The sequence below is a fragment of the Pezoporus flaviventris genome, unplaced genomic scaffold (genome assembly GCF_033815535.1).
Source record: "Pezoporus flaviventris isolate CSIRO_AGI_PZ_B2104156 unplaced genomic scaffold, CSIRO_AGI_Pfla_v1 ptg000001l, whole genome shotgun sequence".
NCBI lineage: Eukaryota > Metazoa > Chordata > Aves > Psittaciformes > Psittacidae > Pezoporus > Pezoporus flaviventris.
In genome coordinates this window covers 13995069-14283426 of record NW_026892549.1, presented here as the reverse complement: position 1 = coordinate 14283426, position 288358 = coordinate 13995069, and the positions used below count along the sequence as shown (strand labels likewise).

General features: G+C 38.3%; 2 long non-coding RNA genes across 3 annotated transcripts; both read left to right on the top strand.

Annotated features, from left to right (window-relative positions):
- The first annotated feature begins 6359 nt into the window (after positions 1-6359).
- On the top strand, positions 6360-8879 carry LOC133278867 (uncharacterized). 2 transcript variants are annotated; one of them, XR_009746836.1, is made up of 3 exons: positions 6360-6464; positions 6648-6757; positions 8297-8879. It is a non-coding gene; the product is annotated as an uncharacterized LOC133278867 (long non-coding RNA). The 2 variants fall into 2 exon arrangements; XR_009746769.1 differs by having other exon boundaries at positions 6361-6464; positions 6682-6757.
- A 78540-nt stretch (positions 8880-87419) lies between these two features.
- Positions 87420-248599, top strand: LOC133265027 (uncharacterized). Its single transcript, XR_009741847.1, has 3 exons — positions 87420-87585; positions 157150-157227; positions 248491-248599. It is a non-coding gene; the product is annotated as an uncharacterized LOC133265027 (long non-coding RNA).
- Positions 248600-288358: the final 39759 nt, after the last annotated feature.

The window sequence follows — 288358 nt, the reverse complement described above, 5'->3', positions numbered from 1 at the left end:
TCTGGCTATACGATATACTCCCGTCAGTCAATTTTACATATAGAATTCTGCCCCACTCAACTAACACTTTTACCATGGACTGTCATAAGTTAGGCAAATACCAAAAATCCTTACAAGTTTGGCTAGAAGTTAAATTTTTTGTTTGGTGCATTTTCTTTGTTTCAAGTTATTAAGTAGTGCTTGTACATTTTGTATTATTATGAAACCTAAAGTCCCAATGTGTCCCATCTTTTATGGCATTAATAAAAGTTCTTTAGGTAGCAAAATATTTGCAGTTTTGCCTCAGCTCAGAAGTCTGATAGGCTGCATTGCGATTGAACAGCCATTTAGAGTATTTCTAAGGGATCAAAATATGCTAATGATTTAAGCAAAAAATGTTTCCTCATAGATTTTTATACATCTTTTTAATATAACACAGAACTGAGAACATTTTATAGTATTTTTTCATAAAAGGTTTGAACTTTGTATAGTCAACCTATCAAAAAATGTATAAATTATACAAGGAAAAAAAAACCTGCATGATTTTTTTTCTCTGGGAAGTGGAGCAGTTAATATTCAACATGAAATGTCTAATCTTTAAATACATTATAATCTAACTGCTTAGGATAATTTTTGCTTTAATACCTTAAGAGTCTGCAAAGCCTGAAGGATGGGATTATTAAAATGGAATTTTAATGTCAAAATTATCAGAGAAGAGAACTTATTGCTAGTGTTCATAAAAAAAAAAATGTTTTCAATTTCTGATTTGTTCAAATAATAGATCAGAATATACTTGGTTATAGCTAGTAAGTATTCCAAAAGTTGATCAGATGACTGCAGGTCATTGCAACATAAGTGCCATCAACTATGTGGATTAGTATATTTAAGACATTGAAGTTTGTGGTTACATATAAGCATATCTGGACTAATGACTCAGATATAAGCTTATATGAAAATGCTACGTAGGGAGAGAGTTGCAAATAAAAACTGTATGGTTGCCAAACAAACAGCATTACTAACTGCCCAAATATTACAAAAAAAAAAACAACCCAAACCAAACCCAAAAAGGAACTCCAACAAAAAAAACAGACAAATTTAATGTGTCTTGCAGGTGTAAATAAAAAACTCTAACTTGCTTAGAATTTAGGTTTTAAGTCTTTCTCCCTGGTTGTCACAGGTATTGAGTTGCTGCCCAAGAGTAGAAGCCAGGCTCCTTATCTGTCAAATCCTAATCAGCCAAATTTCAGATTTTCCTGATCGTGTAAAAATGAGCTCTGAAAAGCAACAAAAAAAGCAATCAAAGCATCCCACCAACCTTCCCACCTGCCCTGACCAGATTCATAAATAAACTGGACAACCTGCATTTATGTGTCACACGGTCCTACTAACAGCTATTGCTTTTTACCATTTAAGGTAGTCTCTCAATACGGATAAGTTAATCACTTCCAAGAACATGGACCTGTAAGGTCTTTGAAGATCAGTACAGTCTTGTCAGTTGTTTTTATGTGAGCTACCATGTAAATCTTCCACAGAAGGCCAGAAAAACCTGGAGTTTGCAGCTTCGACCCCGAGTTCCCAACTGTGGTCTGTTTTTCAATATATATAAGTTCAGTGACTGCGAGAAAGGCACACAAAAGTGATCTAGCTTAAGAATATGAGGGAAGGATTCATGTTACGTCAATGCAGGCTCTAAATGGTTTGGAAACCTAATTGAGTCTATTGGTTGTGGCAGCTTTTTCTCCTTCCTCTTGGAAGGTCTGGCATTGATTCTCTGGAATTAGTGTAGTATTGCGCAAGTTAACAAGGTAAAAATTACTGTTATAAAGTCACCTACTGTGTTCACAGGCCTCTCCTGTGATAAACTATATGGTGTGGATGCAAATTTAGTATGCTTGAAAGATGGAAACCAAGAGTAAGGAATGCATGTTTTGCTTGCAGAGAAACAGCTAAGGGAAAATAGAAAAACGATTCTGGTAAAAAGTTTCTACAAGAGAAAGGTGCTGTCACTGTGGTTTCATTATCTCAACAATACAACTGAACAGATACTTGAGAGAGAGAAAACGATGATTTTACAACTATTAATTAAGATATCAAAGTAACATTCATATTCATAAATTCTTTTCTATTCGTCATGAATGCTTGTGCACAGTTTTTACTTTTATAAGAACTTTCAGAGGAATTGTCCATATTACAGTCAGTGTACTATGCATTTGCACAAATCGTACTCTTTAGTCTTTTCCTTTTTGTAAAAATTGATTTTTCTGGTTATAAAGGATTTTTTTTTTCTTCAGATTTTACATCATGAATAATACACCTGGGTCACTTCTCCAACCTTTTTTTTTTTTTTTACACTGGTAAGGATTTATTTGTATGAGGAGAGAATCTGTCTTACAATGAATAGTTGAAGACTGTAATAGAACAAAAAAACACACAAATAACCCAGAGGTTGCAATATGTTTGTATAAAGTATTCAAACAATTTCAAATAACAACTGAACTTGTAAAAATCAACATCTGTTCATGGATTATTCATGAATCAAAATTGTAAGATTCCTTCAATAAAAATAGTCTTCAATGAGTAGCTACCCTGGTTGTGGGGAAAAAAAAAAAAAGAAAGGATTCATGCAAACTGAAATCTCAACTTCAAGACGTTCATGAAGCTCAGATTCATTAATGCTAAAATTGTCCTCTGGTATATAAATTGCTGCACCAAACCTACTAATAAAAAAATAACAACAACAACCCTGAACAATAACAAGATAACATTTACTGTATCAATTTAGGTTATTGTGGGTTCTTTTCCACAAACTATGTATTTGGAGTGAATCTGTAATTGCATTTGTCAATTTGTAAAGGAGGATTATCCTGTTAAAATGTAAACCTTTCTTTTTGTTTTAGCAAATACCTACAATGATGAGTTCATATATAATGGTTTAAAACTATTAATAGAAACTATAATAAGAAAACAATAGTTGTTCAAACCTGCAAGTATGATTTTTGCCCAACTGAGAGGTAGGAAACTCTCCTGTGGTTTGGAATACAGACACAAAAAATCACACTAGGTATCATTTTCAGAACAATGCACATTTTTAATTTATGAATGTTCTTTTATAAACTTGTATATACAGTCACTCTTTTTCTGCCTTTTTTTTTCCTCCAGTGCTACATAATTATAACTTGCAAAATGTAAATATTTATGAATTCACAGGATGTTCTTTGGAAGTGAAGAGTATTATACTTGCAGATTTTTCTTGTACTTGCAGGATTCACATAATATTACTTGCCATCACGATGCACTGAAAAATGCAAAAAAAATATAATATTCTACATTTGACTTTTCTGAAAAATACCATCTGGTGTTATTTTTTGAGAGTTGGAGATTAGCTCTGTAATTGCTTATAGTTAGAGATAGACATTACTACATTTATTGACAATTTTATTCTCTACAATAATCTTACATTTAAATAGTGACTTTGTTCCTGAAGGATGCCAAAGTGATTAAACTGATATTCAAACTCTTTGGATCACATCACCCACAACTGAAATGCAGCCATCTCTGGGGTGAAATATTGCAGCTGTTTAACAGCGCTCAACAGCACTGTATAACAGCTTTGGAAATGAAGAATACCTTATTCAGATGAAAACGGGGACATTTAGGTAGGCAAAATAATTATCCAAGTTGGTATTTGGCCAGGATGTTAGTGCTCACATGTCTATACTCAGAAAAAAAGTTATACTGACTCTTTAATAACCAAATTACTCAGGACCTTGGGTCTGCTGCTCATCTCAGAGAAGGAACTGCCCAAGTGAAACCCCAGCCCTGTTCAGTGCTGACAGAGACTGTGGTGCTGCGCACAGCCTGGCATACATAGCTTGAGTCAGTCGGACTTTTCTTGACCACATGGATATCGTGCACCAACTCTTGTGAACCTAGTAGCATGGAAGAATCCACTGTGGTGGCTGTGCAGGTTTGGAGGCTGCAAGTGCATCTAAGTTGCCTCTCAGATAACTGTGATTACAAAAATGGACCGTTGACGATTTTACCTTTGCCACAATTTTGTCTCACTTCAGAAGTGGGTGTCACCTCACCTAAACTCCAATTAAGTACATGAAGATAATAGTCAATGCCTTTCCAGACCTCTGTTGGCTTTCATATTTTTCATCTTGTTCATCTTGTTCATCAGATCACCTTGCTATCTTGGGCTGGTTGTTCTTTGTTTCAGTTGATGTGCTCAAACTGGACAAATATTTCAGCAGGTATTTTCTTCCACCTAGTTATACTAAAACTCTTGATGTCATTAGATTTTCAATGTACATCTACTACTCATGAATTAAACGGACAGGGCTTGAAATCTGAACTGCATCTACAATCTCAGTGGAACAATAGATTTAGCTCAGGTACATCATCAACATTGAAAGAAAGCACTGTCAAAGTTAAAAAGCAAGAAACTCTTTGGTAAGTCATCGGCCTCCACATAAGCTTCTTTGCTTGTATATGCCAAAAAATTCCTCCTCACTCACAGTTGCCAACCACAGTATATTTTTGCACCGCTCTCTGTTTATCATCTACAGTGCTTACTGATGTGCAATTACATCCAACTACATGCACCAGCAGTGTGTTCTTTCTCATCTGGTTGTCAGAGATGATCAAAATATCATGCCTATGGATTTCTTTAGTTCACATGCAGCAAAACTTCCACTGAACTTTATCCAGGTGGAGATGTCACATGAAGGAGTATTGTGGAAATCGATTTTCTTAAGGTTGTTCAGAACGCCAGTGGCATGGCCAGGACTTTCTCAATTCCTGCTTCAATGGCTGTCATTGTACACCTAGCCAATTCACTGGAATAGTTCACCTTTTTTAAATAAAGGGGAGTGTGTGTATTTGTTGTTGTTTTGTTATTTTTTTTATCCTCTCAAGTTGTAGCAGCAGCCTATTTTCTCAACTTGTTTTTTTTTGTTCAGGTGTGGTCAAAGCTGCTTCAGATCCTCAGGTACTCATAGTAGTGTTTGTATGTTTGTTTCTTGAGTGTAAATTCAGACACTTTGCACTGAAAGAAAAGGTTTTGGTTTTTTTATTTGCAGAAAAGCAAATAACAATAGGAAAATGGATTTTTTTTTAAAGAAAAGTCATACAAAATGTCAATCTACTGTATGATTTTGTGATAATCAGAAACCGATATTTGTTATCTATTTGGTATAGCAATAATGTGGCTAGCTCTCATTTTCTTGAAAAAAAAAAATGCATTCCTAATCACAAAGACTTCAAGCCACTTAATGTAATGATTTGTGAGCAAAAAGTTGTAATAACTATGAGTCAAAACATGGATATTTTCTGTCTGATAACATGGATCCATTTGCTTTGCTGTAGAGAAAGTTGTTGCATGGATATACAGGTTTTGAGATTAAACACTTCAAAGGATATCAGGAGCAAACTTCTTGCTTCTCATTCTCTTTTTGGCGATAGGTAAAATACTTCAAAATTTTTGTTTTGATGGAAAATGGTGGAAATGGACTTCTACCTAGCTCTTCTTCATCTTAGTATTTCAATGTAAGACCTAGTAAAAGCACAATCCTTAATAATTTTTGTTAATTACATTTATAAATAAGCACATAAAAACATAAAATCATTAAAAGTCAATATGAAATTATATATCTATAATAATAAAATATTAAACGTTGTCTAGAACTAAATCAAGGCAGCTTATATGTAAATATGTGTATACTTTTATTTCATTTTCCCTCCATTTCTGTCTATAGCTGCTCTTACTCCTTTGCAATTATCAGTACAGATATTTGTAAAAGAAACATTTAATCCTGCAGCTATAACATAGAGGTGTGCAAATCTTTTTCTTTGTTTTCTGATAATTATAAAGAGATTTTTATAATGTTCATTTCATCACTACTTAAGAATATTTTTACGTTATAATAAGTAAACAATAATTTCAGGACAAATGAAAGATGTCATTCCACTCAAAATGAATGTTCTCATTTATCATGACAGAGTTTTTTGGAATTTGAAATCCAATTTGGAAAGGTTTTTCCACTTGTGAATAGTATTTTGAATGCATTGTCATTTTAAATTGAATTTAAAAAAAAACCAAACCAAAGCAAACTTCCCTCTTGATGTAGAAACGATTTACATTTCATCATGCTAAAAGGACTTAAAAAAATTGGGAAAATAATTTTCAAACAAAAAATTGTTACATTTTCCAGTTGACATAGGTGTATGAAACTGTATGTTTTACTTTAAATTATGAACAGAAGATGTGTCTCATTTTAAATTTCAGACCACCTTATGCCATCTATTTTTAACAGCTGTTAGTGTTTGGGCCGTAGGTAGTTAAAAACTTCTGACATAATTGATCTTTTGTCCACATCCCTGGTGCATTTGAAGGTCAAGGCTTCTTCCAAAGGAATATTTCCTGTCTCTGTTTTCTGTGTACTGTTAATCAGTAGTGAACATTTGTATTTATGCAAACACAGGTAATGTAACTTTAAATATACTTGTGGGACATGTCTAAATAACTGGCTATTTTCTCATCCTTTTTAGGAGAAGAACTACATTTTAAGGATATGTCATTATCAAGCTACAGATGTGGCTGTCCTGTTAGAAGACCAGGATGCCTATTAGGAGCCAGATTATGACCTTTTGTGCTTATTTTATAGATTATTATTAATGTGGTATTCAACTATTTTTTAGAGCCTAATGATCAAGAAAGGACCATGTTAATACCACAGTTTGGACAACATTATTCCCAATGATTTGAGACACTATGGTGAGATTTGGAGCACATTGTGGTCACTTTAAACTTACTATTTTCCATTCATATTATTCTACCATGATGCAAAACATTCTAGTGTGCTGTGTTACCAATAGAAAACCTTCAAAGTGTTCTACCTTGACAGAGAACTAGAAAACTATTTTCCTTCTGTATTTTCTCAATGAAATTGTCTACAAAAAAATCCAGTGCTTAGACTACACTTGATCCTGCACAAATATACTAATTTGATAAAAAAAAAGGAAGAATGAATCACCTCTGGGGGAAAAATATTCTGACCACTTTAAATAAATTGAATGCTTATAATATATATAAAAAGAAAACCTAGTTAGTGACATAACTTCACTAAACCACAGTAGTTTTGCTTCTAAAAGGTAAATCAACACTAAAAAAAATAAAAATGGAGACTTATAGAAAAAAAAAATCTCTACAGGTGCCTCCAGGAATTAAACTATCTTTTAAAGAGATATTAAAAATATTATTTTTATGCTTCTGAATGCTAAAATGTCATCCCAGGAACTGATTCCTAAGAAAACATCCTAAAAGAGGGTAAGCCTCAAGGTGATGAGTAGAAGTTTTAGAAGTTGTTAAAATTAGCAAGTTATCGACTAAAGAAAACATTTGTGCAATCAGATGTTATAGATGTAGAGGCAAAAAGCAGCAAATGTTTTAGGAAACTTCAGAAACTCAGTAAACTTCCCATAAGACTATGGATACTTATTTTTTAAAAAAATCTCTTTTCTATTAGCAAGTATGAAGTGAATTAGATTATCTTAGTCTGGAAAAATGAGAAAATGATGGCATTAGTTAGAGGTAGTTAAATTATCATTTGTATGAAAAACTATTGCATATAATCAACTTGAATTCACCTAAACTCCCCTTGCTGCTCTTTTTCTGGTCCCCTTGAGGAAAAACAACAACAACAAAATAGTACATGCTTATATTCTGTAGTGCCAAAATGTGAATTAGTTTAAGTGAATAAAGGTCTGCATGGGGTTACAGTGAGACCAGCAATTTGTTTTAAAGGTACACAAACATAGCTGTACAAATGTAAAAATCTAGAATATTAAGAAATACTTTATTAACATGACTGAGGAATCACTTATGCCTTAAGTAAACTCTCCTGATAATACAAGCCAGAGTACAGATGAACACTTTTTAATGCCAGGCTGCTCTACAGTGCTACTTGTGAGCACCCTGCTTTAAGAAGATATCACCCCATTGAAATTTGTTGAAGATGCTTGCTTATGGCTTACAATTAACTCTTCAAAGCTCCCACAGTGACATAACACCTTTGTTATTAATGGAGGATTTGCATTATTTCAGTTAGCAGTGCTCTAAATGAAGAGTTGGTCTCCATCTGAAACAGGCAAAGCACAATTTTCTTGGGTTACTTTGGGGCTTGCAGGCATATTAAGGGATTAGCTTTTAAGGTTTCACTACTTAATCTGTGTGGGTTGCTGCTAGAAGTGTTTCCCCATCTGGATTAGCTCCTAAAACTAAGAATCATAGTTTTTATAATAATTTTCTTTGCAGTGTTGGTTTTCAATGAGACAGGTAAATTGATTCAGCCTCCCTGAAGGTACACTGCTACTGATATGACAGAGCTGGATGAATGAGATGCTGGTGTACAGGGTCCACTCTTTCTTCATATGCTATGATCTTAAGTTTAAATCAGCCATGAAATAGCATTCAAAGGCTGAGGTGAGCACAGGGATGAAGCATGAAGTGAAATCCCAGCACACTTACAACTAAGATTTGTTTTTACACAGGTTAGGTGATTGTTCACCTACAGTAATTTTATTTCTTGGTGTATTCACAGACATATGTTGCAACTAAAAGGCAGTGTTGGCACAGACCTCACAAAAACTGTGGGTGAAGTAGAAAGCTTTTAACCATAAGAAAAGTAAGGTTCCAGAAAAATCTGCCTATGAGAGAAAAATATGGCTTTAAGGAAAACCAGGATCAGTTTAGGAAAGCAATTCTAAACTGGATATGATAGTGTGATTTGATGTACAGGTAGATCCCCTTTGGTCTTGTCACCTATGAAAAGAAGAGGTCCTAGATTAACTAAGTGAAATTACCTGATATGCTTTTAGAGATTGGTATTTACATTAGTGTAAATAGAAATGTTGTGTGAAACAGTCGTGCTTAGAAATTTTATGCCAATATAAGTAGTGTTGGGGTTCCTTCCCCAGTTTTTTGGTTTTTTTTTTGGTATAGGAATAGTCCAACAAAAAAATCAGGCACTTCTTACTACAGCATCTGTATGATTCATGGGGAACTGCCTGTAAGCTCAGAATCATCAAGATACAGTGTGTTTTGTTGCCTAAGGGCTACTGGTTATGGTACTTCTCAGATCAGTGTAGGTGCTAGAAATTATTAAGGGCTTTGTTGTACCAGTGTTAGTTGCTGTACTGAATCTCAAATTTGAACTTTTAAGTGATTTTCTAGTGTATTATGCTCCTACAAATCCAGACAGGGGGACTGTTTTCAGCTGAAACAAATAAATAGAAAAGCAAGACGCTGTAGTTACAAAGTATGTTGCTAGTTTAAATCTCACTGCGTAACCTGCATGTACCTGCTGGGTTGCAATATTGCTGTCAGTTCAGAAATGCAAATGCCTGTTTCCTTCCCTGCAGGTGCACAGCAAGTAGGTAATCTATAAGTACCTGTGCGTAGCTCCACATGGCAAATATCTTGCTACCTTGATGTACCTCCACCTTTCTGATAAGTCTTTTTAGGCTTTAAATACTTCTTGGCACTCTATAGTGGTTAGAAATATACCCATAGCTTGATTTGAAAACACAGTAGGAGTGTTCCAGAATCTGATTATGAATAGGTTTTCCATCATGATCTGACTGTCTGTAAACACAAGGAATTTGGATCTGATTGTTCAGATCCTTTAATATATATCTAAGTCCCAGAATAATCATAGGCAGAGGATGGAAGTCATTATACTTTCTACAGGGAAAAAATGCCTCTACATGGATTCATTTGCACAAACTGGGTAGCTGTGTCTTGTTTTAATTGGAAATTGACAATATCTACATGTGTGGTCTATGTTTTAAAAAGCTCAGAACCTGAAAAATAAGTATTTGGAAATGCATAGTAGAACAAACTTCTGATCTAGATTTCATTCATGTTGATTTATGAACTACAGTAGAGTAGTTAGCTCATTAGAGTTATGCTTAGGAGGCCATACATAAATTACTTTTCTGTGAAAATATCTATATTGTGTCTTATACCAGAAAATTTTAGTTTACCCCTACAAATTATTTTCCACCTCAAAAACCAAAAATGGCAGCTCTCCAGCCATCTGTTTAAGGAAAGTGGAACTGAAGGACTCTGCCAGGAGGGACACCCCACTGCAAAGGAGAGGAAGGTGCTTAGTGGCCCCAGCTCTGCTCTCCAGGTGGACCTTACAGACAGGTAAGTTGCACATCCACTCTCAATCATTTCAGATCTCAGTTGTAACATACTGGAAAACCTGATGAACTGGTATACGCCAAGACAATCAAAAATTTCTGAACACCATTCAATGTAAGTATCCTCTAAAACTGCTTGATGTAAGTACAATTGCACTTTGAAGAAAAGGACACAAAATCAAGCATAGTTTCTGATTACTTATTTTAGCAAACAAGCTACTAGGAGTGCTCAGAATATGTTTACTCCAAAGAAAATATGTATAATGATTTAGCATCAAAATATTTTTTTTATCTATCTGAACTGTTGGGTCAGTGAAATTGAACCTGTGGCTGGTCGGAGTACCACTCAGCTCTTCTGTGTGTGGCAGTAACCTGCCTGTGTGGACTTTATGGGGAAACTGAGTGACATTAAATATTATGTTTTCATGTTACAGCTTCCTTTGCATTTGACCACTATTTTGCACAAAGGCTCTTTACTGCAGTCTTTAAAATCAGAATAACGGAATGCAATAAATTAATACAAGAAAATGAGAATTTTGCATATAAACAGATTTTCCACGGTTCCCTCTCACTCTCAGTCGGTACATTGGTACATTGTATTTTTTCACAAATAAATAGGATGCCTTGGAAATTATTTAAAGTGTGTCTGACTTAGGAGACTCTTCAGGAACACTTATGTAGCAGTTACAGATAAACACATAAAGCCATTAAGATGCACAATCATATGCTGCAGGAGCTGTTTGTATTTGTGTATCATCCTCACTTCAGTGGGAATTCACACTGGTTTCTCTGCATCAATATCAGCTAAAATGTGTATCTGTTTAACTCATTATTTGTATAATTGTATAGAGTTGGCTTTATTCACACTGTGCTGGCGTTGAAAACTAAAATCCAGACCAGTATCACAAAGTTCCCATGTGTGGCTTAAGGAATTACATATTCTGCCTTGTGAGAGTGTAAAATTATAGTTGTATAAAATCACCTAGCAGTTCTTTACCATGAGTTGCATTTTATTACCAATTTCAGATATAGCCATGAGGTAACAGCTAAAAAGGTCACAGTGCAAATACATGTGCAGAATTTAAATGAGGACTTATTCTTTCTCCAATAAACACACACCGGATGCAAAGGAGGAATTGGAACATTTTCAGAAAGCAGCTCAGGCCCATGCGTCTCTCATCAGGGACCATTTCAAAGATTAGTTTCTGATGTCCATAGAAACATATTGTGTGAGCATGATTTGAGATAATATGCCATTTCTGTGCATTGCCATCTCCTCTGAAAGCATTCCGGCTGCACAGGTCTGATTGCTGGATTTTGCAGCACCCTGTGAGAGCTGCAAAACCTTGGTAGTCCAAGTGGACTGGCTGCCTCTGTAAAGTGAGCCTGTAAAGCTTTATTTTCTTCTGGGAAAGAAACCGTATCTGAATATTGCCCAAATTTCAAATTACCTGCCCCAGTACTAAACAAAGATTAAAGGAAGAGGAAAGGAGAAACGTTTCCAGAAATGAAACCTCAGGTGATCTGGTTTCTGTTCTCAGCTCTGACACCCTTTTTGTCAGCCTTGGTAAGTCATTTAGCTGTGCCTTTTTTCTCATCTTCATAATAGGCATAATAGGAACATTGTAAAGACAAAATCAATATTGCTAGTAAAACACTGAGGATCACTGCTACATAGAAGGCCCACACAAGTATGGGCTGTTTAAGACCTGAAAAAACAGGCAGTTGAACCCTTTGCTGGGACAGGACTGGGTGTCCTTAGCCCAGATACAGAGGATGGGGGCAGAGACCAGTCATCAGAATGTGGTATCTGCTTTAATAAGCACGTGGAGCCCTTTTGGGGTTAGTCATACTGAGCAGTGATGGGAGAGAAGGTCTTCCCATCTTAATAGGGCTCATAAACTCCCTGACCAGTGGGTGGGACAGGACAGGGGATATTTCCAAAAGGATGCTACCACAAACTGGTCTTCTAACAAATATTAGCAAAAAATTGGCAAATATGTGAGAAAAAAGCTGGCAAATATGTGAGAAAAATCTCACTTTCCTCTCCCTCCTGTTCTTGTGTTCAATAGCTTGGGAATATTTGGCTAAGCCTGCCAGTGCTATAGAGATGAGGTAGAAAACCCTCAGAGCTGCAAGTTCAGCTTTTACAGCAGCTCAAATGCTGCAGTGGCAACATGCAGATTGTGGCTTTCTCCCTCCGACCTCAACAGCCAACTCTTAACTCCATGAGCAAATATTTCAAAGACTGAAACATTAGAACAGCACAGCACAGAATAACATATAATAGAATAGATTATTTCACTGGGAAAAGACCTACAACTAACCTCTAGGCCAATTGCCTGAGCACTTCAGGGCTGACCAAGAGTTAAAGCATATTATTAAAGGCATCGTCCAAATGCCTCTTAAACACTGACAGTCATGGGGCATCTTTCTGTAAGATCTTTCTCAAACTTTAATTTTGACTTGGAGATTGATTTCCAAAAGCACAAACCTGTGGCTCTGAGAATCTGTTTTATAAGCTGTCTTTTTGAGTTTCTCAAAACTGAGTGACTGCTTTACTGGGACAACGTGTCATTCCTGATTACATTTGCATGTTTGTTTAAACATAACACTACATGCCAGAGCTTCCTATCTGGATGTGATGCAGCATCAACGTGATGTTTCATGCTCTGGGAACTTTAAAAAGTCATTGAAGGGGGAAAAGTGAGATGCCTATGGGAGGAATGACAGAAATTTGGGTTTGATTCTACTCTTATCAAGGTAAGTAGTAAAACATATGTTGACTGAGTTTGAAGCAAGATGGACCAGTAATGACTCTGACAAGGTAGGTGGTGTCTAATGATTTATCAGTCCTAAACTTCTGAAGAATGGGATGTCCTTCTGCTGTTTTTTAAAATTGTCTGTTTCTTGTAAATACATAGTAGAATAATAATTGCTGGTGTTTTATTTATAAAAATGCTGGTGGACGTATTTATTATGAATGAAATTAATTTTGAATTAGCCTCCTTTTTCGTCCATGAATGATTTTGCAAACAATGCTCTGTTCTTATTATTCACTGTATAATCAGGAAAGAAACAGTTTATGTCTCCTCTATCTCCCCTTGCCACTGTTTCTTCAAATCCTTCCAAGTAGGGAAAGAATATTTGAGAGCAAGTGCGCTAATATTCTTGAAGCCACTTAATCTTCTCCTTCAGACTTTTTCTGAAAGGCTGATAGAGGATTGGAAGGGTCTGTGCATATTATGGAGTTGTGCAGGCTATCTGGTAGTAAATGTGTTGGGTGAAGGTCTACTACTCCATATAGGCAGTGTGGGTTATTTCCCAAAATATTGAATTGCTGTGCCAAATAATGGGCACTTTACTACACCTCCGCTGTCAATCTCTAATATGTAATAAAACCATCAGATTTTGCATGACCTTTATGAAAGCAAAGCTTATAAAACTATCCAGTATTAGACCTTTATGGAAAACCCTGGCATATTTCAAGTTCCCTGAATTAGATTTGTGTACAGTAGATAAGACTTGTGCACATAGGAGACTATAAACTACCAGTATCTGATAATGTGTAGAGAGTCTTTAACTAAAATATGCCAGATGCCTAGTGCCAGTCTTATACAAGGCCCTATGCAAACCATGCTGAAAAGTAGAAGATGACTTAGTACTCCACAGCTTGGTGGATCCATCCAGTCAGTGTAGTCAACTGGCCAGCTGTGGAGAAAAAAATGAAGGTACAGACAGTGCAAGACTCCAGGAGACGGTTACTTTTCACTGGTTGTGAGTTATTTCCATCCTGATTTTGGTTGTATACTTTTTTTTTTTTAACATGTGCTTGTTTGGTTTTAGCTAGTGTATACTCCCCCCAAGATTCAAATTATGTTTGACTTACTAAAAATTCATTTTTTCTCTAATATAGGAAAAGTAGCACTTAATGTTTGAATTCATGCTTAGATTCAAATACAAACCAACCTCCTATTCTTGGAAAATCCAGAAATTGCTCCATGCTACATACCCCAAATGTTTTCATACTCTCATTTATAAATAATGTGTATAATGCAAAAGTAAAGATTAGGACTAATTGCCTACCATATTTCATGACAGGAAGAAAATAAGTTTCATTTAAGTTTCACAGAACACAAAATATACCTTGAAAGCAAATGAAACAGAACTGACTACTTTTTGTTCTCTGACAGACAAAACCTGACTAAATTACCTTAAAGTAAATGAAAAAAAAAGAAAAAACAACACCTTCCCCCCCAAAAAAAAACCATTGAATTGCTTGTGGTCTGTGTTTTTATGTGTGAAGTTGGAATCCAGAGGGAATCTCAAGCCTTCGCATACAAACTTTATAATGGAAATGCTGTCAAATTCTTAAGTACAGCAAGGCAAATGGCACATCTATAGCATGTTAAAAAAAAATATGAAAATGCTCTGAACTCAGGGTGAAGGCTAGCTGTCTTGACACTGAACATAGAAAGGTAAATGATTGGAACTTTAATTACTTTGATCCGTCATGCCTTGTAGCTATATGTCAGCTAAGCCAACAAAACTGACGCAAAACAAAGGCCATGACTGTTTCAACATCTTAACTCATTTCTTATGGTTGATTAATAAGTCTATTGAATGAAACATGTGATGAAAATTGAGAAAAACATGAAGTGTGTGTTTATACACACACACACATCTCATGCATATGATTTTTCTTCAGTGGATGTATTCGTTCAGACTATGGAGCAGTAAGCAGCTGTGTACCCAGGATACAGCTCTTAACATAAATGTTGTGCCTGGGAATGAAAGTCTGTGAGCAATATACAGCCACACTTTGGTGGGACATTGTACTTCTCTAGGCTACTTCTGTGTTTACATAAACCCATGTGCAGTAACTTCTGGAAAAATTCTTCCCTTTGAGGGTGCTAAGGCCCTGGCACAGGTTGCCCAGAGAAGCTGTGGCTGCCGAATCCCTGGCAGTGTCCAAGGCCAGGCTGGACAGGGCTTTCAGCAACCTGGTCGAAGGGAAGGTGTCCCTGCCCATTGTAGGGGGGATGAAACTAGGTGGTCTTTAAGGTCCCTTCTGTCTCAAACCATTCTGTGATGCAATTCTATGATTCCTTGCCTCTCATTAGTTATGGGTTAGCCTAAATTCCTGCTACACTGAATGTCCATGACCATCAGCAGTTTCTTTGATAACAAAACTCCCAAAGACATAGTATAGACTTTACTATAATGTGAAGCATGCTTTTTCAGAGATGTCTTGCATCCTAGTCTACTGTCTTCTTTTCTCTCCAAATCCCATCCTTTCTGTGAATCCTTGACAGCATTTCAGTTGTCTAGCACAAAGTCCAAGGGGACAGCTCATATTTACAACTCAAGTGATCTCTTTCATTCTTGAAGGATGCTGCTGAATTGCCAGAATGAGGCAGCTCTGAACTCCTGGCTCAAACTGGGATATAAAGCTTTCACTTTAATTTCCTCTTTGCACAAGCTATGCAGTTCAGTGCTGATTTTGGACATGCTATGGCTATATTTGTTTGTTTGATATTAATAAATATGTTTTCCAAAAATATGATCTGAAACGTTTGTAATGAGACAGCATTTGGCCTATGTAACAAAATATAGAGCAAATCACATAAACTGACGGTAACTGATAGACTGTATGTGTCAGATAAAAGAGATCAAAATATTTCCATGTAAAAAAGTGTTATACAGAATTGCACCAAGATCCATATGAATAGTGAGGAAATGTGTGCTGGAGCTGGATGTCCATGATATGTTGTCTACCACAGCTCATTATATCCTGTGACATCCCAGTGAGACATGCCAAACAGGAACATGGCACAGTGGGCACAAAGACTCAATCCCTCGAGTCCTGATCACCCATGTGATCCATTCTGTGGGCAATCTCAAACTTTCAATCCTTTACCATAAATCCTTTGCAGAATGTAAGTAACCAACTCTCACATTTAAAGTGTACATTGAATTACAGTATCAGCATTCAAGTTTAGATGGCTTTTACTTCCGTAATGCTGCTTATGTTTGGAGCTAATTTTTAAAGGCAGTCCTTCAAGATGAAGTTGAAATAGTCTGTGCTGGATTTCTCATAACTCATTTGATGCTATTTTCCAGTCAGCATATATAGTTCAAGACCCCTCTTTTCCATCATTTGAAGCTCTGGAACATTAAATGCTGTCTTGTGTTGTAGTTTGAATATAAGATTACTTAAGTGGCAGTGAATATCTCTGCAACATATCTGCTCTACAAAGAGAGCACACGTTTGGATGTTGCCTAAAATGCTAATATTTTACAGAAAATTATATAGAGCCATTTGCTAACTAGCTATTTTTTCTTTTGTGCAGTATTTTTAAAAAACTGATTCTAAACTCTAGTTCAGCAACTAAACCAGTGATTTTATTTGAAAAGAAGCACTAAAGGGCTGGCTTTTAAAACATGTAACTCTGATTTTGCATTTTAAAAGTATGCTAATATTATGAAGGATCAAATTGCTAGATTTTATGAAATTAGATATTTTTTCTTAAAAGTTTACATAGTAAAGTAAAATTGGATAGAAATAGAAGGCAGTCAATTAATTCTTTTGAGCTAATTTATAGATTTGAATAAATTCTGTGTTCCATGAAAGTTAATAGGAGTCCTTTTGCTTTGCTTTAAATGCTGTCCGGATATAATCTCCTGAATCTGGCACATCTTTACTATATGAGTATGGTATTATGAAATGGTGTGTATGGGCATGTCTTTCAAACCAGTTTGATATTTGAATGCATTATAACCGTTATGGCAGCCTATTATTACTCGGGCAAATAGGCAGTTAGTTTGGTGTAAAATATAAGAAGCAAAATACCCACGTGAGTTCTTTACAATGGCTTCCTACCTGGTGAGTAATATTGTGGCAACCTGATAGAACGTAGGCATTTTGCATTTAAATAGCCTCTCATAAGGACATATTTAATAAGGATACTTTTGTTACGCACAAGCATAGAGTTTGTCTGTACTAAAAGTGATCTTTGTGACCTACTCTGACTTTCATTTTATATCATTGTAGAAAGTTAATCCAGACCAATCATTGCTAATATCTTTGCTAATATAATTCCTAATACTAGTAACATACATTGCTAAACATTGGTATCAGCTGGGCATTTTTGTCCTGGGGAAAAAAAAAAAAAAAGTGCAAATAGGAATTATATATCCAAATTGTATGATGTGGATACTTGTATGCAAAAAAAGCAAAAAGACCTGGGAATGGCACACTTCAGGAAAGATCAAGGGAATCAGGGGAATGCCAGATATATTCCCATTTGTGATACTAGCCTGCTGTCTGCCCTTGAGCAAGTTACATCATGAGTCTGTATCCTGGTATGATCACACAGTGCAATACTTAGCTTCCTTGGAGAAGTGTTTCAAGATTGCCAAATGAAAACCTGCTATATAATACACTATCAAATGTAATTATTATTGAGTTACCAGTTACCATTATTGAGTTACTAACTTGGCAAAAATCTGCCTGGAACAAAAAGGGCAGCAAGATAAAAGCAGATACTGATAACATTTCTGTTCTTCCTTCTATGTAGACATTGGATGGTAAAGGAAACAAATCCTTCATGTGTTGTCTGAGCCTAGCACAGAAACAGAAATGCTTTCCAAAAGGAGAGAAAATAAATAAAAATGCAAGTGAAACAGAAACTAATCTGTCATATTTATCTAAGAACTCCTGAACCCCTTTTAGAGAGGTATATTCTCTCCTGGGGCAAATGACTTAATTTAAATAAATGTTACATGATCTATAAAAATATTTTTCTAAATAAAAATTTGAAGCCTTTTCAATTGTAATCATCTAAAGCCTTTCTCTATAATATAAGAAACCTATTTTTAGTTTCATGAATATCTAGTAAAGAATGTTTTATCCTTCTGTAAGAAAGTTGGGTATTCAAACCTTGAAGAAAATACTGTAAAATGTTGTATATGGCACTATACGCACCTGGTACCATATAAACATTGCTAAGAACTATTTAGTGACTTTCAAGAGAGGAAAGTTAGGAAATATAGAGAAAACACTGGAAAAAAAATCTTCTATAAATCCTTAGGGCAGTAAAACATACACGCTCAAGTAATTAAAACTGCATAACTATGATATTCTTTCATTTTCTGATGGCACAATAATTAGTGTAAGAAACTTGGTATCTTTAGATTGAAAGCACCTATACCTGTTTCTTCTGAAAATGATGTAAAGATGTCTTGAAAGACAGAAGTGGTTTCATAAATGGGGCTATAAGTTAGGCTATGAATTGTTTGTTTGTTGTTTGGGGTTTTTATTTTTCCCAAGTCTTGTTTGTGGCTCCAGCCACAGCAACTTCATAGTAGTAAGTGAGGAGTGATTCACATATGTTGAGTGTTTTTATTAAGAATTTGTTTTGATTATGGCTGAAATTGATTCTTCAAGTCAACTGGCTGTATAAAGAAAAAGCATTAACTGCAGGGATAGAATTGATTAGTGAATATTCCTGTCTGGTAGCATAAGTAAAGACATCAAGGGAGATGGAAAAGACAGACATTAATCAGCAGTCAAAGACGATAGGGCAAAAGACACTGGAGAGGTCACCTAATGCATCCCTGCCTCAAGGTAAGATCAACAATACCTATGTCAGTCTTGACAGATGTTTAATTCTTTTTAAGTGCCTCCAGTAAGAGATTTCCTAACTTCCTCAGCGTATTATTTCAATTGGTAACTCCACTGACAATCCAGAAGTTTTTCCCAATTCCTTACCTTTTTTTCTTTTTTTTCTACAGTTTAGTTTTGTTATTTTCCTGGTGTCCAGAAGCACACTCCATTAACATGAAACATACCTTTCACATTTTTGAAGACTGCTACCATATCTTTCTTGGTGAAACATCTCCCTTCCCTGCCAGCCTCTCATTTCTTTTCCACTTGCAGTGACAATAGAGGCTCTAAAAAAAAGAAAAATTTCATCTTCCTTTTACAGATACAGAAAATTCACATTTATCCCTCATCTTATTCAGGATCTAAATGAAGCCCCAAGAGAAACTGCGAAAGCACATTCTCATTTTTACCTTAAGAGACCACCTCTGATTAGGTAGTATCTATTAATCCTGAAAATCTGAGAGCTGAAATATGTTTGGAGTCACATTTTGACAATTGTACAATGGCCTCAAGAGAGCATATTTTACTTTCCTCCCTCAGTGGTGTCTGGTCTAGCCAGTGAAAGCTTGGTGGGCTTCATCATGGAGAAAGAAAAAAAAAAAGAGAGAAAAAAGAAAACAAACAAACAAACAAAAGCCATTTCTTAGCATGTGAAATTTGTATGAGACTGTGATTACTTTACAGTTGCTTTCTTTTTAATATTTGTAAGTATGTATTTCCTTTGCTGCCCTTTTCACATTTGGCTTGACTGGATGAAAACCAGTTGTTCCCCAAGAAAGCTAGTTTCAGTGGGAGCCAGGAACTGGGCACACCTCAGAGAGAGATATAATAATATATATGTATATATATGCCCACACACATTTATACATTTACCTATGAAGTTTAGCTAAAATCATTTATGAGTATTTTTTTATACTGAACTGCAAAAAATTGCAGCCAAAGATGATAGAGTAGAACATTACACTTGACTTAACTCTGTTGCTAGAAACTTAAGTTCAGCTTCAGCAAGCTGTAGATTACAAGTTACACTGATATTACTCTATGTTCATTAGTCTAAACTGAAAGCTAGTGTTTATTGGCACAACTATTTTTCTACCATCTAAACAACTTTCCATACCCTTAGGAGTTTTATTGAAGTACAGTGGACCGCTGTAGAAATGGATTGCCCGGGTAACATTAGAAAGATCCTTTTTCTGCTCAATATCTGTGAAATTCTAGGAAAAAAAAAAAACAACACATACTAAATGATTTTCAATAAAAGCAGGGGCAAAGTACTTTATTTTCCCTTGATATCCCCTTCTGTCTTTGTATATCTGAAATACATTAACTTGTCATAGCTTCGCTTTTATCAAAACACCTGGAAATTGTGGAGCCTTAATTTAAATTGCCATTAATAAAGCCTGTAGATTGTGTCATGCAACATGCATTATCATGTAGTAAGCCCAGCTGCCATGTTTCCTACTGATGTCCTTGTGGTTCACGTGTTCAGTTTCCTTAACCAACCTCATCTGAGCATTTCAGCAATGTTTAGCTTGCACAATACTACGTCAATAAAATGCCCAATATTTAAAAAAAACAAAAATAATCTTGTGATTCGTTACCGCAAATACTAGCGGCTAGTTTATCACCTTCATTTCCTTCAAGAAGTTAATTTGGTTCCTAGGTTTGCCATTTCAAACCATTCAGACTAGGGGATTGCTGACTTGGGCAGCAGGTTCCCACAAACACATGGGGTGCTACGTGTAAAGAGGACCCCCAGCCAGGACCCGTAATCACATGGTACTTCCTTGATCAAAACTAGCAGGTTTTGAGGTGCAGTTAGTTGCCCAATGATGAATATCCAGCCCAGCAGTCCCAGTCTGTAGCATTTTTGTGGTAATAAAATCCTATGTATGAGTCAAAGTTGAACTTTATTGTGATAGTAGAGGATAAGGAATCCATGACTAAGATAATGCGTCTTGAAAATGTCAAAAAGCAGATGGAGAAAATCTTGTCATCTTGTCTATGTTTTTCAGCTGTTTTTAATTTAAGCCTATCCCACCCTATACATTTATTCCATTCCATATACTTGAATGGAGCATGGAGATACTGTGGGTGGTTACTTTTCCTGAGGTGGTGATGGGACATTCTTAGTAGAAGAAGACTCTTCATGTTAATATGGCCCTAGATTCCTAATTACTTAGACTTCTAGGGGCATTTGCTAATTTAGGATACCGGGAGCCTAAGGAAGTGTCATTTTTCCTGTTGAGATTTTTACAGGAGAGATTTTGATCAGCAGTTGTTCAGCAAATGTTGGTCTTCACATCCCTGCAAGATTCCTAACTACCCTTCTTATATATAGTGTTCTTTCCCCTATGTGTTAATGATGATCTAGCATGAGCTGGCAAGTCCTAAATTTAAGTGATATTGTGTGAAAAAGCCTGGAAGAGAGACCTGGAAAGTTCTGTTTCTTCCTACATAATTATTTAATGTAGGCAAGAATGAGGTAATAAAGTGCTTTGACTGAAGTAATTAATTTCTTTATCAGACCTTCTATCTATGTGTCCATCCATCCATCCATCCATCTATCCACTCATCCACCCATCTGTTTATTTGTACTTCACTCAGGGAAAATACACAAAAAGAGCTTTGTTAAAAAACTGGGATTCGAAAGGTCCTATGTTGTATATGTTTCCTCTCTCTTACATAAAAAGATGAAAAGAGTTTTTATTTCAAACTGTGGTATTCTTATGAAGGACTGCGGGGTTTAAAATACACATTTTGCTTACCGCAATCATTTTCACCTTTATTTTTTAATGAAAGAATTTTGTGTAGGTTTATATGTGGACATGCAAAGTCAAATTATGCTGCTTTCCAGTCTTCATATTTCCTCTTCAGTTCTACTTTTAAAGTTTAAATATTCAGCTGCAAAAATTATCATGTGAAAATATTAACCATTACAAATGACTGTGGGACTATACATTGCCAAAGGTGGAAATAATCCTGTTACAGGTGGCATGGAGATGACAACACACAGACAATAAAGGTAATAAATTTCACTTAAAAAAAGAAAAACTTCTGTAAGGTGAAACATTTCTGCAAATACTGCAAATAAACTACAGCAAGCTTCACAGACAAACTAAAGTACTTTGAAATAATGTCACTCAAACTACTGCAATAGACTACCGATTATCTTTAGTTTACAAGGCTACTTTATGAAGGGAAAAGTCCTATCTAATCATGTGAAGGTCTCAGATACTATGCAGTCCACTTTTTGAGGTATTTACTACCAAGAGATGCCAAACATTTCCAGAATACAAATCTTACTTACAGGATATCAGCTCCCATAATATTTCCTAAACAATCCATAAATAATTCTCACATGAAAGGTTACAGGCAAAACCAACCCTGATGAAAATTTTGTCTGCAGAAAGTCTGCTGCAAGAAAACTTTGGTGGCTTTCAAATGAGAATATAAGGCTCATTTAGTGTGAAAGTGAAGGCTGTGATCAGGGTGAGGACTGTGTAGGACAACCAGGAAGAGCGCAACTAGCATTCATTCTCACCATTTCAACTCCCGAGGAATTCACTAACCGCTAGATGACCCCTGCATTCAGTGGGATACATGAGAGCAGGAAGAAGAAATCTCAGCTACCCCATCCTCAGACGTTCTCATGGGATGCAATAGATCCTTTTCACAGACACAGAAGCAATTTTAAGGTCATTGCACCAAATCCAAATTTTTTTCCCCCGCGTTACTAGATTTTAATTAAGGCATAAATAAGGATTTTCTACCCTGTTTTCCAGAATGGCTGTTTTTATTGAGTATTTAAAATTTTATTTACACAGCTACACTGCTGACCTGTAACTTAGCTCTAGACCTGGAGGACAACCGAATTGATTTTCAGCTAATTGCTTTTATTTAATTTATAGTATTTAATTTCTAAAATGTCAAAATGTTTTGTCATTTTCCTGTTCTCTTATTTACTTTTTTTTGCAGTGAATTTATACAAAAAGTAACCAGTTCTTCATTCTTAAAAAACAATACATTTTACCATCAGGAGCAATAAAACAAAAAACAATTTTCAATTTCTTTGGAATTAGTTTCTTCCTACCCCTGACAGAAACCTTGATACTTTAATAATTTTTTCCCCCTGAAAAACACACACTTACAATTTCTTTTTCAAATGTCATGTTATTCTGGGACATAGGTTCTCTTGAATAATACAAAGAAAAGTAAATTAATCCAAATATTTTTCTTAGAAGAATGATATTTTATTTTTAACAAAAAAAAAAGTATCCAAAATAGTCAGTTATATATATTGTGTATACAGCAGGTTCAATATATCATTATTCTTATTATAGGTGATATAATGTCTTTGGTGAATTCTCATACCATGGGCTTAATGAACTTTGAATTCAGAAAGTTTTAATTTCACGGTGTGATTCTCATTCATTCATTTATTTTGGACCTTCACCTGGTTTTCTTGAATTAAACAGTTTAAATACATCTTTATAATTTCCTTCCTCATGAAAAATATTCTCGCTAGTATAGCGCATATTTATAGTTTTTATATTTTCAAGGTTTTTTTAACAAAACAATGTCAATTTTTAAAATATACGTGAAAAATTGTATTTATTTGGTGGTATTGGTCTTTCTGTGGGTGTTTTTATTTTCCCACTATTACCCTACTTATTTCCACGTAATTTTAGCAAAGCATGTAACACAGAACAGAGGAGAGAAGAAATATTTTTGGCTGAAGACATTGGAGTAAATCACAGCTCTTGTGAGAAAATGTCATGAATATCTATGTTGAACAGACAGGACTTAGATTTTATGAGAAAGAGATAGAGAGAAAAGTGCAAGCACTCAATTTATCTACATCTGAACGATAAAGAACTGACTGAACCCTTCTGGTATTGAAATCTATGCATTTAGAGAGAGTATTTTTAATTTTAAGTTAGTATTTTGGTCACTAACCCATTTATAATTCGTAAGGTCAGAAGGAAACGTTGCAGAGATATAGTTTGACCTATACAGTACAGACTATAGGGCTCCCTAAATTAATTACCACTCAAAGAAAAAAAAAAGAGTATGTCTTTCAGAAACATAACTTTAATTTGAACACATGTTGACGGAGAACCCACAGCTCTGGTAAGCTGTTACAAGATTTTGTAACATTGACTCTTAAAAAGCATACATTTTTATTTTATTCACATAAGGCTGTCTTCTACAAGACAAAACTGGTGGGTTTTGTTGTACCTTTATTTGCTATTGAAGCATCAATTATGAATATCCTATTATTCTTGTAAATACCTGTGGACTGGTTGAGTTACACCAAAGTTTCTCTGATAAAATCTCAGACTCTATGCAGGAGACATTTCCCACTTCTTCATTTCATGGAATGATAGAATGGTCTGGGTTGGAAGGGACCTTAAAGACCATCTAGTTCCAACCCGCCTGCAATGGCCAGGGACATCTTCCACTGGACTTTGCTCAAAACCCTTTCCAACATGGCCTTAAACACTTCTCGGGATGGGGAATTTCTCATGACCCTTCCCATATTTTCCTAGCAAGGTTACTGTTTTTATTTTTTCATTTATATCTACATTACCAAAATATTTCCAATGCTTTGTAACTTTTATTAATTACAAATAAGACAACAAATAACTATGCAGAGATTATTCAGGATGCTAGCATTTTTATGAGCATGGAATCCACTGTACCTCAGGAGTCATGTTTGCCATAGTAGTTTCCTAGTGTTTTACACCTTAATGTTTATGAACAACTTGAGAAGTCTAGTGTGATAACATTTATAGTGTACTCTTCAGAAACTGTGAAATCAAGTTATGCTACTTGGTCACTCAGTCTTACATTGGCTTTCTTATTGCCTTCTTGGGAGGGATAGAGGTGTGTGGTTTTTTTTCCCCATATGGTGGGAATGAGAATATATAGACACATTTAGTTTATGTGCCTGAAATTCATTTATTTGTAGGTCATGCCCATCCAAACCTCCCTTGCTGCTTGGACAGACGGCAAATCTTTTTAGGAAACAGTTCATTTTTTCCTTATCAACACTGGGAAAGGACATCCTATTTTTTTCCTCAAGGGCAAAGAATGAGGACAGTGAGACCTCCACCTTGTGCACACTGCTCTGCAAAGCAGGGGGGAGCATAGAGTGTTTTCATGAGCTGAAAGTCTCTGAAAACTGAGTGCACAGAACAGCTGAGACGCTATCACCATCCCAGATACTTCACTAAGCTGGATAATTTGTCCGTCACAAGACAAGTCCGATTTAGGGAGAAGATTAGTGTAGCTAATGCTATAGAAACATCTCCTGTGTAATCACTGTATTGTTTTTCCCCCTCTCTGCAGCAAGGTGCCAGAGAGGTTCATCTTTCTCTGTGCTGTTCTCACAGAGCTTCCCTGTGGTGCTGCACCAGATCGTACAGAAAGAGGAGATACCTTAAAAAAGACATGCAAAAGAAAACTCCGCCCCCTCCCAACTGTTTTCACTTTTCAGGGTGAATAACAGTAAGTACCACACTGATCTAATACCAGTTTCTTTAATGATTTCCTTGGGAAAGGAGATTTACTTCACTTGTAGCCCCATACCTGAAAGATATGTGCCAACTTGATTCACCTGTCTAGCCTACTCAGTGCCACAGCTGGAAAACTCTCCTTCCTCCTCAGTATTGAACTAAGAGTGCTGCTCTTCACTTTAGTGGCTTTTGCCTTGTTGTACAGAGGATCATTCTGGCACTATATTCTCTTTCTGGTTTCCAGCTACATGTTCATCACTGTAGTAGCTCAAAAGCTCCTTTTCCACCTCATCAGGCAGAAAACTTGTACATGCAAGAAAATACATGTATATATGTCTGTATGTATGCTGCTGATGTTCAGCACTTTTGCTTTTCAAAGACACCTTGAGTTAATACTATGCTATAAATAACTGCTCATTCTTATTCTGTATGAGCGAGTCTTTGTTCCCTGAATTTGCCATGGGCATTCTGGTGTTTCAACTTCATCTCTGACATATCACTACGATCGTGTTCTGTTGCTGGCAGGTTTAAAAAAAACACAACACCTACAAACCAAAGGCAGAAGAACCCCTAACATATGTAACCCCTTAATCCCTTTTAACATAATCACGTGAATTACATTTTTAATATTTATCGACATGCCAGTTCCAGATCTGTAACGTTTTAGTAGGTTAAATATTGTTTGTTCATTTAATTTTGCTTGTACACTACTGCATGCTTTTAACTGTTTAACTAAAAAAAAAAAAAAGTTGGATTTACACTGGCTCCTGGATGCTACCTAATGCTGATAGTTTTCTCCTTAGATTTCTCTTGCATTCTTTTGGATCTCTTCAAAGTGAGTGGAATGGTTTGAATGTTGACCAAAACTGAACTGGTTACAGGACCTAAGAAAATGTTTTAATATAAATAGTGCATAGACAGAGATTATAAAGACAATTTCAGGCACATGGGAAAGGCAGACAAGGAAACTGAAATCAAGACATTTCCATTTGGGTCTGGTAGATGACTCTCTCAAGTTTTTCAGCATAGGAATGTGGATGTTCATGAAAACTTGATCAAAAGCCATATCCAAACATGCATTTGCATATCTGAAATAGAGTGTACAAAGATTTTAAAGGCCTACATCCAAGATTGTCATCCAAAACTTCCTTTATTTACACATACTTAAGCCTGATAGCACCGTCAAACTTCAGTGCTCCTTTGTGGTGAGAAAGCAAGTTAGCTGTGAGAAGCTGATGACCTAATCACAGTCAGCTGTAGCCACAGGCATCATGCACTTCCTTCTTTTGCAAGGGGTTAAAGTCACACTGGTCCCAGAATTATATGTGTGCCAGACACTTGTCACACAGAATGGCTCATAGCTACCTGTGCTGTAGAAAATCATTACATAAATGAGACAGTATGTATATTGCTTACTGCCATGAAGAGCTGCAAAAAAAAAAATGGCAGGGAAGGCAGAAAATTGACGGTATTTTTATATTATAGTTGATGCGTGTTAAGAGGTTACATTCAGCAATTATTGGTGATACTGAGTAAGAGCAAGTAGAGCAGACTCCCAAAGCTAAAGGGTTTTGAGTAAAACCACTTCAAACAAAGTAAGTGCTCTGTTTTCTGTGAAAGCACTGGAGCAGATATATTATATGCAACACAACATTTGGTTCTGAGTGTAGGATGTACAGAGTTAAAGTGCTAGTGTATTCAGATTAGATTTGAATAAGCTGCTGTTATGAAGACAAGTGTTTAAAGTAATACAAAAATTGTCCAGTGTCAGTTTATGTAGTCTTAGTTTTCAGGCTGACAGTATTTAATTCTTTCACTGGTGGTTTGGATAAGGACTGGTTGAGATAAGAGTTGAGAGTTGTATCTGATCATGGTTTAATGTAAACAACAGAACACAGAGGTGCCTTTTATTTTTTTTTCCCCCAGAAATTTTCTAGCTGTTTCTAGATTTCTAATCTTAGAGAAGTCCATAAAACGTGCAGATCTGAAGCCATAATTCATTTGGCTATATCCCATACCGGCCATTCCATGGAGGCAGGCAACCCTTAATTGGTCCCATTCCCTGCGAAAGTGGACTTAACAATTGCTGGTGTTCTGCATGACTTCTCAAGTCATCCTAGATTCTATGTCCTGATGGTTAAGAGGCCCTTTTTGTGTTTGCCTCAAAACAACTCAAAAGGAAGAACTGACAGGTCGTTTTCGCTCAAGCAAACGGCCAGGAGGCAGAGCAGGAGTCCTGCTCCATCCAGGTGATGCTTCCTTGTGTCGTCTGCCCTCAGGCCATGAAGATCAACTGCCCTGGCAACAAACTGCCCTGAGACAGAGGGACACAGGCTCTGGCGCCTGTCGTGGCACAACATGAAAACACCTAGGCCTCACCAGATCCCCTGCGAGTGAGTCTGACCTGTGGGAGGGTTCCAAGAGAGCCTGGCCTATAGAAAGGCAGCTGTTCTGCAGCCGTGGGTGCACACCCCGCTATCCCGTATCCCTGCAGGCTCACTGACTCCAAGGCCCACAGTGACTCCAAGTCGCTGCTGGATCTTCGGGGCAGTGAGCCTATTTCTGTTTTCTTTCCTTCTTTTCTTTCTCCTTCTGCTTCGTATATTTTATAAGAATAAGAACCTGCTATAGTTTTAGGGAAGTTTTCAATAAAGATAATTGTTGCTTCGTTTTTCAACCTCTTGAGGGCCTGTGGTTTCTCCCGTGAACCGCTCAGAGAATGGTCTCTCCCACTGGGGGGGACGGGACAGGACACGTGTTTATTTGAGTAGATGAAGGAAGGATGTGTTTTGACAGGTCAGCAGGATTACAAGCTAGTTCCCAGTTTCTGATGCAGAGGGCTGACCAATGTACAGGGGGGTTGTACAAGGGGTTTGTACAAGGGGGTTGTACAAGGGGGGATAAAGGAATTTTGCTTGTTTAACAGAAAGCATTGTTTGCAAATACCTGTCAAGCTTGCCATGCAGTACCAGGACAATATGCTATTGATAAGGGGGGAAACAGTCTGATAAGGGGAAGAAACAGACTGATAAGGGGGAGGAGCAGTTACTTAGCTCCAGTGAAGACCAGATTCATGGTTTGGACTTTGACCAGACTCCTAAAGAGCATACGTGACAGCTAGAGGTGAAAATTTCAGGCTCGACTCATTTACTTCATCTTGAGACCCTCGCCCATGACCGGGGGGGGCACTGCACAGGCTCAAAGGACCTTCTAGCTCACTATAATACGAAGCTGGGATAGGACATGAATATGTATAGGCGTATTGTGCAACCTCATGAATACATATAACTTTAGAGAATAAATGTAGAGGGAAACAACACTGAGGCATGCATGCCTTTGGAGGAGCTATCCCCCATGCGTCTCAGCGCTGAATAAAAGAATACCTACTTTAAAACTTTAACGAGTTGTGGGGTCTATCTGCGTATCATTTCCAGTTGTAGAAGTGTCCCTGTTGCAAGGAAGTTGTGCTGGACCCCTTCATTTTTGGGGATTTCTCTTGCAGTTACTGCCCAAGAACTTAACTCCAGAGAACAGGGAGAACTTAACTACAGGAATCCATAGGGGTTTTTTGAGATCTGTTTCACTTGGGTTTAAAACTTGTTCCTTTGCCACATAGCCAGCACTAGTGTCGTGGTTTAAACCCAGTCAGGTAACTTGTTCACTCACTCCCAGTGAGTGGTGCCGAGCTGACAACAATCGAGGTCCGTGTCCGTCTCCCCCGACCCCCCCCCCGCACCGGGGCTCTCCTCTTCCCCACTCCCGGAGGAGCAGGGAGGAGGATCGAGAGAGTGCAACTCCTACGGGTTGAGACAAGAACAGTCCAGCAACAAATCACCACCGCTACTATCAGCTAAAACAATGATAAGGGAAAATAACAAGGGAAGAGAATACGATACCACCGGCCAAGAAAGCGAGTTCCACCCGGAAGCCCCTGTCCTTCCGGGTAACTCCCAGTTACCCCCCACCCCGGGCATGACGTGCTGTGGTATGGAATACCTCCCCGGCTAGCCCGGGTCAGGCGCCCTGGCTCTGCTTCCTCACAGCTTCCCCTCCTCCCTGGCAGAGCATGAGCCTCACAGAGTCCTTGGTCAGGGTAAACATCACTTAGCAACAACTGAAAACATCGGCTTCACCAGCACTGTTCTCAAACTAGAAGTCAAAACACAGCACTGCACCAGTTAACACAAAGGAAAAACATGACTGCTACTGCTGAACCCAGGACAACTAGGCAGATTTTGTACAGGAGTGGGCATTTATTCTCATGAGGCAGCAAATCTCAAGTTACTTTCTGCTTGATTGCTTTGCTCTTTCTCTCTTTCCTGTATAACCAAGAGATAAAGTTATGCATTTAAAAGGGAGCCACGTTTGTCCCTCCTTTCTCTTTTTTTCTGCCATATATACATATATATAGATTTTTTTTTTTGTCATTGGTTAGAGATGGTATGGTTTGGATTTAGAAAAATATTTTGTATGTGGGCAAGACTGCCACTGATTTTATTGTTTCACAAAATGGAGAACTAAAATGAAGAAAAAGCATACATGGCAACATTAAAAATTCTATCAGAGCTGTGTATATTCAATGTGGCAGTACATACTGGAGTTCGATGAGGCCTTGCCTGCCATCTCACAACTCCTGACAGCATTGTGTATTTGGTTTTTAGTAGAAACTCTGAAAACGTGTGAAATCTAGTATTTGTGAATCTAAGTCATTATTGTCTCATCTCTCAGAGAGTGTATCATCCAATTTTAGAAGCAAACTTCATATCCATTGTTCGGAAGAAGGATAGACAGTTTTGATTGCATTTTGTGTTATAAACAGCAAACTCACTATAGAAATGGCTGGACTTATTGCACTGAAAAAAACCCTCTACGCTGAGGACCCTGTTTGTATGAAAAGCCTTCTGTATGTAATGTGAAAGTTTCTATGACTGAGAACTGCACAGTACTAGTAGTTAGGGCTTTATTACTTAGTTCTAATTTGTATTGATGGCCTAAAAAAAGTAGCAAGCTTTGCAGTTCTATGAAAGAAAAGATTATAAATGGAGATTAATTATAATTTTGCTAGCTCAGTACTTGTAAAACTAAAGCAATTTATATTCTTTCTCTTAATGATCTCCATTCCTGATTGCAGTAATGTAATCTAATTGTGATTATGATAGTATCTGAATCATGTGGGCCTCTATGTGATTGGAACTACTCTTTGCATTAAAAAGTAATTTTGGAGTAATGATGAAAAGTTACTGTGGAAAATTGGCAAGTAATATATTTTACTCTGTATCTTAAGTTTCTGCTTTCATTTTTGATTGTATCTTATAGCAAGGGTAAGTATGATACTATATCAAGGATTTATTACATCAAAGACTTATCAATGATAACTATGGGTATCAAGGATATAAGCATGATATTATTGGAATAACACAGATATGGTTGAGGCAAGAAATTGAGGTTTTGAGATACTAGTCTGGGGTTTGTGGAATGGGTAGATGGAGGAGGAGCCCTATCAGTATTCCTGGGAGATGTGTGTTTTCTGAGGGAAATTTTGCCAAGTATTTTTGCTGACGTAGCAACATCAATTCTGATAAAAGTTAAGCACAATAAAGGTAGTAAGTGGTTTTCTGAATCATTTTTTGAACTCTTAGGTCTTTGTTTACAGATGAGATAGGCCTTCAAGAGTGCCAGAACTTTGATAAAGATGGCTTTTAATTACTCTGTTATTGACTGCAATAAAGTAAAACTAGGGAGGGAATACTCATGTCTCTAAAGCTAAAGTAGGACTGCCTCTAGTTTCTTGTGCGTTTTATTGAATTGTCTTTCAGAAACTATTTGAATTAATTCAGGCATTTGTGCCAAGGGTAATAAAGGGTGTTGAACTTAAGAGGTATGAAAGATCCAGTGATCTCAACATCATTTGATTTAAAATATTTGTTGAGGAGTAAAAAGCAATGCAAGCTTTACGACAGCAGGCTGACTTTGAGGGAATGCAAAGTGTGCTAAAGAATTTTTATCAGGATTTTATTATAATGTATGGTAAATCTACTGAAGAAAATTGGAATTTATTTCAGAAACAGTTGGAGGACATTTGAAATTCATCCTGGTTTAAGTCTAAAGAAGGATAAAAGTAACAATGCCCAATGTGGCTAAGTAGGGTTATATAGTAAAGAGTATGATAAGCAATAAGCACAAGGTGTTTAAAAAAAAAAAACAACAAAATCTGTTAAGGTGAAGCGGTTGAAAAGCTATATAATATAAGCAGAAGCAAACTTAAAGGCTAATTAGAAAAGCAAAAAGGAAATACTGAACACTATCTGCAGAAAAAATATTTGAGAGGATAGTAATATCCTGTGAAGATACAGAAAATCGAAAGGAAAAAATAGATCCACAAATCATTATAGTGTCAACAAAGATGTAGCGGATTTTTTAGCAGGTTTTATTTTTGCATGTGAATGCACAGAGGTGGGTGGATGGATGGATGGATGTGCAGGCAGATGGGGAGCTGTTGAACATAGGAGGAGTATTTTGCTTTATATTGCAACATGTGCATCCTCACCTGAAGAACTGATAAACATGACAGATGTCACAGTATTAATTTCATAATCATTTAATGTGATTGGATTTGCAATCTGAGATGCAAATAATCAGTCCAATTTCAGACAGTCAGTCAAATTTTAAAGAAAACCAGGCCTACTGATAGCATTCATTATGACTAAGACCCATAAAACCCACATGGTAGCCCATAACTCCAAAGGGAAGTGTGAGCAGAATGGAGTGTGCAGCAGGTGTGATTACATCTCAAGTATCTGAGGTAACTTAGTTAATCTCCTAGCTGATTTAGTCTTTTATTATTTTTTTCTGGGACCTTATTGCATGAAGAGGTCTGGCTCCAACTGTGCCTTCCTGGCTCAGGATGGGCTGCAGCACAACATAGAGCTAAAATAAAATACAGATCTACTTACGACAAGCTGTGACTCTTCATTGTCACTTTTTGCTTCCAGAGGGGGTTCCAGCTGTCCCCTTAGGAGTCAAAAAGAGCTTAGCTCTTTTACTACTTTACTTTCAGACCTGTAGTTTCTCAAAGCTGCTGTTTGCTTCTGTTAATGGTTTGCATAGCAAAGTTTGGGCTAACCTACAGCTTTAGCTTGGTTGGCAATAATAAATGCATACAAGAATTGTTTTCTTCAGAATGTCTATTCCTTTTAACAAGTGTTTTTTCAATAGCCAGTATTATTGTGAATTCCCCCATGATGCAGTGATTTTTTTGCTCCCCCTGCTGTCACTACAGTAGCAAATTAACCAATCCTTTTGCTTGCTGTGAATGTGTATTGATAATGTTGATGTACAAGATATTTTTGTTAAAAACAAGCACTTGCAGAAAAGAGAGGAGGTAGCCTTATGGTATTTAAAAAAAGTCAGCCCAGGGAATATTCCATATTTTAGGCACCAACGGTATTATCTGCTGATCAAAAAGTCCACAAAAATTATCAAGTGGAATAATTATTTGCTCTTCTAAAAGATTACGCAAACAAGAAAGAGTTACCAAAAAAATAAATAAGGGCTTATATTACTAACCTTCTTTGTGTGTGAGAAAGCTTAAATGCATGCCTTGGAATAACTCAGAATTATTGCACTGAAATTACTGCTTTAGACTGAGCCCCTTTCAGGGGTGTTTCTGTAAAAATCTTTTCTTTGCTTTCTAGTGATCTAATCTGCTGACAGCTCTCTCCTTCAGAATTAATTTTATTTACCTGGTTGGGTCCTGAAATGCTCACAGAAGATGCCTGCGAGGCTGCATGATAGTACTGGGCTGGGGAGGTTGCAGTCTCTGCTGGCCTTTGTGCAGTGCCAAGGCAGTCTGTGGGAACCAGATTTTCAGGAGTTGAAGCTTCACTCTGAAAAGGGGGTTTCATTCACTCCAGTTACCAGTCCTGCTTTAAGATGCCTCTTGCTGCAGCTGTGCATGTCAGCAGATATTTAAAGAAGGGAATATCTATCTAAAATATATTTCTCTCTTTTTTTTTTTAATATACCGACAGCTGAAAAATATTCCATTTATTCTCTTTGCATAGTAACTCTCCCTGCCTGTGACTACCTGTCCAGTGATTTTTGTGGGTTTCCAGGCCATTGCAACAAATCATTTTCAGGCATGCAGCAGACACTGTTCCCTTGTCCCAGATGGAGGTGAGCAGCTGCCATGGGGTGCCATGCCCCAGGCCAGGGAGCATCACTGGAGGAAAAAGCAGGCTACAAGGCTTGCAAAAGAAGGCACGCTGGCAGGAAGGTTTCTCCCATGGAGGGCAGTTTCTCAGCAACACTGCCCTCCTAAGGTTTCGGGAGTTGGGGGCCCCTTGCCCCTGTGAAGGAAGTTCCACGGGTGCCTGTTAGACATTGAGTGCTTTGTGAGGGACTGCGGGGCCGGCCGGCTGTCTGCCTGTTCCCTTAAGGGAACTTGACAGATCTTAAAAAAAAAATCAATTTTAAGCTCACATGCCCCAGTGGGTGCCAAAGCCACTTCAGAGAGCCTGAGAGATGGCTGAGTCGACAGGATTTGACTTCTAGAGGTAGAAAGGTGACAAACTCCATCATGAGAAAGGGGCAGCTTAGGGCCTCGAAGGCCGAACCTGCTCCCAGGATCCGGGGCCTGGTGTTGTATTGAACCTATTTATCTCTTTCATGGGCCCAAGGTACCATGGGGAAAGAAAACTTGTTCAAAAAAACACTGGCAGAATTCAAGGGTGTAAATGATGAATTACTTTTCATCAGCTGAAAGGAAACATACTCCGGAACAATACTGAAAGGGAGCAGGAGCATCTGACCTCCTGCTTCAGAGCAGCCAATATCTTCATTCAAGAAGACAACCATGAAATTACACAGAAAATGGGATTGTCATGAACAGCCCCTTGAAATCTCAGTGTACAGTCATTACTGCATGGGAAAAAGCCTTCATCCACACATCATAACTTGTAACAGACAAGGAGGGGAAAAAAAGCCTACCCTGAAAACGGACCTTGGACTTACCAGTAGGAGTGTAGAAAATATTTGTTGATTCAAACTTTTCCCCTCTAGTCTCCCAAATCATTGTAACCAGATATAACAGTGTTCTAAGTCCATAGTAATACTGGCATTCTGGCTACTGACAGCTCGTTGGAGCTGTTTTGTAAATCAAAAGAAAGGAAGAGAGAGGGAAAGCTAATCTATCACTTTATTTATATTATCCATCTTTAGTGAATGATTTATCATTTAAGTGCTTTGAGAAAAAAATCTAGAAACTGTTGTCCAATTAGTGCTGCCCTCTTAAACCATGTACTATAAATATTCATAATTATCATAATCACAAAACAATGTTCATCAGAGCTTCATGTTCAGGGTAACAACTTATTTTCTGTGTTTGCCTAGCAAAGTTTATATTTATCCAAATTAGGCAGAGAACAGAAAGCAAACAAGAGGCTGTTGGTTTATTTGAGAATTAAACCAATCACAGAGAATGAGAAGCCAGGAATATGGGGATAAAAATAACACATTTAACTGTTTATTTCTTTATTCTTGCAGATTTCTACATTGACTTTAATTAAGCTAGCCCTGGGCTAGTGGGCATGGAGAAGGTTGTGGGTTTTTTAAATTATTATGATTATTATTTTTTAATTCCTCATTAGGCTGCTTTTTTCCTTAGCTCTCATGGCTTTAATGACTAGTTCCATTAAATAGGTCAATGGGCTTCTTTTATTTAGAGTTTTATACAGATTTGTATTCCCCTTAATCTTAAATATGGACTATCCAGAGTCTTTCTAGGTGTATTTCTTCATTCCTGCAGATAACAATGTGTTTCTTTCTCTTTTCTCTTCTCTCCACAGCATCTGATCTTTCATTGCAACTTACCTGGGGAAAGCTCTGGCAGCAGTCTGGGCCAGCTACGTGCAAAAATACCTCCCCAGATATGTGCTTGCCTGAGATTTGCAGGCTGTGGGCAGCAGTGAGTAGAAGGCATGCCCTTGTACCACCTTCCGCAATGTTTCCTTGTCTGAGTAACGCTGGCGGCAGGACTGGGGGAATGATGTATGTGGCCGACCCACAGAGTTGGCTATTTGGGCAGCCAGCCTGGAGACTGCAGGAATCTGTCTTGAGTACAAATGGTGCACAGAGACTGAGCTGGGGAGTGGGACTTTAGGGGCATCTGTTGTGCTCCCCACTCCTGTGGGAGGGACACTGCAGAGCCTCCTGTTCTGGGGGGCTGGACCAGCTCTTTGCGGGGCCCAACAACTCAGACCAATAGAAAAAGAAATATGAAAGGGAAATTGCCTTTATCTATCCTAAGAAAAAGAATAAAAAAAGAAAAATCTTGGGGAAAAAAAAAAAAAAGCTGTGAATTAATGACATTTATTTATTCGGTGTCGGAAGTGAGAACATATTTTTTTTTATATGACTTTGCCTGATGGTCAGTCTAGAATATAACTTTATGCTCCAACTTCATGGTGAGAGGCTCCCACCTTCATTTCTGCTTTTCAAGCAGGAAACATCAGAAGGGCGGTGTTTTCTATGTGCCTCAATAACTCTACAATATAAATTGCTGTGTGCAGGTTGTTTGAAAACAGTCACTTTTAGGTGGTACAGCTATTCAGACAGCTGCTGTAACCTGCTTCTGGCCAGCAGTAACTTCTCCTGAGAACTGAGTTTGGTGTCATAGGTTTATCTGTACCAGAGGAGGGGCTCTTGGCTTGTGAGTTCTTCACATGTGGAAGAAGACTTCTCTAAATGCTTCTACCCTACCTGAGCTTCTGCACCACAAACATACTGATCCAGCAAGCGCCATAGAGTGGGAATTAATTCTCTTCCTCTTTTCCCAAGTCTTTGTTGGGTTCTTGAAACAAAATTCTTTCATGCAGTTTTTTTAGTAAAGTAGCCCATTCTAGTAACAAATCATGATGCAGAAAATATTAGATGTCACTAATGTGTCAGGGAAAAATCTGGCTGAAAGGTGTGTACAAACTGGGAAAAATTGTGGTCTTCATTGGTTGCCACAGGTAGAAACATAGCAATTGTAGTGCAATGTGCAGCAGTTTAAATGATTGTGTACTGATGGAAGATTCAGATAGCCCTTCAGGTACAATTTTAAATGTGCTACTTTAAGTGCAAGATAGGCTAAAAATAAACTGAATCTCACCTCATACCTCCTAAGTGTGTACTCCAGTCATCTAAACAGGGAATGAATTGGCCCATATGAGTTGTGAATACCAATCTAGAGGTGTCCTTGTGTCTCCACTGCCCCTGAAAGGAGCCAGTGGAGACTTTGTTTCCAGCCCAGTGCCTCAAGCAAGAAGAGATGAGTCTAGATCATCTAGTGGCAATCTGTAGAGTAATTAGGACCTTGACTGTGACAACCTTCAGCCTGTCAATAGTTCTGGTTTAGCTTAAAGTTGCCGGTGGCAACTATATTGCAGCTATTTTATATATATATATATATATATATATATATATGTATTCATATTTTAACTAGATGAAGTGATTACTATGTGTGTTTTCAGTGATATCTTTAGGTGTACAAGGTAGTGTGAAAGGACTCTTTAAACTGGGATTGAATCCCATTTTATTTTCTGAAAGGTGATGTTGATTGCCTTTATCTTCTTTAGATTTGAATGGTGATGAGACCAGCTTTTCTGCAATGGAAAAGAGGGAACCCCCAAAGTTTAACCAAAGAGTGGCAGCAGGGTATGGTGAGTAAAAACTTGTCACACACGCTATTCCACAGCAACAGTTTCCTTTTATTCAGATTAGCAGATTAGGCAGGTATAGCTAATTCAGCAATTTGACCACAGAGCAACCTGTCCTCAAACTACACAAAGACTGTGCAGCTGAAATTTAGTGTCTTATATGCATAGCTCTTTTGTAACCTGAATATGTTTCAGCCCGATGTTAAGGAATTTTCATTATCCTAATTATAATTAAGTTGCTTGAAATAAATTCAGAGATTGTAAACACTGTAAAAATATCTAAATAGGGAGCTGGTCCATTGATTTTATGGCTAAATCATCACCTTATGTATAAATGATTCTCAGATGCTACAACTGATAAACAATATCATTAATTCAGCAGTCAAAATCCTGCTGTTAAAAGTGGAAAACTGATTGAAAACAAAAAAACCCTCGCTTAGGTGGATACCTCTGTTTCAAAGCAGAGTACCATGTATCATTGCACCATGTAAGCCAATCCAAAGGTGGATTGAACTTTTGGCACACAGACAGTGTTACAGTTAAGGGATTCATTCTCATTAAGAAATGCTCAGTTTTTCCTTCTGGAGCAGGAGGTGTTCTATCCAGATCAGAATTTCTAAAGTATTAGGCACCAGAAAGGCAATTAATAGGATTTGCAAAAGTGTCTGGGCACTGGATGCCAGTCGAATTTCTAGGTGATCTTTCAGATAATGTCTAGAATCCATCAGCATCCTTTGGCACTCAGATACCTTCAAAATGTCGGGTTTAGATGTCTGCCTTGTTCTGTGGTGGATATAGTCTGTAGCACAACTAATTGTGACTGACAGCACAAAGGTGCAAAATTGAAGCACAGGTCTAGAGGCTTGGTCTCATGAAGCCGATGGACATTTAGTATATTTTTAATGTTTCACTTTCACTGGCTCCTTAATTAAATAAGAATATTTCAGATAGGGCAGCAGAAATCAACTTCTTTGGCTGATATGAATTCTGTTTACTCTTCCAACTCTGAACTCAGCAGGTTAAGTAATTGGGAGACAGAAAAGTTCCTATATTTCTATTTCCAGCTGGTGGTGCACAAAAGGCAGGAAGTTATCTCATTAATGGGGCACCAGCTTTATGCAAATTATAGTAACAAAAAGGCTTCCCTTCATACTTTTCATAAATTACCTAATAAAGTAGGAATAAATGGCCATATTCAAGAGCCTTTGTTGTATTTTTAGCACAAGACTCTTTCTGTTACTGCAAATATGACTAAATGTGCCTTGTTCAAAAGGGGTGTTTATGAAATAAGGCCACTCAAAAGCTTTTATTCCTTAACAGCCTTCAGTTACTTTTATGGCACAAAATTAACATAATTAGTCACAGAGAATAGATGACATAAGCAGCGTGCCATGCACAAAAGGGGAAACCAGTATCTAAGGAAGGTATTTTGAGAGATCAAAAATTTTCAAAGTGCTCAATACTAGAAGGTCCTTTTTATTTGTGCACAGCCTTAAGATACTTTCTTACTCCGTGAAATTCACATAATGAGATGCAGCAGACAGATGACATTAGCGATGAGCCATTAGAAAGAGGTCAGTTTCCTCTGAAAGATAGTCACTGTTCCTGCTCGTCATTAATTTGCAGCTTCAAAGCAGTGAGCATATGATAGTCTGGCATGTTAAGCAAGTTGCAGTTATCTTTAAATAACCATTTTTTTTCCAGTTATTAGAAGCTAAAGTTTTTAAACTTCTGACTGAAAGCAAAATTAAAGCACGCAGCAGTGTAAAAAGGCTATGGAGAGATTAGAAAAAGGAAATCAAATATGTTTCATAAATGAAGTTAGCTTTTCCCTGGGGAAAAACTGCCTTAACTTTAAGAATTTGGGGTTGCATGTAGACCTCATAGGCTTGATTGCTTACTGGTAGATGAGAGAAAAGTAAGTAATTTTAGCTGTTATCTTGCTGATTAACGTGTCCTGATCTAAATGGCAGAAATGTACAACTATGTAAATAACATTGCAGCCCAGAAACAAAGATACCTGGGGTGTTTGAATAAGGAGAGAGAAGATAAAGTGATCTGTGCTGATGACTTGGTGTGAACTTTGGTTACGTGCCTGTTTTGGCAGCAAAATATATTTGGATATTAAAACAAAAACTTGGGAGATTTGAATCATGTCTGTTTTCTAAATTATTAGGGAGTGAGCAGAAGTGCAGTTCAGTAGGCATCAGGCAACTCCAATGCGTAGCACTGAAATCTTCATATAAAAAGACTTGTCACTTCTCCAAATAATGTCACATGTCCAAGCTGGTACTAACAAACGCTCTTGTTTTATGATAAATATCCTTTCATTTCTACTCTTCATACTTAATGCTGAAGCTAGGTCATGGGTGAAGCCTCAGAAGGATCCCAGTTTAAGCAACCCAAACTGGTTGTTCAAGTCCAGAGTTAGCCATGCTGCCTGGGTAATGCAGAACAGAAGACAGCATTGCTAATTGATTTATATTATGCCAGGGTTACTGGAGTTAATACAGGTTTGAGGAAATAATAAAGTAATAATATGCCCTATAATATCATTCTTTAGAGTCTTCTTGCTTAATTCAGCAGGCTTTTGAATCATGCATCAACATAACTGTGCAAGTCACCCAAATTAAGATCATGGTTTCCCTGGTTTCTGTCTGTCACCCTTCTGCAAAGAGAGACCTCAGGGAATGCTTAAGCTACTTATCCCAGTACCCCACGTGCATGTTCGGGATTCAGTTACCCTCCACTTTCAGCGCCATCCCTGGCACAGCTTTGGACAGGAACAAGGTTTCTTCTTCCACAACACAGACACCACATTGCTCTTAAGGAGGCCATGCAGTCATAGAGATCCAACCTGTGCCATGTCTCTTGCCCTCAGAGCCCAGCAATAGACCCTGCCTTGCTTAATTATAAGAGGATTGAAATACAACCCCTGGGTTCCACCCATGGCCAGTCACCCATGAGCAGTGTTTCTCTTTTCCAGCCCATAACAGGGGAGGCCATACTTTGTAGGCATCTAATATAGGTAACACTGTTAAATGTCTGAAGTAGGATAGGATGAGGTTGAGCTTCAGTTCCTAAGGAAAATCAGCTAACTTCACAAGCCTTGGGGGCTATCATTCATCTGTGGTGTTTTAATTTGGACTGGACTTTCATTCTGTGCTGTGCTTTACTTGGAATGAAGTGCAGGGTTCACAAAGTGATGAGAAGTGCAGGATGTTTTACAACCTGGCTGTATTAGGCTGCTTTGAAACTCATTTAGAGCTACCAGTAATGCAGTTATGGATGTATCATAACTGTTTCCACAGCAGATGCATCTGAATTCTGGATTCAGAATTGAATCCAGGTGTAAATCCCATGGAGCCTTGGGATACCCCAGTTTAGTGTCCTAGCCCTGCTAATTTGAAAGAGCTCTAGCTCTTTTAGACTGGTGCTTCCAGTTATGCATAGGTCTAATGCCCGCACCGCTTCAAAATGCATTCAGCACTGCTTCAGTTATTTACTAAATGAGTTTCTGTCAACATGGGATTGCAAATATTTTTAAGAAGAGAAACTTTTACATACTGACTTTTCAGGGTCCTGTCTCTGAAAGCCCTGGTTTCGAAGCAGACCATCCCTTTCTGGTAGTTGGCATCAGCACTGGGGTCTTCACTCACCAAGATGAAGCATTTCTGAGCTTGCAGACCTTCCCATTGCAAGGGGAAATCCAGCCAGCTGAAAATTTAGGAAACAACTTCTAAAATAGACACAGTTAAGATCAAGATGATAAAATAAATAGAAGATTAAGAAACAAGCAATCCTTCTTCCCCTTTCTCATGGAGAAAAAGACTTACATTTAGGATAGTACACTCCTCATTTTGTAAGAACCTTCCTTGAGTTTGTTTTGCTGCACTTTTCTAATGGTTATTTATGTGTGGAGCAATATTTTTGGACTGCTCTTGTATGGCATGTTAGAAAAAAGAATATCTATTTATTAAATAAAGAAAGATGGGAAGACTGGACAGATGTTATTATGTTAATCCCAACCGCTGACCCCTGCTTGCCTGGTTAACAGAGATACATAGCCATTAGTTTTGAAGTGCGGGAAATATTTTTTCCTTTCTTGGGGCAATGAACAGAACATTATTAATACCTAAATAACTGGTGTCAGTTTTCAATATTTAGGCCAAAATTTCAGCTTATTATAATTTTTTTTCCTGCCTTGTGAAATGTGATGTTTTAAGGAAAAACCTGAAACCAAAACCATTTTGCTTCAGAACATAAATATTTGATTCTAAAATGTTTTTCCTAATGGATGCTTTAGTACTGCTCCTGTTGTGCTCTTTGGGTTATGCCCTGGAACCCTGTGGCTCTTGTATCTGGATCTTGTATCTTCCTGTTTAAGATCTTCAGGGCACATCATGGGGTAACCTAGCTTCTCAAATGATCTTGGGCTGAGGTGACACAACTCACTCGCTGTATGTTATTTTTGTGAGTGCTTGGTGCCACACGCTTCCTACAGATTGGTCACAACCCTTGCCAAAACCAGCCCTCCTTGTGCTCTTCTTTGGGTCTTCAAATGCTTTATGAGATTATCAGTGAGTTAAGACTTGCAATATGAATTGGTGTGTTGGCCTGTACCTTTCTGTGGTGCAGGAGCAAAAATGGTTTAGTAGGAAAGAGAAAACTGGGAGCCCTAAAAATTAGGTGTGGAATTGTAATTTATCAGCAGCCCCTTGCTAAGGCTTGCAGATGTATCAGGCTTTCACCACACATCTTCAAGGAATTACTGCAACTTGTACTATTTGTCCAAAAAAGTGAAGCAGTTATTATCAGCAAATGTTGTTCTCATCCTGTCTGTGCCAAAATGGGTAAAATCTATTCCAGTTAGTTAATGTATTTTCACATACATTGCATGCAAACTATCAAGCGGTAATGTGGAGATGGTCTCCTGAAGATAAGCTTATTTTGCCAAGTCCAAAAAATATGGTTGGATGACTTCGGAGAAGGGAAATACGAACATTCAGCAGATGAAATAAGCAGCAGTGAAAGCTGATGAAATGCCACTGTGATTCTGCCAAATCAGTGAACAGGTATACATGAGTAACAAATGTCAGAGCAGAGAAGTGTTAGCTGCAAGCCTGTTCCAAGAAACGATACACAGTGAAAAGAAAGAAAGATAGGGTGCAGTATCAGTTCAGTGAAAATGTAAAGGAAGAGGAGAAGGATTTTATTGGTATTTGAAATGAGAGTTTCATGTCCTTTAAGTGCCTTTTATTATATTCAGCCTTCTTCTTCAAGGGAAAATATGGTTTGTTTGTGATACATTTATAAAATTATTCCTGTTCTTTGCTGGTACTGAGTTATATTTGTTGTACTTCCTATTTTTTAACATAAAGCTCAAATAAAGTAATATATTACTGTATGTCTATCACAAAATGAAAGTTGTCATCAATGGGAATGTATCACTATAAAACTTCCATGTGGCTAATGTTATCCTAACTAGACAATATGCCACACGGGTATCTTCAAAACATGCATTAGAATTTTTCATGTAGCTTGATACCAGTATCTAAAGTGTATGAGAATTAACATCTAGGCTATCTGAAAGCCTTTCACAGTACTGCATCTTGGTTTTGTTTTCACTGAGATGAAAAACAAAATTAAAAAAAAAAAGAAAGCCAAACCCCAGAGATTTTTCTTCATTGAAAGATAGAAAATATCCACAGACACTTTTTACTTTCTCTGAAAAATTTAGTATAGACCAAATCCTAGCATGTGACTGATGAAGAGTTCAGTCTAGTCCTTGACATTAGACAGTAAAATAGGATTTGTGAAAGAGCTCTGCTGGCCTAATAGTACTCCCATCTATATCAGTGGGCATAAACTTAATCAATGCTGAGTGTTTTTGAACGACTTAATGCCCAAAATTTCCAAAAGATGCTACTTCATAATTCTATATTTGAGTCTGATTATGCAATTATTTTCATTTGGTATTTTGTTTGCATTTTTTTGTCAATGAAGGTGTTGTATGCAAGCATTATAACTGAAAAGATACGCTGAATTGGAGATGTTACTGGGACTAGAATCATGCAATGAGTATTGTCAATTGCTCAGATTAGAAGTTTTTAAGTTTTTGTAATTTTCAAGTCCTGTGTCTTCCATTATCGATAATTTCTATAAATACTATGATACCAAAACCAGTTTTGGAAGAGGAATGCAAAGTGGAAGTACTGCAGAAAACAGCTGAAGGCCACAAGACATTTCCTGAGATTCCTGTAGTAAAAAGAAACCGATGGTAAGGAAAAAAACACAACAAAAGGAGATGCTAGCAATTTCTACATGTCACATTCAGAATGGATTATATCTGCTTTAACTAATAAGAATCTATAGAATGGAGTGAGAGAATTATGAATTGGATGTTCCTGTTAAGGTCTAGTTCAGTTTAATTAAAACACGAACTGTAAAGCAATATGTATGTGCATGTGTGCACACACAGCCTGGTTTATATATCAACATGCGTACAAACCAATACATAAAATGCAGACACCCTTGTTCATTATACCTAAACTTTTGCTTTAAACAGAAAGCTTTATACATTATTTTAAACACATTTTTAACACATGTTAATAATATTCATGCTGTTGCTTTGAAAAATCTGTGAGATGTGGTTAATGAAGAGAAACTGCAGCATAAATTGCATGTAAAATATGCAATCCACAACAACATATTTTTTCTCAAGCTAAGTTTTCTACATTAAACATCTTTTAGCTTGTTTAAATTTATTCCCTATTATTTATAAAGAGCATCATCAGCCACCACTGCTTGAAACAACTGCAAGTAGTAAACCAGGCAGTCTTCTTACTTTAATAAGATTCTTGGGTTAAAAATAGATTTTAAGTCTATCTTACATTAAAGAATGTAAATCCTAATGAAATTGCACAAAATGTTTCTCATTTTCAAGGGTTGTTTTTTTTTTGTGTGTGTGTGTTTTTGTTTTTTTTTCTCATATGACCTAATATTTTTTTTCTGAGGTTTCACTAAAGAAATGAGAGGGACTTTTTACAAAGAGCATGTAGGGATATATGACAAAGGATAACAGTTTTAAACTGAAAGAGGGTAGATTTAGATTAGATAGATATTGGGAAGAAATTCTTCACTGTGAGGGTGGTGAGGCACTGGCACAGGTTACCCAGAGGAGCTGTGGCTGCCCCATCGCAGGCACTGTTCAAGGCCAGGCTGGAGGAGGCTTTGAGCAACCTGGTCTAGTGGAAGCTATCCCTGCTTGTGGCAGAGGATTTGGAACTGTTTGGTCTTTAAGGTCCCTTCTAAATCAAACCATTCCATGATTCTGTGAAAAAACGGCTGTAGGGTTTTTGTTGTTGATTTGCAGTTTTCTTTCCTACTGTCACTTAACAGTCCGTGTAGTTTACTAAATAAGCTTCACCTGAAGATCCAGTTTAGACTTCTGCACTAACAGGGAGTAATATGTTATTTTATTAATGTCTATGTGAGTTTTGATTTATCTTTTTTCTTTCTTTTTTTACATTCATTTTTTTCTCAGCCTCTTCTACTGTAGAACAAACAGTGCTAATTCCTTATCATTTTTTCTTCCTAGAAATTCTGTTTTTCTAGACTTATAATTGTCATTCTTCTCTTTTACACTCTTTCAATTTTGTCCAAATCTTTTTTTTAACTGGATATTTCATGACTGTGTATATTACTACAGCTGGGCCAAGTAATATCAAGGCCAAGTGCATCAGGTTGTTTCACACTTCTTACAGTCATATATATTTGCATGTACCCTAAGGTGTTGCATTGTCTTTTTTCCACAGCATTGTAACATTTAGGTTTCTTATCTGTGTAACTGTTGTGCAGAACTACTGTCTTAACAGAATGTCCCCCGTTCTGTATTTAACATCCTGGTTATTCCTAACTAAGTATAAAATTTACATTTTTCCGGTTTAGTTAAACATTATTTTTTTAAATTAATTTTTCCAATTTGAGAAGATCTTTTAAATGTTAATCCTGTTCCTTAATGTACTTGAAATCCATCTCTGCTTGGTGATAGATGCATATGATGATGAGTTTTCAATTTCAGCTTTTACTTTTGGTCTCCAGAAAACTGTTCCTTCCTTCTCATAAACAACAGATGAGCTAGTACTCAGTAGTCAATCCAGGCTTTTAAAGCTTTAAGATATTAGCCCAATGGAGGCAGTTGTTTTGCTTTGTTATTGTAAGCAAAAATTCCTGGTGATTCCGAGACAATTTATGTCAGAATCTTATTGGGGATAAAAATCCCACACATGGAGACAGGGGCTTAAAATAACATTCCAATAATCTGGTGAAAAACTAGACACAACTATTGAGCATGACAAGGAGCAAGTGGTGACTTACATTCATAGATCATCCATTCAATTATATTAGCTGTATATGCAGTTTAGTAGGTTTCAATCGTTTAAAATTATGTGTCAATAAATGGGTAAGTGTTCACCTCTGAAGTCATTCGTCAGAAAGTTGATATATTACTGCCACTGTGGAAGTCAGAGATACTGAAAAACAGGTGAACAGAGCCTTGGACTGGACAAGACATAAATACAGATTAGTTTAGAAGAGGCAGGAAGAGGTTGGATGTTATCTGTGGGGTGGCATCACTGAAGAAGAGATGGACAATACAGAGAGGTGCAGTGCTGTGCACGTAAAGCTGAAAAAAGGGTGTAAGGACAGGTTGAAGGTGGTGGCCAACATGCAGGATTTATGCAGGTACTATCGGAAAAGGAAAAAGAGGAAGTCCCAGGGATGACAATTTCACTGAAATTTTCACTAAATTGACTTGGAAGCCTGAACATTTAATTTTGAAGAGATAAACATTCTTGCTGCTATTGGTTATGTTTTGAGTGGGGATGTTTATGAAATTGTTTATCTTCCTTCCATGTCTCTACTAGCACAAGCTTTTAGTTTTCCAAATTCATATCAAATTTGCATTTCACCCAAACACATCAGGGCTGTAAAAAGAGTAGAGGCCAAATGAATAATTTTGGAGTTGAGCTGAGGCATATCATAGATGAAGGGGTGAAACTGACTCTTTTTGCATTGCTTTTTTCAGTGAGCCTCTGTTTAAACTGTTATGAGCATGCTGTGAGCTATGCTTTCTTTTGCTTTCAGGTGTGAGCTATGTTGTATTAACACTATTCAGAGGAGCAACAGGCTAGGTGGTGTTATGTAGCCACAGATTTACAGATTTCTTTCGTTCCGCAAATTGAGCTTGGACTGGTTTGTTCCCTTCTTTTGTTGTATGTGTTATTCCACTTTCTCATTTATTTGGTGTCTTGTTAATTTCTTGGGACATACCCAAAGACTGGTGTTGATGGTGATGGACAGAAAAAGTAGAGGGAACTTACCTACCATATTCTCAGGCTTTGCTAAAGGTCTTTAGGAGGAGAGATATGAGATATATTCGAAATTAAGGCATGGTCTGCATTAAGCAGACTGTAAAAGAAGTTTGAATTTGGGTTAGGAAGAATATTGGCACTTGTGAAACAGGTTTGGCCACCCTTAGTTTAGAGAAAATTTGTGGAGACTTCTTTGTAAGATTTACGGTTGACCTCCATGTCCAGCAAGGCAATTTGATGTCTTAGAGAGATACAGCTCATTTTCAGAGTTGCAGACAGACCTTAGGTGCTACATCTCACACTGCAGTATCATATTTGAGCTATTTTGGCTGTTTTGTGCTATTTTTGAGTTACAGTACAACACCCTCAGCTTTAAAACAGGAAGGAAAGAAAACAAGTCTTATTGTTTTCATCTAAATTGAAGAAGGGAATGGGCTCTGGAAGCCATGGTTATTGGCCACAAACAGATGGAAAATATTGTCCAAAGTCTCCCAATGGTAGGTTTTGGCTCAGTTGTAAAGATGTATATATTTAATGGGCTTCCCACTATCTTCTCAGAGAAGCTAAGAAGTCTGGAGCTCACATGTTGTGGCATTGACTGCAGTCTGAGCAGGTCAGAGCCCTGTGTTTTCCACACTCGTGGTGACGTATCTGGGTGAGGAGTGTGGTGCGGCAGTGGAAAACAAAGGAATTGAAAGAAAAAACCTATTAATGTTGGCTGCTCTAATGAAAAAACAGATTTCATTTTTAGACTTCTGTTTTCTACTTTAATTATATAAAATCAAAGATACTTTAAAGATTATAGAATCATAGAATAGTTAGGGTTGGAAAGGACCTTAAGATCATCTAATTCCAACCCCCCTGCCATGGGCAAGGACACCTCACACTAAACCATGCCACCCAAGACTCTGTCCAACCTGGCTTTGAACACCGCCAGGGATGGAGCATTCACAACTTGTTTGGGCAACCCATTCCAGTGCCTCACCACCCTTACAATAAAAAAAATTTTTCCTTATATCTAAACAAAACTTCCCCCATTTAAGTTTTAACTCATTGCCCCTTGTTCTGTCACTACAATCCCTAGTGAAGAGTCCCTCTCCAGCATCCCTAAAGGCCCCCTTCAAATACTGGAAGGCTGCTATGAGGTCTCCATGCAGCCTTCTTTTCTCCAGGCTGAACAGCACCAACTTTCTCAACCTGTCTTCATACGGGAGGTGCTCCAGCCCCCTGATCATCCTAATGGCTCTCCTCTGGACTTGTTCCAACAGTTCCATGTCCTCTTTATGTTGAGGACACCAGAACTGCACACAATACTCCACGTGAGGTCTCACAAGAGCAGAGTAGAGGGGCAGGATCACCTCCTTCAACCTGCTAGTTACGCTTCTTTTGATGCAGCCCAGGATACGATTGGCTTTCTGGGCCATCAGTGCACACTGAAGCCAGCTCATGTTAAGTTTCTCATCAACCAACGCCCCCAAGTCCTTCTCCGTGGGGCTGCTCTGAATCTCTGCCTAACCTGTAGCTGTGCCTGGGATTGCTCTGACCCAGGTGTAGGACCTTGCACTTGGCATGGTTAAACTTCATAAGGTTGGCATCAGCCCACCTCACAAGCGTGTCGAGGTCCCTCTGGATGGCATTCCTTCCCTCCAGCGTATCAACCGAACCACACAGCTGGTGTCATTGGCAGACTTCCTGAGGGCGCACTCAATCTCTCTGTCCATGTCACCGACAAAGTTGTTGAACAAGACCGGTCCCAACACCGATCCCTGAGGGACGCCACTCGTTACTGGTCTCCAGACAGACATTGAGCCTTTGACCACAACTCTTTGTGTGCAGCCATCCAGCCAGTTCTTTATCCGCCGAGTGGTCCATCTATCAAATTGATGTCTCTCCAGTTTAGAGACAAGGATGTCGTGTGGGACTGTGTTGAATGCTTTGCACAAGTCCAGGTAGATGACATCAACTGCGCTACCCCTGTCCATCAGTTCCGTAGCCCCATCATAGAAGGCCACCAAATTGGTCAGGCAGGAGTTCCCCTTAGTGAAGCCATGCTGGCTGTCACCAAGTACCTGGTTGTTTTTCATGTGCCTTAGCATGCCTTCCAGGAGAATCTACTCCAAGATTTTGCCAATCACAGAGGTGGGACTGACTGTTCTGTAATTCCCTGGGTCATCCATTTTCCCCTTCTTGAAAATGGGGGTTATATTTCCTTTTTCCAATCTTTGGGAACTTCACCTGACTGCCATGATTTTTCAAATATGAAATAAGAGCTGAGAAGCCAGTTATTTTTTGTTCATTTTTTAAAGCAAATTTATCTTTGAATTGTCACCTGTTAAAATTCCTGAATATAAAACCACAAATGAGTACAATATGAACATGATTTTCCATGCCAGCCCAATTCAAATAAGAGATTGAAAGATTTATTTTAGGTTCCTTTGAACACTTCAGTTGAACACAAAGTGAGACCAGTTCCATGTAAGTAAGCCATGGGTCATTCTCCAAGTTTACAGTGTGTATGTGCACATATGCATACGCACATACAAAACTAATACTAAGCTTAACCATGTATTGGCAGCATATACTCATTAAGTCCTCAAGTAAACAGATTCTGAAACCTTGAAATATTCTGCAAAACGGAAAAGCTATGGAAACACAGGAAAGAGTTAAAAAATGCTTTCTTGGAACTAACACAGAGGAGGCTCCTGAATGCTTCTTTCCTTTATGGTAATGGTCTACCATTTAATGTCCTGGCAACAAAACTTGAAATTTTGTTTCATATTTTGGATTTCTAAAAAGAGCTATTGTTGTATTGTATTAAAATAAGGGGGGGATGAGAGATCTACTTTATGTGAAATTTTATAACCAAACCTTATTTTGCCTTCTTGTACATGGGGTAAGCAAATTTTTGCCCTTTATTGTAGTTTTTTAATGTTTATTTAGCACCTATCACTTTTTAATATAATATTTCCATTTGGTTTTATAGGTCCTCTCCCTAGAAATCATTAGACATTATTAGTTGGCTTTCTGAACTTGGGCTTACTGGCAAGATACCTAGCGTCTGTTTTGTTCTTGCTGGTAGTTTCTCTGCATTTTGCTTTGTAGTTAGGGGATGCACTTCTCTGTCAAAGCTCTCCAAGCTCTTTTCTTGTCCTGGTCATCACATGTTAGAACCTCTCAAGTCCAGGCTGTTGTATGTAGACAAGCTCTGTCTTCTGGAGATGCTTGTTTGGTCTTCTGAGCACTGTTTGGAAATTCCATCCTTACAGCTGGTTACTTAACTGGAAACTCAGCAGATACTTTAGTTAAGAGCAGGCATGTTTGCCTTCACGTGCTATTCACTTTGTTTTTCTGAAGTGGTTTGGAGCAGCAGTTGGTGGTATCTGTTTAACTTCAGGTTTATCATGACCAGGCTTTGACTATAAATACAATCAGAAGTCACTTCTGCTATGCAAATAATAAATAATATCTGTATCAAATATCTATCTTTTAATAATACTTTTTGTGTTAATAAAGTAAACCTAGAAGTGCCTTAGCTGGCCAAAGATCCTCAAACATAGGCTCAATATCCTGGAACCTTGTTAGCCTCAGCCAGAAAGTTTTTCCACCTGCTTTAACCTAAGTCTGTGCAGTAACGCAATCATGTATATCTTCTCCAAGGATACTGTGCTTTTTTTTTTCAGGCAACTAAAAAGACTTTTCCTCTGTGAGAACAGAATGATTGCAACTGTAAAGTAAATCCTAGTTCTTCCTTTGTAGATTATATATTTGGCATCTAAATTATGCAAAAAAAAATATTCCTTTTTGGAGGTCTGGTGAAAGATTATGACTGTGATATAAAGAGGAAGGAATATAAGAAAAATAAGTATCTATCACTTTGCAATTTACATACCAAGTTTTGCTCAGCTGTGATTTAAAACAGCACATAAAGCCCCTAAATTGACCTTTGAACAGAAAAGTTGAGCTTAACTGCAGCAATGCCATAAGCATTGTTAGGATATATTAGAACAAAAGAACTTAGCATTAATTCCTGAGCTCTCTTGAAACTTATTAACTTCTGGTACTAAGAAATGTAATTTGATGTCACTGACTGTTGCAGTCTATTTTTGCATGAACTCTGATGGACTGAGTCATCTGTATGTGTCTCCAGAGGGTTACAGTGACAACTTAGTGCTTTGATTAAAGGTTGTGTTTATTTAGTACTTTTATTGTGCTTGGGAATTTCTCCTGCTTAATATATTTACTCGAAGCCAGAACCCACACTTGCAGGACTCTGCAGCTAAGCAACCTTCTGGGACAAAACTGAGTTCCTGAAAGCTTAAGCCCAATATGCCACATTGCAATTATGAATTGAGTAGGGAAAGGAAATTGGAAGGAGCAACCTAAGATATTTTACTCTTATGAATTAGTACACAAATACAGATTTATAGTCTTCATATGTGTTTTGTTTTTACTGATAGCTGTAACTAAGGACACCTGTAAGTCCAGGGGAAAGAATGAAAAATAAAGGGAAGAAAAATGTAATAATATGCAGTATTTCAGAACTGACTTGGAATCTGCTATGTGAGACTTAAAAACTTGTGCTTCTTTTCCTGGAAAACCTGTATCATTTAGCTGGTGTGCCTCAGTGTTAAGTATTAAATATAATGATTTTTAAAAAGATTCTTTCGGCATTTCCAATGGAAATGTTGAGCTAAGTGTAGAATTTGTGGGATCAGTTAGCTTATAAATAATGATCCTTTATGCTGGCATTGGGAAATCCATGTTCCCACAGCTAGTACAGTAAAGCAATTAATATCAATGAATGCTGAAGAAAACAAATCTCTGTTCACTTTTTGTCTGGATTAGCTAACCTAAGAAAAACCCATCCCTCTACTGTAGTATTTAACCTTCTTCTAGGAAGATGTGCTAATGAAAGGTAAATAAAATGTGCTGCTTGACATGTGTTTGCCATTCATCCCTGTTCCCCATGTCACACACTTTCCCTCTTACAAAGTGATTAACATTTTTCTCTGGAAATCTTTGCTGTGGATCTTTTGTTTCTTGCATCCCCCTGTGCCAAACCTGTCCTGTCATTAGCCCACGGTGTTCCAGCTGGTGTTCCTAAGCTAGTTCCTGCTCAGCTGAATGTCATTATGGAGGGACTTCACCTCCAAAACTCACAGATAATGTGTCTTAAACACACACAGTGCTGAAGTAAGCTGCATAAAAAAATCCTGATTTGGCATTGCATTCAATCCAAGGGCAAGTGTTTCTCGTCTGAAAGGGCATATTTCTGTAGCCCACGTAAAGTTGTCTACTAAAGGAAGAGGAAGGTCTGTCCAGGGAATGGGTGTGGTTTCACTGACCTCATCCAACAGGGATAAATTTATGCATTCAGGTTTTGTAGATCAAAATTTTTGATAAAAAGGAGTCATAAAACAGCCCTGAACTTTCCCTGCATTTGGCTGTGTTATCTGAGATTTCACATACAAGCAGAGAAAAAGCTTAAAAGATTTTTATTTCATAGCAGCCAAGAAGTGTAGTAATAAGGTAAAGGTTGAGAAGCATTGTTGGCATAAGAAATCCCCTGCTTACACTGGATTTATAACACACCCAGTTTAGTAAGAATTGGCACTGCTGAGCATTTTCTGACAGTATTGGGATAATATATTGCAAAGACAGAGCAGCCAAGTCTCACACCTGAGAAGTAAGACGCACTTCATTCTGTCGATGGAGAAACCTAAATCAAACTTCAGCATTACTATGCAATTACTCCTCTCTTAGGAGCTCCAACTGTACAGAGTTGAGGTATAAAACTTGTGATTGTGGTATACTGTAAGAGTTTATTAACCCCTTAAGTATTTGTATGTACTCTGTATTTGGAAGGATAGCCTTTTAAAGTTTATTAGGCACGTTTCAAAGGAAAGTAATAGTTTCTGGTGTGTGATACCATGGGTGTAAGGCCAAAGCTGGTTTTCAATTAAGTTTAATTTTTTTTTTTAAGTAAATAAAACAATATGTGGAGCTTTGGATTGCATTTCCTATCAGTTTATGCTGTGAGACCTCCCCTATGCTTTAATAAGAAATGTTGTTTGATGAGAGAATGGATTTTTAGTGTTTGAGAGATTCTGTGGAAGTTTGATACAGCTTTTTTACATTCCTTTATTTCATTCGTGAAACTCCATATCTTGCCACATTCACTTCTTTCTTCTTGCAGTTAAATTAATTAAAAAATCATATTGTTATAGTGAAGTTATGCTAAAGCTATACAAATAGAATGGGGGAAAACAAATGGAAGAAAATGTTCTGTAAATTTTGTCTATGCAGATGTGCCAGTTGCACTGAAAAGGAGAGTTCAATATGAACACATGCATGCCTATACTTTTTGTATGCTATTTATTTTCTTCATATATATTCTTTCTTCTCTAAAAGATCAGATTTCACAGTTTTTCTCTCTAGTTCTTATAATGATTTTACTTAGCTCACTTTCTTCCATATCCAGTATTACTTTTCTCACGTAGGCTGTTTTTTACCTCCACTGTTTTCTAAGCAGAAAAAGAAAAAAACAACTCAGAGACATTGAGTATTATGACTGTGGGAAGTTTAACTTGAAAAAGCAAATTTATAGGTAGATAAGAAATAGAAACAGACAAAATAAGGCTTTTTTTTCTTTTTTTTTTTTAAGCATTAATACTGCTGGATAGGGAACACAAGATTAAAAAAAATACACTACTTTGTTTCTGGTTTGGTTAAATTTCATAAAAATTTCAGTCTGACGTTAAGCATAGAAATACTTAATTCATATCAGCTTGACAGTTATGTGTGTTGGCTTATGTTGATACTCTTACAGTCTTGTAGCCAAAGTTCCCCAGCCTTTCCTTCTCTGGTAAATGCTAAAGTATGATGTTGGGTTATAACTTTTTATGATCGTCAGCCCAGCGGAGTTATTTTAATGTATAATGGAGATTCTGTTATTTTAGGGCAACTTAGAAGTTGCCAGCTGACATGTTGGTCTCCAGGAAAAAGCTGGGTCATGAAACTGACATCAGATTTGCAGCTTTGCCCTCCTGACACTTCCAGGGAGAGAAAACATGTGACTTCAACTTCCCTACTCTGAACAGGATTAAGTATAAAGCTTTCTAATATGGACAAGGAAGCATGGCATGTCCTCTTTGATATGTCCAGTTGACTAACGTCATCCATTCAAAACGGATGATGTTATATCTGTAACTACATGTTGTTGAAGAGCTGGGCAAAGTTACAGTTTAGGAACTGCTGAATTATTTGCATCTTTTGAACCACATCCAAAGGTACTGAGGAATTAGAGGAACTGCGCTGAGCAAAAATGCCCCAGGTATTGGATAGGTCTTGAGATTCAACTTTTGTAAAGTGGTGGTAACCTCCTTAATATTTTGTAAGACAGTGAATCATATGAATATAGCACATAGTTTGCAGTTCTCTACTAGGGCCATGTTACTGAAAAAGAGGTGTTCTTTTTTTGTAGTGCATTTCCAACACTGCTGAAAATCAGGGAACAGGTTTGGCTTAAGCACAGACAGAAAAAATACAGCAATGTACCATTTCTCCTTGCCCTATAAAAGCACTGTTGAAAACTGCAGCTACTGGCTGATTCAATGATTTTGCTCTCAAACAGAAAAGAACTTTAAAAATTGCCTAATACTATAAGAAAGTATACTGCTGTACTAAATATATAGTTAAGTGTTTATTTATGCTGATTTTAGGTAGAATCTGACAGTAAAAGTAAACTAACCTCATTCAGATAATACAGGTAGCCGCAAACTTTGGCTGTCCTCTAATTCCCAAACACTTATCCCCACAAACACTTCCTGTTCCCTGACTCTTGTCAGCTGGAAAAGTCATTATGTGAACAGAGAGCTTTGCATCTGTCAGCTGGGGAAGTGATTACTTAAATTGATAGCAATAGCAGTTGTTTTAGTTCAAAACGGCTTGCTATGTAGGGTTTAAAAAAAAAATATGAGGGAAAGTTGTCATTATTTAGTCAGTTTATGTTATTATTGTCGTGAATATCAAAGACCTGAACAAAAATATAAACAGTTCAATGTCCTGCTGAAACTCAGACAGGCAAACTTGGGAAATAAACTGACCCTGATAAAATGTATGAGGATTAATTTTAGAGAGAATGTTCACTAAATTCTAACAATTACACTAAAACAGAGAAAGTGTTTATATATATACATATCCTGTTCTTTTGTCCCTTCTCTTTAAGCTGTCTTTATCTTGACATAGTGGTGAGAGGTATACAGATGGGGCAAATACAATCCCAGTGACCTGATCCCAGCGACCCACTTCTTGTCCTCTAGATACCTCAGAGTCAAAGCTGACAAGAATTGGGGGCACCCTAAGTATGTTGAGTGGATTGCAAAATGATACCATGTTACAGGAAAAAATGGAAGTCTAGCCAACCTCCCCCCTGCCCAAATTATCTTTTGCAGAATCTGTGAATTGTCTTTAATTGCTGTGAAGGACATGATAAAATTCTTGTTCTTCCAAAAGTTATTGCTCAGTGTCTCAACATTTTCTTTAAAAATATAGGCCAGCTCCAAAATGCTCAAAAGTGTGACTTCACTGAATGCTCTTAGAATCCATATTTAGTTCCCGAATAAGTATCCTAATTTTCCATAACACTGTGCAATCAGTAAGTCTCAATGACCTCACAAAGACTGTCTGCCTTCTCAGCAATTCCAAAAAAGAAAGCAATTTATTTAGAAGTCAAATATACTCTGAGAGTCTTCACTTGTTAATATTTTCCAAAGAATATACTTTTAAAAAAAGTATTGAACTTTCTCTGCTCATACGTTCTTCGAGAGGCATAGCCAGGATGAATAATTTCATGTGTTTAGCTCCAGATACTTTTATATCATTTTATTTTAAAAGGATATTAATCTTTTATTATATTTGGATAACATGAGAAGATTGAGATGTCTTGGGCCGTGTAGGAAATAAAGGAACAGTAAGCTTCACTGTCCTGGATTTTGCTTGGAAAATACTTTACATGGAAATTTCCACCTCTTTATTTCAAACGGTTTTTGAATTTAAATGATGCTTAGATTGGGTAACCTGGATTTATCTCAGGTGTTGTCCAACCTAGAACTTCTGATCCTTTGACTTTTATCATTTTGACTGTTATGTCACGCATTTTTATAACCTGAAACAACTTGTCAGTTGAATGAACCACTTGGTATTGAGACCTCCTATACAAATACAGTTAACAATACAATTATTTATCCTGTGAAATACCACAAACTGTTATCACACAAGAGGAATCTCAATAAATACTGTGATGTATCTAATTTGTAACAAAAAAACCCTGTGCAAAATTCAGAATATAGTCCTGTAATACTTTTTCCAGACAGGAGACTTGAATTTTAACTCTTCCTGGCAATCTGATGGTGAGAAAGTTATTTGGTATTTAAACTTATATGCTGTGGTCATGTGTTACACTAATACTGGTCAAACTTCACATTTAATGTCTTCCCCCTCCCCCCTTCTGTATTTCTTGCTAAGGTTCTGTTGAACGTATTTTATTTTCATTATAACCATAGTGAGTTTTCATTAAAACAGTATAGAAAGGCTTTGCAAAACCAAGCACATTTCCCATGGCTTTGGAAATGTCTTGTGCATTTGCCTTGAACCTTGAAGACAGGGTATATGAACCTGCAAGACGGTTCTGTACAAAGGAAAAGAGGTAATGTGATAGGAAGTGAAACTTGATTGTAATATGCAGCCCCGAGGCTGAGAAACATTTTAAAATGCTAAAATAGTCCCTCTACACCTGCGCGGTGCTCTGCAACCTCCCAGAGTGTCTTTCTGGAGGCCTTGAAGTGTTCAGGGATGAAAAGCTGTTTAATGCCTGGAACAGCTGTGTTTGCTTGCTGGTGTTTGCTCCTCATATAAATCCCGGTGCTCACACATCAAGAGGTGGTGGAGTTCCCTTTATAGCACTTGGCTGAGCATTTCCTGCATCCTTCCAGAGAGGAATGGGGTCTGTGATGCCCAGCACAAGCATGGCCATGGGGACTGGCAGCAGTGCAGATTAAGGAAGCAGCACTAGGGGAATGTATGGCTGTAATATATGGTGGTGCAGACTGGAAGGTTATCATCTGCTCTGATGTCTTCTGATGCTCAGTTTATATTTCCACTTATTTGTAGGAAAAATATTAAATGCCATAATAGCTTCAACATACACTAAACCAATCAGTAATTCTTTTCCACTTTAGTTGCTTTCTTAAATTTTATTATCTCAAGAAGGTTGCATAGTTATCCACTAAATGACAGTACCACTCTTTCATTTTCCTCTGATTGCTTTTTTCTTATTGTAAGTACTTTTAAGAAAACAGAAATGAACAATTCTGAAGTGCAGCTGTACATTTTTCTAATGAATCCACTTTTCTACAGCCTTAAATCTTTCCCGTGTTTCACACCTATTGAGAACATTACAGAATGATACCATGCAAAGACACTTATGTTTGTGTCTGCTTTGAATGATGAAAATGATTGCATTGGGTGTTAGAGCTGGAAGGTCAGAGCAGTAGTTACAATATGGAACTGAGAACCCATAGCACTTGTGACATCATGAAGTACCTGATTATTTTATCTAAGATCCAGTTGCAGAAAACTGTTTGACGCTATCTATGAAAATACTGCTTGTAAAATAACCTCCTTATGTGTTATTTTTGTTTAAACCCCTATTTCTGTGTCATGCAAGAGTCATCTTTCACTGGACAAGGACACATAAGTATTGAGTAGACCATGTTCATCTGATGTGACAGGTGTGCCCCATCCTGTTGTCTATTTAAACCCTGCAGTTGCAGGAAATAGGAGTGCCTGAAGCCAGTACTTGCTTATAGGGTGTTTTTAAATGTGCTGGGAGGTCCTTCAGTATGTCCAAATCAGGAAAAGTTTATGTCATCTACTTCAAACAATTTAAATATTTCTACCAAATTCAAAAGTACACTGAAATGGAAATATTTTCAGGTGAATAAGTGGATAGATACTGCATGTGAGATGCAAACTCCTTGTATTACTTTTAGATGGTGTTTGGTTGTTTGCTTCTGTGTGATTGGGATTGGGTTTTTTGCAAGGTGTCAGATGATAGTAATGAGCATAATTATCATATGCTAACTTTTGTTCTCTTTCTTCCCATATTATCTGAATGTTGACCAAGTTCCACAATATCATGAAAATCCTTCATCCGTTGGACTGTTTGCTCTTCTTTTTGCCCCTCTACTCTGCTCTTGTGAGACCTCACCTGGAGTATTGTGTGCAGTTCTGGTGTCCTCAACATAAAAAGGACATGGAACTGTTGGAACAAGTCCAGAGAAGGGCCACGAGGATGATCAGGGGACTGGAGCACCTCCCGTATGAAGACAGGCTGAGGAAGTTGGGGCTGTTCAGCCTGGAGAAGAGAAGGCTGCATGGAGACTTCATAGCAGCCTTCCAGTATCTGAAGGGGGCCTATAGGGATGCTGGAGAGGGACTCTTCATTAGAGACTGTAGTGATAGGACAAGGGGTAATGGGTTAAAATTTAAACAGGGGAAGTTTAGGTTGGATATAAGAAGGAAATTCTTTCCTGTTAGGGTGGTGAGGCACTGGAATAGGTTGCCCAGGGAGGTTGTGAATGCTCCATCCCTGGCAGCGTTCAAGGCCAGGTTGGACGAGGCCTTGGGTGATATGATTTAGTGTAAGGTGTCCCTGCCCTGTCCAACCCTGCAGGGGGGGTTGGAACTAGATGATCTTAAGGTCCTTTCCAACCCTAACGATTCTATGATTCTTGAGGCATGAGTGTAAAAGTACCAATAAGCTACTTTTCATGCATCATAGGGAAAACTCCTTTAATTCCCATCTCCCACAGTAGCTGTATATCCCACCTTTAGTACTCAAAATTTTCATATGACCACTGAACAGATTATCTGATGTACCTCTTCCAAGCTCAAACATATCCCAGTATTATGTTTCAATAATATGAACACTTCATTTGGTGAAGTATTACTTTTCATGCGACTGACTCCTGTGTCATTTTGTTCACAGGAAATAATTTTCAAAGAAAGACCTACTATTGAACACTGAAAATAGAATGATAATTTCAATAAGTGGAACTTATTTCTCTGTGATAATTGATTGCAACTGTAGGATCTTACCTTGTTGCAGTGAATAATGTTAATAACCAGTAAGACTGTAGAGCTTGGAAAATACTGAAAAGTCATTGCAGAGTGTAATTGCCTGAGTTCTAGTAATTAGCAAGGTCTCCCTGTACAGAACCTGAAGTCAAGTTGAACAAGTAGGAGAGAGAGGTTTCAAATGGAAATATAGATACAGCATTTTACTTTATTTGCAAAGCAGTTACTGACATTTAAATGAGGGGAGTTTTGCAGTTTGTCAGTATGGACCCTCAGCTACAGAGAAAAGAAGTCTGAAAATGGTTGGATTCACATGGGGCAAACAAACATGAAATAACTGTTTGACCAGTGTATCTGGGATGCTTAGGCTTGTATTGTGAGACAGGAATCATCAGAAGGCAGTAATTAGTGATCAGGGATGTGATTAAATAAACTCGCTTGTTTTGTGTACTCCAAAAGAGAAATAGCTGCTAATAGTACTATGTTTAATAATGAAAAATTGATTTTTACTACTGCTGAGACATGCATGGTGCCCTCCAAAAGTCTTCATTTTCTTCCCCAGCCAGAGCAATGTGACTCTGGGTATTCACAGAAGTAGGGAGGAATTTTATCTTGGAATAATAATGAAAAGTTGAGTTGGTTTTTGTTTTTCTGTGTTATAAATGTATTTTCATGATATTTGAGGGCCACAAGGATGGTAAGGGGGCTCGAGCACCTCCTGTATGAAGACAGGCTGAGAAAGTCTGCATGGAGACCTCATAGCAGCCTTCCTGTATCTGAAGGGGGCCTACAAGGATGCTGGAGAGGGACCCTTCATTAAGGACTGTAGTGGTAGGACAAGGGGTAATGCATTCAAACTTAAACAGGGGAAGTTTTGTTTAGATATAAGGAAAAAGTTTTTTACTGTGAGGGTGGTGAGGCACTGGAATGGGTTGCCCAAACAAGTTGTGAATGCTCCATCCCTGGCAGTGTTCAAAGCCAGGTTGGACAGAGCCTTGATTGGCATGGTTTAGTGTGAGGTGTCCCTGCCTATGGCAGGGGGGTTGGAACTAGATGATCTTAAGGTCCTTTCCAGCCCTAACTATTCTATGATTCTATATAAATTTTCTGTTGTAACTGCTTTTCTACCATTTTATACATACAGTGCATCTGAAATAATCTAACTTTTTGGAAGCTAGTAAACTGAACAAGGATAGCAATATGAATTGTGGATTAATTAGAAGGGTGGCAGTGTATGGCTACTTTACAATGAAAGGCAGAATCAGACAGTGTTTCTTAGACAGTTTTACCTAGTAATAAAGCGCAGACTGGTTTAAGAGTGTTGCTTTTATAAATGTTTAGATTTCAACACTTAAGAGTTTGTCTGCATAAGCAAGAAATATATTTAATGTTTGTTCACTGCAATTTGTGACCCTCTAGCGAAGTGAAGGACTGAAAGGCATGCTAAGGGAAGGCAGGGCCATGCATTTCAGTGGACGTGGCGTTGAAGGGTTGCCACATACTGTGTAGTGAAGTGATCACAAAATCTCCTACATCTTATTAATAAGAACAAAATTTAGTTGTCCAAACCAAAATCACTCCTGATCAGACAAGAAAACTAAATGACATTGTTCTTTATGCAAATTAAAATACAAATTGCCCTGTGATCATTTTGAGTTCGTAGAAGATAACTTCTGTTTCATGTGGCATCACTGTTCTTGGCATCTCTCACCATGGTATGCAGTCCGGGCCCCAAGCCAGATTAAACATCTGAGTAGCTCTGTCTTTAGATCCAAAGGCACAGGAGAGTGGAAAAATAATTTTCCAATGTCAAAATCTGTTTTCTTACTTTTTTGCACTAGCTTACATTTTGTGATATGTGTACACAAACCCATAATCATATAATGAAACAGTTTGTTTTATGAGGCTACAAGGACATATATGGGAAAGAAATACGATGCATTTTAAAAAATTGTAGCCATAAAGATTATTCATACTTTATGTGATGTTTGAAGTTAATATTTTGTAATCTTGCTACTGTTGTGCTGTGTAAAATGAGCATAAGTGTCATTTAAGTAACACATAACCGTGGGTCATAAACATCAACTGACTCCCCATATCTCTGATTTTTGTCTAGTTTTACCACAGAAAGACTGTGACAAGTTGAGAGTTTGTTCCGAGTTTGGGGGTGGTATTTTGAAATAGTTCTTGCTTCATTGTTTTGCAGTGTAATTGAGTGAGGGTCAAGAGATTAACGGATTTGATAAACCCACCAATGCAAATCACGTCTATCCTGGGATTAGGTTTCAGAGATTATTAAGCCATTGTTTCCTTTTTAGACACAATGTATTATTCCTACGTATATAAACCATTTCAATTTTTAGAATCTTCTTCTGCAATTCAGCCTTTTTTTTTTTGGCAGGAAAATTATTTCTAAGAGAAAAAAAAATCTATTAATTTGGTTTTGAAAGTTTTAATTGACTGTTATAAAAATTCCTGAAATCTGAATATCTACATATGCTTCTTGTAGTCTTGTAAATTAATTGCTGGTGGTCACCATTTCAGGGATGGGAAACAGGCTGAACCCTTAATTGGTTAGAAAAACAATAGTTTTGAAGCAAGTCTGTATTTCTTCTAGAGATGAAACCAAAAGACAGGAAAGTCTAAAGAAATACTTTCTGAGGGTCAACTGGAACTGTGTTGGTGAGGATGATGTGTAAATTACACTGTTTTTCATGACAAAAAATGCTAGAATGGTCTTTAAAACCCTGCAATGAATGCTGTCCTTCTGGTAGCTAAGGATGAGTTTCCTGGTTAGGAGAGAGTGGGTATTACCTTATGGCTTTGTTCCTGCTATATTTGTTCTGGTTTGAGTTTGGATGAATAATTGCTGGAATTTTTGTGTCAGGTTCTAGCTTCAAAGCTGTTTTCATTGTTGATATTAAAAGGACTTGAATTTTTAAAATCACTTTTATGCTTTTAATACATTCCACCTAAGGAAGTAGTTGTTTACAAAGATGACAACTTCACAGTTAAGCAGAAATGAAAAGGATGTCACCGATTTTCCACAGGTAATGCAAAAAGTTAATCTCAAATTATGCACCAGATACCTTTAGAGGTAATTTAGGGTATGCTCTGTGGGGATGGGGTCAAACTTGCAGGGTTTGTGATCATGAAATCCATGTAGATTCATTCAAGATAATTAAATCCATTTTTCTGTTCATAGAAAACTGTGCAGAATTGTTTTCAAAGATTGAAGCTTACTAAGGGGCTTCCCAGGAGTGTGAATTGTCCAGCTTTTGAGGAGGAAAACGCCAGAATCATCCCCTTCCAAAAAAGTTGTAATAGTAGTTGAACGGAAAAATTTTCATTAAAAATTTTGTAACCGTTTTCTTGTTTTCAGAGGGGTATGGGAGATCTAGATACTAAATCAAAGTTGTGATAAGATGGTAGAGCAATTGTTTTCAATGTTGCTGATTATATCAACATCAGTCCTTGAGTCACATGTCTGAAGGGAATGAGATGGTCCTTAACCACTCCCATGTAAGACCCAACACAACGTAATCAATGTTAAAGGCTAGGTGTTAACTAAGCTCAGTGGTTTGCCAACAAATTTTCCAAAACCTTCCTTTTCAGCCATTGACACCACAGAGCAGCCACATTCTTTTGTCCAAATTATCTAAGAAGGCTTTTTTTATTGAAGTCAAGCTGCAGCTTCCAAACTCTTTCATATGTCTCTTAACTTTAAAACAAAAACTGTGGCGTGTCAGATACTGCTCAGGTGCAAGACGACTGTCATCCAAATGTACTAGTGGTTCACTATAAACTGCCACACACATACATGAAACAACTTTGAAGGTTATTTCCTACCTCGTTTCCTGGAGTAAATTGAAGTTTTGCGCATGAGGTACACTTGAACATTCAGAAAGTATGAGTTTCCCCTAAATGGAAATACTGGCTATAGGAATAAAAGCCACCTAAATTCTCATTGACAGATCAAATGTAGAGAAATGTTGTCTGGCATGCTAAAATAATATAGGCATATAGTAATGGATGATATGTCATGCAAAGCATTAAAAAAGAACAAAAAAGTTCAAGATATAATATAATTGGGAGGTTCTCTTTTCTTCCTGTGAAGATCATCAATATACAGTAAGTGTCTTAAAGACCAGTGTTTAAATTATTAAGACTGCCAGTTTAATGAAAAAATAACAGCTCTATTTCATAATTAATGACAAGTCAAGACAAAGCACACAAAATATTTTTAGCATGTCTCAAGAATAGTTATACACAGAAATCCACAACACCAAAATATGCAATGTTACACACAGTATGTTCTTATCTGCTATGTCTGGTAGAGGGAATAAACATTATTTCCTGATGAGAAAATCAAAGTTGTATGCCATTTCAGTGAAGTCAAGTTGACACCTGCAGAGAAGCAAGTCATGACATTTTAGCTGACTCTTTTTATTTTTTTCCCCTCTAGTTGTGGTTTGTTTCTTCATTTTATTTACCCTGACAGACAAAAGAAACCTAGATGAAAATGTTTAGATGAGGACTTGGCGTCCTTTCTCTTAATTCTTTCTCTTTTCTTCTTTTTTTTTCTTTCTTCCTTTTTTTTTTCCTTCCCCTGTGGTAAATATATAGTTCATACTTTCTGGGCTGCGATAGTTTTACAAAGGAGAAAAATGTTTGAACATATTTTTATTAAAATACAGTGTCCTTCCTTCTTCTTTGCACCCCTTGTCCTCTGATTTCTCAAACATAGCTACTTTTATAAAGATAATAAGCTTCAAGTTTTCTAATAAGAGATCTATTTTCATGTCATCCTGGCATATTCCTGACTTGACTCAGCTAGTATGATCCCTAAGAAAAAAATATGAATTTAGGATCAATAATATTCATCATTCACTTTCTAAAGCGGGAGTCAAAGGCATCTATAGTGATGAATTTATCCAGGGAATTTACACTAGGGATTTTGTTTACTATCCTCTAATCCTGCTTCTACTTTTTAACATCTCATTGTCTTAACAAAAACAAATATAAGTTGCAGGTGTTCATAAGTGTAAAAAAGCACATAAGTAACCTCACAAATTATATCTATTGTGACCTAATATTGTAGTATAGGGTACTCATCAACAGTGTTTTTCCTCACTGTACCTTATTTTTGTTAACTGTGGGTACCATTAAAGAATATGATAAAGTTATTGTAATGCAATTGAAATACATTTTATTAGATCAATATAAGTTTCATTTACTGTGCAATATGACATTGCTTAATAATTTTCTATTGCAAGCATAATTGTGATACCAAATTAGTAATTTTTACATAGTACTTGTATTAGATATGATGCAGTATGTTTCAATTCTCTGTGGTGCCTGAAAATATGCTTTCCTTTTAATGGGGAGAAAACAGAGATGCAGTAAAAGGAAGCACCTTGTAACTCTGTTTAGCTATTTCATAAGGACACTTACCTTCCACTGGGGTACAGATATTACTTAGATTGTTTCATAACTAGATTCCACTACACTGTTATAGCTAGAAAATTGCTGAAGTCTAAAGACTGTGGTAAGTTATAATATCTATGATCCCCAAAACTACTGCTTTGCTATTCTGAGCAGTCTCTTGAGTTTGACTAATTCCACTGGTGCCAGTGAGGCTGTTCCTGATGGAATATGTTGCGGGAAGGATTACAAATTCCAGTTCATAGTCTGAAAATGTGAGCTAGTGGAGTTGCAGAGCACCCTCATGAGGTGGAAAAGAGAATCCAATTTGTATCCCACCAAAATAATTCCTTCCAAGATGAGAGCAGACTTGGCAGTGCTGAGCCACAATGGTTTTAAGGCAGGAACTGAAGACTTCTATCCAGGTGATGTAACTGGAATCTTCTTTCTTCTCTTCATGATTTTTGCATGGAATTTATTTTATATTCAGATGCTGAAAATTTTTGCAATGAAAATTTGTTCAAAGATTTGACTTTTATCTTCTAAAACAAATGACAGAATGTTATGAAGATTCACTAGCATTTTAATAAATCTTTAAAAGTCTGCCTTAAATAAGAGTTTTCTATACTAGAAAGCTCATCAATATCTAGACAGCCATTCAAACAGCTAGGAGGCCAGTCCATTAATGAAATGTTAATGACTGAATTAAACCTGTAATAACAGAAGTAGAATGTACTGCTGTGAGTCCATTAACATCAGCAGACCCTGCTGGGAAACAAGTAAACACAGCATACAAAGGGAAAACTTGTGGTAATAAACAGTTTTTGTGCAGTAAAGGTGCTCGGAAGCATAAGTTGTAAATCCCATTCACTGCTATGCTAGTGTCATTAATTTTTTTTTGCAAAGTTTACCAAGCAACTTAGCTCAATGTGATAATAAAATATGCACAACAGCATTCATAAGAAGTCTGTGCCCTGATAGTAAGCTATAACCTGCTAATACATGTCTATTATGATAGGTTGTAAGAATAAGCAGTGTTTGATGGCAATTGCAGCTTCATGCTGCAGCCAGTCCAGGTAGGTAGCAGGAAACAGTAGTTATTATCTGATAGATGGCTGACACAAGTGAAATGGAATTTATGGTCCCTAACTAAGGCTCTAGTAGAAATCACAGAAACTACCACTGTTGGCACTAATTGCGAGTACTATAAAGTTTTATATTGTGCCTTAAAAGTTGATTGTGCTTTGCAGAAGGTGTTAACCCTAACAAAGGCAGTGGGAATAGCAATACTGCTAACAGTTTCATTGATGACCTTGTAACCCACAGTGTGAGAGTTCCTGGCTTGGGGTACAGAATTTAACAACTTGACTCCTTGGAATGAAAACTTCACCTTCCCAAATATATAAGTCACTTTTTTTTTTCCCCAACAAAAGTCAAATAAAAATACTTGCATTTTCTTCCATTCAGGTGCACGGCAGACAAAAGAGCGGCTGAAGTAGTGAAAAGCCAACGTGCTTCTTACTTTTTGGCAAGATTTAGAAAGTTAAATGGAGCTCATAATCTTGAGACCTCAGAGAATCTCTCATGGGGTCTTCCAAGGGGCTCCTTTTCTCTCACCTTGCCTTCCCCTGAATGGAGGGGTTTGACTCTGTAGGAATACAAGTATTTTCCCTGATTTTGCCTATGCTGTTAAAAAGGATCCCCTGCAATTTTTCCAGGAGAGCCTCATTTGCACAATAAGGACAGCTAGTCCCAGGGGCAGGATATTTGAGTAAGATGTGGGATATCTGTTGCTACATCCCAGGGTTGTCATAGGCTCCACATGTCACCTTGAGCAAATCAGCTGTACTCTGTGTTTCAGGTGTGTATCCCTAAATCTGGGGTAATATCATCACCTTCTCTTATAGAGGTGCCTTGAGGGTAAAACCATTACAGAAAACAACACTGTGGGACACATTCAGGACCTAAACCTGAAAATACATACATTATTACTTTCTTTCAAATACCATCCTAATTTAAATTTTGGGCAGCTATTTAACTATCTGAGTCCATAGTGGGCTTTTAGTTTTATGGCACTGTTATTTGTTTCCTACAGTACTGTAACACTGAAGAACTCTATAATAGAAGCTAATTTAATTAGAAACAGCACAGTGAGCTGATGATGTGCATTGAACAAATAAATACAGTATCTGAATACTGAAAGAACTGGTAGAATTAACTGTAAATCCTATGAATTCCTTAAGTTACTCTTCCCTCTTGCACAAAAAAAAACCAACCTTGTCATGTTTCTGAGCTAGGCTGGGCTTTAGAACCGCAGGCCTGTGCAAACTTTATTAAATAATTTTAACATTTTTTCTTTTCAGAAAAAGCAACTTTTTTCATAGGGTAAGTTGCACAGTCAATAATTTGTTTGTCAGTAGAACAGTCTTTTTCTGTCTTCTGCCCTTTTCACTTATATCCTGAAGCCCTGTCATCTTTTTTACTGCACTTTCACCGGAATCAGAATTTCAGGGAATAAATTTTGTAGTGTTCACAATTGTGAACCAGACCTAAAATTCAAACCTTGCAATGAAATGGTCCATGAAAAGAAGTCAAGAGAGCATCTGTGGGGTAAGAGCTGATGGACTAATCCTCTCTGCAGTATTTCCTGAGACCTTGATCACGCAGTTTCCATCTTGTATACCTCAAAACTGAAAGAGAAACTCTTGACAAACAGATTATATGTTTGATGACTGCAGAGTGAAGTTAAAATAGTAATGTGACAAAAAATTTTCAACAGTAAACTCACTAGAAAGTAAGTTGATGTAAGTTGTTCAACATATGATTTAATTGTGGCATCAGTTATGTAAAGGCCAGAGATTTCATTTTTCCCTTGTCTGGAACAAGCTTAGTACAGATGTAAATGAGGATCCAGTGGTAGGACCATGACTGAAGGTAGAATCTGGTTGTTTATAATGTAAATGGACTCAGCAACACAAAATAATTTGCTCTTTACTGATCTTTGAAAAGTGGTGCTTTAGGTATTTCATGAAAAGCCTAGGTTGTCTAAAGTCTTTCTAGAAGCAATGTGTAATTTACACAGAAAGTTTTGATGGACCGGTGATGTATTAGAAGATAAACCTTAGTTAGTAGCTGATTTTCAAAGCTCTTGGAATACATATGTTGAAAAGTTACTACTAATACAAGACGATGCCTGTGATGCTTTGCCTGTAAGAGTGCTCTATGCAGAGAGAAACTTTTAATATAAACTGAAGTACTATTTTGTTGTCTGTTTTCTCCTTGTTGCTAAATTGTTGTCCTAGGCAATCGATAATACTTTTATTTCATAGCATGTATCATTTAACTTGCAGTATTCAAATGTGTGTTCACAGTACATGTAAAAAGCCTGTAATCCTCAACTGAGTCACACTAATCTGAAATAAGATGTGATACAGTGGGAAACAAAATAGCAACATGGATATGTGATGATATAACAGGTTAGAATGAATAACTGAAGAAATGTTTGCAGCTAATAGAGATAAATTAAGGATCATTATATTCTTTATCTGAGCATAATGAATAACCCATTATCTAGAGAAGGACTTTGACCAAGGTGTTCGGTTGTTGGAAATGAAGAGAGAGGTTTAAAAACTTGGTGAGAGGAGGGATGGGACATGACAGAAGCAGAAGTTTTGAAAATAGGGAAAGGTTTTTTGAGCAAGATTTGGAACAGAAGGAAGAACAAGAAGCTTGAATGTAGTGTGGGAAAGCCAGAAGGAGATTCAGCAAATAAGGGTATATGTGGTGAGTTTTCCTTTACTTTTCAAGGATGGTAATTTCAGTGACTGCGTGTTTCATCAAGGAGTGATGTAGGCATCAGGGTGATGGCATGAGGGCAGTTGCAGCAGTCAGAACCGCAGATGAAAACATCTTGATCAAGAAGTTTTAGCTTTTGGGTACAGGCAGAAATGGTCTTAGAGATGCAGGTGACAATTCAGGCTGGCCCCCTGAGCTGTGGGGCTACCTGGATCTATCACAATGTCTCACTCCATTTCTCACCTCTAATATTTTAATTTTCTAAACCTGCCTGAGGCTGAAGGAGGATGGATATTATTGAATGCATATAAGTATAAATAAATGATTACAGTCTGCTCAGAATAAAATTGTTAGGCCTTCCCGCTTTCCTGTGTGTAGGAGTCCTTGTGCCCTGATGCTGTGGAGAGCCCCGGGCAGCTGGGACCCTCCCCAGTAAACCAGCCTACCCTGGAATCCCTGCAGCTGGACCCCACCAAGCAAGAACAGCTGTTTTTTGTCCACCTTTTACAAACTTCAGAGGGTAGAAAGATTGTAGGAGATATATTTATTTGCCTGATTTTGCTGACTGGTGTCATAGAGTGGGGTTTTCTGAAATACTAGCTATCATTTTAAATTCTTCTCACTTTGAGTCATTCCATCCTGAACAGGTTTTTGTATAATTATTTCTCTCAATAATTACTATTATACAATAGCTATAGCTGCCAGTTTTGTTCTTCTTTCCTGACAGTGAATAACAAAAATGCATTACACATTTGTGTAACTTATGATCTTTGATTCGTATTTAAAATGCATGGAATATTTTTCATTTTCTCTTTGAGGCAATACCTCATCTGGGATCATATCACACAGTGTAAGTTTACACTGTGTAAGTGGGTGCCTTGTTCTGCAATGGGGTATAATCTGCAATGAAAAGGCAAAGTCTTAGAGGCCAGTGAATAATATTAATGGCTGGAAGTAGAGGCATAGTGCATCTGGACAGTAATGCAGAACGGTTTTGTATATGGTCTCTTTTTTCTTTTAAATAAATTGGATTTTGCTATCATTGTAGCCCTTTGTTGTTGTTTTTTGATGAGGGTTCTAGGAAACTGGTTTGCTGGCATGCATGATTTACTGTCCGGAAGAGCAACCTGGAATTTGCAGGCACAAGTGTTCCTACCAGGTATCTAACTCAGGAAGTTATATTCTCCAATAGAGAGCAGAAAAAACTTTCAATGTTGTTTTCTCTGTGTGCTTGTTTTTTTTTTTCCCCAGGGTAAGCAGGAATAGGTGTAGTAGGTCTGAGGAAAGGGGTGGCAAACTTGTAAAAATTGGTGTGGAGAGAAAAAAAAAATAATGTTACCAAACTCAACCTATATAAAAGCTGATGCTTAGTTGGGTGTGCAGAGGACATGAGGGCAGCCTCTCCATGCCATAGAAATAATGAAATGATGGCTTGTTGTTCTAAATGAATCAGTGATGCTAGTTGAAAACTGATTTATTACTTTCTACCGACAACTGTAATTAGAAAAAAAATAAAAATATCAACCAACATTTTAATCTCATGAGTCATGCTGAATTTTCCTTTGAGGGACACTAAAAATTGGAATGTAAAAAAAAAGCACCTCATAATACTTGGAGTATATAGTCATGAACATAAAAAACTTTTTCCAAGAGAGCTTGGGATTAAAATTTGCACAATGGCACAACGCAATTGCAGCTAGGATGGAATGCTTGAATGCAGAGAACCTGTCTGCTCTGTTCCATATTGTATGTTCAGAACATGGGATCTTGGAAACCTGACTCTTTTTTGCCTTTTAATATCCCGACTTTAAGTGAGCAAACGGGCTGAATATACAGTTGAATTTGATTACTGATGATCATTATAACACAAGCAGCACCATGACTTATTGCATAGTTGTTGACTGGTCCAAGAGAAGGTAATATATTCAGAATTGCCCCTACAGTTAATTTCATATGTGTGAAGCCTGGTAACTCCAACTACAGGCCATGGATATGTGTAAATGTTCACATGAAGACCTGAGTTTCAAGATGGGAAGGATGGGCTTCTGGTGACAGTGGGCAGTTTCAGGGGAATCTGAGAGCAGGATGGTTGGAGTTTTTTCTGCTCTCTCATCGTCTTCCTCTATGATCTTAGTATTCATCAGTGGAATAAAATGTTGATGAAATGGAAACATCAGAGATCCTAAGGTGCTTGAACTATAGTAACAGTGGCTTTTGTAAGTAGTAGGACATATAAGTTTTAACACATTAGTCATCCATATGTTTTTATAATGCTTGTGGTATTGTCTGACAGTAGAAAAGGGATAAGACATCAGACTATTGTAAGAAATCAGTATGTATTAGCAGAACTACTGCTTGTACTATACCATGAAATGCTAACAAATAAGATGCACCGAACCCACAGTAGTATGTATCCTCATACAACAGTATATATGTTATGACTCGTAATACGATGAATTTTGAACAGAATTAATCCTTACTCAACCATTAAGCAATGAGAAATATTGAGTTGTTTTTCTTAAGGATTAGGAAAATTCTTTTGGAGAGAGACAAACATTTGTCCCTGCAGGAAGCTCCTTCAGCTGTAATGCATCATTGTGCCTGACCAGCCCTAGAAACCTTGGAAAGACAAAATATGTACAAACTGGTTGTTAAGCATATGTGATATGTTTTGCTTTGTCACCTGGCAACAAAAAGGTTTTTCTAAACAAATTTTGTGCATTGCCAAAATTCCAACTTTTTGAAATGTGTAAGCTGCTTATTTTTATTTATTTATTTTTCCTTTGTCAAACGCAGCTGAAGGTACATCTTTCTCATGTAAACATTATCATTTCTACTGGTGGAAGATATAACTTGTATAAATGTAATTCACTTTATCTTACATACTGTGTGTAACAGCTTTGGGACTGTAAGAAAATACAGAAAATATGCCATCCTCAAAACTAATTCATAATCTGTCCTGCCCATGTTTTAAAGTTAACAAACCAATAAATCCTTGATGATTGAACTAAATTTGTCTAATCAGAATAAAATTAAAAGACATAAGTCCTGCTCATGATGAAGTTTTAAATAATAACTTTTGTCATCTATACATTGTTTAGGAGGAATATGTTTGTAATATCTGGTGAAAGAGAAGTGAAAGTTAATAATGTTTCTTTTTGAGTTGCAAAATATGTAGCATAGAAGTGATCAGATCATTGGCTGCCATGTATGTCTCTAAGTGTTTATGTTACGGGAAAAAAAAAAGATCCCCTGAGATGCCATTTCTTAAGCTTGAATTAAAGGTTTTAAGAATACGTCAAAATACAGTGGAAAAGCTACATTGCTACACTCTGGCAAACTGTAATAACCTCATACATTTGGTTACCTCCTTAATCTGCCAGTTAAATTTTCTATACATCTGCTGCTATCTGATTACCAATATATTTATCTTTTACCATCGGTCCTTTCCTCCCTTGTGTGCGACGGCATCAGAGCTGATCCAGGCTAGTGCTGATAGGATCACAGTTCATTACCGCACAGAAGGTGGTTAGGATTTGGGTGCACAATGGGGTGTGACACTGTTGAGCGAAGGGAGGCAACTTGTTATAAATGACAAAGCTCTGGTAATGACACATGGAGTTTGGGAGTCAGCAATGATGAGTAGACCTCTTAGCATTATCCTTGATAGGAAAAAAAAAAATGATGACACCCAGAAAATAAAGATGGATAATTTCCACGTGATTCATGCACGGTTTTACTGGTTCAATATACTGGTGTGAACGCGTGATAAAAATGATGTTTTTTCACTGGATATGCACATCACAATATGGCCATAATCATCATGTATTGGCAATATGTATTTCCATGTATTGGTGCTGTGGTGAAAGAGAAAGTTTTTAGATTTTTTAATTACCTTAATGGTGAACTAAAAAGTGCTTTTGTTTCTTGTGCTATGAAGAGAGCAAAAAGGGGCTTTTAAATGATAAAACAATGGTAGCCTCCTTGTTGAATGATGCAGTACTTTGAAATAATGCAGTACATTTTGAAAAGATCTGTATTTTTTTCAAGACAAACATCAAATAGAAGGAAAAAGGTTATGTCACCTTCACCCTCACAGTACTGTCATTTGTATGCTATCAGCTCATTAAATTCACATTAAGATACTCCATGGGACTTTAGGAGCTATTAGTGCACCTAAAATGGCATAACAAAATCTCAGTTCACTTTAAGAGAGATGGCATTGCGACATTTTGTATTTCATCACTGAATTATTATAGTCTCAGATGCGTTCTGCTGTGATGGTAATGGAAGGAGGAATACTAGAGAGGAAAGCTGTCCATTTGTTTATCCCCAGGGAGAGAAAAAAGAAAGTTTGATAAAAAACTGGAGTGAAAGTAAAGCATTAACAATTTAACCCCTGTAGCAATGCTAAAGAACATACAGAATTTTATATTCTGCTTTTCAGGGTGTTTTTTTTTTTTTAAATAAAAATTTGTATATAGGGAGTTGCTCCAGGCAATGGAAGGTGCAGCAAATGTACTGCATGAATGCAGGCATCTCAGCCTTTTATAGGTGAAGTCTCTTATGACAGCCGTAAAATACCTTACTTCCTAAAAATTCTCATGAAAAAAAAAAGAAGTTATTGTGATTAAATTTGATGTTTTTCTTAGTTTGTTTTTGTTCCTGGCTTTCAGCAGCAGCAAATAAGTGTACTGCTATAGGTAAAATCTACAACCCTGTGTTTATAAATCCCGCATGGGGTTATTGCTTAGGCACTATGCTCAGGAAAGAATAAGGAAAAATGGAAGCCATACTGAGTTATCATTAATGAAATAATGTAAATACACATGAATACTAATATACTGAACAAACGCTGTACTGCTTAATAGAAAAATGGTTGTAGCAATAAACCATATATATTTATGTTTTAGGTCTGGAAACATAGATTGGTCTGAGGATGTTTTTTCTACACAGTGCATCTGTGTAACTGCAATAATTTTTTTTTTTAAATGAGACAAAGTTAAGCTAACTGTCTTATAAATGTACATGAATGATTAAAAAAAGTCAGAAGTGGTTGAAGTAGTTTCAGTCACTTTATGTAGAATATTTTTCTTAATATGTATTTAAAATTATTGAGAAAACAGTAATGCTTTAGAAGTTCTTCCTTCCCTCTCTAATCGACACAAAAATGCCATGGCACAAGAGCTTAACCTCACATGGAATAAAAAGCCATCAGAACAAAAAGACAATTTAAGAGTCTTAAGAGTTGCAGGGCCTTCAGAAGTGCATGTATACAGGAAATGAAATTCATTCCAATGCGGAAAGCCACGACAACCACAGTTTAAGCTTTCAAAATATCTCTTAACTGTAATAACCTGATATATGGGTCTTTGGTGGAGCAGCAGTGAATTTCTTCAGTGGAAAGGGAGCTTGAAGACACAAGAAAAATCATTGCAAAAAGAAGCTCAAGGTTTTGAAAGTAGAGAGGAGGGAAGTAGCAACAACAGGGACTAATCACTTAATAAATGCACACCAAGCACCTGCTAAATTTAGCACAGCATTTTATTACATTCATTGCTTCAACGTGTAATCTCTTTAGCACAGGGATTCTGCTTGTTATTAGACAGTTCACCTGTGGAGGATGACGCTAGATGCCAGTATTATCATCAATAAACCTTTCTTGAATGGTTACTCTGAAGGCTAAACCCTGACTGTACAGTGGGTGTACTTTTGTAACAGAGAAAAAAATAGGACGTGTTACACTTAAAACCTTGTTCTTTGCATGATGTTGGTTTGCCCTTTCCTGATGGTCTGGGATGCTAATGTGAGTCCTGAGTAGTTTGAGATTGAGGCAGTGTGGCTCAATCTCATTAATGACCACCAGAAAGCAAAAGAAAGTATAATATGGAATTTTGTCCAGTCTGCAGAAGGTTTTTTAAATGTCTAATGAAGATTTACAGTACTAGTGTTATCGCTAAAGGGCACTACATTTTAAATATCTTCAGGCAGTGGTACAGATGAAAACATGAGAAGTGGTTGCCCATAAACAGGGGAACTTAACATTTAGGATGATGTGAGACAAAAATCAACAGTATTTCTGCAATTATGTTCAGGAAGATACGGATGTAGGGGACGCTCGTATCTTAAGATGTCAAAACCAAAGGATGTTATATAGTCACTGATAGATTGATCTGATGAAAGTGGCCGTAATTGTATGCATTTTAAGTGTTCTGTTTAGACCTCAAGATGCAAACTAATTGAGTTAGTTGGGGAAAAAGACAATCGTATTTAGATTTGCTTGTATATTTATTTCCAAAAGAAACCAGTCAAGATGTGAACAACCAAGTTTATGCTTTTTTAGAACTCACCATATTACCAGTGACATAGTGACATGTTTTGGAGATGTTAATAATTTAGCATTCATAAGAACTCAATTCATATTTTTTCCAGGTGAAATTTCCATTGTCAGAAACAGAGATTCAAGCCTTGAGATTGTGGCCAATTTAATCTAAGCACTGCAAGAGCATACACGCACTGCAGTTGCACCAAGCTCACAAATTTCAAGCACTATGTCACGCTAACGTCTGTGACCACTGTGTCATGGATTTATGGGCATTCACCAGGGGAATCTACAAAGAGACGTAACCACCTACGTAGACATACAGTTTCATAACCCATTATAACATTGATTTAAAAATTTATTTAGATAGATTTAGATTATTTAGATTTTTATTGTCTAGGTATAAGTAGCTCATATTGCGCCTTTAACGCCAACATGGTTGTGTAGGAGCTAATCATACTGTCAATGGATTAAAGCTTAGGTGGAGGATTGCTTCTGATCCACACAGCTTTAACTCCAGAGGATATTTCCCTCCTAAAAGTACATATCTTGGCAGGGGATATCCTACAGCAAAAGGAGCTCTAGCACAGTAGATTCAGAGCAGAAAAGCCTCCAGTGCTGTTGGGAAGACAGACTGGGAGAAATCTTTGTCATGTTTGTTTCCCATCTACAGCCCAGTGTAGCAGTCAGGTTACTGAGAATCACATTGTGTCCCAAATTTGTCAGGGTTGACTAATACTATCCCTTTCAAAGCAAATGTCAGGGGAAGATAGACGCACTCCTACTCCAGGCTAAGGGCACATGGCTGGGTACTGTGGGTGAGGACAATGTGTGTGTGGGGGGTACTTGCTTTCTACCCTATCACCTTTCAAAAAGCAAATGTGAGATGGTTTATCTGCTTTATGTTATAGTCTGCATCTGCCAGAGAGAAATAAAGTAAGTTTTGATATCATTACCTTCCAACTAAGAAGCTGATTTTATATTCAAGGTACTGTGAAACCTTTTACTAAGTTTACAAAAAGGTACACGATTTAATAGCATTCAGAGACATGCATTCAATTCCAAATAATTCATGTTATTTATTTGCAGTAAATCTGCTATAAAGTAGCTTTTATTTCATATCTGCCTGACCACCAGGCCCTGTGTCTTGCAGCATGTCTTACTGATCCTTAATGTTTTATTAGGTGAAACAGAGTCTATGCCCTACCCTTGTATAGGCACCTAAACCAGAAATCTCCCTAAGCTAGTAAAAAGCTTAATTTTGTGCTTTAGCTCTTGTCATACCTCATACACGTAGTAGGTAATCATTGTTGCCACTAATGGCTTGTCTACAATGCTAATCCCAGGTATTAACTGAAATGCCTTGCAGTAAATACTGGTTTGGTTATAGACCTATCTAGGGTTCAGTATCTTGGTATTAATTAGTGTGTCAAGAAAATAACTGTGGGACATTTGCTCTGTAAATTGTTCTTACACCTGCACTAGACCTGCCTAGCTCCATGACATTTCCAGGAGAGCTCAGCAGTACCCACTGCCCTCTCAAAAGCTCATCAGCCAAAAGTTAAACCAAGACGTATCTAGGCCGGTTTGCAGAATCCACCCTGGCATCCCACTCCCAGAAGTGTTTAACTTCCTTACTACCAATTTGAGGAGGCTGGGAGGAGAATAAGTTTGCACTCTTGTAAAGGAACCTATGGGCCTTTAAAACCAATGTTAGCGTGCAGGAATATTATTCTAAGTATCCATGATGCTACTTTTGGCACCAACACTCTGCTGCAGCACGTAGGAGAGATCCTGTTCTGCCTTCCTTTTGTGACTATACACAAGGTACTGTATAATAAGAATTATTTGTGCTATCTCAGTCAATTACGGAGTGTATTTCGAAATAATGACCTAAAAAGCGCTAAAAAGTGTGGTACATGCTTTGACCAAAAAAAAAACAAAAAAACCCCAAAACAAAGCCCCCAGTTTATAAGGTTAGAATGCTTTTACTAGCCTGAATATAAAAGGCAACTTTAGTACTTAGCTTAATACGTAACTAGCAATATACGTGAAATGTAGAGTAAAATTAAAAAAGAATGCCCTGTCTAATGATGAGCCTCAAATATCAAAGAGGAAAAATATAAAAAGATTTGTGTTTGTTTTTTCCTGGGGGAAAAATGAATATAAAAGGTCATGACATGTTTCTAACTTATCTGGATATGGCTAGGGGGAAATGCTGTGTAGCAGAGTTCTCCTGTAGACTCCAGGCTTCAGTTTGAAACCGTAATTGTAAGTGATCAGTCAGTGCCCTGTTTTAGTCTTGTGTGCTTGTCTGAGCAAGATGATCCTAGTTACTAGCATTCCTAGACGAATCATTGCCATTGGTGGTAAGATGTTACAGTGGGTTGTAGCCAAATTGCCGACTAGATCCACCGTCACCAAGGCACAGGAAAAGAAAAAAGTTCTCTGGCACATTTTTGAGTGTTTCTCTATTAGCTGAACATGGCTTCTAAGATGGCACATTAATATCTAAAAAGAGTATTTTGATTGCTAGCATAAGGCATTTAGCATAATGGCAATGACTTTTGCTAGGGGTTCGGCTATGTCATGGAGTTACTGTGAGCTGACAAATTAACAGACATCAGCCAAGCCCCAGAAACCAATTTGGGGCACCCTCATAGCCTGTGGCAACTAGAAGGTGCAATATGTTACCTTCAACTTGGAAGAAGTCTTGTTTTGTCTTCCTCTGAGATGGGCCAAGAACATGTATATTGGGCAGAGCATTTCAACAGATATGTAATGATTTTTCAGTCTGTAGTTATCTTGTGTCTTATCCCTGTGTCTGAGCTCCAGGCCTGTAAATTTGCCTGCACTGTGTTTAAGTTGCCTTGGAGTCCTAAATAACCGATGTCAAACTAGCGTGGATTTCTGCAGGCTGCCATCCGTGGGATGGACATGCCGAGGAAAGGGAGTGGTGTAAGGAAATGAGTATAAATAAATCAGACAAAGTTAATGCCAACAGGAGTGTAGTGGCATGTTAATGCCTTCTGTGTAATACAATATCCCCAAGGAATTAGGATGTCTGTCAACTTTCACGAAGGTTCATATTAAGTTGTTATTTCTTTTTTTTTTTACATTTTCTAAGACACAGGGTCTTTTGTGAGAGGAAGTCTGGTACAGGCAGAAATTAGGAAAGATGTTTGTTAAAATTTGAAGTGACAATTTCTGAGTATGGATTTCTACTATATTTACTTGCTTCCAAAAGAAGGGTGGCTTGTGATGTGGCATGCATGTTGCAGTGCACTCAGACACACTCTTAATTTTGTTTAGGACATATAAAGTAGAATTTGGGGATGACTAGCTTTTTTTTTCTTACTTTGGTAAGAAGTATCATACATAACCCAGCTTCATTCAGACACCTTTCAGGAAATACTCATTCTAGCACTGGGATTGCCAAATACATGATATTTTGATACTACTTGTGGTAAACATTACTTTCGGATGTGTTGCACCATCATTATGTGGAAGAAACATGGTAATGCTTATATGCATTTTGGGGGGAGAAAAATGTTAATTTGGAGGATGAATATGCCTTTTTAAAAAGTAAACAGGCAAAAATGTACCTTTCCTCTTAGGTTCCTTTGTATGGAACCACCCTTCATGCCTCCTTGAAGATGTGGAGTCTCAGCACCTCGTAGTACAAATGTCTTCTCTTGTAGGTCATCATACGGGTTTTCCTAATGACTATTGACAACTCAGCTATTTATTTTCTTGAGGCCTAAAATGTTTTCTTCTAACCTAAATTTTTGGCTACAATATATGGGCACTAGGAGAAAATGTAATAATGTAATGGTCTATGATCTCTAGGAGATTAGAAAAGAGATGAAGTTTACTTCTGTCCTTAAACTCTGAAACTATAAACATGGACTTCAGGGGCATAAGCGGAAGACTGACCGCTTGGACTAAGATCTTATTTAAAAGCAAGTTACAGATAGCAGAAAAAAAGTCCAAGCTCAGAAGAGGTTAAAGTACAGTCAAAACCAAGACTATGACAAAATGCAACAGAATGCACACAAGGTAGACTAATGATCCATACACTGTAGTACCGAAAGAAAAATGGTTCAGGAAGTAGAAAGTTGCTGCTATATTGACCACAAAAGAGCTTTCAGAGTCAGTATGAAAAAGCTCATAAATTTTCATACTTATGTGTAGCAGCAATAAAAAAGAATGAAAGGGATTATAAATCCAGAAAATAAAATTGATAAATAGAAAAAAGTATTAAAAAAAAAAAAAGTTTGAGAAAACCATGTTATAAATTCATATAAATTAAGAGTTGACCAGAATAACCAGGGATCTAAAAGTGGTTTCAAGTATTGGTGGTTGAACTCTTTGGTCAGATCAGATTTCAGAACAGATATGTTTATATTTGACAAAACCAGGCCTGGTCCATGGTTACGTAGTTGAACATTTAGTAAGCCGTAAATGGTGAAAACCTTCTGCCCTTATTTAGGTATGATTGCCAATAGGAAATTACATGAAGTCACAATGGCAAGATATGGCCCTGAGTGGCTGTTATACTCTGATGGTTTTGAAATGTTCTTTTCTCAGTTTGGATGCTTGTAGGTGGAGTGTACAGAAAGGGTGGCTTAGGAAGATATTACCACTTTACTCTATTCTATTCTAGATGTTTTAACATAACGGTTCATTTCAGTGCCTGGTGCAGGTGCATAAGATCTGTGTTAGCTCAAACCTGACCTAAGAATGAATGAGTGGTGCAGCCAAGATAAAGTGATACTCAAAGCTATTTAGCTAGACCAGAGTCCTATATACTGTATGATCTATTCTTATTGTGATAAGATAAACCTGGCAACTGGTTAAATGAGAGATGTGTACAGTACTACCTACTGCCTAAACTGTTGGCTTGGTGTGAGGCAACCAGCTGTATCTAAACCCATGCTAGGTGGAATGATATCAGGCAAGTCAGGTCACCCTGGTTGTATTTCATTTTACCCATAAAGTAGGGAAAATTAGCTATGTTTTTCTCCTCTATAAAGTCCTCAGATTTGCTGGTGAGTTAGATATCCTTGTTTTACAGAAAGTGAGCCAGATCTATAACTCCAGTTTTTAGCAGAGGAAAACATCTAACAGAAAAAATAATCAGTGATGTAGACTAATAATTACTCTTATAAAGGCTTTCTTCTTGTTTGACTCACAAGAATATGCAGGAACATTTCACTGTTTTCTTAGAGCTGCCTGGTATTTTTGCACTAGTTATATTGCAGACTTCCTTTCATCTCATTAAATCAAGATCCATATCAGACAAAACCTGCTGTCTGGTCTTACCATCCAGCAATATTTTCTTGATGAGAACTTTGACTCTCACTAGTAATGAGAGAAACTGTTCCTGAGCATATCCGTCAGTACAGGAACTGCCTCAAGAATATCCAGCAACAGCTCATCCAGACTGTAAGGTCTGAAATGAATCTGCCAATGCACTGACCTTGACTTTGCCCTTATTCCAAGTATAAGTATTGCTAGATAAACAATCTAAACAGAACTAAAACCCTAAGCAACCAAACTATAAACAATCAAAACAACAAATGCATTTGTTTTATTAGCTGACAGCACCCATAATGTCACTGGACAAATATGTAAATACTGACCTAAATCCCTTTGCTAGAGACTTTTGTGTACACTTTAAATGTTGGAACAGACAGCAGCTCCTGCATGACTAGCCCCCTGGTATGACCAGAAACCTTGGTGCCCGCGCAGCTCCGAGCGCAGATCTGTACCACAGTTACTCCTTGGAGCTGAGCGTTTTTGTAGTTCTATGGGATTCAAGAAAATGATGGAAAGAGGATTTTGCTCTTGTGAGTTTGGAAGTACTCATTATCATTCAATTAATTAAAACCAAACCTTTAGCATTTTTGGATGATTTTAAAAAATAGACATCCGAGTATGTAGAATACTGGAGTACTGATCCAATCCATCAATTAGTTGGACATTAATTGCATTTTTTTCCTACTGACTTCAGGAGCTGTGGATCAAACTCAAGTGTTGTAGACTGTGTGGGATCAGTTTTTCACTGCTCAAAGCAGTGACTTTCATAGGTGTTTCCTGAAACAGGTAATTAACATTAGTGTTCCTTTCCATTTGAATGGCTAATGGAAACAAGATAATAATGCTTGAGTGGTGGTGTGATCACGTTGGCCAAAATGGTATATTCCAGCCTCACAAATCTTGAAAGACAGTGCTCAGATTTTGTACCTCCATGGAAACTGGTACAAACTAGTTCTCATTCCTAGCCTTTTGGCTAAGCAGGAGGTGTTCAGTTTTCACAACATTGCCTCTTCCCCAAAGAGCAGGAACGACCAGTGGCCTGGGTCAAGATGAAACCAAAAGGCTGGACAGATTTTCAAATGTGAATTTTTAAATATCCATAGAACCATTTTTGCAGTACTCATGAAAAGAACTGCAGTGTATGTTTAGTTGGTATACATGCTTGCACACAGACCTGTTAAGTGTCAGTAAGTGGCTAGGTTAGCATACGAAGTCCTGACCTGAAACTGTTTTATAACATTAGGTAGGTAAATCATCTGTGTCCAGATAAATGAAAAAAACATCCAGTTCATCACCTATGTTTGCATTGCAATACCTTTATAAAACAGGCTTTAAAAGTTTCTTAGCCCCTTAATAACTGAAGATTTTTTGTAAGAATTAGACAATGGCTACAGTTAATAAAGTCTAATAATAATGTTTTCTGAGTTAATAATTCTAATTCTGGAGCATCTCTTCCTCACTGAGGCGGCGTTCACCTTGAGATAGGTAGCATTCCTCTACTACTAGGGACCTGTTATCTCATTTATACAGAGTATTATCCGTTTGTAGTATTTCCAGATGCTTAACTCAGACTGATTTCAGCAGAAGCTAGGAATCTCACTGCCTTCTGGGATGTACGATGTAATTTACTGTCTACAAAATGGCAATAATGCCATTTACCTGCCTCGGTGAAATTTTATGAGGATAAAAGTAAAGCTAGGATTGCCTTTAAGAATGTTTCTGACAGCACAATTTTCAACAGCTTTTTGGGAAAACATTTTCTGTTGCTGAACTTTTCTATTGAGGGATGTGTGAACAGACAGTTTATTATGTTTTCAAGGAAACTGAAAATCAGAATTTCATACTTCGGTTGTTTCAGTATTAATTTGTTTGCCCTAATGCCAGCAGTGCTTCACAGAGTCAGAGATCAGACAACCCTGAGTGGCCCTGACTGCTGTACACAAGTATAAAAAACTACCCAGCTGTCATGGTGTGGAGGCTGCAGCTGGAACCAGGAGGCACCTGAACCAATATGTTGGCCAGAACTGGCCTGAACATTATGCTGTGATAATTTCTGTTTGAAATTATTTTTAATCGTAACCTGGATGATTCTAAACATGATTGGAACTGAAGTGTTACAGTTTCCTCTAATATAAAAAGTCTCAAATTGGTCTGTGACCATGAGGGTATGATGAAATCCTACTTGATACAGGAAGACTCTCAATTCAAGGCAACCTCTGGCTGTTGTGCACAAGGAAAGGGCACTTTCCTATTGTAAATGCCATTGCACCAGAGCCACAGAAATAGGAAAAGCAAATTATCCAGGATGAGGGAATTACAGAGATTCAGGTCAGGAACTTTGCTGTTAGTTATGCAATATTGCCTTAGTCCTCTTAAATTTTGTATCACCACATGTTCTCATCCACTGAAATGGCATGTACTTACTAGATACAAACTACTGCACAGTAAAAACCCCAAGAATAAAAATAATATTAGAACACTTTCAGTATTTGTCTTCTGATACAATTGTGGAAGTGCAGTTAAGTCACTGCTTTTCTATAATACTAAATATAAAATTCTTAACATAAAAGTCTGTTATCTGCTATTGTATAATTTCTCCTAAAATACCAAATAACCAAAGGAATTTTCCATTTGCAATGTAACTTAATTCTGAATTTTATTTTTTTATTATGGTTGAGGTTGACGTCAACGTTTTAAAAATGAATTTCAAAGACCATTTATTCAGGTAATTTTGAAGGGAAAATACACTGAAACTTTTATTCCAGTTGGTAAGCAGCTATCCCCTAGTTTTATTGAATTTTTCACATAAAAATGCCAGTCGGGAATAAAACTGACAAATATATTCAATCAAAGATGGAATATTTTTTTCTCTTAAGTTGCAAATGACTTCATTAAAATAAAAGCACCACCTTAGGGATTGCATAAAGCAGAATATTGGTACCTAAATGGTATTTATGACTCAACTAAATGTAAAGTGAATTAAAATTTAAAGGATTATAGTCAGGTAGGCCACAGACATTCGTAGAGGAATGTCCATTAAGAAGAAAAGAACCTGCTGTCCCCAGTGACAGGAATATGTCGTGTTAGTGGCTAGGCATACCTATGTGCTTAGTGGCACTGTTAATGAAAAACTGTGGTTGAACTCTAAAGGTACTTGTGTGATATTTACTTCAAGAGAAGAAAGCAAAATCTTCATGCAAACATCTAGGCATGTGAACATAGGTATATAACATTACAGCACTAGCAAGAAACAGTGGATGATAAAAAGGAGCGGTTACTGATGTAAAATACAACCCAAGCACTGCTCTTTCACCAGTAGCTTGCAGGATCCACTGCAAACTCTGCTGCTTAATAAGAAGTTCCTGTTGCATTTTAAGGAGCTCATAAGACAGAGAGGGACAAAGAGTTTGTCAAAGTACACGTTATTTTTTGTTATGAAGGAGATGGAGTGCTTTTTGGTTTTGTAAATTATTTACACTCAGCTATGACATACATATGTGTTGCATTTCCTGAATTTTTATCCTTAAGAAGAATGAAATAATTTGCTCAGTTAATTTATTGAACTGAATTCTGGCCTCAGTAGTCAATATTTTACAACACAATCAGCAAATGATTGACAGGAGTTCTTGAAAGATTTGTTTTCTTCCCATCATCTTGGTTTCTTCATGGAACAGCCATTGTTCAAGTTATTACACAGTGGGGAGCTGGTCAGGAAATAGTTTCTCATTACTCAAAGTGTTTGTGACCAAACAATGAAATATTCTTAAAGATGTGTGCTTTTAATTTACAAATGCATTTCTATGAAAAACAAGATTTTCAGTTACAGCTTTTAAAAGTAATTGAAAAAATATTCAACCATCTTAAATTGAATGTCATTGTATGACACCTATCTGTGCACTTTTCTAGCCATATTACTATGATATTTCTCTCCAGGCATTAGCTTGTTTACCTGAAAAACCACTTACATTCTAGATTCAGTTGAAATAATCAGCCCTGATGTTTATTCACCCTGCACCAGCCCCCTGAATACAGCACACCCAAGAACTTGAGAATTATTTGTCTTGAGAAAAAGATATCACGCAATTCACTGCTGTTTAAAAAGACATGGCAAATTTGCATAGCATTTATTTACAGAATTTTATTTATATCCTGTTGCTTCTATCCAGCAGCTACCTATTGTAATGTGTTCCTGGCCCTGTACTTTCCTTTCTCTGCTGTGAATCATTGAATCTTTCACACGCTTGTCTTGCACACACATGCCAATGTGAAATTTGCACAACCATTTGTGTCACCTCTGCCTGTGGCCCTGTGTAACTTAGCATATTCTAATACTATAAAGCCTTAAATCCAAAGGAATGTGAGAGAAGATATATCTGCTTATTAGAATATTAGCATTTCTAACATGACATTTTATACAATATTTTGAACAACATGATGCTTATTCCTTTGTTTAAACAGTATCTCTGAGTTTTAATATCTTCTTTCCAATTTGGACTGATTAGCTAAGTGTTTAAGTGGTATCCTTTTATTATCCATCTACTTTCTGCCATACTAGTATCTTTGATAAGATAGGAGACTAGTGTGGGATGCTTTTTCAAAGTGCATTATAGCTGTGCACTGTTAGTTACCTTTTTATATGTTTAATTTCCCACCTTATATTTTTTAAAGTTTTAGAATATACTTTAGAAAATAAAAGTAGTATTAATAATTAAAAAAGATGGCATTTTTAGAGTAAATTTTAAGGTGATTGCTCTTCTCTGTCTTACTGTTTACCCTTTACTTAAGCATTCAAACACAGGAGGAAAACTAAACTTTGAGGGTTTGGGTTTGAGGATCTCACAGCTAGGCTTAGCAGGTTGAAAGTCTAGTTTAACATTACACTTGTAGCTGTTAGTGCTTGTGCTCATAAACTTCCTGCAGTTAAGAAGGAAACAAAACATTTAAAATGGACCAGGACATTTTCAAAGTTGGTTTATCAACTGTATTGCACTAATTCTGAATAGAAACAAAGCAGGAATCTAGTGACTACTGCAGCAATCACATTCCTGGAGGAGGGAAATGATCCAGGCACTTGGAGGTGGTGTGGTCCACAAGGAGGTTGGGCTCAGGTGAGATCTGGCTAGTCCCACCATCAGTCTGATAGTTTATGTATGAAGTTTGTTGCTAAAACCCCATTTTTTTCCTGTAAAATACATCCAAGTGGCATTCGCGAGTTTGTAAAGCTGGAAGGTGGAGCTTACAGCCCAGTTGCTGGTTTCCTGTATTAGTTTTATATCACCCTCTCCTAAAGGGAATCTGGTCCTGTTTCTACAGGGAAAAAGTAAGCTTAATTTGGACTGCCTTTGTGGTTTTAGCAATTGCATTTTAAGTGCTTTTGCAGGAATTTTGTGGAAAAACCTGAAAAAAAAAGAAAACAAGTTCTGGTGGGCAAAGGCAAATGGAAATGCATAGCTAAATAACGCACCTTTTTCAAGGCAGGTGATTCAGAGTGGTAACTGAACACTCTATGTTAGGAGTAAATGAGTGTTGGGAAAACAAAGTGAACCAAAGCCGCTTTCTTTCTGAAGAAGAGTTCCAAAACACTGTACTTTTTTGACTGTTTTCAGTTGCTTTGTGGAATGATAACCATAAAACAGTGCTGCAGAGATTTGAGTGTAACATGCCATGTAAAAATAGAGTATATGAGAAATATGCCTTTAATCTGAGGCACAAAAATAAAATGGAACTATGGGTGTTCTGAACTGTGCTAATTGCATTTTGCAATTATGGGGATCTGACTCATAAAAGTACCAGACTGACACTGTGCAAAATCATACAGAAAAGAAAACAGAACATTTGGAATTAACTTTTTGAAAGGTTAAACTTTCCTAAGAAAGGGAAATCACACATATCCTGGGGCAGGGGGGGGAGGGCAGAATGCAGACTACTCTTAGAGAAGAGATCTCAAAACTCAGTTCAAAGGTGGAGCCAAGACAGACAAAGATATGGAGCTTGTACTTACTATGACAGCTGGTCAAACATCAGTACTCCTTGGTGTATGAAGAGGATGCCGGAAATGTGACGGATGGCATAGTAAGGGTACTGGCATACTATATGGAGACACTGAGAAAAGTCAGCATTATTAGTTCATAGTATGTTGTGGGAGCCTTTTTAGAAAAGTGACCAATTCTGTCAGTTTGAGGGAAGAACACTTTATTAAGCTTAGCTTGAGTAAACTGTGTTAGAAGAGGTATTAGTATTATAAATGCTTTTAAACAACATTTTTTAGAAAGCCATTGATAGTAAAATCCAGGACTTGCGTAAAACACAGGGTTGATGTTATTGAAATTATCTCAGTTAAACAAAGTTTTGAATAGGTTAAATCACTTTTAAAGGAATATTGTCTGCCATGAAATACCAGGATTCATCCAATACATACGCTGTGAAAGACCAGGAGCATGAAAATCTCAACAAAGACATAGAAGATGTCCTTCTGCAGAGGTCCTCTGGACTGAGCATTAAAAGAATCTGGAAAAGCTCAGCCTCCCCAAAATATATACTCTTAAAAAGATTATTCTGTAAGGTAGAAACTAAAAGGTAGATCATGACAGGTTCATTTCTCCAGGGAATAGTAGGGGAAACACAATAGGCAGATAGATCACTTACTGCAGGAAAATACCCAGCAGATCTGGGGACCTAACAGGTTATGTATAAAGGAGACAATCTGCCATTACTTAAAAAGGAAAAAAACATGGGAGATGACTGATAACCAAACGTTTTTCTGCTACTGGATACCCCAACAGTGATCTCACAGGTCACTATGTACGTGTACACATTTAGTGGGCTCTTTAAGAAAAAGTTAGAAAAAGGAAAAAAAAGGTCATTTGGGTTGTGACTCAGCACTTAAAGTAGACGGCAAAGGAAAATACACTAATTTTTTAACTCCTGTAGGTATTATAATGTTTCATGTTTATAAAAGGCATTTTGATACCACTGATATATTTTGAAAAAATTCTTCATTACAAAGAACCATGTTAGGTTCTTTAGCTCTGTTGGGCTAAAGGAGGAAAATGAAAATAACTCAGGAGATAGTCTAGGGTAGAAGCGGCTAAAGGAAAGGTCTGCACAAGGGAGCATTGAGTGAGACCTCTGTCTGTGTGCTCCCCAGCTAATGAGGAGAAGAGAGTTTCTTCCTGGTGGGGAAATTTTCTGTTCTCCTTTCTTGCCTCAACTAGCAGCAGGAGCATTCCCAGAGAAGGTGTCCAGAGAAAATTCTGTAGCAGCTCAGCTTTACTGCATCACTGTCAGTCACTGCATTTGTTAGGGAAACTGTACCCGTCTGTGCTATCAGACACATATTTAACGTATAGATCACCTGGACCTCTCTGGAATTAATGAAGAGGCTGAGGTCCTGAAGATTCAGCTGTGGGTCATTTTTGTAGCCCCACCTCAAATTCATTGCCATGTCCTTGCCTCTGTTTTGCAGCATGGCCCCCAGAGCTGGATGTGTATAGCACAAAAGTAACAACACAGTGTTACTCAGGGAGATGGGTCACTTCAACAGTTGTACTTTGTACACAACTTTTTATATAACTAGGAATCAGGCTAGCACTGCATAGGAAAACTTTTGGCCTTATTTATTTGTTCTAAAAGGGATTATTCTTGCTTTTAAGTAGGTCACTGCTAGTGGAAAACAATAAAAAACTAGGAGAATATGAAAATACTTTGTTACAGCTACGGTAATTAAAACCCTCTCAAGCTCTATAGACACCTGAAGGACATTTACTGTTTGCAGACCTGACTGCTAATGGAATTGAAAAAGCGGTTAATATACTCTGGAGCTCAAAATTAAGTACATCAGACGGGCTGGCTCAGGCTGGGGCTAGATCTAGGGTGATGCTGCTCACCTGAGGGAGTGATGGTGTATGAGTAGCAGCTGGGTGCTGGGGTGACTGGTGGGCAGTTAGCTTTCACCTGCAGTGAAGCCAGACTGGGCACTGTGGAAGGAGGGAGTGTTGTATGCGTGGCTCTTGGATGGCTGAAAAAGCTCTCCTGTGTGTCAGCACATCCCCTCTAACACCTGAGTGTAAAGGGTCCTGGAGAGTTATTGCCACCATTTCATTGTCTGTTACTTGCAGCTTCATGGTTTGTCAGGGTAAGCTCAATGCAGCTTTCTTTTTTCTGATGGTTTTGGTGCATCATGTGGATTTCAGTGTGGTGGTTGGTCTTATTCTGGAGCATTTGGATTAAACTTTTACAGTGTTAATAATACAGAGAGGTGTGAAGCTGTGGTATGGCCTTGAGACAGAGCTTTGGAAAACTTGCCTAGGTATCTTCTTTAGTGTGTGGTCTCTGGGGACCAAAAGGCTTTAAATTTGGCAAAGTCAGGTTTTATTGTAATGATACCGGAGATATTCTTAAATAGAGAACTTACAGTAGCCATGGATGGCAGAAATGATTGCTTTCTGTGTACTTGTCAGCTGTTTCTTCCTTCTGAGCTTGGTTTTGGCTGAGTAAACGGCTCTCAGGAGTTGTTCTGTGCAGTGCTGAAAAGGCTTTTAGGAAGTTTTCTTGCTGTCACTAGTTTAGTCCCTGGCTCCTCCTGTGTGCCCCTTGTCCTTCTCTGTAACATCACCACTAATCTCTGAACTTCTCAGCTCAGTTGTCTGGCTGCTCCCAAGTGCTTTCTTGAGGTTTCTCTATGATACGTTGCTTTAAAGGTTAATTTAATGTGCTCATTGTGAGCTTGAGTTTCTCAGTTAAAAAACTGAAATATTAAAGACATTTTGGCTGAATCCAATGTGAACAGAGACACAGTGGTTATTCCTGCAACTCTTAATGGAAAATGTATGGCCAAAAGTATAAGCGACATGCAGAGAGCTTTGGGTATGAAGCTGAAGATCCAGGAAAAGGGGTCTCTAGAAAAATCAGGCTTGAGTTTCTTGCCCTGAAAAAAAGGAGAGAAAATCAAACCTGCCCTTCTAGACTGCTCTTCTAATTTTCCTGCAGTAGACTGCTTCAGTGTAGATGAGTATGGTAATGTACATCTAATCTGGTTTTGCTAAATGGGATGCAAGTGATATGTAATGATGAATCAAATATCAGCATGAATTTGCAGTTTCTAGTGGCTTTGGAGTTTGTTTCAATGCATTAATGTTAGTTACTACTAATTGTTTAATGGAAAAAGGCATTAAATCCAATTGTAACTGGAAAAAGTTGCAAAATCCTAATTTCTCCTTAGTTTAGCCCAGGTGCTGTAGCAATGAGAGATATGTTCTGTCTACATATCATTTTGTCAGCTGTAAATAGAACAAGAGCTCTGCTGTTACAGAGGTGGGGAAGCTGCAGCACCATAGGAATGTACAGCTTGACAAGAGGAGAGACAACTCTTGGGTCAGGGGTTTACTGTTTTCTTGAATGTGATGCAGTGCCTGCTTCAGATGGAAGCTAATGGTGTTTTACTACTACCAGAGTGAAGGGGCTATTTCAGAAGGGATCAGCTGGTCTAAGTGCTAGTTACAACCAGAGGAAAAACCTGTAGTATGTTAAACTGCATGCATTACACTAACTATTTCTGTTGTTGAATTTTGGCTGGGGCAGAGGGCATGGGACTGTGATGCTAGAAATTGTAAAGGTTTTGGCAGTCTAAACTTCTTGTAATAAGGTAGGCTAGCATGTGAGCTTGCAAAATTTTAGCTTTTTCTATGGTAGTTCCCTGAAAGTGGGGTCAGCTGGTATGGACTATTGCAAGAGATGCACCTGGGCTGCTACTACATGATAAATAGTTTACATGTGGTATATTTGTCTCTAGTTGACCTACTTTGTATGGTACTCTGCTGGGGTGGTTGAACCCTGTGTCTTTTGCCTTTGCTACAAGGGTGCTGAAGGCCTGCGGTAGAGTTGTTTTGCTGCACAGAGGCATATGCCTGCGGAGGGAAAGAGCTGCTATTCCCAGCTGGGAGAATTGCTATGCTGTACTGAATTCAACAGAAAACTTATGATTTGCAGCAGCTGTGGACATGGAAATAATTAAAACATATATTTTCCATAACTGCTTGAGTTCTTTTCTAGATACATGACAATCAGTGGAGCTCACTGAGGCTCTTGCTGCTGTTTGTCTGTGCTGTAGTCTGACTGACCTAAGCTATTTATCAGTAGCAACAAATTGTTAGTCATTCTCATAAGTATCCTGAACAAAATGTGCCAGCTAAACTGCACTCAGCAAGAGTGGGGGAAGGAAAAAAAAACCCAACAAAAAAAGCAAACAAAACCCTCTTGAAACCTGACCTGACTGTTATGGGAGACGATTATTATAGTTCTTCACTTGCAAATTTTCCATTTGTGTTAAGTTGCTTCCCACAGCCTCTCACTGTCACATTCATTCAAAAGCCAGAATGGCATTGATAGAGTTCAGTGTTTTCGCTTATTCACCCCAGTTCTGCCTGGAGACTGGATGTACAGGATGTAACAGAAATCTTCAACCAAAATTCTGCCTTCCCAGTTGTCCTTTTTTACTTGAGAGTGCTACTTAGACTTTCCTTGTTCTCCTTTTGTCCAAAGTCAAATATATTCTGAAAACAAAACAAAACACTTGGAATGGCAATTTGGGAACTTCCCCCTTGCAGAGCTCTTCTTCCTTCAGATGCTCTTAAAAAAAAAAAAAACCAAAAAAACAACAAACAACCAAAAAAACCACGCTCTCATCAGTTGTCCAGAGGAGGGCCATGAAGATACTCTGAGGGCTGGTGCACCTCTCCTATGGGGACAGGCTGGGATTGTTCAGCCAGGAGAAGAGAAGGCTTCAAGGAGACATTAGAGCATCTTCCAGTGCCTAAACAGGCCAACAAGAAAGCTGGAGAGGTGGGGTTTACAGGGCAGGTAGTGATAGGACAATGAGGAATGGCTTTAAACTGACTGATCAGATAGTAGGTAGAAGTTACAAGTTGTGGGAGTGTGAGGCACAGGCACAGAGAAGCTGTGGCTGCCCCATCCCTGACAGTGCTCAAGGCCAGGTTGAATGGGGCTTTGAGCAGCCTGGTCTAGTGGGAGGTGTCCCTGCCTGTGGCAGGGGTTTGGAACTAGGTGATCTTTAAGGTTTCTTCCAACCCAAAGCATTCTGTGATTTTATGATCTTGAAAGCAATGCAGAATAAGGCTATATAATTTTTACAAATTAGTTTGATTTGTTTGCAGCTGGTTATCATCCTGCACTACAATATCAATATTACATTACAGAGCATTGTGCTATTTTCTAGGTGTTATCATTGGTGGTCTTTTAGTTAAGAATTAACAGTACTATTACAGCAGCTACAAGGAAATGCACTCCCACTCATTGCTGTGATAAGGTGCCTCACATCCTCCTCCTCAAAATGGCTTCCTTAGTGTTCCACTTCTCCAATGGAGATGTATTTGCAGCAATGATAACAATTTTCAAAAAGAAACTAATAAAATGTGCTTTTTTTTGTTTTTAAGGCTTGTGATTTCCTCCCAACAAAGCTGTCACTGAAACTAGTAGCCACCTTTAGTAGAAATAGAGATGTGTGACAAGTTTGTAGCAAAATGCATAGCAAAACCAGAAATATTTTTCATCAGCTGTATGAAGAGCAAGGGGGGGAACCCCAATGTATTTTTCTCTCCCTTTCTGCCTGACAGAATATTTCAAATTTTAAGATATAGGAATATAACTTCTGGATAATGTTTCTGTTAAAGTATAAGGGAATTTTTTCAATAGAGGAAACACATTCTTTATGTTAATCAGACGTTGGTGCCATTGGTTAGCATTATTAATCAATAGGGATGAGATATTTTGGCTTATAATAACAAAAAGGTGGGACAAAAATTACTGTTCATTTTACAGCAATTTGTAGGTCAGAAATTTCGGGAAGAAAAAGGGTTTGTCCCATAATAGACATGTTGAATTTAAAAATAACACACAAACCTCCCAGCAGATCAGTCTAGAAAGATATAAAGGTTTAGCTAGAACAAATATTCAGTAATTAAGTGGCTTATCCAGATCAACTTGAAATATGTTAATAAAAGAAAGGAAAAAAGTTGTATGGGTTTAGATCTCATATGCAAGAGATTTGATCAGCAGTAAATGTACTGAAAATAAAGGCTATTTTTTCCTTATTCCTGGTCTTACTTAAAAAATGGACTCTATCCCAGTTGGGTAAATTGTTTCCCTAATAATCAGAAGGAATTGATGTTGTATCCTTGGTATTGTTTTCTGACATTGAGGGTTGTAGGTGATTTCTTCTGGGAAAATCTTCACAACATATGTACTTGGGATTTGGGATTTTTTTTGTTTGTGTGTGCATTTTTTTTCTTTTTTCCTTTTTTCTAGTTCCATTAATTTATGAAAAAATAATTTTATTTTGGAACTAAATTGTGAGCAGTGTCCTTCAGAGATGTAGGTGTTTTAGTTAGTGACCTGGTCAAGTGCACTGTGCACATTGAACAAGGTAAAACAGCAAGATGCATGGTGTTTAAGAGCCTCTTCCCCGTACAGAAAAGCGTGACACCCAGTTGGTGTAAGTCTCATTATTTAGGGTTGGCAGATACTTTTATACTCCGCTTCCACTTGCAACTACCTGCATTTCAAATCTGGTGGGGAAAGCTAGACTAAAACTGTTGTAGCATTCACAGCATCTTCCACTTCTGGCAGAGGATTTTAATTCATTATACTTTCTTCATTTAGTGTCCATGATGCTCTCTCCTCCTTTTGCCAAACTATGTGGAAGGCAAACACCTAGCTGAAATCTCCATTTACAACTGTATGACACAGATCTCTACATCTTGTGCCCACAAGAAATGCATACACAGGTAGAGATGGAAGTCCTGTGCTCTCATGAGAGGGAATAAAGCTGCTTATGACAGAGTGCCTCAACAAAGTAGGGCACCAAGTGGTTTTGGTGTTTCTTTAGTGTTTCTTTGTTGTTTAAATCACTATCTAGCAGTGTTTACTTTTCTCTAGTTTATAATGGAATACATAATTTCACTTTAGGTCAAGGAAAAAGACAATAACTGTTTGGTACCTAGTAATAGTGCTTCTTCAAGGCAAGCGCTCTGAATAATGAACCATTATTTGGCTATTGAATTCAGTATCTGAAGGGGGCCTATAGGGATGCTGGGGAGGGACTGTAGTGACAGGACAAGGGGTAACAGGTTAAAACTTAAACAGGGGAAGTTTAGATTGGATATAACGAGGAAATTCTTTCCTGTTAGTGAGGCACTGGAATGGGTTGCCCAGGGAGGCTGTGAATGCTTCATCCCTGGAAGTGTTCAAGGCCAGGCTGAACGAAGCCTTGGGTGAGATGGTTTAGTGTGAGGTGTCCCTGCCCATGGCAGGGGGGTTGGAACTAGATGATCTAAAGGTCCTTTCCAACCCTAACTATTCTATGGTTCTATTGCTTACAGATTGCATGGTTTAGATGAATATTCTTTAAAATGGTTTTTGAACAACAGGTTTAAAGTTGAAAACAGGTAAACTTGTATCTTGTAGATCGAATAGAAAGACCTGAACAGAGTTCATCCATATATTGGGATGAGGTTATCAGCAGCAGAATGGAAAAAGATTAGGGGTAAAGTATGTAGAGGCCTCGATCTAAAGTGAGCTAATGTTAAAATTATGTCTGGAAGTCATTTAAATCCCACAGTAGTGGTTAAATAGAGGAAAAGCTATAGTATTTAAGTTTTAAGAAGGATATTGGCCTATTGGTTGTTGGGTGGAGGGAATGTAAAGGTGTCAAACAACTTTGGGAAAATATAACACACACATACATGATATTAGATTGTTGTTAAATACCAGACCTTCCCTGGAGTTGCAGTGCTTTATTTGTGCTCCAGGAAAAGCTTAACAAGAGAAGTGTTTTGGGGTAGGGGTTCATTTGGAATAATGAATGTCTGTGTTGATATTCTAGGCTAGAAGTGGATTTCTCATTTTTATACTTCAGTTTTTATTGAAAAATATCTCAAGTGTTACAGTGGTGCAATAAGTTGAAAATCAGGTCTTGAACATGACACACCATAAAGAAGATCTATCTAAGTTATAACAGTAATAACATATAAGCTGTGTTTTATCCCCTGCTATTGTTTTTTACATTGGGGAGAGTGGGGGGCAGCAAACATTGAAGCATAATGACTGTGTTTTGGTTTAAGCCTGCTTTTAACAGAATTTTCAGGAAAGTAACTGTAACAACAAAAACTGTGCTTTTTTGTGTGAATTTGTAGTTTTCTATCATAGTGTGTCATCATAAGCTCTGTGATGATAAATATAAGTTTTGATTTGAACTGAGACCTGTTTAATCACAGAAACTATACAGTTTTACTCTTGTAGGTTTATGCAAATAAGGAAAAGAAACCCATAAGGGGAGGTGAAAAAATGAATGAAAAATAAAGGAAGAGACTGTCTATGATAGTTCAGTGTCATTATTTTGACGGCCTAGGGAAAGGAAAAGTACTTTGATGCTCCTCCTTTGAGAGGAATTGAAGAGACACCCACCTCAAAGGCTATGCTAAAATGCCAGGTAAAGGTAGTACATCATGATAGTAGTGTGCTGTGATCAATAATCTTCCATTGATGAAGGGGTGTGGGATTATTTTTGGCTTTGCTTACTATCCTGAAAACCAGGATACTGTTCCTCATCTATTTTGCAAAGATGTTGTATTTACCAGGGAATGAATGCAGAATGATTTTTTGAAAGATGCTTTAGAGTGCAAAGAATTATTGCATTGTTTTTATTCATGACTTGAGCTGGGTTTTAGTTGCATGCCTTTGTATGCTGCGTATTGGGTTTTTATAGCAATGTCTGTGTTCTCTGGGTACCTAAGCAGAGATTTTCATTTTAATACTACATAATTCAAATGCTGGATTCGTACCAAATTCACCTCCTCCACACATTTTAACTGCATTATTAATAATAATATGGTTGATTGCTGATGCTATATATTTGTTTTCCAAAGAGCTCATTGAGAAGCTGGGTGTGTTAATAAGGTATGGTGTGTTTCTCCTGTGTTCTCAGCAAGGTTCCTGCCTGTAGCACGCAACTGGCACTGCCCATATTCTCTTTTCACTGCTACTAGGCAGAGCATGCAGGCATTTTCAATTCACTAGATCATTCACAAGTTACCTCCAACCCAACCCTGTCATTGCAATTCATCACACTTACAGTGTATGCTTTTATGTTCTGTATCTTGCTGAAGTCTCATCACGCCAGGCCAGTGCCACAGGGTACTAGACAACAACAAAGATCTCAAGCGTAGTTTAAAAAGTAGCACTATAAAAGAGAAAAATAATGGCCACAATCACTGCTAGATACCCTGTTCCCACAGATCCTGCAGCCTTTTTTTAATTTCAAGCTAAAGCTAAGTTGTACGAACTACTAGCTTCCACACTGCCATGATATGCCCAGTATATCAAGCCCCCCATCCAGCAAGGCAGGGAGAGAGAGAACCTCTGATGCAGTATATCTGAAGGGAGTATACTGGGTACTGTTTCAATGTGAAAAATGTTTGAGGAGATCCTCTCTAATCGCCTTTTAACTAACAGTGGGGGTTAGAATGGACTTCTGGCTGTGCATAGTTCCCAGGTTTGCTGTGGCTTTCTGGGGCATCCTTGGACAAACCATCAAAGATTGCTTTCTCTCTTGATGAAAGCAGTGGAATATTCCTATAACAAAAAAAAAAGGTAAGAACAAAATAGGTCTCCTTTTCCTCAGCTCGTCATCTGGGTAGTAAGTCATAATTTTCTCAATCCCTTCCAATATGTTTGTTTAGGTCCTCAAATTTGTGCCTTAGCATGTTTTCATGTGGTCCCTAACACAATGGTTTCTTGGTCTTGGGTATAACCTTAGAGTTATAGAAACTTTATGGTAACTTATGTCAAGAGAAGCTGTTGCCTTGTCAAGTGTCTTCTGTGAAGACTTAAGGATAGATTGTGTACTGCTTCCTCTCCTGGTGTCTCCAGTTGCTAGTCCCTCTTGTGAATTTGGTTAAATTTTTGTGTTCTACCAGCATGGGTTAGGTCTGGTAATGATTTGGTTACATATACACCCATCTAAGTTTTGACACAAAATACAGAACGTTGCAATTCTAGGCTGAGGAATAGCTGGGGTTCCCTCTTAAATTTCTCTTTCCATTCACAAGTATGTTGAAGCTGCTTTCTTCAGATTGCAATAAATTCCTGTCTCAGGAGAAAGAGTTGAAGCTTAAACAAATGCTGCACCACATGAGTGGTGAGGGTTTTCTGGGAGCAAGAACTTTTGTGGAGGTTGGAGGAGGGTGGCTGTCCTCAGGGACAGTATTTTCAGCTCTGTCCCCAGGGATGTAATGTTATATTGGGCCAGATAGTGCTGCAGAAAGTACAGGAGGAATCAGTTCATCAGAGATGTGGCTTGTTAGTGGGTCTGTCCTGTTGCTAAATTCTGTAGTAATTAAAGCCAATTGGCCATGCATCCTGTGCAGTAAGTTTATCTGTGTGGGTTTTCTTCGGTTAATATAACTGTAACGAGGCTTACACTGTGACACTGGAGTGCAGGAGAAGGCAAGAGGTTTGCAGACTCTGTCCTATCCAAGATGTGTTGCTCAGCACGGGGAGGGAGAAAAGTCCCTGTATTGTGAAGGACTCTGGGTCTCCTTGCTACCCCTTTACCTCCCCTCCTTTTCATGCACATTTTGGTGCAGTCAGCCTATCTTTTGATAGAGGTTCTTGTGCTGTCGTACTCATAGAGCACCAAATCCAGGTGTGCGTGCAGTGATATTACCCAGCCTCAGCCCTGCTGTGACACTGTAAATTAAGCCCTCGATTATCCAGCATAGGCAAAGACTGTCAGGGAGGTGATGGATTCTGGGAATCCTGTCGGGTCCTGTTGAAGGTAGTAAGAGCTTGGGTTTTTGTCTGCTTTTTTTTTTCTTTTTGTTTTGTTTTTGGCTTTTTTTTTTATTTAATTTTTTTTTGTGTGTGTGTGTGGCTGCACTGAAGTAGGAGATGTGAATGTTGCAATGTTAACTTTTATGCTGCATGAGAGGTATTTTTTGTCTCCTAAAAGAGAGGAGGGGGGTTCTGAGACACCCTGCATTGGGTGTGTTTGTGTTCTGCCTTGAGTTGTGGTGAGGGGTTCCTTTGCTTTGTTTCCTCCACCCTACTGGCATTTTGTGTGTATTTCCCTCATATAACAGACAGTGTTTCTGTAATAAGATTAAGCCTGGACTTTTCATTGCTGCCTCTCAAGTTTCTGTTAACATGTTCTCGGATTGTAGGCATCTGCTCAAATGAGCTTCCTGCAAACAGGCTCTGCTGCCCTCTCCCCTCCTGAAAAATTAGAGGATTGAAAAATGACAATGCCGTTAAAGTCCTTGGGATCAGTTTCCCTAAGAGATGTAGGATCTCATTCCGGATAATATTCCAAAGATGCATTTTTTTATGATTTGGTCAACAATTGACAGGAAGAAAAGGTTAAATAGTAATGAGAAACTACTGTAATTGCACTTTTGAGGACTAGTGCTGCAAGTGATTACACGCATGATTGAAAACCATACGTTGGCTCCACAAATACAGCTTGACCTACCTGTATATTTTCAATAAGAAGTAATGTCTCCTATTTCTAGCAGAAGAAAAAAGAACCAACAAAAAACCCTGCTGTTTTTAGCTATATACAAATGATAAAAGCAAAAACATCAAAGTGTGCAGTCTTTCAACTCATGCTCAATTAGAATAAAAGTTTGGTTGCTGTTTTAAACATTTATGGCTAACTAACTGTGACAGCATCTCAGCTCTTCAAATGGGATGATTCTGGATTGACTTTTGATCTGACTGACAGTTTCTTATACACTTCAGTGCTGGTTTATGGCATACAAGTCTGCATTTGAATCCACATGTGACTAATTAGAAACTGTTTATGGTTCATATTGTATACATTCACACAAGAATAAAAGCCTTTTTCTAACTGGAGTCATGTTATTAATGAAAGAGATAATTTAACAAGGTGCTTCATATGCTGTTTTAAAAAAGTTTACAACAAAAATTAAAAATAAAAATATAAAAATCATATTTAGCAGGAATATATATGTTAATGTTATGATATATGTGAGTCATAACAATGAGGATCTCTTCTAAAAGCACTCTACGTTATTTTTTAATCCATCCCCCCCACCGCCCACCCCTCCGACAGGAAAACAACAGGTTGAATGACACTTTTGCAGACTAAATTTACAGTTTATGGGAAGTTTCATTCTAGTTTCATTTTTAGCCTTTCTGCATAAAAACGTGACAGAAGAACATACTTTTATGCTCATCTCTTCATCTACCTTTATCTTAAGGGCTCCTGACGGCACAAGTGGTACTGCAAAATTTGTGCTACCAAATACATCTTGGGGTTTGGAGAGTCCGCAAAGAGAAGTGCTAAAATAAGTATGAATATAATAACATTTTCTTGATAAAATAATGCTTCCGTGTCACAGAAAATGAAACTGTCAGCATTCTTTTGTAGGCCTCTCTCAGGCTTAAGAAAGGGTCCTTGACAGTTTCAGCATTGCCTTTAAATATCTTATTGAAATGTAGATTAAGACTGTACATCTTATAATAGTTGGAAAGCCTTTTCATATTAAGTCTTGTAGAAAAGCAAGTATTAAGTAAGCATTAACTTTAGCAGTTACATTTTAGCATTTTTCTCAGGTTGATCCCTCCTAGACCTAATATTTAGATTTATTTAAAAAGGCAGTAGATTACCTGACAGTATGGTAGTACAGCACTGTGCATTTCTCCGAGTCTCCATAAAGTAAGATTAGCTGTATCTTTTATTAGTGCCATCTCATGTATTTTACAAAGGTATCCTATGTACACGGATACTGCTATAATCAGTGATCCCTCAATGCTCTTGGTTTAGCATTTTTAAATGCCGATACTATAGTTTTGATATTAACTTATTTGTAATAAAAATAATACTGAAATTTGTTCTCTAAGCAAGGCTTTTTGGAGCCTTCTGTAACTCAGAAATAGTCATTATCTGGTTCTTTTAGTTTAATTATATGAAATACAGTTTAATGTAGGTAGGATTTATCAGTCAGAATTTTTTTCTCTGCTTTCATTTTGGTATGTAAACAGCTCATTCACTTCATGTATAAAACAATGATATTTTAAATCACTTTATGAGTCTCAATTTCTGGGTGCTAATTTTGGACTCTTGGAGAGGAGCTTATTTTTCATCATCTTCAGAAAGTCAGTTTCTTGCAGGTGTTGGTGTCATGCTGTGACAGCAGAAAATTGAAAGTACCTGGAATTGTTTGTGCATCTCCAGTTTGTAGATGTAAATCTCCACTAGAACCCGAATATAAGGAATAAGCTCACAGCAACCTTTAGTTAAAGGTAATGACCTAGATATGACAAGGTAGTCTTGTGGGTTATGTAAGAAATAATGATAATAACATGATGTATATAATGAGCTTGATTTTTGCAAAGCTTAGCTATCAGAAGGATAACTTTCATCTGCACAAATGTGATATAGAGCTAATTGGAAGACAGTAAACACACTGTTAATACACTCTGACCTTTCAGAATGGGTCCCTGCTTATAAACAAATGCAAGAAATATAGTGCTTTAATGACAGTTGGGCAGATTCATACTTGCTGAATGTATATAAATAAATATTTGAATATAGATATACAAATATTAGCTTTGCCTCACATGAGATGGGAAATAGACAGCAGAAGAAAACAATTCATGAATGAAAAAAAGATACAGTCTGAGCAGTGCAGTAACTCAATTCAAAAGAATATTAAAACACCACATAGGAATTTCTTGAAGTCCTGTGGTAGCTGTTAAGACCCCAGATAGCCAGCATATAAAATGCAGGAATTTGTATGAAAGGTACTGCTAGCATTTTCATGGTCTTTGGCAATGCTAAGGTATTCAAATATTCCAGAAGATTCTTTTTTCCCTTTTTCCTTTCTTTTGAATGCTTGGTTGGACTTTCCTGTGAGGCCTTGCCTTGAGTGTGTATATTTGAGCTCTGATTTTGGAATGGTCCATCAAGAGCACGAGGAAGAAATGTTTTGCTGGCATACTCTGTGGCCAGATGAAAATCTTTTGAAGATGGAAGGACTGGAAGGGATCACTGTTTTTTAAATGGTGAAATACGTATCTCTGGACATGGGATGTGAGCTGTGTTAGTATATAAGGAAATAATCAATTGGCTTTGTAAGGCAGCTCTCCAGAACTTTAATGAGTACTAGACTTTATGTACAAAGTTGAGACTTTTTGTTTGGTTTTTTTTTGTGTTTTTTCATATTCTTTTATTTTCTTGTTTCTGTGTTCCTATTATTCTTCAAAACCATAGTACTCCATATTTAATGTGTGAAAATGTGAGAAGCAAAAGATTAGTATCTTCTGTTTTACAGAGAATTGGTTGATTTGAATAGGAAGTAAAAATAAAACAGCAAGATATTTTGGTGGATTTTATACTCTGGGTAAATGAATCTAGAGTGGGGTTTGAAAGCTGTTCCAAATGAGTAACTGGGTCTTCAAACAACTTCCAGTCATGACTAATGAACACAATTTCATATAAGTTAATGTGAGATGACATGGAAGAGCATAGTCTTGCATATGCTTAGCTATGTAACTGTGCTCAGTCCTCTGGTAGGATTTTGTACCCCAAAATGTAATACAGGCTTATACACAATAACGGGAAGAATGTTCAGTTTGGCGGTTTGCAAGGATTCATGGAAAGAGTTGGTGGTTTGGTTTTGGTAGGTGGTTTTTTTTTTTTGACCCTCATCCTTGAAATGCATGTGAAAGTTTTCATTTGAAACAGTGCAGCACTGGAATAGCACCAATAAAATCCGCGTGATTACTCTGGATTTACATTCAACAAAATAAGAAAAGACTTTGTCCTTTTGATCTTACTTACTTTTCAAATAAAACTGAAAAGTTGAAATGAGGCACACTTAGAAATGCAGTGTTGTATTTGATAGCAATCCAAAACCATGAAAAATAATTGAATTTCCCATAGTTTTGATAAAAAACCATAAATAGCTGCAAGTTCTCTCAAGCTGAGTCCAGAGATTTCCAGCAGCCAGATGCGAGGGATTCTTGAAAAACTTGGAAATTCATCAAATTTTGGAGGCACCTGAACTGAGATTTGTGAACCCAAGAAAGTTGTCTTGTTTTCAGTTATGTAACAAATAAAATTTTAGCCAAGGTCTCAACAGAACTGTAGCTTTTGGTGAATCCTGATGAATTATGCTGTGATCATTATATTTTATTACAAGCTATGTACTGAATGTGGTCAGAAATAATTTGTGGCAGTTACTAAAATAGGAAGTTATTCAGCATTATGATTAAGATGCCTATTTTAAGAAAGTTGTTTTTCTGCTTGGTGAGAGAGTGCTTTGCAGCTTTTAGTTCTATACTGCTAAATGTTTGGGTTTGGCTTGGGTTTTTTTCTCAGAACAATATGATTGTTGTGCAGAATTTTTAAGCATTTTTTACCTGGTGAGATAGGCATATTCAAGAAAATACCTCTCCCCACCCCCAGTACAAATAACGATGGCTGAATATTCAGTCAGGATTTTTTGGTAGCTCTTTTTCTGTGGGCTCTTGTGCTCCCTCTACTGACTCTGCACCTGGAATGACAGAACTGCTAGAGCAATTAATGTTCCTGTTGACACTGGTGGGGGGAAAAAAATCTAACTATTGAGAAAAGAACAACATAGTTGCCCAGTTCCACTTTAGCTCTTGCGGTCTTGAAAACACAGGAGGAAAAGCAAGTCAATGTTTGCAGGTGAAGCATAAAAACATCTACTTTTTTTCAATACTAGGAAGAAGTTACAAACACTGAGGGAACGGGTAAAGAAGCAGGAGACTTTTCTAAGTTAAAGAAATATATAGAGGCTGTTGGAAGAAGTACACAACGTATGTGAAGAATAGCTGTCATTTGTTGCATCAGGTGCATCAAACTTCAGTAAATCCTTCAGAGCAGTTATTGAAATCCATAGTTAAATTTGGATGTTGGAGTCAATATGACATTTTTGTCACTCCAGTTGCTGAAAAGCTTTGAATTCATAAGCATGTAAGATTAAAATAAGGGTTTCCTGACTATTTTGGCTTAACCATTTTGTTGACTGAAAGCAGCTTATGTAAAACATGACTTATTCAACAAAGGCTTCTTATCTTTGTACAGTTTTGTTGTTTTCCTCAACGTGGTCAAAAGCATTGAAGGGTTTTAGATTTTTTTTTTTTTTTTTTTAACTCCAACAGAATTGGAGACAAAAGAACATTGGAGACATTGGAAGGTGATTTCAGTCCAAATTGTTAATTTCACTTGTGACTTTAAAAATTTCAATGTCAGCATATTGAGAAATAAAGCATGTGGCTTTTGTTTCCTTGTCTCAGCCATTGTTTGTAGTGTTTTTCTGTTTTTCCTCTGATCAGTGACTGCTGATAGGATGGATTCTAGAAATCAGAGTACTTTGCAAGTGGGGATGGTAAATCTCTCCTTGGATTATTGGTGGTATATTTGAACTACCATTTTTAATCTGTAGAAAGATTTAATTCTTGTATATTTTTCTTTGCTTATTAATCATCTGAGTTTATTACCTGTAAGGTCATGTGAAACTCCCATTTCCTTTGCAGTTCAGTTTGTTGTGACATGTTGTGTGTTTTGCATGGGAGGCGCATGGGTTAGGTTTCATCTCCCTGCCTTCATTTCCCTGTACTGTGAATGCCTATAGGTAAGCTAGTTATCTGGGCTACCTTAGTGGTCAGCAGAGAGAATATTGGCTTCTAAGGTGTAGCTAATATAATGCATTTTGGGGGTGGATTGGCCACAAGTACCTAATAAGAAGCTCCTGTCTAGGCTCCTGCTTCAAGTTCTGGTGGTTGTGTGCTCCATATGTATGCCCTGTGTCATGTAATTTGAAGGACGCACAGATAATTTGGTTTTGGTAGCTGAATTGAGCTCTACCTTTCTTCCTTGCAATTAAATAAATTACTTTCTAGAGGCACCTTTTCCTGTCCATTGACTATGGAGGGTGTTCAGAATGACCAGCTGAGATGCTCATACATTGTTAGGTAAAGAAAACATCACTTGTTTCTGAGACTAGCCAATGTGCTACGTTGCTGTGTTTGGGACTTTTTTTGTGTTTAGGTTCTTTAAATTTTAGCTCTTTCTGATAATTAATTTCTCCAGTTGCTTTGGGGGAATTCTGGCAGCCTAGTATCAGGTCAGGATGTTTTTATTTCTAAATGAACTCCAAAACTCGAGCCATGAAAACACATGTATGTAAGGCTGACAGCAGCCACATTATCTATAGATACTGGATTCCTGTCATACTGTCTTAATACAAATAGTAAAATGCCCCTAATGTGTTTCTGGAATAAAATTTATATATATATATATATATAACGAATAGAGGTATATGAGTGTTAGGTTCCTAAATGACTTTGACATTAAAACGTGGTTTTACTAGAGGATTTCGAAACACTCAGCATGTACCTAGCAACTTCAAAATATTTTCTGTTTAAAGACTGAAGCTAGGTAATGCAAGTGTTAGATTTATCTGGGACATGGTAGTAAAATGTGAGAGATTAAATTCAATCTGTACTCTAAATTTTCCAGATTGATTTTTCTAATTTGATTTTTCATAACAAGCATCAGTCATCTTTATTCCTGCCATGCTGGGACTGGAAAAGGGGCCACCCTGGATGTTTCTTCTCCTTCAGCCAGAGGTGAAAATTCACTGCAGATGCTGTACTTTCGTCATGTGCAGTGACCAGCTTAAAGTGTGAATCTGTCATTTGCTTAACAAATTCCCATAGAAAAGTCATCCCAGATTGCTTTTCTTTTTTTCCACTTCTCCTAAAAGTCCTAATGGTAAACTGTAGCTGATGCCATACTTATGAATATATATATTTCAATATATTTTTTTCCTTACATGAACTAAGAAAAATTTCTTAATTAAATCCTAAATACTTAAATTCTCATAGGATTAATGTTTTATTGAAGTATTTAATCTTTAGGTAAAGATTACATGACAATTTATGATTCTACTCTGTAGTTTTGACCTGACCTAGTGTGACTTATTAACACAAAGGGTTTTTTTTCTAAATTTTCTTAGTTTTGATGTGAAACACCAGTAGTAAACAAACTTTAGATAAGGCGAAAAAAAAAAGGCAGGGGGAGGTGGAGGATGAGAGGGAAAGGAGAAAAGAATTGTTCTTGGAATTCAGAACTGAAATGTTTGTGTTTCAAATCACTTATGTGGCAACCTAATGATTACGTGACTGTAAATTATGTAATATATGCATCAAAATGTTCTTGAAATGGTAAATAAATTTGGGAGGAGTTATTTTTCAGGTGGGTCACGAGTTCTTTGTTTTCATCCTTGACCCTCTTTTTGTTAATTAATGTAATCCTCACATTTCTCTTTATTTGAAACCTGTAAATGTCACTTTACTTGATGGGCTCCTAGTTACATGTAATGGTTTAGAACTACTTCAGGTACAGTTTATCTGTCTCTGCCCAAGGATGACTCATCCATCTTAAAGAAGAGTTGGGAGCAGACTCCTAAGTTTGACTTACTTGTACTATGGATCAACACTGTAAATTTGATTTGATTTCAGATTTCATTTCAGATCATGTGTTAGTATACTGAGCATGGGCTTGGGTATTAGATTTGACTTTTAAGCATTTAAAGTTTATTTTTGCAAATATTTGTTTTGTTTTTCAATAACAACTCCTTGTTTGTTCTTGAAAGTATCATGTCAGATGAAGTTCTGGGAAAGAAAAGTAATTATGAAATGGACATTGAGGGGAAAAAATGTACAAACAAGAAGTTTGTCTCAATCTGTGTTTAATCATATTTACAGCCAACTGTGTCGAGTAAATACACATTCCAAATAAAATACTGTTCAAGTTGGTAGCAGAATTTCCATCTTGCTTCACAGAAACCAGTCTATGGTCATCCCTGCAGACAAGGTAAGCCAGAAGTTACAGTAACTTCTGCCCAGGGCCCAAAATTCTGCAACATCTTTTGTCTTTGTTGTTTTCCTCCTTCTCCCAGTGAAAAGCAGGATGTGGAGTGGCATCAAAAGGGAAAGGAAAGAAAAATATCTTGATTAATATTTTAGGTTTAAATAAATTTCTCCTCTCCATTTTAGCTACAGAGGATGAGATTTTCTTCCTTATTGCACTTGGCTCTATACAAATGTAACTGAGAAAGCTGTCAATTTTTATTTCTTTTGGAAGAACATATTATAATTGTCAAAATAGTCTGTGGTGATCCCATTTGTTCAGGTAGACATATGTTTGCTTTGACTCCTGTATATTTAGTTTTGCAAGTATTAAAACAGCAATAGTGTGATTCTTTATTATTACTCCCTCTGATAATAACCTTTCTGTCTCATAAATAATAATAAAAAGTGAGTCATTGATAGTTTGCAGCTTCTTAGCTATAAGGTGTCTGTAAGAGAACTCAGCATATTGCCTCAAGGGAGTAGATTAAAGGGAAAATGAGTGTGTTTCTGCTTACTTTCTTGGCTCATTGCTTTATGGATATGTGGGATCTAAAAAAATAAATGGTGGTCAGAAAAGAACAAACACATTTATTAGAGCAGTTAGAGAAAGACACTGTTTTGCTATTTGCCAAGGTCCTTCTGAATAGCATGTTTGGCAGCTACCAAATGACATGGCCTGTACAGAGCTGATTTTGATGAAGCCTCTGGGATGTGTTAAAAAGTAAACCAGAGCAAATCACGTACTGGAAAGCATAACTCAATCAAGGAAAAATGTATGATTAAGGGCGACATGGGCAAGGAAAGCTTTGCCAGAGCTCAGGGTAAATATTTGTATCAGTGTGAAGTGAAAGCTTCACATTGCTGATGTCAAGCAGCTGGAATTTTCATTGTTTATAAACTTTTGTTGTTACAGTTGGATTTTGGCAAAAAAGGTACCAAAGAGAGAACAGTTTCCCAGCAAGAAAGTTTGGGTTTTGATAAAACAGCTTGAGCACATAGGAATGTAAAGATGCAGAATTTCTATGCTTTTAGCAAAAATAGCATTGCATGTGACCACCAGTTGCCTTGTGATATGCTGTTGACTTGCCCTGCTGGAATTTTCTATGTGTGTTTGTGTGTTGTGTGGGCAAAAAAGAGACATACTGAGGATGACCACCAGCCCCTTCTTGTGAAGGCAACTAGCAACCATCAAATTATGAGACTTAAATAGTTTCTTTAACAGCTACAGCTGTTTATCTTTTTCAAAGTCTAGAGTTAAATCTTCTTCAGGGAACATTGCCAGTATAAGTCAAATGTTTTAATGAGAGGAAAAGAAATAAGACCTAGTTGAGGATTGAGCCCAATTCTTTGGATTCTGTCCAGGAGTCTTGAAAAGGTAAACTAATATGCCTCCTTTCCCTGCCCCTTACCCCAGTGCACTGAAAATATAGCTATTGGCTCTTGCACTATATCTTAGTAGGGTGTTTTTTTTATTAGAGTATTTCAAGGATTTTAGCACTATATATTTAATCTGTAGTGATTTTTCCTGGGTAATGTTGTTGGTTTTGTTGTTTGGTGGTGGTGGGTTTTTTTTTGTTTGTTTGTTTTTTTTAAGTTCTCTGTAAAGTGCGAGGCTGGTTTTGGTTGGGTACAAGAGGGAAGTGTTTTTTTTCAGAAGTTCAGTTACTATGAGTGTGTGTTTTTAATATTGGGGGTTCTTGTGATACAGCTCGTCATCTGGGTCATGATCCCAAAAGCTTCTTATGGGGCTAGCCTGTAGCCTTTTCTGTGGATGAATTTGTACCTGAGCAGCTGGCCCCTCCTGGAAGAAGGGGGAAACTGAGGTATTGCAAAAGTCCATGGGGGAGCAGGGGGAAAGAGAAATTAAAAAACTTAGGTCAGTTAAAATTCTTAGACTGGTGATTAGGTTCCCAAGTGAGGAGCTATTGAACTTTAAAGGAACCTGGGCTCTGTTGAAGAGGTGGTTGGGTGTGTGGCTGACATGCTCTGGCATGAAGATGCTTCGGTTTAAAAGAGCTCCATAATTTTTGTCAAAGTAAAGTAGGGGCTATCCCTGTCAATGAAAAACAGTGTTCTGTAAGAACCTAACAGCATTACCCAGCTGCACTAAGAATAGAAATCAAGCCCCTGCTGGTATAATTAAGAAATCTTCACTTCCAGTCCTTGGGCTTTAGAGACCTGGATCACTAACTAATTCCAATTTAGAGAGCTTTTTTGATAAGAGCTTTTGTAAACCAGGAAATAAGCTGAGAATGAAAACTTTTCATTGCAAGTATTTTAGCTGCACACTCAGCCTGTTCAGTGTTATTTAGTGTTTGGTCTGTCCTGGAGGGAAATCAGATATATCAGTATTGAAGTGAAGAAATGCAGCACACACGTTCTCCTCAGGGTTTCTTGTTAAAAAAAAAAAAAAAAAAAAAATCATAAATGCGGGGCCTGGCACTTTGGAGGGTAGAAACTCAACCCGAGCGCAGATGGATGTTTCGATAAAATGAATATTTTTCTACAACATGAACTCCATAGTTGACTCTGATCCTTTTTGGTACCAGTTTGGGAGGTGGGATAGGGGAGTTTCTCTGGTTTACAGTGATGGGAAGGATCAGTGTCACAACTGTTCTGTTTTGGGATTTTTTGTGAGTTTTTTCTTTTTTTTTACCCCCTTCAAATAGGATTAAATATACATTTATTAATATATCTTCTCTCTAAATGGGAAGCGGTTTGTCAAGGCTGAAAGGTCTCAAAAGCTTGACTGAACATATACTTCTCTCCATACAAGTGGATATTCTTCCCTTACGTTTTCATTATAGCTTTTATTTGACGCACATCTTTCTTGTTTCAGGGGTTTTTGTGTTGTGGGTTGTTTTTTTTTTTTGTGGTGTGTGGTTTTTTTTTTGTTTGTTTTGTTTTTTCCACTCTTCATCAGTTAGATGCTCCTTCTCCCACATGCTTCTTTGAAACAGCATACAAATTTGGCACTACTTTTGTGTGATTCAGACCTGGTAATCCACGTGTTACAGGGGGTTTCAAGACTGGTGAGATCAGCCACCCGCTCATTACTTACAATTTTACACGTCATAGTGTAACAGGTTAAATATCTGCCTCATAAAAGTGTGTGTTGAAAATGAGCAGCTTCCTCTCCTGGCTGGTGTGGGGAGACTGGTCTGGTAGCTGGGGACTTGTCCAGATAATCTGTTGAAGGCCAATTGTTTTGAAGGTCACTGTTCCCCCTCAGGAAGGGATTATAATTTCTGCGGAAGAGCTGTACCCCAGGTACTGAGACAGCAGGAGCCACCTGGGTGAAAACCCACCATGAAGCTGCAACAGGGCTGGAAGTGTTGTATGGTGCTCACCTCATCCCTGCTGCCCCCTCAAGCTCTACAAAAATGCGGTGAGGCCAGGAGGGTGACCAGGCTTCATCTGCCTGCAGCCCCCTCCCTATGTAAATCCAGTACTCTGCCTCAAATGTGTATCTTCTGGAGGAGATACTGTTGTGTGCCACCAATGTCAAAATTTGAATTAATATCTGAAGATTTTTGTTTTGTAAGCAGAAAATAGGGATGATTCTACTTGATTCTTTCAGAGGCTGGCTACTGCTTATAAAAGTTACAACCTCCATCATGTTCGAAGCTTGAATTTTTTTAGGAAGGGCAAGAGTACAATTTAGGCAAACATTTTTATTTTCTTTTTTTCTGGAATGATGAAACTACTGTACTGCAATCAAACTGCAATAAAAATGTGAAATACTGTCAGACGATACGAAGCTGGTGCAAATGAAAGCCAGTGATAGATTCCTAAAATAAATTCCAGGCAAAAGCAGGCTATTTACTTTCAAAGTACAGAAAGCAAACTAACCTTAACGGTACTTGGACAATGCTTTTTTCACATTTAGCTGCAATGCAAATGCGGATGTCTTTGCCATGAAAATAATGATTAAAACAAAGTAAATTAAAGTCACCGACACAAAAAGAGTCCTGGAGCAGGCAAAAGAGGAAAGCCCAGGCTGATCGCAGCTGCTGGAGCCAGCTTTGCGAAGGAGACTGTAGGTGGAGCTCGGCTCTTCAGTTCCTCGCTGCTGGCTTCACAATGAAGCAATTGTTTCCCCGTCTCCGCTCGGCAATTCCTCCTTCGCTCTCTGTGTGCTTTTTGGTCGCATGTTCTGTTTATTTTAATGTGTACCTTTGTGCAAGGCCTGTTTCTGAGTGGTTAGATACCCCGTTGATAGGTGGCCTTCAAGGCGGGGGGAGGAGTGCAGCCTATTCCCATGACATCCGTGGGCTTTGTAGAGCCAAAAAAACCTCAGGAACACCTAATCCTTGGGCTCCCTCCAAGTACCACAATCTCTCTGCATAGCTGACATGGGCCACTTGGGACACTTGAGGGCTTTAGGTGTGTCTCTCTGAAGTCAGCCACAGCCAAGCATGAGGCAAATGTGCCCAGACCAAAGAAAATAAATTATGTGGGCTCCAATTTTCAGCAGTTATGAAGTATTAAATTACACATCTGAAGAATTCACTCTGGGATTAACCCTTTGGAACCTGCATGGAGTGTTGTGGTGGCTGCTCCTGGAGGGAACCTTGCTGCCTGTGTTTCAAAGGCACAAGGGTCATTGATCACAGGGCTGGAATGCTAATTGAAATATGTCATAACTGAAACTTCAACACTGAAAAGGAGGAAGAGCTGGGAACAAGGGAAGAGCCTGCTACTTGTGCAAAAACAGGGCGGGAGGGATGCAAGAAGCAGCTTTGGCTTTTGGAGCTCTCAGGGTACATGCCAAGAGGGTCCTGCCTGCCGCCAGTTGCAAATAAAATTAAAACTTTATACTCCCTTTTGGAACCACAAGTGCAACTTCCAGCACAATGTTAGCATGCATTTAGCAAATTTAGCGCAGCTCCTGTAGCTGACTCTTCATTCGGGTTTGGAGAAGTTGCTCTGATCCAATGCAATTTTGCTGAATTTCTTGCTAAAAAGCTACTGACAAGGCATTAGCTCTGAGTAAAAGATGCAAAAAGTACATCCTTCCCTGCCTCCCTCAAGTATTTCTGATTCCCCACAACCATCTGTAACACCAAATATCTGGTACGTTATGTTGCTGAAACTTAGTGTAAACCCCCACACTGGAAAAACAGACAGCTGATTTTATTTTTTTTGTGCGTGTGTGCACTTTTAAGAGTATTTTCTCAGCCAAATAGCCTGTGGATGCCGTAATAATAAACAAATAGACAATTATTAAGAAGGAGGCTTTGGACTTGTTTGCCTATTCCCCTCTTATTGCATTAATTAAAGGTTGATATTCCTGCAAACCAATCTGAAACTAAGTTTTGTAACAAATCTAGAAACCTGCTCCGTTGGTGAGTTTACTGAAGCTGATGGACCCGTGCTGCTGTCTGCTGGCACGGACAGTTTTCCTATAGATAAAAATTGCAATGTTTGCAGTCATTATGTAGTGGGGTGGTATGGGATTTTTTTTTTTGTTGTTTGTTTGGTTTGTTTTTTTTTTTTTTTTTGGGGGGGGGGGGGGGGGAAGGGGTTTGGAATCTTGGAAGGACCTGATCCTGAAAGCAGGGCAATACATAGTCTTTCTTTATGCATAAAAAGCAAATCTGGGAGATAGCATTTAATCTTTAAAGGCATTCAAGTTTTGATAAACCTCCCTGCTAGCTCTTGCCCTACCTTGCGAGGATCATGGGTGAGTGTGTCATGACCCACTCTGAGAAGGGACATGTGGGCTTTCTGGATCATGAGGATGCTGGGCTGGTCCAGCTGCACAGGAGCTAGAAGCAGAGTGGGAGACACACATGCCAGTTTTGGAGGTAATCTCTGTGGTTTCAGGAACTGCCTTGACCCTGTTGTCTGTAAACTGTGGTAGGGTAGAAACTACAATGACCACATAAAATTTTGGGCTTACGAAATGTTTTAATATCATTGAATTGCTTTTATGTGTTATATACCTCTTTGAGATGATGTGTTTGCATCGTTTGTATTACAGATAAGTATCTCTTTGGCTTGGGAGTGCCTTTACAAACTCCTTTATTTCTCTTTTCCCTGCCCCAGTGACATAAAGTAGAAGCTAATTTTCCACCTCTGTATTTTTAGGAAGATTTTCACCAAAGAATAGGCTTAATGTTTGAGGGGGAGGCAGTTGTAAGCATGAGTAAAAGATAAGGCATGAAGGAGGCATAAATAGTATTTTTGTATGTTCTGAAAATGGCTTTACAAATGAAGTTTCTTTTACAGTAGTATCTTCTTTTTAAAGACTGCTGTAGTAAGGATTGAATTGGGAAGTCTGTGAAGGGGCAGTCCTTTTTTTTTTTTTTTTTTGTAATTTCTTTTTTTTTAATGTTCCTTTTAGTAGCAGGACAATTTTCCAGGAGTTTCCCAAACAATTGAATGGATTCAGTGTTCTGACTGCATCTCTTTACTAATGTGTGGTATTAAAATTCATGTAAACTGAGATTCTGGGAGTCTGTAGAGGAAAAGAATGAAAACTACAGTACCGGAATAACACCATGAAAAATGCTAGTCTCTTCTAGCTCAAGCAAGCAGACAGCAAGAGTAAATGACTGGTTTCGTGGCTTTATAAGTAGCCTGGGTTTGTGGTTATTTTTGGTTTGGTTTTTGGTGGTTTTCCTTTCCTTTTTTTTTTTTGTATGTGTGTTTTTTTTTTGATAAAGCTTGGTAGACAAATTAACCTGTAGCTGGTTTTATGGAACACATGGATTTTTATTAGTAACTCTCCATTTTTGTCTGACTACTTTGGACCTGGTTGTAGGAGGTTGCTCTGCACCACTACTAATTTTTTTCTGGGGTATCAGAGAGCTTTTGGGTGCATGCAGGAGCTCTACCCGTCAGATCTCAATGGCCAACCAGTGGTCAACTCATGGCCATGCAGGTATGTGCGGTCACAGAGTGCTCCGTTTGTAAGCAGAGCTTGGTGGGGGAAACATCTCTCCTGTTGCCTCCAAACAACATTACTGTGAATTTCCTTAAGCAAGAGTCCTTTAGCAATTTCAGGATTAAGGTTAAAAAGTCTTGACTGGAGTACCATGCTGAAGTTACATTAATTCACCCTCCTCCCTCCAGCCCACAAGAGCATGACTTAGGCCCATGTCAGCCTAGATTTTCAGGTTTACCTCTGTTTCCTTTTATAGGTTTAAGTCAGGCCCTAAATGCTTCTTACACGTCACTTTTGTTCTTTGAATTTTTTCTTTTTTTTGCGCTTGTAAAGTTCATATAGGATGATGTACGTCTTGAAGTCAGGTCTTTGTTTATGCTCCCAAAACCCATCAAATTGGAATTCATCCTTGAAGACGCAGAAAGTGCATGAATGTTTACTTGTTAGCTTTCTGCCTTTTTGCAATAAAGTATATGTTTGCTGGAAGCAATTTGTGTAGCACTGTTGTAGCTTGTTTGCTTTCTGCATAGCATTTAGGTGGAAAGTCTTGTTGTGGTTTGTTTTTTTGTGTTTTTTTGTTGTTGTTTTTGTGTGTTTGTTTGTTTTTCACCTGACTCTTCATTGATATTTGACACTCTGTTGCCATAGAAGAAATGACAGTGGAGTAATTGTTGGTTTTGGGAATCAAATATAAAGCATGTCTGGAATGTCTGAAAATCAGGGTGGCTTTTTTACCTGCTGAAGAGAAAACAGGATTTGAGAAGTGTGGTATAGAGCTGTGTGTAAGGGCTTTAATGCAGATTAGAGCACCAGAGCACTTTGGCACATTTGTGTCTGGGCCAGAATATCACCTAAATTAGGCTAAATGAAAAAAAAAAAAAACCTGGATAGTCTCTTCCCAGCATCCCCAGTTTGATACTTAGGTTGCTGGTTTGGTTCCAACTGTAGGGCAAACTGATATTCGCATATTCTGGTTGTGAAGACCTTGAACACATGCGTTTCCTAGAGTACATTTTTAAAAAACTTGGATGATTTTTCTGAAGATTCCCTGAGCTCCACTTTTGAACCCAGTCAAGCTCTTTTGTAGAATTTATATCAAGTGATAAATGCAGAATTTGGATTTTAATCAGAGAAATGCAACAAATGCATAAGCTGGGAGGTAAGGGGTAAGGTTGTCTCCTGTGACTTATGTCCAAAACAGCACTGGGGATATTCTCTCTCCTGTTCTAGGAAAAACAGATCCAAGTGGTTTCTTTGCTCTGTTCACTCTGTAAAGTAGCTATGAGGAAAATTACAGACAAGTCTCAGCCAGAAAACCCATCTGGTATGAGAAGAAGGGGCCAAATTACAGCTCTTTGAACACTCAAGACTGCCTTCTGTCTTGACTAAACTGTAGCCTGCCCTTCCTGTTTTTGGGGTCTCCTATTTCCTTTACTCTTCACATCAACTTTACTATAGCACCTTCAGCATCCACATGCAAAATAAACCTGACTTCAGATCTTGAAGGATTTAGCATAGTGTTTACAGCCCTTACATAGGTGTCCTGATCAATTCCCTCCCCAGGTTTCTCTCGCATTGGGTTGTATGTGGCCCTGTTTGTTGGGAGGGTGGTGATGGGTCACCAGGACCAAAGTCTGGGGGCCAAAGGAGAATCCTTGGCAAGCCTGTTCTTAGAGCTGGTGCTTAGATTTATGAGTACTTCCAAATCTTTTTCCCAAAAAAAGATTTAGTACTTACTTTGGTTCTCAGTTTTCAAAGTTAGAAGAGACAAAGTTCATGTGTTGAATTTTGTGTTCAAACTGAAAGAAAACATTCAATATGAGAAGTTACTTAAAGTGGAGAGGTTGTTTTGAAACTCTAAAACCAGAGGTTTTCTTGCTTCATAGAAAATAATTTTTGCTTCATGTGCATTTATTTGAAGACAAGTTTACACTTCCAAAGTCTACACGGTTTGAAGTGTTTTGGTTTTGTTCGTTTGTTCCCCGAGCAAAGCGGGGTATGGTTGAAATACTGCCTACGTCTAACCTATGGTTTCAGTTGAAGTATTTGCAGGGAGTAGAGCAGAGCAAATGCAGTGGGACCTCATCCCTTCTGGATGCTTTCTGCTTGCTGCAGAGCCTGGTATGCGCTGGGCATTTCCTGCAGCCTGGATAGCCCTTCACCTGCCAGCAGGGCTCTGTTGGATGGAGCTCCACACTTGGGGTGGTGGCAGTGTAGTGTGCCAGGTGGGGAAAATAAAGATGACTGTTGCCCCCACATGCTGCAGTGGCAGTGACCTCTAATTAAATACTTATAAGAAGTTGCTTTCAGGCAGTTTCAGGGCAGCAAAAAAAACAATGCTCAAAGGTAGGATCAGGCACAGCGGCAACAGTATATCTCTGAGGGCATCTAACGTGCATGGAGTAGAAGTTAAGGGGTGTGTCTGCAGAGGTTTAAGCTTCACTTTCAGCTTTTCTGCAATCCAGCTGGGAAGGAAATTATTCTAATTCTTACATCCCCACAAATATATCCACAATTTGTGGTAGGATCATCTCTGTGTCTTTTCTTCTATTATCTTCTTGCTTTGGCTTTGTAAAGAAAAGGTCTTACACTGGTGTCACCAAGCAGTTGGTGATACTTATTCTGCAGTGGTCCTTTTGCTGTGTACCCTATCGAGTTGGGTGTGCTGGGGGAGTTGTGAAGACCCCACATCTTAGCCTTGGGAGACAGATGACACCAGCAATGGGAAATGCAGTTGGGGCTCTGCATTGCTGACCTCAGTCTGAGCACATCCATCAGTAGACAGTAACTATGAGTAGAGGAGGAACCAGTGCTCCTGATAGCAAGACACCCAAAGTTACCCTTATAAGGTGCAGCTCAGAATCTGCATGGGTGCTGTATGCTCAGACAGCATGAAAACAATGCCTTGCTTTGTACATCCCCTCTGCCGTGCTCCAGTATCTCCTTCTACACAGACCTAACTCAGGGCACAGACCCGGCATTGCTGTGCAGCTGCAGCACTTGGCCAATTTTAGCGAGGTGCGAAGACATCTTGGGCTGCTATCCGTGCCAAGCACTATATGCTGCAGTCCCTCCTGTGACAGCTTCTCTAACCCCCTGCAGCAACAGCAGGTCTTGCTTGAAACCATTTCAGAGCCGCAGATGACATGGAGAATCAGGCATCTGACATTTGCAAGGAGATTGAAATGATTCACTGTTCTCAAAGATACACTACTAGGGGAGACCCCCACTGCTGTTACGGCTCGTGGTGCAAACATTCTTTTTTTTTGTCCAAAATACTGTGGAATATTGTATTGCTTTGGCAGATTGATTATAGCTTGAAAAATATCTCCTTGGCCTTTTTTGTGAGGCTGCAGTGGTGCCCTTGATCTGAAAATGTGTATGTGATTTGGGTAATGGCTATTTTACTTACTCTGTGCTCACAGAGAAGTACTTTCAAGGCAGTTGCTCTTGCCAAAGGAGGCAGCAGATGTAGCAGCCAGACTTATGAGTCAGTGAAGGGACACAGGATAAAATAAGTTCCCTTGCATAGTGCCTGTGGCTGTCCCTGTCCTGTGGCATGTGCCTGTCCCCAGGGCTGCCTCTCTTGCCCTGCTCTCCAAGGCTTCATGCTGGAGGCACAAGAAATGCTGCCTCATGCTTATGCCTCGGGCAAGACATCAGATGAGAAGGCTGACCAAATGAAAGAGCCACTAAGACTGTTACAGTACTGCAGAATGGTTTGGGTTGGAAAGGACCTTAAAGATCACCTAGTTACAACCCCCCTGCTGTGTGCAGGGAGACCTACTAGACCAGGTTGCTCGAAGCCCTGTCTACCCTGGCCTTTGAACACTGCCAGGGATGGTGCAGCCACTTGTTCTTTGGGCAACCTGTTCCAGTTCCTCACCACCCTTGCAATGAAGAACTTCTTCATTAATTATTTATCTATTTCCACATTTATTTATTATGTTTTATAAATGGTAGGTGGAGATGGTGTTTTAGAGGATTAGACTGTGGAGAGGTGGTTGGACTCCTGTAAAGGATGGAGAACTGGGTGAAAAGGTTTCCAGTGGGCAAGCAAAACCTGTGTCATTGCTCTTTCTAGGAAATATAAATAGCAATTCTCTTTCTTCTGGGTTATATTAAATAAGATTAAGCTAATGAGTAATTAATGGATGCTGTGCATCCTATTTGCATACCTATGGATCTCACAAGGCCCAAAGCACATACTAAAGGTGGTGAAAGTGAGGTTACTGCAAGGCTCTGGACTATTGTTAACAGTTCCAAAGAGACAATTTTGATCAGTAAATACTGCTTTTGCTCCTCTAAATAAATGCAGTGTATGCAATAATAACATGCTAAATCATCATGGACACAGATTTTATGCCACAGGAACCTATGTGCTAATGAAATACCGATAAATAAGTTGAGAAAGCAAAGCTAATGTTGTAATCACGGGAAAGTACATACAGACTGCAATCCACAGTGTCATTTTTCATTTGCCTTGGTGCATTCCATAGTATTTCCCTGCCATACTTTATTTCAAGAAAAATAGTTGTATTGACATTGGACTGAGACCATTGCTTATTTGGAGAAAGGACTGGGGACAGGATCCGGGGTAATAATTCTTTATCCTAAACTTTATCCCATGAGTTCTTTGCACAAGAGGAAAAAAAAAAAAGCCCCAAACTATGTTCTACATTATTTTGTTTCTGTGTGGTTGGTGTTTGTTTTTTTTTGGTGATGGGGTGGTTTTATGCTGTTGTGTGTATTTTTTGAGGGGGGGGGATTTTGTTTTGTTTTTTTTAGGGAGTTTTTTTTAATAGCATGAACTTGGTGGATAAAGAGCTGTCTGGATGGCCACATGCAAAGAGTTGTGGTCAATGGCTCAATGTCCGGCTGGAGACCAGTAACAAGTGGTGTCCCTCAGGGATCGGTGTTGGGACCGGTCTTGTTCAACATCTTTGTCGGTGACATGGACAGTGTGATTGAGTGCACCCTCAGCAAGTTTGCCGATGACACCAAGCTGTGTGGTTCAGTCGATACGCTGGAGGGAAGGAATGCCATCCAGAGGGACCTTGACATGCTTGGGGGGTGGGCTGATGCCAAGTGCAAGGTCCTACACCTGGGTCGGAGCAATCCCAGGCACAGCTACAGGTTGGGTAGAGAAGAGATTCAGAGCAGCCCTGCAGAGAAGGACTTGAGGGTGCTGGTCGATGAGAAAATGAACATGAGCCGGCTTCAGTGTGCGCTTGAAGCCCAGAAAGCCAACCGTATCCTGGGCTGCATCAAAAGGAGCATGACCAGCAGGTCAAAGGAGGTGATCCTGCCCCTCTACTCTGCTCTCATGAGACCTCAGTTGGAGCATTGTGTGCAGTTCTGGTGTCCTCAACATAAAAAGGACATGGAAGTGTTGGAGCAAGTCCAGAGGAGGGCCACGAGGATGGTCAGGGGACTGGAGCACCTCCTGTATGAGGATAGGCTGAGGAAGTTGGGGCTGTTCAGCCTGGAGAAGAGAAGGCTGCATGAAGACCTCATAGCAGCTTTCCAGTATCTGAAGGGGGCCTATAGGGATGATAGGGAGGGACTATTCATTAGGGATTGTAGTCACAGGACAAGGGTCAACGAGTTCACACTTAAACAGGGGAAGTTTAGATTGGATATAAAGAAGAAGTTCTTTCCTGTGAGGATGGTGAGGCACTGGAATGGGTTGCCCAGGGAACCTGTGAATGCTCCATCCCTGGTGGTGTTCAAGGCCAGATTGGACAAAGCCCTGGCTGACATGGTTTAGTGTGAGGTGTCCCTGCCCATGGCTGGGGGGTTGAAATTAGATGATCTTAAGGTCCTTTCCAACCCTAACGATTCTATGATTCAGTTATGCTTAAGAGAAATCTCTGATGTTAATATCTGTATGATTGAAGTAAGGCTATATAAGGAAACAGAGTATATGATGAGGTGCCACGTATAGCTGCTATACCCAAACACAGCACTTTGCTTGCCATGAGCACTTTGTGAGATGTCGAGGCTTTGCACAGTGCTGGTGGTCACTGACCTGCCAGCAGCCCACAGCCTTCCCCGGACAGAGGCCCTTATGTGTCCCTGCAGGAATCCCCATTGCTGCAGGAGTGGTACTTTTTTCAGTTGCAAACCACACTAGGTTTAAAACAAAAACTTGTACCATATCAGGTTTTTAAGAACAGAACTCATTTAAAAAAAAGTGAAGAGTTTCTATAAGGTTTCTTTAACCCCATTAACACAGCTGTTAAGAACATAACCACCAGACTGTGTTTATTTTTTGTGGGAATTCTTGGCAATTACTCAAGGGATGCTATTTCCCCCAGTTACTTGCCTCTAGTGGAGGGAGAAGCAGAACTTCAGCTTTTTCTATATTGGGGAGAGAAGGAAAGCTGCCATCAGGGCTCTTTGCTTAAGTCATAAGAGTAGCAAAAACTGGCTTGTTGCTTTGTGATAAGAGAGTCAAATCATGTGGTCCTGGTACTTTATTAGGATGTTTTTTTCATAAGAGAATGGACAGCTTTGTTTTTTCAGCTCTGAGAACTAAAATGCATATGGCCTATGATTGTGGCATATACAGTTACTATATGTGTCCAGCTCAAGTTGTGACAAAAAATATTTGTGCAAACAGTAATGTGACCTGTCCTCCCCAGTTTCCTGGCATATCAAATGGGAATTAGTTGGGTATTTTGTTGAACCTCTATCAAGTCCTGACATAAATCTCAGGTGACTCAAAGGCATGTAAACCCCTTCCATCTATCTGTTGTTAGAACAGAACATGCACAGAAAGTAAAAAAAGCATAACCTTTAATCAATGAAAATCTTTCAAGCCATTTTTCTATACACAGAAGCTAATTTTCAAAATGTCTTAATACTCTCCTTCACCTTGACAGCCTCATCTTTCACCAGTTATGAGTCTAGTCACTGTGTGAGCCATAATTGAAAGCAAAAACATTTATAAAAAGGGAGGAAATTGAATAAAAGTATTGTATATTGGGTGGACAGTAACATTATGTTGTAGATTTGTTAATTTCGCTATGAAAATCTGTGATGTGGTTTTCTTAGCATGGAAAATAACTTTTTTCTGGACTTCAGTGCATAGTATTGGCTTAGTAAGAGGGAAGAAACCAATGCTTGAAACATAAATTCAGTAAAGAAAAATATTAAATACTCTTGAATTTTGACACCTGAGGACTATTACTGTTAAAGATGGGGTTAAATATGATGTAACAAAAATTTTATTTCCTGTTCATTTTCCTGACATCACAAAGTGAAATAATCACACCATTACAAAATATTAATAGAGCTATTTTTATTATTATTCAAGGTAAACTGTTAGAATATGTATGGAAGAGAAATGAACAACCAGAACTCAATTTTATCTTTAGTTCCATTACTTGAAATGTATTTTTTAGCTAGCTGTCTAATAATGCCATTTATTTAATTTATCTTGTACTCAGAGAAGGAACAGGCCTCTGAAAAAGGTGGGTTCTGCCCTGACTTTCCTCATTCATAATCAGGTGTTGAGGATGTGGTTCCTCCATGTGCTGCTGCTTTCATTAGTAAGTATGGATTTAGGACTGCTGTGAAAGGCTAGGCTAAATTGTCTATTGCAGTTCAGTAGCTTGAGCAACCTTAGGAAATGAAAGTCTTTTAACTGTAGTACAGCAGTGATATGACTTAATGGTGCTGTTATCACCTTATAATAACGGAACTGCATGTGAAGCAAGTCGTCCATAGGCCATTGTTTCCTGCAGAGATGATGGCTTATGGTAACACAGCCCAATGGGCAATCTTGAGAGAAACTGTGTGGGATCTTAAAAAGGGCCAGTCAATTAATTTGTTCTATCCCTGCAGGTCAGGAGAAAGATAAAATCACTGCTGTCTACAGCTGATCGTCTCATATTAAATATAATTATTTTATGTGTTCATCTGTGTTTTCCATGCGGCGTGCTGGGGCTGGGTTATGCACTCTTCCCCAGCTCTGGTTGGTGTTGCGAAGGTCAGCTCTGTGGTGTGCCAAAGCCTCACACCAGCGACTTGTAGGAATAAAGCACCTTGCCCTTCTTTGAGTCTCATATTATTGGATCCTGCATGTGCATCAGTTCCCAAGCTGTTCTTTCTCCTACTGGTATTTTTCTCAATATCTTGCTGCTTACCCACTTGCTGTTGTGTGTGCAACTGCTTAGTGGTGGCGCTCCGGTGGCTCGTGTTTTATGTCCACGCAGTTCTAGCGTTCCCTTACCATATGGTCATCCTGATGTTACCATTTGCCTCAATCATCCTTTTTGTAACTGCTTGAAATTCTTAATTGATCTCATGAGCTGTGTTAAAGATTTATAACAGACGTCAGTGTAATTCATTTCACAAGCACGTAACTATGCCTTTCTGTCTGATTGGAAGTCCAAGCTGTGCTCTCATGAAAGTGTACAGAAAGCATAGTCTTTTGTCTCTGTGGTAAAATAACGGTAGTCTTGAAGGATATTAGAAACCTTGTACCCCTCTACCCTAGCCAAAAGGATAAGCTGTGGACTCTCAGATCTTGCTAATAAGATGTTCTCCACCCTCTCTTAAATAATACCTCAGATTGAAGAACTTTTCCCTTTTTCACTAGTAGTGGAGATGGTAAAACTTTTTTTTTGAGTAAGATTCAAAGCCATGTGTTGATAATATTGTTAAGCTGAAATGCATATATCAGAATGGCAATGGTGCCAGGAACTGCTTTTGGCCAGGCCTGTGTTTCTTAGTATATGCAACAGAGGCATGTGTAATTAATGATGTTGGCAAAAGGCGCACTGTAGAAAGAGCACACAAAATGAGAGGTTTGATGGTTTCTGCAAAGTACTGTGCCCATCATTTCATGCAGAAAATGAGTAAACCATTAGTCTACATGTGATTGGAGCATAACATAGCACTTTTTGATGGGGTTTGTCAGAGAGCATTCAGAAGAAGATAAATTTCATCACACAGTAAAGAAAATCTTAAGGAAAAAGATAGGAAACATTCTTCATGCCATTAGAGGGCTGGATTTTTGAGTGTAAATGTTGCCAGATCTGTTTTATGGAGAATTTTCTCTCGGTTCATCTACTTCAGGATATCCAACTATGGTGCAATTATTGAAAATTATATTTGGGCCAGAGACTTCCTTTTTCACCTTTGTGACTGTACTCAAGCTAAAACCATCTTAATTTGCTTTCAGCTTTAGCCTAGACGAGAGAGTGAGTGTCAGTCTGATACCCAGATCTGCATGCACCTTCTTGGTGGCATCATTTTGTAACATTACCTGTTCAGACTTTAACTGTGCACTAGCCAGACTGCTCATCAAAACAAGTCAGATACAGAAACTCTTACAAGTTGGAGGAAAAGATGGATATGCACAACCGATCTACCTAGCTCTCTCTTTCCTAATAGCCCTCCTCTTTCACGCTCTCCTTTTCTTTGTGGTACAAATGTATTTGACCATTGCTCTGTGTCCATGAGGGCAGTTGGCTTTTCACATTTTCTGTTCTCGATGTCATCCATTTTCGGGTTACTGTAATTTAGCAGTAGTTTCTTGCTAATCTGTGGTACCTGTGTACTAGGCTGGACCATCTCTGGTCTCAAAGCCTTGTGTTTCTTTTTGGAAACTGAGGTCTCTTATTGGGAAGATCGAAGTTCTCAAAAGCTGCTTTACACATGGGAGCAGGATGAATCTTTCCACAAACCTGTACTTCAGTCCTGTCCTAAAATGAAACAAAACTCTACTTATCAAAGGAATTGTAAATAAAGTTAAACTTGGTTCTAAATTCAACAAATTCTAATTAATCTTCCTAACGTATCTGAATAGTCTTAAAAGCTGCATAAAGTATTTGTGTACTTTTCACCTGAAAGATGGGTTGAGCCTTTGATCTCAGACCGTCATGTAGCATTGCTATAGTTCATGGATATGGTTGGAAAGAATTAGTTCTCTTCTGGGGAGTACTGAGTAATTTATGACTTATTTTTGAGATAGATGTTGCTATTTTTGTCCAATTGTAAATACTTCCATTTTTAGGTGTTTGTGGAGTTTAATTATAAGTGACATGCTCAGACCTAAGTCACCTAATAAACCCAGATCTTTAAAAGTGTGAAAACCAAGATATTACCTCTAATTCTCAAGTCTTGCACCACCTCATCTCCCCAGAGCTTACATGTATTCTCCAAATAACTTTTTATAGCATGTGGCCAGCCCTTTGTGGACACAAACAAAATTTATTCCTTGGGTAGTTACATAAAAAAGGGCCCAATCTAACCAAAAGATGGTGTTTCATAGGTGACTAGCCTATATAGTCTTTTATTCTGCTTGGAAAATATTGGAGGAAAAATTTTCCCAGTTTTTATGTCAAATAAAACACATTAAGTAAACACATTAAAAGAAAAACCCAAACTTTCAGAGTCTCAGTAAAATCACAGAAGAAAGCAAGCAATAAATGTGCGTGTTCACCTTAGCAATAAAATGTGGCTGTGTATTGTCCATCACTTCAACCTCCTCCAAGGAAACTGCATGTGGGACTGGCAGCTGAACACGGATACTTGGAAACAGAGTGAACCCTAGCACCAGGCCTGTGTTTGTACATAACATTGAAACAGCTGGTTTGGATTTTAAAAGTTCTATTTTTATTAGAACACTGACTCTTGTTTATCGTTATTGATTTTATTGGGTTATTATTGACTGACTGCACCCCATGGGCCTATTAGTGAAGTGCTAGTAAAGCATTAAAGGAAGACGTAGGCTTTTCTGTGCTTTGTACTTACAACATTTGCTTTTATCGTGACCTTTAGCCAGCTGCCTAACTACAAACATGGGTAGTCTCACCACAAGAGTTTGAAAGGGAGATGAGAAAGGATTGTCTATTTTATTTTTTTCCAACTGTTAGAAGAACAAACCAATGTTTTAAGGTTATTTACTGTTATTGGACTGATTTTAATTCTCTGTGAAACATTTGTATCTTTCTCATCTTGCTAAGGCTTCTGGCTAATATTAGAAATAGGGCAAACTCATCAGTCTTACAAAATAATAATACAGAGAATCTGCAATAACTTTTATATACTATTTGATCTTTCTGGGTGGAAATGGAAATGTATTTTCTTATTAATATGAATCAAGTGATACATGATAATTCAGTTAAAGCCAGATGAGACTTGTGTGAGCTCTGACTGGTTATACATTAAAGTCTAGAGGCCATCTTATAAAATTTAAGGTATCATTGATTACTTTCCCCTAAGATAGTATTCCCATAGCATTATAATCTCCTAATGATCCAAATGATTTTTCACCTTTCCATTTGGCATTTTTTTCTCTCTTCACTGCCTCATAGAAATAAAGTAGTCATCTTCTTCTGTATACGCCAGCTGAGGGTTATGGCCTGGCTTTAATGAACTATAGCAGCATCAGCGGAAGAGATATTGAGCAAGCAGTCAAAGTCATTGTCTCATTTGTGAAGATTTACAAACCACTGGGAATGACCAGCAAAATTAAGGGAAACGTGATGAATGTATGACCAACAAAATTAAGGGAAACATCATGAACAGGGATGGCTGTTGCCAAAGTGTCAGCCCATGAAGTTGCAAGATTGTCAAATTTGGGTGCAAGGGTTGCAAGAATTTCAGGTTTCCTTTTGGGTTGGGAGAAAAGGAAACCTGAAATTCTTGTATGGGACGGTATGGAAGCTATAGGGAAATGGTAAAAGAGTTTTAGCATCAGAACGCGATGAATGCCCATACTCCAAACAGAAGCAAGAAAAATATAACTTTCTTCAAAACTGCAAGCAGACAAACAGATGGAGATGGCAAAGAGGTCTCTAAAACAGGACCCGTGTCCTATTAATGGTAGCCTGTTGCTGCTCCTGACTGTTAAGAATATCTGTTACGGGATAACAGCAATGGGATAAAAATAAGAGAGACTTCTGCTCCTCTCTAAAAGCAAGAAAGTCACCATACATTAATTATGAAAGTAATATTTTTCTCTGTCAAACTTACTGCTGTGAGTAGTAATGGCTTCCCCTGAAAGCTGTCATAAAATAAAAACGGTGACAAAGAGATGGCTCTATAGTGTAACATCAAGCTGAACTAATGAGCAAACTTTATTCTGTTTATGAGCAGAATAAATATCTTGGGGGGAATAAGAAAATAGAATCTAGAATTTTGTGCACAGTTATCTAAGGGTGAACTGTAGCGATGGTCAAATGCTCATCAGTTTTAAAAATGTAAATTAAACAGATTTACTGCATTGTCTCTCCCAGAAGGTAGGTAAATTAATTGCCAAAGAGATATTTTTATTTAGTCACCTTTGCTGTGAGCCCTGAGGGCAGAAAGGGCAGTCTGGTCACAATAGGAAAGTGCTGAAAATTATCTAGGGGTCTGAACTATATGGAGAAGAAAAACATGCATAGAATGATAGAATAGTTAGGGTTGGAAAGGACCTTAAGATCATCAAGTTACAACCCCCCCAGCCATGGGCAGGGACACCTCACACTAAACCATGTCAGCCAGGGCTCTGTCCAATCTGGCCTTGAACACCACCAGGGATGGAGCATTCACAGGTTCCCTGGGCAACCCATTCCAGTGCCTCACCACTCTCACAGTAAAGAACTTTCTCCTTATATCCAGTCTAAACTTCCCCTGTTTAAGTTTGAACCCGTTACCCTTTGTCCTAACACTACAGTCCCTAATGAATAGTCCATCCCCAGCATCCCGATAGGCCCCCTTCAGATACTGGAAGGCTGCTATGAGGTCTTCATGCAGCCGTCTTTTCTTCAGGCTGAACAGCCCCAACTTTCTCAACCTGTCTTCCTATGGGAGGTGCTCCAGTCCCCTGATCATCCTCGTGGCCCTCCTCTGGACTTGTTCCAACAGTTCCATGTCCTTTTTATGTTGAGGACACCAGAACTGCCCTCAATACTTCAGGTGAGGTCTCACAAGAGCAGAGCAGAGGGGCAGGATCACCTCTTTTGACCTGCTGGTCATGCTCCTTTTGGTGCAGCCCAGGATACAGTTGGCTTTCTGGGCTGCAAGCGCACACTGAAGCCGGCTCATGTTCATTTTCTCATTGACCAACACCCCCAAGTCCTCTGCAGAGCTGCTCTGAATCTCTTCTCTGCCCTATATATGCACTATAATAGCAAATCCAAAGTAAGTTTGTTTTCCAAAAACTATCTTAGTGCAGGTTCTGTTCACAAAGGAGGCTGTTTTCGACTTTCAGCCAATCTAACATGTGAATGTCTCATTAAATGGAGAAGTATACCGGTAAGTTTGTTCAGATATGAACGCCGTTGTATTTGAAAACCAGTCTAATTTTGTCTTTGAATTTCATGGTAGGTGCAGCAGATAACAGCCAGGCATCAACAGTTACTATTCAATTTGCTGGTACAATCAAACAGCTAGATGCTCTTACAATTGACTATGCCCACAATTTTGTGCTTGACTGCAGGTGCAAAATCGCGGATGCAAAATTAGAGCACAACTTGATGATAGATTAAAAATTTGGTCCATTACAATTTGAAAGCCTTTCACTTTTGCCTGACTTGTAAAACACAAATGTTTTGGACTTTTTTTTCTTTTTAATTCAGATTTGGAGCTGTCTACTAATATTTACTCTTAGAAATAAAAATTCCACCTGCAAGCAGATACTATATTTACACTCTAAACCTGAATACAAATAAAAGGTTATATTGCTTTAAGTAAACTCTGCTTATACCATTGATCTAGCCTCCCCCAAAACCACAGACTATCTCATTGTTCCATTCGTCCCAGATAAACTGATGTTTGGTATTTTTCTTCTAATTTTTTTAATACAGTGTACAAATAGTATTTAAAAAAAAAATCCAATCATGGAAATGAACACTTTTTTTTTAATAACAACTACTCTAGAAAGCTATGAATATTATGGATGTTACATTTTTTTAATCTGAAAAATGCATCTATCAACAGATGTTTTGATGATGTAGTTACGGTATAAACCTATGTGTTGTTCGCTAGCAGCAATATTGACCTGTATGCAATCCTAAACTCTTAGGCTTCTGACAAAGTCAGTGACTTAAGTTATATTCAGCAAAACCATACTCCTGCACTAACCAAGTGTACTATTCAGTGACTGCTTCCATATAATAAGTACTTCATTCATGTGCTAGGTTAATGTCAAATATTCTAACCACAGATCAAGCAGTTGGTGTAATTCAGGTTTACAGCAGCTAATTATTTCTGAACAGTGGTAAGTAGGATATACTATAAAAAACCCACAATACATATCTTTATCAATATTTTTCTTTCATTACTGAAGTAGAGGACCAGTTTGTTAGTATGCAATTCATAACCCCTTCTTTACAGTAAGGGACACTATGTTTTTTTGAGAGACGGTTCACCTAGTTAATTCATCCATGTTGTGCTGAATATTACAATATACATGGAATGATGTAGGGCCTTTGATCTGAGTTAAAAACCAGAAAGCAAAATTGGAGCTAGTGGGGGATTTGTGTCTTGTTTCTTTTTTTTTTTTCATCATTATTCCCAAAATGCTGTTGTGTTTTAGTTTTGTGGGTTTTTTGTTTGGATTTTTTTTTCCCTAAATTTGAGATTTTATTATTGTAAGGAGAGTGGAGATACTACAATAATGTCATCATCAACTCTCCCCATCCAAATATTCCTGGGGACGGGGAATAGGCTATTGAAAGCAAGTCTACACCCCTTGCTTTAAGGGTTCTCATAAACATGTTGGAGTCAAAATTGAATTTGTAGGCCACAGCTAGTGAAATAAGGTATCTGCAAGAGTCCTTCTATCACTTATCGATTGCTTGCATAGGCATGCCCATGACCTTCGCGGGGTCCAGTATCCTTAGTACCTACTCTTCTGCAGATTCCCTCCTGGGAGTAACCAGTCCTGGAGTTAGTGTGGCTCTTGGAAGTCTTCTTACCCCTTTTAGATTGCTCATCATTTTAAACTCTGGACCTCCTGCTATTTCTATCAGGACTGCCGAAATTTTTAGTGCGCACAGCAATATTTACCTTTTCTTTCTTTTTTTTTTTTCTTTAATTACTGCTCTTCACTTTAAAGAACAAAAACCCAAGCAAACAACTCAACAGAAAAGATGCAGGGAAATTTGTTGCAGTTTTCTGCTTTCTTGCTTTCTAAAATCTTTCTCTTTCCTTCCTTCATATCATCATAATTCCTCTACTCCCCTACCCAATTTCCTTTTCCAAGTCCCTTGCCGTCTTTTTTTTTTTTCTTCTCCTTGTTCCTTTATTAATTCTTCCTCATATTATTTTTCTACTCACTCCTTTCTAGTCCTTGCCAGTTTTGACAGTCCATGATTTCAGATGGAAAATCTGTCGCCAGAGCCCCTCCTCCACTAACATTAATGGCCACTCTAGAAAGCCTGCCCTGCCCTCCGTCATCTAATTTCAGACACTGAGGGGGCAGACGAAACAGATGGTTGGCACAGGGAAGGATGATTCACTGCTTGAAATCATGGTGCAACATTTCTGAAATTGGTGAGGGAGAAGGAGGTCTGACATTTGACAGAGCCATGTAAAAATTGCCTTATCCAGACAAAGTTCAGACTAATCACTTGACTGTTATTTTCCAGATGTACTGATCATATGACTGTAAATTGTAAAGATTATATTGACAAATGTACCATTTTCTGAATATTCTGTACTCACTAAAATGATTCTTCCTCAGGATGTCCAGATCTGACTGCTGTGGGAAATTATGAGTGTGCTGCCATTTATTCATCCTTGAGTTTTCTTTTCTTTCTAATTTGCAACCCCCGCCCTGCCTTGAGTTGGTTCATTCATCTACTTTCCAGTTACTGAAGTTCGTATATGTTCACGTATAGAATCAATAAATCTGAGTAATAAATTTGAGCACTTTCAGACAGGTTTCCTCATAAATTGGACTAATGTGGCAAGCTGTTAAACATAAACATAAAGAAGGAACAGAAATAAGCGAGGAAGATTGCAGGAAAGCAGCTTTTCGGCATGTATCTGAAGAAAGTTGAATGGATTACTGTGGTCATAGAAATACACATGATAGAAATAAAGATGGTAAGACCCCAGAATAATTGTGGCTAATACAAGACCATATAGATTCTCTGCATAACATTTACAGTTCTCAAAACTGTGCAAGTATCTACAGCATCAAAGTCTGACTGATTCTTTACAAGTAGCTGCTTGCTGCTGTCCACATCTTGATGCTGTACACTTTGGATGTCTCCTTCACAGCAGCTTTCAGTCAAGCGCTGGACTGAGCCATGTTCAAGCAGAGCAGTAGCTTTCATGTAAAACCTTTTAATCACTGAAGGGATAGTGATCTTGAGCACTGTGGTGGAGAAGTCTGTTAGTACCATAAAACCCAGACTCCTAACTGCATGAGTTGGAAAATGGCTTAGGAGCTAGAATAAGTGGATGAATATTAGATGAGCAGTTAGTATTTTGGGTGCTCTTGAGGACTTCCAATTCCTTGCTCACCCCTGATGTCAATGGAAAAGTTTAAGCATCAAGCTTAATGAAGTTGCCTATAATTAGTCTTGCTAATTTTTATGAGTTTATGGGATAGCTTTCCAAACGTTCGCAGCCTTCTGCTGTTCCTATTGCTCTAAGCGTATCTGCAAATCTAGCTATTTATTTAGATGTCAGAGTAGTAACTGAAATATTCTTAAATGTCAGTGCAGCTTCTATTTAGCACTCTTGGAAATTAGGCCTTTGTTCACTTTGTCATACTAAAATCGATGCTGAAGAAGGAGAGAAGAGGTGGAAGAACTTGGTGTGCAGTTTTCAATTACTTGAGATTGACTCGTTTGAATTTTGTGGGTAAAAGTAATCCCTGGCTGATATGGCTAGATGTGTTAAAGAATGGACAAAAAACTATATAATCTTTTACATTTTCTCAGCTGAAAGCCTGTTTGTGTTAAACATACAATAAACAGCTATTAAACTTGTGGGCTGATATCTTATATGAAACGGAGGTGACAGAGCCTTCCTTCCACTCATGGACATGAGGATCTTTTCCTTTTGAATAGAAGTACACACGTACCAGACAACATCATAGTTTGTGGCAGGTGCCCGGTACATTTTAAAACTGTCTTATCTTTACTTTGGTGCTTATGTATGTAGTTAAGAGTCTGGGTCTTTGTTATCAGTTTAGAAAATGCTGGTTTTAGGATCTTATTGAAAAGTTATGGAAAATTACTCAAGCAGTTTTCAGTCGCAACAAGTTGTGGCAAGAAATTCAATAACCCTTAAATAGTTAGAAGTATTTATTTCAGGTAATTTTGAGACAATTTACATGCTTTTTTTTTCTTCCTCCGCTCTCCCCTTTTATTTCTAAATGCAAGTGTTATAGTTGGGATTTTCCCAGCTAGTAGCTGGAATCTGCTCTAGACCAAGGTACCTCATAGGACGTAGATGTGCAAGATCTTTCTGTGGCAGTGAGATATAGTCAATATAATAACTGGAGCTGAGAAAGCATTTTAGCCTAATCTAAGCTTTGACCACCTTAATTGCTTTTTGCACTGCATGAACTCCATTGACTTGCTCTTCTTTGACCATGCTGAATGTGTTAAGTACCAAATGAACAGGGAAACGTCAAAATATTGGTACCTTCATCTGGAGCTGAATTTCTGCTTGTGTGTCTCAACCCTGAATGTTTTGTTTCTCACTAGATTAAAAATAAATAAAAAAAATACTGGACCCTTAGCAGCAGGGACAAATAACTTCCATGGAGCCAGGAGTATGAGGACCTCCTCCAGGACAGGAAACAACCTCAATACCCTCTAAGAAATTTTTTATTTAATTCTTTTTGGCTTGAAAATGTCTTTGGAATGAAGGTAGTTGTAGAATTGTAATAACAACCCCTCAAATTCCTCATGATTATCGTGTAATTAATGGGAAAGTTAAAAAAAAAGTTGAGAAATAATAATATAAAATATTGAGTTTCATGCATTTAAATTTTATTTATGTGATGCTAGTCCAAAATTACCAAAGTAACTCACAATATTTCATATATACAGATGTGTGTGTGTGTGTATAAGTTGGATCATTTTTTCTAAGTACAAGTTTATTAGTCTTCCCAAAATGAGCTTATGGAAAAGCTGCAGAGTTTTTTTCTTTTTAGTCCTTTCCCACCAATCTAAAACTTCAAAGGCCAGTCAGGACTTTACATGAAACATAACTTAATGATTTTTATCTCGCAGCAGATTCTGGGAACCTCTCTTATCTGATGCTACTGAATTGATAAATAAAAGGAGTTTTTGTCTTCCCAGCCCTCGCCTTTTTGAATGTGATTCAGAATAAAACCACCCAATTTCACTGTCCCTGAAAAAAAAACAGAGGAAAGGAATGCTCATGATATGTTTGGATGAGAGAAACTGATTCAATTCAGTTTGGCAACATGTAGCTGAGTAGCTGAGAATTGACGGAAGCCTAGTTTGCTTTCTAGGAATAATCACAACTGCCTTTTTTTTTTTTTTTAAGATTGCTTTCCAGGATATTGTTTGTGCTTTCACTTTTATGACTTGGAGGACAGGTGTATTTATCATTCTAGGCAATGTTAATACAAGTTTGGTTACATTCAAGCCTTTAAGCGTAAAGAGCTATCAAGAAACTATTCATTGGATTAACAAAGGTTCCACTTTGTGCTGGGATTCTTGTTTGTGCAGAATTTTACTCTATTCTGAGATACATAATTATTTTTTAAATGTATATAGACTTTTAATAGCATTTCGTATAGCTTTCCGTTCCTGAAAGTATATATATTAGTTGATAGATTATGGGAATTTATCATTTAAAGGAGTCAGCAAATACAACTATGCTATTCTTGATCATCAGAAAACTATAGTTAGACCTGAATTTCTGAATGGTTGGTAAACAATCATAAGAGAAGATGCATAACTTGCAGAATGTGTGAACTGTAGGTAATTTTAGCAGCTCAGATTAATTACCATTGGGTTGAACACCTCTTTGTCAGAGAACCAAATACATCCAATATGGTGTGGAGAATATTTGTGTTTCAGCAGAAACTCTTCTTACTTCTAGAAATTATGTGTTTGTCCTGACCCTGGGGAAAATCAGTGTCCTCATGGGATCATGGAAAAATGTACCATGGGGTTTTCTGGGTATCACAATGCCCAGCAGCAGCTTCATTTTTACAGCTCTGCCAAAAGATGTCGCCGGACACCCAGCACCCTGCCAGGGTATCTGCTCGCCGGGTGTAGGGAGCCCTGCCAAACTGCGTCTTACACGGCCAAAAGGCTTTTCCTGAAAAGCCTATTGCTTGAGCACATCACAGCCTGACCTTAGTTAGCTTCTAATATCAGGGTTATACCATAGTATGGTTGAAGCTGTTTTCCTATTTCATGATCTTATTACTGAGTGTCATATGGGAGAACTTCATCTGGGTTCAGGTTTTGGTGACTGTGCTATGCAAGAAGCTGAAATGCCCACAGAAGTCTAACTGGTAAATACAGCAAGGAAATAGCAATACAGTAGGATGAGCTTGCACTATTTGTCTTTGTATTTAAGTATTTCTTCCTTTTTGAGTTAAATACTCTTTTGGATCTGTTTATCCCATTCACTGCAGCAAGGCCAAGTTGATAATTGGACTGCAAATAAGCAAAATATGCTGAGATTTCCACAATGAATCCAGAAATCTGTTTTACATCACTCACCCAGGCAGGATACTGTTGTTAGCTGTAAATGTGCTTTTTCTTCTGTGTGGGCAGTGAATCAGCAAATGCTACAGGAGTTCAGAGTGAAATGTCAGGTGCTGTTTCAACAGTTAGTCTTTCACAAGCATGAGGGTTGATCCTCATAGAGGGTACCGACTTCTGAATTAGGGACCTGGTGATGGTGTTAATGTCCTTATCTCCGCTCCTCTCTGAATGGGGAAAATAACGTTACCCAAAGATGTGCTGCCTATTTGGATTAATTTATGCCTGACCACAGACTGCTTAATAAATAAGTTCTGTCTGGTAAATATTCCCTGAAATCATGTCTGAATTACACAAAAGTCAAATTAAGTAATTGAGAAAGCATCTGCTGTGTGGAAGGATGTTTGTTTGTTTGTTTGTCCTGTTTTGTGATTGGCTTTTTTTTTTGGTTTACCGGGACAATCACTGTTAGCAACTGTCTGGGAAGAGACACAGCTCAAATCCTTGAGATGAGGGAGTATTACAAAGAAATGGCATGCCTTTCAAATGCAGACTACAAATAGGTTTGCAACTTTCTTCTGTCTTTGGTAATTTACCCAAGTGAGGCCAAATCACATTCCTAAAGACAGTCCCCTGGCATCCTTCAATAAAGAAATTTTGCCCTGTGTATAAAATGTATAGCTCAGTGCTTTATGAAGTAAAGGTCATCTGAACATAGATGTTGCAATAAAGGGCTGCCTGAAAGTGCTTCCACTGAGCATGAATAGCAGCAATATTGCCTTGAAAAGTCTGTGCTAATTGATTAGACTCCCAAAAATCTAATTTTAATTAGCCATAGTAAGTTTATTCTTCCTTTTTATGATTCCGAAAGTTTGTTAGTGATGCATGTACATCCTCATTTATTACAAGAAGATATTAGGGTATTAGAAATACGAATGCTATAGAAAATCTGACTTCTTTTACGTGTGAGTTTGCTAAAATGCACCTGGTCTCAGGTCATAGGTAAGGGAAGAGTCACTTTTTCATTGCTGCTGGTCCTTAGCATTCATGTATATGACGGATGTGTTGCTCATGCAACGCGACAGGGGTCTGCTGCTGTATGAAGCCTTGTAATGCCAGGCACCAGCCTTGGACTGTCTGTGAGCTCAGAGACACTAGAGTCTTGTGAAGAGCCAAGGTGCCTATGAACCATTCACTGATTGCCCGTATCTTCATTCTGTGTGTAGTGGTGGAAACTCCTTGCTTCTTATGTCTTTTGCAGGCCTAGAAAGTGCTGCTCCACAAATGGAAAAGAATGGGACTAGCTCCTGAGTAGAGCTGAGCTGCACTGAAGCCTCATCCCAGGGCTGCAGTCATAATCATAAGGCAGTGGCAGTTGCTGAGGTCAAAACTACGTTTTTTTTTTCTTTGGACATGGTATACGAGGGGTAGGTAACACAAGTATTGCATCTCTTAAAGTGGTCCATATGCATTCTGTGGAGTAAGGATAATAATGACGTCAAGCAGAAAATGATGTCACCCCACAAGCTCTGCCAGGTGCCCGTGTATGGTTCGAGTTTGTTTTGCAGAGCTCAGACCCATCTGGTTGGGAAGATGATGTGTTAATGAACCACTTCTCCCTTCTAACAGACATTTGGGATCAGCATTTGTTGATAGGGATGAGACCTGCTGTCAGTTACCTGTGCAGGATTTCACAGCTCCACTTAAGGGAGCAGCTCACCACCTTGTGCACCCACTGAGGGCTCCTCTGCCCAGTGCTCCAGATGGATCATCGGTCTGCGCATCAGCATGCCAGTACCAGTGAGTTCTCACCAGGCTCGTGGCTCGGGTTGCCCATGAGTACATGTTGTAGTCTGTCGAAACACTTTAGGGAGTCTGTGTTACTAGCAGCAGCAAAGAAGCCTATTCTGGGCCTGTCATTTAATCTGAATTTCAAGGTAGTTGAAAGAAAAAGGGGGGTTAAGGAGGGAGGAAAGCCTCCAACACCGTGTTAGCTCTGCTGTGCTGGGGGCAGTTGGAATGCTGCTACTGGCTCTGAAGAAGCTCAAAAGCACTTTCAAAGCATGGCACGTGGATGAAAAAACCTCCATGCCTCTTTTCCCTGCTTTGATTTCAAATATGTCCCCTATTCCTGCAATGGGGTAACAGCCAATTTGTTTCATGAGAGCTGGGCTGAGAAAATGTTTTGATTAACTAGAGTAGCCCCATTTGTTTAGGTGTTGAAATTTTGGGCAGAAGCTGCAAGCATCTTTAAGTTAGAGGCTGTAATAGGTGATGATTGTGCAATATGGACTTGGAGCTTCAGTATGTGAACATTAGATTTATTACAGTACCCTCTGAGCTTGGGTCTCACTTGCCAAATAGGCTAATCTACTAATTCACTTCACTTCTAGCTGCTCTCAGAACAAAACCCACTTTCAAACATTTTCCATTTGCAATTGTAATCAAAGGACAAGCAGTGATACAAGAAATGAAGCAATGTGGGTGAAGTAGAACAAAATCATTTAGTGGGCTACTGGAGGAACAATTTAAAATGTTTAAACATGCCAAAAGGGGGAGTTTGGGAGGGAGGAAGACCAGAATTCCAGTTTCATGTACAATATATCAGAAAATGAGTGAAACTATAAAGTGCTGGCTAGAAATCTAAGGTGAGGGTGGTGTTTGGCTTTTTGCTTGAGTTTTTCTCTTCTCTATGTATTTAAGGGTTTAATGCATTTGAAAACTTGGCAAGCAAGTTTCAGCATTTGGAGGCATGAACTGGTATGGTGCAGATGGTTTACATGGTTCTACAGTCCAAGGGGACACCAAGTTTGGATGTTACAGGGGATGAATATGATTTAAAACACTGTTTTTAGGGTTAGAGATAATTGATCTGAGATCAATAAACGATCTTGGTTGGAGCTACTAAGGTGGTGAAGAGATTATGTCACCTGATAATTGGGTTAGTGAAGAATATTACAGTGAGGACTGGGGTTTTACAGGACTAATGTAAATTGTGGGCTATCTTCAGTTGCACCTTTGGTTTTTTGTTGTTTTTTTAATGAATTTTACAAAATGTTCCAAAACTAGTTGCTTTTTCTCTCTTTAATTATTTTATTACCCCCTCTTGCCTCCCCAAATGTCATACAAAACCCTGCAGCTCTCTTCTCCAGGCTCAATTAGTGCTTTCAGTTCCTATTAGGTTTATGTAACCATCCAACCCTCCCCACAGGGTTTCAGGGCCCTCTGCAGCCCTCCTGGCCACCACCTTCCCACCAGCAGAACTGTGCTCCCTGTGGGTCTCTCCCAGGCATGCTGCCCGCAAGGCATGACCAGAGTCTCCAATTGCTCTCAGTCATTGTTGATTAAAGTCAGTTGCAAACTGCTTTTATATTTGGTTTAGAGATGTATGACTGCTACCTCATATTCTCCAGCCCATAGGAGCTGCAGTTTGCTGTCCAAGCATACCTGCTTGGTGGTGAATGGGACCTGGAAAGGAGTAGGGACATACTCACCACATCTTACACCCTCCGCCCTCCCCTTTTTTTGGTTTGTTTTTTTTTTTTTGGTTGGTTGGTTGTTTTTATTATTATTATTATTATTAATTTCTTTTCCTGGGTTTCTTTTACCTGGTAGATCAACTTTCTAAACTGTGGTGAGATCTAGAAGATTGAAGTTAGATGAGGACAAGGTAGAGAAAAGGAATGAAACAGTGTTTAACTTTTTCAGGCTACTGCAGTGAGGGCTGAGAAGTTATGCTGTGATTTTTTATTTTTTTTTATATATAAACTCTGGGATGTGGGATTATCACCAGGGAACAGAAAAACCTTTAAATTAGACAGTAGTGTTGGTGCACAGTCAGCCCATTCCTTTCCAGCTGTAGGAAGGCTTTGTCTGGTTTTCACTAACACAGGTAGTAATATTTGCCTATATGGCTTTTGCAAGGGCAAGATGGGCCATTCTAAGCATGTTTTTGTCTTTTCCAGACTAATTAAAAGCTGCAGAAACCAATTTAAAAAAGCTATGGCTACTTGGGTTGCTTTCAAGTTTATTGTAAATTTTGTTGTTGATCTAAAACAGAAATTCGAAGGAGATTGGAGGGTAGGGGGTGGAATTTTGCCAAATTCTCTTTTTATTCTCCAAGAACTTTTCCTGGTCCCAGCCCAGGGATTCTAATCCAAAGCATGGTAATAAGTATATATTGTTACATGCAAGTAGATGAATGTTTAACTGCCCAGGAGCTTTTCTTGTCTGTGTAGAGTTACAAAGGTATAAAACCCCTTTAATGATGAGTTGGAGTTAATGGCCCTAAGCTAGGCTTTGAGCCGTCACCACCTCCAGGATGGTCATTTATCCTCAGGAGATGTTGTGTATATTTCCAAGAAGGTGTAAAGCATGGCAAAATTGTGGTTTATTGCACCCTTGTAATCCCTCTGACTATCGGACTGGAGCAGAGGTGTACAAAGATGGACAGATTTTAAAAAACCATGTATACATAATATTGCATACATAATAGATGGGAATGGTTCCAAAACAATCTATTGCATAATTGCCTAATTAATACAATCTGTAATAATTAAAAATCCTTTGGAGAATTTGTAAGAACACTTTACTATGCATGTGTCGTAGATAATTTTTAGACTCCGTGTCTCAGCTGTTTGCTTTTTTGTTGCCGTTGTTTTTAATTTGGACTTTCAAATTGCCAACAGTCTTATTGCTGCTTTGTGGCCCAGGCACTTTACAAATTTCGTTTCTCAAGTGGAAGAGACCAAAATTTCTCTTCAGAAGTGTGGTTCACAGGCAAGGGCAAGATTTGGTGCTAACTTTTCTTTTGCAGAGACAAACACAAAAGACAGGTTTACATAAGTACATTTCAGGGGCTTTTTTCAACTATTGGAGAGACTTAATAAAGAAAAATAAACATTTCAAAGTAACAAAAATTGCTTTGGGCTAGACTTTTAAATCAAGATACAGAAATTAATTTTGCAGATACATCATAATCCCACTCATCTCAAAGTGGTCCTCCAGTGCAACTGTATAAGATGTACTTATTTAGCAGATATTCTGGAGCATTATATAAACTTCTTTAAGTGCCTGCTATGTGGCCTTTGGTAACACCTATTTTTATATATATATATTTGAGATGTATGGGCAGGACATGAGATGCTGCCCTAAATTGTTATTACTTGGCCATGAAGGCATGGTGCTCTCACCAGGCAGCTGGTGGCATAACTGTCCCTGGTTATGCCACACCTTTTCTAAGGAAAATGCAAGCCAACTGGAAGCGAAATGCTTAGCAAATTGGTGCAGGTAGCTTTAGCAGAAATAGGAGGAGACATTTATTTAACAGCTGGACAGCCTTGGTCCTCAGAACATGGAGCTCTTGCTCTCATATTCAGCAGAACAACCCTGCAGCCAAGACCAAGAGCAGTATTAGCCCCACAAATGCACCATTTCAAGGCAGTTCTCCTTTCTCTGCTTCAAGATAGCATGGGAAAGCTTTTTATTTCCCTTTCCATTTCCTTTTTTTTTTTCTTTGAAAAACCCGAGCACACATCACAAGCAAAGGGTAATGGTGAAATCTGTGCTGTCCTGGGCAGCCCCACTGAATGCAGCTCATGACAACACTACAAATGAAATCTTCTTCCTCATTTTTCTCCCTCTATGGTAGTGAAAATAAAACGCTTTTCTTAAATGCATTCGAAAAGTCTGTCTACTAACACTGTAATATCAGGTAATTGGTTAAAATTGGGGCATCACAGGATTTGTAACCTTGACTTTGCTATTACCAAATCATCTGCTCATGTCATTAAAGCCTACAGTGGCTCCTTGTTGGTGAGGGAAATTTTCTTTGAATAAATGAGTAAGTGTAGTGGACAGCATTAAGTGTGTGGTCAATGCAGGAGCTCAATGAATAATTATTAGAAAATAAAGGATTTTTTCTTTATTGAAGTGTGGGATTGCATCAAATTGATTCTTAATTGTGAAATCCATTTTTCACCTCAAAAGAGCCACTTAATAGTTTTGTCAGCTCAGTATGTTATTTAACTTTGCAGTAACTGGAGTTACTGAAAAGAGCCTATAGAACTTGAAATGGAAATGTTCACCTTCCTATGTTACTTATGATTTTCTGAAGGCCAGCAGAGCTAATTCATTTGTTAGTGAAAGCCAACTTGGCAATTTGGCCTTTTGGGTTTATTAGTGATCACCAGCTGATGAGAAAACTCCCCAAAGAATGAAGCAGAGGGTGAGGGCCACATCCAAAACCAGCGTCTTTACATCCCAGCAGCAAGAAGGCAAGTGAATGATGCAGACTAAGCACATTGTTTTGGGTGACATTGTGTTGGTTTTAGTTAGTGTTATTAAAACTAATTCTATGGTGGAAAAATGTGGAGGGGAAATTTTGAATTCTGGTATTCTGGAAGAGATTTTGGTTTTATTTTCCGTTTCTGGAGGCTGCATGAGGCATGCCTGGCAGCTTTACACAAGTGCTGGCTGGGATGAGTGCAGTGGGGAACTTATCTTGGCTTACTGGCTTGTCTGCATGTTGTATCTCTTCAGCACATCATGCCAGAGCAGTACAAGTATTCTCCATTCTGAAGAGCACTCAGAAACTCAGAGGTGTGACTTATTTGGGGCTTTTTCTGATGCTGTCTTTCCATAACAGAGCAGTATTTTCCAACCTCCCTGTTACAAAGAGTGTGAACATGTGTTTTGGACTCAAAGTCAGTAAACGAGGACTGAAGATCAGCCATTCAGTCCCCAAACTGCTGGACTGCAGTTCATGGCCACCGCTTCTCTGCATGAGACCTTTGAGAAATTCCTGCTCAAGCAGTGCCACTGTAAATCTTCCTATGACAAACTATGCTCAAGCTTCTGACAGCAAGGTTCAGGCAAGTTAAGGAGCTGTTGTGTTCTCCTAGATACATTGTGTACCTCAGATATTTAATTCTGGCTTCAGATGTTACGTAACTTCTTGATTTTTCATAACCCAGGCAACTAAAATACTTTTTTATCTCTCTTTTGCAATCACTATGAATCATATGATCAGCCTAAGCATATACATTTTGCAGATGAAACCAGATTATTATTAGTTTTAGCTATTTCAGCATGAGAAAAAAAGACAAAAATATTCTATGTACATTTTGCAGACCACTTGCAACTTGTTTTGACAACTGAGGAAGGCAATGATCACATGAAATAGTCCTATGTGTGCAGAGTGGTTTGATTAAGTCCTAATTTTGAGCAACCTGGAATGCTCCTTTTGGTCCATAAAATAAAAAGAAGTAATAATAATAAAAAAAACTATCAATAAAATTTATATTTGGGGTTAAAATGAAAAGGGACACGCATTTTTCTATGATTTTGTTGTTTTGTGGTTTGTTTTTTTTTTTCTCCCATTGGCACCAGATTTCTTGAGAGAAATTGAGCCAGCAAATTAGCATTTCCAGTCCTTTAATACATATTCCTGGAGGTATTCTTTTCAAGAGAAAACACTTCTGGAATGGCAGGAACATGCTTGGTATTGTTCCAGCTGTCTTTCAGTGAGGTGTGCTCAACATCACTTGTCTTTCAGTGGCAGTTATAGTGCACCTGTGTTTTATTTTCTGTGTTATACTTTTGAAGTTTTGCCTCTTAGACTCTTTAAAAAGATAACGTGCCTGCCACGTGTTTCTTGGTAGCCTGCCACAACTCAAGTGCTAACCTGTAACTTCTCCTGAAGTCACTACTCAGGTGTCATGTATTGCTTTTGTTAATTTTTGTTGATAGCCATAATATGGCCATGACTAATGCTATTCTTACTACACTCTTTTTTATTTTCTTGTGTCTTTGCAAACAGTTATGCTAATTCAAAATGAGCAGCGGTTGTTCAAATCATTTGTGACCTGGTGGTGTAAGAGGATGTAGCACATCATCTGAAAGGCTACAGTATGTTTTGTGACATCATCATGACATGATGTAAAACATCATGTGACAGCTCTTATTGCACAGGTGTCATTACATTTTGCATCAAAATGCTAAAAATACCTTTTGTCAGTTTGCTAATTGCCTTGTATTCCTGTCTGGTAACCTCCAGCTCCATCACCTTGGTAAAATGTAGAGGGACGAATGTGATGGTACGTCTACTGTCATGCCCAATGCTACCCATCCCATACCAGCTAAGGCTACAGCTCACAGCAGCCATGGGTCCTGCTCTGCTTTGTGGCATTATCTTGGCCACTTTTGATTATACAGTGACCTTGTAATGATTTATTTAAAGGCATGAGGGCTATTCTCTGGGCTAGAAAGTTTTCTACTGATACCATCTTCAGCCAGTGTCAAATCTGATCTCAGGAAATGGAGTCAGATTCTGAAAATTGAAGAAAAGTAACTAATATGGCAGATTTTAAGGCCTTGGACCTCATAGTCAGCAGGTCCAGTGGGGAAAGGAATAAACTTCTGAACTGGAGGGGTGCAGTGGCAGAATGCCTTATGGATCTTGCTCTGGAAACTGCTGGTAAAGTTCCCAAAGTTCTTGTGACAAGTCAGAGAAAATGGGACTGTGCATAATGACACCTTGGTATGCAAGGAGAGAAAGGAGGCACTTATAAATATTAATCATAAATGAGGTTAAAAAAAGAAAGGGGGTGAGGGGGAGCAAAGACATTGTTGGACTAAGGAAGCTGTGGATCTGACTATTTCCCCTTTGCCTTCAACTGAACCAGGATTTTGCTTCTTAAATTTTAGTTTATCTGAGTATTTGAATCACAGTGACTGCTTGGGCTGTACCTTCCCACGCTCCGCCCCCCCCCCCCCCCCCCGCCAATGTCCTGTTATACTTAGTTGGATGGGTGTGCAAGTGGGAACTCCTGGTGCTTTTTCTGGGACAGCTAGGAGCTGTTTTGTGGCTTCCTTAAGTAAAATAGACACACAAAAAGCTACAGAAGTGCTTTTCTATGAAGCAATCATTGCGTTAACCAAGGGAAGGGTATCTGTAATATATAAAGCACCCCCCATGCTCCCCAGATAGACCTGGCCCTCAATTTTGAACTTTGTGTAATGTTGAAATACTTAGAATGTTGTAAGCTTTAAAAGAATAAAGTCATCCCTTATTAGAATTTATTGTTGCTGGAATAGGAATCTCTTACATCTAAAATCAGTCTGGGCTATTATGGAATCAAACTGAAGCAACTAGAGTGTTACATATGGATCAAATATAGCCCATAATTAACCAATACTAGCATTACATTATTACCAATAATTTACAATTACAGTCCATTTACACAGCGCTTATTCTGTGATTATCCTACAGAAATTTGTGATAACTATCAATGCAATCAGTAAAGCTTACATCTAAACTTTTTTAAAACAGCTGAGCATGCAATTGGAGAATTTTACAGGTGTTAGAAAAATTGGTCAAGGAATTATCATTGGTATCCTTATGATTCATATTGTTGCTCACTCTTTTTTGTTGTGTAGGAGTACTTTGCTAATATTTTTTGATAAGAGTTTACAGGTAATTAGTGAGCTATGACCCCTGGCACTTTTGCCTTTAAAAGCATGCACATTTAGGACAGCATAATTATTTGGATTGTTTTAAACGTGCTACTTTATGGAAATCAGTGACTTGGGACTGTAACACCTGATTCATGATCAAACAAGGAGTTTCTTATGCTTTTGGATAAATTGCTTCTTGTGGCTTTGCTTAATTTTCTGCTCTTGCTCCTCCCCAATTACCTAAAAATGCTTTAAAAAAAAACTTTGTTCAGGTTTTTTCCCTCTTCCATACATGGTGTGATGAAGCAGAAACTTAAGGAGAAAATGAAGTCATGAAACCTCAGTCAACTGCAATCAAAAAAGAAGTGAGGTGTGAAGTAGGTAAATTTTTAGTAGCTTTGGAATACAGATTCACAGTAAATTTGTTATGATTCATATAGTTTTATTACATGCAATGTTTATTTTTCAAATTATGGAGCCTTTGATACCACTGTGATGGGTGCTTTAGGAATCCTTGAGATATTAGATATATGTTAAGTATGTAACCCAGGCAGTGAATACCAGTGCCAGAGGCGTACACCAAAGGGTTTTATGTCGGTCAGGAACTAGGTTTTATCCTCTGTTCTAGAAGGAGGTTATTTATTACAATAATGTCTTCCTAGTAATTTTTGAATGGTGTGCAATGAGGTATTATTTAATTAAATGTCATATAAGCTGGACAAGAAATTCTGTAGGACAGCTGTACTTGGGATGCTTTAGAATTTGTTCCTTAGCTATTATTTGGGCAGTTGTATTCAGTATGTCAAGTTTCCTACTGAAGAATTGTTGCCTCTGAATGCCTGAGGAAATATGACTTCAGGCAAACCATAGTTCCAAAGCAACTGGACACACATCTGTATCAAGGGATCCCGCTCTCTTAAATGTATACAGAGGTTGAGAGAAAGGTCTTCCTGACATTAGGATTGCAGGGACAAGGAAGGTGCAGGGGTGGGAGAAAGACAAAGTTCATTATAACAATAATAGGCTAAGAGGTAGGACAGAGATCGCAATTTATCTGAAGATTCTAATAAAATGTGTCCAGTTTTGTTTACTTCAGGCCGTCAGTTTGAATATCGCCATTTAATCTCCAATCTTTATATTCAGTGATGGATACTTGCTATCATTATTATAGGAACCCACTAAGAAAGACAGTCACTAATGTGGTGTTTCTCAAAAAAAAACCCAACTCAACAAATCCCAAAACAAACAAGAAAACAGAAGAACAAGAAGAAGAAATAAACAAAAAAATCCCTTACCATTACAAATAATGGAGGCCCGATACGCTAAAAAAATGCTGCCTGAGTGGCTGGATGTTCATCTCAAAAAGTCATAATTGAGGTAACCAAAATTTGTAGTGAAGCTCAGTGATTTGGACAAATAAACAGAACAAATATTTGCATGTAAATTGCAAACTGAGCAAAAGCTTGTTACAGTTAAACAGGTCAGAGAGCCTCTGGCTTGTGCGGTCTGATGTCCAGAATGCTGTTCAGTACACTTCCATAGCCTAAGTTTAATTTAAGATGTGGTTCTCTGTGAAAATGAAAGCCTTACTTGGAACACTTGGGGGAGGTATTTTTCATATATGTTCACTCATATATATCTAATTTAATTCCACATAAATTTGCTGTGAATTCAACCACAGACAGAAGCTGGAGTTGAGTTAGGTCAGTGCTTATCACTTCAATTGTCTGATCAAAATGCCTTTGATGCCTTTGTTGAAAACATTAAGAGAATTAATATCTCCCAGAATGAAAATGAGAGACTGATAGGGATAGAAATAGTAAGAAAATTGGGGATGTGTCAGAAGACCAGGCGTCTCCAGTTGAAATCCTGACACACAGACCCTGTGGCAATTGCACACCTTAGCTGTTTTCTTTGTAGAACTTTCATTAGGAAAAAGCAAGTATCTAACAAACCTGTTTTTCTCAGGGAAATTATAATCTAATTCACCTGGACAACATCTTGAAGCTACGTTCCACTCCTTTCACACATACAGAAATCTTGCACCTTCCCTCAAGGCTTGTTTTCCCACTGAGGAAACACCCCTCCATCTCTTTCTCATGCCCTTCTCCATTTGTTACCCAGCAATTCTGGGACATTCCCACCCACATCAGAAGATCTTGCCTGCGTACCCAGAAGAGAGTTTCATTCTTAGAAATCAAACCATTTAAGGGTTTCATATCCACAAACAGGGAAACAGTGCAAAGAATAATGCACATAATAGAAAATAGAGTTCTTTTCGTCAGCAGTTTTAGAAGTTGCAGAAGTTTAGCTGAACCGCTGAAAGGAACTAACAGTAACAAGAGGAAGATGAGCAGAAAAATGTGTTGCAGTAATCAAATGTGATTGTAATAAAAACATTAAAAAGAATCTGTGTCAGTTAAGCAAGAAAATATCTTTTTTTCTGGAACCACTGTTTAGATGAAGAAATACTGAAATCCCAGTTGTGTGCTCAGGTGGAAAGTCTGGTGTCAAAAATTACCCCAGATTTTCAAAAATATCCCATAGCAAGATACCTGTTGTTGCAGCACAAAATAAGGGGTGTTGCTCATTGTCACAACCGTATTTCTCTATTGCGCCAGTCAGTACTGATCCATTCTTTTTTGGACTTGGTCAAGTCCCAGTAATTTTTTGAGCTTAAATTTCAAAACATTTGAAAACTACAAGATTTCCATACCAGAATTTGATAGAAAAATCATAAATAATTATCTGTTTAGTGAAGAAAACATCCTCTCTAACGGTGCTATGGTAGGAAATGCAGTATTTAATGAATACTGGTGGAACTGAAATAAAACCTAGCAGAATAACATGCAGAATTTCATTGTGGCTGGAGGTATGTTAAAGGAACAAATGAAATCCTGGTGCCAGATAGGACAGAAACCAAACACTTAGTCCAGCACAGGACATTAGACAGTTCAATAAAACTACATGGTTCACAGAAACGAGGGCAGCTGCAGTCTCTAATAACATGAGTACAGTCAAGGACCCTGCAGCAGAGTTAATAAGCAGATCATTACAGGCTCTGACCAAGGCCATCTCCATACTGACCTAATCGAAATCCAGAACGAAAATTATCGTAACGTGCACGATGATCCAATTAGACCAGAGCTGGGTTGTTTCCACCTACTCTAGTATCTCAGTTTAGAACGGTAAATTAAAACCAAAAAGGGATGAGCGAACATGTCGGAAGAAGAAAATGTGGTTCTTTAGCATGGGAGGATGACACAGATTTTAAGAAAACTGGGCTTCTCTGGCAGCAGCACTATACTCCCATTGAGATGGGATGGCCAGTCCCCAAAATAAAAGGTGACCCGTCTGTCTAAGGGGTTTTAGTCGTCTGCAGGGGTGTAGATTTAAAGCTGTGTTGCCTGAAGGGTCTGCTCTGTAGATTCCTAAATTTTCTTCTTCTTTTTTCTTTTTTTTTTTTTTTGTACCCCTCGATGTCCCTGTCCCTGTGTGCTGGCCCATGCTGCCTTGGCTGGGACTTGGGTGTCAGCTGGGTTCCACAACTGCAGCCACTGAGGAGAGGTCTGCATGAACATGGGAAGAGGTAGCAGTTCTTGTGCAGGCAGCTGCCATATGGTGGCTCTGTTCCTTCTGCTTTGCATGAGCTCATCTTGTCTGGAGCCCTCACCAAGACTGTGGAGATGTGGGGAAAGCTTTCTCCCTCCTTCCCGAGGGTGTTTTCCACCTGCTTCCCCTTTCCCAGGGACTGTTGTGACCATGCAGATCTAGAAGAAAAATCACAAAGGGTCTGGTCAAGCTGGGTCATTGTGCATTGATGAGCAGAAGATTCATGGGAGAAGTGGGAGGCTGACTGTGCCCTATACCTCTGGGTGTCCACCAGGCAAGGGCAGGATTTGAATCTTGCCTCCTGAGACACCCATGCATTTTGCAGTGCACTGGTGTTCAGTTATTAAAAAAGATTGTGAATAATCTGGAAAGCAAGCTTCCTGGTTTGCTGTTCTGTCTCATGTTCCTGGTTACACCATGGCATGGTTTCAGTGAAGAGTGTGACTTACTGTTGCTCATTGTTTCAGCTTTCTGCATCATATAAGGAAATGCGGAATGGAAAAGTGGAAAAATGTTGCGTGGGGATATACCATGCAAAATAAGTGAAGAGTTGGCGTTTGCTACTTGCATAGCATTTGTGTCCTTCAAAATGTTTGTGCATCTATCTATGACTACCAAAGTTGTGTGTAACAGAAGTTTGAAGAGTTTGGAGAAGGGTGATGAGCACAACTGCCATATGCAGATAGATTTATCAGGTTGTGACAGTATAGTGCAGTAAGTAAATATACAAGAATGTGGCAGAAGTAGACCTAGGCATAATACAGGTGATTCTTCTTACTTTGTTTTAGAAAAATAATCGGAAGGAAAAATAATCACACAACCTAGAACTGGCTTGGGAAGCTCAGCTGCCAGATAATTTTTTCAGAGCCTAAAGTATCCACAAAGTAAGATACTTCTGGATGTATTCTTTTTATACCATCCAGTAAAGGAGAGTTTCTTGTGTCTTTCTTAAAAGGATTGGTGTCATTTATTATCAGAATAAATAGGCCATTTGACTATTCCTATAGCCTGGGTTGGCAAGTTGTCCGCTTAATATTTCATCTTTCTTTAGGTCTCATTCAATATTAATTTGGTGAACCTTTTACTCAAACGCTAAAGGATTTGTGCCAATTGGATGAGTTCCTGTTGAACAGAATCTAGGTTAATGGTGTCCCTGCTCACCTTGCACACACTGACTGTGACTAGGCAAACTTATTGGCACATGTGGGTGCATGCACTTGATATTTAGTAACAATGAATAATCTGCTGGTAGATTTTGCAAAGCTTAAGTTTTCATTGTTTTTAGATTTTTACCAGTGGCTTGGGGAAAGAAAGGGAGGAATGTCTACAAACAAAAATGTTCAAAATCTCATTCTCCAAATGTTGTTCTATATTTGAAAGGCAGGTGTTCCCTGCTCTGCAAACTGCCCATACCAGTGGCCTCTTGCATCATGCAGTGTTGCTGATTCATGTGATTTACTGAGACCCTCATCACTTTGCATGTTTTTTTCCAATGTGGTTTTGGAGGAGAGTTTAAGAATAAGATCTGTAAGATTAAACAGCAAGAAGTGGGAAAATGAAAGCCCAAAACTTACCACTTTAGAAGTCCTCATGCTCTGCAATGTAAGCTTGCGTTTTGGGATGGAAGTTGAAAAACGGACAGAGGGCCCCTGAGCACTCATGGCACTGGCAGCACCAAGCACTGTATGCAGGTGAATCTTCTGCCTTGTGCCACTGTTTTTGAAAGTACAACAAAGGATGAGAGCACCAGGGTGGCTGTAGAGGGCTGATGTGAAATAGGTGGTGAGGAATCAGGAGCACAAAGAAATATTCCTGGCCCCTGAGTACACATGCGTATCCTAGAGTCCTGGCTTTAGCTGGGAAATGGGGAAGGTTTTAATTTAAAATTTGATTTAAGGGAGAGGGACTTTTTCATTAGTGTAGCAGTTACTCAGTTGGGAGCTATTGGAAGAAATTAAAGTACATTTGGCAATCTATATGCTTCAAACAGGAATGGGATCTATCCATCTATTCATCCACCTTTCTGCCTAATCACACAAATTCCATGATATCTAGCATTATGTTTCCCTTTCCTGAACTGCTGCAAAATCTGACTGCCTGAAACCCCACTGAAAAAAGGAAGTTATTTTAATATAATCAGTGTAAACCAGTCTTTTTTTTTTTTTTGTATTGTTGTTGCTATCTGCCATTAACATAGGATCGTTTTTCCCTCAATCAGCTGAAAAAAACACATTGGAAAACATTTTTGTGTCTTTTTTTAATATTTTTATTTATTTATTTATTTATTGGGGGGGGGAAGAAAAGCAGGCAAAAAGAAATAAATTTAAGTCAAGCAAACCTTGACAAAAAAGAAGGGAAAGTGATTTGGGAAAGAGTGTGTTTTGTACATAGCCCTGTTTTGATATGCAGTTACCTCCTTTCTCATAGAGCTTAGCATAAAGTTTTGTAAGTTCTGTGGGGTTTTTTTTCTCTTTTGTCAAAAAAAATTATGAAAGTGTCGCTTTTCCTTTGCTGTTAATTCAGGAGAGATCCTCAATTCGAGCAGGGCACATTTTCATGCAAATACAGCAGCACAGTTTCCAGCCCCCTAATAGCTTCTTACAAATGATGTGCCATTACAACGAGGTTTATTTAAACAAATTTAATACATCTTTAATCAAGCTGGAGAGCATTTTCAAAGGTCACGCTCCAAATCAGGATCACTGTTCAGAGCTTATCAAAGTATTAGCTTAAGGGGGAGGGAGAATTATTTCTTGGACAAGTAATTTTAGGCAAATCTTTATTTACATTTTTATTCAGTTATTAAATTTTATTCCTTTCCCTCCTCCTCCTAGTCTCTCCATTTATGAACCTATAAGAAAGTCTGTAAATGGAGCCATAAGGATATCACAGCAGTTACTATTTCCAGGGGCTATTCCTTTGAATCTAGTGGGCCTATAAAAGCAAGGATGAAGTCCCTTTTTTTTAAACACAAGATATATGTATCCATTTCATACAACAAGCTCTTGCCCGAGGATCTGATATTAGGATAAATATATGATTAGATATATTTTAAATTAACAAATCAAGTTAAAAACATATTCTGAGCATATTGGATATTTAAAGGTGCTTGCATGCTCCTGCTGCGAAAGGACAATTTTAATGTTAAGTCCTATTAAAACTAATGGGAGCTGCACTAATGTACCGAGGTAACCCACCCCAGTTCACACCCCTGGTATCATTCGTTAGGCATATGTCTTTAAAGAGGTCACAAGTATTTTAAGTTTTATGTAACCAGACTTCTCTGTGTAGGACTTGGTGTCGCCAGTGACAGCACCTCACACTGGTTTTGGCCATGTGCTCTACAGTCAGTGCTCTCAGAGCCCGTGCTTGTGTGCATAAAACTCAGTCCTTTGGCCTCTGCTTTACAGAAGTGACTAATGAGGCACCAGGATTAAAGCAAAAGTGAACTCTCTAAGCGCACACAGACAGAAATGCTCCTGAGGTTTTAATGCTCGTTAGACTGAGGAGGCTTCAAACTTTTCAGTATGGGGAGGTAAAACTGGGCATCTGAGCAGATAATAAAAAGAGCTTGTGCAGGCTCTGTGAATTCTCTTTTTAAGGCTCACCTTGCAGCGAGCATTTGGTAATAGGGTTAAAAAGGAACTATGCTGAGGTAATGAAAAGGCACTCCTAGAAAGCTGGTTTTGCAGACCACCGACTTGATTGGCTGCTCTGAAGAATTATTTTGCACCCCAGCCTTCAACAGTTGCCAAGAAATCTTTGCACCTATCACGTGTGGCATCTGCACGGCTTGCAGCTCAACAGGAAAGGGAGTATGAAAAACAAAGTGTAGTCATATCACCCAGTTATCACTGATTTATGTACTGGTAGTTGTCCCGTAATGCTTTTGGCAAAAAAAATGATGCAGATGTGACATCCTAAGTATCAGTCTGGGTGCATTTGCTCTTTCTTTTTCATAAGAAGAAGAAAGTAACTCATGGAAAAATGTTTGTTATCATTTGCCTTTCTAAATTGCACTAACTTAAAGGTCTTTATGAAAATGGGCAAAGAGTAACTGTCCAGATGTGCAGCTGCATACAAGCATCACAAAACAAATGCTGCTTCACAGAAAACCATAGGTATCTTAAGGCTTCCACGATCAGAGAAAGAAAATGAGAATAACATTCCCACTGATTCAGATAAAAAAGGCAGTTGACATGGTGGGGGTCAGTGGCACAACAGCCAATATCCTGTGTTGAACAGTTAGTTATGTACTGTACACAGTCATCTGCTGAACAACAAAATCAAAATGTAAGCTTGGCCAACCTAGGTGGGGAAAATGTGTGGTAGTATCTCAAAAACCAAATCTGTAAGAAATGCAGCAAGCTCATAAATTTTTTTCTCCCCTCCCCCCCCCCCTTGAGGTCACATGTATGATTATATCCCTTTGCTTGGCTACAAAAATTCTGTACTTACCAACAGTTCTGTAGTGGGTTGACCCTGGCTGGACAGCCGGTGCCCATCAAAGCATTGCTGTCACTGCCCTCCTCAGCTGGACGCAAGAGAGAAAATATAGCAAAAGGCTCATGGGCTGAGATAAAGACAGGGAAAAATCACTCACCAGTTACCATCACAGGCAAAACAGGCTCAATTTGGGGGTATTAATTTGTTAAGAATCAAGCTAGTGTAGGATAATGAGAAATAAAACCAAATCCTAAAAAACCTTCCCAATTTTCTTGACCTCCCTCAGCAGCACAGAGGGATGGCTAATGAGAGGTGTGGTCAGTTCATCACACATTGTCTCTTCAGCTCCTTCCTCCTAAGGAGAGGAATCAGCACATGGGGGGAAGCTTCTAGCAGCTTCTCATAGAAGCCACCCCTGTAGACCCCCACTACCAAAATGTTGCCCCACAAAACCCAATACAAGCTGGCGAGTAGAGAGAAGCACAGGTGTGAGTCTGGGTTCAGTTGATTCACATATATTTCAGTTAATGGATTCTAGTTCCTTGCTCTACACTTGCAGAATAGCATGGCAGGTAACATATCTGCACACCCTGCTGTGAAATGACATGAAAAAGTGCAGCCCATTTGTGGGGAATGTGAATTAACTGAAACAGTTAATATTCACAAAATAATTCACCCAACAATTTACTGTATGTTTTTTGGTTTTTTTTTCAACTTCCAAATGACACTTTTCCATAATGGTTATGGATTTTTATTTATTTGCATTTTAGTAATCATGAATGGTTTTTAAGTGATGGTTAGTATTTGATGTCCACGCTTTGTTTCTGGTGACATAAAGGATGTGATACTGTTTCCTTTCATTGCTTAGAAGGGCCTTTTAAGAAGGAAGACTTGAAGAAACTTTGAACTTCTGAGCAAGTTTATAGAGCAATACCAGATCACTAGAATTAGGGAGCATCAAAGGACATTTAAGTGCCTGAAAGGTCTGGACTTCCACTTCTCTGTTGTTAATGGGACTGTGGATTCAAATCCCTTGGTTTCTGAGACTTTTGCTTAATCTTCCCTTTATTTTTGCTCATATGAAACTTTCATTAGAGGCTGAAAAAAAAGCAAAGCAATGAAAAAAGGGGATACTTTTTGAAATGTAATAACTATGCATAGACTTTAGGCTGAGTTTTATCATAGTCATGTGGCATTGTATTTGCTTATCTGAGGATAGATTTACTTTGCAGTCAGCTGCCAATGTGGTGCTTTCAGTAGCCCCTGGGGTGAACACTAGCACCCAGAGCCTCAGCCCCTGCCCACGACCCTCCTATGGTAGGTGCTGCATAAGCACAGGGTAAAAATACTCCATCTAGTCCAAAGGTGGTGAAATAAATGGAGTATGCCAGGGGAATGCAGAAAACTTAATAAACTTTGGTAGACCTTGGGATGGATTTAAGTATGCCAGCACCAAGCTTAACATAAAATGTTAAGGAAGAAAGGATGAAGAGAAATAGCTGCAGAAGGCATAAATTTTGGGGCTGTACAGCTAGATGTGATCACACTAGGACGTCGGACCTTTGTTGGTAATTGCAAGATGGAGATACTGGGCTGAAGGTTAAATGAAATCCTGTTTGTCGTATTAAGAGCAGCACATCTCCACTCTGGTGAGCAGATGAGAAAGGAACAGTTTAGAGCTCCTGTAGTTTTCTTTTCCACTGGACTTATGTTGGTGGTGAACTTCTTGTCTACAGGTACAGTGAGATTCCACTTCCCTGCAAGTTCAAGTTATACTTGAGAAATAGTTATCCTGCCAGGTCATCTATCTATTTCTTTTTCTTAATATTTAGAAGTTTGTGAGAAGTTCAGTATTAAGAGTCTCTTCTGTGACACCTTATAAATTACACTATTGGCATGCTTTTTTTTATTCCACATTTGTATTATGTTCGGTTTAGTTCCTTCTCTGTTTTCAACAGTGTGCATGCTTTTTGTATTTGAAAATCAATTCTCAGGAATATTTAGTTTGATCTTAATGGGTTGCTTGACCTCTTTTGGTTCTCAGCTCACAGCTGGGAATAGCCAGAATTTTGTTCCTCTGGTTTGACAGGCAGTGGATTTTCCCAGTACATACTTTCATGTATACAGTAAAATATTCCTGCTGCAGTTATTAATGCAAATTAAGCTCTCACGACCATTTTCAGTATATGAAGAGGATATAAAATAAAAGCATATGCTGAAGCAGAATAAATTCTAATTCTCACCTCTTCTTTAAGAATGTACAGAAAAAGAGGTAGTGTTTAAAATCTAACTTCAACAAAAATGGAAAAAACAAAATATCACCACTGCCATTTTACTCCAGGTTTCTCTTGGATCCAAACAGTGGAAGTATCTGTGTGTGTGCACGTGTGTGTGTTAAAGACTGGAAATATTCAATATTGAAGCCACTGTGTTATTTTCTGTTAAATTGTATTTTTTAAAAAGAAATAGATTTAGAATGTTTGAAGTTTTAAAGAATGTTCTGTTCTGAAATGATGTAAACACAATGGAGTGCTTTGAATAATCTAAACCTGTTCTCATATTATACATTCAAGAAATTATATTCAGCTTGGAATAGGACTCTTGTTTTCAGAGCTCAGAATTTCAGGATAAGATGAGAAAACTCACTTTTCTTCTCTTTTTCTTTTGTGTCTATTATTAGAAATACTTAAATATAAAGGCTTTATCCAGCTAAAGATAACTGTCAAATGGCTAACCTTTAGAATGTTGGCCTCCTGTTCTTTAAAGCTTCAGAAACCTTCATCCATCAGTAATGACGTTTACCTGCTTTTTTGTATCAACGGTGTTAGAGCTATGTGATTTCGGTTTGAAGAAAGAAAATATAATGGTTAAAATAGCATTATGGGCCCATGATGCATGTGAATTGCATCTTCCAGTAGGTGTATGCAGTTCTGACAATATTGCTAAAATTCTTGTCCTTTTTATGCTATGTGACAAAATTATATATAAATTAACTAAGTGCCCTTTTGATCTTATTTTGCTTCTTTCAAATAAGGAGTGGTTTGGGAAGAAAAGCAAGCAAAACAGGACTGTTGGTACTGTAAGCCCTAAGGGTTCTTTTAGAGATACACTTAGTTGAATTAGACCAAATAGGTCAGCTGCTATGCAAACAGCATCCAAGGCCTTTCAGAACTGTATGACCCATCAGGCAGTCAATAATTTTGACTAGATAGTGCCTCAATATGCTCTGGTAGAGTCAAGAAGACTCTTTCTCAGGAAATAACCAAAATAGCAGAAACATAATCACCCATATTTGTTCTCTGAGGGTAGTGTTCTGTCATGTACTGTGATAAATGCTTAACACATGTTCTGTAATGCTGTAATTTATTCTTTGTAATAATCTGAAGAAGCAGTGGTTATTATTAACTAAAGGTATTGAGTATCATAGCTGAGAATTTTTTAAATGTAAATGCAGAAGAAGAAAATACAAAGAGCAGGAATTCTTCACAATTGTGATATTAAATTTACACAGCTGGAAATTTTGAAATTTAAAGAATGAAAATTAATTTATCAGTGTTAACTAAAATGCATTGCACAACATGAAAAATGAAATGGATATTTAACCAAAAAAGAAAGCAGTAGGAAATGGATATACTGGATATGAACTGATTTGATCAACGTACTAAGTACATGCATATAAAAAAATAATACTGACCTGCTGAAAACAAGCAAAAGCACCTCTAATGATATTGATCTTATAATAATTTTTTAAATATTATTGTCCTCATATATTTTTTATATGAAGTTCAAGTTTATAGCCTGTGCTATAATGGAAATTTCAGGACTTTCACCCAATTTTCATATATTTTCTTGTGAAAAGACTGATAGCATTTTCTTCTTTCCGCATACACCTCCAGAAATAAGATAGGGATGAGGATCCAGAAGTGAGGTTTAGCATGTGAAATTAAAAGCTACATGTAATTTAAAAAAACAAAAGTTCTAAATAATAGTACGTGTTCTTTGGAGATTTTTGTCTGACAGGTCAGAAATCTGTTTTGAATGCTTTCATGTAGGCTTGAGGTCCTGATGTCAGGATACTGACAGTCACATCTTTGCAGAAAATGTTTCACAGCTTGCAGGAGGCAGCATTTACACTTCAATTTATAGCTTTGGATCCTGTTCCGAATTTCCACATTACCTTAATGCAAAACTACGATAACATTTGCCATAGATCTGTGAACCCCTGTCCTTCAAAAAAAGGCGTTTCTGCTTTTCTTCAAATCTCTTCCCCTTCCTGAACAACACAAACCAGTGTGGATATCCATTCTACTGTACACTAATTATCACAAGATATCATGAAAGAAATACTTTTTCATCTGCTGTATATGGTCCTACAGAATAGTGCTGGTCTAAGTGAAATACAGTTTTTATTTCCGTAGCCCCACCAGAGGTCTTGTGCCACTTTCCCTGGCTCAAGCCCAATTTTATAGTAATCTACAGTGTCCCTGTTTTATGTGCCAGTGCTAAGATCCAACCACCACACTTGACCTAAGTTTTATTTCAGTCTCTTTGCCTAGAGTTGCACAAGGATTTGGGGAAAAGGTTCAGTTTACCTCAAGTGTTTCCATATACAGCTGCCCTACACTTCTTCAACATTTGAAATCTCTGGGGAGATCAGGTCTGTGCCCAAAGTTTAATTGACCCAGTTTCTGTAGCATTTTCTTCAGAAAGCTGCTGCCTGTCTTTCCTTTCTTTTTTCCCTTTAAATGAATCTTGAGTTTTACTTTAATCTCTGATTTTGGGAACATAGGCCTGTTGCTTGTCTCGTGATAACTATTGCAGTGTCAAGATTATGCTAGGGATAATTATTTCTTAAGAACGCTTTTTCTTTTTTTTTTCCCCTGGCAAACCTCTTGCCTTATGTTTTCTCCCACTTGTGTCTCTAATTTGTTCAGTGCCAAGCTGGCAACAGGATAGCATGTACCTTCTCCTATTTCTCAGCTGAAAGTAATTTCTTCAGTGGTGTTGTAAAGTCCTATGGGTGGGCTCTGCAACTAACTGATCTGCAACTGGTGGGAGAGAGTTAGAAGGAGGACAAAATAAAACCCAACCAAACCCTGTATGCATTGCATCAGCAGAGATCTCAGAAAAGGGGTATTGACAAATGCTTAAGTACTTGGTACATAGACTGAAAGGAAATACACCTTAATTTAAAGACCAATAAGGCTATAGCAATGACAGCCTGAATAGGTGATGAAGAAGAAATTACTCCAGAGCCTTCTGAGTTGGTAGGGTGGTAGATACACACAGGGAGAAAGTGGAGCCAGGAGATGAGATAATCAGTTAATATCCTTATCGCCTTCAAGACAGTAGCAAAATGCTCTCTCAGTGGTGTGAAATATTCACCAAAGAGTTCAGGATCACATGCTGAGGCAGAGGATGCTAATAGACACTAACAGGCCAACTCATAAGTCTGTGTTCAGGCATCAGTGATTAAGTAAGGGAAAATTTGTCCTGAAATGCCTGGAAACTGGCTGTCTAAAGCCTTCAGGAATTAGTTGATGGAGGAAAAAAATACCCTTTGCTGTAACCATTTCTCCTACCTGATGTTCCCAGAGTGTCTCAGAAGACAGGCAGAGGTTTGGGAGACCTTTGGATGGTTGTTGATGGTTTGTTGATGGAGGGAAGAAATCAAAACCTGGCTTCCCAGCCAAGGGAGCATGAGAGGGACCTCAGAAGCATGAAAACAAGTGAGGCTGTAGAGGGAAATGAGATGATATGTAACAAGAGTAATTATTTTGAAAAAACCCTTATTCACTCATGTTTTGATTATGGAGACATTAGAGAAGACAACCCAGAAGAGAGGAATGAGCCGTCTGCCATTGCCTTCTCTCCATGTGACTCACTCCATGCTCCTTCAGGGAAACTATCCCCGTTCTTACTGGACATGGAGAAACATCCCGGTTTCCCACATTTTAAATCAATCTCAGGTTTAAGTGAAGGTGCAAGCTTAAAAGTTATTACAGCTCCACTGTTTCCCCTGATAAATGACACGAATAACATTTGAGACAATGCATTGTTAAATATTTATGTCTAGTACTATAGAACCAGAAAAAGCACAAGAACCCCTAGAAGAATAAATATATTTACCTAAATAAATTACTAAGACAAATATACTCCTATGTGCTCTGTACCAATAAACAGTAGGTATTCACTAAATTGTGGAATATAAATGGCTCATTTCCTCTAAATGTACACTGAAAGATCTATAACATGTTACACATTTCCTGTGCTTTGCATATATATTTCAATATTCATCATGAAAAGGCTTGCTTATGTGTCAATATACATTACTTTGCATACATTAAGAAATTTTTTTTTAATTTTACCATTACAGATGTGCTTTAGTGTTGGGGGGGTAGCAAAGCGGAGGCCTTATTTCATGATTAACCCTTTCATGGCTCGTCCTTTTTTATCAACATGACATTTGCACAGAATGAATTGCTTGCTTAGACACAGCTAACTAAATAAAAGCAGGCCAGAGCTGATAGTATGAAAAATGGATTTTCATTACTGTTTCATTGATTCTTGTAAATAAGGGCCTGAGGCCTGCTCCAAAAAGGCTGCAAACAGTAATAATTTAATCTGAGGTGACATAGACCAAAATGTATGTGGACAAAAATCATCCTTGAATATTAAACAACAGCCTCAAGACAGAGAAAAGTGTTGCAGGCAAATTTAAATGTATGCAGATCGGTGGGTAACATATTTAAAAACAGAAATTAAAGATTCCTGTCATAAATCACATTTGCTGCCATGGATATGCCTTGTTATGCTGGCGTTTAAGAAAACCTGAAAGGTTAAGGCAGTTGGTGCATTAAATTGTACAAGGATAATTAATACTTTTCTTGTGGCTATTTATAAGAAATGGAAAATATAGTTAGATCAGCTGTGGCACTGTAGTAATTTGAGGGGGAAGAAATGAAAGTATGAGTCAGTAGTTTTAACTGGACAAATGTCAAATGCTTAATGATTCAGTATCCTAATTTGGCGGTATTTTGAAAGTTATATATGAAAAAAATAAAAAAATAGCCCATTCTTCTGTTGCACATATAATTTGCCTTTCAAACCTTCTACCTTGTTTAATAATAAAAAAATAATAATTTATCCAATTGCTGTTAAAAAAATTTGAACCTGTTCCATGGAAGCAAAATGTAAATCAGCTGATGACTCTAGAATCATGAAGTTTGTTTTCTCTTACACATCTTCTAATTAAAAAGACCACTATATTTTGCCATAAAATAGCCTGAAACCACATGTAAGAACATTATTTCAGTTGTAGTACTTTGACTTATTACAGTAGTACCTAATGCTCAGGATGGCTCATAGCAAGACTAATGTAGAAAATAATTTTCCCCTTCAACCTGCTGAAGCATTAATCCTTTTTTTCTTTTTCTTCTCCTTTTAACATGAGGTTACATTCACACAAACCCAAGCCCAACTACTGTAATTCCCCAGAGGAAAATATTCCTTCATCACTCATTGAGCTCAGGTTTATGATTGTCCTATTATTTAAAATTCTTATATTTTTTTCTTTGCTTTCATGAATAAAAACAATAAACTTTAGTTGTATCAAACATTATTAAAGGGTCTCAAAGCAACAAGACAGAAGGTTTATATAATCAAACTCTCTTAATATAAAGGAGTTGTGTATTTTCAGATGTCACTGCCATTCATCTCTCCTCTATTCCTCTCTCTCTCTGCCCCCCTTAAGCTAGGAATAAAGATCCGATTTAAAAAATCTCACCAGCATGCAATAACTTTTCACCTGTTTCATGAAAAGTTAAACATTTGGAATACAATTCGCCTCACTATTATTTTTATTTTAACTGAAAACAGGAATTATTTCTTCAGAAGGGATAACAAAAAAGCAGTCATCCAAGAAATCTGTTTTCAATCTGGAAATTAATGTTGTGGTGAGCGAATGTATTTCTTTCACCTCCCTGAATTTCTGACGTGCTTGGAGAACGTTTTACCTGTTGTTGTAACAAAAAAATTAGATTTTTTTTTTAAATTTTATCCTGGTTTTGATTTGAAAATATTCCTGAAAATTGCCATGTCTGCATGCTGATCTTTGGAAACAAAGATTAGCAATTTTTTTTTTCACAGCTCTAGCTAGAACACGCTGTCTTTGGCAAGTTTCTGTTTGCAACAAACAAAATGTGATACTTTATAGGTTATAATATTCATCCTTGCCCCAGTGTGTCATTGGTATGTGGTGTCACACCCTGCTACTTTCTGGACAGTGTTTCTGATTTGATTATGACAAACCTTTTCTTAAAAACTGCACTTTAAAGAAAAAAAAAACCAACAAAACATAAGAAATCAGCCTACTCTAAAATAAAGAAAAATTCCTATTTCAGAGGATTACTTTACGAACGTAAGATTGAGCGTGAAGTACATTTAGTATGCTGACTTTCCAAGAATTATCTTGAAAATAATCCAAGTTCAAAGGAAAAAAAAAAAAGTGTGAAATCAGAAATTTCACAATTCAAAAACAACAGCTTTCAAAAGCTTCCATCAAAACGGAGAGATGGAAAAGTACTCCTTACACAACAATGACGATTTAGCAAATGTGGTGATTTCGGTGATACTGGTATTCTTTTTTTTCTAGTTTAATATATGATATCTTACTTCTGCAGTGATGTAGATATCTGAATATCAGAAGCTGAGCTGGATATGAACTTTTCTGGTTAGTACGTTAAAAAAAAGGAATAGTATAATGATCTGTTAAATGAAAACATTTATATTTAGTCACACCCTACTAATTCATGAACCATATCTCCATAGTTGAACACTCTCCTACATTACAAGCAGTCAACAATTGGTTGTATAGGTCAGAGCCTTGTAGATTTAATTTTTTTTTTTTTTTTTAATAAAAGCAAAATGTGTCACAGCCACTCTATCAATAAAGAAGTATAACATTTTATCTCTGGTACAAAGCACACTTTACATACAATAACTATAAACTGTGTGCAAAGTTATTCAGACAGTGGTATGTTCAGCAGAAGGAAAATGTCTCAAACATTATATTTTGATCTGAAGAAACATGCAGACTGAAAAAAAAGATGTTAAGGCTCACATTCACAAGACAATTTTTTTCTCTTTTAAAATTTTTTAACTAGTAAACAAACAGTGAAAAGTCACAAGATCCAAATAGCCTGTAAATCTCACCCTAGAATTTTAAAAAGTGGTTTGAATGCAACTGTGTTTATTTTGCCCAGACATCTGCCAGTACATTTTAGGCTGCTTCTGATTGGTGGGGCTGAGCAAATAACTTGTAATTACGAATGTTTTCCTTGAATTTATACTACATTTTCTGTTTATGAAATATGTGAAGAAGAACATGACATTTTCAAATGTCTTTGTTATTGAAAGCTATTAATGAATTTTTCCATAGCTTTTTTTTTCCTGTGGGTAGCATTCACTCTTGTGCATGCACAAGGACTAGGCACTACTTAGACCCCACTTAAATCTTCAAAATTTGTCTTCTGCAGAGGATTGATTTTCATGGAGGGTGACTCGTATATTTGATCAGATTGATATTCATTCTCCTATTCAAACATATAGTTACAGGAGATAAGTTGTAATGTAGCAGTGCCATGTAAATGGCTGTATATGCAGTCTGCCAGTTGTGAAGGAACCACATGTAAATCAGGCTATTTCTATAAATAATGCACGGTTCTTAGAAGTAAAACTTAAAAATGTAGAGCAGCAAATTATACTGTTGTTAGTATGTTAACTCTCAGTAAACAGAAGGCTACCTGTGAGCTACATAGCTTCATAGCTACCTGTTTTTCCCCTCACACCCCAAACAGCAGTTTTCGCTGTGTCATTGGTGGTTGTATTAGGAAGCCGATGCTGTAATGCCTTTTTTTTTTTTCTTTCTCTTTTTTTAATACAAATGTTCCTTATCATCATGTGTCTGGAAGACCTCCAGATTAATTGACAGACTATCACTGTTGGGTTAGGAAAATAACAAACCCAAACAGTGCTTTGAACCTGTCTTGTATGGGAACACAGGCTGTGCGAGTGTGTGGAGACCACAGTACTAGAAAAGCAATAGCTCTATGTGCAGTAACTTTTCCAAAGCCAGAGCCAGGGAGGGAGGAGACAGACACAGAAACAAGGGACAAAGGGTAACTACAACTTCAGCTTCACAAATCCCCAAATCATGACGCAGAGGGGCAGTTCAATTAGGTTGGGGTGAAGGTGGTAAATGGATGCACAGAAAAGGAAAAATTGCTCTTTCCTGAAAAACCTGAGGTCAAGCGTGATTTTGGCCATGTTAGTTTCTCTCTTCACTTAGACTAACTCAGGCCTTAGTTTTTCATGCCAAATCACCAAGGCCTACACCTTTCTCTTTAATCCTTTTTGGCAGTTTCTCCTTCTTATGAGAGGCCTTCTTAATTGGCTTCTTCTTCGGGCCAAATGTTGTGAGCTTTCTCTGCTCTCCTAAGCACCAGGGATCTTACTTCAATGTCCACTCCCATTAGATGACTCCCATTACTAGTTCCACCTCAAGCATGATTCATAAACTTTAAAGCCAAAGGGAATGATTAGATCATCTAGTCTGACCTCCTGTATATCACAGGCCATTAAATTTCACTGAGTTACCTCTGGATTGATCCCAGTAAGTTTTGTTTTTCTCAGGAATATCTTTGAGAAATCACCCAATTGTCGTTTGGTGTGATCAGGAACCAGATCATCCCCATTTCCATGGATTACCCCTGTGGTGAATAACAACCAGTTGTGACAAAAGGACTCAGAAAAGCATTAAAACAGTCTGTTAATTTCCAAATATTAAGTAGTATCCTACACCTACTAGATGGATAAAAATCTGTTATAGTGCATATACTGTTTCACAGAAGCTCCATAGAAGTGGGATACATTGACTGTTAAAGGGTGGTTTTAGCTTAGAAATGATTCTGTGGTGTTTTTTTTTCTCACCAATATTCTGTCAATTTTTTTTTTCAAGTGGTATAATAGACTTAAGGAAATTATTTTTATAAGATTTATATGTTTAAATATATTTTAATTATTTATTTAAAGATCAACCTAGAAGTTGATCAGTAGCCTCTCTCCAACAGCAGACAATAGAAAATTGTTATGGAAAAGTGTAAGAACAGGTCAGAGAGAGAGAAAGCCCCCTTTGGAATATTCTTGCCAATCCTGTCTGTGGATTAGAGACCTCTTGAAGCAGGGGTAACATGAATGTCACTGTATCATCATATTGTCTTTGCTTAACTGTTGACATTTATTGGGTAAATAGTCCAGTAATTAATTTAATCCTATTTAAAACTTATGTTTTGGTCTCCACATCTTCCTAGTGAGTTCCACAGCTCAGTTATGCAATGTGTCTGAAGTATTTTGTAACTGTGCAGTTTGGTACCTGCTTGTCTAAGTGTTGTCAACTTCTTGATTTATTAGACACTGTTGAGTTGGGGTATTGGTTTGTTTGGGGTTTTTGTTTTGGTTTGATTTTGATAACTCACTGCACCATACATACTTCAGTACAACTTTGTCATACTCAAAACTTTACCAATGCTGACCTATTCCTTTTCTTTTCTTGCAAAATGAGTAAAAGCTCTGATTATACTCATTTGTCCTTCTTTGTTCCATTTCTGTGTCTGTTACATACTTTTTAAGGTGAGAGTGATCAGGAAACCGGGATTTCAGTATTCAAGATATGGGCACACAGCACATTTAAAAAATGTAATTATGTTTGTGCGTGTTTTCTCTTTCTTCCCTAACAGTCCCTACCCCTATTTTACCTTCAGAATGTAACTGATCATTGAGATGCCACCTATTTGCCACCCATTAGTGAGTTATTGACTCAAAAAATTTTCTCTAGTTTTAACTTTGATATTAGCTACATGCATCTTATTCTGTAGAGAAAGTCTTAGTATATGCCTGAAATGGTTTCATATAGGAAATGAAATATTCAGTATTTGTTCAAGTGAAGCTATCCTGACCATGTCTTTGACACTACCGTGATCTGGCTGTTTACTAGTCTTTTAGTTAAAAAGATATTATCCCTGTCCTGGATTTTATCCAAAGAGAGCTGCAACAGATGACCAAAAAATTACCTTAACTGTTACTCTTTCAGTTGCTATTGAAATGGAGCCCTTTAGTATTTAAAGCACAGACACATTCCAAATAAAACACCCAGAACAAAGCTAGAAAAATATTTAATTCTCATCTATAAATAGACCAGTCTGCTCTGAAAAGCAGTGTAATCCATTTGTTTTTACACAGGAAGAAGGAGCTCATTACATGTTGGTACCACCCCTCATTTTAGACCCATGTGGAAATACATGTGTTAAATAACCCACCACTGCAGCAATATACTCTATTTATATTTTATATAAAGTAATATTCTGGTACTTCGAATGGTTCACAGAAGCACGAGAAGTCATTAACCTAATCCGCAACATAACATGATGTAAATCATATAAGATGTCATGCATTTTTAGAGGAAGTATTATTTTGAGTGAATACAGACATAGCTATTTGGCATGATTTCTTGAAGGCGATGGGAGTGTTATGACCCAGAAAATATGCTGCATTTATTGCTTTGACTCAGGATGTCATGAAGCTTCACATAAAAATGGAAGTTTCAAAACAACAACTTAACAAAAAAAAAGTTAAATACCAGGAATGTCTTTGTGTAGCTCTAGGTTTAAGCTGAAGTAAGCATTCCAGCCCTTTGTATTCATGTCTTTGCAAACTGCCGTTTTAAAAAAGACTTACACAAGCCAGAAATTACTTCTCCATAGGTAAACAAATAAATTAATGGTAACACTTCTAATGCTTTTAGATTATTTTTTCTTGAGAATGAAAAAAAGGAAATTTGAGTAATTACTTAAAAGACAGTGTATGTGATTCATTTTTTGTCATCACAGATGTCTACACAAGGTCTTAGAAGTCTACCTACTCTTATACATGCTTGGGTAATAAAGATGCAGCCCATGTATAGCCAGATCCAGAGCTTGCTGAAATCATGGGGAGGCTTTGGAATTATTCCAGTATTCTTGGATGCAGTCTGTAGATATAGTCCTACAAATCAGGATGTAGTAATACCTTTCATATGAGTAAAGTTGTACTTTTCATAAAAAGTGAGATATGAGCATAGATGCTGCATGCTTGGGGTATTAGTTCAGAGAAACAGAGTAATCATAAACAAGTTCCTGGCTGTGTCCAATAAGGAAGCAGAATACTTGCAACCTCAAAATGGTAACTGACACTCATTACAATTTTCTTTGGAAGAGTTACAGTTCATTGGTTTGAGCTCACCTGTGAGCTCCACAAAAACAAAATCAGAAGATTTTTTATATTCAGTGAAAAAAGTTCTGATGTCTTCCATGAGTTTTACATTTGCCCCATCTGCTTATGCCATAGCTGTAGTAATATGAGATACTCAGTGTTGTATGGTGATGGTATGAAGATAATAGGCTCATTTACTCCACAATGATAGAGTGGTAGAAAGTCACACTCCCTAGAGGTGTCCATGCATACAACATGCATTAGAAATACTGTCATTCTGTGTAGCTTAAGTTGTAAATGACAGTACAATAACAAGTGACCCAAGCTTTTTCCCGTCTTCCTAATCAAATTTTGTTTGTTTGGAGTTAGTTCTTAAAATCTGGACTTGTGACACCCAAAGCTGACTCCCTGTGATTTTAAACTCGGATAGGAGCAGTGGAGAGGTAGTTCTCACATCAGTTTGCAGTCCACTTCTGCAGGCTTAAGTGGTTTATGTAGTTAGGGCTCTTAACCCTAATGCGCAAGCACTCAGCTAAATGGAACCTATGATCTCCTTTGAGGTTCATCCATCATTATTCAGAACCTCTGCTATGTGCCATCATGCGAGCGAATGCTTTCATGTATTTATTCATCTCATTGTAAGAATTTCTGCAAGCATATGCAGACCACTAAGGCTAGCAGTGATTAAAGCCATGCAGTCTTGAGCAGATGTAGACACTTTAGTTCATCCTGTTCATTCTGCTGAAAGAGTATAAATCAAGCATTTTCGGCACCAGGAAGAGAGCTCATCTGTTGCTGAAGATCACTGCTTTCCCCAAAATGTCTTTCTTAATTGTTGTCTTTTTATAATATTTGACCATTTCATGACTCCTTTTGTGTATAATAACAGTAAAATGGATGCCGAACTTTTCTTGCATACCCCATCTACAGATGGCTACAGTAAAAGCTTGCTTATAAGGAGGTAATGGGAAGGACCTGTGATTCCTGGAAGAGGGAAGAAATACTGGTTTGATAATTTGTTACCTTTCCAAAGCAGTGAAGCCATGGAGGGAGAATGTGAGAGGAAGCATTATCCATGGAAAGAAAGGATTCAGCCAAAATAATTTTAATAGGTGATAAAAATCGAAGCTGAAACTATCCTGTAACATGCACAGCCACTATTTACAACAACACATTTTTAATCACAGCTATAAAGCATATTTTTTATCTGAGGAACATTTCTCTACTTGGTTAATTTTTATGAGCCTTTCATTTATAGAGTCTGTTATCCTCCCAGACAGGCTTTCTGCTGTCCCCAGAGCTCCAAAGGAGCATTTGATTCTCTGCTTGGACCCTGTCCTCTACCTCTGCTCCTTACCAGCCCAATTAGCCTTATACTACATAGTTGTCGGTAGCCTAACTACCTTGGAGCCATCAGATAAAAGTTTCTCTTTCCCAACTACTCTATTCATCAGGAATCCAGCACAGCCAAGGTTCGTATAACCTGCTATGATGAACCCTCCCACTCAATTGATTCCTGATCCCTAATGAACCATAGGCTGATGGACAATTACTCATCTTGCTGAGACATGTGGGGACTTTTAAAGGCAGGCTACTTGGGAGCTTGTAAAGCTACATGCCTTCTTATTTAACTTCAGCTATAATTTTTGATACGGGAAGGATTATAACAGTAACTGTTAAACGTCAACCAGACTATTGGTAATTGCAAAAGTCATTTTTTAAAACTCTCAGGCCCTTCATTACTTACTTGCAGATAAACATGTAACAATGATTTTTAACAATCTGGTACATTTAGAAAAAGTTACAAGCCTCCTGAAATACACTACTGTAGGATTTGACATTAACAGCTCATAGCAGTTCAGTGCTGCTATTGTAAACTGTACTGTGCTGGTCTACAACTGAGATGGATACAATTAAAAAAGAGTTGATTGTTGCTGTTACTGTACTTTGTTATGACTGCTGTGAAGTGCTTCAGCAACGTCAGTTAGTGCTTTTAAGCAGAGGTCTGCTATACCTAGTGTGTTATATCTTAGCCCTGATGTGTTGATGAGGATGCTAAGTAGAATATTAGAGAAAATAATATATTCCTATACTTAAACACAGTGACAATTAGATTTTTTTTTTATCCCCAGGGTTATAACACTCCCCTGGGAAATAAATTATTTCTCTTGATTTGTAAAGTGAAGGTATGTACGTTACACATGCTGCTTTCTAAAGAAATGGCTTCGAAATGGCTTAAAAATGGCTGTCTCAATTTTTTTTTTCAAATTAGCCTGTTGATTACTTACAACCAATAACATGATTAGAAAATTCACCACTCATACCAGTGATTTCACTTCTAGTTTAAGTTATTGGTGTATGAAGCATTGACAGAATAGGTAAACAATTATATGCTACAGATATAACCGGAAACTGGTTAAAATAATTACAACAAAAACCTAGGAAGGTAGCTCATCAGTGTACTTTAAAATCTGCCATATGGATAGAAATATTTGCCCTCCTTCTGAGAAGTTGATCAGATAATCTAATATAGAAAAAAAATGGGGAAACATTGTTATTCATCTGTGTAGATGGTACAGGAAAGTGTTTTTTCTTTCATTTTCCAGTTTCTATCCCATTTTTATCTTCCAGCCGTCTGTCACACTTCCTGTAGAGTCTGAAGTGGTTTGCTTTATAGCCTCAATCTCCTCCTTGAAATTCCTTATGCTCTTTTTTCCCATTCTCCTTGAACACCATTCCTGCAGACTTGAAACAGTCCAATACCTAAATCTGGGTGGGTGTGTTGTTCTTCTATATAGTGCATGGTATTTAGTACTCTGAACATGTCTTCATTAATTCCATTAATTCATTAAGCCATTATGGCTATTGCTATTTTTTAATTATTTGAAAGGGCCTCAGTAGGCAAAAACTTTTTTTTCATTTTTGGTATCCACCATTATCTTTTAGTCCTTCTCTGAAGAGCAGTACTCAGCCTTAAAGCTGAATTAATACCTCTCACTTGTCAGAGATACTTTTCCTGAAAAGACACTCTTGACTTTGCCTGGTAGTCAAAAGAAATGCTACCTTTACCCCTCACCATCCCATTGTTATTCTCCCTCTTACACCATATGTTTAAGTGGGCTGACCCAGACTTAGATGCAGCCACATGTGGGCAAGAAAGAGGCTTTGTTTGGGCTGAAAAGTTTGAAATTGTATGAGGAATGGGCAAACCGGCTGGCACAAAAAAAAAAAAAGGCAATCAAAACCAGAATCCAAAATGCAAACTCTAATTTCATAGGTATTTTGAAAAATTAATTCATTAATATTTATATAGGATTTTGATGTGAGTATTTTGTTTGGTTGTTTTATTTAGGTTTTGGGGCTTTTTTGTTTTGTTTTTCATCCTGATCTTGCTATTTTTCAAAAACTTCTTAATTTCTGTATTTTGTCTGGGTTCTGAAATGAAGCACTGAAATGGCAGGACAAAGAGCAAGATAAATATTGCTTCCAGAAAAATGGAAATTTCTGATTGAAGTTTTCAAGCTCAGGCCACAAAAGTTAGAAAATGCCATTTAGAAACAGACTGCCGCTCCTATCAGCTTTTCCAGCTTTTTGAAGTGCAACAGTCATTGGTTTGTCCCTTTCAAAATTTTTTTTTCTTATTTAAATTTTACTGAGACTGGAGGTAAATAGCAACCACAGTTCCAATAGTTGCTGGGGTAGTCCCTCATATTCCCAGAAGATCATGTTGTATCATGAGAAATAACTGGTGGGTGACCTGAATGACGTGTTGTCTAGCCTTTTCTGTATGACAGCTTTCATCCAGTAATCTCTGTCTGCAAGGGGTAAAAATATGTTGTCAGCTCTAACCCGCAGATGGGAGTCAAGCGGTGCTACTCAAACTCATCACTTTTTAGTTTTGAATCTCTGATTTTTATGATTCTGAAAACCAAAGGAATTTTAACACCTACTGTGTCACAGGTGGAATGGGCCTTCTAATTTTAGGTTCATTTTATGGTTTTAGCTGTGTCCAGAAGTGTAGGAATGTAATAACAGAAAGCCTGCTTGTTTTCACCTGTGAGGATGCGGCTAGCAGTGTGTGTCAGGAGTTATAAGGAAAGCCCAGGATATTTGTGGAGATCAGCACCAGATTTAAAGAAAATATTTAGGCGTCTAAAAATGCTTTTTGGAAAGGTAATGCTGATCTGTGTTCTTAAGCACCTAACTTACCATCAATACTCTGACCATAAAGCCTGTAACACCCCTTTTATCACAAATAGCCTGTATTCACTCATGGCGTGAGAGAGAAAATTTTGTGAAAATTTGTGAAAATTTTGCAGAGCAGCACCACAGATTCTGATGCTCTGCACAAGCTACTGCTTCCTGAGTTTCCCAAATGTGCTTTCCAGCATTGCTTTCTTCACAAGACCTCAGACTGTAAGCTCATACTATTTGTGTTATTCTGCTTTCCAGTGCTGCATGACAGCCCGCTCCCTGACGAAGCCAGGCCAGCTCTCTCTGTGAGACTCCAATGGGTGGAAATGAGGACAGCTTCTGTCACTTTGATCTTATGCTTAATAGCAGAGACTGTGGCGTTATTGACAGCTGCAATACCTTTAGCTTCTGCCGGGATATGCTGAGGCTGATTGCTCTATATGAAATAGTGCAAGGAAATCTGTACCTGGCCCTTGAGAGCATTTTGCTGCTGGCAGGATTTTGGCTCTTCTTTGCCCGCCACTTGTCACCAGGCTGGGGATGGGAAGTGTGAGAAAGGGGAGTGAGGCATATCTTGGCATCAGAAACCAGAGCTACCCGACTGCATTTTTGGGGCACCACCAGTTAGTGTGGAATGCAAAGATCTCTGCCCATGGGGGGGAAATTGAGCAACTCTGAGGCTGCTCTATTCTTTGCGAGAAGTTGTGTATTTGGGGGTGAAGGAGTAAGGGCTCACCTTTGCTTTTGCTCTTCAGCTGCTCAGTCTGGCCTCACAGGCAGACTTGTCTTTAAAAAGTACCATGCTCTTTAGGAGGGCTTTTCTTTCAGTGAAAACAGGCTTATAGATCAACTGAATATAGAAAATGGACAGGCAGACATTTTTTAAAATACAAGCAGGAAGAGAGCCTTTTTTATTTTATTTTTAATTTCTCGTTTTCTTTTTAAAGGTTATGCATCTTCTTTGTCAGTTCAGGTTGTGACCTGTGTACTGAAAAGGATGTCTGGGCCCAATAACCAACCTTACAAACTAAGGATCATTGTTTTAATTCCCTTACAACTGCAAAGACAACTGATTCATGCAACAGGTACATTAAGAAGTAAGGGTAACTTAATGTTTCACTAACCATTATTAGCAATGACTATAACTACAAATACATTTTGGAATTATTTTACAGGGTATGCTGCTTCTCCCATCCTGATGGGAGTTCAAGATCCATGGTAAACAATAGGTGGAGAGCTGAATTAAAGGTCCCAGTAAGGGAGAACTGTGTTGAAGCTGACCTGAAACATGGGATTTGGGGGCACTGGGTAGGAGGATGCCAGGATCAGTAAAAGGCCAGTAACTCTGCTTTTTTCCTGTTAGGGGTATAGTGAGGATTAAAATGTTAATTGTGCATACGTGGTGAAAATAGAAGCCCTAGAGTACCTGAAAGGAAAAGATATCTTTGCCTAGTTATTTACTAATTCAGTATTGAAGAGTTCTACTGTACATTTCTAGATCAGCATGATTTTCCTCCTTCTCCCATCTGACACAGTCTCAACACTCACTCTCTCTCAGCTGTGGCTCCCTTCCTCTCTCATTCCTCCACCATCTGCTCTGTGTGCTTTCCCATAAATTCCTGACTTGGACTTGATTCCCCAGCTCTAAGCTTATCTATCTCAGGGTTACACACTGGAGCCATCAGAAAGGCGTCTGAGAACTTTCTGTGTAAAATGAATAGCAATGGCAAAACCTCCAGAGGAGTTTGTGAGGTCTCTGGAGGGGTCAGAACATAATTTCTTGTTTATTTTGAGGGACTTTTTGTGATATGGGAGGACAAGAGAGGTGTCAGGAGTTAACAAACGTTTACATGATGAATGTTTTAATTTTTTGAATATTATTCCCACAGTGAAAGTTTTTTTTCAAGTCTCAGATAGAAAAAGTTAAAAATAACAATAAAAATATTACAAAGTGCTCATTCCTATAACAGTTTAAAATTGCCATATTTTCTTTTTAGTCACTGCTTTCTTTTTAGGAAAAGTCCCATTTCCTACAAAGCAACCTCCCTCCTCAAAAAAAAAAAGATAATTTTTTTTTTTACTTTTTATAGGTTTGTTTCTGAACCTGGCTATCTCTGTTTCAAAAAGTTTGTGCTTTTCCTTTAAAGAACTATCAAATCAGAGGAGAACTGGGGAAATACATTTTGAGTAAATGAATAATTAGTGTCTATGATATAGTTGGTAAAGAGAACCCACATGGTGGTACTATTAGGAACAGACGTACTTTTAAGTACATTGTGCATCCCTGCCTCAGCACATTTCTGAAATCCATGGAAGTACACTTCCTGAGCTCTTTAAACTCCCCTTTCATTGTGGGCTGTTCTAGGAACGATCACATTCTTGTGATCGTTGCCATGTGGCAAAACCACCTCTAACTCTTTGACTGTTGAAAATGGTTGGATTCTGCTGGTGGGGTGACAGAGAACAGCTACCTAACTGTATTAAAGAATATTCTGAAGGTCCTGACAATGCAAAGGACAGTGGTGATTTGTGTAACTTTCAGGCATTGCAATCCCAATATCTCATTGCTCTGACAAGTGTTGGAGTAGGAACGTGAACTGGCCCTGTGTGAATTCACGTTCCTGGCAGCAGCCTCGAGGAGGAGGCAGCGTGGGACAGACTTAATGCTTCCTCGAGGCCCAGATAAGCAGTTCTGCAGCAGACTTATCTGTAGGGCTGACCTTGCTGATGGGTCAGTGTTACTGACACCTACGGCTTTCTCAGCTGACGTAAAGGGGCTTCTGCAATGAATAGGAATTGTCCAGCATATGATCCTCTTTAGGGCATACCATAAGTACCTCAATTTTTTTGAAGCAGTTGTACAACGTGAGTTGGTTTATTAAATTCAACATCAGTCCTATCCTTATGATTTAGCAACTGCACATTTTAGTTGATGAAACCATTAAACTTTCTCACCTCTGATTCCTCCTGTGCAAATTCTCAGTGCCCAGCAATCTGGCTCCTGCTGCAGCTATGCCGTCACGTGGTCATCCAGAGGCATTTCATTCCTCTACTTGGCCTGCTTTGTTTAGGAAACCTGTACATACTTTCTAAATGGGAATTTCTCAACATTCTTTTGTATATGGCTGTCCTGTGGGGTGATGGGTATGATGTACTTGGAGACAATACCCTTACTGAGAAAACTAAGCTAATAAAACTTATCAACATTATTTAACTTTTAAAATAATAGAATTTTTGATTTCTTGGATGGAAAAATCTTTAGGTTTGTGTGCCTAAGATTAAGACAACTGAAGAAATAGTCAAACTCTCCCCAAATAATCTTTATATCAGAAGTTTCAGCTGTCTGTATTTCAACTTTGCAAGCATATATGTGCATCACAGCATGTCCAGAAGGTCATGAAATAAGCCTGTTTTGCCTGGATAAAATGAACTATCAGATACTGAAAAAAAAATTATTCTGGAATTGATCTTTTGTGGCTTCTGTGAGCAGGAAACAAGGTTGTATTAATTTTAGAACCGTCTGAGCTTTTGGGCGCTAACTTTCATTGGCTAAGATGTTAATATTTTATGTGAGCCTAAAGCATGCCCAATTAAAGTGAGATCAGAAACGTCCACAAGTATATTCAAAGAGAAGTATTAGAGTTTTAGACAGTGCTATAAATTCATGTGCCAAAAAGCTACAGAGGAATAACATTAAGGGTCTGGCAAATAAAGAAATAAATAAAAGCTTGGAATGTCATTCCTGCAGCTCAGGCAAGTCCCGTGGTGTGAAAGCAGGCCTTGCCATAAATCCTTTAAAATAATTACTACACATGAATGCACCAGGGCAATTTCTGATTTACAGGGTGAATGACATTGGCAGTGCATGCCTGTGGTACCAGAGGGCAGTTGAGCCCTAAAATGGACCTTGAAATGCAGGCATCAGATACAGAGTCAGTAGTTACTCTTCTGTGGGGATGCCACATTTGCTTTAGCCTCCTGTGTTGGAAATGAAGATGTTAAGTGGCTGTGGAAATTACAAGATACTAACGATCTAATCTCCCCTCCTAAATAATGTTTCTTACCTCCAAATGTTTGTAAATTCCTTTTTGATTTCTTGAGGCATGTAAGAGTTAATCGGAGTATGCTGCAAACTCATCTGCTATGTTACTTTCTAAAGGATTTTTGTGAACCCTTGCATCATTGCAGAGTCTTTTTTATTTCTTTCTTAAAGTGGCACTGTGAAAGGCTCTGGAAAAGTCAGGGTTGGGTGGAAAAAACTTCTAAAATCATGGCTGGTTCTTGTAATTCCTCTTAATAAATTTCCTTATTCTCAATGCTGCCCAACCTCTTTCACCCAGCAGATCATCTCCATCCCTACCTGCATAGATTTAGCTGTGATGCCACCCCATACTTGGGTTTCATCACTTAATTCTGGGTCGCAGACACCAGTTTCTCATCTGAAACCTGTCTCGACAATTTTCTCTGCTTTTGCTACTGAACTGATTTAGGGCTTTGTCCTGTCTGCATAAACTATCCCTTGCAAATAGGGAAGAACAACACAGATTTTAAAAGTATTAAATAAGTTTGATCTAAAAAGTCTGCTGCCATTGTCTGCATGTGTCCATACCTGTACACCTCTGCTTAAAAAAAAAATAATAAATTGGAAACAGTTTCTGAACTTTTTACAGAAAACATCTTTTCACGGTATCACAGATTACTAGAGATTGGAAGGGACCTCGAAAGATCATCTAGTCCAATCCCCCTGCCGGAGCAGGAACACCTAGATAATGTTACACAGGAATGTGTCCAGGCGAGTTTTGAATGTCTCCAGGGAAGGAGACTCCACAACCTCCCTGGGCAGCCTGTTCCAGTGTTCTGTCACCCTCACTGAGAAGAAGTTTCTTCTCAAGTTTAAGTGGAACCTCTTGTGTTCCAGTTTGTACCCATTACCCCTTGTCCTATCATTGTTTGCCACTGAGTAGAGCCTGGCTCCATCCTCGTGACACTCCCCCTTTATATATTTATAGATGCTTATAAGGTCACCCCTCAGTCTCCTCCAAACTATAGAGACCCAGCTCCCTCAGTCTTTCCTCATAAGGGAGATGCTCCACTCCCTTAATCATCTTTGTTGCCCTGCGCTGGACTCTCTCCAGCAGCTCCCTGTCCTTCTTGAACTGAGGGTCCCAGAACTGGACACAATATTCCAGATGGGGTCTCACCAGAGCAGAGTAGAGGGGAAGGAGGACCTCTCTTGACCTACTAACCACCGCCCTTCTAATACACCCCAGGATGCCATTGGCCTTCTTAGCCACAAGGGCACAGTGTTGGCTCATGGTCATCCTGTCGTCCACTAGGACCCCCAGGTCCCTCTCCCCTACACTGCTTTCTAACAGGTCGTTCCCCAACCTATCCTGGAACCTGGGGTTGTTCCTGCCCAGATGCAGGATCCACACTTTCCTTTGTTATATTTCATCAAGTTATTCCCTGCCCAACTCTCCAGCCTGTCCAGGTCTCGCTGGATGGCAGCACAGCCTTCTGGTGTGTCAGCCACTCCTCCCAGCTTAGTGTCATCAGCAAACTTGCTGATAGTACACTCAATTCCCTCATCTAAATCATTGATGAATATATTAAATAATACCGGTCCCAGTACTGACCCTTGAGGCACTCCACTAGTTACAGGCCTCCAACTAGACTCCGCCCTATAGACTACAACTCTCTGGCTTCTCTCCTTCAGCCAGTTCGTAGTCCACCTCACTACCTGATCATCCAGTCCACACTTCCTCAATTTAGCTGTGAGGATGCTGTGGGAGACTGTGTCAAATGCTTTGCTGAAGTCAAGGTAGACCACATCCACCACTCTGCCGTCATCCATCCACCGTGTTATTTCCTCATAAAAGGCTAAGAGATTGGTCAAACATGATTTCCCCCTGGTGAAGCCATGTTGACTGCCCCTCATAACCCTCTTATCCTTGATATGCCTTAAGATGGCACCAAGGATAAGGTGTTCCATCACTTTCCCAGGGATGGAGGTGAGGCTGACCGGTCTACAGTTACCCGGGTCCTCCTTTTTGCCCTTTTTGAAGACTGGAATGACATTTGCTTTCCCCCAGTCCTCAGGCACCTCTCCCGTTTCCCAAGACTTGGTAAAGATGATGGAGAGTGGTCTAGCAATGACTTCCGCCAGTTCCCTCAGCACCTGCAGGTGCATCACATCTGGACCCATGGATTTATGGATGTCCAGATTGCTCAACTGGTCTCTAACCCATTCATCTGTCCAACTGAAAAAAATATATGTATTGCTTATGGTCCTTCATGCAGTTTTCTGCAGTCTGGTAGACAGAACTTCCTAATTCTGATAAAGCAGGCTCTGGTCCCAAGAGCTGATCTGGATTTCAGGTTCAGCAGGAGGTGTGTACTGCCTGCTCCCTGGGTTGGGTAGAACAGCGGTGCTGCTCCCTCATCCCCCTGTCCCACCTGCCCCATCACAATGGCTCTTCTCCAGGAACCAGTGCTTCTGCTTGCAGTGTTCCACTGCAGACCCAACTCTTAAATAATTGTATTTTTAGGGACTGGAATAAATCTGTAAGAGTAGAAAGAAGTCTCTCTTTGTAGTTCTGTGTGATCTAAATATGCAAAAGAGTTATTATTTAGAGGGGTTTTTTTGCTTTGTGATCATCCACTTTTCGGATGAAAAGCCCTGGCTGCCAAGTGTCAGCACAGAGCAAGTTCATGCAGATTAACAAGAAGACGCTTGAACTACTTCAGATAAAATAAGAACCAGAATTGTTTGGTTTTCCTCCTTTTTTTTTTTTCCTCCCTTCTTTTTTTCATTTGGCATTCCCCAAACCAAATATAAACTTTTCTGAGGTTTATGAAACTTTTGAAAACTTTTCTGTTTCTCTCATGGGAACACTTCCCTTCAAATATTCAGCTGTTTTATACTCATATTCTGCATCCATGCTCAGCTCAGCATCACAGAGCTGGTGATTATTGTTAGATGTTTGTGAAGAATATTACCTGCACTTGGATATTTACAGGCTCATTATCATGCCTGTATGAATTAACATGGAGTTAAAGAATATTTTTAGCCTCATCAAAGGTAAAATTATATTTGTGTAAAATATATTTACTTTTTTTGTAGAAAAGAAACACTAGTTCCCATTAATAGAATGCCTTGGAAGTAGATTTCCTGAAATTTTCATAACAGAAACTCTTAGACCTGCTTATGTGAGGCTTTTTGTATTTGCAGACCTTGTATTGAGCTTGTTTAACTTCAGAGACATTGTAAAGAAACTTTTGAGGGTGTTTTGTCCAGAATGTGGGTATTTTTAGCTTCAAACAGTGATGATAGCTTCCATGTTTTGCTTCTAGATTTTGGTGTCATTAGACTTTCAAAGACATCATGTGGGCAGATATCCTTTAAGCCTCTCTAGTGTCTGGTGTATACTGAGCAAAAATAGCATTAATTGTGAGAGTGAATATATTTTATGTATTTTATGTAGCCAAACAAACGAACTCAGTTACTAACAACCTGAGTCAATTCTGAGTAATTGATTTAGGACTGAAAGGCTTGTGTCATTTTACCAATCCCTTGAGCTATCTAATCCCTAGAGAGGAAAACTATTGTATTTTTCCATCCCCTGTCTGCTCACATGAGCAGAGAAAGCAGGGCAGAGGGATGATGCGACATTCACGTCTGTTTTCATGTATCAAAGCTGAGCTGTGAGGTCAATTTTAGTCTCTTTTTACCTCTAACCATGTCACAGGGCCTTCAATGAATAATGCAAAAAAGAAATTTGAAATTGATTGAAATACACAAGGTTTGAAGTCTGAGTGGATCTCCTTGTTCTTCAAATATTGGTATTTTCTCTACATATATGGTATTTTGCTCATCTGCAGCATTCATGAGCCTCCTGTAAGGTCTAATCCTGGCCTAATTCCTCTCAAAATCCAGACCAGAGGTTTGTGCCTTGCCTAGGTGGTTCAGCATACAAACTCACCTTTCTTCAAGGATTTTGGAATCCTTCAAGTGCAGGGTCTTGCCTGTGGAATAAAATAGATCTGTTTCTGATGTGTTAATAACCAAAGAAAAAGATTTGAAGAAAACATGTGAAAATAGCTACTTCTTGCCTACTTGCAAATGTCTATCATGATTTAAACCACCACTTTAGGTTCTTTGGTCTCATAGGTTATAATTTCCTGTTATCAGGGTAAGGATGTTTTAAACAGCTTTTTGCAGATGATTAGGTATTTGCTGATCATTCAGGACAATTTACAAAGATAAATATATGTTAAATGGGTTTCTTGTTAAAACCAATGTAGAAGTAACCCCTCGAGGCCAAGCAGTAATTACTCCTAATAACAAATTAAAGCATTACTTATTTTCTTTTTCCCATTTTTCATTTTGAAGAGGAAATTACCTTGCAGAACTGAATATATTCCAAACTACAGTTTTGTATTTTTTGATAAAGCCACTAAAAAATGTAATAAAGTGGAGGGTGTAAAATGCTCAGAGAAAAGGTTCGTCTCAAACACATTTATCTTTGCTTTTTTGTATAACTTTTGAGGGCCTTATCATAGTCTGTGCCTGGCCATACCTCTGTTCAAGCTTGGCTGTGGGTCATGGCTCACAGCATCCACCACTTCCCCCCAGCCACTGAACTGGGCATCTGAGCTTTTCTGATGTTGAGCTTGTCTGTTGATGCCTGTTTGCACGCAGCGTATGGGTGACAAACTTCTTGAAACAGAAGTAATGACTAATTCTCTCTAAATAAATGGGCAGAGACCATCGGAGATGTTTAGGTACTATGTCACTGGTTTTAGTCAACAGGAATTAAGTATCTACACACTAAACTACCCAATGGTTATTATTTTATTTGTTTATTGTATTTATCCAGTAGAGGGAAAAAAAAAATACCACCCCCCCAAAAAAAAACAAAAAAACCCCAAAAACAAACAAAAAAACCAAAACAGGTCTTGAAAAAAATTGTGGAAAGGTATGACCTCATGACCTCAGGTCAAGATTTATTGCGTTCAGTGCCTGCCTCCTTTAGGCACTCCTCAGTCAGTTCTCAAGTTTTACCCTGGTTCCTCCTAAAATTTTCTCTTCTCTTAAGAAATATATTTACTTTAAGCCTGCCATAGATTTCTTCCCTCTTCTTTTGCTTGGCCCTTTGGGTCCAAATCAAAATGTAGGCTTTGCTGGAAATGACCCAGCCACTGGTTCTTAGTTTTCCCTAAGATATTTGCTTCATGGTGGTTTTATTGCATCCTCCTTTTCTTGGTTGCCTTTCTTATGATTTCCTATTAAATTTACTAATATCTTCAGGCTGTAAATGTCATGACTATCAAAGCACTGTATTCGTGAATTATTACAGGGAGTCTCTACAAGCTTCTCTGCCATGGTTTAGTTGTCGACTTGAGGGCTTCTGTGGTATGAGTATGGCAGGTCAGGTCCTGTGATCTTCTCCATCAGTCAGTGAACTGTATATGAATTGTATATATGTATATAAACATATATGTAAATATGTATATGAACTGTATATGTATATATGCCTGAGAGTTAGTGGCTGGGACATTTTTTAGAGCTTTCTTACTTTTATAATTTATTCTGAAATACAGGGCAGTGCATACTTCATAGTAAATCGGGGCAATATGTTTGACACACTTTCTCCAAAGTAGAGATGATTTGGCTCATCTAGTTCATTTATGTGTAAGAACTACTTCAGATGTTTTTGAAGACTATAGAATTTGTATGAGTAAGACATTTTTTCCATGAGTTTCTGCTTTGCACTTAAAAACATTTTCTATCTGGGTCTTGCCATCTGTTTGCATAGCTGTCTTGCTAGACACTTGCTTCAATCCAATCACTGTGGCTTCTGAACCTCCAATCATGTCTTTCTAGCTCTGTCAGAATCTGTCCCAAGTTTGGCCAAAAGTTGGACGAAAATCTGTGTTCCTGGAGACTTTTGACACCTAATTCATCAACATTTATCCACTAAGGTGCACTATGCTATTTTTGCTAAGATGCTTGTAATACATAAACACTAAGTTAGATTCAGCTTATCAGCTATGGAAGTTTGTAAATAGTTACTTTCCTCTTCCCCCCTTGCCCAACTAAACTTTTCACAGAGGTGTCTTTCCAAAAGCAGAGACACTTGGTTCTCATGGGCTCCATATGATGTAGCATGCACCTGGCTGTAAAATAAATAGCAATTTCTTGCAAACATTGTTCAGTGACAGCAGAGCACTAGCAATATTTTCATTTGCACAGCACTATATCTTACATGTAATCTCCCATGAAAAAGACTATATAGCAGCTCTTTGATATACACTTTTTAATAATTGTTTCTGCCCTCTAAGCGTGGAAATAAGGATGCTTGTTACGAAGTTCGTGCCAGAGTTAGGAATCCAGGTTTCCATCTCATAAAGACTTGATTTTAACTGCAAGAGTCTCAGAAGTAATTTGCTCCTTTCTGAAATAATAGTGCTTTGAAGGGTGCTTTGAAAAGGACTTAAATATGAAATATGTTGGTATATCTGGTCAATTTTTCCTAGGATAACTGCAATGTAACCTGCGCTAATGAGTTACAGTGTTGTTATCAAAAAGTCCAGATGAATATGTGTCATGTGTAACACAATTAGTTATTTTCTCAGTTTGTCTTCAAATGTACCATTTTGTTTGGGAATATTGCAGATATATGTCACTCATTATTGATAGATTTGTCTGACTTCCTGTCAAATCTATGTACATTGACAAAAATCTATTTTGTTGTTTTTGTCACAGAAATCTATATTGGCATTTTTCCCTATGGAGATTTGGCTAGTCATTGTCAGTGTGAGGTGCCAGCTAGAGCTTTTACTGTTTTTATTGTGCCAGCTGCTTTCTTGGCTTCAAATCTTTTGGTTCAGATTGTAAATGGGGGCGAGACATCCATATCTAGCCAGTGTGCTCGATGGGATATGACAGGGACTTGATTTTTTATTTCTTGCTGCCTTTCTTAGTATTAGTAGAAGATGACAACAATTGCTTTATCTTCTGACCAGCAGAGATGGTGAAAGAACAGGGAAAGGGAGAAAGATCGTGCATGTATGTGGGCCGTGGGAAATGTTTAAATAGAAATTTAAAGCTGCTGATGATGTCTGAAGAGATCTTGGGAGTACATAAAGAATAATTTCCAAACTTTATAGCTAATGTTAAATTGGAATCATTGCATTATTTTCATAAAAGTTTTGGCCTAAACTGCAGTAACTGAGCATATGCCCTCTGAGAAATCAGATCTTTCTAAGGTGTCTGTAGTTTGCTTAGAGGCGTTCAGAATCACCAGCTAGTTTGACAGTGTAGGATTTAGTTAATAAATAGTTTGTGTTTTAAGCCAAATTTGGGGGTTTATTTTTAAGCATTGGCAACTTTTGCAATTTTAGCACAACTCTTGTGATATTTGCTGTTTTCCCTAAAGCCCCAAGTGCTGGAGTAAGGTTGTAAATCTGAACATGTAGTCCTTTTAAAAGTATGTTTCCAGCCTATGTGTTTACTAAGAAAAAGCTTAAAAATATGAATCGAGTTACAGCAGAACAATTAAAACCAGCACAATTCTTGTCTCTTGAACTGCCATGATTTTAAAGTCAATCTTCTGACTTTCTGGATTCTGGCTCATGATTTTTAAATACTGAGGGCTAGCATCCTGTTTGCATTAAGCTGTTTTCATTTTACATGGCAAACTCATGATAATCATCCAGACTAAAAGAATGGGGGAATCTTATTGCATTACAAATCCATATGAAGGTAGGACATTGTCCTCTTTGTTGTGTGTAGGGGGGCCAAGGCAAGGACCCTGCTGACACATGTCCATGCATGTGCTAATGGTGTGGCTGGAGGGGTAGGAGGCCTGATCCTGTTCTCCACAAACCATCACAAAACAACTGTAGCATACATAGACCCAAATGAGCTCCTTTTAATTCGGCTTGCAGTCATGCCAATGGCAGTGGAGCCGTATCAGCATGGACTTTGGTTCAGGCCAACTGCCTGAGAAGACATCCAGGGTCCCAAGCAGGCTTGTCCAGCTCACACTGAAGCCCACTGCTGCCACAGATATTTTTGCTGCTGGTACCCAAGGTAGTTTGATTAAACTTGGAGATGTAGACGCATGCTGTAATCATTCCCTAAATGACTGCAAATTTGGCCTTGTTGATCTTTTAAATCCTTGTATTTTCAGAGTGCCAGTTCACTGTAAAACACAGACATTCTCAGTTTTCTTTATTTGATTCCAGAAAACTGTCTCTGTACTAAAAACAAGTCTTTGAAAAATGCTTATGCATCCTGCTGTCCTCTTCTACTTGGGGTGACTGCATAATTAACCTGGCCAAGTATCAACCATACAAGAGTTGAATGCATCCCAAGTTCAACTGGGGAGGTTTTTACCATAAGAATATGCCTGTCCTGAGACTAAAACACAGGTTAGATTTCCAAGTTTCTGAATATTGCTCAATGAAGGAGGAATATGTTGCCCATGAGAAAAAAAAAACAAACAAAAAAAAATCAAAAAAATCAAATGGTGGTGTAATCTATAATCAAAAGCCCTAATGGGCACAAAGCATTTTAGAACAAAGGTTTGCTGAATCTGCAAGGATATTAAAAGTGTTAAAGTCTGAACAAAGAAACGGTCTTATTTCCTAAGTATAAGGAGTTTAGTAAAGCACAGATAAAAAGCTCGTAGGGCAGTCAGAGCTCTCTGAATCCTTTTTCTTTTCCTATAGTCAGATACGAACATATGATACATGAATATTTATCAGAACTGCAGATAACTAGTAACTACAGTTGGATTTAAACTCAGCAAACCATAGCTTGCTGTTTGCATTCACAGGGTTTTGTGCAAGTGGTTGTTGGTTTTTTTTTTTTTTTGAATTTGTGGGTTTAGTGGTTGGGTTTGTTTTTTTTTCTTTTTTGCTTTTTTTTTTTTGTGTGTACTCTCTATATGTGTGCTTGTCTCCCCTAAGCTGTCTTTGATTCTAACTGAATGAACCTAAAAATACAGCAAGGTCTTCAATACAAATCATCCAGTGCGTACCAACTAAAGGCTGACAAGATTTTCTATGCTCAGGGTTGAAAGACTGACTTTCAAGCTGTATGTAATCAAATCCAGAAATCTCCCAATTTAGACCCGGCTTCTGTGTAACTCTGTTCAGGTTATGTTGAAACATTTATGAACCTCCCAGAGCCTTGTCTTGCCTCAGTTTTGTAACAGTGTCTGCAAGCCAGTGACGCAATGGCAGTTTCACACTGGTGTACTTGCAACTTGATTGTCTGCTACCCACAATTTTGAACAGCAGAAAATTGGAGGTTCTTCAGAGAAAAGGGGAAAGCTATTTTATTCCCATCCTTATCCACAGGTAGAGCAATAGATGGTAATTATAGAAAAGCAGCTATACACTCGCTCTTCTCTCATGTGCTTCTGCATGCAATGCACTAGCATCTCATGGATGGCTCTGAAAAAGATGTGGTGTGAGTAGACAGATGGGAGTGTTGGAGATGCTGGTTGCAGAAGGCATCCTTTACAGTGAGAGAAGTGAGGGCTCACCCATTTTCATTGTGAATGAATATGCACTGACCCAAGCTTTCACCCAGTCCAGCCCCATTCAAACACTAAAATCTATCAAGGCAAGAAAGGGAGACTGGAATACAAGGTGTGGCAAACCTTTTACATAGTTTTACCACTGGGGTATATTGAAGTAATATTTTTTTCCCTGTCTTTCAAATATATTTGCAGAATTGTGGCAGAGGGTGAGACAGTGCAGGCAAGAGGTTAGAGCAAGAGAGCAGAAGTCAGTAGGTCTGCATGGTTTTACCCTGGTGCTTCCAGAATGCTCTTATTAAAGATTAGCGAGTGATCTTCAACTGCTAATGTAAGAAAGGATACTCCAGGCCAAACCAAAATTCCCTCTAGCCTAGTACCCTGTCTCTGAGACTGGCTAGTTCGGGAAGCCGTATAAGAATAGGAGTTTGGTATGCCTCCCTGGCTTTTGGTAATTTGTGTTTAAGGGACTTTCTGAGTTTGCGGCTGGCTGTTGGGGACAACCGAACTTTTAGGCTGATCATCCATAAGCTTGTGTAATCCTTTCTTGAGTTAACCAATGCTTTTTGCCACTTTGTTTCTTAATCTTAGTTTATTCAAGTGTAACGCAGGTTAGTTGTTATTTTGCAGTCTCCTTGATTTCCTCAGTCTCTGAGCAAAAAAGGCAGAAATATGAAACAAAAACTATTCCCTTGTTACGGGAACGTGTCTTTTTCTAGCTAAGCTGGGTTAGCTCTTGCTCTGGAGCCAGACCTGTGATGACTTTCACATAACAATGCTAAATATTATTTTTCCTTTCATTTGTTTTTTTTTTTTAACTACTATTTTCTGTATAATATATGCCAGGGTCTCCAGAAATACACTACCAAGGGAATATAAAGGTCACTGATGTGGGATTTATTGTTTGGTCTGTTGTTTTTATTGCAGGAAAACGTGGACAAAACCAGTTTTGCATCCCTGGTTAGGAAACTGTTTCCATAATTTGCATTATGAATGTGATAAAAGAATAAGAAAGGGTCTGTTTTCTGCTTTGTTCTCAGGTACAACTGAAATCTCTCAAGGGTCCACGTTACAAATCCACTGAGGGTTTTAAAGCAAGTAAAGTAATTTTGGCTTGGGTGGGATGTAGGTCATGTGTAACAACACACGAAAAAGCATATGGCAGTATTTGTCTTAAACTAGAAGAGCAATAAAACCGAGGCTCAGACAAGACAAAAAGGGTGGAAAAAGGTATAAGACAAGGGGAAATTAAAGAGCATAGAAGAGGATTTACTCAGAGGTGAACTCAGGAGGGACATATGCATGGGAAATTTCACAGAGAAGGTAATAGACATGAAGAGCTAGGAAATGCGAGGGGGGAAGGAGATATGCTGCATAATGTACCACAAATTGACCAGAGTGTAGAAGGGAGAGGTTTTTGTTCATAGTCTTTAACTAAGATAAGGGTCATCTGATTCATCGTGACCTGAATAAAACCAGCTAGGAGAGCTGGACTAGCTCCATGTGAGTCATTTTCCTGTATTCTGAGCCATTATTACTCTTATTAAACCAAAAAACTACACTGCATTCACATGATAAGATTTTTGGGAAAAGAAGAGAAGCAAGGATATTTAGAGCTGAAGGATTTGGTTTGGTTATGCTTGTCTCTCTGCCCAAGCCTGTGAGATGGAATCAGCCATCACTTGGGGTGGTCATCGTCGTGTTCCCCCCCCCCCCCCCCCCCCGATGCTGCAGCAAGTGGTATTGGGGATATGGAGCAGGAGCTGCACCTTGGCACCTCTGTGCTTTTCTGGTGAAGTGGGGTCAGATCATGTAGATGCTGCAGAACTTTGTTGTTGTCTTGGACAGCTCTCCAAAGGCTTAAATGCCAAACTGAACCCAGAGAAGCACCCAAATATGCAGATGTTTTATGTGAAAATGATTTTAGAGCTATGGACTTCTCAGAGGCACAGAACTGCGCTGGAAAACTTCCTTGTGACTCCGCACTTCACTTGCACGTGTGAATGCAGAAGTATATAAAAGTCAAAAAACATAGCAAAAAAAAAAAAAACCCAAACCAGTGTTTTTCAAACTAAGGGGAAAGAAAAGTATTTTCTGATTCTGGTTCAAGGTTTTGGTTAGTTGTTGTTTAACAAAGCTGGGTCACACATCTGTGCAGTCATCTGGGTATCTGTGGGGCTCATTTTTTTAACTTTTAAAAGATTTATTTAGAATTCTTTAAAGATGGTGTGTCTCATTCATTGAAAAAATCTGTCATCTCTGATCACAAATGGTAGTGAGAGGCATAAAAGAAAGGCAATCTCAGAGACCAGTGGTTGATGGTCCTTCAAAAGCAAAGGCTAGTGGAAAGGGAGCAAGGAAGGCCATCAGGTAATTCAGGATGAAAGAAGAATCTGTCTGGAGACTGACAGTTCCCAAATTAATTGGTAAGGTTGCACAAGGTGGAGGGATGTAACCCTGTTCACATCTGGGAGGGGAAAACAGCCCAGGGCACAAGCTGAGCTTGATTTTCTGAAGCTTTACCCATAAGACTGGATTTTCTTGAAGGGTGGTTAGTGATACCCAAGGGGTCTGAGAATACATCTCAGGGTCTCGGAGATTGTTACTGCAAGTCCCTGTGCAGATTACTGCTCTTGGCAGTTCCTACAGAATGAAGAGGTTGATGAGCTGAAGACTCACCCCAGGAGACTCGCCAGGGAGTTTAGGGACCATCCAGGTCTCAGTGCAGTTCTTGCCTTTTTCCTTGGCCACTATTACAGACTTTAAGATCTGGATGGTGGTTAATGGGAGCTGGGAAAGTAATGAGTTAAGCTTTTCTTCCCCTTATCTGACTATTTCCCCCAGATCCAGCCGCCAAGTGGGTTTTATCAGTTCTGCTGTGACTCAGCCTCATCCTCCCCTGCTTATATCCTACCAGATAGTTGTGATTTCATGATCCCCTGCATGGGAAAGAGGGAAAGATACTGCCTTGAAGCACCCAGAGTCTGTGAAGGCACAAATACAGCACCAAACAAGGGTGACTCAGAGCCCCATCTAAGATAGACAAATATGAAATCATAAAATTGTTTGGGTTGGAAAAGACCTTAAAGGTCACCTAGTTCCCACCCCCGCTGCCATGGAGAGGGACACATTCTGCTGGACCAGCTTGCTCAGAGTCCCATTCAGCCTGGCCTTGAACACTTCCAAGGATGGGGCAGCCACAGCTTCTCTGGGCAACTTGTGCCAGTGCCTCATCACAGGGAAGGATTTCTTCCTATATTGAATGTAAATCTCCCCTCTTTCCTTTTAAAGCCATTCCCCCTTGTCCTATTCCTATCTGCTGTTGTAAAAAAGCCCCTCTCAGGCTTTCTTGTTGTCCTCTTTAGGCAGTGGAAGCTGCTCTAAGGTCTCCCCAGAATCTTCTCCAGTCTAAGGGAAGAATCTCCTCCCTCAATCTGCTGATTATGCTTCTTTTGGTGCACCCCAGCATATAGTTGGCTTTGTGGGCTACACACACACGCTGCCAGATCATACTGAGCTTGCCATTACCCTTCATGGTCAGGTGGCCTGTAACAGAACCCCACTGTAATGTTGCCTGTCCCTGCCCTCCCTTTAATGCTGACCTGTATGCTCTCAGTCAGATACTCATCCATCTCCAGGCTCAGCTTCATGCCTTCCAGCTGGTTACAGACACAGAGGGCAGCACCCTGTCCTCATCTACCCTGCTTTGTCTTCCTGACGAGCCTGTATCCTTCTGTTCCAACACTCCAGCCATAGAAGCCATCCCTCCACATCTCTGTGACGCCAATAAGATCGTAGCCCTGCAGGCATGTGTGCATCTCTAACTCCTGTTTATTCCCCATGCTGCAAGTGTTTGTATGGAAGCATTTATGTTGGGCCTCTGGTAAAGCTGACATACTGGCTACACCTGGTTAACTGAGTGGGAGTTCTGTGGACCACACAGCAGAGACCAAGATCCTTCCTACTCCTCATGTGCATATCCAATAGGTATTTAATGCCTTTCTTTCATATAAAAATAGCTTTGTACCAGTTTTTCTGGTCAAATTTTCCTTCATTCTCTGACTTGTGTTACACTACTATGGTGCGGTTTCTGCTGCTGTCACCCAGGAAAAGTCTGAATTGTCTCTGCATAGGCAGAAATACTTTATGGGCATTTAGCCATTTTGCATATTTGCATATGAAAACCAAGCTCAGGTGTTAGTCTGTGCAACATCTAGTCTCAGAATGTGCTATTGCTAGAGCACTTACACAAATGCTGGGCTAACAATTTACAAAATGCATTTTATGATTTAAAGCATGTAAAAAGGGGTAAATGAAAATGATTGAGCAAAGTGTTTCATGTATGTCGCAGGACATGTTCAAAATCTATTGACACTGTCTTATTCCGATTTAGTTTTCAGAATCCTGACATTTCAGCCTCAAACAGAAGTGTCCAGTTCAACTGCACTTCACATGCCTTGCTTCTGCAATTGGGCTGATGGCAGCGGGTAACACATCACCATCATGAGTAAAGAGCCAGCCTCCAGCTGTGTGTATGTGCTTTAATACAGTTCTAAGGTGCCACCTCTTCTGAATGTAGTCGCTATGTTGGGGTTTAGTTGATTACATTATGAAATTGTTATGATCCACCACATGAGGAGTGTGCTATGTAGTGTAATCCCTGTTCCTGGGGTAGCGTTGCACCTGGATTCCTAGGGATTTGTGCACTTACCTTTTCATTAGCATGTGTGAGAGGCATATGTTGTAGCATCAAGAAGAAGCTGTATCCAGACATTTATTTTAAGCTTTTAGCTAGCCAGAGACTCATCAATATTCTATAAGTTTGGAGTGGGTGTGCAGCACAGTATATCTCTCTGCTGTTTCTGTGTGGCTCAAGCAAAACTTACTGAACTATTTCAGAAAGCACATTTGCCCTTCAGCTCACCTTAGCTAAAGCTGTTTCATACCACTTGGGATGTGATAGGCTAAAGCGCAGGCCAAGGTTGTTATCACTACAATTTCTATACAAACATATTTTTAGTCTTTTTGCTTAGGGATCAGACAAAAGGGAATATTTGGAGGGAAAAAACTGGGAAAATGAGTAGAGATCCATAATTTTAGTTTACACAATTCACAGTGAGCTTTAGGTTAAAGTATCTAAGGTTACAAAAACACAAGACGTATCAGTGCAGGCAACTATTTGGAGGATTTATCCTCACAATGTTAAATATATGTGCTGAAAATAAAATTATTTTTTGCTCAAAGAGTATGAGTACTGTATAATAAAGGGAATCCTGCAGGAGATTCCTGGATTGGTGTCTCTGTTTGACATTGCATTTGTTCTAAGTTGAAAATTTAAACGTGTTTGATATAATAGTTAAAAATTCATAATTGACTTTAAAAGTATGGAGAAATGGTTTAGCTTACAAATGAGTTGTGGGCATTTAATGACACATCTGTCCAAACATACTTTCCTGGTGCATTGTACTTCTTTTACTAGTCCTTTTGTTTTTTTTCTCTGTGGTAATTCACTTCAGGTCAGAGTCTGACATTTTTATTCATATTCTGTGGTAGCTTGCTTTATGCATAACTTTGCTGAAATAATGAAGACAGAATGAAGCTAAAATTGAATTGAGAAAGGACAAAAAAGGCCATTTCCAAGACATATTGAAGATTAGAACCAAGGTCTCAGGTCACTTCATGTGAAACTGTCTCTTGATATATTCAGAGTAGCTTACCACCAAAATTTGGGGTTTGATTTATTTGCATATGGTATTTGCCTTTGAGGAAAGAAGGATTTTTTAAGCTGAGTGCTCAGCCCCAGACCTGAATGCTTTGTCTTAGTTTAAGAGTGACTTCTAAGGCACCGAGGATCCAGGACTTGATTTTGATGCAAAATGTAGCAAGCAGTGTAAATACCCACAATATGTCTTGTCAAGTCAAGCTCTGTGAAAATAAAATTTGGAACAAATGTAAGATCATGCATGCAGTGTATCTGAGATGAGGATTCCACTCATATAATTGAAATAATTACTAGGGGAGCAAATTAATATTTTCTTTTATGACCAATAACAAAGAAATTAGTTTTGTTTGTCCTTTGAATGTTGAAATATTACCTGAAGACATTATAAATTCAAAGTACAAAGTATTTGAATTGTTATGGTTTTTAACTTGCCTTCATTATAACTTCCATGATCTATAGCTTCATTTTATGTAGACCATATGCATTTAAAAATAACTGGAGTTGCTATATTTTATATATGCCTTTGTAAGCTTTTCCAACTGCAAAGGGATTTTTTTTTTATAAATACAGAAAACCCCAACAAGTTTTATGCATTCATTTTACCTCTTCCCTTTTTATTTTTTATAGAAATGCTACAAAGGGGAACTTTTGATAAGTATTACCAGCAAAGCCCAGTATTGCAACACAGTTTACTGCTTTAGAGTTTCTATTTAAGGTTACCTGGCATAGTCATCTCAGCCAGATGTACTTCTGCTATTGGATACTCTGATTTGCTGACAATGTGCACTGCCTTAAAAAAAAAAAAAAAAAAAAGGAAGTACTTAGGTGACTTAACCAAATCACACATATTCTTTTAGTTAAAATGAAATGTGAGCCTGAATTTAGCCTTTAATTACATTTCCTTCCCTACCTCCAACAAACAAATTTTTATAACCTTTACAATGAAGAAAGTCATATTTTGCGAATTACTTGCTTGGAAGCTTCCCAGGAGCAAAAGTTATTTAGGAAATTTTCTATTATTTGTATAAATCGAAGATTATTCTTCAGGTTTCTGACTATTCCATAAGATAAATTATCCTTTTCAAAGAGTTTTGTGTATAAGTTTATCTTTATTTTAGAGCTTTTATCTGAGTTTTTATCTGGCAAATGGAAATTACACTTGTGAAAAAGGAAGCATAGCATAAAAATAGGATCCATCACACCATGTTTGGGGGATATATAATAGAACACTTAGAACATGTTAGGGACTTAAATCAACTCAAAATCTTGTTTTTATAAGAATCTGTGCAGTGCAAGCTGTAATATAAATCAACAGTAGAAAGAGTTTTTTATGTATTTGAAAACGTAAAATAGTATTGCTTAAGTGAAGCATTAAAAATACATATTACTTAAATTATATTCCCTAATAAGATGTCTATCATTTTTCCATTTAGCATTGGCTCTGAGGAGACTGCATTGTTCTGTCAAGATTAAAATATGAAAAACCCATCCACATTTGAGCATGTGCTTAAACAAGTAAGACTAAGTATTAAATCTGAGTCCTCTGTACTTTGAGAAGCATTTTTACAAGTGGAAAGTTGTTCAGCTTACATAGTTCATCCATTTTCCAGAGCCTTTAAAACCTGCATAGCATATTGAATGTCAAAATGCTATAAAATCTCTTTAACTATTGATATCTATTTGTAGATAGCAATATAAATTCTGCCATATATTCGAATAAGCAAATTACTTTATCTAAACAAAGATTTGGTGCACATATGTACTGTTACTGTGACAGTGTTGGCTTCGTAAATCTAACACTGTGGAGGCAAGATGCTTTTTTACATGGTCCAGTCTTTGAAATTATTGTCATTGGAAATCAATATGGGATGGTTGCTAACAAAAATATTAGGGAATGGATCCTTTATGCAAACAGCTACAAATATATTATTGAATGTGCAGATACAGTTTGTGCTTATCTCCAGAGCTGGAGTTCTGTGTGGGAATTCACATGTTTGTAGGCTTGGCATATAATATCATCATATATTAAAGCAGTTTATTTCCTTTATCAGCTGAGGAATCTTTATTTTCTAGCTCTAGATGTTAATGTTTGTGGCCATTTCAGGCTTCCTTTTTGTGGAATGTTGAGTTTACTTTGCAAAGGAGTGGCAGAAAATTAGTTTTGAAGTTGTCAGTGGGTATGAGCAAAATTTCAAGTTATCTATGAAATATTATGCTGCAGCCACATTTGCAACATATGTAACCATTGCATACGGTGTGTGCAGACCTTAAATCATGATTCAAAGATCTGGATCTCCGATCCTGTTACCTTTAGGACACTGCATTCTCTTCAACCTGTAAAGCAAATATGGCTTGAGAACCTTCATTACTTAGAAATAAATCCTTATGCCTTTTCTGTCTTATGTTTTTACCTTTTGCCCCTCTCTGCCCATTTGCACCCCACCTCCACACGCTGTCTTTCCAGACAACAAACAGGAAAACCACAAACTTCATCAGCAAGCTGTGCTTTCCTTTTAAAAGCCAAGTCACTGAAGCTCAGCATACAAATCACATGCTCGTGCCTTCACTACTCACAAACCACCCTGCAGCTTGCTTCTGAAAATTATTAAACTTAGTAGGTTAAAACTAAATGGACCACTTTGTTGGGGGGCATGCTACTTCAGGATGCAGTGTATGTTGGCATGGCCAGGACGAGAAAGAGTCTTAGGGTGGAGACTTAAAAAAGAAAGAGGGAATATTTAGTGGCTATTTAGAGAATATTATTATTTAGGGAATAGCATGCAACAGTTACCTTGCACACAGCTGTGCAGATGCCTCTGAAGAGTTTATTGCAAAACAGATAGCATTACAAATTGTCAGTGTGGACTGATTGTTCACCATCATCCAGATAGCTGGCAGTGTGTTTCCAATGGTCTCTGATCTTTCTGGCTAGAGCAATATCTACTTACTACAGGTACTTCTAGGGCTATCTTCCTGTCATACCTGGAAATTGTTTTCAGTGTGTTTGTTCTATGTGCTGTTGTTAATCAAATGTGGAAGATGCATTGAGGGTGAGGCCAGACAGCAAGTCACTGCCTTGGCTAAAAGTAAAGTATGAGAACCTGGCTCTTCTGTCCTCTGCTTCAAGTTCTATTTGTAAATTTTTCTTGTTTTCCTTCTTTTGGCCAGAATTCATTCCCATACGCTGTGAGAAGCAGCAATCATAGCCTAACATATGTAGAAAAAGAATTAAAATGGAAATCCCTTAGGGCTCAAGCATGCCATGCCTGTGAGAAATGGGCACCAGGAATGCAGAAGCAGCTCGAAAGTCTGCTCGGAAACAGTTGGGTATATCTCTGCCATCCAGCCGGTTTGGCCTGTCTTGCATGGGAACTCAGTGCCTGGCACTTTTTGTGCCTAATGCACCTGTAGCATTTTCACCCATTCATTCATCTGATTACTTTCTGGTAAGGGAACTGAGGCATTTCTCAGGTGTGGTGGGTTAACCCTAGGTGGAGGCCAGCTGTCCACTGGAGCCTCTCTGTCACTCCCTTTGTCAGCTTAACAGGGGAAAGAAAATACAAGAGTCTTATGGGTTGAGATGAAGACAGGAAGATCACAGAATCGTAGGATGGGTTATGTTGGAAGGGACCTTAAAGACCATCCAGTTCCAGCCTCCCTGCCATGGGCAGGGACACCTTCCACTAGATCAGGTTCCTCAAAGCCCCATCCAGCCTGGCCTTGAACACTGCCAGGGACGGGGCAGCCACAGCTTCTCTGGGCAACCTGTGCCAGTGCCTCATCACCCTCACAGGGAAGGATTTCTTCCTGATATTGAATGTAAATCTCCCCTCTTTCGTTTTAAAGCCATTCGCCCTTGTCCTATTCCTATCCGCTGTTGTAAAAAAGCCCCTCCAAAACTGTTTCTCTCACGTACTCTCACTCTTGCTCTCACTGCCATTGCGCACATTTTCTTAACTGTGTTATCCTAGAGGCAGTACCACTGTTGCTAATGGGCTCAGCCTTGCACAGCAGCAGGTCCATTTTGAGCCAACTGGCATTGGCTCCATTGGGCATGGGAGAAGCTTCTCACAGAAGCCACCACTGTAGCCCCTGTTGCCACCTAAACCTTGCCACACAAACCTGATACACCAGGGAACAAACACACCTGGGACTGGTACCAAGTTGCTCTGTTCACCTTGATCTCCCACATTCCACAGGATGCCATGCTGTGTGCCACTACAGAGCATGGCAGTGGGCTGTACAATGCAGCAGGTTTTCTTGCTGAGCTCAAGAGCAGTACAGTCTGCTCTCCTCCTGAGTACAGCACAATACTGACTGCATGCAAGGGCAGGCAAAGCTGTTTTTTCAATTTGTTCTTGATTTTTTTCCATATTCTGTTTATGGTGCATTACCTCCCTTCTTCTACATTCAGGGAATGTCACTGTGCCTGGCTCCTGCTGTAAGGGCTGGGTAATGGAGAAGTTTCATCACCTCTTCCCAAAATACACAGCCATGCAGGACTCATGCTCAATCTTTCTTCTGTCAACACAGAATACATACTGTTATGATTATAACATGAAGACAAGAATCCTGTTTTATCTCAAAGAGCGGAAAGGTTTGCAAAGGGTTAAAATAATTTAACCTCACTTTTTTCTTTTTTTTTCTTCTTTTTTAATTTACAATGGCAAATGTTATTTATATTAAAGTGAAAACCAGCATAGTGTTGCCAGATTGAGCTCACTTCTCTTTGCCAGCTAAAACACAAAGCAGAGTTGCTGCATTTTTGGTACCTGCAAAACAATCTGAACACAGTGTTCTGTCATCCTTTGAAATGGCAAATGGAAGTCATTTAAACCAGATGAGTGACTGAGCAGGGAATTACTGCACCTACAGCACAGGATATACAGTACTATGCACCTATTTCAGGAAAACTAGAGTGGGTGGCCGGAAGAAAGGAACTTTTTTCCTCATTTAACCTGTAATTTGACAACATCTGCAAAGAATTATCCCCAGTGCTGGCATTGTAATTGTTGTATCTAACATCAGTCACTGAGTAGAGGAGGTTGCTTTAAATAGATGTTAGTTGGCTGCATTACAGTTTCAAAGCATGAAAGCAAAAAAATGAAAGGAATGAAATATGTAAATTGGTATAGAAATTAATTACTGGAAACTTTGACACTAATTTATTGTTTAAGTAAGACATGTAACTGGCCAGTGTGAGTGACTGTTTCAGCTTGACCCATTTGCTTTGGCAAGTGTTAGAAAACAGAGGCCACTTTATTCCAATTTATAAAAGTTGTAACCTCTTTTTTCAAGTCTTCATTAATGTACAGAACAAGAAAGGAATTAGACTGACAAATGTTTTACACTGAAAGGGCAGCAAGTAGGAAAGGTTCTATAAAATGTGTGTCTAAAACAAAGTCCTTCCTCCCATCTCTTTCAGTGGGATTTCTGTCTTTGACTTCATCAGAAATATGACTACAAGGAACAAATGTTGCACGTTTTTGGAAAGCAAAACTTGTAATTCCAAGCATGCTCCAGATTTCCAATAGCAGCTCAGCAACTACAGGAGTAAATTCACATTCACAAGTTATCAAATTTCCAGCATGTATCCAATTTTGTATTGGGTTTTGATTCATATTTGTGGCTAGATGTGAATCAGATCCAGTATTTGTTTCTCAGAAGTGTCATGGAAAAGGAAATCATTGGGTGCACTGGTACTCACAGCCAAATACAACGCACTGTGCCACTATCCAGTTTGAGAGTCAGATGAATGATTACGATGATCATGGGAATTGTACTTAACCTGGGAAAATGTTTTAGAGACAGAGAAAAGCCTTACATTATAAGTGTCTCTTAACCACCATGTTATATATATACACACACATATATGTTCAGCCTGAAATATTACACCATATTTTTATAAGTTGGGCAGTAAATTGTGCTCTTTTTCCTTTTCCTCTCCCTCCCCCCCCCCCTTTTTTTTTTTCTTTCACTGTCTCTCTCTCTTTTCCCTCTCTATTTCTCTTACTGGGCCATTACAGAGAAAGCACTGATAGGGGTTCCTGGATCTCTTTATCAAACTTTGGTTGCTCATTTTACTCACCTGAAGACTTGCCTGCTGCAGACTTCCCAGCTGTGTCTCACATTTTTGTATTTACAGGATAAGCAACCTTTGCCTCAGAAGCTGTTGCTTGTAAGGAACCTATCACCTTCGACAGGATATCACTATAAAACTGTTTACATGCATATGTGGAGTAAAGATCTCTTAATGATGATTCTTCCTATAATGTCTCATTACCTGTAGTTTAATGTATTTCACTTCTTTAAAGATAAAATTTCATTTCTAAATGTAATTGTGGTTGTCTATACACCCAACAGTCTTAAGTATTGGTTAATGGGGTTATATTATTGCGTAACAGAAGTATATTATTACTTGAAAGTCAATCCTCACAGATTTCATTCTTTTCACTTTTTGAACTCTATAAAATCACCCCAAATGATCTAGATGAGGAGGTTGGAAGGGCACAGCTCTGTCACAGCTAATCAATCCCATAATCATCAGATTGCATAGGTGGTCTTTTGAATGTGTTTTACCTAAATCAGGTTGTAAAATGCTGCTGTTTATGGTGAGAAAAACCTCATAAAATGCTACCCTGTATGCCAGGTAATGTTTACCTTACTGTTCATATGGGACTTAGGATTTTGCCGGTCAGCTTTATGAAATCCTTAGCTTCCACTTAAAAATAAACCTTATAATCCTACATCCCTTTAAACCTACTCCAACCCAAAATATGGTTCACCTTTTTGGGCCAGCTGACCTATGCCAAAGGGGTCAGAGATGACGTGTGTGTGAACACCATGTCATGCCATGGAGCTGGCATCCTCCTTGGCTGTTGTGCTTGCCCAGGAACGAGTCCTTGAAAGCACTGTGGTGGTGACAAAACCCTGCATCTGTTTTGGGAGTGAGTTGTTTGGTTGGTTGGTTGGTTGGTTGTTACGAAAGGTTGAGAAACTGCTTTGCAAAGAGCAGACAAAAAAGCAGGTCTGGCCCTAGCATCCAGCTGAGAGGGGTTGGATAAGTCAGTGGCCTTGCATGGATGGTGCTTGGAAGCCCTCATTCCCTTGAACAGAATTTGCCTGAAAAGTTAAATTTACTCTTTTGTCTTGCATCACCTGCTTGAAGAGAACACTACTCTGGCTGCTTGTAGGCTGTTTTCTGTAGCTCCAGGCCTTGGCAATATATACTAGTTTTCTACTTTGACTTAAGCAAATGTCTTTAATTGCCTAATAACCTTTCTTTTTGTTTTTCCTGAGGTAAGAGACAGCAAGTCTATATCTCTACAGTTGTCATGTGTACTTGGGGGAAACAGTTGCAGTATGCTGTTCAGCAGCAGTTTTTTCTATTTGTTTTGAAGTTTTGCAGTAGTTCATTAGCAAAGTTTGACTGTTGACGTATACTGTGACCAGTGTCAGTATTTATGTCATGTTTTTTCAGAGGAGAGACCAGCCCAGCTGTGTCTCTGGTAGAACAAGATGTACTTTCATCACGTGGGCTAAGAGGACTTCGGAGAAGGGAGGGCAGCCTTAGGTGGTGTTGTCTGCTTGTAGTCTCACAGAGGTAGGTTGGGAGTGAGGATCTGGTGGGAGCATGTTAGAAGGGTGAAGACAGTGCTAGAGATGTAGTTTGGCATAGCTAACCTCCAGTATCATTGCAGAACACAGGTACCCAAAGACCTGCAGGCATCCAGGTGTGGGCAGTGGCATATAAGATATTTAAGAGGACATATTTATGCCCAAATCCCATTTATCCACTCTGGAAACATTTATGCCCTGCTGTTCTCAAAGCATCTGGAAGTTTCACCATCTTCTGTCATTTTCATGAATCAGAGAGTACTCGCCATGAAGGGATGTGCAGACCGCAGGACAGCACAGGGTTCATGCAGAGCCTCTCACCAGGAAGCACTACTGTCCTTGTCACCAGTCCCCCTGTGCTCGGGGGAATTACCTTCCTGGGAATGCCAGTGCTTGCAACACACCTCTCTCTCGTGTGGCACTAAACTTTCAAAGAACACATTCCATGTACTGCTGGACCATAGTGCTAATAAGTAATTTATTTTCTATACTTTCATAATTCATAAAAATTCTCTCCCTCCTGAGAGAACACTTTATCATCTGATAAGGGGCAATAGCAAGCCAAAAATATAAAGCATTAACTAAATGATAAATACAGAATGGCATAAGCTATAAAACATAAAAGAGTGAGCGTGTATAATACATGCCAAGGATGGCTGAGGATCAATTTAAACTAAACATTTTCTGTTAACATGAGATTTTTTGTAAACTGGAGAAAATGAGAGGGAAGAAAAGAATGATTTATGGAGTAATGTGTGGGAGGCATGTGGTGTTAAAACAGCTAAGGCTGAGCATGTTTGTTCGACTGTCTCAGGTCTAGTTTGTCCCATCCTTACAGTCTTTCTGGCAAGCTTGCTGATGCCTTTTGTTGGACACATTTGAAAGTTGAGGTTTGATGTATCTGTATTTCCTTTTTTGGATGAACTTGGAAATGGAAAGCATTATTCAGTGAATTAAGCATCCACCTGACATAGCCTTATGGATTAAATCTCTCTACTCACATCCATTTCTGGTGCTCATGTCAATGCTTTGCTGAATTTATATTCTTTCTCACTTTCCTGTGGGATGCTCACCTTCTTGGGCTGGTCTGACAGCACCATCGTTACTTATGGCGTTGAGCAGTATCTGTCTGTCTCCATGAGAAGCCTCATCTCCTGGCAGCCGTGCCTCTGAGGATAGCAGTACTGGACATCGCAGGGGAGGTAGAACCTGGCTATTTATCGCCTAGGTTTTTCCAGCAAATTCATCATGCTTTAGGCTTTCAGTCCACTCCCACCCCCAAATAAAATCAATTTTCTGATCCATGACCTCATTCTGCATATAATATTTCAGCCCAGCTGCATGATTGGATCCTGCATTTGTAAAACTGTAATTTCCCTGCCAGCTCAGCGCCTCGCTCAATTATTTTATTTTTTCTTCTTTCGGGCTCATCACTACTTTGGCTACCTACATGGATACAGTGAGGCATATCATGAAGGCACAGACTTTGAGCCAGGAGAAGCAATCATACGACTTCTGCGAGGCCAATTCTCCAAAGCTTCCCAGCAGGGAGCACAGATCGCTAATCATTGCAGGTCTATTTATGAGTTTGGAGAGGTTTTCAACTTCTAAAACTTGCTGAGTTTATTTCAGGTACGTGTATTTCCAGGCCCATAAGCATTAGTTTTACTGTATCTGCATCAGGGAAGAAAGTGAAAATACCGCCGTGTAAACAGAGAGCAGTACTTCAACCCCACATCTCCCCTTTTGAGTGAGCGCATGGGCACATGAAGAGCAAATGATTCTTAGATATATAGCCCACCTAGGTAAAGCACTTTCAAATGTACTTCATTTATTTATTCTAGGCCATTTTTTGGCCCAAAATCATCAAAAATTACTGTCTCTAGTTTCATTGTGCCCTTTTGAAATTGTCCAGATTTTGCACTAAGAGTCTAAAGCCACAGCAAAGTAGTAGGCCAAGAGGAAAAGCTTTTGAAGAGTTCCCACAGCTGTGAAAACATGGGCCTCAGGCTGTGTGTAGAGTTACTTCAAACAGCTGCTTCAGGTGACTAAACACCTTGAGTCTCATTCATCAAGTGTTGTTTATACTGGCTGACAGACCAGACTTGGAGAATTAACTCTGAGAAAAAAAAGATGTACTACATACCAAGTATGGGAAAGGAACTGAATTCCCTAAATAAAGGGGAGAAAAAAAAAAGAGGGGGGGGATACCTTTAAAGTAAAACAGATGAGGGCTAATTTTATTTCATGTTAATAGGCCTTTTGATGCCCTTTGCATGTTTAAAATCAGAGGCAAAACAGTATTTATGGTTTGCCACTTCATAGTCATGGAAATAAGTGATTTGAATGATCCCTGTACATTGACAAAAAGCTCAGCTAACCTGGTATAAAATCTCAATTGTTAATTAGTATCCTTAAATAACCTGTTAAAACAAGTCCCTTCTTCTTAACCATCTTCAGCACAGAATATCAGGAAAAAAATGCCCATTGCTGCTGCCGCCTCCTCCCTGCTCCCTTTTAGCATCAGATTGTACAGATTCCACCCATAGTTTTCGTACAGGACTTATTACTCAGCTTAAGATAATATTCTTTCATCTCATATCCATATGAGAAGGTGACATGATAAGATATTTGCAATCATGTAACTGCTTTGCATGGATCAAAAGAGGAATGAAAGAAAATGACACAAGTTAGTGTCAAGTGAAGTGCTACTAGTTAAGTAAGCTTTAAATATTGAAGGGGATTTTTAATATTTCCTTTTAATCTTGAAATCTGTCACTTGGTGATTTTTTTATAACATTGGAGTTGTTGCTAACAACATTTTCCATAGTTTCATTCAGTCCAAATGCAAAAAACCCACCTCATCTCAGTCATGGCAAATGTTGTAATTTCTACTGGCAATTTCTCATCTGCAACCCGGGCAGATTTCAAAGAAAAGGACATGTTTTTCAGGCGCTGGGGTACTGTTGAGATCCTGATGTTTGAACACTGGCACTAGAACATAGGCCAACAGTGAGATTTTACTGTTTTTCTTTTTTCTTAACAAGCAGTCAGACTGCGAGGGTGAATATTTCTTACGAGACAAAAATAGCGTTCAAAGGCAGAATTTAGTAGTAGAATATTATTTTAAAAGAAGATTGTTTCAGGAGGCTGTTTCCCTGACAAACTTGATAAATAGTTTGGCAGATACTTAAGCTGTTGGATTTGCATATGCATATAAAGGCACTGAAGAAAAATACCAGGTGGTTTACTTCTTAGCTCTTCTGAATAACAGAAAGTCGATGGCAGTAGATTTGCATCTTACTCTGTGGAAAAAAAGTTTCTCTGAGAAAAAGAATTGAAGAAAAATAGAAGAGTAGCAGGCTTAAAATTTGATGTGAGGGATATTGAAGAACCAGATTCTCCTTTTACTTTGGGTGGAATATGTTCTTCACAGATAAGGATCTCCCATTGGTTTTTACCTAGACTGAAAGAGGCAATTCTAATTGGAGTAAAAAAAAAACCTAAGTAATCCAGTGTATACTCAAAATAAAATGATAAAATGACTGGAATAAAATCTTATTCTTTTCAGTCTTGAAACAGTGATATCACTGGAAAAGATTAAATATTGAGTTGTTATGTCCCTGGCTAACACGGTTTGGGACATTTTCCAATGTCTTTTACAGCACAGTAATATTGGGCTTGTAGCTGATACCTGCATTAGGCAAAACTTTAGAGATGCTTCACTCAGGAGTTGAAAGAGCATGGAAACTGCAAGGTGAATTCAGTACCAGGGTTGCTTTGGGATGTCACAGCTGTGACTTAGCAAGGGCATGGCTTGGACAAAGTTGTCTACTTAAAAGCAAGCATCTGGAGATGGGCAGGGTAGATTGAAGACCTCGATAATGAAAGAGTTAAGTCCCGGTCCTTTCCAGGTTGAGGTGCGTTTGGTGCCTCGGTATCCTCTTGCTGTTCCAGTTTTCTACCATGGTGGCAACGTTGAGAAGCGTGGGTTTCATGTACACACCCTGTTCCCTGCTCTGCATTTGCTCCTCTCACGAGGGACTCCGTGCTGGCTGAAGGGATTTAAGCACAACTGCAACTTAAATCACAGAGATTAATGTATAGCTGTGGTCATACACAAAATATATCAGATTAATATTGGTTCCCTTTGCAAGGCTCCAGGGGGAAGTAAAATAGATTTGTAACATTTATTTTCAATAAATTATTTTTTGCCTCCAAACAAAATTTTTTTTTCTATTTTGTTTATAATTTTTGACTGCACAGTGACTTTTAACTTATAATGGGTGACTTTCAGCAAGCCTTGGCAGCTCAGCTCATGTTAAAGCACAATGGTCTAATCGAAGCAAGCACTGGGCCTGTTTGGGTCACAGGGATGCTGTGCCTGTGGCCCTGCTGCCTCCGCTACAAACTTCTTGCTGCTTCTCCAGTGCATTAGTGGGTCTCTCATAAAATACTCCTGCATGGTGGAGGACCTGTGATCCCAATCCCTGGGAAAGAGGGCAGGCAAGCTGACGTATTGCCCAGGTGTCACTGTTTTATTAGGTGAGTGCCTCTCTCCCTCCTTCCCATCAACACTGCTCTCCCTGCCAGGCTTCAAGTGTTGCCACCCCGTCTCTTCATCCGGACAGGGCTGCCAGGAGCCACTTACATTTCTGTCCCTTGCTGGGAGTTGAACACTCTCCAGGTCCCCTGATTTCTTCCTCCTCCTCCTACTTCCAGGCTGGTTTGTTGTTCCGTTTTTGTTTTTTTTTTTCTCTCCCACTTTGATAACATAAAGTTTATTTATTTCCTTAATTAAAGCAGAAATTTCCCCGAAAAAGCAGGTCTTTTCTATGAATCTGAGCCATGACATTTGCCTAAAAAAAAGAATAATCTGGCCACTGGAATGAAAATAAAAGAAACTGATGATAATGAGAATCACCATTAGTAGCAACTGTGTGAATATGGTATTTTGCAGAGTGTGGCTCTATACTTAGCATGGAAGCTTACAAATAATCAGATATCTTCTCTTTGGACAGCTCAGACAGCAATTAAAAGGTAATGGTAACCTGAAAGATAGTAAATAATCACCCTGGAGGTATAAACGAGCCCCTCTCATAATAACATTGCAAGAGTGCTGGCATCAGTTTATAGCAGTTCAGATCAACTTCAGTGAGATGTTTCCCACGTTTCATTAGGCTGAGCTTGTTCCACTGGTTAAACAAAGAAAACACAGTAATAAATTATGTAGAATATACCTGGGCTCACAAGAGGACACATTAAGCTTTCACAGCTTGGGTTTTTTTCACATAATTTCTAATTTATTTTGTACTTTAAAAGTTTGTTTTGGCTGGGATTGAAATTTAATTTGTTCTTCAAAAAACACAACAATGCAAATTCAAAGAGGAAGCTTTTGTTTTCTCCCTAGGAGTTCTGAAAGGTAATAATTATGAAATGATAACATTTTAAATGAAAATGTCACTTGCAAAGGTTGAGGTTGAGAACAGCGTAGACCTATGTAAAGCGAGAAAAGTCACATTTGATTCATGAACATAAATACAACCAGAATGATTTAATTTTAAATCATCTGATGATTTATTATATAAATATTTCTTAATTTTGAAAGGAAATTCTTCAAAGCATGGATGTCTGTGAGAACACAATGTAGCTTTGGAAAAACAGTGCTTGTATTAATGGTAATAGTAGAAAGATGAATAAAATATTATAAACATATACCAGAAGAATAGTTATTTCTATAAATTCTAACAACTACTATTGAACAATACCCTAAATCAGATGTAGGAGTAAAGTTTTAAATTGTCTCTGTTCTCCATATTGTTACAGTGATCAGCATATCAATGGCCCTGTTTCTCTAGCTTTATTTTCCCCCACTCAATGAAAGTATTATGCCTTAAGGTTTAAAACAAATATATGTCTTCAAGTTTAGCTTTATACACTGTATTTCCTGATTTATCTGGAGAAATTTAACCCACTTTGCCTGCTACCTACCTGTCTTTTCTCCTGGTTTTATTCATGAACATAGATGTTTCTGTAAAGGGTGATTCATTGATAGAAAAACTGTTTACATGCACATTACCTGTGTCCTGTACATCTTAATCAGGCATACTCTCATTGTCTGCTTCAGCAATATATTTTGATGGAGTTTTCTCATAAATAATATATGTTGGGTTTTCCTTCTAAACACTGGAGTACATTTTATGATGAAAACATTGGTCCAGCTTTGGAGCTAGTATCACAGAGTTATTGCTGCCCAAGAGAATGACCTGCTAATATTTACACTGAATACATCTTACTGCCTTGCGACAGGGTATATCTCCCACACAGGCACTAAATATTTTCACATAGAGAAGTTTCAAAATGTTGCTGGGGGATATGAACTGATGGACAGGAGAAGAGCAGTTGATGTCATATACCTGGACTTGCGTAAAACGTTTGACACTGTCCCACACGACATCCTTGTCTCTAAATTGGAGAGACATCAATTTGATGGATGGACCACTCAGTGGATAAAGAACTGGCTGGATGGCCGCATACAAAGAGTTGTGGTCAATGGCTCAAAGTCCAGCTGGAGACCAGTAATGAGTGGTGTCCCTCAGGGATCGGCGTTGGGACCGGTCTTGTTTAACATCTTTGTCGCTGACATGGACAGTGGGATTGAGTGCGCCCTCAGCAGGTTTGCCGATGACACCAAGCTGTGTGGTTCAGTTGATACTCTGGAGGGAAGGAATGCCATCCAGAGGGACCTTGACATGCTTGTGAGGTGGGCTGATGCCAACCTTATGAAGTTTAACCATGACAAGGGCAAGGTCCTACATCTGGGTCAGAGCAATCCCAGGCACAGCTACAGGTTGGGCAGGGAAGAGGTTCAGAGCAGCCCTGTGGAGAGACTTCAGGGTGGTGGTTGATGAGAAAATGAACATGAGCTGGCTTCAGTGTGCGCTTGAAGCCCAGAAAGCTAACCGTATCCTGGGCTGCACCAAAAGGAGCGTGACCAGCAGGTCGAAGGAGATGATCCTGCCCCTCTACTCTGCTCTTGTGAGACCTCAGTTGGAGCATTGTGTGCAGTTCTGGTGTCCTCAACATAAAAAGGACATGGAACTCTTGGAACAAGTCCAGAGAAGGGACACGAGGATGATCAGGGGACTGGAGCACCTCCCGTATGAAGACAGGCTGAGGAAGTTGGGGCTGTTCAGCCTGGAGAAGAGAAGGCTGTGTGGAGACCTCATAGCAGCCTTCAAGTATCTGAAGGGGGCCTATAGGGATGCTGGAGAGGGGCTCTTCATTAGAGACTGTAGTGATAGGACAAGGGGTAATGGGTTAAAACTTAAACAGGGAAAGTTTAGATTGGATATAAGAAGGAAATTCTTTCCTGTTAGGGTGGTGAGGCACTGGAATAGGTTGCCCAGGGAGGTTGTGAATGCTCCATCCCTGTTGGTGTTCAAGACCAGGTTGGACGAGGCCTTGGGTGATATGGTTTTGTGTGAGGTGTCCCTACCCATGGCAGGGGGGTTGGAACTTGATGATCTTAAGGTCCTTTCCAACCCTAACTATTCTATGATTCTATGATTCTAAGTAAGATGTAAGAAAGGACATAGTGGTTTGTATTTCCTTGCTGACAAAAACATCTCTGCACTGATTGCTATCCACAGCTCATTTCAATTTTTTGTTTGAAAAAGCTCAGACAATATTATCAAATCCTTCTTGTTTGTTTTACTTCCTCTGAATTCTGAATATAGCTGGTGACCCAGTTCTCCTAGTGCTGCAGTCTTGTTTTTTTGGCTGACACATTTATTTTGTTATTCAATGTCGTGCTATCAGTGAGGCTGAAGAAGCCATCCTTCTTCCTGAACTGTTCCTGAGCTAAGTTCATATGAGATTTGACTTGTGTTAAAAGTTACTTTTTCAGTACCCAAAATTAGGTGTCCTGGGATGCTAATTTTGATTGGACAAAGAAGGTTTCAGTTTCTGTTCCTGGGCTGTTGAATAAGGCTATGTGGAATAACCCAAGTTATTCTAAGGTTCTTAGTGGGAAATGCATTAATTCTAAACCCATTTCCTGTGTATGTGGATGTCTTTGAAAAGTGTTGTCAGAGTTGTGAATACAAGAGTAAATTTGTGGTGCAATTACGGTCAATAATACGTGTTTGTGAGGTTCATAAACCATTTTTTCCAGCATTTGTCTAGCTCTGTCTTGGCTATGGCCAAGAGACCAAAGGATACCTCATAACTGGTCATGAGAAAGGAAGTGGTAAACTTCCTGACAGAAGATTTCAGAATATTCACAATTACTCTCTACAGAAACACTCATGTCTGTGGCAAGTATGAGGAAGTTTCTTGGTAATCATTCCTTAACAGAATTGGCTTTTATTTTGGTCTTTTTTTCTTGTATTGAAGGTTAGCAGAATTTCACGAAAACAAGGAAGCTACCAAGGTTGTATCAATATATAAGTTGGAAAAGGGAATTCTGTATTTTGTCTGTAACTCTGTGTCATGAGATACCGGACATTGATTAGATACTAATTTCAACCATATAGCATAATTTTTACTTGAAATGAATAAAACCTCTTATGATTATCTGAACTAGTTCTGACTAGAATTTTCAGTTAATTTTGCCAAAACAAAACTAAAGGCAACACAGATATTCCTTTGAATAATCAAATGAAAATGCTCTTAACAGAACTCGCATTTTTTTGGTGTTAATTTTAAAAAATATTATTAAAAAAATATACTCTTTGAAAAGGAATATTGTTTAAAAAAGGGATTTGCTGGAAGGTGTTCTCACAGAAACTATTTTAAGAGCATATACTTATTAAAAAAGATAATTTTTTAGAATTTGTATTAGATACCATGTTTTTCAAGGTTTTATAGTCTTTGCTTACTAGGTTACAAGATTACAAGCTACTGAAAGCTACTTCTATCAAGAGTATACAGTGCTGGTCTAGAAAATCTAGTAGATTTGCAATGATTTTAGCGCAAACAACTGGAATTAGAAATTGAGCGAGGCTGTTAACATTCACATTTCACTTTGCCTTCTCTTTCAGCTTTTTAAAAACATCTGTAGTCACAGTTATAATGGGTTATCTACCTGTATCTTTGCACCTATAAAATGTTCAGTCTTTCTTGCTGAATATAGGTCAAAATGTAGTCAGACAGTGCTTAAACCTTCCTTGAACAAGACTTCTGTTTATTAAAATGGTGGACCTTACACTATGGGGTATTATTGTGATTCCCAGTTTGAATTTAAAAATACACAAATGAAAACCCAAAAGCTACATAGCTTGTATAATTATTATTAATTGTATTTCACGTACTTTGTTCATTATTTATGTTGTTTAGCAGCAGGTTAATGGTAATTCGATTCATTAAACTTTTGCAAAACATTTACGTATCTTTTGGTCCTTCTAAAATGAAAGCTAATGGTAGGGGATCATAATATACATTTCTCTTGCAATTTGAGCAATGGAACCTAAAAACAAAAAAATGCCAGCAAGACTTTTCACTGGGGCAGGTTGTTAGTCTTCAAGGAAAATAATCATCGTGATTGTATGAATCTCGAAGAAAGACCTTAAGAGTGGACAAAAATTCTTACCTGGATTTTTCATCTATTTCATATCAGAGGAGAAAAAATCTAGAAACTTGTTGTAGATCAGTAAAAAATCTCTTATTGACACCACTGCAGATTACAGAAGTGAAAGTTTTTATGTGGACTATCAGAAATGTTGATGTAAGGAAAATAATGGCCTTGCATTCAGACGTGGTCATGTTTACTGATAAGTATTTGGCACATTTAAATACTTCAATAGGACTGTTTTTACATGGGAAGAGTAAACAAATATTAGGGGGAAAAAACTTTCCAAAAAGAGATGCTAAACCAAACATACAGGTATCTCATTTTTACGTTGGTGTTAAAACAAGCCCAAGGCATTCTCCCACACTTTTTTCACCATTATCTTCACATGTAATAATAAAACATGTCTTTTGATTACTGTGCTTTCTATTTTCTCATGTCTGTATCTAATTTTTATACTATCTAGCCTTACCTTTCCTGTGTTAAAAAGTTTGTTCTTTTTTGGTAATGCAATCCAAGGTTGTGATTTAGTAGGTGGACATGCTGCTAGCCTCCGAACCCCCAGTTTTCTTGCTGAAAACCATTTTTAGTTGTAAAATATTTCAGAGCAAGATATGTATCAAACTACAAAATGAGACTGCATTTAAGTGATGTATTTTTAAGTTCATATAAAAAAGGAGGAGGCAAAATTGCCACTTCAGAAATACATAATTGCAAAAGCCCAAAAAAGTACAGTATGTTTTAATGCTATTCAAAACCTAATGGTCCCACAATGATTTCTAAAATATCAGTGCATTTAGAATGCAAAGTTACTGACATATATATGTTCAAAGTTCCTTTAATATATATGTTCTCAAAGTTATTTGGTCCATTTATGCTCTAACACTTAAACTGATACACACATTAAAAAAAACAAGAATATTATAATGTTCATGTAAGATAATCTATTAAATTTGGAGAAATTTTCCACAACACATTTACGATGTGTGAAAAATGGATAAATCAATTTTTTGTCCTGGTGTTACATGATTTTCTTGCATGTGTGCATTCAGTATATAGAGTTAAAAGTACAGACTCTCATAACTAGCAGGAGATCATAAGCTTCAATATATTTCTTTGGTAAAAAGCTCACTGCAGGTCTTGTTTTAAGACCTTTGTGGTGTTACAGCCAGATGCAATATTCATCCCTTGAAGTTCCTGTCAATGGAAGCCTTTCCATTGTTTTCAATGGATACTGGAGCAGGCCCTTATTATTCTTCTGAGGCATAGTCTCCTTTGTTGTGATCCAAAAACCATGTGATTATCAAGACAGAGGAGATAGTGTATATGAGTGAGTGATTTATGCTTTGCTTGTTTCTGCTGTCTACAGGACATGGGTTTGCTACAAGGTGAACTCTGAATTCAGGAAATTAGCCACATTGTCAGCAAATTTGCTTGTCCTTCTTTAGCATTATGAACAGCCCATTTTTCATGTTTTAGAAATATCTTAATGCTGGACTTTGATATATTATTACCACATGGTCATATCACAATAAACTTTTCACTGCATACATACAGACTTAAGATTCTTAAAAAAATAGTATCAAAGGAACAATACCCTTGGGTCCCTGCAGAGATCCAAAGAAAAAGCTCTCCTGAGCTGGCTCGGTTTTACTTTTCCCATAGAGAATCACAGTACACAGGAGTCAGGGGTTCCAGTCTCAAATTTACCCTGAAGAATGAGGAATCTGGGGAAAAGAAACACACAGACAGTATGGGTAGTCGGGGAGAGAAAGATGCCAAGATGCTTAAAAGCGGTAAACCAAAAATAACATTAAAAGCTCAAAACTGTCAATGTGCTTTTATCTAAAAGCAACACATACTGATATCAAGGCAAGTTTTGTGTGTGGTAAGGCTATGTAAGTCCCTAATTTGTTACATGAAAGAGAAGCTGCACTTAGGGTCTGCTCTTTTTTAGAGAATTTTTTATTACTGGAAGGGAAATTATGAACCTGTCCTTGAGAAGAAGGCAGGAGTTTTTTATCTCCCTTGCAAGAGGACTGGGAATTTACCTTTCCTACATGTTTTGTTTAAGCAGACAGAAGTAGAGGAAGGGCTGATTAAGATTCTCTAAGAGTGGAAGAGGTAGTCCTGAGCCAAATCTGATGGCCAGGTGTGTAATTTGGGAAACACAATTTGGTTTTTGGATGGGTTTTTTCCTCTCAGAGTCCTTGTAAATAGCAAAATGGTGACTCTCTGAGCTGATTTGTATCTATACTGAGAGCAGGGTTTTGTTAAGAGATGAGACAGCTGTGAATAAGGGCTTTGTTTTCTGTTATTAGCTACAGGAAAGGCTAGTGTGTCCATTTGAACTTAACTTTCTACCCTTTCAAAGTATTAGCCCGAGGATCTGAAAGCAAACAATTTTTTTAAAAAAGACCATCATTTTTATTAAACTTGAAACTCCTTTCTTTGTGGCTAATCGAGTACTGGAAGAGTGGCCCAGTGGGTATGTTAGAAGAGGTTATCATTGAAGTTGTTCATCATCCAGTTGCAGAAGGCTGTGAGTAACCCTCTCTTGCTCTAAGGTTGGACTTCTTTTGAGCAGGGATTGGGCCAGATGACTCCAGATCTGCCTCACAAATTTAAGTATTCTGTGTTTTTCTGCCAAAATGAGCTACGCCAAACCCAGATATGTGTAGCTGAAGTTTGTGTTGGTTTTATAGCATTTACTGACTTAAAGCATGTATTTGGGAAGGAAAGCGGGGCACAGATCTGTTTTCCAATGAAACTAGATATTTTCTATCTATTAAACATAAATACTTCTCATATCTTCCCTTTTAGATATGTAACAATAGGAAGCACGTCTAGCAATTTTAAATTGACAGAAGTACTTTGTACTGAAGCACTCTGCATTCTGCTCTGGCTCTTTATTAACACTGTAAAATACTGAAGTGCAGCAGAGAACCACTGAGTCAAAAGAAATTAACGCAATATGTTGAAATAATGAAAATATCCCTGGAGTCAAAGAGGATCCCAGTATCCCCCATAGCCTGCAGTCTGGAAGTTTGCAAATGCCACTGAGCAGGTTGGCTGTGAAGCAATCCTGTTTAATAGTGCTCAGCTGCAAAGGTAGCCCTCACCTCTCCAGAGCTGACAATGCCTCCCTGCAGCATCTAACCCTTTGGGTTTTGGAACTCAGCTCTGTATTTCATAAACCAGTTTCAAACTCCAGCAGATTGGCTGCTGTGGGCTCAATATCCTAGCAGGCAAAAAGAAACTCTTTTCTAATTTTGTAAAAGATGGAGGCTTAATACACTGAATTTTAGTGACAGAAAAGTAGCTCAGTAGCTTTTTGTGGAGGGAAGGATAACAGGACCTTTCTTTTTATATTCCTCTAATTCTCTCTGAAAGCATGAGCTTCCTCTTACATATCTAAGATCGCTCCTGGAAACAAATCTCAAGGTGTACATTTTCACGAAAAACCTGTACGTAGAATCCTTTTTACTATGTTTCTGTTCCATGTAACTTCCCATGTCTTGAGTTTTTCCATTCAGGAGAAACTGGGGGATCATTTTGGTGATTATTATTTGCTCATAACTATTAAGTCTCATCGACCACATCTTACAGTCTCATGTGCAATGGGATAAGTTCAAATGAGCTTACTGCATTAATATTTTTAGACCTGATCTGCATATTTTATCCTCTTTCTTTGGTGATCTGAAGCAAGTTTACTTTATAATAATCAAAGAGTTCCCCCTTTCCCTGTGTACCTTTATTACAAGATAGAATATTTTCTTCAAAACACATAACAAAAAAGCTGCATGGATTTCCAGGACAAATGACATTACAACTGTAGCTCTACAACCTGACTTAAGATCATAACAGAGTAAGTGAGCAGAAAAAGAAAAAAAATATTGTTTATAGCCACCCAACCAGAATAGACATGTTCTTCTAACTTATTGCTATAATTTACATTTGCAAACAGACAGTTCCCAAACATTTCTTGTAGGGCTCTGGATGTTCTTCCTCCCACTTGTAAATGGAAGACTCTGATTTCTTATGATTTCTTTGCACTTCTGTTTCTTTTTCTTGCTAGCAAAACTGAAGTGAAAAAGGCCCCTAGATGTTCCTGGACATTTGGAATGGACTGTGTTGAGTTTGGTTGTGAAACAGGGGAAAGTTCAAGAGATTAGAGCTTGTTCTTTTATTTGAATCAGTTGAGCTCAAGAACTCCAATAAGTTGTAATTCATACCTGGCAAAAATAGGAGCATTATTCTTGGGAGCCAGCATGCTGCTTTCCGCAAGCAAGGGTGACTTGGGCAGAGGCCTCAGACCCTTCTTTAAATAATTCATCCTTTGAATCTTTATTACAGGCCTGGTAATCTACTTTTATTTGCATTTAGCTGCATTCTCTATCTACTTGCTACTTTAAAGATCTAAATCTTTCTGTGCAATGCCAGAGTTGTTGATCCTGCTGCATGGATTAGCCATTTAGAAGTGTGTTCTTGGCTGTGCAGGTTCATGCATCGTATCCATTCCTCTAACATTAGGAACACCACCCATTGACAGCAGGCCTTCATCAACAAGTACAGTCAGAAAATGGCCAGGAATGTCAAATATTTATCCCTTTTAAAAAATTTAATATGTTCTCCTGGGGCCTGATTACAGAATTTTTTAATGCTTACAAATTTCTTCAGTGCAACAGTACTAGTTTGTTTCCAAGGAAACAAATGTACTTATACTGCACTGCACACATTCTTAATCATTAAATTCTATAATCTCCTTGGCTCGTTCTTTCTTTTTCTCTCTCCCCCCGTCTTTCTTTGAATAGGTACCTTCTAAAAATTGTTTGGGGTTTTTGGTGTTTTGTTTTTTTTTTTACTGGAGTCCCTAGATACTATTTAACTGCAGGTAAATTTTCAAATATGTTCTCAATAAAAGATTGTTTCAAACTACTGAAAAAAACCCAACCTTAATTGTCAAGAGCTTTTATGAAATCATCTTAATCAAGATAAATATGTATTCTTTATTCTTCTGCTACTTAATGTGCAAATTTATTTTTCTGAAGCAGATCTTTACTGTTGTTTGATGTGAGATGGCCGGATATGAGTGATATTTAAAAATCAACCTTAAATATATTCCTTTTAATTCAGGCTCTGCAGATTATATATGTTTAGGTAGCACTGTTTCTGTAGAGGAAAAAGTACATAAACATATATGGTACATTACAGATATATGTATTTGCATATAAGATGCTGACTTTGAATTCTTCCTTCAAAATATACTAAATATTAACTGAGAACTAATAGGAGCTCACTGGAGGGACGACACATTTTTAAAGTGACGTTTTAGCATTCAGACCATTCATATTCTTCAATCTGAGCGTAAATTTTATCTAAATGATTTCAGAAGAAAATTGATTCATTTGACTATAGTGCTCCTAAGACCAGTGGGAAGCTCATCATCTTAATATTGAATCTGTAAATCCTTTCCACTAGGGATGATTAACAGCTTTGTCAAGTGTTTATTTTACTTTAAGAAGAATATGTAATTTCCTGGCATAACTCAGACAGATTTCAGTCTATTTCTTCTTTTGCATGTCACATTCATGCTGTAGGTTAGCATGATCTAGCCTACCTCTATTAGACTTCTATTTTGTGCAGTAAAAGGATAGCCTAATAAGTTTTCATAGTTTAATGAGCATACATCAGTTTGCCCTATGATTCATTTATACTTGATAAATAAAAAACCCTCAGCAGTCCTGATAAGAAGTAATAACAGGGAATTACTTCCAGATGGCACTTTTGCTATACTACACGTGTGGTCTTGAGCTACCCATGGGACATAAACCCTGTATTAGCACAGTGATGGGCTGCTCACATGACTGCTATCTGGAAAGTAGTGGTGAACCCTTCTTAGTGGCAGGACAAGGACAAGCAGTAGGCTTATGTGGAAGTATTTAGCTGTGCAGTGACATTTACATGCTCAGCTTTGCACTCATAGTCTAGGGGAAGGCATAAACAGAAGCTAATGCAAAAGACAGTGTCCTGTATGCAGCAGTATTGTTCTGGTTCAATTAAGATGCCTTAGCTGGGCTAGCTGATAATCTACAAGTACTTAATTATGTACTGTGTCGGGCAATAAAAGGTTACCGAAATATGCCCAACCTCTAAAAAAAAAAAGAAAAAAAATTGCACTTGTATAATTTTCCATGTCTAATGATATAAAACACCAAACCCTTTTTGGGGATTTCATTTGCGACCTTTTCCTTCCTTAGCTGCTCACATAAAATATCTATCTGTGTTTTGGCTACAGCTTCAGTGTTGAGTGTAAGATATTATATAACAAAGGGAGTGAGAAAAAGGTATAACGACAAAAAGGTTTATCAAGAGATTACTATGAAAGTTTACAAATCTGAATTATTCTCACTTGTACAAGACAGGAGAAAATTCTGTCCTTGTGCTGCTGTTTGTCCAGCTAAATCTCAGCTTTACGAGGGAGTGAAGGTGGGAAGAGTACATGAACAATTTAACTTTACAGTGGCCAGTAATGTGCCGTATCTGGTCTGAACCCTCTTGTGCACATTGGCAAAGTAGCAGATTTCGGGGGAGTTGGGGGGTTGGGGGGAGCCAGTTTGCTAGAATCTGTAGTTTCTCTTCTGAGATGAGATTAATTACAGCAAAAAACATTGGTGAATGCTCCTTCTTTAAGAATAAATGTTGTAAGCATGATTGCCTTCAAAACAGGAGTGACACAAATCTATTCTGTTCTGAAACGGGATCATCAAGTGTTGTTTGGTTTTGGTGTTTTTGCAGAAAGTGCTATGTGCTCTTTTCTCTCCAATTTCCTGCTCAAAGTCTAAAATAGAAATTGCAGATTAGAAAATCCTTTGAGAATGGGGTTCAGCAAGTGAAACTGCTTGAAGGTAAGTTTCATACTAGTTTGACTGAATTTAATGAGCCATTGTTAGGAACCAAGCAAGCAAGTATTCTAGTGAGGCAGGAGGTATACACAAGCTGTCTTTTCAAGAAACCATTGTAAATCTGGTAACAAAGAGAGCCTGACTTTCTCCTTGAATTACCATGTTGACAAAAAGTATACTGCATGCACTGATAGGAAATGAGATACATTCCACTAGTAAAGAAAATTAGACCTTAAATTTAACTCTATAAAGCCTAATGTCAGGGGCAAGGGAAAAGCCAGAGTCATGCTGAAAAGCAAGCTGTTGCATTAGAGTGAAACACAGGCTGTGTATAACTCCTTGTTCTGAAACAGAACATTTTGTGCAACTTTGCTGATGATTAACAAATGTATTTTAACACAAACTAAAAAGCACAGGGAGAAAAAACAGAAAACAAAACCAAAACTGCAGCAAGCTGTGTCTTTAACCAGTAGGAATTAAACAATTCACTTTGTTACCTAGGAGGCATCAAGGTAAAGGTCTCCAGTTCTGAGGGGTTGTGTTCACTCAGTACTTGCTAACCTTGGGCTGGCTGGTTACAACGTGTATCTTTTCTTCAGCCTGAAAAGGGTTTTTTAATATTTAAAATTATTAGTTTATAGTATCCATGTAATTTCTTCAGCCATAGGGCTTTAATTTCTTTGATGTGCATCTCTGTTCCAGCTGGTACTCCTACCACTCCTGCTGTCTCTTAGCCCTAAGTAAGGTTTCTCTCTTTGTTAAAGCTGGTGCCACTGATTTATCCTCAGCTCTGAGAAGGGCTTTTATCCATTTTAAAAGTGATGCTGCTGAGACAGCTTTCCTTTGCCCTGAGAAGAAGATTTTTTATTCATGTTTGGTGGTTGGTTGGTAATTTCACATGTTTTTTCCTTTCCTGTACAAAGTATGTTTATGGAGATGTGTATTTCTCTTGGGTTGTTTGTGGGTTCCCTTTATCCTGTGCTCATTCCCAGCCAAAGCATTTGGGGGTAAACAGGAAATTTCCCCTCTTTCCAGGAGTGTGTCACTCCCCAGCCAATGGGAGCCACACAGTATTGCTCTAAAGAAGATCTCGGCTGCACTAGAGTGGAAGACAAGAACTGAGATTTTTCTCACTCAGGGTCTTTTGTCAGAGAAGATTAGGCTGGACCTTTCCCCTTAAAATATTGAAAAAGTGTTTCCTCCATATATGTTCTGGAGCCAATAATTTCCTTATGAATCTAGCTCATAATCTGTTATTTAAAATAAATGCATTTAGTTTATACACTTGTGGCTTCTGGACTCACCTTCCTAGACTGTTTTCCTCCTTTTAATGGTTATCATCTATTCTATACTCAGTACTCGACAATTTTATTTTTAGGAATGTATATAATATGAAAAAGTTTTATACAGATAGCTAAAGGTATCTTTTGAAGTCATCTGGTCTTCTTTGGTGTCTTAGGTTGTTGGAACACACCAGAAACATTTATTTTATGTACCACCTTTAATGTAGACAAATCCTAAGATATTTTATATTAATCTTAATAAAAGTAGTACATATCAAATACCTGAAAACTAATAAAATTCAACAGAGTTAAATTTATAAGATCCTATGAAAATGCTGCAGATCACTCTTAAAAACAGACTCTGAATATAGAAGCTGCTGATCAGGAGAACTCAGAGACTGGACACTCAAGTGAAGACTTTTTCTCAAAGGATCCTGTAACACCTGAAGCAATTCAGAATCTATTGTTAAAAAAGAAAAAAAAAGGGGGGGGGGGGGAAAGAGTTTATTTAGTTTTAAAAGTAGCAAGTCATTCCATCAAAGACAAAATTAACTTGTAACTTGGTATAACTGAAGGCCCTGCTGTCATCTACATGCTGAGAAAGAGTTTCAGCTTTTTAACAGTTTTCTTTTTTGGAGTCAGAATTATGAATGATCTGGAATATCTTATATTGCCTGCAGACTAGACAAAATACTGTTATGCAGGCCAACAAATAAAGCTTTGCACTAATCAAATGCTCTGCTGAATAAAATATGAGCATGTTATTTTGCATAATAAATAGCAAGCCAAAATATAAATTGAACAGTAGTACTAATAAATAAATAAGATCATCTAAAGCTGGTTTTCCGAAACAAAAATGTCTAACTTCATCAATTATGCATGTACGTGTGTGCACATGTATGAGTGTGCATTAGTGTGTGTAAAGGGAGAGGTAAAACGGTAGCAATATATGATGTTTTCTCTACCTTTTGGTGTCACTCTCTCTTTGGATTGTTGAGAGCTGTACTGGAGAAACGAGAACCTTTGGCAGTACTTTTTCTTTCTTTCCTGATATCTTGCTGAAAATGGCATAAGGTTAGGTGCTATCTATAATGCAAGGAAGGTGAGAAGCTGCTCCTGTCAGTAGTGGCAGGTGCTCTTAATACAGAAAGAATGAGTTAAAGAAACACTTCTTGCTTTCTCTTGCAAATCCAACACCTTGCATTCAGTTTCTGTTTTCCTGAAACAAAACAGTTCCTCTCTGAATTGGTATAAAACCAGTTGAACTATTTCATTTATGGTAGCTGAGAGTCTGGCCCCTACATCTGCACGTAGGTGACTGAAGACACACTACGGGATTGCAGGTGCCTGCCCAGAGCATCACTTCCCAGGTGCTGGTGCTCCCTGGCTTTGAGAAGTTTTATTCCAAACAGGGAAGACCAGAAAAGGGGACATATTTTATTTTTCATATGTGTAGATTTTCAATAAGAGACTCTAAAGGAAAAACCAGCCTATTGTGGTAGTGAAGACCTGTTACGTACATTAACAAAAAAGCTGTTGGGACAAGGTATTTCCAAACAGTTCTGGCATACATTTTAAGCTTACATCTCCTTTATTTCCTTCCTATATGCAGACTATACGGAGATGTCACGCTAGTCTTTAATTTTTGACTAAAAGTCTACAGGACAGAAGGGATTTGTGGTACCCCTGCCAAAAATCCTTACAGCAATTGAAATGAACACAAACAAGGGTGCTTTTTTGGGGGGGAAGTTGTGTCATCTGGCACCACTGGCCACCACCAAAGCAGTAACAAGAATCTGAGGATTTTGGTAAATTTTCATTTATCTCATTTCCTCTTCTCTTTTTTTTTTTTGTTTCCAATCATGAGAGATCATTGGCTTATTTTTGGAGCAAATATCAGGAAACTGCTTTGCCTCTTCTCTTTGCTTTCAGTTTCTACTCTGAGGCTACAATGAAGAGCCAAGCAGGGGTCCTTCTGGTAGGGTACAAAGGTTTTTACGGTAGCTTACAGCTTTTCTTCATGTCAAACTGAAGCTCTCAAGGGGGCAGTGTCTGAATCTCCAGGGATGGAGGGAGCAGAGCAAACAAGAAGTGAACTTGTCTTAGGGCTGCACCACACTCAGTCCTTTCCCAAGTTTCTTCTCAAAAATAACACCTAGAAGACACCTACAAGATATGTAAACCCATAATGGGAGGATTATCTTTAATTCCTCTCTTTTTTCTGTTCCACAAAATCAGGCAATGCCAAAGACCATTTGCTGTTATTTCTCAATGAATCTAGGGTTGGGACATATTTTTCCTAAAGCTACAGCTCATGTTTTCAGTTACAGCTTTAAATTTTCCCCTTTGATAACCATAACCACCACCTTCCCCTCTTCTTTGGAATACTCATTCCTTCCATATCTCCCTTTAGGAAAAAAAGAAAACCACCTGAGATTTTTTACTTTTTCCCCCATTACCTCCTAATGCAACAAGTTTAATCTTCAGAACTGTTCTCCCACTTTATCTCAACTAATGCCCATCTACTATTCAGGGAAGCACCCTCACCCCATCCTGCTGTGAACAACCTGGATATCTATAGATAACGTCACATTCAAATGCCCCAGATGTCTGGCTTTCTGCTTAGAATCCATAATCCTGAACATAATCTTTAACCTGTTCTTTTATTTGTAAATTGACATGAACATTTTCCATAGTGACAAATACAGAGAAACTTAACAAGACCCGTGTTCATAACAACCATTTTCTAAAGTCAAAGTTCCTTTTTCCAGAAACAGTTAATCCTAAATGAGCACACTTATAAAACATATTACCTATTTGCAGGTAACTTGTTATTAGAAAACAAGGTCCATATTTGTCATGTAATTTATTCTCAGTCAGTAACTTAAGTGTGTCTTTTTGTCTCTTGGACCTCTAGGTATGTTAAAAAAGAATAACAAATCCTATTAAATGAAAGGATTTATATTCACATTCCTGCTTTCTACTGAATATGTTTTCCCTTAAAACTTCTTGGCTTGCCTGTTGGTGATGGATAACACCACATTTTATTAAAGATCTGCAAGTTCTTCCTGCAATGTTATATACTGTATGTCTTTTTAGACAGTAAGTTTTACCAAATCTCCTTGGATTTCCATAGGTGATAACAGGGAAGAAGAATAATGAGATGAAACTTTTTCTTTCATTTTTTTTTAATTGAAAAACAAATTATTTCATAGTTTCTCATTAGTTATTTCCATGGATTCTAATGACAAGGTGCCAACTTTCACACTTGAAACAGGTTAATTAATCAGGTAGTAATGAAATTGGATGATACCTGCATGTTGGTGTGCCACAGCTCCCAGTAATGTGCTTAAAACGTCTGTAAACCTGAAAGGATATTTTCAGCTTCAGCTCTTCTCAGCACTGTATAAATAAATGCTTGCTAGCTAATAGGCAAACTATTTTTAAAGTTACACTTTGGTTACCATTATTACTTATGTGACATAAAGTAGATGTTGATATTTCTGCTCTTTTTAAGAATATAAAGGGACACCAAGAAAGCTGGAAGTGTTTATTTTCCTTCTATCCCCTGGACATATGTGTTAAATATTTTAATGCTATTTCTTTCCCCTGGAAAAAAAAAAAAAAAATCACTTTCATGATCTTTTAGGGTAAAATCAATGCAGGAATCCAAGCGATTAGGAAGGGCCAAGGTTAACAAAGTAGCACGTGTGCACAAGGAAAGAAACACATTTGGGAAAGAGAAAAGGGGAAGAAAAAAATGAAGTTTTAGGTTTCCTGAGAGCAAGTATAAATAGCTGTGTGAAAATACCTAATTTAAGAAATATCTTAGAATTTTTTAAAGAATCCCAATGAAGTATCCTCATCTAGAAGTGTCACTTATAGCCTGTTGTGTGGGAAGGGATATAAAGAAATTGTTGATTTAAATTTCTATGTTTGAAGTTTTAAGATGCAGGTGGTTGAATTATTTGTGACAAATAAAATATTCCACAAATTTTATATTATTTTTTTTTCTTGCCTGTGATTTGCTCACACAGCTATTCTGATTTCTGGGAATGTATTTGTTTTGTTTGTTTTTTTTTTTAATATTTACTGGATAGTTTATGCAAACAAGTGCTGGACTTATGCACTGATCATTTCTACCAGTCATTGTTTATAGTACATAATTTGTTATCAAAATCAGATGGGTATTGTTTCCATTCTCTCTCCGGATATTTGACTGTTTTTAAAATGGAGAATAACAAGGTTAGAAAGTGAACGAAGAATACCAAATAAAGTTCTTTCTTATATGAATTTTTGAACAAATAAACATAGGGGCCCAACTTAAAAGGTCTTACAAATATTTGTATAAATAAACTAGTCAGAGCTCATCTCAACAGTAGCAGAGAGCAAATAACATGACCCCACAGAAAACAGCAAAGCAAACTTCCAAGACATATATGTAGAAGTAATCTTAAACAAGTATTTTGGATTGTTTGACCACGTATGTCCCAGTGTTTTCTCACAGTGAGCTGGCTACTGAACTTGAAGGCACATTCCTAAGAAATGAGTTCAAGTATCCAACCCAAAGCATTCTATGATTCTGTGAACTAAATTCATGGTACTTATTGGAATTATTTTTTAAATAATCCTCTTGAAAACATCCTTTTATTTTTCATGTTAATTTCTGATAATTTTTTTTGTAAGCCTAATAAAAGATTTCAAGAAAATTCTATTGATTGGTAAGAAACTTGGCTATGGAAACAGCCAATAATTTTCTTTACTTCCTCTAGTTCACTCTTCTAATATTTTGGTCCATGTTTTGTTTCCTGGGAGAAGGATTGCATGTTTTCTTGCATTTAATCAGTGGAATCATCAGTTGGGAACAATTTTCTTTCCTGGGATAGAACTTAATATAGTTGGAAGTACCAGGAAGTCATCAAGTAATTGATAAATGCAGTGAATAAATGGTGGCTTATCCAACAAAAGTGAAATTTAAGTTCTCAGGTCTAGGTGGTCTAAAAAGATTTAACTTCACTCTACTAGGGTTTGCTGAATAGTGATTCCACAACCAGTGCATCTCAGTCTTGTATATCTCTCTTTTTATTTTACATTACAGTTACCAGCCATGATCTTCATTCAGAACTTACTGTGGATGACAGGCCATAATCCTTATTCATGACCAGCTATAACAAACGAAAAAAGAACAAACTCACCCAAACCCAAAAAACACCAATACAAAATAAATAACCCACCATGGAAAACAAAAGCCTTTCATTCTACTTAGAGAGAACAACAGTACATTATGCAGAGTTTCCCTTATTCTAAGAGCAGTATAGAGATATAACAAATGCCATAGCAGAGATCTTTTTAAAGCATTTGTTTAAAAAAAGATTCAGCTTCCCTAGGTTGTGGTGAAGAGAAAAAAACAAGGTGGAATTGCAAACATGCATATCATTACTGCAACTGCATTCCATTTATTTTCCTTTGTAAAATAAATTACATAAATGGGGTTTGCATTGTTAGCTATTCTTCACCCAGAGATTGGGATAATTAGGTTTCGAATACAGTGACGTTTTAAAACACATTTAATTTAGTAAAATTGGTAAGGAAGCTACAGCAATTAAAAATAAAGGACAAAAGTTTCTTTTGCCTTACTGGGTAATTTGGGGTGAATTTAGTCTATGGCATTAGAAGTACAAAAGGTAACTAAAAATGCCATTAAATGAAATGTTCCCAGTCCAAGCAATTTCCTTCTTAACAGAAAGTAAAATACAAACAGAGATTACTAAAACCCTGCTGTGTTTAATTTAAGTGTATGTAAGCCTTTTACTCACAGTTATTTTGTCTGGAGATAATCATGTAGATCCTCAGTGGTCAGAGCTGTGAAGCGTGTGTTGTCAAAAGTTGCTCACTCTTTGATTCCCCCTCGGTTCTGTCAGCCATGGTTCACATCATGCAAGCTCAGCTCATTCATCTTCTGACAGGGTGGGATTCTCCCATTTCTGTCTCCATCAATTTGTTCCTGTCGCCTCTGGATTGCTTGCAGAAATACCAAAAAAAGTGTGCGAGTTGTGTGTAAATTATTGTTATTTATGTGGCTAACAGTAACAAACTGTAGGCATAGAGCATATTAGCTCTTTACAGCATGACAGCAACAGGCAGGGTAGGTTTTTAAACTAAAGGAAAAATTCAGCATCTACTATAGATTCATTATTCTACAGAAATGAAACAGTTAGAGATGCATTAGATACAGAACCGTACAGTGACAAAGGCAGTGTTCTGGAGAGGTTTGATTTATACATCTGAGAAGCAATTACATGCAGCAAGAAATTAGGGACCAGTGCTGGCAACACAGTCCTCTGTAAAGTGAGGAAGTTAATGCAGATTTTGCCTGCAAAAAGGGGTGCCGCAGGGGAAGTTTCTTTTGTTGCAGAGATATTTTGTATTGATGCTTTATAGTTGTACCTTATATCTAGTCTAAAAGTATTCCCAAGAGAAGTGAGGGCTTTTTTGTTACCCAGTGCTGTAAGTGTCTTGTTTCTTGACAAAGTGTTCAGACATAGGCACCGTTTAGCCAGTTGCCATTTCTTCATTAGGGAGCAGAAATTGCATTTAATGCAATGGAGTGGAAGCAGAGCGGATGCAAAATGGTTTCCATTTGCCAGTCATAGAGTGTTGAATAATTGCAGCAGGCACCATCTGGGGATGAGCCAAAAGCTGCTCTGGATTCAAGGCTGATGTGCTCCTCAGCTGGCAAAGGCAAAATTGCAGTACCCCAGAGCTCAGGAGTCAGACAAAGCAAAATGAAACTGGGAGATTTAACTGCGGCCTGACAGCTAGCATGGACACCCAGCTGTCAGCATGTCCCATCCTGCCACTTTAGGTAGTGTCTCAGACTCATCAGCTGCTTTGGCTTGCTCTGGTGTGCTTGTTTGTGTTGCCCTTAATTTTCAGTATATGCTACTGCTTTATCTGCATAAGGATTTTACAGGTAGACACAAAAATACAATATTTTTAGGGGTTCAGCTCCTGTGAGATTGGAAGGTAAAAAGAGTGCACCAAGCAATGGTCAAGCAAGTCTTCCTCAAACGTATATTTGCATTTCATATTCCTTCACTTGCACAAGGCATGTTGTACTCTCATGTATAGATCATCAAGTGAGTGAAACACAAGTTACTCAGCTGCATTCGAGTGATATTTTATAAAAGCAGAAAAAAGTGTACTGAAAGCGTGCCTTCCTGTTTGTGTTTATTTCCACTCATAGCTGTTGTATACCAGTTGTTTTGCAAACAGAAAAGGAATAACGCTTCAGTGTCTCATTAAGTCAGCCTTTGCAGAGAGGTGAAAATCTGGTGCAGGGAGGGCATATGCCTTGTCCCTGCTATAGTTAAACAATTCCTAAGACAGTTAAATTTCTTACAAGTTGCAGTGGTATTTGCATGTAGCATGGTGGTATGAGTGCAATTATCTTTGCAGGCTGTGGTGTTTATGCTGTCCCTTACAGCTTTATACAGGAGCCATGGAGAGGGGTCTTTTGGGAGCCAGGTGCTTTGGCAATGGCAACATTCATGCCTACTGTCACAGGTACAATTCATGCTGCTGGGGGATGTGGATCTTCAAGTAAGGTGTGAAGTTAGCATCTCTTCTGGTGCCTCTGACTTAGGTCTTGAACCAGACAAAGATTTAGTAGCCAGCCTCACCTCCTTGAGCCATAGGGTGAAGGCTTGCTATGTGGAGAAAGTCAGCTGGGGAGAAACGTCAAATTCCCACCATCATGAATGCTTTCCAAAGGCAAGTCCTTATTACTGAGGCTGGACATCTTTCCTGGGCAAAGCTTTTGAAGAAAATGTTTCATTCTGTTCTTCCACTGAGGGATTGGTTATTTGTTTTAATTTGGTTTGGTTTTCTGTTGAGCATGGTGACATGTATTATAGGCTGCTTCTGTGAACTCAAGCTCAATTCACTCCCATAAAAAAAAGTCACATCTCTTACCCTCCAGAAAAAAAGGTATTTCCGTCCATCATCTGGGTAGGAGAACACAAAGATGACCATAATATTAGATAAAACCTTTATATCTTCTTAGATTTTACTGTTGTCCTTGGCACAGTGGGTAAAGTAGCTCTGACATGTCTAATTCCTCTGACTAGAGAGAAATATTTAAGACAGTTAACCCTCTCTTGGGAAGAACATCTGCTGGGAGGTATCTCAAGAGCCCTGCTCTTCTTTAATGTTCTCTGGGAAATTGAATATGAATTAGGTGGATGCAGTGCACTGTCTGACTCTGTTTCACCTGACTTTTGAATTTAGTGCTGTGCTGCTTACCCTAGCTGGGAGACATGACTGGAAGAAATTAAAAAAAGGAGAAAAAAAAAAGAGTTTGTATACAAATAAAAAAATAATGATAAAATCTGCATTAGATTAATTAGATATAAAGCAATCATAAATAGGTGCATTTATTTTTTTGTGTAAGTATTGTGTTGGGGTTTTTTACCTTGTATTTGAACTGCTCAGTATAGTTTAGCTGCTCAAGAGCTTCCACAAACTGTGTGCTTTGGACGGGAGATTTTCCTCAGTTACAATCTTTTGTCATGTAGTAATCCATCTGACAGCAAAACTGAACAGAAACATCGTGTGTGTAACACAAAATCTCCTTGGCATGAGGAGACACTGAACATATGCAATAACTGTTTGTTAACTAAGGAGGTATCAGAATTCAATGTGAAATCTGTTGGGAAACTAATATCTTAATATCAGCGATGTCCTGCAGAAAGATGATTTTATCAGTGCTACAAAATCCTATTGATCTAGCTGCTGTGAGCAAGTGTTTGGTGTTTTCTTGAGCAAAGGGAAGGACAGGCAAGTAAAATAGTTCCATTATTTTGTGAAGCATTATCATTGTGGTTATGAACATTAAGGATTTCTGTGCCTCTGCTGATATATTGTCATGATAATTTTTGCAAGGAAGAGTTACAGTGTGTGTCAATGAAAAAAAATGCATTTCTGGCCAATTAAGAAGAAATTATAGATGCATATAGCATATAGAATATTATAAGTCCTTTGGCAGTCTTTTAATATCAATTAGACTACTATTTGGGTGGAAATTATTTTGTATGGAGCAACTTCTGTGCTATTCTTTTTGTGTATGTATGATGGTCATCTTAGTCCTGTCTCTAGATTTTCATAATATATTTTATTTTTGTGGAGGTTTGACAGAAAAGCTAGTATCTGTAGTATCTGTAGTCAGTTATCTGCTACAGAATGCAAGTCACTTCTGTGTTTCAGGAAGACCTTGGATTGCTATCAAGATATGTTCTAACCATAAACTACTAGGTTACCAAAAAACTAAACTTGGAGAACAGTTAAAGCTTAAGGTTAGGAAATAATCACAAGTACCAGTGACTACCTTTAATCATAGCCTAGTTTGCCAAGAATTTCCTTGGTATAATGTATTTTCTTCTGTACCAAATTATAGAAGATTATAGGCTCTTTACTTCAGAGAAGTTTTGTTGTTATTTCCCAACATAAAATGTTATTATCTACCTGATAAGTATTGTCTGCATGAAAATGCAAATGCTGTATTGCAGCAGTGTTGTTTTTCCTTAGATCACGTATCATTAGACGTGTTAAGCTTATTTCTGTTAACCTAAAGAATAAAAGCCAGCCCTGTTTATAGTTCTGGAAATGAGATTTTATTGAATGATACGAATTATGGTCATGTGCAGATACTTGGAATAAAACTGTTTCTGAGGAACTAAAGGAAAAGGTACAGTTTTTGAAGTTTATAAAAAGCTCCAGTTTGGAATTAAAAAAATCCCTGCATCACACCCTCCCCCTTGGTCTCCTTTTGGCACTGGGAAAATCCTTACGCTGATGGAAGTCAGAACGATGAGCAGTCGGTCTTGCCAGGGAAGTCTAGCAGATGCAGTGTGAAGAACTTGCTCCTCTTTAATTAAAGTGGGGATTAGAATCAGCTTCTGGATGCTTCAGAAACCACCTTTTCACTCTATCAGAAACAGATCTCTCTCCCTCGTCATATTCTCAGACACCTAGGACTCAGCTGAGCTTTCTAATATGCTTAGAATTAGATAAGTTTATACTGAATTCTGCTTCTTTCCAGATATTCCCTGTCAAAATAGTCTTTTGTCAGTCTTCACATTTCTCTTTGCTCAAATTGCCATTTTCTGAATCAGAGAATTGCTTGGATCACTGTTGAATAGCTAGTTAAATTGCTCATTATGCACAATTTTCTGGTAAATGTGGGGTTTTTTTTATATTTGGGAACCAATCCTGATTTCTCTGAATGCCCTAGTTATTTTTAGATACTTTACAAACATTAGCTGTAGGTGTTCACATATTTTTCATTTTGGCTATTTCCTATTCATCCTTGATTCTTGCTGTATGCTATTGGTCTCCCAAGACATTTGATATTTCCCCCTCTCTTCTTGATTAGATCATTGAAGCTTTTTTAAAGAGGGGAATAATTAATAGTGCTTTGTGAATAATCAAATGAAAAGGCAATTAATGAATAATGCACACCCAGCACAAATTTTCAGACATTGATCATCTGTTAATTTTGTGCAGTCTTTTGAATTCACATATATTTTCATTCATAAACTCATCACATGTGTATGCAAAGCTTGAATGCTGCTGGCCAATGAATGACAGCAAAGAAAAATCAGCGTATTTCTTCACAAAAAAAAACCACATAGCTGTTTCCATGTTCCAGCTCTTCTCACTAGGTTTTGGTGACTCAGTTCTTCTATTCTCATCATCACGTAAAAGCACGGTCTAAAGCAATATATTTTACATGCTACACAGCCACTGTGCTGTACCCAAGTTCCAGGAACTTCGTGGTTATGGTAAACCTGGAAAGCAGCACTGGGATGGATCTGCCTAGGAGCCTGTGACCATGTCTTTCGTTAACAGCTGTCTCTGTTAATAGATGACTGTTTTTGATGGACTGTGGGTCTCGTCTTTGTGATATGTGGAAGCTTCACAGTTTTGGTGGTTGTTTTTCCTTTGTTTCAATTTCCTCTAATGTGCAGGAAGTTAGAGAACTGGAAAGGCTTCAAGTCTATATTTGGCAAATAATGCCATACAAATTTTCATAGCTAGTCTTGCAAGATTGGAAGGGTTTAACTCTGCTTGCTTGGCTCAACCAAGTCTCTTTCAGTTCCTCTCCTAGGGAGTCCTCTAACAGCATGGGACAATTCTGTAGCTGGGTTGAAATGTGTCCTCTCATCCATGGTTGGCAAAACTGCTGAATTAAAGGATGATTTCTGCCCAGCATTTGAGTTCCTGGTACTGTAAGTGTACCAGGAAGCCCTACCACACTTCTACTGATCCTTTAGTGGCTCAATGTGCACAGCCCTGAACCCTTAAGCCAGAGTATACATGATTTTTCAAAGGTTGGACACATGAGTCCCTACTTTCCGCATTTTTGAATTGTAGTTCACAATGTAGCCAAAGCCATTTACTCATTAAGCAACTCAAGTTCCCTCTTCTAGTTGTGGAAATTCAGGCACCTCTATTCGGCAAGTAGTCAGGACCCATGGCCCATTGCAGATGCTGGGAAGAAGCACCACTGGGCTCTGGTTCCTGCTGCTGTGCAAAAGCCTTTGTATTTATTTCGCAGTAGTTGAAGGATGTACTGCTTCTGATGCATTTTGTGTGGCACCTAATCTTTGCAGAGTATGCTAGAGGCGAAGCTGATTGCCAGACTACGCAGGAGAAGGGGCACTTCCCAGTTCTCCAGCCAGGCCATAGGTACTCATCTCCAGCAAGCCTGGACCAGCTCTGGACTGTGCAGCACAGCACCAGGACCAGGGGGCACACCCTGCCTAAACTCAATCCTGGAGCTGCACAATGTTGAGAAGTCAGCTAAGCATTTGAGGAACAAAGTTTAGGCTTAGGCATCTAAGTCTGTGTTGGCAAAACTGATTCTTGGGTACTTTAACGAATCTGACTCTTATGTACTTTGTTTGGGATGAAAGACACTGTTAAGGTATAAATTCAATCTGTTCTTGCTGGATTTAGCCGTTACAATGTTTTTATGCTGTGCTGTGTTTGCTTCTAAAGGGAAAATGTTGCCTGGGTCTCCTTTCTTCTCATAGCGTCTGAAACCCTCCAGACCACAAAAAAGTGGGGTACTCACAGGGAAATCTGTGTAATAGCAACAGAAGTACCATTTTCTTTCCTACTGCTTTGAGATTCCCATATCTTCACTGTTTTTGCTCAATATGCTACAAAGAAAAAAGAAAAAGCTTTTTAGTGTTGCTCAGATGAGTTCTGAGACTTTGGAGTAAATTTGTAGGTAGCATTCCACTGTTCAATGATCTTTTGAAATGTACATTGCAAAACCTTACAATCAAAACGAAATACATTTTTGAACTTTATTAGTTGTGACTAATCCACATAGCTTTGAACATTGAATTATAAATAGAGAATTTATAGCTTTTTATTTATCATGCTCATCTAAGTGAGCAATATTTTATTAATACAATAAAAATATAATGAACAAGTAGACAAAGTTTGTTAAGCTGAAAATAGAATAATTTAGCATTACCAGTGCTTTTCACTCATTTGCTTCTGTTGGCCTGAAGTTGCGTGTGTATTTATGTGAGTGTATGTACATACATATGAAGTATATACTCATATATACTTCTTTTTTTTTTTGGTTTTAGTTGTAATTCATAACTACTGAGCTACAGTTTATTATAAGGTTACTCAAGGCAAACTTTTCCATTTCCTCTGTTACCCAAACAGAATGCTTTATGGTCAGCCTGGTCAGGATCAAATTCAAATGGCCTCAGAGTTCAAAGGAATGGTGATGACTCAGGCAAACCATTTTTGTAATCTGTAAATTCCATTTCTACAAAAATAAATTGGCTAGAATTTGTAATGGGTATGGCAAGATTTTGCAAGGTCAAGGGAAAAGGCAGTGCTATGTGTTTTGACCCTGTCTCAGGACAGACTGCATGTTTGTACATGGCTTCATGTTACACGGCTTCAAAATTTTTAATCGGGGGGAGGGGGGTGTTAGCTTTCTCATTGATTAATGTGTAAATATGTCCATTTGCATGTAACTGCCACTGCAGGAAGGGTGTAAAAGCTCTGATCCACATCCAACAGAGTAATCTGGGGTCTTTCCACTGGATTCATGTAGGAAGGCTCATGCGCAGGGAGGAGAAATGTATGGAGAGGTTTCTTCTGGTTTGGCTGTTACGTGAAGGTACACATGTATCAAGATCTGCACCTGGGTAATTCACCACTGCAGCACGAGCAGCCAGGAGTGTTAGGCTTCTTCTTGCCTGAAGGGTATTTGTGAGCTGTAGGAGTGTAGCAGCTTAATCTGTATGGGGGAGGGTGTGTGTGTGTGTGTTCAAGTACATTAGTAAAAGCTGCTTAAAATCTAGTTAGGGCTACCAACCCTTTATGCACATTCCTATCCCACCTGTCTTACAGATCATCACTTCCTTGAGGTCATCCTTTCCAACCCAGGCCCACGTGTGCGCACATTTTTCTCTGTAGTAGAAAAACAGAAAAGGTCTCATTCCTGTTTGTGTGAGCAAAGCTACAAGTTGCTCTTGAGCAAAGCTACAAGTTGCGCTTTCTTCTTCTGTGGCTGGCCTCAAGGCTTGAAACAGTGAGCGTTTTTGACACTGGTTGCTCAGAAAGCTATGGAGTGAAAACACCCTTCACTTTATCCTGAAAAGATAAGATCAGGATACTGTAGAGAGAAGGCATCTCTCAGAGTGTCTTCTCAAAGAGTTTCCTTACAACCCAAAAGAAAGTTCCCTGTTGAGCAAAATCCTTTCTGAGGCCAGAATGACTCTTATAGCCATCCTCATGAACATGGAGGAAAGTTGTCCTTACATTGCTTTAGACCATAAGGATTCAAAATACAATTTTTAATATGTTTGTATATCCACACAGAGGCTAAAGGCTTGAGTCTTACCGCAGGACATGACTGTTTCAGGTACTGTGCAAATACAGAGGTGAAAATATTGTGGCTAAGACAAAGGCCTGAAGCTGGGTAGGAACAGAGAGGTAGAGTTGGAAACTGAACATGGACGTTTAGTGCCCATTGTGATTAAGGTTTAGAGGTGCAATTCTTGTTTGGTTGGTTGTTTTTTTCTTGTTTGGTTTTGGTATTTTTTCCATTTTTTTTTTTTTTTTTCCAACTAAGCGTATTTTGGGATTTGGAGAATTCCTACCTTTTTTTCAGTAATGTAGGGGTTAGAGCTGAGATGCAGTCTCCAGGGCTGGAAATCAGATCTGCACTTTCATACTTCAACATCACATTACCCTGTTCCCGCCCAAGGGACTTGAACTGTGCTGTTCATGGGGCAGAGCTAGCTGAGCTCCGCAGCTGTGCTCCACAGAGGCAGGGAAAGTGCTGAGGGGAGCAGCTCATCCCTGAGAGCATTGGAACACTGGCCAGAGAGAGGTCTGACCCACAAGTACACACACCAAAACGCAGGTTTCCAAGGGGTTACCCTATCAAAATCAATGACATGTACCTATTGTGAGTGCCTGGATGTTGGGCGCAGGTTTAATGAGGAAGAAGCATGGAGGATCAGCATTTTGAACATAGCCTGCTAAAACTTGCTCTTGTCTCACTTGAGGCACCTCTATTCCTCTGTGTGTCTAGCTTATAGGAGCATCCCTTTGAGCTTGTCACATTGATTGATGATTGCTGTTGGAACCTATAACATTGTACTGGGTATGTTGATATAAAATATTCTTCTGAAAGCAAATGAGGTATCTTCTTAAGATGTTACTAATTCTGAGATGTTTTAAAAGATGCACTATTAAGTCACCTGCAATATACAGTGATCTTAAATGTATTTAGCAGACATTGCTTTATGAATTTAGCACCCTTGCATTGCGTAGTTTATAATAATGCTCTACAAACCTGCAACATTAAAGAAGCCTTGCAGCGTTAATACTGTTAGAAATAATACAAATAGGATTCCATAAAATGTTTGTCTGACTAATTTCAGGCTTTTTTAGAAACTGTAAGTAGATGAAAGAAGAAAAAGATGTTAACCTCTTAAAAAACTGACTTTGAACTAATAGACATTAGGGTGCAGTTGAAAGATATTTTTGAAATTTCGAGGACCTTTCTACTAGTCTCCTACTGTAGCAAGTAATTATAGCTCTGCTTGGCTAAATACACCATTTTCTCTCTTAAAAAAGAAAACAAATTCAAAATGCCTCCAGCCCAAGATGCTTTGCATTCCACCAGCAAGTTTTATGCATGGGGTTAGTCAGGCTCAAAATTTTTTTAGATTGGGTAGAGACTACCAAGACTCAGATCTTATAAGCAAGGTACCAGCATTTACGGCCTTAGCTAGTGCTTATTGAATCTAATGTGAGATGAGCTAATGAAAGTTGACTTATCTCAATTTTTTCATCCTAACACCTAATGACTACATTAGGAATCTGCCTAAGATAAAAAAGTATGAAATATGCCTTCTAATTAATAATGCAGATTTTTTGCATAACAGGATCAAAACTCCTATCCTGTTGTGAATGTAACATCAGAGTAAAATAACAAGCACTTTACCAGTTAACATGCAAGCTAATCTGACAAAGGCATTTTTACATTCATTTACAGAGTGTCTGTCATCCTAAAACACTCTTGGGAGATAAATGAAACAAAACAAAACAAAATAAAACTTTAATCATTTCCATAACAAAAATTAAACAACTGTGGCATACATAGGGAGGTTTAGAAGGAAGAAGAAAAGGAAAAGGGAAAAAAAAAAAAGTCACTAAAATTCAACAGACTGTTGCGTCAAGAAAACAATAGTGAAAAAATACTCATTTCTCATGAGAACAATTGTAATGAAAATAGGAAACTGGTACTGAACCAATTCTCTTCTCAGTCTTCAGATCTTAATCATGTGATCCTCTTAGGATGCCAGAATCTAGTTTTCCTAAAGGCTTGTATAAGCATGTTCAGTGGAAAATCTATCTACCAGCAGGTGTCTTTTAACTTTATTTTGTCTTCAACATCAAATAAAGATTAGGAGAATAAATTAGTTGATACGTATTAGGAAAGCAGGTGAAAAGCAGGAGGATTGTGTCACAGTAAGGTTTCTAGCTTATCCACAGGCTGCAGCATTTAATAAGGGAGTTGACCCAATCCTTCTGTTGAGCTCATCTTAATAAAAAAAATGACCAGAAATTAAATTGTAGATATATAACTTTGAATTTGGGATGCAACATTAAGTCATAATGAGCTTAATAAATTAATTGCATGAATGTTTGTAATGGGTAACTAAAAATATAACTGATGAGTTACAAAGCAAACAGTTTTGCTAGGAGCATCAGATCATTCTGATTATTTCAGGAGAAAGAGTATGGCTCTGCACAGATAATTCCTGAGCATTTTTCCTTGATGAATCAAATAGATGAAAATATTTTGTCCATATATGCAGCAGAAGGCAAAAGAAAAGCCACATTGTTTTCCTTTTTTCTGCAGAACTTACAAATATTCCTTTCTATCTTCCCATTACATTGACAAGTTGGGTACATTCATTGAGAAAGTGAATCAATAAGGTGGACTTAAATACAGTATTTGTTTTGGCTAATAACACAAAAAGCAACTATATTCCATGTAAAACTTGTAATGATTGTTATACCAGAAAACAGGCCTTGGAATATAAAAAATATATATTAAAAAGAGATGGCAGGACATAAATATATAACTGAAACCATTACTGCCAAGTCTAACAGCGGGGTATAGCAGCTTAGTGTACAAATTGTTTCAAACTATAGCAGCATAATGGTAAGCCTGTTTTATTTTAGGAAGCAGAATATTTTCATTGGGTACTGGGTATCTGAGGGTATTGGGATTTGAAAGGACTGAAGAGTTTCAAAATGAGAACAAGATCCATATGTTATCATGTTACTGTAAAATAAAAAAAAAGTAAATAACCATGTCTGGATAGCTTTAGTAGTAAACCGATGGTAATTATTGTTCAGTTGTAGATGTAGGTGAAGGTTAAGGCTTTTTCCACCCACTGCGCTGGCATTAGCCTAGCAAAAAAAAAACTGTTCAGCAATCGTGGCATGCTGACCAGTTTCCAAGAAAACTTGATCACAGCATATTCAAAAAGCTGCAACCATGAATAACAGGAGAATGAAAGTTTTCCTTAAAAACACGTTTTATAAAGATGTTTCTGCTCCAACCACCAGTTCGTGCAAATATCCTTTATCCTCTGGGGTCTCTCTTGGGTTAGAGAGTGGCCAGTGCCGGGGAGCTTCATGGGTGGGGGTGGGTCTTGTCCTGAATGTGATCAATGAACTCAATTACGACCCCATTCCAGAGACTTTCAGCCTTAGTTTACAGTGATACATAGTTGCCGCCATCCCTGACACTTCTCCCAGAATCTCTTCAATAAATGAGAGGATACCAGAAAGCTCTGACTTTGTTTCTTCTCCCCTCAACTCCCCCCCCCCCCCGCCCCCTTTTTTTTTAACAGCTCTTCTGTGTCCCCAGTTGATTTTCTTCGCAAGGTTAGTTGCTAATACATTCCTAGCACCCATGCATTATTAATGCTCACCGCTCTCCAAGGTGGCAGTGACAAATAGGGAGCAAAATTCACTGACTAGTGGGGAATGTACTTTTTAGTCATGCTTGAATTTTTCAATCCATTCTGCTTGTTGAGGATTTTGCAGTGGAGGTACTGTAGCAAAATATGATTTTTTCATGTTTTTTTTTCAAACCTAAGAAGCACTCTAGTAACCAGTGGAAAGCTCATGAGTCAGGGCTTTTCCCAGGAGGCTTTCAGGGGGAGTAGTGCAAAAAGTACCTTTGATGTTTCCAGTAGCATGGAAGTCATTGTTTTTCCTCCCATGTAGTAAGTGGCAGTTTTGACTGCAAATCAACTATGCATGCAGTCAAGTAAATTATAATATTTTAACTAGGCTATGCATGCCAGCTGTAGCATTCCCAGAAATAATACCAAGTGTGTATCATGAGAAACATTGATTTTTAATGTGCAGATTTGTTTCTTCAGATATAAAACTCTATTAATTTTGCAATATAAAGAAGCAATCTGTGAAATACATTCTTAGAATGTTATTGGTTACTATAAATCCCACTAGTAGTATTAGCACACTTGTTTAATTCAGAATTACTTCATTTAAAGTATGATTTTGTGCATGTGGTGGAGGTGCTGAAGGTTTGGCAAATACCTCTTTAACATAACAAATAGCTAACTGTAAATATTAGGCTAATTCTTCCTAACGTTTAATAGAGGGATAACTCACTGGGCAGAATAATGAATTCTTTGCTAATGTACATACATAGGGGAGTAACATCTTCATGCAGCCATCCAGAAATGCACAAAAAGTTTGTGTGTTTATATCTTGGTGACTCTTGATGTTTGACAAGCTCTGCACCATAGGCATATCAGTAAGGCAGCTTTGGAGCAAGATTTGCTTTAGGGCCCTGGAGGGCCCAGATATGCATGGTCAAGAAGTCTTAGGCTAGAGCCAAGGAAGGCACAATGCAGGGTCCACAACTCAAATTCTCAGTCCCTCCCCAGCCAACTGTGTACCTTTTAGGTCAGAAACACTTAGAGTTGTTCTAAGTTGTTACCGTTTTCCCCAAAATCATAAGCATGTCATCTGGGAAATCATAAGAGTAGCTGCTCCCCTTGCAGGTCTTACTGTTCCCTGCTCCCAGGTGATTATGAGAGCACAGAACTGGGATACAAGAGAAACTTAGTAAAATCTGACATATTCTTCAGAATGATGGTGGTCTTTTGGCCAGATACGCCATCTAATATTTTACTTAGATAAATGTAGTCTAAGGATTAATCTACTAATCTTACTATTGCCTTCTTTTTCCTCCTTAGCTGCAGTCTGGTTTGGAGACTGACTTCCTTATCTTCCCTGCTAGCCTAAAATTGATAGTAGATTTATATGTGCAGTTAGAATTATGAGTAGCAAATTGGGAACGAGAAACATATCCTGGGCAGTCACTGCTAGGCTACTTTGGTTTTGAGTTTGTTACCTGAGTCACTGCATCTACACTGAGATGTAACTCAGTGCAAGTTACAACTCAACTGCAAGTTTATGCAAAGGAAAAAGCTGCTATGGTGTAAGTGGGAGCTGCAATCATGTCACTTAGGAGGATACATGGACAACCAGAGACCAGTAATTTTGAAATAAGAGCAGGAAAAGGGTTATAATTTTTAACACTGATTCACAAAAATTAAAATGAGTTTGGGACATGAAGAACATTCTGCTATCCTTGCACATCACCCTAAGCACAAACACATCTTTATATGTGTCAGAAAGGCTTTTCCCAGAAGGGAATATTCTTTCCCAGTCCTCAGAAGTATACCACATTTCACAAAGCTGTGTTTCTCCTGTGTTTCCTACTCTACCAGCTTCCACGTTGCCTGTTATCCTTACTTAACCACTGTTTCCACCCCGTGAGATCCTGCCAGTACAGCAGTGAAACTGTGGGGAACCACAGCACGTGGGCATGACTCTGAGGATGCATAAGGAGACATAAAGTACAGGAAGTAGGGTAACCATGAAGGGAGTACTTACCACACCTGTAGAGACAGGCTGAGAGAGTTAGGGTTGTTCAGCCTGGAGAAAAGAGGGCTCCAGGGAGAACTTAGAGCAGCTTCCAGTGCCTACAGAGAATGACAAGAAAGCTGGAGAGGGGCTTTTTATAAGGGCCTGTAGGGGCAGCACAAGGGCGAATGACTTTAAACTGACACAGGGGAGATTCAAATTAGATGTTAGGAAGAAGTTCTTCCCTGTGACAGTGGTGAGGCATTGGCCTCAGAGAAGCTGTGGCTGCCCCACCCCTGACAGTGCTCAAGGCCAGGTTATATGGTACTTTGAGAAGCCTGGTCCAGTGGAAGGTGTTCCTGCCTGTGGCAAGGAGCATAGCTAGATGAGCTTTAAGGTGCCTTTCAAGTCAATTCTATGTTTCCATGCTTCTATGAATTTTTGTATGGTCTTTACAGTGAGGTTAAATTCCTGTACCTGCATGAATATCATTCTGGCTTTAAGGTTTTCAATAAGGCTGGTGCCTTTTTTTCCCTCTGAGATATTTTCATGTGTTCAGTGCAAAGTCACTTGCATATTGAAAGTCAATTCTGAGACAATGACAGCACATCCCTTCCAATAGTGATCCTTAAGAAACAGTTAAGAACCATAAAAGCAAAAGAATCATCAGTTTTCCAGTGAGTTACATGTCACAGGAGTTGATAAGGAACGCAATGTAAGATAAGGAGATGGGAGGAAAATGCAAAGTAAGAGTAGAAAGTGAAGATGACAGAGAACAAGCATGTGGAAATGAGGGGTGATAGCTCAGGGAACATTATATTAGAAAGGGATGGAATGATCAGAAAGGAACCAGAGAGCAGCAGATTGGCTTAAAAAATAAAGCATGTTCAGGAGATGTTGATGGAATCCATCCAACATCTGAACGACTCAATGAATAGCAGACTGTTGAAACTAGATGAGGCACTAACTAATTTAGTTCAGGCTGTCAATAATTTAAATCAGAATGTTGCTGTATTCAGTGCTAATATGAAGACTCTGATTTCAGAAGCTTAAGGTTTTCAGAAGCTGAAATGAAACTGTGCCATTATTTTCCAGTTGTTATTGTTCAGAAATTGTTGAAAGAAATTTTATCAATTCAGTGTTACTGTTGTCTATAATTTTTAATATTTAACAATGTTTCTTGAGTTTTTAAGTTATGGCCTGTATTACCTACTTTGGAGGGTGCTGTGTATGCTGGGAAAGGGCATAGTTTCTTTAACACTGCAGTAGGCCGGTATTACATGTTCAACTGCTCTAACTCCTCAGATAGAATGCTGGTATGGGGTGGGGGTGCGGAATAATTCAAAGTCCTGTATTTGACAAAGGCCCTAGATACTCCCTTCCAATCTGCAGTGTCAGAAAACTCAAATACTTAGCAAACCCTTTCATGTCTGTTGGTTTCATTTAGCAAACAGCTGTTCAGTTATCATAGGTTAAAGGAAAATATTTATTTTAAAAAAAACATTTTAGCCATTTGGAGATTTAGCAAATATGAGTTAGAAATTCAAAGAGGAATTTTTTTTATTTTTATTTTTTAAACAGTAATTTGTGTTACAGGGACACAAAGTAATTTAACAGAAACAGAAAACAGTTTGCAAATAAGAGATTTTAGGAGGGGAAAAATAATATTTTCCCAGAATAGATGTCTACCACTAAAGAACAAAAAACTACACAGAAAACTTATTTAGGCTCTTGGAAGCATAGAAAAAACTGTCCAACAGTGAGCAGAAATTGGAGCATTACCATACCAGTTCAGCACAAATCAGAGTATAACTTAAGGTACTGGTCTCAGTATCTTCACACTGTATGAATTTTCTTAATAATTCTTCCAAGTCATGAAGCTGTTGAATTTCATTTTACTATCTATCTAGGCTGGATCAAGAAGATGTCAGAAGATACGGCAGAGATATAGCCTATGCCTTAAAAAATCAGAAAGCAAACTACAGAATGTAGAAAACACTAAGGGAAAGCACAGTCAGGGTGCTGAGGCATGGATGCATTAGGAAACTGTATTTTGTGCTCTTCAGCCTGGAGCACATAGCTCAACCACCCATTCTCCAAACTCCTAGGCTATGACAAAGGGGTAGATCTCTGAGCCGTGGGGCCCCATTGGGAAATTCTGGTCTGAAGCCAGCTGGGGTTTTACCTTTTTGTAGGGCAATGTTTCACCATCAGATCTCCTCCCAGTGAATGCCCCATTTCCCAGCATAAAGTGAGGATCTGAATATGCAGCTGGCTTTTCTTATTTTTATATAGCTGCATTGTATGTGTGAAAAGTTTTCTGAAAGATTCAGAGAGCTAAAATGTTTAAATGAGACACAATGGAAGTTGGAAAAACGGGGTTATGTGGAAAGGAAAAGCTGGAAGGCAAGAAAAGAGGCTGTTCCTATTTTGTTTGCCTGTTTGCAGAGGTCTGAGCTGCTGCTTTTGTCTTTCCTCTTTCCCCATATGCATTCAGTCTCTATTTTCATAATAATGTTATATCTTCCTCGTCCTTTATTGCATTCAGCTATACTAATGTGCTTGTTTTGCCATATGCTTTCGATATGTCTGTGGGATATCTCCTAGTGCCTATGCTGTAAAGTGTGTGCTGATTTTTTCCAAGGTGTGTTAAATGCTCATGAGGTAGGGATAAGGCCTCCTTTGGAGCTGCAGCACTGTATAACTTATTCTTCAGGACACGTGCTATGGGCAGAGGAAAAAAATATTCTTTGGAAAAATGCATAATACATTCAGCACTTCCACTTCTTCATGTGTCTGCTGTCCATACCACTGGGACCTGCTGTTACCATCCATATGCCAGGAAAAGACTCTCTGCCTGATGCCCAGTGCCATAGGGTTTTCTCATGTTTTGTGTCACTCAGTTCATTTGCAAGGCCTAGGGTGAAGGTTGCTGGTTTTGGTTTCTTCTTTTCAGTGTGTGAAAGCGTACTTTCTTGCAGGTAAATAAATAAATAATGAGCTGGAAACCATTTACAGCTGTGTAGGCAGATGTATCTAGGTTTAGGCTGTGAGTCAAGATCTCTGAGAAAGCCTCGAAAAGAAATGTGGGTTATGATGACAGGACGAAGAAAACCCCAAATCCAAACCACTTGTTGGTTGAGTCACAGGTGCAGGAACATAAGAGCCCCTTTCCTATAAGACCTTATTTATACAAGAGGTGATGGTTTAGAGACACCAAAGTCACCCAGAAGACAAAACAAACAGACAGAGGACAGGCTGCTAAGAATGCTTTGCAGAGTCAGTAAAGTAGCAATGGTCAGCAGTAAATACATCTTCTGACTCTCTGGATAGTTTTTGTTCTTTGTTTTTCCTTCTGCTCGTCTGGCCTAATCTCTTTTATGAAGGGCAATTTATCTTACTCTCTCTGTCTTCATCATGTCAGGGGAACAGGTGAAGTAGCTGAATTTCCAAAGGCAGCAGCGATGCGCACCATATATGATAGGGCATGACCTATTCCTAGCTCTGAATTTCTCATTTTTACCAGCACATACATAGCTGTAGCGTTATTTTTCAAAGGCACTTTACTGTGCACATACCATTATTTAAACAATTTGTACTTAGTTCAGTTTTACACTGACAGATCTCTTGAAATCCTTTGTATCCACATATCAAAAAGTCTACCAAAGGAAAACTTATATCAGCCTGAAATGTTACAGCTTCCAGTAGAAGATAATGCTATATCATCCAGAATTTCTACAATCATTTGAGTGTTGTAACAAAATTCAAATACTATTCTATTGATGATCAGGTAAAAACCAAAATTGTAAGGATTATTATTAAATCACTTTTGTTGTTGTTGTTAAGCACTAGTTTTTCTTATGCTACACAGGTTTATTGAAAATTGCTACTTCTTGGTGTTGTCTACTGGAGATTGTTCTTGGATTTTAGGTCAGTCTGTATTTAGTCAAGTTTTATCAATGTTGTATTGTCGATAGTTTAACAAGCATATAGTCAGACATCCCTTTCAGAGTTGAATTTCTTGTCTAACAGGCAGCATCTCCCCTGCCCCATCTTCATGTTTTGTACTAAAGGCATGTTAAACGGTTTTGAAAGAAATGTTGTTACCAAATTTAATGTATCCAATGTTCAACTCTAATAGCTTGCCCACTGCTTTTACTAAAGGAGAAAAAAAATATTTTCTTATAACTTCAGGTAATGCAAACTGGTGTGGCTGTATAGTATGTATGAGCTGAATCATCATGAATCCAAATTAAATTTCCATTTATGTCCCTCAAAACTTAGTGAAGACAAAAGACATGTTAGTATAGGCCAGAAATTTGGCATGCCAAGTTCCATTCGGGGGATATGTTTTTCAGATGTGGAATACACTCCTGTGAACCAGGATTTATAGCAGAAATGCTGACAGACAATATTGGTGATACTGTTCTAATTTATTTGTGTTGAATGTTTTTTTCATCTCTTTCCCTTTTAATGATCTAAGTCTTTTTGCATCTGGCAGTATGTTTCCTTACTGTTTACCTTTCCTGCCAAAGCAGTAGATCATCCATCTATGACTATGCTTTTCTTGATTTCTTGTTCTCTGTCTTTAATATTTGGAGCCAATTTTCCATTTATTCTAGGACTCCTGTACATCTGATGTTGCCATTAACTTCTAAAGTGGAACCCTATCAAAAAAGTTTTCAAGATGCAAATTTTTCATTGTTAAATATGTGGTTATATTCTAATATATTTTTACCATAAACAATGAAATATCCTACATCCACTCCCAGTTGCTGTAAAAATAAGCCTGTTCTCTTAGATCGAAATGACTGTTTCATACTGCATCTGCTAGGTAACACCATGACATTTCTGCCACTTACTGGGTGCTCAGAACCTCTTCGTGCTCATTTTACTAACCACAAGAGCACTGGAAAACACTGATAACCCAAAGGAGCATGTTAGGAATTTGAATCTCAGATGTATATATGATATTTATTATAAGTATTATATTATATTACATTACATTATATTATATTAATTATATCTATCTAAAACTAAACTGATGATTATGTAATTCAGTGACATTTACGTTTTTGGAACATAACCTCTGCCATCACACTTTGCCATAGCAGTAACAACTCTCAAATCTGTGAACAGCTGAATATGCTCCCATTGCAGCTGAAGAGAGGGTGGATCCATAGTTGTCTGGGTTTTTAAAAGCTGGAGGCTACAGGCAGGGAAAGGGGTTTGACCAAACGTCCTATAATACAGCACCAGCACTTCTTATGAGCCTTTAGGCCCTGGTGAAGAATCAGCAGGGTTTTGGGGACATCTCTTGTAAATGGGTTAAGGGCAATAGGAAACATATTCCAGTCAAATAGGAGACCCAACTTCAAGGGTCTTCTTTTCTTTTCCTTCTGTCTCACATCATCTGCCTTTTGGGGACTTGCTCCTTCTGCCCTCAGCTCAGGACCCAAAACACACATTCCTTTGGTGTACCCCATCATTGCCTCTGGGCTCTCAGAGACACATCTTGCACAATTCTGTGGCTTATTTTGTCAGCTCTGGATTGTGGATAGCGCCAGCTGGAGACCTGTAATACCACCTACACATAACAAGGGCTAGCTTTGTATCTGCTCTGTCAGGTAGCACACGGGTCTTCTCCAGCACAGCAGGGATAACTGGCCATGCCCAGCTTCTGGAGTGCTCAGAAACTGCTAATTTTTATTCAAGTTTAATAAACAGCAATGCTCTGAAATAAAAGCATAAATTACAGGTAGTAGCCTAGCTGAATAAGTCTCTGGTTTTGAGACCCTAGGACCAAACCTGAGATTGGGCATTTTAAATTGGTCTTTTTTCTGCTTTTAGTTTGCGTGAATCATGTTTTTTTTCCCCTGTTATTCTCAAGTACTGGCCACTTTTAGTTGGACACAACTCTCATAGACAAGCCCTTAAAGTAACAGCTCATTCATGCTATTTCATTTAAATAAAGATTATAAAGGAAACTGTAATCCTACTGATTTGCAAATTGAACTGTTTTGTAGATGTTATTTAAACAGTGCCACTACAACTGTCTTTCATGAGGAACATGGTACAGTGAGAGAGATCAAAGATTCATAAGGAAGCTCTTTTTTTGAAAGCTGATGCTCCTGGCTTCTTTAACTAATTGAAAAATTTTCTTTACAAGAACAGACCTTCAAGCGCTCTAGCTGCTGCCACTAGCCTTATCATTACAAAGTTGCTACTTCCTCCTTTAAGGGACTAAGCTGGAGATTAATGGAAGAATGTGCTAGCACTTCAGGATGAACTTTGTCTATTTTCAGTACACTATACAAATACTTAAAACAGAGGTAATTATCAATGACCTCAGATTGAAAATAAATTAATGGCTTCCCATTTTTTTCAGCTCAGAGGTAGTCTTTGTAATTTCATGAGATGTCACAGTGCAGATCTGCATTTTGTCTTAACTGAGTACGAATTTAATAATGTTGAAAGGGAAGAGGAGTAGTACTGGCTTGGTTTTTGAGGTCAAAGCTGTGCATGAGGGAGTCGCTTCTGGGGCTGACTGGTCTGCCAGTGGACCAAGGTAGATATTCTAGTTCTGGCTTTGGCACAATTTGCCCATGAGAAAGATGTTTAAATAAGCTCTGATGTCTTGTAAAGCTACAGCTGTGGTGCTGGAGTGTTATGAATTAAAGGTAGTATCCTCTAGCTCTGTCACTCTGGACTTCACAATAAGACAGTAAATAAGTTGAATTTCTTTACGCATGTGGCTTTTTGGTTGTTGTTTTGTTGCTTTTTTTTCTGAATTGGAAGTTGCATTTCAGCTTTTATGCTCCGTGAGAGACATGTGCAATTGAGTCAAGTCTATCAGTTGCAATCATGTCTAGCGATTTTCTATAATGAGAAAAGGGGCAGTAAATTACTACCTTTTAAAATAGAAAACCTGTTTATATGTGGCCTATGTATTTTAAGAGTACAATGGGATATTTATAAAATGATGGATTTATAGACTTAAGTTATAGCAATGGAAGATTTTTTTCAACTTCTGCTGTCAAAAAGCAGTCCATGGATATTAACAGCTATCTGTACTTCTATAAGTTAAATTTAACTGTAGAAGCCCATTGGTATTTTGGATCATATGCTACCATCTGAAGTCAGAAAAACTCCACAGCCATAACTGACAGTCTGACTTGACATTAAGTATGACCAGCTATTGCTGTCACCTAGAATTGATCATACAGTAACTACACATTTGAGTGCTGTCACTGTTCTGCAAAGTACCAAGTACTAGTTTAGGATAACTTGTAAATAGTCAAAACCTTCACACTTAGCATACTTCATGATTTACCCTCTAAGGTTATACATTCTGAGAACTTGATGGGAAATAAAAAGAGAAGTAAGAAGAGAAGTAAGATGGAAGCTTTCTATTACTACTAATTTTAACCTTAAATTGTCTATATCTGAACTGGAATTGAAAGTCTGATTTTCAAAGCCCCTTTTGTAAAGACCTGCACACGGTACAGCTGTCCCAGGCTGCAGTTTTCTGAACTCAGCTCTGCATCAACGATGTACTTCAAACTTTTGAAGTAGAACTGCACCAGGTTGCTCCTTACTGCTCTGCATAATTCTTGACACCTTCCTCCCCCTCCCCTTTCAAGGAGGGGATTTAAACTAAATTAGCCTCCTTCATTGCCATCAGGTGAATGGTCTTTGAATTCCAGGCAAGAGCAAGCTCTGTTATCAGAAAACTTCTAACTGCTTCTGCCAGTGGGGAGACAGGTGCAAGAAAAACCACTTTTAACCCTCCATGGTTTGCTTAATCGCACCAGAGGACTTGATTAAGAAAGTACAGTGTTTACTTGAATTTGTGAGTTTTGCAATGGAAGCTTAAGCAGTTTTCTCTCTAGTGGCACTTTTTTTTTCCCTGGAAACAGAAATGTTACATTAATAACTCTGTTAAACAGAAAACTTGTGAGTGGGCCTCTCTGGCAAGAAAGAGTCACATAGATTACATTACATTGTGTGCCAGTGAGGAAGGTATATGTAGAAATAAGTTTATATTCCATGAGTGAGGCTTTTATCTATTTATATCACCTCCTACATAAAGCTACCCAGGCCAAACTCCCCTACAGAGATAGTCCCGAGAACTTCGCTATGCACATAGAGAGGCAGAGCCACCAGGAAGGGCAGAACATCTTTTAAATTCCAGATGTCCTTATTCTAGTTTAGTTACAAAGTAACTCAGGAGCATGATGTAGTAAATGAAAACAGACGTCTGAGTCAGGCAGAGTAGCTGGGATATCCCCCCCCCCCCCCCCCCAGTGCTGTGACTATAATTTTCCAACCCAATTAAAGATTGGAAACTTAAGCAAGGAATCATAATTGCAGCAAAGGAGGAAAAACATAACAGGCAAATTCCTGTCCTTCCTCTTTTGGGGAGTGCAGGGATGTGCGGCTGATAGAGCTGGACCTACTTCTGCTGCAGCACCGACCGTCATGGGGACCAAATCCCTGGGGTTCAGCCTGACTGACCCAGCTCAGAGATTCCTCTGAGCTGTTTAACCTCTTGGTGCCCAAAGCTGCAAGAGGGGTCTAAAGTGAGACTTAATTCATTCTGCTCAGGAAGTGCTTTAAGATGCTTGTTAGAAAGGTGTGATCACACACACAGACAGCAGAGGCCTGGGCTGAGCAGATGTCTTTCCCCATTTGCCAGCATAGCAGTCTGTATAGCAATGAATCCAAAACCACCTTGTTCCTGGATTTATTAACCGAGTAATTAACAATATTCCACTTACTTTTACTCAGTTGTTCCTCTACATAATTTTATGTGCCATGCATGGCACTGGTTAGATTGCCACATTAAACAAGTAGAAATAATAATGCAGCTGGAAATCCATTGATGACCTGAGATATCAAGGAATTTCCTTCCTGACCCTTGTGATTATTGTTCATGAGTTCCTACCTGAGGGCCGTGGCTGTCTGGCAGTGCTGGTCCCTGAGAGTGAAGGCAGAGGTTGACCATTTCTTCTGCCTCCCTGACACTATGGCATGGCTATTTCCTATAGCAGTATACATAAGCCTGACTTTGCACTCAACCTTGTATTTCTTAACATGGGCAGGGAAGAAGGGTGAAGGGAGTCAGGTGCATTGGTCTGTGATGTTCCTTCCCAAAGACAATGCATTCGACAGTCAATTAAAACAAGTTTTTCTATACCTAGTGCTAATTCATGTCCCTTCCTTCATCTCTAAGGGGTACCACTGCACATGGGACTGCATAATCACAGCATTCCCTGTTAATTACCTACGTGAGCCAAGACAGAAAATCTCCCCAAGATTCTTATTTGTTTCCTAAGTTTTTGCAGCAGAGGTTTGTTTCTCAGATAAATGGTTGCTATACAGCTCATTCTCACAAATTACGACTCCTGACTTCCTAGTTGGCTGAAAGTGGGTGGAGGATACTAACTAAACTGATAATAAGATGCCAGTGGGTGGATGTGGAGGCAACATCTGTATGTCTGATCTCATGTGCTGATCTCGTATACTGGCAGGGACATGCATGACACTTTGTTATTCCAGAATTATCTCAAGGACATAAAATTCTGACAGCTGGAACCTGGTCTAGAGAGTCTGTGTTGTAAAAGAGCTCTCTCCTGCTGCTGTGCTGGGCTTTCTGGCATTAACAGAACAGGAAAAAATGCCCTTACTTTTTCTTCAGTTAACTTAGTATGCAGCATGCAATATACGTAATGCATGAGAACGACGTAAATGTGCATGCATGCATACAATGTATATATAAATGCATAGAAGTTCCATATTTTACTGCAGCTGGATGATTGCAGACCATTACCTGAGAGAGACAAACAAGAGTTTCCCTTATGTGGATGAAAGACTATTCCACCTGGAAAAAAAGCACTGCCAAAGCGGAAAACACACTATTGGCCGTACAAGTTAGATGGCTCTCATCCATGAATATGGTTCAATTACTTTGCACTGTTCCAACACCTGGAAAAGCAGCTTACTCTTCTTCCTTGAGACTCCTCCTGCCTAAAGGAAAGAAAAAACCCTTCAAGTGCATGGGCAGTAAACACCATGTATTTCTGAAACAGAAATCTTAACAAAAGCTCCTTGCATTTATGTAGAGTGCAGAGTGAAAATGCGATAGCTGTAGTACATTTGTATTTTAGTAACGCTTCTTGTGCCACTTCACTCAGTATTTATTTCAAAAATCACTGTGGTTGAAAGCTAGGAGACTGTGAACATAAAAGTAACAGTACAGGGGAGTGTATGTACAGGAATGGTAATAGCAAAGTTAACACAGGGATCTGAGGTAGGTCTGATGGTATTTAAGATTTTAATTATCTGGACATTGCTGCAGTGACGTTTTCCAGAAAAAAAAATATCTGAGTACATAAAGGAATTAGTGAAAGAGGGAAGGCAATCTAAAGAAGCACCTTTTGCTTCTGATGTCCTTTAAAACCCTCACTGCCTTCAGCTCTTTCTCATCAGCTTTCCTAACCAGTCTTCTGCACTTTGTAATTTGGAAAACTGTCATTGGAAGCATTAACAGCCATAGTCATAGTGTTGCAGTTCATGCAAGCTGTTATGCTTTTTGTATAAGTAGAGGCTTTAACCAGGAATTTCCAGGTTTGGTGGTGTTTTTGTTTTTTTTCCTTTTTAAAATTTTTTACTATTATTATTATTTTTCCATATTGTGAATGGCTCAAGAGAGACTGCCAGAAATGAAGCCTTCCCTTCACCCACTGCCACCCTGCAGGTAACAAGTGATGGGTGTGAGGGAGCTGGAAAATGGGCCTCCAGCGGAAAAAGCTGGGAGCATTGCTACTTCTCACTGGGGAAAGCAGGAATTTTCTGGGCTGCCCAGAGGAGTGGTGACCACGCGCATGGCACAGCTAGCTGGGAGGAATGTTTCTGGCCTTTTGGTATGGGAATCAGAAAGCTGCCTTGTCCTGAGCCACCCGTATCTTCCAGTGTGAGAGTAAAGAAGTTATTAATAGAAAAATACTGAGCTTTCTGCTAATACTTTGCTCCTCTGAGGTGCCAGTGACAGATACTATGTGGGATTTTGTGCGTGAGATGGTAGTTTTGTGCTGGAAAAAAAAAAAAAAGAGAGTTCTTTAAATATAGGTCACCCTGTGAAAAAACTTGAGAAGCCTGAGCTGAATCAGTTTTCCAAGGCCTTGCTATCCCACTAGCTTGGGTTTTTTTTTGTGATAAATGATACCAACTCAAGTTGGAAGGGGCACCTAAATGGATGACTCTTTTGTAATTGTTGGTATCTTCCACCTTGCAGAAGGGACTCTTCTGCACTACTAATCAGATGCTAGCAAGCTGGGGTCTTCTGGTGCCATGGGTTAAACTGGCAAAGAATCTGACCCATCATTTCCAAGTAGTCCATTATGATTGCCCTTAATACTCCAGGATCCCAAAAGGCTTTGTTTATCATTTACTGTGAATTTAACTCAAATAAAGAGCTCAATACTATCACAGAGAGACTGGAGGGAGAGGAAGGTGGGAGGGGCAAGTTATTTCAGTTTTTTAGCACACTTTGGTGCGAACATTTTATTGGCTGAATCACAGATGTTTTCTCTGCAGCAACCTTGTTTACCTCTGATCTCTATTCCTTCCTTATTTCTTTCAAATGTCAACAAAATTATAACCATTATAATAATAATAAACTGTGATCCTATGCACAAATCAAAGAATAAAGTCTGGCTCTGTACAGCAAGTAATGATCTAAGACCACATCATGCTTTAGTTGCACAATCTAGGTTCTCATAAACTGCTTTAATATCCTTTTTGTTTTTTCTCTTATGGTGCTTGTTTTCACTTTTTTTTTTTCTTTTTTTTTTCTTGTTTTTGCTTTCATATAATTAATGTGGAAGTGACTGTTTTGCTTGAATGGTATTTGGCTTTTAGAAGAAAAAAATAACTAATACACTAGCCTGCTGTGACAGAAAAGGGTTGAATTGGTATTTAAAAGAGGACAATTTCTGCAGATCATTTTGACTATTAGATGAGATGGAGTTTAATTTTCATTGCTCTAAATTAGTCCTGTAGGAGGAGGTCCTCCTTTAAAGGCAAGGCTAATAATGAAACTTGGGGACTGATTCTGGGCTGGTATTAACATACACTAATTCTGTCACATAGAGCTACCTTGGCTGAGTGGCTGCCCCCATTTTCAAAGACTCTCATTTGGTTTTCTAAGCTATAATAGAAAAAACAGAAAACCTCACAAGACAGGAGTAAGTCCAAAGAAATTGCATAAATCATTAAGAGTGGAATTAATTGTTTCCTGTGATTTGCAGACAGCCAAAAGGCTGTTCTTGCTGGCACGGTGCTGGGGCTCTGCCATCTTGGTGATGTCCCTGTGCTTGATAGGTACTTGCTTTCCACACAGGAGAAGCACAAGAGAGCTGAGGCAAAGCTGGGGAAAACCCAGAAAGGAGGAGAAACATATATCTGGTATTTATCTTGATTTGAAGCAAAACTAGCCTCCTTGATTAAATTGTGGTGTGAGCTTTTATTCCACCTGTTCTTGATGCAAGGTGATCTGTATGGCATGTAATAGCTGGTCTCTCCTGTCCAAGGCAGGGAGTGGGTATCCAAACCCATTTCACGGTGACATTTTATTTCCTGAAAGGCACTGGGATGGATTAGGATCTGGAAGTGGTCTACATTTGCAGCTGTACTATTGTGATGTGCATTTATAGGTTCCTGCAGCCTTATGAATTCATACATTTTATCACAGTGAACCAGCTTTTCCATTCCAGGTAGTAGATAATAAATAACTCCTACATCAAATGGTACGGGGAAATATTGAGTAGAAACAGCAAAGACTATCAGTTAAATCACAGAATCAAAGTTTTTAGATGTCAACAAACAACCAGAAAGTCTACATTATGTAGTGGTCAGAAAAAAAATTGCTGTAAGGAATGTATCAGTTCCTCTTGAGCTGTCCATCTACATCAGATCAATAGCCCTTCCAAGCATGGGACATTCAGGCTTTCAGCTTGAGAAATTGAAGTTCTCAAAATAAGTCAGGGTTGTAACACAAGTCCATCATTGTGTGTCACAGAAATGAAATGAGTTGTCTTCTGTTCGATTGATGACTGACATAAAGCTGGGAGGAAGAAAGGGGAAAATAAACGAGACATGGGTTTTTTTGAGAAGTTGTTACAAACACTTCTGTCAAAAAGTTTACACTAAGGGATCTGCTTTCATTTTCATGTACATGCCTAGTTCCATTTACCGATAATAGGAGTTAGATGGTGAGGGGTGGGAGGAGGATTGTGCTGGGCATTGCAGTACTGCTGCTATTCAGAGAGAGTATGCGAAATAAGGAAAAAATGTAGATCAAGCATTTCTTATAAGAAAAAGATGACCGGGAATATATAAGTAGTAGCTTACGGTACTTTCAATTTAGCACTTGGTAATGGCAAATAAGTAAATAAGCAGATATTTGGCCCATTGAAATACATAGACCTGAGTATATAGCTGAAAGAAACCCACATATGAATCAAGTTGCATGTTCAAGCGATTAGTACAGGATCTAAGATGCAAATCTGAGAAGTGAATGCACATTTACAGTCCCAATAAGAACCAGGTATAAAATTTGGCTGGATATCTAAGTTCAGGCTTCAATCTATCTTAAAATGGGGAGGTTGCAGTTGACAGATCCAGGGCTGGTTCTACAGATGTTCCACTGACATTCAAAACAGCAATTCTGAAATTAATGTAGCTCCTCCTGTCAGCTGTGCTCTGTGAAATAATGCACATGAAGAATGATCTGTAAATTTTTTAGTTTTATCGGTTAAAAAGCCCCCTACAGTGCCTACAAACAGGCTAACAAAATCAATGCCTGATGCAGTTACTAGCTGAGCAGCTTGTTGATGTTAAAGGAAATAACTTTGTTATCCAAAGTACAAGTGCTCGTCTATTATCCAGGCTTTCAAAGTGATTGAGCCTGAAATGTATTCTACTAGTGTATATAGATACCCCTGCTACCTTGGAGACCAGGCAGTTTCAATGCATTAAATATAGAAACTACAGTTTCCATTGCCTCGAGTGATAAAAATGGAGACAGAAGCAATGGTTGTGCTTAGGTACATGCTGGGAAATACTGAAATTGTGTTTATAACCTTCTCAGAAATGATGATTCCTTGTTTTCACTGGTTTTTATGGAAATGGTGGGTTTGGGTTCTTGTAAGGTAGTAAGAGCAACTTGCTTGCTGGAGTAGGTTGCTGAAAAGGAAGGCTGTGTTGCTCAGGTTCTATGTACTGGCACCTTCAGGGATGTTGCCTAATTTCTTTGAGCCACACTACATTGGTCTGTTGGGTAGGCCTTAGCAATCACACCTCCTGAAGCAAGCAGCAGTAGGACCTGTCTCTGAAGGTTTCTAATACATCTGAATCAAACAGTTAGGTTTTAACCAGACAGGTAAGTGTAGGCAATACCTGTCACCATGAGGGATGCAAAAAAAAGAAAGGGTATAGGTATTCTTGCATAAAGCAAGCATATTGGCAAAACAAGAAGCACACCTGGAAATTATAATGTTCAAAATAATCAAAAAATCAAGATGACATTAAAAAATTAAATTCAATAGAATCAATTTGGTGAGAGATTTGATGGATCATATACACCAAAATATGAATATGTAGAAGTTAAATAACATCTGTTTAAGAAGTATATTGTCTATTATACTGCTGTCAGGGAGGATGAAGTAGACAGTTTACTAGATTCACTTAATTAAAGTCATGAAAAAGCACTGAATTTTTCAGTCTGTTTTCTAAAAAAAAAAGAAGAATTAGAAGTTTCAACCAAGTAAATATGAATTTTTCTGAAAAGGTTTTTATTAAATATAACCCTGTTTCACGTGGAATAAGCTGTTCACCACATACTTCAGTCATGAATATTTTTTACATTATTTTTTACAAATGCATTTGAATGACATTTTATGTTTAAAATATTTCAAATGAAGAAGTCAAAAAGATTGATTATGGAAGTAGTCATACATTATGCTTTTATTATTCAAATGTTGTTCCTCTTGCTACCCCTCCTTCTTTTCCAGAATAATAACGATGAACCGTAGGTTGGCAAAGAATTTTGCTGATATCAAATCTGTGGTTTTACTGGTATCATTTGAATGAAAATTGACTATAATGGGCTAGACAAACTTCTCAGGAAGAGCAGGCCATCTTGTGCTTGGGAAAAATGACCTTTTTAGATCATTTCAATCCAATTTTGTCTATGATTCTACTTTAACTTTCAAAACATATTGCACATTCCAGCAGAATTTGTTTTGTTACATGCATGTATTTTTATAATATATTTTAAAAAAGTACTTTTTAACTGAGCAAAAATACATTGTGGATATACTAGCAGCTGACATTGGAAAGACATTGTTAGTTTCCTTGTTTTTTTCCCCATGTAAAGTCACACAAGAAATAATGCCTTCTGGGGCATTACATAGAAAAAGATAAACAATTGGAAAGGCCTTCGCTGTTGTCATTTGCTCACGTAACAGTGATAGCTGTCCACTGTCAGGGAAAGCTCAATGCTCCTGGGACAGTTAACTCCTTGTACGTAGGTCTAGCCTAAACTGTAACTTTGAGACCCTCACAGCTTTGCATGTGGATATAAGTAACAATAAAATAAAGTAAGTTTCTGTGTTTGGAACCTTGCACCTTTTGCAGTTCTTATGCTAGCTCTGAAGTGGGATACTCAAGGTCTTATTATCCCCCATTTGGTACCTTGCAGAATTATTTCTGTCTGTAAAGTGTGCATACAAACATTTTACACATTTTTACACATTTTTACAGCATGCAACAGAGAATCAAACCATTATGTCTAAAGAGAAAGATGTATTCATGGTTTTCTCATGCTTGCCATGATCGGCTTCTGATTTCTGAGCTGTTCAGCTACAGATTTTCTGCATTCGACTTCAGACACTGCAGAAGAAGAGCAGCTGGGAAATCAGTGAAGCAGCAGAGCAGAGTGGTTACAATAGGAAAAAAAACCCCAAACTTATTGAAAGAAAACTGTCCGAGGCAGCCCCATGGTGCCCTTTCACACAGAGACACTGTCCCAGGGAGCCCCCTGGGAAATTGCAAGACGTATTTTTCCCTGATAACAATGTAAAAAAACACAAAAGTACACATGGTGTCTTTCTGTGGCACATTGCTTTAGGAAAGTGATACGGTGAGACTGTGCTTTGCTGTAGCTTTAGTAACACTGTGTTCATTTCTGGATGTAGAAATATAAATAAAAGTAAGTTAAGAGCCTAATACAAAAAATGGCTAGTGTCTGATAGAAGACTTGTTTGTTAACTACCGATGAGATCCTGTGTACAATCGTGCTGCCCTGAGGAGTTTATAATACCAGAGCCCAAGCCTACAACATTTACTGCTGTAAATAGCCTTGTGGGACTACAGTAATTGAGGTAACTGTGTTACTTCTGAGCTAGATCATGCAACTCTTACATCAGGCATTAAGCACTTACAGATACAAGAGTAGCCCCATTTACTTTGCTGATGGCTTTTAGGCTGGAAAAATGTAATCACAAAGTTACCTATCCTCAAAAACTCGGGATACTCAGTTACTCAGGAGGTAAGCATAGACAGCAAACAACATGAACAAGAAAAAAATATGAACTATATATAAAGCTAATCTCTTCTGGTAATACTGCTCCCAATTCCAGACAATAAAGCCCAGTTTTGCAAAAAGACTGCCAAAAGACAGCACTACTGTGTGTGCAAGTAGGTTTAGCTCAAATAAAAATTATTGATTCCATCTAAATCCACCCCCTGTAGTGTTACACTCCATCATGGACACACTTCCAAAACACCTCCTGCTTTGACAAAAAGGTTGCACTGATGCTTGGACCCCTGAGGTTGACCAGGACTACTCCAGGACTACTCCATCTTGAGCAGGAGTCTATTTCCCATATTAAAAGTCAGCTTCTTGGCAGAAGAGTGCTGAGCGTGGAAATCCATTAGACTTGCCTATGTGCTGATGAAATCCTGGTGCCATATAATGTGCTATCTTGTACACTCTGATTTGAAAAACAAGTCACAGCAATGGTATCATCACTCCTGTAGCTTTGCACACTCTTGTCGTAAACAATCTAATTTTCTTTGTTGTTTCTGTTTTTGTTTTTTTTTTTTTTAAAGCACTGAGAAGATATTCTGGGTACAGTTCTCCTATAAATGTGGCTGTGTTTCCATTTAATCAAGCTCCATAATGCTATTCGCTGTGCACATTTGGGTAGTCCCTCAAGAAAGGTGTGCCACTGAACAGAGAAAAGGGTGCTTTTCTCTTCAAGCACCTGTGTGCTTGCAGAGAGACCCAGCAGAAATGTATCATGATCTTCAGCTTTAAGAAGAGCATTGAATTCAAATCTTCTCAGTGCCTTCAGGGTTCGGTTGGTCTAGAATAAGCTTTGGAAAGAGAGGGGAAATATTTGCAAATAGTGTCAGGATATTTTTACAAATATGTGCGTCACATTCCTAAGTTGGAAATAATAATTTCTATTTTTTAACTATATTTCTTCTTATTTGCCCTGCAAGGTTATCACTTACTGAGGTCACAATTCTGCACAGTTCTCTGTGTGTTTAGGTCCCTGTATCTCTGTAGTGTGATGCTGAAAAGACGTATCTGTTTTTTTTTGTGGAGCCATGTTTATTTATTCACATTGAGCTCCTGATACAGTCTGGTTTTAAATGATCAAACAGGTTTAAACAGTTGCAATTGTTAGACAATGGCATGTTTATTGGTGAATGCGATTGTGTATTCCTCCCCAGGTATTTTACTGATTAAAAATAATTAAGCACACAATGGCCACATTTTTTCAGGAGCCAAAAAATTATCAATTAGATCACTTGTAGGGTCAATGGAGAGAGAGAAGAGCTTTCACAAAGTCATTTCATTTATCACCTTTTTCAAGAATTTGGTAGTTTCCTTAGAAAACTTGAGAGCTGTTCTTGACAAACTGCTGTGGTTCCATATCCAAGGTTCTGGTTGTTGTTCGTCAAGTTACCTCTGTTGAGGACAGACTTGTTGATCAAAATGTTCTTTCACCTTTGCCAAGTGTACTGAGTTCACCCTTGAATGTTTGTGGGACCCGAGTGGTTCAAGCCCTGAGCAGCCAAATCAGACCCCAGAACTGACCTTGCTGGGGTAGGAGGTCTAACCAGAGACCTCCTAGCGTTCCTTCCCACCTGAATTACTCTGCCATTTTATGATTTGTCCACTTGCCTGAGTGAAAATTATTGCTCAGTTAAGCAGCTAAATCTTTATGCTTTGCTTACAGGGCAGAATACTGGTCATCATCCACAGGAATGTGAAGACTTGTGGACCTTTAAATCTTGCAGTGCACTGCAAATTTTTCATGTGAGGACCAAGTATGGACTATCCTGGTAATATGTCTCTGGCTACTGTGTTTAAGGTTTCTTTGTATATATGTCAGTGTAAAATACTTAATTCTTTTGTAGCAACCTCTTTTTCTGGAAGACCTATCATCCTCCAGTGGATCAATTTGTCTAAAGGAATGTAATCTATATTTACTTTGCAGTAGGTACTGTCGCGCTCAACTCTGCTTTTAGCTGATTCAGCTCCTATTCAGCTTGCTTTGACCTCAGAATTATTCCCTGCTAACTGTCCTCCTGTTCACTCCAATTTGTACTGTCTAAATGCTTACTTCTGAGTGTCCCTCTGGCCATTTTGAAAGGTGTTTCATCACACTACAATAAACGTGAAATACTGATGCACTCAAAACAGCAAAAAAGGAGAAAATAAAAAAGCAGTTGTATATCGACATGGGACTGGACGGGGCATTTATTACACTTTACTTTCATGCCATTGTCTACCTTTGGCAAAGGAAGACTCTAAAGATCCCTGGTGGGCCAAGCCGATCAATACTACACAAGAGTTAAATTAGACCTCAAGTCAAGCATACATCTACCTTGGCTGGGATACCTTCAACCTAAAGTCCCTGGAAAATTTACATTTTTCCACTAAGTTAACCAATAACAGAGTGAAATGAGTGAGAAAAAAGCAGCTGTCTAGCCTGCATCTTGTTTCATTATCAAATGGATTTTGTCCAAACAGCAGCTAAGGTGCCTTATGAGAAAGACAAACAGGCTGGTGTATTAGCAGTCCATAGCAGGCACATAAAAACATTTTTGAAAGATATCTCATATGCCTCTTGTTATTATGAAGGTGCTTCTGCCCCCCACTCCTATTTTCATGATATCTAAACTGGCTTTATCGTTTGCACATCCACACAGAGTTTGTCCTAACATTAATGTGAGTTATATTCATTTGTTGATATAGAACATAGCGTTAAATTTGCACCCTTAATTCAGAGGCCCATAATAAACAGATCCCATATTTTCTTAGTGTTTTAAACTACCATGAGAGCTAAGATTTCAAGCATTTAGGAAACTGTAGTGTAACCCTATGGGATCAGAACAAGCGTTTTCAAAATGACAGCCTCTTTGGCTGGAAAACAAATTAAGGTGGTTCAGAGCTTTGATGGCTGGAGAAAGAGGTCATATGAAGCTCCTGGGTTGACAACTCTCCCAAAAAAATATTCAGAAAAAAATTTTGCTCTGCACAACAACCTCCAGGACGTGATCTGCATTTGTTAGAATACAAGTTAGGTACACTGGCATTTATAAAACAAAATAAAAATTGTAACCATAAACTAGGAACTTAACTGGTCATAATATCCTTGAATTGGGGAAAAAAAAAAAAACAAACAAAAAAACACACACCCCCCCCAAAAAAAAAACACAAACCCAAAACAAGCTACCAAACAAAAAAGAAAACACCAACAAAGAGCCCCCACCAAAAAAAATGAAGTCTTTAATTTAAATGAGGACTATACCTTTTGCTAGTGCTATTATGTTATTTCATCCAGTGAGTCAGGTATTTTATTCAGCAAGAGTGAAGACACAGTGCAGGTTCTTAATCTGTGCAAACTTAGTTACTTTATTATTTTAGTAATTCAGAAATTATTTCTCAGATATCAACTGTCTGCTTGAACCTCAGGCATTGCAAACAGGCACGTCTACATCTTTTAAAAAGCTTTGCTTGGTTTATTTTCAAAAGAACCCTTTCCTACTTATTTGCTGGTGGAGAAAATTATTTTGAAATACGAAACAGGTAAACCTTAAACTGCCAGATGTCTTCTTCATGTAAGCAATTTAAATTCAATTTGTAGCAGAAAATACAGGCAACTTCTGGATCAATAGGCTGTATTCAGCTGAGCTGACATACAGCACCTGGTATGTCACCAACCTGGCTGGGCTTTTATTACTCATACCTGAGGGACTTTCACTGGCTTTTATCATTACGTAAAATCTCCTAGGATTACAGGTACTTAAAGCTAATTAGGTCTGCTCTGTTACCCTCCATTTGAATGCCCTCTGTTTCTGCAACAGTTTACTTTTGTATTTCAGGGGGATAATTGTGGTGGCACATGCCACCAAGGTAAATGATAGCCTTGCACAAACACACACCCTGCACATCACTGCTTGTATCTTGCTGAAGACAGGTGATGAGATAATAGCAGGAGCAAAAGCTGCTGCAGGTTTACCTTGTTCACTTTCAGTGCTTTTGTCAGATGTCTGCCTTCAAAGACATAATTATGTGATTAGAAAGAAAAAGCTGTAAACAAACAGGACTTTGCTCCTCCCCAGATATGTGAATTGAGGCATGTAAGTCTCCAAACCTCCTCCAAGAATACCTGCACCTTGCTGGCATGTAGAAAGCATTCTGAGATGTGTGATGTTCATGCACATCAATCCTCTGAATGCTAACAGCGTGCAAGTTATTAGAACGAAAATAATTTCCCATACACATACATTTAACTAGAGTTTAGAATGAAATTTAATCATTGCTCAGATTTGTAATAATTATTATTATATGTAGGGTTAAGTGCTGGAAAAATGGAGTTTTTATTTGCCATTTAACAATTCTCGCCTCTATCTGTAAGCTCTGATTCTCCCATTATTGTGTTTCCTACAAATATCCCAGATACTTATAAATATTCTATTGCACTGAATTTTATATGACCCTTCAGTTCTAACAGTGGAAGCTGCATTTTGAACTTAACCTAAAATCCAGTACAGTAAAGCCAATTTTTAAATGTAACCTTTCTACCAAGTGGTAAAGATGGTCATAAAGTCACTTATTATTGCTCAAGTCCCTCTTGACAAATAATTAACCCATCTCAACACCCCATGCAAAAATCCAGAGGCAGCAAATTTGCCCTTCGTGCATGCGCAATGCATAGAGATGGAACATTATACAGCACTCCCTGACTGGGTGCAATCATGGAAATGTGCATTGCAGGAAAGGGAGCACAGATGAAAATTGGGAGATGCTCATCCCTTGCTGTACATCAGCATGTGGAAAAAAATAAATTAATGACTGGGATAGAATCTCATATGCAAGCGGACAATCTCCTTTGCCTTTTTATGAGAACCCCTCCTCGTCCAGACTTCACACATAGAGAAGTTGGTTGGATGAACCTTTGGAGATTGTCTAGTTCCATCTTGCACTTCTAAGAGAGCTTTACCTGTCTGATCCTGGAAGACCTCCATACATAAAACTTCTGGAACTTTGGGAGAAATACCAGTAAGTCCTTTTTGAGACAATGGTATTTTCCAGTAAATGATGGGGAGGGACTCTTCATTAGGGACTATAGTGATAGGACAAGGGGTAACGGGTTAAAACTTAAACAGGGGAAGTTTAGATTGGTTACAAGGAGGAAATTCTTTCCTGTTAGGGTGGTGAGGCACTGGAATAGGTTGGCCAGGGAGGTTGTGAATGCTCCATCCCTGGCAGTGTTCAAGGCCAGGTTGGACAGAGCCTTGGGTGATATGGTTTAGTGGGAGGTGTCCCTGCCCATGGCAGGGGGGTTGGAACCTGATGATTTTAAGGTCCTTTCCAACCCTAACTATTCTATGATTCTATGCCATCCTCTTGAGGAAATGCAGGGTGGTAGCCCTGAGGACAAAGGAGATGTCAACTTGGGCTAAAATAAAGTTATAAACAAGGTATAGTATTTAACCTGGACTTTCATCTTTGTGCACACTCAGAAGGAAACAGAAAAACTCTCCAAAATCAAGAACTCATGCTGCTGTAAGTGGGTTTGTTGCAGTCTGGAATGCAGCCCTATAAATTGATACTAAGTCTTCCAGCAACAGCCAAAAATTATTAAGTGACATGTTTGTATTCTACTTTTTAAAACTAGTCCAAACAAAAACTGTGAATTTCCCAAACCACAAAGCAAAGAAGTTACGACTCTAGGAAAGGTGAGGAAGAGGGTGAGGTTTAGAAATAGTCCTTTTGCAAAAAAAAAAACAACAACAAAAAAAAACAACAAAAACCACAAAAAAAAAAAAAACACACACACAAAAAATACAACCAACACCAAACCAACATCTCTTCACCTTTATGATCATATTTCCAGTCTGGGAAAATATTTTTTATATGAAGTTGCCATCATATAGTCATTACCTGTCCCTCTGTATATATTTAGAAAAAAACAGTCAGTGTAGGAACTAGATCTTGGCATTACATGAAAACATATCTGAATAGATTCTAAGTTGGATCTATTGAGAGTAATGTACTCCTCACATGTTTTTTCTTCCACAATGATCCTTTAGTATATGGCACTACCTAAGCCAGTTATTGAATATAGACATATTAAGTGTGTCACTGTTGTTTCCACAGAGTTATGAATCTGCAGTGCCATATCCTTGTGACGAAATATCACTTCTCTTATTTTATTGACCAGAAATGCTGAAGTATAGAAAGTTTAAGATCAAAACTCTCCCATAAATCTAAGTGCCCAAATCAAAACATTTTCAGTGTAGCTAGGATCTTTAGAGATTTTAGTATAATCAAAGTGGGGGCACACATTTCAGCACAGCAAGGTACTTGGGAACAAGTGTACACACTGTTTTCTCATGGAAAGTGGCCTAAATGACTTACTGGTCTTCACTTACAAATTCTGCACAGGCAGAACCCAGTTTTCTGGGTTGTTATTCAGTCTCCTAAGTGGTGGTGAGTCTCTATTCTTCTCATGGTTCCCTGACACATTGACTGCACACATTCCAAACTCTGCATCAAATGAAAAAGGGGCTCTATACATAAAAGCTGTGTTAATTTCATAGACCTGAAAGCCCTGTGGAAATTAATATATGGTCTTGTAATGATTTGGTGTATCATAACATGTATGCCCCGATAGAGCAAATCACTTAAGAAAGTGCTTAAGTTCAGTCCGTCATTTCAAATCGAGCTTCAGGATCAACCTTGACTCTGTAATGACATAAGTGAATTAGCCTGGAGCCTTACTGTATTATTTACTTTGTTTTTTTCAAAATAAGAGGGCATTAAGGATAATTTCAGAAGTTGTGTCATGTGGTACTGTGCTGAACTGGCAGATCTTGGGCAGAACAGGAAAATTTAGAGGCAAGGTAGAGTTGAGTTAATGAAGTGGATGCAATATTTTTCTCTGTGGACCAGCCACAGGCTGGGCTGAGACATAAACTTCACCAGCAGTATTTTGGGGTGTTTGCAATAGGAGAAGCACAGATACTGTGTTTGTGAGCATTGCTGTAGAAGGTGGTCTCTGGCATGCTGTTTGTGCCTCCTCCCTAGTTCCAATACCTGCTTTCTAGTGTAGCACTGGCAGACTGCCTACAGACTGCAAATAAGAAATAAACATTAGTGTCTTCCCAGGCTGATCTGGGACAGGTTCAGCCTTGGAATAAGTCTGTAGTGGCTTTGCTGACATAACTTTGTGATGGTCTCTTCTGGAGTGACATTGAGAGGAAATTATTCCCTATTGGCTAGAAATACATCACCCTTTGCTCCTGCTTGTCCTTTCTTTGCTCCTGCCTGCCAGTGGCTACTCTGACTTTCTCATTTTGTTTCCAGTTCCTCAAAGCCTTCACTATGTCACTACTAGCTCCTCCTTTTTCTCATCTTCCCATCCCTCTCAGAGCAGGGCAGTACATCCTATAAACATAGCTCATCCTCCGCAGTCAGGGCAGAAGGTTGTTCCAGAGGCCTCCAACGATGACATCGAATGCAGCAGTGTGTGCAGCCCAGGGTGAATGAACCATGCTCCCTCCTTGTGAAACCTTTTGTGAATCTCATTGCAAATTCTGAGCATGTTCAGAGGCCTATGACTTGGCTGTGTTTGGGTGAATTTTCAAGGGAACAGTAAAACAGCACAAGTCTTTGGCATTATGAATGTTGTCCCTGCAGGATCCAACTTCTCTAGTCAAAGCAGGGGGCACCAGGGCTTTAAAAAAATGATAATTAAAACCATTCTTTAATGTAAGGAAAGATTTTAGGAAAAGGAATTATTATTAGACCAACTAAAATGTATAATAAAGAAACAGGCTTTAGGCATTAAGTCCTTCATCACTTTTCAGCTTCTGTCTAGTTCCGTTGTATACCAGATACAAAGAAATGCTCTATCACTGCTTTAATGTTCTAACATTAAAAAAAAAAAGAAATGAAAGAAAAAAGAAACCAAAAGAACCGAAACCCCCAACATTTATTCTCCCTACCATCAATCTGAAAAGTAGCTAAATTCTTTATGCTGAATTCCCCCCAAAATTAGCTCTGACATAAGCACTCAGGATTCAGCCAGAGCAATTACAAGTCTGCAGAATCATAAGTGACAGAAAACAGGGTTTTAAACTGGAAGACACTGGGCATCCCTACGTACACACGCAAAGAGGGGGGGGGGGGGGGAAAGAAAACAAGAGGCAGAAAGAACATATGTTGTAGACAGTCCTACCTCCCGTAAAACTGCTGTTGAGTCAAGTAACTTGTTTAAAAACAATGTATTCCTCTTAACTGCAGCCACCTGGCTTGCAATTATAGTCCTCATTAGAAACTGCTACAGGTCTTGAGTGATTAGTTATTGTTTATAAACTGTTCAACTGTAGACCACCTGCTTTCATATACTACTGCACCTTCTTGCCTTGCTGGATCATAACTATTAATAGAAAAGCACCTCTTTCCTGACAGTGCAAAACCGAAGATAAACCAGAGATATATAAGCAGCTGGAGGACAGGTCTTTGTGAAGGACAACCAAATAGATGTTGCTATTTAGCTGTCTGTAGTAGCAGTTAGAGCATTTGATGAAGTTGCCTTCCCTTGTGTCTTTCATATACAGGTAGACTCCCCAGCAACTGACACGGTGCTCTTGGAGAGCATCTATAATTAGCCCTCAAGAAACTGGGGAATACAGAGAAATAAAACAGGAGATTTGAAGCCTGGCACTAAATGCTAAAGAGTTAAATGCTCCTACATGCAAAGCACCCAGTATGAAAGGAAAGGTGAGCGGCACGACGTGCAGATGCAGGAGACAAGGCGTGAATGCCTCTTGCCTTAAATAAACCCAAGGATCATTGCAGCCCCACTGGCAAAGACATAGAGGAGACACTGATTTTCTTAAGGCAATTCAGTCATGTAGACAACAAACTCATGCTACGGTTAAAATATTTAGAGACAAATTCTGCTCTGAGTCACACTGACTTCAGCTGATTTATTCTGAAGCCTAAACAGTGTAACTGAGAGCAGGATTTGTCCCGTAGACCACTAAACTATAAATAGTTACCCCAACACTGGATTTTGTATCTGGCCATGAGTGGCATATGTTTTTTTTATCTTTTTTAAATTTATTTATTTATTTAAAGAACTGAGTTGTCACCTGGTTTTGAACTAAAACTGAGCTCTGCCTCAAGACTGTCAGTCTGGGAGAGTGGACACATGAGTGGAGAGGCAGAGCTGGAGGCACAAAGCTAGAGTGAGCAGCGTGGCAGCTCCGTGCGGAGGAGCCGGTTGCGCACACAGAGATGGGAGGCAGCAGGCTGTACACTGCGAGGGGCACACAGAAACCAGGAAACCTTCAGCCCTGGTTAGGCAAGAGACAAGAGGACACAGGGTCCTTTTGCAGAGGAATGAAGTCAATTTTAGAGACTGTGTCGGGTGTTTACAGCACTTTAAATCCCAAGTGATGCATTGGGCAGTGGGGACTTCAGTCTTCTGATGTAACACTGGGAGATACAACCTTCCTAGCCTCTCAGAAACCTTTTCCTTGCTCTGTTTTAAGCACTTGTGGCCATGCTTAACCCTTAGTGTAATATTTGCTGTGGTGGTCTGACAGTAACCAGTATGCAATGTCACAACCTGCTGCAGTGTGCCTCCCCATTAGCTGGCATATTTAGGGATACCCAGGCTCTCCATGCCCTGTCTTCTTATGAGCTGGACCAAAAGCTGCCTGTGCACATGACCTGTAAGTGGTCCCTAGAAATACAAGAATTTGTTTTCTGATGAGAGTTTTGGAGATTTCCTGATCATCCTTAGGGATACATCATTGCTCATAGTCTGTTGGGTTTGCTTACTCATTTATTGGGTAACTGATAGCTTCCAATATGAGATGGCACATCATGAAAAACCACAGGACAACACAGACTCAACAGAAAGCCAAGAAAGATTTCTGTATTAAGACACAGTGGCATGATGAACAACGTAGTCATCGCCCTGTGTTCCCACACAGCAAATGTTAGGCACCTGTGCATAGAGTGAATCATCTTACCGGTTGTTTAGTCATGACTGAGTATGTTCCCTGACCTATTTCTCAGTATTTGACCATCTCCAATGCTCCTTTGCTCACTGCTCTTCCTCAGGAACAAAATAAAAATTTCACTTTATGTGAAAAAAGCACAACTAAAGCCACCAGGATTCTGCAATGAAATGGAAAAAAAAAATATTTCTCTGTTCAATATTTAAATGATAGTGACATTCGCCATCATTATTGCAAGGATCCTGTAAAACCTAACCTCCAGCAGAGCCTCGGGATTTGCAGCATCAAACATATCCACCAAAAGTCCCTCAAGGACACTGAGCCATCAGAGGATTTACATACATTTGGCAGAATGAATGGCAAATAATCTGGTATCTTAGACATTCAACAATGGGACTGAGATTTTTCTGGGTACAGGATCATCACAGTCTATCCTTCTGTTGTTTTTTCAGCTGTGGTTGTGTTGAAACACATAAGCTATGAAGAGTTAGTTGTCAATGGGGCTATGCAGCCTTTTGCAGGCAGATGTTAATGAGGTACTGTCTGAGGTAGTGTATAGGTTCATATATTTTAATTTGGGCTCACTGCTGTCTCTATTCACAACTTTGTGACTATAGGATCACCTGGTGAGGAGAGTGGTCACAAAAATTTGTCATTATTCATTGCAAAATATTGTGTTGGTACACTGTAAATAGTTCATGGTGGCAGCAGTCATAGTTTTTTTCTTTTAAATATGCTTATCTGAAGGCCGAAAGTCAAAAACACAGCACTGCACCAACTATTATGAAGGAGAAAAAATGACTGCTACTGCTGAACCCAGGACAGTATCCAAAAATTGAACGGTAAAATGGGCTGTTAAAAACTACACTGAGAGCAGTGGGTGGTGTGACTTTCAAACATTGGGATGCACATTTACAAAAAGCCACCTGGTTGGTTGACTTTCGGCCTGGGAACAGCGCTGATAACACCAATGTTTTTAGTTGCTGCTCAGTAATGTTTACTCTCACCAAGGACTTTCTGAGTCTTATGCTCTGCCAGGGAGGAGGGGAAGCTGGGAGGAAGCAGAGATAGGACACCTGACCCAAACTAACCAAAGAGGTATTCCATACCACAGCACATCATGCCCACTATATAAACTGGGTGCAGTTAACTGCTTGGTCGGGCTGGGTATCGGTCAGTGGGTGGTGAGTGGTTGTATTGTGTTCCCTTGTTATTTCCCTTATCATTATTATTATTGGTGGTAGCAGCAGTGGTTTGTGTTATACCTTAGTTACTCGACTGTTCTTAACCCTGGGAGTTACATTCTTTCGATTCTCCTCCCCACCCCTCTGGGAGTGGGAGGAAGGAAGGGGAGGGGAGTGAGAGAGCGGCTGCGTGGTTCTGGGTGACAGGCTGGGCTTAAACCATGACACATTGCTCATCCATCAGTCTTGCAGGATTTCCAGGTAGTCCTGCTAATTAAACATGAGGGGCTTAGATATTTTGGTTGGACACTTCTTGCACTCAGTTGCTGTCTCGGCTGGATGAGGAGATGCCAGGCTCTGCAGTTAGGCCCTGCACTAAATGGGAGCCACCTGAAACAGCTGACGGGACATGACAAGAGCTTTGCTGGTCTGGGCTACCCACCACCAGTCCACAGGCTGACTCCACCTTGAAGGGGGTTTCACTGGCAGAAGCCTAAGCACTCCTGAGTTCTTAGTTTTGAAGAGAACAGCTTGATTAGTCTATGTTAAAAAAAAACAGAAAGACAGGTCATCTGCCTTTTTCAAAGTAGTACTTGTGGCCCTATGTAAAAATAATTACATTCCAACCCATGCTTAAAAAACTCCATCCAAATAACCCTCTAAAAATAGATCCCAAGCATAAATGCGTTTTAGACTCTTAGGTGTTTTTTCTGTTTTCTCTTCCAAATACAGGAAACAACTGTTCCAATGACAGCACCATTGTACTGGAACAGCAGTAAAAAAATAAATAAATAGCATAGTTACTTCTTTATTGCTCTGCTACAGCCTTTCTGCTAGCATTTGGGTAGACATTTATATGTAAAATCACAGAATAGAAGCATAGAATGGTTAGATTTAGAAAGGACCTTAAGATTATAGAATCATAGAATAGTTACGGTTGTTTCTATCTCACCTGAACTTCCCCTGTTTAAGTTTAAACCCATTACCCCTTGCCCTATCACTACAGACTCTGATGAAGAGTCCCTCTCTGCATCCTTGTAGGCCCCCTTCAGGTACTGGAAGCTTGCTATGAGGTCCTTTTCTCCAGGCCGAACAGCTGTTATTTTCTCAGCCTGTCTTCATATAGGATTAGTTCAGTGTCTAGCAATAACAGTATATAAAAACCAAATCCGAACAAAAGAAGGGTTACAGAGCAGCACAAAGGAGCCCTCTTTTTAAAGTGACTAACCCAGTTGATTTCAATATGAGTTTGGAAAATAATCAAAAGTTCTCGGTTGTGAAGTACAGGCAGTAGGGTCTGCAGGAAGCACATATCTTCCTTGCCCAGTGGGTTACCTCATATTTGGAAAAATCAGAACTTTTCTGAGCTGGTACAACCTCTCTCTTTGAAATCTTTTGCTTGCTGTTTCTTTTTTAAAGGTGTTAAAGAAATATGACTGTAATTAACAACTGACAAAAATATCTGGGTTTGAACTGAAGTGGGAAATCACAGAGGTTACTTATTTCCTCATGCTTTTACCATTTGTTCTCTTTTCTCAAGGAAGTTGAAAGACCTAAGGTTCAAACTTAATAAGGCCCCATGCCATTTCTAAGAGTGTTTACAACATACAAAAAATAAGCCAGCACATTTCTTATATTTAAATTTGTTTTCAGTCATCTAAGCTATTACACAGTATGCCATCCCTAAACCTTTTGTAACAAGCAGTAAATGTTTCTCAGACAAGGGAAAGAATGATATGCTCAACTATTCAAGCTGCTTGAGCCCATGAAAGCAACAAAACATTGGTGTGCGTGCAGTCCCCACATCCTAGTTTGTTTCAACATCATGACAACGGAGCTGCCTCCAGCTCATTCCTTGTGCTTCAATGTATGCACTGGGATATAACCCATGGAGTTGTACCTCAGTGGTGGGTAGCAGCAGCTTCCTTTGACAGCAGAAGCTTCACAGTGCTTTGAAACAGAAAATGATGCGGGGTTTTATTAATCATAATTATTTTCTAGGGTCTGCTCTAAGCCCCTTTGGTTCAGTGGGAAGCTTTCCATTTCTAGTGGTGGAGAATGAGATCAATTCCTCCAAGTACTGGTTGTATAGCACCTGCTCTAGATATCATCAGAAATTCAGTTTTAGCACAGAGAAATTTTGGTCCATGTTGAGTAGCTTGGTGAACAGACTAAACCAGCTCAGATCCTGGAAACTGCAGAGACACAGATGCAAAGCAAATCTGTCAAAGCAGGGCTTCGTGTGTGTGATAACCAAGTAGACCCAAATGAGCTCCTGTAATGTGTTCTCACATATCCTAAACAAATAGCATTACAGAAGCCTTCCCAGATAATCTGTCTTGTGGATCCCTTCTAATTCTGGAGAGACTTTATCTTTTTCAGTGATTACACAGGGAAGGAATGTCTGAAGGTCTCAGTAATATTCATTAGTATTCTTTGGATGCAATATTGAAGAAAATTAGTTTTTGTTTTGTTTAAATTCCTTTTGCAAACAAACATTAGTACCTACAAACATCAAATACATGCATGTCCATCAGAGAGCTGCAGATGAGATATTTCATCCAGTGCTCTACTGAGTCAAGGTAAAAATAACCCCTCCAAGAACATCTGACCGGCACTCACTTTCATGTCAATCTTTTCTTCTTTTTTTTTTTCTTAAAAAAACCCTAAAAAAATACATTTTAATGAAAATGTGCATATTAAGAAGGGTTCTTAGGTGGAAGATCCAAGTCATTATTAAAAAAACAGAATGGTTATGTGGACACATATTTGCAATGGAAACCTTGGAAACAACATAAACATGAATCACATTTAAACTGAGTGGGCACAGAATGGTGCAAAGGGTCCTATTTGCCAGCCTGAGCTGAATGAGAGTTGCTCACTGTCCACACAGGGTATTCTACAGGGAACATGCTGCAGGGCTTGCCATGGCCAAGGTTGCATTGCCATAGACACGGCATCTGGTTAATGCGCAGTAGTGTGTTAGGAAGCAAAATATGCTTGTCCTCAGCTGCAGTGCTGCCAACAGTGATTATTTTTTCTCATAATATCATGTTTTCTAATCGACTAAGTGAACCTCCAGCCACGGGGCAGTTATGCAGCTGCAACTGGACTGTGTGTCAGTTAATTCCTTCGAGAACATAAAGAAAACAATCCCAAAATAGCTTCTAATAGGCATTTTTAATGTCTGCCTGCAGTTTCCACTTTGTCCAGATTTCTCTCTACTCTTCCCAGTACATTGTCCAAGATGGGTTCTAAACAAATTTGACTGCATCTTAGCTTTCATGGGTTGTCCTACTGAACAAGCTGAAAACTGCTTGCAAGACCTTTTTAGCAACTGTTTACATTTTCTTTAGAGAACAAGGCTATTCAATTTCTCTTTCTTATTATTCTAGAAAAAAAAAAATCAAACAAAAACCAGTCAACCAAAACACAACACCTCCTCATATTCGTGTTTCATCTTCCTTCAGTCAACCACTTTTATTCTTTTCTTCTTTGTGCATTCTTTTAACTGTCTTAGTATCTGAGAGCCATTCAGCTTGAGACCGCTATCCTGAAAGTCACCTGTAAAGACTTTCAGATCAAAGAGCCATGGATTCAGACAATCATCCAAAATATTGTATCTTCTGTCACTCATATGACTACTTGTGGATACGAATTCTCCAGCCATGGTGTGATTCCAGACTGGAAACTGATTTTTAAAGTGGCTCAATATGCTCTGATACTTACCATCTCAGCTATTTCCAGCAGTATACAGTACTGGCCAGAACAACATCTGCACAGGGATTTGGAGTCACAGGTATTAGACACTATGAAGAAATAGTCCCTGTATGGTTTCAGAGTACAAATAACAGATTCTTTACTTTTTCGGATACCAAACTCTACAAACTTTCTTGCAGGTTTTCTATCATTTGCTCAGTTAGTATATAATAAGGGATTATAAAGAGACAAAAATTTATCCCAATATGCAACATACGTCAAAGATAAGAGGTCCCATATCCCAACACTTAGCCTAAGTTAATGACCTTGCTCACTCCATGGTTCTAGGTGACCTGTGATTGTGTCTAAACACCAGAAATTCTGAAAGAGAAGGTTAAATATCCTGCATGCTGTTAGTCCTGATTTTTCCATAGAGCTGTATTCCATGGAATTTACTCACTGAAATCTCAAACTTTTTTTGGATGTAGTACGTATTTGCCATTTTTTTCTCCACATCTAGAGAACATGTTCTTTGGTCTAGAGTTTAGTCAGTGAACACACTATTTCTTTCGAAAGATGAAAATTAAAATTTAAAAAATAAAAATTATGAGACAATAATTACAAAAAAAAAAAGCCATGGCAAACAATTTATATAGATGTTCAGTAAGTGTTGAAAACATCCAGAAAACCATATGTACCACCCTTTGTGTGCTGGGACATCTCTTACTCAGTGCAGTGGGGTGTGGTAGCTGGAGGTGAGGAAATGGACCATACTAAGAGTGAAGGAATTCTCTGTGCTGTGAAACCAATGCTTTTTCTGTGGGTTTGTGATCTGAGTTTGGTCTCCCGGTTTGTTTTGATGATGCTTATAAGGGTTACACTCACCCCATGGCTGTTCTCTCAGCTGGGACATAGTATCTTCTCCGCTGTTGGCCTATTTTAATGAAACATAATTGTATAGATGTTTTTTCTATTCTGATTTGGCTAAAATTGACCAAAGGGTGAAACTGTTGAAAGGAAAGGAAAACAAGAACAACTAGTTTCCCTCTGCTTAACAAAATAGACTAAACAATTAAGAAAGAAGCAGCATGAAGACTTCTGAGAAGCAATTCATGCAGTCAAATCTGAATGGAAATAAACCATATTTTATTCTTCATAGAAGTAAGGCCATGCTGGGTCAGGCCATTTAGACCTGTTTCCAGTCTCTACCTGTAGCAAATGAGAGATGCTTGCAGAAGAGGTCTGACTTTGGACAAGGCCAATGGGGACATTACCCAGAGGACTCCCCAACACATACTTGACCTAGAGGGTCTATTCAGATCATTATGTTTCTATTCAGATCATTATGTTTAACAGTTTCTGATGGACTGTCTTACAATGAGTTTTCCAGGTTGTGTTTTGAAACTATTAAACTTCTCCCTCCTAGTGACTTCCCAGTTTAACTACTTACCATTCTAAAAAATAATTTTCCTTTTTTTGGTACCTTATACTGTGAGAACCCAAGTGGATACAGCATGAAAATGAGGGAATTCTTATTCTCTAATTAGAATAGAACCATAGAATAGTTAAGGTTGGAAAGGACCTTAAGATCATCAAGTTCCAACCCCCCTGCCATGGGCAGGGACACCTCACAATAAATCATGTCACCCAAGGTTCTGTCCAACCCAGCCTTGAACACCACCAGGGATGAGGCATTCACAGCTTCCTTGGGCAACCCATTCCAGTACCTCACCACCTTTACAGGAAAGAAATTCTTCCTTACATCCAATCTAAACTTCACCTGTTTTCACAAAAACTTTGTAAAGCTTTAACCCATTACCCCTTGATCTATTACTACAGTCCCTAATGAGGAGTCCCTCCCCAGCATCCTTATAGGCCCCCTTCAGATACTGGAAGGCTGCTATGAGGTCTGCATGCAGCCTTCTCTTCTCCAGGATGAACAGCCCCAACTTCCTCAGCCTGTCTTCATATGGGAGGTGCTCCAGTCCCCTGATCATCCTCGTGGCCCTCCTCTGGACTTGTTCCAACATTCCATGCCCTTTTTATGTTGAGGACACCAGAACTGCACACAATACTCCAGGTGAGGTCTGAGAAGAGCAGAGTAGAGGGGCAGGATCACCTCCTTCGACCTGCTGGTCATGCTCCTTTTGATGCAGGATACGGTTGGCTTTCTGGGCTGCGATCACACGCTGCTAGCTCATGATCAGTTTCTCATCAGCTGCTCCAGACTCTTTTGTTGGTTAAGAACAGAATATTTAACTTCTCATTTGTTCCATCAGTTCCTAATGGGTAATAACTTAACCAAGCCTTGGTTGGTCACTGTGATGTGGAACGCACCTAAGTTCCCTATGAAAAGTGCTCTTTATGCCCATCAAAAAGTATTGGTTTGAGGCAATTTACTCTGTTTGAACAGCATTTAATGAACATGGAACAGTTATTGAGGTTGTATATTTCAAATGCTAGTACATATTTTGAAGGAGAAAAGCTACTTTAGCTAATTTTTAAAGGTATTTCTTCCTACTCTCTCTAGAGATGGATGTGTATTCTTCTTTCATATTGTCATTTAGAGTATTGCCAGCTGTTGCCAACAAAACATATTCTTCTGCAACCCTTTCTGGAAGGGCTTGAAACCCGAAAGTTGCTGAGTCCATGCCCTCTCTTTATGGTAGAATACCAATTCTTACAGATTTTATGTGCATCTTTACAGGCTGCAGTCTTTATAGAGACTTTTCCTAGTTATGCCCCAAATTATCTGGTCCATTAAAAAAAAAAAAATCACATTAGACATCCCTTACTTATCTCCATGAGATTATATGATGCATGTTACTGTTTTCCTGAAGTTGCTCACATTTCTGATTGGTTTATTAATTTGTGTTTATTGCAGGTACTCTGATATAGTGTTTTATCTTAATTAGTATTTTTATGCCCACTATTATTAAGTACGTATGTGGCCGGTGTTTTATGCTGCATGTCCTTCTAGTGCAACTAAGGTTTAGTGTTTTACTTCAAGAAAAAAAATTTATAATCAAATTAAACATAATTGTATACACATTTTGTATATAAACCAAACTATATTGTATTAGCATGAGACAATACTTTAGGTTCAAATCCTTAAGTTCTTAGCCTGGCAAGTCTCCCGTTGGCCTGTATATGAGATCAACTAGCCTTGAATTCTTAGAATAAAATCAGAACTTTATTTTTCCTTACACAAAAAAAAAACCTTCTTCTTGGGCATTCACTGAATTCATCTACCTCTTTTTAAAAAGAGATGTTTTGTTAATGTAAGACTAGGAAATGCAACAATACCTGTTTCCAGAGTAAACCTTTGGTGTTTTAAATGTAGGACAAGATTCTCTTGCCCATTGTCATACTCAAAGAATGGGTTTTAATTTAATTTCTTGAGTAAGCCATTTAAAATCAGGACTGAGTATCAGAGCACTAAAGCACTGTTTGCATTTGGTTTTGTTACAAGAGAATCAGATATTGCGCTTCTTGATTCTCCATGGTGGATGCTCATACAATTATATGGCTACTTGCTAATATGATTTTTTGCAACTTTATTCCAGGAATACTTTTTTTTTGCTTCAAAATACAATAGTTTGTTTGTTTTTTTTTCTCTAAAATTCCTATCTCTGCTCTGTATAGCTTCCAAATTTATTTTAATCTGATATTTTCACTCAAGAACCTTAGAAAATCATGATACTTTTTATTTTCTACTCTGTAAATGAAATTTCCATTTGACCCTGCTTGCTTTGAGCAATACCTTGATCTTGGATAATGCAAACCAGCTAAATGGAGTTATCTTGAATCAGCCAAAAGAGAAGTATTTCAGTGTTTTGCCCTTAGTTTTAAACAACTAATTTTGACATCATCTGCTTGAGCTGGGTAAGGTGCATTTACATTCAGCAAAGGTTGATGAAGAAGCACTTTAGTTTGTAAGCTAGCAGTTTGGCTTGTAAAGAAGAGTGAGTTGTAAATTACCCACCACTGAGTTGCTGAGTCACTTGAATACTTCAGAATGCTCTAAATGCAAGATCCAGTGGGGCTGCTGAATTATCCTAGGCTGTTTTTCAGAAGATCTTTGTGTCACGATCTCATTCTAAATATGATTTTTTTTTTTCCTTATAAGTATTTAATTTGAGATTTCAGTAGTGAAGAGAATTGAGTAGAGACGTTTTAAGTGCTTCTTCGTCTATCATTAGAGACACCAAGTGACAGAGGAAAAGATAATGAACATAGAAAGAGCCCCCAAAGCACTTTTAGATCGTTTCTTGAGAGTCAGCAGGCCAATATTGACTTTGATTAAGCACTCACTTTGGTCCCATTAATTTAGCAAGCTGTGAAACAAAAGTGAGTGTCCTCCCCAAGTTGGTTTTGCATAAACTCTTTTACAACTTCAGTTCTGAATTTCTTCCAACATCTAGTTTGTTTGGGGGGGAGTGGGGGGGGGGGGGGGGGTGTGTGTGTTTGGTTGGTTTTGGGTTTTTTTCCTCTTCAAAGATGTCCTTTAAAGTGTTTTAAAGAATTCATAATATAAAACTAGCATAAATATCTACGGTATCAAGCAGTGATGCTTAACTATCTTGATTTGCATCTCAAAACTGCAGAGGAAGGCAAAGACACATATTTCCTTCTCATGAATTTGTGTGTCTGTGGTTTAACAGCCAGATTTTAAGTCAAAGGATTAAGTTTTTATATACTTCCTATGGTTGCTAAGTATTACAGTTATATACACCTGCGAAATTGTCCGCAAGTTGTCAAGGAAAGGTTCTTTCCCTTGTGCCCCTTTGGTGTGGGTTTGAGATCTGGCCACTGGTGTGTAGTTGTCATGAGAGGCCATATGAAACCTGACAGCCTATGCAGATTTTTTTATTATAAGACCCACAGATACATATTTGACCTTTTTATTTTTTAATGTCTTTTTTTTGTCTCCCAAAAATGACTTAAGAAAGACAGCAGGCTCTTTTTAGACTGTTTGTGTAGGATTGGAGAGATGTTGTGACAAGCCTAAAGCTTATGGTGGTTCTTTGGTGTTGATAGAAGATGAGCTTGCTGCAGCTGGGATCATCATGGTCTGCATCCAAAAAAACATGGCCAGCAGGCCAAGGGAGGTGATTCTTCCCCTCTACTCAGCTCTGGTGAGACCTCACCTGGAGTGTTGAGGACCCCATCTGGAGTCATCCGTACAGGGAAGATAAGGACCTGTTGGAGAGGGTCCAGGGGAGGCCACAAAAATGATCAGAGGGATGGAGCACCTCTCCCATGAGGAAAGGCTGAGTCAAGTTGGCGTTCAGCCTGTGGAGGACTCTGGGGAGACCTTATTTCAGACTTTCAGTACTTAAAAGGGTCTGTCAAGAAAGATGGGGAGAGACTTTTTAGTAGGGCCTGATGCAATAGCATAAGGAGTAATGGTTTTAAACTAAAAAAGGGGAGATTCAGGTTAGATAAGAGGAAGAAGTTTTTTAGTGAGGGTGGGAAAATACTGAAACAGGTTGCCCAGAGAGGTGGTGGGTGCATCATCCTTGGAGATACTCAAGTCCAGGCTGGATGTGCTTCTGGGCAACCTCATCTAGTTGAAAATGTCCCTGCTCATTGCAGGGGGTTGGACTAGGTGATCCTTGAAGGTCTTTTCCAACCCAAACTAGTCTATGATTCTGTGATCCTTGAGGAGCACTAAGAAACCCAGTGAATGCAGACCTTGTTCACAGCCTAAAAGCAGATGCTTCAAGTTGTGAGGATCAGTGCAGAGATGAGGAATTTTATTTCCTTTGCCCGTGAAGGAACTTTTTCCCAGGCTCTGCTTTGACTAGACACTCTTTACTAATTTGCTATTTATGTACTCTGTAAATCTCTTTGGGCCATAAAGCGGTCTAGAAGGTACTCAGACAGATTCTGCTGTAACTTTCTGTCCCTTACAGTTCCTTCTTGGTTGAGAAAGTCATCATCATTACCTTCTGTTATTATTACCAGCACATGAGAAAAAAAATCTGTAAAACATAAATGAACAAAAAGGGTAAAAAAGGCCTAATTTGCTATTAATACCCTTCAAGCCAATTAGCAATAAGTCCATTAGCAGTACAGATGTCTATAAGAATAGACATCTATAGATTACAGCCATAGATTGGCTGTAATTGGCAGCATTTTATGTGGCAGTTTGCTGTCACTTTTGCTTCACCTGTGGTGTTTCTGAAGAGGCTACATCACTGAACTATCATTGCAGTAGTCTGAGATCACGTCCATCATAGTTTCTGTTTAAATTAATTCCATTCAGGAAATATCATACATATTATTCCACATATGCTTGGCACTATATGCCACCACAAATATTTATTAAAGCATTGCTAAATATTTTATAATCAAACAATGTATTATCATAAATAAAAGCGAAAAGTAGGGTATTTCTTATCCCAGTGTTATAATGAGAAATACTCAAATAACTGTAAGGATGGATTAATTAGGTCAGGCGAGGTGCTGAGGCCAAGGCATTGTTAGATATTTTTTATTTCAATATCTTGTTTTCAAGCCTGAAAGGTAATCCACATCAAGGTTTATATCTCTGTGTAGCTGCAAATGTAGAGTGCATATAGACACAAACACACATACAGTCTCATATGTGCATGCACACATGAGAAAAGCGACACACAGAGGGTAGGCACACAGAGCGTATGGATTTCTGCATGAATTTGACATTGATTTTGGGGGTAAACAAATGGTTTTAAATCTTTATTTGCCCAAAGCTAGATCATAATATTCTGCATTTCAAAGTGTCCAAGTACCTTTAAAGTGATGGCTGCAGAGTCCCTCAGGCATAAAGCAGATAAAACCTTCTTTTAAAAGTATTTTGCTCACCTTTGTAAAAAAAGGAACTTAGGGTTTATTGAGTGCAGGAAAGCCTCATTCCCATAGTAACCAATGCACGGCTGATATTGATCAGTGGAGTCAAAGGCAAAACCTACTGACAGGAATAAAGAGCGACTATTTCTTATCCTCATATGTATTCTTCCTGGAGTTCCTGTAGGTAACCGATACCACAGGCACGGAGCGCTCTCTGGGAGCGGCTGTGCTTTTGCTCATGTCATTAACACACACCAGAGCTCCTTATTGAGAAGAAATGCTCTGAGTGTGCCTGATTTTCTACTAGATCCTGCAGTCCTTTCTCTGTCAAAACTCCCCATGATTTTAGAATGACTTTCCTTGAGCAAGATGTATGCAGAATTGGTTCCTTTGTCTTGAGGGAGCATGGTCCACCTTCGAAATCTCTTCACTGTTACATTTTTACCCTCAATTAATAAGACCTTATAGGTTTTTACAGTTTCCCTTCTTTGTTCATCATACTTGTGGCATGTGAGAGATCTGATAAATTAACATTTGCAATCATGCCTGATCTCTCTTTAATGATTTCATTAGGTGTTAAATATAAGGCTTAGCATCCTTTTTATGTTAAGGCATTCCTTTTTGAACTGCAGAGCTTCACAGAGAAGATCTTTGAAACCAAGAGCTCATGAATTATTAGCATTCAGTACAATGCATATACATACCTTAAATCCTCATTATTATTAGATCATTCCCAGGATTGACAAGTCTATAAAAATGAAGAAAGGGGACCTGAGAGCTGTGCAAGGAAAGATTTTTTGTAGAACATGATATCACATAATAAAGAATAAATTCTCTCAAGTCTGATACTTTTACAAGGTTTTACATACTCCTAGGCAGGTAATAATCTTCCTTAGTTCTTCTGGACTTGCAAGGAGCTTTAACATTTTTTCCTGACAAAACTGTTAGATAACAACTGAGCCAAAATTAAATAACCCCAAAAGTCTTCCTCTCTAATCCCTTCTGTGCATGCTTAATGTTTCATTCTCCCACTTCAATTATGCCATCTGCATTATGTCTTTCGCTCCCCACTTGAAAAGTTGTTAAAATGGAAAGGCTCTTTCAGAGTGTCACAGCTCCATTATGCAGGCCTATACCTGTGCTGGCAGCATGCTCTTCTTCTCACCTCATATTGCCTTTTGCCTGGGAAAGAGATCCCTGCGGTGCATATAAAACTGGAAACTGAAATGAAATTAAGATGGTATGCAGGAGATGGAGCAGGTTCTGATAAACAAGCAGAGATTCTGGGAAGACCTTTTAACTTAGTTCTTTGGGCCAAAAAACATCAAGCTTGAACAGCTAGCCCTCATCATGTAGACTGAAATGCTACCCCTGCAAAAATCAATAGCAGGATTTGACTCTAAAACCTTTAATAACTAAGGTAGCTTGGGTTCCACAGGTGCTAAGAGCACACAGCTGTCACTGATTCCAAATACACATTCAGATGTCAAATTACAGCCACCAGTTTTAAACCATTGGGTTTAAACCTCTTCATTTCCTGTTGTAATTCATCTCTGTACAAGGTGTCATCAAGACTTTTTCTAAGATCTCAGCTACGAAGCAGATATGCTAGACATGTTTGAGATAACATATTGGATTTCTACTGGAATCAATTCTTCAAACTGATAATGAGTACCACTCACCAGGCTTTTAGAAAATCTGGGAAAATTCTTGACTTTCAGAGGATCAGCTCAGGTACAGTCACTCTGATGAATTTACAGTTATTTAAAGAAGAAAACAGTGCATTAATTCAGAAATAATTGAAGAAGTTTTGTAAAGATGTTTTAATTTTGTACCTTTTAAAACCGCCTGTGTAGGCAGTAGTTTGGTCCTATATTTCGTATCTTTTTCATTAAAAAATGGTTTCAGTTTTTTTATAGCTTACAACTGTAAGACCTCAGCCTGACACCCCATATGATTTGACCATTTTAGGAGAAAAAAACCCATGCATAATATATATTTATAAGCATATATCAGGTTAAATCGTGCACCAAAATGCAGAAATATTTTTCTCTGACTGACTTACAGAGCTGTACTTGGGAGATTATTTTATGTTTAATTTAAAGTGGCTGCAATACTCAGCATAGAAAACTGATAAAGCATCTACAGCATTTACAATCATCATCTTTCAAAAAAAAAAATCATCAGGAGTTTAGTTTTCAGGGTTTCTGGGTGTTTTCAGAGCCTTAGTTGGACATTTCCCTTCTAGCACATTATCACGATAGACCTGTTATCCGCTGAGCAATGATCTGTGCATAAGAGGACCATCTTGAGCACTTGCACAACAATTGAAAAAGGTTCTGGAGAAGGATGTGCTGACACAAAATACTGTTCTGGGGACCTTCAGTGCCATTATCTTTAAGTGATCCATAGTCATTAGGAATGTCTTCTGGCACTACTAGGGTGAATTTCTTAGAGGAAAAGAAGTCTCCTGTGTAATCCAATACTATCATTTAAAGTTCACTTTCACTTCTGGAGCCCTGAGGAGTTTTAAGTTTGCATGGCTTCATTTGAAGCACCCTGCATTAGTAGCTGCCAACTATCCCCCCCCCCCCCCCAACTTCCAGATAATGGTTTGAAAAAAAAAAAAACTCCATCAAAATGGTTCTTGCAATTCTAAAAAGTTTAACTGTGTGGTCAGGGTTTTATATTTCACCATAGGTAGCTCAGAAGTAAAATTAGAGTAAAATCTGAATGTTACTTTTTTGCTATGAAGAATGTAAGCATTTTGCATCATATTCTGTCATAACCTGTTTTGATATAGAAGCAAAAAGACAATTTGAAGCTGAATATCCACAGAAAGGTCCAGAAGAATACCACAAGCACAGTTGTTAGAACACTGGCACTTACTATAAAATAGCAATCTATTGGCCTGTAATTTCCCAGCAGACACTAAAGGCCTTCCAGCACTCCGAGATGCAGCCAGTGAAGCACAAATACCACAGATACATCCATCAGAGCCTATGGCAGAGACCCTTATTGCAGGCAAAGGTAGATTTGCAGAGCCACGCTGGAAATTCTGGAGGGAAAAAAGAAGGGTGATAGGGGACTCCTCTGCCCAGCTTGCAAACTGCTCACATTTGATGGCATAGCACTTGGAGTTGGAGAATGAGACATCTTGCAAGAGACAGCATGGGAACTGGACTGACTACATTCAGGCTACAGACATTCAGTGGGATGGAAGCATCTTTACCCACTAGAAAAGAAGTAAGGACACAGCAAGAAATAATGTAGGTTTAGATTAGATATTAGGAGGAAGTTCTTCCCTGTGAGGGTGGTGAGTCATTGGCACAGGTTGCCCAGAGACGCTGTGGCTGGCCCATCCCTGGCAATGTTCAAGGCCAGGTTGGACAGAGCTTTGAGCAACCTGGTCTGGTGGAAAGTGTTCCTGCCTGCAGCAGGGGCATTGGAGCTAGGTGATCTTTAAGGTTGCTTTCAACCCAAAGCACTCTGTAATTCTTTGATTCTATAATTCTGTGTTTCTGTGATTCTGTTATAATTGCTGGACCATTTATCGTTCAAAATTTCTGCTTGTTGGGAGAAACTTATTTCTCCCAGCATCCATGGTGGTTGGACCATGTAGACCCTCCTATTTCTTTGCATTTTTTAGAGGTTTTTAGTGTCATACAGCAGTTTATCAGCTAAAGGGTTCAGCTGCATTTTTAGGATACCTAATAGGAAATAGATTATACAAGATCACAGCTAAGAAAGGCAAATTATTTTCTCTTCTCTTGTGTAGTCTGCTTGAAGGTTAATTTTCAAGTCTATCCTTTCATGTGCTTTATGAGAGATTAAAATGAAATTAGTTCAGGAAGGATAGTGCTCAAGATCACTTTAAGATTTTCCAAAGCTCACCAGCTTGTTGACCTGTGAACCACCTTTATGTGGACAGATGGTAAGTAACAAATTGATCTCAGCCAATAAAAATCTGTCAGAACAATCTGCTGTTGGCAGGTGTCAGATAATTATCTCAATGAATAGATAAGCAAAGTAATAAGCAAATTAAAAGCTTCCATTGTAAATAACAGGAGGAATTCTATTTATTTATTGCAGCCAGGCCTTTGATCATTTGCTAGGGAAAAAAAAAAGAAGCCAAATCCTTAGCCAATATCATAGGAAACTCATTGAAAAGTTCTACAGTTTGTGGGTGGTGTTACCAGCAGGTATTTTTTTGCTTTTCAGCACTGTGATTCCTCTATACTGTTTTAAGTTTGTGAAGAAAACTAGGCTGAAGTGTGGAAGAAGTCCATGACTGAGCATTTGTGTGATATATTGTTGTAGTTGCATTTACTTTTTGTATGAACAGGCTGTCAGAAGCCTATATGCAAATCTCACTGCCCAGGGTATACTAATGAAAAGATGGTCCCTGTCCCAAAACTCTCAGCCTGAAATATGAGACAAGAAAATGTAAATTGTGCATCGATGGGCCAATGAGAAGTGTGCTGTGGTTCAAAAGGCAGTCCTGGAGAACACTGGACCTGGATTGTGGATAGACAGAAGCAAGACCACCATCAAGGCCAAAGTACGTAGGATCTTGAGAAGGTTTGTTAGGAGCTGGTGGTTCACATTTGGCTGGGACTGATTTTCCACCCGAGATGCATGAACTGCTATAGGCTAAGCCAGACAGGTGGGAGCAGCATAGCATGGGTGCTGCAGTTTGGGAGACAGAGAAGGAATTGGGGAATATTTGCACTGGCATTGGGAAATACTTAGGATCTTTGTAAGTTTTGGTTTGGTTTGATTACTGGCATCAATGTGGATGTAGTACAGGGAGCATAGTTTCTTTTTTTGCCTTTATAACTGTCTCCGTGTTACCTCCTGGGGCTGGATGTGACAGTCACAGATGGAATCTCTCTGAGGAGAGCTGCAAATATTTGCTCCAGCTGACAAGAGGTACATTACAAATTAAGGACTCCACAACCTTCACGTGCTGGAATTATTTCCTGTTTTGTTAAGCTTGCTTGGAAGGTATTTTCAAAACTCAGTGCATTTTTTGTAAGTCTTCACACTGCCAAATCTAGTGAGTGGATGGGCAGCAGAAGCAGCGGCCACTAGTGCTGAGTCTGTGAGCTTAAATGTTTGCCAGTATGTGCCCTGCACTCAGAAGTGTGCATCCTGCTGGACTGAATGCATGTCTTGGTGCTTGAGGAAAAATTCCATCCATTAAAAAAAAAAAAATAATATTACTCTGGGGTCAAATTCCTGAGTGGTCTCTGTGAGAACGGGAGGCCCGTGCAGGGGGAATTTGGTTTGTCTATAAGTCCTACCATGTGGATCCTGTACAGATTTAGCACGTGCTGGAGGCAAATAATGACCTGGGATGCCTGCTTCCCACATCCAGAGCCATGTTCATGCCTTATGCAGCCTGTGTACACCTGAACATAATGTTATAAGAGCTCTTAATTGTTCTGCGATACCCAAATGCGAATTTCTGTTGTGCTATAGATATGGAGATTAGACTAGAATTTTAAATAATTGTCTTAATTATATTCATTAATGAGGTTAACTTCTTGTACGTGCTCCTGTAAGAGAAGTTTGATGGTAACATAATTTGTATTACTGAGTTCTGCCAAAAGAAAAGGCCAGATTAATTCCTCTTCTCTTTGTTTTTTGATGTAGTTATATCATTCATAACCATGGAGCATTAAATCTTTGCTTTTACAGCAACAACAGGAGTGCTGGGTTTCAGGGTGGGAAAGTCCCTTCAGCAAAGGGAGCTGAAGTTTTCTACCCCATGGTAACATACTGTGCATCGTAAGCAGCAGCCAGCAGGGAGCAGTTTCCAGAGGCCTCAGCAGTTGCTGTTACCATAATTTATCCTAGCAGGTAACTTTCTAAAACAACACAGGTCACCAGACTTTCATGTAGAACTTATTGCTGAGCAAGAGCAAGTTTCAGAAATCAAAGCCCCAAAGAGTATTTCAGATCAAACCCCAGCTAAGGTGGTGATACAAGTTTACCTTTCGGTTCTGTGTTTTGTCTGACTTTGCAAGCCTGTACTCAGTACTGCACTGCACCTGTGACTCAGGTTTTGTCGTCTTCTTGGTGTTCTCTGAGGGTTTGGTTTGCTTTCTCAGGGTTGGGTCAGGACCAGAAACTTACCATTCTGCAAACAATCAGGAGATACATCAGGATGGGCCCCTTCTGATGGTTTCCCAGACTCACCAGGGGCAGGGTATGCGATGGACAGCATGGATGTTACACTGTCCATACCAAAAGGGTACTTTCAGAAGCAGCATGTAAGGGCAGATTATGGCTTTTCCCTGCATTTTGTGAAAGAATAGGAAAAGACAGAGCTTCCGTGTCAGCCTTTACACGCCTGGAAGAGGATTTGCTGTTGCCTGTTAACATGAACCAAAGAAGACATGGCCAAGTTTATGATATCTTCTTGTGGTTTAAGCAAAGAAAAGAAAGAAAATCCTCTGTCCCAGCTGAAACCAAGGCATACATGAGAGAACGTATGTTTGCTGTGTGCAATACAGAGATTTGCTTCCCAGGCCAGTCTCCCCCTGCTCACCCATGGAGAATCTCCTTCTACGCCACACACAGAAAAAAAAAAGAAAGCCACAGAGTTAATGAGAATAAATTACTCTATTAGCTCAGGCATTTAGTTCTTATTACTCATGGTCCTGAAAGGCAAGATTGTAAGGACTGGCAGTTATGATTCAGCCCAAGCGGATAGGGTTCAGGTGGCCATGGGAAATTTGGATTTTGGATTTGAATGTTCTGGTTTCCCAAAGTTTAACCTCTCAAAATGAATGCTAAATTTCACAAACGTTGGTTTTTATTCATATAAATACATATTTTACATATAAATACAATTTTTTCATAATAAATACAAGTCTATATCCACCTAAATGCCTAATTTCCCCTGCTTTGAAGAGGGAGACTTACCAAAAGTATCGGTAATGACAGCCATCATGTCTTGGCATTTTTCATGTTGGCAAGGTATTTTTCAAGGCACTGTTTTCTGGATAAATAGTGGAAAGAACATCTTCTGACTCCCGCTTTAAAAAAAAATAAAAAAATGGGGGTCAGAGCAGTTGTTTAAAAATAATAAATGGAGAACCACAAGTAGGGATAGGCATTTTTTTTTTTCAATGCTGAGCCTGATTCTTCTTTCTCAAAAGACAAGAAGAAGGGTAATTCAGAAATCAGTTATTTATACATCCTGGTTTTAAGACGTTGATCTGGCCCAGGTTGTGTAATAGATATGCTGTGTTTGGAAGAGCTGGACCATTCTATCCACATAATTTGTAGTCTCAAAGAACAAGCATTTTCACAGCTCTTGATTGACAATCTTCTGTAAACAAAAATCAAATTGTAACTTGTTTTATTGGTGATCCCTTTAGTGTTTGGAACAATCTATCTATGACCCTTATTTTTTTTTCTTAACTGACTTCTTAGATAAGGTCACTTCAGTAAAAATGATAAGAAAAATTGACATGCAAAATCAAAATATTCCAGTATTTGTTTCTATTTAGTCAGGGCAATGCCATCTCTCAGGCAATTCCAAAATAGTGTTTAAACAAAAAGTTCAAAGCTCCTTTCAACTTGCTGCAGATTTTACTACATATTCTTAATAAACCCTCTTCATCTGCTACTGTTGAAATGTAAGCTTTCAAGCAATGTAAACCTAGGAAAAGCCTTTATGCTTTTTACTTCCTTCTTTCCTTACCAGCACTGCTATTATCACATGGTGTGTTCCACATGATAAGCCATTCATTAAAGCATCACCTACTGTTTTTTTCCTCCTCAGTACCAGCTAGAACATGATCTGTCTCTGCAGGAAGACATTGGACCTCTGACCTCTTTTGTAGCTATTCCAGGCAAGTATAATAAACAGGGTTCACTGAGTTTGTGTAAATCTCTGATTATGTTTACTCTGAAATCCAAGTGTTCATCTCAGGCAGAAAAATTAAGGCTGATTTTCAAATATTATGTACAAACTGTAGCTATTAAGCATTCCATAATGAGCACTTTGGCAATTTAAAGCAAATTAGGGTTCCCACTAGGAAGAGAAGATATACAGTATAGTCAAGTAAAGATTGTATGTTGTTTGATGAAAAATAGGCATGCAGAAAAACATGATACAGACTTCTGGCTCCAGATGAATTAGGAGATCCTGTGTTAGTGTACTCCATTACAGAAATTTTGCATTGTTCCTTACTTCTTGAAAGCTTAGTTTCAGTTTGCTAATGATGTCTGCTGTAGTTTGAGTAAACATCACCCCAGAGAACCACCTGTTGTGGTATTATGTGCCCTTCTGCTATGATAATAGATGGAATATTTTGAATATTGGTGTACAGAATGGCAGATAAGATACTGGTGAATCCTCCCTCCGTAGTGAAATTCACTTCTGTTGGGGGGTTCTGGCAACCCTCATTTGAAAAGACCTGGTGGAAAACATTGAAACTGTCAAATTTCATTCAGTTGGACCTGCTGTATGCTGGATCTCTGCTCAGTTCAGGACATATTTCAGTGCAAAGCAGTGTATTACATCCTTCCAGGTAACTGTATTTCATAGAGATATCATCTGGGGGAATGAAGCGAAGCATCCATACTATTAATCTCGGCAAAAACTCGGTGTTCAGCTGAGCCCAGTCAAACTTGTGGGGTCTGAATTCGTATTTTAAAGACAAAGAGGGACTTGTGTTTTGTCTGAAAATACAGAAATGGGATGGAAATGGGGAGTGTTGCTGACAAGGTATCATCTGACCTGTTTTGTTCAATCAAAGCCTACAGAGGAGGAGAATTTCTCCATTCCAATTAACAGTTTCTGGATTTACTGGAATAAATTTACCTCATTTGGGATTTAATTCTTTGCAGGTTGAGTAGTAGGTTACCATCCACTGACTATGAGGTAATTTTATTGCCTTACAGGAAGAAAAGGTCTGATCTACCAATGTTCTCTGTGTAGGGTGGAAGAAAAAGCAAAGTAAAATAAAAAGAGCCAAGTGAGTTAGGTGTCTGGAAGAAAACAATAGACCTCATTATACATTGTTTAAGAGTGCTGAAGTTAGGGATCATCTGGCTTCTCTTGGTTATTATTTTTACCTAAGAAATGTGCTTTCTTTTGAAATTCAGTGAATCTGAATGTGTCAAAATATATAAAATTACCATTCTTGCTTAAGAAAAAGAAGTTTGGAACATTCTGAAAATGCTGGTGGAATGGTAATCTTTAAATGCAGATTAAAGTTTAACATTGCTATTTTATTCCAATAGGACTCACAGAACAATTGTTTCTGCTATTATCTTGCACGGTGACAGAATAATATTTTTACCATTTTATTTCTTCTTTCACCCTAGCTAAAACCTGATCCTCACTGGTGAGTAAAGCTGAAATTTAACAGGTTGTTCACTAATTCTGAAATTCCAGTTTAGTTTGATTTAATTTCACCAGTCCTCTTCCTTCAAGGGTGACTAAACTAGCAGAATAGCTAAATTCATGCATTTCATTGTTTTCTCTTTCACAATGGGATTACCATATGGTATTACTGATTTAAAGTTTTAAGTGGCTTTATAGAATTTACTTTAGAAAAGCTGAACATGTAAGTGTGAGCTTAGAACCTGAGTGAAAGAACCTGATGAAATGAGCTGATTTAGTTTCCTAGAATTTTGAGAAGAATTGTTGGTCAGAATGTTGTTAGGGTTGAAGTTCCTTGTGCTGCAGAAGGCCAGAGGAAAAGAGAAAAGTGAGATTTGAACAATTTTGTGCTGTTGCATATAGGTGAACTAGATTCCTAAAGTACTGTGGTTAAGAGAAATGTGTTATCATTACCTTATGAAGTAATTTCAACAAGTTTGGGCTTTTTTTTTATTTGTTTTTGCATAGCTCAGCTAAAGCTGTTTGAAATTGCTTAGAAAAGAAGATGAATCAATTATTCATTGGAGAGATAGGACCAGGGTCTGCTTCCATCCCCTATATGAAGTTTCTTCAGTAGAAGAGTAAGCCCTGTAATGGTGTTATTTTGTGTGACTACGGGTGGGAGAAGCTGAATCATTATTAATTGCAAATTGATCAGTTGCTGTTTCTATGAATTATTCATGAACAGATCCAAACTTCTGTGAATATATTCAGTATTCACCTAACAGTTGGGATGAACAACTTTCATAAACTAGTGATTGACAGTGAACCTTCTGGTACACTATTTAAACAATATTGATTCATGGGCATGCTAATATATTTGTCTTTATCATAAAACTCAACCAAACCCTATCTGTTGGCAAATGCAGATAAATAGCTGGTTGTGTGACCTCCCTGCCCTGGATAAAACACATAGTACTTCATTTTAGTGTAACATTTGCCCTTAAAAATTGTACTAAACCTTATAAAGATGAGATCATAATGCACCTCACAATTTATACCTATGCTTTGCCATACTGTGGTGGAGAAGTTGCCCACTTTTTGTCTTCCTGTAAAGCAGGAGCACTAAGCACTAAATGTCTTGGTTTCTTCCTTTTAGGCTTCTCAAATCTTTGTGTACTTTACAAACACTTCTCCCTTCATCAGGGAATATCAATTCAGTCAGCAGAGAAAACTCACCTACTTCAGGAATTAAAAGCTGACTCAAAATGTCATCTACTATGGTGGCTAGAAAGCAAGGCAATTTTTCCTCTAAATTTAATTTTGCAGAATTTTATGCAGGTCTTCAATACTGGATTTTTTTTTTTATTATTTTTTTTTTATTTTTTTTTTTCCCAGCCTACCACCTTTCAGATTCTAGTGTTGATTCAGAAACAAAAAATGACAACAGTGAAAAAATGAATGAGTCCCTACACTAAGGCAAAACTCACACCCCCAAGCCATGCTGGAATTAATATCAGAGCTGTGGACAGGAAACATCCACAGAAAATGTGCATGTCAACACAAAAGCAAGGTTGTAACAGGCAGATCGCCCTTTTCCCTAAAAAAGAGGAAAATAACAACCACAGCAACTGGATTCTATACTCATAAGTAGCTGAGGGCCCAACACCTGTTTTATTTTATGGAAAGACTATGTATGTGTGAGAATATAGTGCATGGCTGAGGACATGGTCAATCATTTCAGAGTGGACTGAGATGCCACATGCTACTGCAACATGGTGAGGAATCTGCTTCCAGCTTGCTCACTGGAGTGACTAGCTGCATATACAGCTTTAAGCCTGCCTTTTGTTTCCCAGATAATCTAAAAAATGATGAATAGTGCTTAATTGAATTGAATAGGATGTTCTACCTACGTCTTACAAATTAGGAAAATATTAGAAGGAAAACAGCCTGGTGGTTTGAGACCATTTGCTTATGAACATACGACTTCTCCAGATTATGAATATTGCAGTCCTCTTCAGCCTTCTTGCTGTGTGAGACTATTAATTCACTGTCTGTCATGAATGTGACATCTGATGGAGGGAGATATGTGGGAAGCTTTGACAGAGCAGTTGAAGCCTATATAAAGCAAATGCCTCTGATGTAGAAGGTGGACTCACCACTATTGTGGTCACTGGCCTGCAGGAGCCCTCTACCCAAAAGCTCCAGGTGGCCATGCAGCAAGAGAGAAGTGGCAGATATTGTTTGCAGAAAAATGGTCTGTAATAAAAGCATTACAGTTACACTTCCAGAGACAAGACAATCTAGAAGGTTACAAGATAAAAGCTCTGCTTGGATAACATCCATAGCAAGGCCAACCTCTAGAAGGTTGGTGAGGACACATCAGTCTGTTCAGAAATGTGTTTTCTATAAATTAACTAAATACACTTTTGCATTTTTGAAAGGAGAATGAATATGCATAAAAAAATTCTTGACTAAGCCTGCATTTCTTCACTCTATTCTCAAAATATCACGGCTTTCCCAGTGGGGTGAATCCTGGGGAAGACTGCACTTAAACAGCTAGGAATCAGAGGGGGATGCTACACGTTTTCCTGCACAGTTAGTGGATTGTGCAGTCCCAAGGTGTCTGTTAGTCACAGGGCATGCACAGCTGATGCAAATTTAAGCTTTTTTAAAATGTTGTTATTATTTTGCATTTATATCTGCAAATATTACCTCATAAGGAAGGTAACCTGTTTTCTATGAGTAACACTTTTTGGTGCACTGGGTTTCTCATGTAGTTCTCATTAAGTGCAGATGGGATGGGATTGCCAGGTGAAGAGGACAAACCAGGAACTGGTATTGCAGAGCCTTGGGAAGCATTGTACAAACCAAAAACATGTAAAACATGAGTGATATATTTTAAAGGGAGAGATGGAAAAGGTGAAATCATATAAAACCTTGCAATTGACTTGGATTCCCAACTTTGCAGTTTTAGAGAGGCAACATGCTCTAGCCACAGGCTGTTGGGGACACAGCAGCAGGTTCATGGAAAACCTCATCAGTACATGGCCATGACATTGGCAGTGACCAAGAAAGCTCAAACTTATGTTAGGTGATTCTTGGTGGCTGGAGACATAAAGGAGAATCCAAAATAGCATGGAAAAATATGTTAGTCAGTTTGAGAGAGGTAGACCTCCAGGGCCCAGCAGGTTTGTTTTTTTTTTGTTTAGTTTTCAGGTTTTGGGTTGGTTTGGGTTTGGGTTTTTCCCCCCCTTGTTTTTGTTTTTTGTTTTTGTTTGTTTGTTTGTTTTTAGATTTTTTTTTCTTTCTGAAGCAGGCAGGACATAATCTGTAGTAAACCAGAGAGAGTCGCTTTTTCCAGATGCCATACTGCCCACGCCTAGATCATTTGGTTCAGAGGAGAAAATTAAAAACACATGCATGTGTGGGCATTTTTTAAAACACTGAAATTGTTTAGGATCATAAAGGCCAACACAAACAGTAAATAACAGCAATAGAGCTTACTGGGCACATGCTAGCAAAAATCAAGCTAATTTGGAAAACTGAAAAATCTAATTCTTCTGATATTATGTTATTAAGGCTGGTGACAGGTAAATTACAAGGGGTGATTTTTGTCTCATCTGAATCACCCAAGATGAATTTTCCACCAAAAGAACAATCTTCTAAGAGCTAGTTTTGGAAGCAGCATTGTCCTCTCTCTCTCCATATACCTTCACATACACAGATATACACCACTCTCCTATAAAGGCACAAACATTGGGACTTGATTATAATCACGTAGGGAAAGATTATCAAAAGGTGGAATACAGCAAAGGATAAAACAGAGGGCTGCAGTACAAGTTATCTGACAACAAAAGACCCTTTCAGCTGCATAAATGATAGTAGAGGCATCTATCTGTTGTCTTTGTACAAAAAAAAAGTGAAAATGTAGAATAATTTTCTAGGGGAGAAAGCAGGAACCCCATAAACCCTTGTGTGTCCATGCAGTGCTTGCTATTTACCTGCTGTCTACTGATTCTTTTGAAATTATTTTATTAGAATTAAAATAACCAATATTTTCTCATTTCATCAAATCCCATTTTCGATGTTCCACTAATGTCATACGCTAAAGCCATAGCACCTTTGATCTTATTCTAAGCCTCAAAATAACTAGGAGAAATCAGTCAGTATGCCTTTGGTTTAAAAGAGTTAGCATACACTACCTGTGCTCAATGTCATAATGCTAACAAAATATGAATGAAAATCATTTACCTCTTCCCCATTATTATTTATCAAAAGACTTCATGCATAGTAAAGCTTTAGGAAAATATCTTTAATTGTATTTTGCACTGAGCACTTTTTATTTTGAACCTCTGGCTTTTTTAAGTTCTCATTCACTATATATTATAACAATAATCATAATCATAATAATAATAAATACAAATGGAAAATATCTTTGAATAGTAAATTTTAGCCTCCTGGGACTGTCAGTTGTGGATGGGCTCTTGATTGATCAGAATATTACACAATGGCATGGTGTAATTCTTTAGTGTGATGTTGTAAAATGGAGTATTGCTTCTGTTATTTTATCCAGTTTGCTTTTATATGACAGGGTTTATTGTGCGTTATGTTGTAGCTCATTCCTCTGTTCACAATGCCTACTGATGTGTAATTATGACTTGTCTGAACTGTAAGAAGGAGCAGTAAGTGAAAGAAAATCTGCAAGCGCACTTGATTTATGAGCCCTGATACTATATTACAGTCCTAATCTGCCTGCTTAACTTAGCTTCAGGCAAACTTACTGTGTAACATGCTTACGATTAGCACTGCAGCAAGTTGTAGAAGATTTACTCTGTTGGAGCTATGAGACTTTTTTAAAAATGATTTAGTCATTATTTCAGTTACAGGTATGGCAATAAATTATTTCACATATAAAGATTCTGTGTCAAGAAACAGCCATTGCAAAAAGGCTTTTTATACAGTAACAAAGAACAGTGCTTGGAGTGTTTTCCTCATACAAAACATCTTAATGTTATTGGTCATTTTTTATGATGAAACTTCTTGCAAATTCTTCTCACATTTATACAATTTGTTTTATTATACTGCAGCTTTTGTAGCTCAGTACAATCTGCGTATTATAAGAATGTCTGTTTGGATCCAGTGAATCTCATATTTTCAGTAGTGTCCCAAAATAGGAATCACTATGGATGTGCAAATGCAAAGAAGGCCATAAAGCAATGACCTAATGTCAGGAAGAAAAGATGTAAGACGATTTGCATTTTTTTTTAATCACCATTCATGAAGACAGATGCATTTGTTCAGTCTTCTTGAAACTATAGCATATTCAGAGCAGCTACTTTTGGTAAACTAGAGTGGTACATTATTACCCTCAAAGAATAAAGGTCAGTGTTGATTATTCAGGGCTTAGTTTTGGTCTTGGTGAAATCACTGCATGGCTTGCCATTTGACTTTGCTGGAATCCCTATTATACTGTATTCACTATGGCAAATAAGCAAGGCATCTAAAGTTGATCCAGGGAAAGACTCTTCTCAGTTAAATGGGTGATAATCGTTCTTTTTTCATTGAACAGTGCTGCTTGCCTGGGTGAAGATAGTTGTTCATACCAAGATTTTATAACTGGTCCTTAGAATAGTTTTATACTGGTGCTTGATATTTTTTTTGTGAGTCTAATAGCAGTACTGGTATTTTTGGTTTTTGTGGGGTTTGTGGTGTTTTTTTTTTTTTTATTTGGTTTTTGTTTTGTTTGGATCAGTTTTTTTTAATTTGAAAATCAACTGTAATGCATGTTGTATTAAACGAGAACCATATCAAATGAACAAATACAAAATAGCTACCTAAAATGGATGAAATGCTAATAAAATAACTCTATGGAAGCAATTTCTAGGCAGCCTTTCCTTTGGTTGTAAATGTTTGGGTTTTTTTTCATTTTTTCTCCATTAACACTGATATTGTGAAATCTAAATGTTATTTTTCGCCTTTAAAATAGCTGCTTACACCGATCTAAAAGACAGTTATGATTACCAGTGAGACACGACTTTCCAAGATAGACTGCACAAAAGTTATTAGTTGATTTGTCCATTGCACCAGCAAAGCAGAAGGGCTTCTGAAGGATGCAGTGGAACTGAAGCCATATATGAACAGTAGACAATAGCATCCTTTTATTACAAACAAGCATATTTTTGAGTTTATACTGCTTCAGTGAGGTTACCATAAACATGAGCTTTTTACAGTGTAACAATAAGCTTCTTAATTTCTTATTTTCTATCTTCTATTGAAATAAAAAAATGCTTCTGCAACACATTATAGAGTCACCTTCTTCCACAGAGTTGGCTTTCCTACAGCTAGGCTCACGAATGCAGTCCTGAGCATAAATACAAAGCTGGATGAGAAGATCTGCAGTATCCACCCACCCACTCTCATCTAGTGTGAGGTGCCTCTGCTCAAGGGAGGGGGGTTGGAACTAGGTGCTCTCAAGTTTCTTTCCAACCCAGACCATTCTATGATTCCATGATTTACCATAGTACCATCAGGTAACATATGCTATTTGCAAGGGCAGAATGCACAGTCCAGGTTTTCAAGTAGTAGTCATCATGTTACAGCATAATCCACAAGTATTTCTTGATATTATTGACTGAACAAAAGGTTTATGAGGCAGAAGATATATTTTTCTAAATGCTGCTGTACTACCTATAACCTAATTAACTTTACTTTAGCCAGCTGAGTATACCTGGAAACCAAATATATCATGTGGCAATTAGCTTTCCTCCTTCTGGCTTAGTACACTTAAGTTGTTTATTGAAAAGGTTAAATATTGATTGAAAATGGATAATAGAACCATATTACAGTTGTATGCTAAGTGGCAGAACTTGCCTGTAAAACATTTCCAGTTACCCCACAGTAATGCAGTTACAGAGCGGCAATCTGCTGCCAAGCACCCAGGCAAAAAATGAGAAACAAATATAAATCACCCACTATGCAGCCGTTCTTATCAGTACACTGAATTCACACAAACATGTTTGGAAGTTCAGTCATTAATTATCATGATGTTGAAGTAATATAATAAAAATAATAATTGCTTGTGAAGTGATCTGTTGACTCCCGCCTCTTTCGATGGAGGCTCCTCTCTGTCTCTCTCCCTTTCTCTCATACCATGGGAAGCCACACAGACAAAGTATCAAGTGATCACATAGCATGAACTACAGCCTGAGGCAAAGCTTGTTATTTTACTTGAAACAGTGATGCATTTAGGACCCAGAAACTGTCAATAATTTTTTCTGACTTCCAGGGGATAAAAATCCCAATTACAGTAACTTTCCTGTGAAGCTGTATAGTCTAGTGCCATGTATAAATATTACAATACCTCCTTAACACCTATCAGCTCAGTTTTCTCTGTAGTTTAGACCAAAAATGTGTGGATCGGTACGATTAAGCTGATTCAGTCTAATTGTTGCTTATTTTGAAAAGTGGAAAGTATATCTTAAAAAAAAAGGTGGTTGAAGTAGGGTCTGCGGACAGTATCGCAATTTGACTTGGCATCCTTCAGCCAGTTGGCTTCAATAAGACTGTTAATGTAGATTCAAGGGCCTTTGGCTGTTTCTCTCCCCATATATTTTTTTCTATAAAACATGGGCTCAGTTTCCCAGGCCATCAAAGCAAAGACCTTTTCTAAAGGAATAGGTTGAGAAAGTGCTTTTTAGGCTTGGTTCCTTTGTTTCAGCTGCTTCTGGGATGCGGAAGATGAATCCAACCCTGTAGAGAGCTGTGCAAAAAAAAAAACCCTATCGGTTCTTATTCTCTACCCTCATGTGAATCACACTGGCAATTAAAAAATATACAGAGGAAACATGAAAAAATTAATCTTGCAGAATATGTCCTCACTGAGGGGCTGTGGAGAGGCTCAGTGGCTGGGTGGTATTAGAGGAGAAACCACATGGCCACCATGGAAATCCTTGGGGAAAGGTGGTTGAAGGCACTGCTTTCCAACCCTTTGGTGATTTTTTTCTCTTCTACTCACCTGCAGGAGTGAGAAGAAGGAGGAGCTACTGGTGCAATGTCCGCTTTCCACACCTTGCACCAGCAATGCATGCCAGCATTATTCCTAGTGCACTCTTCCATTCTTTCCCATCTGTCCCACTTCTGGGTAGTAAGAAAGTGATGATATAACTAGATTTAATATCACAATAATATAACCACAGCAGGAAGAGTGCCACCCACTCTGCACTTCTTCAGTTTCTCCTCCTTCAACTGGCAAATACAACTCTACTCTGACTCTCATCTCTATATACGTGAGATCTGATCTTTGTTGTTGTTGTTGTTGTTTGATTTTTCTCCCCTTTACTAACAATACTTGGCTCAGACAGAGTTATCTTTTATTAATAGTCCAATGCCAATATATAGTTTAGGAACGGATGGATGCATATGCGACCCTGCACAAGGCGTAGCTAACAAATGTGTTTATTATTGACAGAATAAGAACTGCCATGGTAGAAGATTAAAAGTTGAATACCTGAGGTTTCCCTGTCCTGTTAACAGTTCATAGCTGTTATTTCAGGGCAAACACAGAGTATAAAGATGTAAAGCATTTTTTGAGTCCAAGTGGCCGCAGAGGTGAGTCTGAAACAACAACAATACAAGATTAGTTCTGATCATTGTGGTGTTGGTTTTTTAAAGACATGGGGGTATGAAATTACTGTAAAAAATGTTTTTCACTGTGTAGTATTTTCTGAAAATCTCCTAGTTTTTACTCAGTGGTTTCCAGGTATAAATGTTAAATATAAAATTGCAGTGTTTCCTTCCTTTTACTAACTGTATTGTTATAGTTCTAAGTTCTATATTGTGTAGTTCTAAGAGTATACAAGAGGCACAGTTTATAAACAACACCTCAGCACTCTATTTACCTATTAACCTTGCTTCTTTATTTTATCATGAGGTGGTTTTGTTTGGTTGGTTGGTGGTTTTTTTGCCCTAATTTGTCTTTGGATCCAATTTACCTGATGCCTTAGGATTATATACAAATAACTCCATGTGATTTGTGCAAAATCATCTGTTCACTTGGCTCAGTGAAAATGGGCATTGTGTATTTACAAAAGGTTACCAAATTGGACACTCTAATTACCTCTGGAGACAAGATTAAAGTAGCTTTTCTTGTTCAATATTTCTTTTTCTGCACTTTCGAATCAAAGTTTAATAGAAATAATAATCAGCCATCTCTACTAGTGTTACAAAAATAATAAAAATCTTTGCAGTGTAAGAGACAAAAAAATGCTCTGGTTGTATAGTCAGGTGCTGAAATCCTAATATATATAGGAAGAGACAAGAGAACATGTAAGATGTATGAGCTTTGATATACAGGGTTTAGCTTTTTGTTTGTTCAGGAAATTATTTTAGCAATTCCTTGTACCTATTTTGAAAGCTTGGCTTTTGGGGAGGTGCTTAGTTCTATGCGTTTTGATTTTTTACAAGATGTCTAACAGCTTCAGAAACATTAGAATTGTTGTGCATTTTATATTTCATATGACTGTAAAAAAGATATCTGCACTGTGGTTAATTATTAATCTTTCCTTGTGTAAAATGGCATTATCTTTTAAAAAAAGAAAAGAAAAGGGAATGGCATGTTTTTCTGTGTTATCTCCTTGGTTGGTTGGTTTTGGTAATGAGGATCCAAAATGAACTTTTGCAATTTATGTATTACCATTCCTAAACCCCTACGTTGTGCAAAATATTTCAAAAGCTTTCTTTGATCCAACTATAATGCCATATAAATATGTCAGGCAACATGTGTCCTACCTACTTGCATTATGTGAAATGAACTGCACCATTGCAATATGGTGCCACATGTGCATGGAAGCCCATAGCACTTGTAACAGGTGCTGCCGAAATGCACTTGACAGAGATATCGAGAGTAAAGTCAGCTATGGAAATGAATACCTAAAATATCAGTGGAAGGTTACTTCAGCTTGACAAGGGTGCTACAGAACCAAAAAGGTGCTATGTTTGTTTTGTTGTGGGGTTGTGGTTTTTTTGGTTTTTGATTTTTGGTTTGGGTTTGTTGTTTTTTTTCTCCTAGGATAAATTGGGGTGAAAAATGCCTTGGGAATCAGGTTTAGGATGAAGTCAGTGAAGATGAGCAAAGGAGAACTCAAAAAGCTAAAAAGTGATAAAAGTGTTTAGGACACCTTCAGAAGGACATCTCTTTAAATTTATCAAAGTCTACACAGAATTAGCTGCTGCTCTGTATCCCCTTGCAGGAAAATTTGTTTCTTCCAAGGTAACAGAGCAAGAAACATAAAACACATATCATAGCCTAACAATAAAGAGTGGTGGAGCTTAGGCTCTTTTATGAGGGCAGAGGTATTTTGTGTGATGATTATTGCATTTTACACTTATGACAGTGTTTTCAGGGGCAGTGGGAAACACAAACAAAACCCAGCAAACATTCCTTGCTTTTCGGCAGGGTCTCAGGCAATCTGTCCTCTGCAACGTTCTTGGCCT